This window comes from Catharus ustulatus, chromosome 7 (assembly GCF_009819885.2).
Source record: "Catharus ustulatus isolate bCatUst1 chromosome 7, bCatUst1.pri.v2, whole genome shotgun sequence".
Taxonomy (NCBI): Eukaryota; Metazoa; Chordata; class Aves; order Passeriformes; family Turdidae; genus Catharus; species Catharus ustulatus.
The window spans coordinates 38,463,122-38,695,849 of record NC_046227.1 but is presented as its reverse complement, the minus strand read 5'-3'; the positions used below and the strand labels follow the sequence as shown (position 1 = coordinate 38,695,849).

Below are 232,728 nucleotides of genomic sequence, written 5' to 3'. Positions count from 1 at the left end.
CCAAGGTCATCGAGTCCAAAATTCCCCCAGCACAGAGTCCCAAGTGCCACCCCAAGCGCCACCCCAAGCCACCCCAGCAGGACAGACCAGCTGGAAGGGTTTGGAACACATCCCTTCTCCAAGCCTTGGCCTCTGCTCCGCTTCACTCCCGTCAGGAGCATCCCAGGAAATGCCCACAGGCCCCAGGGACACGGCACGGCCTGTGGGGAGGGATTGTCCCACCCCACTGATCCCATAGATCCCATATGGATCCCACTGATCCCACATGGATCTCACTGATCCCACTGATCCTGCTGATCCCACTGATCCCACACAGATCCCACAGATCCCATATGGATCCCATTGATCCCACTGATCCCACATGGATCTCATTGATCCTGCTGATCCCACTGATCTCATATGGATCCCACTGATCCCTTATGGATCCCACTGATCACACTGATCCTGCTGATCCTACTGATCACACACAGATCCCACAGATCCTGCTGATCACACTGATCCCACAGATCCCACATGGATCCCACTGATCCCACAGATCCCACATGGATCCCATTGATCCCACACAGATCCCACTGATCCCACACAGATCCCACTGATCCCATATGGATCCCACTAATCACACTGATCCTGCTGATCCCACTGATCACACACAGATCCCACAGATCCCACATGGATCCCACTGATCACACTGATCCCACAGATCCCATATGGATCCCACTAATCACACTGATCACACACGGATCCCACTGATCCCATATGGATCCCACTAATCACACTGATCCTGCTGATCCCACTGATCACACACAGATATCACTGATCCCATATGGATCCCACTGATCCCACTGATCCCACATGGATCCCACTGATCCCACGCAGATCCCACAGATCCCACTGGTCCCACAGATCCCATATGGATCACACTGATCACACTGATCACACATGGATCCCACAGATCCCACTGATCCCACACAGATCCTACCGATTCCATATGGATCCCACTGATCCCACAGATCCCATATGGATCCCACTGATCACACACAGATCCCACCGATCCCATATGGATCCCACTGATCCTACTGATCCCACTGATGGCACACTGATCTCACACGGATCCCACTGATTCCATATGGATCCCTGGGGCTTTTTGGGATGATCCCATGCCCACACATGGATCCCAGGGATGTTTGGGATGATCCCATCCCCACACACGGATCCCCGGGGATGTTTGGGATGATCCCACACGGACTCCAGGGATGTTTGGGATGATCCCATCCCCACACACGGATCCCAGGGATGTTTGGGATGATCCCATCTCCGCTCGGGAAGGACAGCGCAGGGTTAAGCTCGGCCGCGCTCCCAGCCCTGGAAGGCTCTCCCAAGTCACGGCCGGGCCGCTCTGTGCCGCCCATCCCTGGGGAATTCCAGGAGCTGGAATGTCGGGATCCACCCCAGCCCACGGCCCTGCCTGTCGGGAGCTGCTGCCACCCCCCAGTTATTCCCAAACCTCCAAAAACCCGGGAAACTGGAGCAGGGCCAGGAGTTGGGGGGAGGACGAGAATTTCCAACAATTCCCAGGTATTTGGGAAGAGTTTGGATCCCCAGGATGGGCGGCGGGATGTCCCCAGTGTCCCACCCGGCTGCCACCACTCCTTTGTCACCTCCCCTGCGCACACGGGAAGGCTCCGAAACCTTTGGAGCTGGATCTTCCATGGAAACAGAACTGGGGAAAATTTGGAATGGGGGCGGGTTCAGGCCACCCAAGAGCTGCCCTGGCTCTTCCCAGGACTGGCCCAGGACTTCTCCCATCCAAAACCCATTCCCTAAAGGCCCCTTGCCCCATCCCAGCTCTCCAAGACCCCAATCCCATTCTCCTGATCCCCAAATCCTCCTCTCCGCCTCACCCAGAGCCCTCTCCCAGCCCCTCTGCGCCCCCCGACCCTTCCCCACGCCCCCTTTTTCCTCCCCAAACCCGCTCCCCTTCCCGACCCTTTTCATGCCGGACCCTCTTCCCAAAAACGCCGCCCTCCCCCTTTTCCTGACTCCCTCCATCCCGAATCCCAAAGATCCCCCAAAGCCGCTCCCCTTTCCCCGCCGACCCCTTCTCTGTGCCCCCAAACCCCTCCCTGACCCTTTTCCCCTCCCTCCTTCCATCCCTCCAACCTCTCTCCCCCTCCCTCTTCCTGCTCCCACCCCAAACCCTCTCCCCTCATTAACCCCCCAAACCTTCTCCTCCCTTCTCACCCCCAAAATCCTACTTCTCTCCATCCCCAAACCTTCTCCACTCCCTTCTCCCCTCTCTCGTCCCATTCAAACCCTCCCTTTCTCCATCCCTCCAGCCCTCTCCCCTCCCTTCTGCCCCTCCCTCCCCAGCTCAACCCTCCCTCTATCGCTCCCACTCCCTCCACCCTGAGCCCTTTTCCCCTCCCTTCTCTCCATCCCCACCCTCCCTCCCTCCATCCCCAGCCCCTCTGCCCTCCCTTCTCCCCCTCCCTCCCATCCCCACCCTCCCCTCTCCATCCCCTCTCCCCTCCCTCCGTCCCTCCCTCCCCTCTCCATTCCCAGCCCCTCTCCCCTCTCTCCATCCCTCCCCTCCCTTCACCCTGAGCCCTTCTCCCCTCCCTTCTCCCCATCCCCACCCTCTCTCCCTCCATTCCCAGCCCCTCTCCCCTCCCTCCATCCCCAGCCCCTCTCCCCTCCCTTCTCCCCCTCCCTCCATCCCCACCCTCCCCTCTCCATCCCCTCTCCCCTCCCTCCGTCCCTCCCTCTCCCTCCCCGGCTGCCCCTCGGGGCGGAGCGGAGCGGGCGGTGCCGTGCGGGCATCGCGGCGGCTCCGCGGGCTCGGGGCAGCGCCGAGCGGCCAGGCTGAGCTCAGCTGGGCTCGGCACGGCTCGGCCCGGCCCTGCTGGGCTCGCCTGGGCTCGGCACGGCTCCGCCCGGCCCGGCTCGGGCCGCCTGCATGCGGCGGCGGCGGCGGCGGAGCTGCCGGGAGGGATGAACGGCTCCTCGGCGGGGCTCCCGGCGGGGTATGAACGGCTCGCTGGGGGCTCCGGCAGGACTGAACGGCTCTCTGGGAATGCCGGCAGGGTCTGAACGGCTCCTCGGCGGCGGCGGGGCTGCTGGCGGGGGCCGGGGGAGCGGCGCTGGAGCTGGAGCGGGCGCTGCGCTGCTGCACCGCCGCCTCCGTGGTGACCGACGGCAGCGGCGCGGCGGGCGACGAGCGCAGCCTGTACATCATGCGGGTGGTGCAGATCGCCGTCATGTGCGTGCTGGCCCTCACCGTGGTGTTCGGCATCTTCTTCCTCGGCTGCAACCTCCTCATCAAGTCCGAGGGCATGATCAACTTTCTGGTCAAGGACCGCCGCCCGTCCAAGGAGGTGGAGGCGGTGGTGGTGGGGCCGTACTGACCGCAGCGCTGAGCCCTCCCGGGCTCGGCTCCCAGCTTTTCCTTCTGAAAAAAACAGCAGCCCGATGGATCCGGCGTGCCGGAGGTCGGGACATGCTCGGGGTGGCCGGAGCCGCCCATCCCGGCCCGTCCCAGCCCGGCCCGGCCCGGCCCGGTCCCGTCCGGCCGCCCGCGGCTGCCGAAGTAAAGCGTGCTGTGATGGCAACAGGTCTGGGCTCCTTATTCCGTCCGCCTCCATCCCTTCCCCTTCCCCATCCCCTTCCCCATCCCCATCCCCATCCCCATCCCCATCCCCATCCCCATCCCCATCCCCATCCCCATCCCCTTCCCCATCCCCATCCCCTTCCCCATCCCCATCCCCTTCCCCATCCCTTCCCTCTCTCCCGCGGAAGGGAGCGGGCACGGCCGGGATGAAGCTTCCCTGTCCCCCCGCAGCCCATCCAGTCAGGATTTCCCGTCCAGCCGGGTTTAAACTTCCCTTTCCCAGCGCTTTCCCGGCGCTTTCCCAGCGCTTTCCCAGCGCTTTCCCAGCGCTTTCCCAGCCCCGCGGCTCGCTGAGCGCGGGACCCGCATCCCTGCGCGCCGGGAGATGCGGGAATTGTGTTCCTGCCGCTGGATCGCGGCCAGGTGAAACACCCAGCCCAGCCCGGCTGCATCCCGCTGGAACAGCTCTGGGAAAGCACAAAATCCAGGTTTTATCCCCCCAGCTAGAAGCCGGACCAACAGGTGACTGGGTGCGGGCAACTCCAGGGAGGGAGAAGCCGCTTTTCCCACGGGATTTGGATTTCTCCGTCCGTCCCCTCCGCAGGGACCTTCCCTCGGAGCCTCCCGAGCTGTCTGTGCCATTCCCGGGGGGCTCCGCTGGCTCCTGGGGATCAATCCGTGCATCCACACCGGCTGTGGGAGCGCTGGGAGCTCCCCGGGAATCCCAGCAGAGGGATGGGGACACAGAGGCTCCAACAACCTGCGGGAAAATCGCTCTCCCGACACCCCAATTCCTGCTGGGAAATATCGATTGTCCATCTTTGCAGTGCTGGAAGCTTTTTGGAGCTTCCTGGCTTATCCTGGGGGTGGAGATGGCCGAGCTCCCGAAATTTTATGGACACCCCTAGGGGAGATTATCAGGAGTTTAAATTGGGGATGTAAAAGGTGAAATCCATTTGCAGCCGGGCTGGGAAAAGCTGGAGCTGCCAGAGGCGCTGGTGGGAGAGGCTGAGCCAAAGCAGAGCATCCCCGTGGAATCAATTCCCTGAGCCCGGCAGGAATCTCGGCAGCGATCCCTCATTTCCAGCCGCGTTTCGGGAAAGACAAAGAACAGATCTGCCTGTTCTCCCGGGAACGAACACTCCCTGCATCGGGAATCGCAGGGCAGAAACGCTCCCGAGGCGTCCCGGCTGCAGGAATCCATCCACAATTCCCCTTTTTTCACGTTAGGAAAGGAGGAATTTTGGGATAACGCAGCAATAGCGAGGGTTCAGACATTCCAAAGCGTTTCCAGCTGTTTAACTGGAGCACTTCGTGGCGTTGGGGGGAACACACATTCCCGAATCCTGGAATGCTTGGGCGCTTTTTGGGAGCTAATTAATCAGGAATCCTTTATTAATTACAGGCAATGCTTGGACTGGAACACATTTTAATTAACCTTTTCCCAGCACCAGGATTCCAAGCCAAGGCAAACTCCTGGTTCTGACCCAAAACTGTGCCATTTTCAGCCTCAATCCAAAATCCCTCCTCGCCTGGTGCCCCCACTCTAATCCCGTGTTCGTGGCTCTAATCCCTAAAAACATCCCTCGTTTTAGGCAGGGAAATGTTGGGAGAAGGGTTTTTGGCTGCCAGGTGATGTTGGGACACATCCAGGGCATCATCCATGGGATTTGGGCCTGTCTCCCTCTGTCCCGTGGGGATTTGGGAGCTGGCAAGGAGAACAGATGGGATATTTATATGGATTTATATGGATTTATATGGGATATTTATATGGGCAGGGAGAGGGAGAGGGGAGGAAGAACCTCTCAGCCTCTGGGATCACCCCAATCCCGCATTTTTGGGGTGATGGAAGAGCAGGAAACCCATGAGGAACAGATTTTCCAGCTGCTCCCATCATTTTTAGGAAAACGCCTGGAAAGCTGCAGGAAGAATCTGTGGGATCAACAAGTTTGGGATTTTTTAGGGCTGTTTTGGAACAGCACCCAAAAATTCCCTGCAGCCCCAAGCAGAGCAGGTCCCTCGTGGAATATTTGGAATTCTCCTGGAGTACAGCAACACAAAATTCCAGGGTGACTTTCCTGGGGTCAGGGTTGGAATGGTCTCACTCCAAGCTTCCTGAATTCCTAATTCCCATCTCCACAGCATCATTTTTATGGATTTCATGACATCATTTTTATGGATTAAATCCCAGTGCCAGCAGCTCCAGGGCAGAGCTTGAAGCCACACACCCCTCAGTGTGTGAAATCCCAGGAAAAAACAGAAATACTGGGGAAAAAACCAAAAAATCCCAGGGAAAATCCCAGGAAAAACCAGGGAATAAACCCACCCATAAATCCGCCTGGATCTCAGGGTAACCTGCTGCCCGTGCTTCCCTCCAGGAATCCAGGCTGGGAACAGAAATGGTTTTTAATTGTCCACTTTTCTGTTTTAATTGTCCACTTTTCTGTTTTAATTGTCCACTTTTCTGTTTTAATTGTCCTGTTTTCTGTTTGTTTTAATTGTCTGCTTCCCACCTCTTTTGGGGAACCCTCCCGAGGTGAGGGATGAGGGGCAGGAGCACTTTGGCAGCTCAGCCACACCAGGGGTGCAGGGGTTAATTCCAGTTCCATGCCCAGGCCAAATTCCCATTGATTTTTAAAGCAGCTCAGCTCCAGGGAGGGAAATTTGCACCCGAAGTTCATTTGGAGCTAAAAAGGGAAACCTTTGTAGGGGCAGAGCAGTTCCAGCCTCCTGGTTTGCCTTAATGTTTATTATTCCAAGTGGAATCCATTCCTGGATCCTGCAGTGCTGGGGCTGGCAACTCCTAATGAAAGGATGTTCCCTAAAAATCCCAGTATTCAGCTAGGAACCCACTTTAAAAATCCCAGTATTCAGATGAAAACCACCTCCTAAAAATCCCAATATTCAGCTGGGAACTCACTTTAAAAATCCCAAAATTCAATGGAGAATCCTTCTACATATCCCAACATTCACATGGGATCCTGTCTAAAAATCCCAATATTCAGCTGGGAACCAAGTTTAAAAATCCCAATATTCAAATGAAAACCCCTCCTAAAAATCCCTATATTCAAATGAAAACCACTCCTAAAAATCCCAATATTCAGAGGGGATCCCACTTTAAAAATTCCAGTATTCAGCAAGGAACCCACTTTAAAAATTCCTGTATTCAGATAAAAACCACTCCTAAAAATCCCAATATTCAGATGGGATCTCCTCTAAAAATCCCAATATTCAGCTGGGAATTAATGGAAAAATCCCAATATTCAAATGAAAACCACTCCTAAAAATCCCAATATTTAGATGGGAACCCCCTCTAAAAATCCCAATATTCAGATGGGAATCCCTCTAAACATCTCAATATTCAGATGGGATCCCATCTTAAAAATCCCAATATTCAGATCAGAATCCCTTTAAACACCCCAGTATTCAGTTGAGAGCCTCTCCTAAAAATCCCAATATTCAGCTGGGAACCAAGTTTAAAAATCCCAATATTCAAATGAAAACCCCTCCTAAAAATCCCAATATTCAGATGGGATCCCACTTTAAAAATTCCAGTATTCAGCTAGGAACCGACTTAAAAAATCCCAATATTCAGATGAAAACCACTCCTAAAAATCCCAATATTCAGCTGGGATCCCCTCTAAAAATCCCAATATTCAAATGAAAACCACTCCTAAATATCCTAGTATTCAGATGGGCTCTCCTGTAAAAATCCCAATATTCAGCTGGGAATTCATGGAAAAATCCCAATATTCAAATGAAAACCCCTCCTAAAAATCCCAATATTCAGATGAAAACTCCACCTAAAAATCCCGATATCAGATGGAAATCCCTCTGAAAATCCCAATATTCAGCTGGGAATTCATCTGAAAATCCCAATATTCAGATGAAAACCACTCCTAAAAATCCCAATATTCAGCTGGGCTCTCCTGTAAAAATCCCAATATTCAGCTGGGACCTCACTATAAAAATCCCAATAATCAGATGCAAACACCTCCTAAAAGTCCCAATGTCGGTGTGAGAGCCCCTCGTTAGCAGGAGCCCATTAGTGCTCATTAACGAGCGCTGCTCCTGCTGCCAGCCCCGTTTGTGCCATGGATGGATGGGATCCCATCGATCCCAGCACGAGCAGCTGCTCCAGCCCGTGGAGCTCCAATTCCTCTGCAGAACCATCCAGCAGGGCCAGCCCCACAGTTCAGGTTCGCATTTGCTCCCCCAAATTGGATTTTTGGAGCTGTTGTGCCAAATTTCTCCCAAATTCCCAGCCCCTAAGCCTGGAATTGTAATTCCCAAACTCTGGGGTCAAAGGGCTGCTGCAGGAATTATTGTCAAGTGTTCAAGGGTTGGAATTGAGGGTTGGTTTTTCTCATCCCGAAATTCCGGGAGTCCTCCAAGGTGGAATTTGAGCAGCAGCATCTTCTCCCTTCACTGAGCTGAATTCCAGAGAAGGGAATATGGGTGGATATTGAATTGATTCCCTCTGGAATGTGGAGCCAGGCTGGGAGAGCTGGGAATGTTCCCTGGAGAGGGGAAGGATCCAGGGAGAGCTTCCAGAACATTCCAGGGCATGAGGGGGCTGGAGAGGGGCTGGGGACAAGGAATGGAGGGACAGGACACAGGGAATGGCTGCACTGCCAGAGGGCAGGGATGGATATTGGGATAGTGGGAATTGGGATATTGGGGTGTTGGAATATTGGGAATTGGGATATTGGGATGCTGGGAATTTGGATCTTGGGGTATTGGGATATTGGGACATTGGGATATTGGGATATTGGGAATTGGGACATTGGGATATTGGGATATTGGGATATTGGGAATTGGGAATTCCTGGCTGGGCTGGAATTCCCAGATTTGCTGTGGCTGCCCCTGGATCCCTGGAATGTCCAAGGCCAGGCTGGAATAACTTGGGACAGTGGGAGCTGTCCCAGCCCATGGAATTAAACTCCCTTCCATCCCAACCCATCCCATAATTCCACGACTTCTCCAATGATCACTGACGCATTTATAGGGATCTGGGTATTTTTTATGGACGCCTTTATTATTTTATGCCAAAAATCCGATATTTTTTATCGCTGAGGCCCAGCCACTCTCCCTGAGGATGCAAACCGAAGGAAGTCGGAGCTTTCCAGGGCTGAGCAGATCCATCAACTCGGCCACGGGCAGCGTGGGACCCATTCCACAGTTATGGGATGTATTTTTAGCCCTGGAAAAACAGTGCCAGGAGCAGCTGATATGACAAACACACAAAGCAATCCATCACTGTCCCGGCCCTTGCTCCATCACAATCTGCAGGGTTTCATTTCCCCACTCCTGGCTGCTCTTTGGGAGGAGTCTCCAGGGAGAGGGAAACGGGAGGGAGGAGATGGAAATGGAGGGAATGGGGAGAGAATGGAGGGGATGGAAATGGAGGAAATGGGGAGAGAATGGAGGAGATGGAAATGGAAATGGAGGGAATGGGGAGAGAATGGAGGAGATGGAAATGGAAATGGAGGGAATGGGGAGAGAATGGAGGGGATGGAAATGGAAATGGAGGGAATGGGGAGAGAATGGAGGGGATGGAAATGGAGGGAATGGGGAGAGAATGGAGGAGATGGAAATGGAAATGGAAATGGAGGGAATGGGGAGAGATGGAGGAGATGGAAATGGAGGGAATGGGGAGAGATGGAGGAGATGGAAATAAAGAGAATGGAGAGAGGATGGAGGAGATGGAAATGGAGGAGATGGAAACAGGAGGGGGAGATGGAAACAGGATTAAATAAATGGAGCAGGGATGGAGGAGATGGAAATGAAGGAGATGGAGAGAGGATGGAGACAGGGATGGAGGTGATGGAAAAAGGATGGAGGAGATGGAAATAAAGGAGATGGAACAGGGATGGAGGAGCTGGAAACAGGATTAAATAAATGCAACAGGGATGGAGGAGATGGAAATGAAGGAGATGCAGTGGGGATGGAGGAGAAAGAAACTGGATGGAGGAGATGGAAATAAAGGAAATGGAACAGGGATGGAGGAGATGGGTATGGAGAAGATGGAAACAGGATTAAATAAATGGAAAAGGGATGGAGGAGATGGAAATAAAGAGAATGGAGAGAGGATGGAGGAGATGGGGATGGAGGAGATGGAAATAAAGGAGATGGAATAGGGATGGAGGAGATGGAATCAGGATTAAATAAATGAAGCAGGGATGGAGGAGATGGAAATGAAGGAGATGCAGAGAGGATGGAGACATGGATGGAGGAGATGGAAAAAGGATGGAGGAGATGGAAATAAAGAGAATGGAGAGAGGATGGAGGAGATGGAAATAAAGGAGATGGAACAGGGATGGAGGAGACGGAAACAGGATTAAATAAATGGAGTGGGGATGGAGAAGATGGAAATGAAGGAGATGGAGTGGGGATGGAGGAGATGGGGATGGAGATGGAGGAGATGGAAATAAAGGAGATGGAACAGAGATGGAAGAGATGAGGATGGAGATGGAGGAAATGGGGAGGGAGGAAATGGAAACAGGATGAAGATGGAAATAAAGAGAATGGAGAGAGGATGGAGATGGAAGTAAAGGAGATGGAGGAGATGGAAACAGAAGGGAGGAGATGGAAATAAAAGAGATGGAATTGGGATGGAGGAGATGGAAACAGGATTAAATAAACGGAACAAGGATGGAGGAGATGGAAATGAAGGAACTGGAACAGGGATGGCAGAGATGGAGGAGATGGGGATGGAGGAGATGGAAATGAAGGAGATAGAGGAGAAAGGGAGGAGAAGTGGATGGATATGGAGGAGATGGAAATGGGGATGGAGGAGATGGAAATGAAGGAGATGAAGAAGGGATGGAGGAGATGGAATCAGGATTCAATAAATGGAGTGGGGATGGAGAAGATGGAGTGGGGATGGAGGTGGTGGAGTGGAGATTTTCCCTGTCTCCAGCAATATCCAAGGAGCTGAAGTGAGGAACGTGAGGATTCACCCACGGATATTGGGCCTGAGAGGAATTCAGGGATGATTTTACAGCAGGGAAAAATGTAAACGTGGATTGAAACCTCCCCCAGGAGTTCTCAGGTTTGTTTGGGGCTGGATCTGTGAATGTGCCAGGAATTAAATGATGGATTACAGTCCTGGATAATGGAAGCTCAAAACTCCCACTGGGAAGGGAGAGGAACAGCAACAAAAATCAGCAGGAACCTGAAAAAGTTATGAATAAATAAATCCACAAAATAAAATCGTGCAGCCTTGGCCAGAGAAATGGAAGTGAGTGTGGAATGTGGGATCCCAGCAGCAAATAATCCCAAATTCCATGTGCCAACCCCCCTTTGGAATGTCAGCAGAGAGGGAACCATGAATTACCAAAATTCTCTGCACATTCCAGGCACTTCCCATCCCTTTTCCAACTGGAATTCCCAAACTCGAGGCAAAGGATGCAGGAATTATTGTCAAGTGTTCAGGTTCCTCTTGGAATTTAGGGTTGGTCTTTCTCATCCCAAAAATCTGTGAGTCCTCCAAGGTGAAATTTTAACAGCAGCATCTTCTACCAGGCCATTGTGACAGGAATTACAGCTGGAACAAAGCAAATCCATGGGATAGCCTTTAAGTGGGAAATTATTTTCCTTGGGAAAAAAAAGAGGATTTTATTGTGCAGTGGAGGCCAGCAGGAATTATCTGATGAGCCCTGGGTCAGCACTTGGACTCAGAAGGAAAATCCTGACATTAATTAAAGTAAGGGTTTTAGGAAAAATTATGAACTTTGCCATAAAGGGAGCTGAAAGGTTCCAGGGAGCTCTGCTGTGCCATGGAGCAGCTCCATCAATTGGATTAAAGGCTTGGAGAGGCCTGGAACAGCAGCTCTGGGCTGGGGAACAGGGAAAAGGTTTGGGAATCCATGGCAGACTGGGGGATTGACACAAAACCATGGAATTGTTTAGGCTGAGCAAGCAGCATCAGCCCTGTCCCCCAGTGTCACATCCACAGGTTTGGGAACCTCCCGGGGATGGGGACTCCCCCTGAGCACCTTTTCCATGGAGGAATTGTCCCAAATTCCACCCTGCCCTGCCCTGCCCAGCCTGAGCTGTTCCCTCTGCTCCTGTCCCTGTTCCTGGAGCAGATCCCAAATCCCCCCGGTGTCCCCTCCTGGCAGGGAATTCCAGAGAGGGAAAAGATCCCTCTGGATCCTCCTTTGCTCCAGGCTGAGCCCCTTCCCATTTCCCTCAGGAATTCTCCATTCCCTTCCCATTTCCCTCAGGAATTCTCCATTCCCTTCCCATTTCCCTCAGGAATTCTCCATCCCCTTCCCATTTCCCTCAGGAATTCTCCATCCATTCCCAGCTCTATTCCCTCCCCTGTCCCAGATCTGTCCCCAGCCCTGGAGGTGCCCTGGGCTGTGTCCCTGCTCAGGTTCCCATTTTTTGGGAGATGGGAACGACTGCACCTCCTGTCCCAACACCAGCACACTCTGGGATGAATCAGAGCCCTGCACTCAGCCCAGGGATTTTCCTGGATCAAACCCCAATCCTATCCTTCTTTCCCAGCCCTCGGTGTCACCTGGAGCTCATCTATCCCCACAGCAGGATGGAAAAGGGCTGGAAAATCCCTCCCCATCCCAAAGTGCTGCCAGGGATGGACATCCTGGGGTTTTCCAGCTCCAATCTGGGAGCATTCCGAGCCCTGGGTTGGTTTTATTGGTTATTAATGGCCCTGTGCTGCTGACACCTCAGTATTCCCATTATTCCTGTTATCCCATTATTCCCATTATTCCTGTTATCCCATTATCCCCATTATTCCTGTTATTCCCATTATTCCTGTTATCCCATTATTCCCATTATTCCCGTTATTCCCAAGGCTCAGCAGCACATTCTGGGATTCCAGAGCTCCTTCCCACTGCAGCAAGGAGGGAATGGCTCTCTCTGTGCCCAGATTCCCTCCCCAATTTTCAGAAAAAAGCGGATTTAGGCAGGTTCCAGCAGCTCAGGAAGGGAGAAGTGCCCCTGATCCCACCCAGTGCTCCAGGATGAGTGGAAATAATTTATCCTGCTCCTAAAGCATCCCACAGGATCAATATCCCGGATTTAGGGCGGGTCTGGGGTGCCAGGGGCAATCAGCTGGGGGTGGAGGAGCCAAATTCCAGCCAGGGAGAGGTTCCAGAATGATTCTGGAAGTTTTTCCTGTCTAAAGGACAAATCCTGGAATGTGCAGCAAAGCCTGGCTTTGCTTCCAAACCAGAGCTCCTCATCCTCATCAGCTCTGCTTGGATAATTCCAAGGAGCTGGGGTGGTGGGATCATGGAATTCCAGGCTGGTTGGGGATGGAAACCTTAAATCCCATCTCATTCCAAAATAAAATTGGTTTTTTTTTTTCCCTTCAAATGTTGTTGCTGAGCTGCAAAATTCTTGGGGGGGTGAGGACGGTGTATGGGAATCTTTGATTGGAAATGGATCATGGAATGATGGAATTCCAGGCTGGTTTGGGTTGGGACAGACTCCAAAACTCATCCCAAAAAGGAAAATCCAGGAGATTTGCAGCTGAAAATAAAGAGAAATTCAGGGGAATCAATAATGGGGAGTTAATAATGGGGAATCAATAATGGGGAATTAACAATGGGGAATTTATAAAGGAAAATCCAGGAGGTTTGCACTGAAAATAGAGGGAATCAATAATGGGGACTCAATAATGGGGAATTAATAATGGAGAATCAATAATGGGGAATCAATAAAGGGAAATTTATAAAGGAAAATCCAGGAGGTTTGCAACTGAAAATAATGGGAAATTCAGGGGAATAAATAATGGGGAATCAATAATGGGAAATTTATAAAGGAAAATCCATGAGGTTTGCACTGAAAATAAAGGTAAACAAGGATGTTTGTACGGGAAAAATAAAGGAAAATAAAGGAAAACCAGGAGGATTGCCCCACAAATAGGGAAAGAAAGGAAAAGGAAAAAGGAAAAGAGAAAAGAGAAAAAAAGGGAAAAGCGAAAAAAAAAAGAGAAAAAAGAGAAAAGAGAAAAGAGAAAAGACTGGGAGGTTAGCATCTGAAATAAAATGAAAAATGAAAACAAGGAGGTTTGCACATGAAATGGAAGAAAATAAATGGAAATAAAGGAAAAGCAGGAGGTTTGCAGAGCTGGAGGCTTTTCTTCCATCTCATTTTCAACTGGCAAATGACCTCCTGTCATCCAGGCTTCAGCAGAGGCTTAGGAACTGTCCGGGATATAAAGAGAAAATAAAGGATGGAAGATTTTATGACAGGAGAAAAATGAACAACAGCCAAAATCCATCTCTGAGGGAGAGAAGGGCCAATCCGTGCGTTTTGCTGGGTGTAATGTGATTTCTCTGGCTTTTTCTGTCTGATAAGCAGGGATGAAGTGTTTGTGTCGGGAAAATTCCGTGTGCTCAGGAGAGGCTCGATAAAAGGGATGTGAAAGGAAGGGGAGTGGAGATGGGATCGTGGCCTCCAGCACTGAGAGCTCCCCTGGAGAATTATCCGGAATTATCTCCTCCCCCACAAAACCCACTGGAAAAGGCCATTAAAAATCCTGGATCCAGATCCACAGTTCATGGACAGACACAGGAATGGCAGAGTTGTTTGGAAAAGCCTCCAAATCCAAGATCCTGCTGCCCCTGAGCTCCCCCAGATCCTCTGGGAAGGGATTGGTTCCCAAAAAAAACCAGGGTGCAGAAAAACCCAACAGAATCTGTCCCTTGGATTAGGGCTTCACTTTGGAATCTGCTGGGGAAAACACCAGAATTCCCAGTCCCAAACCCAGTTATTTGGGAGTACAGGGATACATGAAACCAGGGTTAACTCTAAACTCGGGTTTAACTTTGGGAGTCTCCACACTGGTTCTGAATTCCCATCCAAGCTGGAATTCCCATCCAAACTGAAATTCCCATCCAAAATGGAATTTCCATCCAAGCTGGTATTCCCATCCAAGCTGGAACTCCCATCACCAGTTCTGAATTCCCATCCAAACTGAAATTCCCATCCAAAATGGAATTCCCATCCAAACTGGAATTCCCATCCAAGCTGGAATTCCCATCCAAACTGGAATTTCCATCCAAGCTGGAATTCCTATCACCAGCTCTGAATTCCCATCCAAACTGGAATTTCCATCCAAACTGGAATTCCCCACACCAGTTCTGAATTCCCATCCAAGCTGGAATTCCCATCCAAACTGGAATTCCCATCTAAACTGGAATTCCCATCACCAGTTCTGAATTCCCATCCAAGCTGGAATTCCTATCCAAGCTGGGATTCCTACCACCAGTTCTGAACTCTCATCCAAGCTGGAATTCCCATCCAAACTGGAATTCCCATCACCAGTTCTGAATCCCCATCCACCACCAGTTCTGAATCCCCATCCAAGCTGGAATTCCCATCCAAGCTGGAATTCCCTGCTTCCCTTGCAGCCCCACCTGGAATTCACCTTTTCAGGGATTTCCTGACTCCTTTTCCCAATCCCTCCCTGCCTTCCTGCCTCCCAGCAGGGGATGCCAAAGCACCAAATCTTCTCCTGATCCCATCCCGTGGGATTCCCAATCCCTGCCCCCAGGCTGGAGAACTGGGATCTCCACTCAGCCAATCCCTCCTCTGGAATGTTGGCCAAAACAGGAGCAGGAAAAACATTCCCTGGGGCTCCATTCCCTGCATCCACCTGAAATCCCTCCAGGAATTTCAAATCCACGTGGATTTGGGGCAGGGACTGGGGCCTTGGAAGTTTTTCCAACCCAAACCATTCCATGATTCTCCAGTTCTGCTCCTCGTTTCCTGCTTGCATCAGCATTCCCTCAGTTCTCCCAAGATTTTGGGTCTGGAAGTTTTTCCTCATGAAACATATTTGGGAGAATTAAGGATTGCCACGAATGACAGGGATCCAGTAAAAGTCAGGCATCCCAAAGTATACTGGGACACCTGGAAAGCTGCTCTGTGCAGTTTTGCACCACATTCCAACGTTTTCCCCGGCTCAGAAATCTGCTTTTCCACAAAAAACATGGATTTTTTCCATTATTCCAATTATTTCCCACAATCTGCTTGATTTGGGAAAATCTTTCCAGTTCTGGAGATTCCTTAGAGCCACCACCTTTGAGATAAAGACTCCAAGCAAACATTCAAACAAAAGATTCTTTTAAGGAAGATCTGGAAAACATTTGGGATACTGAGAATTCCTTAATTCCTGCTTTTCCACCATGGCCATCCGTATTTTTTAAATTTGGCTGCGTTTTGAGAGAGGAAAAGCTCCAAGGAGCTCCAGAGGGATGGGAGAAACTCTGGGATGAAGGGATACAAAATTATGAGGAATTTGAGCAATCCATGAAGGCTGGAGGAGTTTTCCTTCTTTAATCAGCTCCTCCAAGAGCCACACAACTGGAAAAATGAAATTCCAGCCCTGGATACCACCAGAGTGGTTTCCTTGGCAATTGTAACCATGGGGAGGACTTGGATTCCCTTCCCTGAGCCTGAGTGAGCTGCTTCTGATCAAAACAAACAAACAGAACCACAGAAAAAAAGCAAAATAATAAAAAAAATTGAAATATTTTTCCACTTAGGTGCCTTTTTCATATTTGGGGATTCAGCTCCCGCTGGATTTTGAACACAGATTTTTAATGGCTCTAAATAGTGGGAATCAGCAGTCCTGCCCTTATTCCCACTTTTTCCTGAGCTTGAAAACTTGGAAAATATTTCCAGTGTTGTCAGTTCCAATCCTTGACACTGCCCCGAGTGCCACATCCCTGGATCCACCCCAAATGAAAATCCCACTGAATAGAGGGAGCTCAACTTCAACCACAGAGCTTCTCTTTCCCTAAAATTAAACCAGGAAAAATTCCCTGCAAATCAAACATTCTGGAAGGGTGGTTCTGTGAAAAACAAGGATTTCTCCTCAACTCAAAGATTTTTCTCCAGCACAAAAATTTCTCTTCCGAACAAAGATTTCTCTTCCTGTCTGAGAGAGGTTTCCTGGAAGAAAGCAGGGATTTGGGGAACCCCTGAATCTTTGGGTGCAGATTCCCAGCTCTACACTCCTATAAATCCCTTTTTTCCCCAGCTGGAAATATTTTGTCAAGTGAGGAAGGCTCAGGTAGGAAAGGGATGCTCATTTTGCACCGAGTTGTAAACACAGAGTTGTAAATATTCCGTGGGAACCTCCCAGCTCCTCTTGGATTTAATGTCTGCACACAAAATGGGACAAATTTTCCTCCCAGTGCCAAATTTTCCAGCTGGGATCTCATTTGAGTTGCTCCACTCCAGGTTTTATTGAGCCATCCCTTCGTATCCTGATGGAAATGAACGGGAGAGAGGAAAAAAATGTTTTAAAGAGCTCGTCTCCAAGTGCTTCCAGCTGCTCTCTCCAGGTTTTTTAGGGAATTCCAGCCCCACTGGGAGCTGAGGGATTTCATCCCTCCCAGCACAGTTCCTCTCAGCAAGGATTTGTTGTTCGTTCATGAAATCATGGAATGGGTTAGGCTGGAAAAGTCCTCCAGGATAATCGACAGGGAATGGCTCCCAGTGCCAGGGATGGGTGGGACATTGGGATATTGGGGTATTGGGATATTTGGGTATTGGGATATTGGGATATTGGGATATTGGGGTATTGGGAATTCTTGGCTGGGCTGGAATTCCCAGAGCAGCTGTGGCTGCCCCTGGATCCCTGGAATGTCCCAGGCCAGGCTGGAATAACCTGGGACAGTGGGAAATGTCCCTGCCCATGGAATAAACAGGAATAAATGGGATTTAAGGACCCTTCCACCCCAAACCATCCCATAATTCCATGGAATCTGAGTGTGTGCTGTCCCACCTGGCTGAGGAAGGTTAAACCCCTGGAGCAGAACAGATCCTGGGATTAAATCCAACTTTTGGGATTGCATTTCTTCACTTAAACCCAGGAAAATCTCAAACATTCCAATGTCGGCTCCATTTCCCAAGAGAGCCAATCCTGTCATTCATTTCTCATTTCTTTAATTTAATTTCTTTAATTTTCTTAATTTCTTTTCTTGCCATTTCTCTGGGAAGAAACGCCTGAGGAATGAGCTGCTCCTGGAGTGACATCCATGGAAAATATCAGGAGTTAGGGAAGGAGGTAACAGATGTCACTCAGGCTCCCCTGCTCCCATCCCTAATTAAGCTCGGAACCAATCAGCTCTCATTAACATATGGAGCTTTTCCCAACCATATTTCCTTTGGTTTAAAAATATCCCATTCCTGCCACACAGGGAATAAAGGCTCGGGGAATATTTACCTCTTAGCGATCGATTTGCATATTTAAATTCAATTTTTTATGGATCTAGAACGATTCTGATCCAAAAGGAAAAGCGGTGCTCCATGGAGGTGCAGCATTCCTGGGGAAGGAAAATTCTGGGAGCTGTTCCTGGGGACAGTGGGAGGTGTCCCTGCCATGGATTGGGATGGGATTAAGTCCTGGAATGTGCGGGAAGCTCTCCCTGGATCCTTCCCTTCTCCAGGTGAACACCCCCAGCATTCCCAGCCTGGCTCCAGAGCAAGCACAGGACACTTCCCAACAATATTCCCATGAACCATCTGAATTCCTTTTAAAAGATCCTTTCCTTTGGAAAAGCTCAGGAGAATGTTCCCGTCCTTTTGTGTGGGGCAGCAGCTGCTCCAGGGGGAGGCCAGGAAACCTGGGGAAGGAGATGGGGGATCTGGAGGGGATGGATCCCAGGGGATGGATCCCAGGGGATGAATCAGGAGAGGATGGATTCCAGGGGGACAGATCCCAGGGGGATGGATCACAGATTCCAGGCGGTGAATCCCAAGGGGGATGGATGATGAGAGGATGGATTCCAGGGGGGGTGGATCCCAGATTCCAGGGGATGACGGATCCCAGGAGATGGATTAGGAGAGGAATGGATCCCAGATCCCAGAGTATGGATCAGGAGGGCATGGGTCAGCAGAGGACGGATCCCAGATCCCAGGGAGAGGATGGATCCAGGATCCCAGGGGGTGGACCCCAGATCCCAGGGGGGAGGATCCCAGAGGGGATGGATGATGAAGGGATGGATCCCAGGGGATGGATTAGGAGAGGGACAGATTCCAGGGGGATGGATCTGAGGAGGGGAGGATGGATCCCAGAGGATGGATCCCAGGAGATGGATCCCAGATCCCAGGGGATGGATCCCATGAGGTGAGGATGGATTCCAAGGGATGGATCTCAGAGGGTGGATCCCAGGAGGCGAGGATGGATCCCAGGAGGGGAGGATGGATCCCAGGAGGTGAAGATGAATCCAGGAGATGGATTCCAGGGATGGATTCCAGGGGATAGATTCCAGGGGATGGATCCCAGGGGATGGATCCCTGGAGGAGAGGATGAATCCAGGAGATGGATTCCAGGGGATGGATTCCAGGGGATGGATCCCAGATCCCAGGAGGATGGATCCCAGGGGATGGACCCCAGGGGATGAGGATGGATCCCAGGGGATGGACCCCAGGGGATGGATCCCAAATCCCAGGGGATGGATCCCAGGGAATGAGGATTGATCCCAGGGGATGGATCCCAGGAGGGAGGGATGGATCCCAGGGTATGGATCCCAGGGCACATCTCCCAGGACCAGCCAGGCGTGCCCTGACGCGCTGTGACAGCGCTGCCCGTGTCCCCACGGAGCTCCCGGGACAATCGATCTCGGGGTGGGACAGAACCCGGCCTTGTGTAACCACAGCACAGCCCCAACCCCGGAGCTGCCCGGCCTCACCTCCCCACCCCAGCCCCAGAGACACAGAACTGCAGGATCTGCTCTCCCTGGGATATCCCACGGGATCTGCAGTGTCCCAGCAGGATTTCCAATGTCCCAGCTGTGCCCAGCATTCCAGCTGCTTTTCCTCCCCTTGGAGCTCCCCACCGAAAATCCAATATCGCCCCAGGGCAGCTCTTTTCTGTTTTGTTTTGTTTTTTTTTCCACTCTCCCATCACATCCTTGCTTCTCTTGCTCAGGGGCTGATTTTATTTTAAATAAAACCAAATTATCCAACACTGCACCCCCACCCACCTCACCTTGTCCCAAAACCCCACTGCAGGGAAATTCTGCTGCTGGGAATTTGGAATTTCCTCAGTTGCCTCCAGAATTTGGGTTTGGGAAGGAAATTCCTCTCGGGATTATGGATAATCCCCTGAATTTATTTTATTTCCAGCAGTCAGGGTTACTTTAAATCGCCTTTATCCTTGTCCTGTGAAGTCTCACCCAACATTCCTGTTCCTGCACTATTCCCATTCCATGCCAGGGAATTAGCACGAGGAAAACAGAATTCCTCCCCTTGGATCCCAAATCCAGCTGGAATTTGGGAGACCACCACCACAACTTTCTCACATCTAATTGCTATAAGCGCATGACACATTGTTGGTTTTTTGCAACTATTGGGATAAATGTGTAATGTTAAAATAGCTTTTCTGTATGAATGTAGGGTTTTTTCTAATAGCAAAAATTAAACAAATGTTTTTTAAAAATAATAAGCTTAAACTACCCACTTAATTAAAATAAAAACCCATGAACGTGTAATAAAAACCCTGCAGCTGACACAACAATTATCAACCCTCACCAGCTGCAAAAGGCCAAAATCACCACCCAAATTAAAAATAATAAAAAAATAGTTAAAACCACAAACCAAAAACCACACATGCTTTAAAAAAACAAACCCAAAAAGTAACCACGCTAAATAGTTCTAAAAAAAAAAAAAATAAACTAGTCAAACTGTGCATAAAAAACTATAAATATACAAGTTAATGTATTGTAAAATGTATTTAAAGGAGTTCTCAAAGCAGCCTTTAACCCTTTGCTCTCTATATATCTTCTATTATCTTTTTATTAAACCTTTTAGATTTTACCAAAAATAAGGGTTTTTCACACAATTTTCCAGCTTTCTCCCTCCTTCAGGAAAAATGCTGGAGCTTCTTTAGGATTTCAGAGCCACCCCAAACCCCAAAGTGACCAAATTCCCTAGAATCTCCCTGATTTGGGTGGGAAATGCTCCATGATCACCTTCACAGCTTGTTAAAAAAACCAAAAAAACAACATAAAACCATATGAAAAAAGCCATAAAAGATAATTTTATAAAAGACTCAGAATTCAGGAATTTTCTCCTTGCAGGGAAAACCAAGGAATTTCTTGGAAAGGTTTTGTTGGCACTGCTGGAGTTTTGTTTTAAAAGGAATTTAAAAAAACTACAAATAAAAGCTGGGCCAAGGTCTTTGCTTGCTCCTGACCTGAAGGGAAAATCCTGATTTAATCCCAGTAAAATCCACATTTTCCCATTAAAACCTGGGAATTGCAGCTGCCTGTGACACCCCCCTGTGTGCCCAGCAAAAATCCCCCCAGGAATCCTGGAATGAGCTGAATTCCCTCTGCTTTATTTCCACACAAAGCCAGGACTGCAGCAGGGACAGAAATCTTGGGAAAAGTTCCATTTCTACTGAATTATTTTTATTTCTCCCACAGAAAATGCAGGCCAAGGGCTCCAGGCTCACCCCAGCCAGGTGAACAATTCCTTCCCAAAATTCCAGGAAATCTCCCCTCTCCCAGCTCATTTAAGCCAATCCATAAATAAATTGTATTTTTACAATATTTTTTTAATAAAAAAATCATTTCTGTAGGAATTCCAGGGATGGCTGCTCCCAGCTCCAACATTCCCAGAAATAAAAAATAAACCAGGATTTAACCTTGGCTCCTTGTTCCCATTTGGAATTTGGGAGAGGTTTATCCATGTGAAGTCCCCAGCTGCTGGAAATGAGGAAAATTCATTATCTGTACTCTTGAAATTCCCACTGTTCACTGATTTTTTTCTCCCCACACGTTCCCCCTTTTCCCCATCACCATTTCCTCATTTTACTGGAATTTCTCCTCAAGGAAAATTCCTATTTCAAGCACAACAGAGCTCCATGAATATTTCTTTAATGGAAATAATTGGGGCCTAAGCAGCAGTTTAGCAGCTGGAGAAAACAAATGGGGTTATTTTAAGCTCAGCTTTTGTGCTGCAGCTCAGGCCTAATTTCATTTTATAATAAAGCCAAATTCTTATCATACTTGGAGAAATATTTGGATGACTTTCCCAGTTTTTAATCTAATTCCTGCCAATTTCTGTTGAAGGCTTAATTTCAATTGTCATAACAAGCAGCAATATCCGAGCTGGAATTGCACATCCAAACTGTGGGAGGATCCCACAGCAAAACCTGCTGGGAACAGCCACAAATCTCTGATTTTATCTCAGCACAAAAAACCCAGCAACCATCTCTATAAAACCTAAATAATAAAAACAAGGAGGAATTAGAGGGATAGTTAATATATCAATAATTAGGAACAAAATGCAGGATTTAAATGCAAATTATTCACTGGGTTCAGGAGTGCAAAATATCCCTGCACAGCTGAATTTTGGGATCTTTTTTATTTGATCTGGATGAGTTTTGTTGGAAAAATAAATGTGGGAGTTTAGACTTAAACTGTTGTACTCGGTGTCCTCATTAAGCACTAATTGCTGCTGTTTATCTGGCCAACATTTTTCTGTGGGAGCAGCTTTCCAAAACCCTTCTGTCCTCCTTTAAATCATCCCTGTATCTGCTGGAATAAAGAGAACTGCTTCAATTCTATCTTGGATTAATTTCAATTTAATCCCATGACTGAAGTGAAATGGAAATGGAAAAGAAACAAAATTCCAGGAGGAAACTGGGTGGGATTCTCCAGGAGGAAGTGGATGTTTCCCTAAAAACAATCCCAGTTGTTAAAGCTCTTTGACAAAGCACCTGATGTGGGACAAAAGGTTTTTGGGAAAAGAGGATTCTGGAACAAAGGGAAACCTCCAGGTTTTTTGGGAGCAGTGGGTTTGAGCAGAGTAGAGATCTAAAAAGCAGGAAAATGGGATTGAGCAGATTTGGGAATTGCGTCCTTATCCCAGCAGGAGGAATTCACCTGCTCTGCAAAAATCCTCACAAACCCTGAACCCCAAGGGCTGGAAAGGCTGGGAGAGCTGGGAATGTTCCCTGGAGAGGAGAAGGATCCAGGGAGAGCTTCCACAGGGAATGGCTCCACTGCCAGAGGGCAGTGATGGGTGGGATATTGGGAATTGGGAATTGTGATATTGGGAATTGGGATATTGGGATATTGGGAATTGGGAATTGGGATATTGGGATATTGGGATATTGGGATATTGGGGTATTAGGAATTGAAATAGTGGGATACTGGGATATTGGAATACAGGGATATTGGGATAGTGAGATACTGGAATATTGGGAATTGGGGTTTTGGGATAGTGGGAATTGGGATATTGGGATATTGGGAATTGAGATACTGGGATATTGGGATATTGGGATATTGGGATATTGGGATATGGGGATATTGGGATATTGGGAATTGGGGTTTTGGGATATTGGGAATTGGGATATTGGGATATTGGGATATTGGGAATTGGGGTTTTGGGATATTGGGAATTGGGATATTGGGATATTGGGATATGGGGATATTGGGATATGGAGATATTGGGTATTGGGATATGGGGATATTGGGAATTGGGATATTGGGAATTCCTGACCAGGACCAGGACCCAAACCAGGCCCAGGACCCAAACCTGCAGCATCCCCCCATGGTTGTGCTCCCACAGCCCAAATGGTCCCAGCCCCCATTCCAGGGAAAACACAGGGTTTGTTTTGGTCCAACCTTTCCATTTTGGAATTACTGCTGGATCCCTGCTGGAAGCACAGGGACATTTTGTGTCTGCTGCCCTGGGTGTGGGGAGGATTTCTGGAGAGGGGCTTGGGATAAAGACTGGGAGGGACAGGAGCAGGGAGTGGCTGCACTGCCAGAGGGCAGGGATGGGGATTGGGATAGTGGGAATTGGGAATTCCCAGAGCAGCTGTGGCTGCCCCTGGATCCCTGGAATTATTTTGTCAAGTGAGGAAGGCTCAGATAGGAAAGGGATGCTCATTTTGCACCGAGTTGTAAACACAGAGTTGTAAATATTCCGTGAGAACCTCCCAGCTCCTCTTGGATTTAATGTCTGCACACAAAATGGGACAAATTTTCCTCCCAGTGCCAAATTTTCCAGCTGGGATCTCATTTGAGCTGCTCCACTCCAGGTTTTATTGAGCCATCCCTTCCTATCCTGATGGGATCCCCATCCCTGCTTTCTTCCAGGAATTTTTGGCAGAGCCCAGCCTCCCTCAGACAGGAAGAGAAATCTTTGGAAGGGAAATTTTTGTGCTGGAGAAAAATCTTTGGGTTGAGAAGAAATCCTTGTTTTTCACAGAACCATCCTTTCAGAATGTTTGATCTGCAGGGAATTTTTCCTGGTTTATTTTCAGGGAAGGGAAGTTCTGTGTTTAAAGTCGAGCTCTCCCTGTTCAGTGGGATTTGGAGCAGCCTGGGGCAGTGGGATGGGATCATCCTTAACATCTTTCCCAACCCCAGCTCTCCTGGGATTCCACCAGCCCAAATTCACATTTTTCTCTCTCCCTGTGAGTTTGTGGCCCAGGAAAATCCCAACCCCAGGGCAGGACGAGCCTCTCTGCACATTCCCAACTTTCCTTTCCTCAGGGATGGGAAATTTGCCAAAATCCCAACATCCCCTTGTCTTAATTAAGGATGAGCCTTAATTCCATTTCCATTCTTAATGTTGAGCTGGAACGGGGGAAAAGGACCGAAAAACCCCAAATCCACTGAAAGTGGAGCCCTAAAGGTTTGGAATGTTCAATCCCACATTTCCCCCATTCCTGCCTGGCTGAATCCCAGCTCCCCATGGAAAAGGGGTTTGTGTCCCTCTCTCATCCATGGCTGCATTGGCCTGAGGGTTCCACAGCTCCCCAGCCTCATAAAACACAATCAACTCTGCAAAATGCTCTTCCTGCCTTCCAGCCCACGGCACAAATCAGATTTCAGGGATAAAAGATCCAGCCTGGCTTTATGAGGAGAAAGGGCATTAAACCAGGGCTAAAATAGGAATCACACCACCCTTAGGTTTGTGTGGAGAAAGGATTGGGATGTGTTTAAAAAAAAAAAAAAAACCAAACTGAAATATCTTTCCTCCCAGTGTAATTCTACAATCCAGGGGAAAATCTGGGCTCAGCAGCAGGAGGGTGCCCAAAAACACAGACAGGTGAAGCATCTGCCCACAAAAAGCTGCTCAGACCTGGCAGAGCTCCCAGAGGTTGGAATAAATCCTTCAAAAATCGTCAGGCACAAAGGGCAGACAGGGGAAGGAGGAGGAGATGATAACAAGGAAAATTTGCTATTTTGAAGCTGTCTCTGGAGGAGGGAATGACACCTCGAGGGCAGGAGGGCTCTGAAACACAAACTTCTCCTGGAGCAGACTTCTCCATGTTTTCCAGCCAGAGCAGCAGGAAGAGCCAGAAACTAGAGAATTGTTATTCAGGGAAGGAATATTTAATTAAATATTCATCCAGAGAAGCCCCTGGATCCCTGGAAGCGCCCAGGCCAGGCTGGGATGGTGGGAGGGTGGGATGGGATCATCCTGAACCTTCTCCCCAGCTCTCCTGGGGTTCCAGCAGGTCCAATCCCACATTTTTGTCCCTCCCTGTGGGTTTGTGGCTCAGGAAAATCCCAGGGCAGAGCCTCTCTGCACTCCCTGCACACAAACTCTGCCCTCATTCCCAACTTTCTCCTCCAGATGGGATTTGAGCTCCCTGGGATTCTGGGATGCACAAAAGCTCTGTGCCCACCAGCCTGACCAGTCCCACCCATCCTGACCTGGCCTTTTCCCCAAACCTGGAGTGGTGATTCCCCATCCCTCCCCTTTCCCCACTGAGAGCTGAATTCCTGCCCTGGATTCCCATTTCCAGCAAAACCAAACCCAGAGCTGAGCCAGCAGCGTTTTCCAAGAGATCTGCAGAAAACAGGGAGAAAAGAGAGCACAGAAAGAGACAACAGAGCACAAAAAGAGACCACAGAGCACAAAATGAGATTTATTTTGGATAGATCCACGTTTCCTTCCCAGCTCTCCCCAACCAGGCTGAGGCACAGCAAGCCCAGCTTGGATCTGGAATTAATTTCTCTCCACCTGCTCTGGAATGGGATCCTGGGAATAAAACCAGCAGCAGAACAGGCAGCTCTCACTGCACTCCCAGGGTTTGATTTATTGGGGAGATTCAGCACTTGTATGGCTGAGGAAACACAGAAAAATGTGCAAATGCAGCTCAATATTGCAGCAGCACCCTGAGCTCCTCTGGAATTGCCCCTCTGGGAGAGACCTGGGGATGGAGATTTGTTCCTGGCACTCCAGAATTCCCATCTGGGAGCAGAAAAGGCAGGACTGGAGGTGCTGTGATAAAGCAGCTTTTTATCCTGACTGATTTAGGAAGGAATAAACAGAAGCAGGGGTTGTTTTCTGCGCTGTAATTGGACTTTTGCTTGCTAAAAAATGGATTTATTTCAAAGCACACCTTGGAACCTTTCCCTTCCTGAGGGATTTGCCTTTTGATGCCATTCCCAAACACTCCCCTCATGGAATGCTCCTGTGGAAATGGTGAGGTGATTCTGGAGCTCTTCAAATCCAACAAATCTCCCTGAAGCAGCAGAGCCAGCAGTGAAATGTCACCAAAACTCCTCCTCGAGCTTCTGCTGAGCATTCATTTCCCAGATTCTCAGCAATTCTGGGCAGCCAGGAGTATTTAAACCCAAATTCCAGCCTGGTTTGACCCATCCCACACCCCTCAGGAGTTTTCCTCCCTGCCAGAACTTCCTCAGCCCTTCCAAACACTCAGTATTGGCTCAGGGAATGCTTCCCAAGAATTATTTGGCATTTTCAGGGAAGTGGGTTTGCTCTCCAGGAGAAACCTGGAGAAACCTCAGCCAGAAAACAGGGAAAAGGGACTTGAAAGCATCCAGGGACAAGGGAGGGAATTCCATGGACAAGGGAGGGAATTCCATGGAAAAGGAAGGGAATTCCATGGCCTGACAGGAACCAGGACAAGGAATCCAGGACATGAAATGGAATTCCATGGTGTGACAAAAACCAAGGCAAGGAATCCAGTACAAGGGATGAAATTCCATGGGTAAGGAGTGAAATTCCATGGACAGGGAATGGAATTCCATGGACAAGGAATGGAATTCCATGGAGAAGGGAATTCCATGGACAAGGAATGGAATTCCATGGTGTGCCAGCAGCCAGGACAAGGAATCCAGGACATGGAATAGAATTCCATGGTGCGACAAAAACCAGGACAAGGAATGGGATTCCATGGACAAGGAAGGGAATTCATGGAGAAGGAAGGGAATTCCATGGCCTGACAGGAACCAGGACAAGGAATGGAATTCCATGGACAACGAATGGAATTACATAGTCTGACAGGAACCAGGACAAGGAATCCAGGACATGAAATGGAATTTCATGGTGTTACAAAAACCAGGACAAGGAATGGAATTCCATGGACAAGGAATGGAATTGCATGGACAAGGAATGGAATTGCACAGACAAGGAATGGAATTCCATGGACAAGGAATGGAATTGCACAGACAAGGAATGGAATTCCATGGTGTGCCAGCAGCCAGGACAAGGAATCCAGGACATGGAATAGAATTCCATGGTGTGACAAAAACCAGGACAAGGAATGGAATTCCATGGACAAGGAAGGGAATTGCATGGTGTGACAAAAGCCAAGGCAAGGAATCCAGTACAAGGAATGAAATTCCATGGGCAAGGAATGAAATTCCATGGACAAGGAACGGGTATGAAATTATTCTGATCATTAATTCCATCCCCTCCCACCATCCCTGTGCTCCAGCCTGGCCTTGGACACTTCCAAGGATGCAGGAGCAGCCCCAGCTTCTCTGGGAATCTGTGCCAGGGCCTCCCCTCCCTCTCTGGAAAAGTTTTCTCACATTTAAACTTTCTTATCTCTGAAGAGATTCCATTCCAGCATATTAATTGGATTAATTACTGTTATCTCAGCCAAACAGAGTTTTAATTACGGAATTAAAGATCCAGAAACCCACCAGCATTCCCAGTGTTTAATTCAGGAATTGTTTAATTATAGAATTCAGGATTCATTTAATTAGAGAGAGAGGTGGGGGAGTTATTGATCAGGAATTCCGGAGTGGTTGGGGCGTTAAAGCTCCAAATTCCACAGGGACACCTTCCCCCACCCCAGGCTGGCCTTGGCACAAAAATCTGAATTTAAGGGTGGAATCCTGGGGGCTGGGGCTCATCCCCACATTTGTGATAATTCAGGATACAGCTCCTGGCTCCCAGCACCAATCCCTGGGATTCTGGAATGTTCCAGGCCTCACCCCCCACTGAGCTGCTCCAGGGGATTATCTGCAATATTCCACTGCCCTCCCACTCCCAATGAAAAATTCATGGCTTATTCCTGGTATTTGTTTTTCATCTCCTGTTTTGTCATAAAATAAATTCCACCTCGGATTCGTTTCTGAGATTTGCATCTTCAGGGAAACAGGGGGAGATCAGTTTGCTTTTTTTTTTTCCCCCTAAGGAAAAATACTCAAAAACCTGCTGAAGAATCCAATTAAATTGGGAAACTTCCTGTCACCAGAGATGATGGAAGTGAAAAATGGGAATAAAAACAGCTGGAGTGGCAAAGAGCATGGAGCACAAAATCCATCACCCTGTTCCTGGAATTTTCCAGAATGTTTTCCCTGTTCTGTGCACCCCAATCCCACCAAATCCTCCCTGGCCAGACCCACACCCAGGTGGGATTTTCCAGCAGGGATTTCCCAGCAGGGAATTCCCTGCCTCATGTTTTTATATCAAATTAAAATCCCAATAAAATCCCATCCCAGCCAGAATTCCCACAGCAGCTCTGCCATCCCACAGCTGCTCCTGTCCCTATTTATTGTTTATTTATTGTTTATTTATTGTTCCTTGGATTCAAATCCTGGTTATTGCTCCCAAGATTCCTGGGGAGCTGCAGAGGGAATTGCAGAATTCCCATTCCCATTCCCTCCAGGATTTTTGCAGAAGAGGCTGCCCTCAGGAAACCTGGGAACAATTTTTTATTTCCATGGTCTGTTTATCCCTGGGAATTTCCAGGTGTAAAAATTCCAGCAGACACTAAGGATGGTTGAAATAAAACAAAATATCCCAAATTTCTGTAACAATCCAAGGTTTGTGCAATACCAGGAGGATAAAAACAACAATTTCTCACCAACACCAATTTCCTTACAGAATTTAATTCCAGGATCATCCCAAATTACCCAAATTTTAAAATCATGGAATATCCTGAGCTTTTCCAGGATGTCCCAACAATCCCATCCCTGCCTGGCAGCATTGTCTGAATATTCCTGGAATTCCAGCAGAAAAAAATCCCTCAGGATTCTCCCAAAATTCAGCCTCAGATCAAAAGGGCACCAGGCAGGGCCCGAATTTTGGGATCAATTCATGCAGGGATCAACTCAATTCCCAACATTTTTATTCCATCCTGGGAGTTTTTGTTGGGAGAGGAGGAATCTCATTTCCTCCCCTCAAGGAGAGGGGAAAACAAACCCCAGCAGGAATATTGGGAAAAGGAAACCAAGCACTACAAATTCCCAGATGAATTTAATTTTCAGCACCCAGCAGCTCCCACTGCTGCTTCTAAAGTTCTGAGCAGGAATTCCCTGGGCAGAAACCTCCACCAGATTTTTCCAGCTTCTGAGCAGGGTTTAGAGGGAAAATCTTCTGGGAATATCCTGATTCCAGCTGGTCTGATTTCCAGGTGGGGAAAATAAAAATGTCTGATTTTTCAAACTTGCAGTAGATACAAATTATTTAGAAAGAGGGGGATTTAAACCAGGATGGTTTAATCACATTTTTCCTCCAAGCAGTCAAATCCTTCTGCTTGCACCTGGATCTGGGAATGTTCTGGATATTCCTGCCTGAATAACCCATGGCCAGCAGGGAAAGGACTTGGCTGAGATTTTCTGGGATAACCTCTCTGGAATTGCACTTTTCCTGGGCAAGCTGAAGGAAAAGTGGTTCTGGCCCTCCAAACAGAAGAAAAGAAATGAAAATAAATTAATGTTAAAAAGAAATCTCAAATATTTCATTTGCACACGATCAAAGTCAGAAAAGAGCCCCAAGATCCCCAAATCCAACCCCAAATCTCAGTGGGACCATCCAGGCTCAGAATTAGCTCAGGAAAAGGCTCTGGGAGCTCTGAGTCACTTTAATTGGGAGCTAATTAAGGGTGTGAGTGACAGCACAGATGGGATTCAGCAGAGCTGAACCTCTGGAACTTAAACATCCCAAAATTCAGCTGCAGCAGGTGGGAGATAAAGCTGGAAACCAGAGCAGGTGAGGGCAGAGAGGGAAATGACAACTTGGGACTGCTCAGGGAGCCTGGAATTTGAGGGGATTTGCGGGAATTTGAAGGGATTTTCAGGGATTTTACAGATTCAGGTTTTAAGGAAAAGGACTCATCCTCAGGAATGGGACATCCATCCCCATTTTATCCATTTCTCATTTTCCTCTCCCTTCCCAAAGGATCATTCCCATTTTATCCATTTTCCATCTCCCTTCCCAAAGGATCCATCCCCATTTTATCCATTTCTCATTGTCCTGTCCCAAAGCATCATCCCCATTTTTACCCATTTTCCATCTCCCTTCACATAAGATCACTCCCATTGTACCAATTTCTCATCATCCTCTCCCAAAGGATCCATCCCCCTTTTATCAATTTTATCCATTTCTCATTTTCCATCTCCCTTCCCAAAGGATCCATCCCCATTTTACCCATTTTCCATCTTTATTCCCAAAGCATCACCCCCATTTTACCATTTCTCATTTTCCATCTCCCTTCCCATAGGATCCCTCCTCACTTTATCCATTTCTCATCCCTAGACCCCAGCCCCAAATCCCAACCACAAACCCCAGCCCAAAGCCCAGACCCAAACCCCAGCTCAGACCCCAGCCCCAAAGTCCAGCTCAAACCCAAGACCCCAGCCCCAAAGCCCAGCCCTAGACCCCAAACCCCAAATCCCAGCCACCAAACCCAAAGCCCAGCTCAAACCCCAGCCCCAAATCCAAACCCCAAAGCCCAGCTCAAGCCCCAAACTCCAGCCCCAAATCCCAACCACAAACCCCAGCCCAAGGCCCAGACCCAAACTCCAGCCCCAGACCTCAAAGCCCAGCTCAAGCCCCAAAGCCCAGCCCCAAAGCCCAGCTCAGACCCAAAACTCCAGCCCCAAATCCAAACCCCAAAGCCCAGCCCCAAATCCCAGCTCAAAGCCCAGCCCCAAACCCCAAAGCCCAGCTCAAAACCCAGCCCCAGCCCCAAACCCAAAGCCCAGGCCCAAACCCCAGCCCCAAATCCAAATCCCAGCTCAAACCCCAGCCCCAAATCCAAACCCCAAAGCCCAGCTCAAGCCCCAAAGCCCACCTCAAACCCCAAATTCCAGCCCCAAATCCCAGCCTCAAAGCCCAGCTCAGACCCCAAACTCCAGCCCCAAAGCCCAGCCCCAAACCCCAAAGCCCAGCTCAGACCCCAAACTCCAGCCCCAAATCCAGCCCCGAGCCGTCCCTGCAGCTCAGCCAGCCGTGCTGCTCGTTAGCAGCGCAGTTCATTAAGGCTCATTAGGGATGAGGAGCTGGAGCTCTGGGAGCTGGGGGTCGATGCCGCTGTTTGCTCTTGGCAGGAAGGACAAACAGAGCTCCTGAGCCAGAACTGAGCTGCTCCTGACACGGCCATGGCTGAAAAATAGTCTCATTTTTAAAATTTATTTGGTTTTTATTTTATTTTCATTTAATTTTCAATAACTTTTTATTTTATTTTAATTTTATTTTTTATTTTTATTTTCATTTCTAAATTATCATTTCTTTATTCTTATAATTTCTTTATATTTTATTACCTTTATTTTTATGATATTCATTTTTTACTATTTTATTTCAATTTTTATTTTATGTATTATACTTGTTATATGTATTGTATTTATTTCTATTATTTATTACTATTGCATTCACTATATATATTTTGTTGTATTTATTTTTATCTTTATAATTTAATATTTATTATTCCATACCTTATCCAAATCTGAATATCCAAATATATATTTTATTATATTTGTATTCTTTTGGGGTTTATTATTTTATTTTATTATACTATATTTATTTTAAATTTTATTATATTTATATTTAATTTTATGATATTCATTTTCATATTTATTACTTTCATTTTTAGCCTTGTTCCTTTTATTATTTTTATTTTTATCTTTATTTTAATGTTTTATTCTTTTATTAAATTGATTTTTATGATTTTTATTTCTATTATTTTTATCATTATTATTGGTATTTTATTTACATTATTATTTTATTCTATTTATCATCCTTGCCATTATTATATTTATATTTTTTCTATTATATATTTTATATTTATTATTTATATTTTTATTCTTGTTATTATATTTATTTATATTTCTATTGTATACATTTTTATATTTTTTTCTTTTTATTATATTTATTTTCATAAATACACCTCCCACTGTCCCAGGTTGCTCCAAGCCCCAGGCTGGCCTTGGACATTCCAGGGATCCAGGGGCAGCCACAGCTGCTCTGGGAATTCCCAATATCCCAATATCCCAATCCCCATCCCTGCCCTCTGGCAGTGCAGCCATTCCCTGTGTCCTGTCCCTCCATCCCTTGTCCCCAGTCCCTCTCCAGCTCTCCTGGAGCCCTTTGGAATGTTCTGGAAGCTCTCCCTGGATCCTTCCCTTCTCCAGGGGAACATTCCCAGCTCTCCCAGCCTGGCTCTGGGGTCTCTGCTCTCATTCCAGCCTCGCCACCCCTGGAGCTGATTTTGGGAAGTTTTGCCTTAAATTCCAATCTCCAAGTCCCCAGATGACCCCGAGCATTCCCAAAGCCTCAATGATTCACTGAGAGCTGGTCTGGGCTTAGATCAAGGCAGGAATTCCCTTGGACATTCCCCATGGATCACAGGCCGGAGAAGCTCCAGGATGTGGCAGATCCCGAGGTTTTAGCGAGGGATTGAATCCAGCAGCACTCTGTGCTGCTCCCAGCGCGTTCCCAGCTCTCTGAAGCAGCCTGGAAGGAGGTGGGATGAAGGGCAGCCCTAACAGCTCGTTAAACCCGCAGTGAAAAAGGCCACAGATGGAAAATAAGTCGTCCTAAGCTGATCCGAGCGCAAAGATCCTTTCTGGGATCAAGGATGTCCTGACGCAATTCCGCGGAGTTCAGGAAATCCTTGCCTGGCTGTGTTTGCACGAGCTGCTGAGAGCAAAGCAAACCTTCCTGTGCCACAGGGGTCCCTGGGGGATGATCCCACCCACTGGGATTGAACCCACTCATTGGGATTGATCTCACCCATTGGGAATGATCCCAACCATTGGGATTGATCCCACCCCATAAGGGAATGATCCCACCTATGGGGATGATCCCATATACTGGGAATGATCCCACCCATTGGGAATTATTCCACCCCATAAGGGAATGACCTTACCCATTGGGAATGATCTCACCCATTGGGAATGATCCCACCCATGGGGGATGATCCCACCCCATTAGGGATTGATCCCACCTGTGGGGGCTTTATCCCACCCATGGGGAATGATTTCACCCCATAAGAAATTGATCCTACAATCGGGAATGATCCCATCCCATAAGAGATTGATCCCACCCATGGGGGATGATCCCATTCACTGGGATTGATCCCACACATTGCGAATGATCCCACCCCATAAGGGAATGATTCCACACATTGGGAATGATCCCATACACTGGGAATGATCCCACCCATTGGGATTGATCCCACCTGTGGGGGATGATTCCACACATTGAGAATGATTCCACACATTGGGAATGATCCCACTCCATAAGGGAATTATCCCATCCCATAAGCAAATGATCCCACCCATGGAGAATGATGCCACCCCATATGGGAATGATCCCACCCCATAAGGGAATGACCCCACACATTAGGAATGATCCTACCCATAAGAGATTCTGGGATTCCATGAATTATTAATTCCATGAACTACCCAGCAGAGAGTGGCCTTAAACATTTGCTTGATTCGTGGATCTTTAGAACCTCAGGTTTGACCCAGCCCTCCAAACCCAATCCCAAACCCACGCTGAGCAGGATCCTGCACTCTGCAGGCCACGGGAATCGCCTGGAGGAGCCTCTTCCCAAAAGGAATTTGGAAGCTTCTCAAAAGCAGTGTTCTCCTGGGGGTCAGTGCCAGACAGCACAGAAAGCTCAAAAATCCCAGATTTCCAGGATCCAGCACCCCCCTGCTCATTACCAGCCCGGCACTAATTGTCCGGGGGTCTGTCCGGGATGTAGAGAGCCCCGAGCCCCTTTCCTGCCGGGAGCAGCTCCCTGACCTCGATCCCTATCCCAGGGGAGGGAGCTGCCAGCACTGCTCTGCTTCCCTGGGATCTGCGGCAACATCTGGCAGGAGCCGAGACCTCGGCACAGCCCGAGACGCCGCACATCTGGGTGGGATTTGTTCTGTCAACCCAGGACACAGGCGAGGGGAACACCACGGGAACGGCGGGATCCTGGAATGCTGCCTGGAGAGGGACAGGATGGAGGATCCACAGAGGGAACGGCGGGACAGAGGAGAGAACTCGGTTTGGGAACAGCTCCTGGGGTGGCACGGGGCACAGAGGGAATTCCAGGGAATTCTCTCCAGGAACAGGTTGGGAATGGGAGTGGGGATGGGGATGGGAATGGTGATGGGAATGGGGATGGAGTGGGAATGAGAATGGGAATGGGAGTGGGGATGGAATGGGAATTCCAGGGAATTCTCTCCAGGGAGAGGTTGGGAATGGGAGTGGGAATGGGGATGGGAATTCCAGGGAATTCTCTCCAAGGACAGGTTTGGAATGGGAATGGGAATGGGAATGGAATGGGAATGGAAATTCCAGAGAATTCTCTCCAAGGACAGGTTGGGAATGGGAATGGGAAATGAGAATGGGGATGGAATGGGAATAGGGATGGAATGGGAATGGAAATTCCAGAGAATTCTATCCAAGGACAGGTTGGGAATGGGGATGGAATGGGAATGGGGATGGGAGTGGGGATGGAATGGGAATTCCAGGGAATTCTCTCCAAGGAGAGGTTGGGAATGGGAATGGGAATTCCAGAGAATTCTCTCCAATGACAGGTTGGGAATGGGAATGGGGAATGAGAATGGGGATGGAAATGGAAATTCTAGAGAATTCTCTCCAATGAAAGGTTGGGAATGGGAATGGGAATGGGAATGGGAATGGGAGCACAGCCTGCTCCATGCCTGGGATCTGGCCCCACAGTGGGCTCTGCTGGATTTGATCTTTCCTGGGGGAACCGGGGAGTTCATCCTAGAAAAAAAGGGGGGATCAGGAGGGACCTTCTCATTCCATAATTCCCCAGCAGGAAGGGACAGCCGGGGGGATTTGGGATCTGCTCCCACGGAACAGGGACAGGAGCAGAGGGAACGGCCTCGGGCTGGCTCAGGGGAGGCCAGGGTGGATTTTGGGATAATTCCCTCATGGAAAGGGCTGTCCAGCCCTGGCACAGTTGCCCGGGGCAGTGGTGGAGTCCCCATCCCTGGAATTGTTCCAGACCCAGGATGTGGCACCTGGGGACAAGGGGCAGTGGTGACCATGGCAGGGCTGGGTTGGCCTCGAGGATCTCCGAGGTGTTTTCCAACCTAAACAATTCCATGGGTCCATGGTGTCCTCAGCAGTGATGGACAAACAGCCGTGTCTGGAAGTCAAATTCTATCCCAGGATGATCAATTCCCACCTTGGGACCGGAGCCCTGTGTAAACCATCAGTTTTCCCGGTGTCCAAAAGGGAATATTTGAGCCTAAATCTGGAATTGTCCAACAAGAGAACCTGGAAATTTCCACAAACATTCCCCAAAAACTTTCAGGGCACCCACACCCCAGTAGCCCAAATCCTTGGAGTTCAGCCAGACTGCACTTTGTGGATACAATTCCAAGAATTTCCCATCAGTGAAGGGTTCAGACTCAGTGTGGAAGAGCCAGGGATCCACAGAGGTCACTTCCCTGCTGGGCTTGTCCTTCCTTGCCCCTGGAATCCAAAGCAGCTTTGAGGCTCTCCCATAAATCCAAGATTTTAAAATTCCCTGGGGATGGAGCAGCTGGAGGGGAGCAGCTGTGGCTCATCCCCCCCAATCCCAGGTTCCTCAGAGGAATGTGGAGATCCCAGGGGTGTGGAGAGCCCAGGGCTCCACTATCCCAGGATTTCCATTAATTCCCTGCTCCTAAAGTGGAGGAAAATTTGGGAAATGGCTCTGGATGCTCCTTTGTGCCAGCTGAGGGTGAAAGTGGAGCTGAAGGAGCAGCAGGGACAGAGGCAGCCACGGATCTCCTGCTGCTGGAGCTGCTCCTTGGGAAAAAGCACCAGGAAACCCATCCCAAATGCTCCCACCTCCTTGGGGCTGCCTGGAATTGCTGCTCCTGGCTGAAATCAGGGATTTATTCGGGGTATCCCAAAGAAATGATGCCCAGAGAGGGATGCTCCAGTGCCAGCCCCGCTCTCTGGGTGACTCTGCTGCTCCAGACATGAACTGTTAACCACAGGCCAGGGAGAATCCGTTTGATTCTTCGGATAATCTTCCAATAAAGCCCAGATTTGGCGGGGAGTGCTCTCACTTGGTAGCAGAGGCTCCTAATTTGTGGCTAAACCACTTTGGGAGGGATATCCCTGGATATTCATCAGCACCAGGATTATCCCTGCATTTGCTCCTTTGGCAGCTCTGCCTGAATCCCCAACAGGTTTCAGGGCAGTGGGAGCACAGAGCACATTCCTTGGAATATTGAGGATGGGATGATCCTCATCCACCTTTTCCACATGCCTGAGAATATCCCAATATCCCACTATCCCAACATCCCAATGTGTCAATTCCCAACATCCCAATTCCCAATATCCCAACATCCCCATATCCATCCCTGCCCTGTAGCACTGCAGCCATTCCCTGTGTCCTGTCCCTCCATCCCTTGTCCCAAAATCTCTCCCCAGGTTCCCCCCAGGTCCTGGAAGGTCACAGTTCAGTCTCCCTGAATTTTCTCTTCTCCAGGCTGGCAATCCCAAGATCCCGGTTTTTTTGTGTGTTATAAGTACATGACATATTGTTGGTTTTTTGCAAATATTAAAATAAATATAAATATATAAATAATACAGTATAGCATATAAATATATAAATAATATAGTATAGTATATAAATATATAAATAATATAGTATAGTATATAAATATACAAATAATATAGTATAGTATATAAATAATATAGTGTAGTATATAAATAATTATATACTATATATAATGTTAAAATAACTTTTCTATGTAAATATAGGAATTTTTTTCTTTTTTTTCTAACTGCAAAAGTTAAACATAAGTTTTTGAAAAATAGTATGCTTAAATTAATTAATTAAACACTTAGTTAAAATAACAGGCCGTGAATGTGTAATAAAAACCCTACAACTAACACAACAATTATCAACACTCACCAGCTGCAAAAAAACAAAACCACCACCCAAATTAAAAAATAATTTAAAAAAAATTAAAACCACAAACCAAAATACACTCATGCTCTAAAAAAACTTACCCAAAAAATAACTATATCAAACAATTCCCCCCAAAAAAATTCAACTATACATAAAAAATCATAAATATACAATAAATTAATATATTGTAAAATGTATTTTTAAAAAGTTCCCGAAGCAGCAGCTCACCAAGCACCCAGCTGCTTTAACCCTTTACTTTATATTTATCTCCTGTTATTTTTTTATTAAACCTTTTAGATTTTACCAGAACAACAGAAGGTGTTTTTCACCCCCAGTTTGATTTCCAGGAGCAGCTGCAGAGGGATCTCCTCCCCCTCTCCCTGCAGCCGGGATGAAGGCTGGGATCCATCACGGTGATGGAGGAGCATCCTCAGGGCTGCTCATTCCTGCGGAGAACAATCAGCCCTGGAATTATCATCCCTCCAATTAGCTGCAGGGATAATTCCTGCTGGAAATGAGGCATCCAGGCAGCTCCAGCTGGGCTCGACGAGGCTGTTCCTGATGAATCTCCCGAGTTTTTGGGCACCAGCAGGGCTGGGGCTGAGCTGAGCTGCAGGGTGCCAAACATGAGCCAGGCTTTGCAAAGCTGAGCTCAGAGGAGCTGGGCTTTGTTTATGCTGTGGTTAGGGGGGAGATGGGGAAGGAATTCCTGGCTGGGATGGAATTCCCAGAGCAGCCCCTGGATCCCTGGGATGTCCAAGGCCAGGATGGGGTTTGGAACACCTGGAACAGCGGAAACTGTGGAAACACAACACTGGAATATTTATCTTGTGCACAACACAATCCCAACAAGCCCTTGGGATATTTTCAGATTTTCTTGATATTATTTTCATGCTGGTTTGGAGATGCAGGGTTTGAAAATCCTAAGTTCCCTTCCCACCCAAACCATTCCATGATATTATGATTTTGTGCTTCAAGGCACCGCAAAAAAGGGAAATATTTGTGGGTTCCTGGTCCTTACGTCCATGTGGGGCTGTGGGAGCAGAGGATCTGATGATTTTCCTGCCCCAGTGGTGCTGGCCTGAGAACAAGAGAGCAGCCAGTCTCTCAGGCTGCTTGAACCCTCTCCTCAAGCTCCCCAAAAACAAAAACTCAAAACAAAGATTGCAACACCTGCAGTGTACATAACTCTACTCACAGAGTGTGTTTTTTAAAAAGTGTTTCTCCTCCATCCAACAAAATGTCTGTAAATTATTTTCCACAATGGACACTATTTAAATCCGTAATTTCCTTCAATAAATACTCTTCCATAAAAAGTCACCACATTACTGCTTCTTTTCACCACTCAAACCCACACACAGTAACACAGTGGCACCTCCTAATTCTGAATCAGCCTCTGGAATCCCTGCTCAGCCTCCCTCGGCATCCCTGCCTGCATCCCAAGGGAGCAGATCCAGCCTCTGCCCAGGGAAAAAAGGCACAGCCCTGACCCCAGAGATGCACTTGGCAAAGAAAGGGATTTTAGTGAGGACCAAAGAGAAACAATCCCAAACATTTCCCTGTCTTATTTCCCAAGAAGCATAGGAGAAGAAATCTTCCCTTGATTTATTTGGGAGAAGAAATCCTCCCTTGATTTATTTGGGAGAAGAAATCCTCCCTTGATTCCTTTAGGAGAAAAAATCCTCCCTTGATTTCTTTAGGAGAAGAAATCCTCCCATGATTTCTCTAGGAATAGAAATCCTCCCTTGATTTCTTTAAGAGAAGAAATCCTTCCTTGATTCCTTTAGGAGAAAAAATCCTCCCTTGATTTCTCTAGGAGAAGAAATCCTCTCTTGATTTATTTGGGAGAAGAAATCCTCCCTTGATTCCTTTAGGAGAAGAAATCCTCCCTTGATTTCTCTAGAAGAAGAAATCATCCCGTGATTTCTCTAGGAAAAGAAATCCTCCCTTGATTTCTCAAGGAATAGAAATCCTCCCTTGATTCCTTTAGGAGAAGAAATCCTCCCTTGATTTATTTGGGAGAAGAAATCCTTCCTTGATTTCTTTAGGAGAAGAAATCCTCCCTTGATTTATTTGGGAGAAGAAATCCTCCCTTGATTTCTCTAGAAGAAATCATCCCTTGATTTCTTTAGGGGAATAAATCATTCCTTGATTTCTTTAAGAGAAGAAATCCTCCTTTGATTCCTTTAGGAGAAGAAATCTTCCCTTGATTTCTTCCCTCCCATCCAGGCTTTTCCAAACCCATCCCAGTCCCAGCAGCAGCAGCTCCTGTTGTTCCATTATTTCCACCTCATTCCCAGGCAGATATTCCCTGTGAAGAGCAGCTCTCAGGACATCCATCATTCCCTACAAACAATCCCAGCACAGAGCAGAATGCTGTAAAACATCAGGAGTCCGATTTATGAAATGCCTGTGGCCTGGATGAATCACTTTGCACGTTAATTATGGTAATTTATGCAGATGAAAGGCCAGAACAAGAGAAGTTTCTATTTATTTAGACCAAAAGCACAAAAGAATCAGCAAATTGCGTTTCAACTGGTGAGGAAAAGGGGTTTTCAGTGATTTCAGCCTCACAATGGAGCTCAGGCCGAGCTGGCATTAAAGAGATAAGAAAGAAGGATTTTAATGGGGTTCCTCAGCTGCTTTTTGCTCATTAGTTCCTTGAATCATCCCAGAATCCTGGAGTTTTGGGTGGGAAGGGACATTAAAGCTCATCCACGCCTGCCCCAAACACCTTCCACTGTCCAGGGTGTTCCCACCCGGCCTTGGGCACTTCCAGGGATCCAGAGCTTCTCTGGGAATTCCATTCCAGCCCCTTCCCACCCTCCCAGCCAGGAATTTCTTCCCAATATCCCAACACCCAATATCCCAATTCCCAATATCCCAATATCCCAATTCCCAATACCCCAATATCCTAATTCCCAATATCCCAATACCCCAATATCCCAATATCCCAACATCCCAATATCCTAATTCCCAATATCCCAGTATTCCAGTATCCCAATATCCCAACACCCAATATCCCAATTCCTAATATCCCAAAATCCAAATATCCCAATATCCCAATACCCCAATACCCAAATATCCCAATATCCCAATATCCAAATATCCCAATACCCCAATACCCCAATATCCAAATATCCCAATATCCCAATATCCCAATATCCCAATTCCCAATATCCCAATATCCCAATATCCTAATTCCCAACATCCAAATATCCTAATTCCCAATATCCCAATATCCTAATATCCAAATATCCCAATGTCCCAATATCCCAACATCCCAATATCCCAATACCCCAATTCTCAATATCCCAATATCCCAATTCCCAATATCCCGATTCCTAATATCCCAATTCCCAATAGTCCAGTATCCCAATATCCCAATATCCCAATTCCCAATATCCAAATAACTCAATATCCCAATTCCCAATATTCCAGTATCCAAATATCCCACTATCCCAATTCCCAATATCCCAATATCCATCCCTGCCCTCTGGCAGTGCAGCCATTCCCTGTGTCCTGTCCCTCCATCCCTTGTCCCCAGTCCCTTTCCAGCTCTCCTGGAGCCCCTTCAGGCCCTGGAATGTTCTGGAAGCTCTCCCTGCATCCTTCCCCTCTCCAGGGAACATTCCCAGCTCTCCCAGCCTGGCTCCTTGCACCCACAACACCAATTCCATTTATTTTCTCCCAAAAGCCAAAGGTTTTCCTGCTGCTGTGCCCCTGTACCCGCCTGTTGGGACAAGGATAAGATTCCCACTTATCCCCATCACTCTCCCAGTTCCCTGATTTATTCAGGATTTTGCACTGGCATTTCCTTCCTTGCCTAACAAATGTCTCTAAATAAACCCCCACAGCATTCCAGGCTCAGAGTGGGAACTGGGGCCAGCCCTGGTTAGAGCTGAGGGAACACAGAATTCTCAGCTCGTTTGCAGAGTTGTGTTGATGAATAAATTAACTAAAATAGCACCCACTGTTTCTCCAACTGCAGCTTTCCAGGACAATTTGTTTGTTGTCAGAAATTAACCCCAAAAAAGGGAATTAAACCAGGTTCTGTAGCCAAGAGGAAAAAAAAAAACGGGAGTTTTAGGAATGCAACAAAACCTAAAGGAATTGGATGTTACAGATTACAGGGTAAGAGGAATATTTTCCTGGGAAATCCTTTGTTGGTTCTTCCCACAGGATCATCAGGGACTGACAACGAGGCACCAAGTTTGATTCCAGTCCCTGGATTTATGGAATTCAGATTTCAGGATTTATGCAAACCTGCAGTTATCAACGGTGCTGCTGTTTTCCCTTTTCCCATTGTTCTTTTTTTATTCCTTCCCAAAATCCCTTCTTTCTGAAATCCAGAACAATCCAAGGAGTGAGCAGAAAGTGTGTGCAGCAAGGGCTGGAGAATTCCTGAGGGAAATGGGAAGGGAATGGAGAATTCCTGAGGGAAATGGGAATTCAAGAGGGAAATGGGAAAAGGATGGAGAATTCCTGAGGGAAATGGGAAGGGAATGGAGAATTCCTGAGGGAAATGGGAAGGGAATGGAGAATTCCTGAGGGAAATGGGAAGGGCTGGAGAATTCCTGAGGGAAATGTGAAGGTGGGAATGGAGAATTCCTGAGGGAAATGGGAATGGAGAATTCCTGAGGGAAATGGGAAGGGAATGGAGAATTCCTGAGGGAAATGGGAAGGGGCTCAGCCTGGAGCAAAGGAGGATCCAGAGGGATCTTTTCCCTCTCTGGAATTCCCTGCCAGGAGGGGACACCGGGGGGATTTGGGATCTGCTCCAGGAACAGGGACAGGAGCAGAGGGAACAGCTCAGGCTGGGCAGGGCAGGGCAGGGTGGATTTGGGGACAATTCCTCCATGGAAAAGGTGCTCAGGGGGAGTCCCCATCCCTGTAGGGATCCCAAAGCCCTGTGGATGTGATATTTGGGGACAGGGACAGCGCTGGGAATGTTTGGGCTCAGTGACCTCAGAGGATTTTTCCAACCAAACCATTCCACGATTTATCCTCGAGTATCATTCCTTCCATCACCGTTTCACCTCCCTGTCCCTCCTCACTCCCCCTTTCCCCAAAGGCAGCTGAGGCCAAGTGCCAGAAGGGGAGGAAGGACGGGATCAAAGGCTCAGGGTGGATTTCCAGAGCCTCTCCTGGGTGTCCAGAGCGTGAGAGCAGCTGAATAATTCATCCTTGGGATATCATCACCCGCCCTTTGTGGGTCACCAGCGACAGACGCTGAGCGCAAACCAACGGCCTGAAATTGCTCCACGGAGGGAAATTTAATCCAAATCTGGGAATTATTTGGGAAAGCTAAAAATAAACTCTCAAAAAGAATCCCCTGGGCTTGCTGGGTGTGCTCCGGGAGTCACACGCTGGAATAAATTGTGGATCAGCTCGGCAGGGTGAAGATTTTTGGGAGCCATCCAGGGGGATGAAGCTGCTGGGAATGACGAGGGCTGGAAGGTCAGGTTTCAATCCACACAGCAGGAAAAAATGAAGGAGAAGGGATGAGGCCACCTGAGCACCACTGTGGCAACTCTCAACACTCTCTCAGTGCCATGGAATCGGATCCGAGCCAGCCCCTGGTGAGAGAAATCGGAAAGCTCCGGGGAAAATCTGATCCTGCTCCTGGAAAAGGTGCAAGTCGGGGTCAGGGATGGGTTTGTCCATCAACACAGGCCGGGATCTGACCCTTGGGAGGCTCCTCCAGGGCTGGGGACAGCTCTGGATCCTCAGGACAACAAGGACATGGAGGGGATGGAGTGTGTGCGGGGAGAGAATGGAGCTGGGAAGGGGATGGAGAATTCCTGAGGGAAATGGGAAGGGAGAATTCCTGAGGGAAATGGGAAGGGAATGGAGAATTCCTGAGGGAAATGGGAAAAGGATGGAGAATTCCTGAGGGAAATGGGAAGGGAATGGAGAATTCCTGAGGGAAATGGGAAGGGGCTCAGCCTGGAGCAAAGGAGGATCCAGAGGGATCTTTTCCCTCTCTGGAATTCCCTGCCAGGAGGGGACACCAGGGGGATTTGGGATCTGCTCCAGGAACAGGGACAGGAGCAGAGGGAACAGCTCAGGCTGGGCAGGCTCAGGGTGGGCACAGCAGGAATTTCCCCATGGAAAGGGGGATCAGGGACTGGAAGTGCCCAGGGAGGGGTGGATCCCCATCCCTGGAGGTGTCCCAGCAATTCCTGGAGGTGGCACCTTGGGGACAAGGTGGGGATTGGGCACAGCCTGGATTTGATGACCTTGGAATGCTGTTCCAGCCTCAGGGATCCCAGGATTCTGTGTTGGAAAGCTCCAACCTTGCACTTCCAGACAGATGGAAAGATGCCGTGCAGAGCTGGAATTCCCTCCCATCCCTGGCACACAGGTAGAAACTCCCAGCTCCATCCCAGGGACAGAAATCCCAGGGACAGAAATCCCAGCTCCATCCCTGGTGCAGAAATCCCAGCTCCATCCCAGGGACAGAAATCCCAGGAACAGAAATCCCAGCTCAATCCCAGCTCCATCCCAGGGACAGAAATCCCAGCTCCATCCCAGGTGCAGAAATCCCAGCTCCATCCCAGGTGCAGAAATCCCAGCTCCATCCCAGGGACAGAAATCCCAGCTCCATCCCAGCTCCATCCCAGCTCCATCCCACCTCAATCCCAGCTCCATCCCAGCTCCATCCCAGGAGCAGAAATCCCAGGGACAGAAATCCCAGCTCCATCTTCACTCTGCCCCTCTGGGAGGCAACAGCTGAGCAGCAAATCCAAATATTTTACTGAATTATTTCAATACCCAAACCAGGCTCTGCAGACTCCCCTTGACTTTTAAATCCATTTATTTGACATTCCCCAAATCCTGATGGTGAAGAGACTTGGAAGGAGAGCAGGAATTTGTTTTCCTGCTCTTTTGACACCAACAGCTGGAGCAGGAAGGGGACAGGCCTGGTTTGAGCAGGGAACCTGCTGAGCTCTCCTCCAGACAGCACCTGCTTGAATAAAATGCATTTTCAGACTAATCAAAATGTATTTTTATACATTTTTAATAGGGGCTGCCAGTCACACAAACACCTGCTGTGGTTTCTAAGAGAACGGCTCGTTCCCTCCCTGGATAAATAATTCCTTAAAATCCTGCATTTCTTACAGGGAATGCTCCTCCACAATTTATTCCTGACACACAACTGGTTTGTATTTCTCAAAGCCACGTTTTTACCCTCATGATTTATGGGAAGGAAATTAAGTGAGACAAATGAAATTCCACACTCGACTGGAGGCTTGATTTTCCTGGGAAAAACACTGCAGGAAAAGAGGGTTTGTATCATTTGCAAAGACAAAACCTCCCCTAATAATTCCTTCTGCAATTATCTCCTCTTTAAATCTGCAACTAAATTCCAAACAATGCTAAAGTACATAAAATTTAAATGTACAACAACACAGCAGCAATTTCAGCCTTTGTTTGTCCAAACAGACATTTTGTATCCTTGGTGCAATTAATTTTGGAATTTACTCCTGGCTGTAAATGTCTGGCTTGGAACTACAGCTCCAGGATTTATAAAAACCACAGGGAAGAGAAACTCCTAAAATCAGATGGAAGAGCAATCCTGTTTCCACTGAATGCAATAAAAATTCTTAAATAACTCAGTCCCTGTGGGGTTAGAAAATGAAACAGTGCTGTACAAATATCAGTGAGCCCGAGGATTTGAATACAGGAACCCAAAATTGCTGATTTGTATCAGGTGCAAGTTAAACAGGAGAAGTGAGGAAAAATTACTGGAATTCATCACATTTTAATTGTAAATTGGTTTTGTCTGCTTTTCCCTGCATCTCCAAACCAGCATGAAAAGAATATCAGGAAAATCAGAAAATGTCCCAAGGGCTTGTTGGGATTGTGTTGTGTGCAAGACAAATATTCCAGTTTTGTGTTTGGACACCTCCCACTGCCCCAGGCTGCTCCAAACCCCATCCTTGGACATTCCAGGGATCCAGGGGCAGCCACAGCAAATCTGGGAATTCCAGACCAGCCAGGAATTCCCAATTCCCAATATCCAAATATTCCAATATCCCAATGTCCCAGTATCCCAATTTCCAGTATCGCAATTCTCACTTCCCAATTCCCAATATTCCAATATCTCAATATTCCAATATCCAATATCCCAATTCCCAACAGTCCAATATCCCAATTCCCAATACCTCAATACTCCAATTCCCAGTATCCCAATATCCCAATATCCCAATATCCAATATCCCAATATCCCAATGTCCCAGTATCCCAATTTCCAGTATCCCAATTCCCAATACCCCAATATCCCAGCATCCCAATATCCCAATATCCCAATTCCCAGTATCCCAGTATCCCAATATCCCAATATCCCAATTCTCAATATCCCAATACCCCAATATCCCAATTCCCAATATCCCAATTCCCAGTATCCCAGTATCCCAATACCCCAATATCCCAATTCCCAATATCCCACTATCCCAATATCCCAATACCCCAATATCCCAGCATCCCAATATCCCAATTCCCAGTATCCCAGTATCCCAATATCCCAATATCCCAATTCCCAGTATCCCAATATCCCAACATCCCAATATCCCAATATCCCAATATCCCAATCCCCAATATCCCAATACCCATCCCTACCCTCTGGCAGTGCAGCCATTCCCCGTGTCCTGTCCCTCCCTGCCTTGTCCCCAGTCCCTCCCCAGCTCTCCTGGAGCCCCCCAGGCCCTGCAAGGTCACACCCAGGTCACCTCCACGCTCCTCTCCTCTAGGCCGGGCTGCTGAGGAAGTTTTCAATTCATTAACTGTGTTTAAAGGCACTGGGTATAATTGGATTTTTTAATTTGGATGCAGAATGCAATTACAGCACGTTGTGTTTCCATGCTGGCAGCGCCTGTGCCCGTGAGCTGACTTTGGAGAAGGGATGGAGGGACAGGACAGGACAGGAATTCCTGGTGGGCTGGAATTCCCAGAGCAGCTGTCCCTGCATCCCTGGGATGTCCAAGGCCAGGCTGGAATAACCTGGGATGGTGGGAGGTGTCCTTGCCATGGCAGGGCTGGATTGGGATGGGATCTAAGGTCTCATCCAGCCCAAACCACTCTGGGATTCTGTGGAATGAACTCCAGGAGTGGGATAAGGTACATGAGATTTATTAAAAGTAAGGAAAAAAAATAAAAACAAGAAAATAAAAAAAAAAATAAGAAGAAAGAAGGGGTAAAAAGCATTCCAGAGAATTATTCACTAAGAATTTGCCTTCCTGAGGGAGAGGCCACACCTGGATCTGCAGCACAGCTGGATCTGATGCCCACAGCTATTCCCAAATATCCCCCTCAGGGTGCTCATCCCAACTCTCCCATCCCACCTGACATTCCCTGGAGAGACCACTTGTGTTTGCCATCCTGCAGGGAGAGATCCCATTCCCAGGAACAGGAATTCCCAGGCCATTATCCCACTCCTCTGGAGATTCCCTATAAAAGCCATTTTTGTTTTTCCATCCTGCAGGGAGTGATCCCATTCCCAGGAGCAGGGATTCCCAGGCCATTATCCCACTCCTCTGGAGATTCCCTGGAAAAGCCATTTTTGTTTTTCCATCCTGCAGGGAGTGATCCCATTCCCAGGAGCAGGGAATGGCCATTGTCCCACTCCTCTGGACATTCTGGAAAATCCATTTTTGTTTTTCCTTCCTGCAGGGAGAGATCCCATTCCCAGGAGCAGGGATTCCCAGGCCATTATCCCACTCCTCTTCCCAGGGGCTGGGAATGAACAGAGTCTCTGTTCCCTTTCAGCTTTATCCCCACCCTTTCACCTTCCTGAGGCTCCTTGGGCACATCCCAGACAGCTCCAAACCGGGAAAACAACAATTCCAGCTCCCCCAGAGCTGTTTTATTGGGATTTCTCCACCCTCTGCTCCCCCAGTTTTATTTCCCATATCCAAAGGCTCCCAAGTGCCTCTGGAGAGCTGGGTTCTGGGAAGCAGCTGTCACCACTCTCGTGGCTTTTGAACATTTCTCTGGAGAGATTTTTCATCTTTCCAATTTTAATCCTCTCTTACGACTCCGGGATTTGTTTTTAGTCCGGAGCCCGTTTTTATTTCTAGCACTTGCTGGTAATGAAATCGGGATTATTTGTCCTAAATCCATGAATTCATCAGCCATGCAGGCAGAAATATTACTGATCTCTGCTCCAGGCTGGGATTTTTATGGAAAACAACAAGCAGATGGAAACAATAAGGTGGGAGCTGCAATTCTTCAGGATCAAATCCCTTGTTAACCAAGGAAATCTGGGATTAGGCACGTGAGGTGCAGCAGGTTTAACTGGGATTCTCCTGGAGGGTGAATCAGGTGGGGAAAGTCTGACATTTACCACACAAAGTCCAAATGATCCCTCTTGGAGAGAGAATTCCTGTAAGCCAGCAGGTATCCAGGGGGATGGCAGCTGATTTTTGGAATTCTCACATCTTTTCCTGTGCACTTTGCCCTGCCTTTGCTCAGCTGCTTCCCATCCTTCCTCAGCTGCTGGATTTGGGATGTGCTGCTCCTCATGGTGCCCATCCCTCAAATTCTCACCTTCCTGAGCTGTTAACAAACAGGAATTCCCCAGATCCTGAGTGTCCAGGCTCCCAAATTCCCTCCAATGGATCTCATGAAGTGGACACCTCCCTGCTGAAGCTGCTCCAGGGACATTCCAGAGGTGACACCTCATTTCCAGAGGAATTCCCACTGCTTGCATCCCATGAAACATTCCCTAGGAATTATTAACCCTCAGATTCAGATTTTTTTTTTCCCCAGGAAAAATAAGTTGGGTTTAGTGTTTTTACTTTTCCCTACATTTGCTGGTGACAATCCAGCTGCGGCCTGGATGTGTTCTGGGGTGAAAAATGGGAGCAGAACATGCCTGGGATAAAACATTTCCCCTGGAGCTGCTGATCCACCCCAGGGCACAGCTCACCCTGGGTCATTCCCAGTTCAGAACTGGGATCCCAGGCAGGGCACAGCTCACCCTGGGTCATTCCCAGTCCCAGAACTGGGATCCCAGGCAGGGCACAGCTCACCCTGGGTCATTCCCAGTTCAGGAATGGGATCCCAGGCAGGTCACAGCTCACCCTGGGTCATTCCCAGTTCAGAACTGGGATCCCAGGCAGGGCACAGCTCACCCTGGGTCATTCCCAGTTCAGAACTGGGATCCCAGGCAGGGCACAGCTCACCCTGGGTCATTCCCAGTTCAGAACTGGGATCCCAGGCAGGGCACAGCTCACCCTGGGTCATTCCCAGTTCAGAACTGGGATCCCAGGCAGGGCACAGCTCACCCTGGGTCATTCCCAGTTCAGAACTGGGATCCCAGGCAGGTCACAGCTCACCCTGGCCATTCCCAGTTCAGAACTGGGATCCCAGCAGGGCACAGCTCACCATTCCCAACCCCAGAAATGGGATCCCAGCAGGGCACAGCTCACCATTCCCAATCCCAGAAATGGGATCCCAGCAGGTCACAGCTCACCCTGGGTCATTCCCAGTTCAGAACTGGGATCCCAGGCAGGGTACAGCTCACCCTGGCCATTCCCAATCCCAGAAATGGGATCACAGCAGGTCACAGCTCACCCTGGCCATTCCCAACCCCAGAAATGGGATCACAGCAGGTCACAGCTCACCCTGGCCATTCCCAGCCCCAGAAGTGGGATCCACTCCAAAGGGATCCAGCAGGAACCTGGGCCTGCCTTTCCCTGGATGCTTTTTCCCGGCAGCTCCGCCCCCAGCAGCTTTATCTGGGTGGTTTTTTCCATTAGAGCTCATCATTTATTTAGGAATTGCAGCGATTTGGGGTTTGAAATCGGTGCTGTGGGGAGGGTGGGGCTCTGCTTTCCTTCCAAGGATGTCTGAATCCATGTTTGGAAAACAGCTGCAGGGAGATTTCCCCATATTCCTCAAGCATTTTTTTGCCCTTATTTCTTCCTCTGACAAAGTTCTTTTTCATTCTTCAGCCCATGAAAATCAATTTTTCCAGCAGTGAATTTTTCCTTGTTAATTTGAAATTTCCTCATGAATTTCCTGTGGGATTGGGTTTTGTGGATGCTGCACCAGATCTAGACTGAGACTCAGCTACAGAAACTGTAACACCAGTGTGTGTAAAGGCACAAGAGAAATTTATTTTGCTTTTGGAAAGAATCCCTGTAGCCAAACAAGAAGAAACTCCTCTCCCTGAAGTGAACTGAAAGGATTATTTAAATAAAAACTGGCTGATGTGTCTCTGTGTGTGGCTGTTAAGAAATGTGGGAGGTGGGGGGGAATAGTGTGAAAATCTTATCCTGAATTTCTTATTGTTAATAAAGTTTTTCTTTTCACCCTTTTAAGTTTTAGGCCTGCCTAGTTGTTTTTACTAATCCTAGCTCACAACAGAAATGAAGTTTATTAAAACTGGCAAAGCTGAACTAAACCAAGACAAGCAGCCAGGCTCCACATTAGTGTGGGAAGGCACTGTGTGAATAAATAATAAATAATAAATAATAAATAATTAATAAATAATAAATAATAAATAATAAATAATAAATACCAGGGAGTTATTCCCTCCCTGACAGAATCTGTAAACCAGTAAAACCTGCCATAGTTTGATGGATTCATTGCTGCCCCATCCCTGAGGCTTTCCTGGAGCTGGCACACAGCTGGTTTTGGTCTGCAATGGAATGGGAAAGGTGACATTTCGTGATCTGGTGACTGAATGCAGTTCCAAAATCCCCTCCAGGCTCCTTTTCTTTGTGCCAGCCAATTCCTTTGACTGCTTTAAAGCCTCCTTGCACCTGTGGAGCTGAACTGGCTGCAGTGGGAAAGAGAAAAACAAAAACTTCACAGATACTGAAGGGTTTGATTTGCAGCCTTGGAAAAAGCTTGGGTTGATAAAAATAGAAATACACAGATATTAAGCAGAAAAATGATGTTTCTATGGTTGTAATTAAGAATTACATCCCCTGGGCTCTCTCCCATTTTTGGAGGCTCAGCCTCCTTTTTATCCCAATTTCCCTCTCTCTTTGCCATGGCTGAGGCACTGCAGAGGTGCAGACTCCCCAAACCCTGATCCCTGAGATTCCCCTCTCATGCACAGCCCTCCCCTCCCATTGTCCATCCTTGTGCCATTCATGGTTTTTCCCCATTGCTGCTTTCATCTCTCCGTGCCCAATTTCATTTCTCAGCAATCCCACAGTTTGTTTGGAAAGCCAAAGATCTTTTTTTCCATCCATCCATCAGTGGAATCCTTCCCATTGTTTCTTTTCTCTCTCAGTGCTGGTTTCATCCACCCACAGCTTGTTGGGAAACACAAATCCCTCATTGCTTTCAAAATCTTTGTCCTTGCCCAGCTCCAGACTGGAAATTCAAAATATTTGTCCTTTCCCATCTCTGAATTGAAAATTCAAACTCTTTGTCCTCACCCAGCTCCTGTTGATTCAGGACCCCGGAGAAGGGAGATTCCCTGTCCCAAAGATTCCCTGTCCCAAAGATTCCCTGGGCAAGGTCTCTCCCTGCTGGCCACTCCAGGAATTTATTGGAATTCTGAGTTCCCAAAGAAATCCATGGATGGGAAACCCTGAGTGATTTCACATCGAGTTTCTAGGGAATAAAAGAATTTTTCCAAGAGAAAAAATAAGAGATCGCTACTTAAATGTATTCCAGCAAAAAGTTAAAATTCCATGGAAAAGGAATTCCAATTCTTTCCTATTCATCCCCAAGATCTGTGTTCCAAAATTCCACATTTCACAATTTGCAGTGCAGAATTCGTTATTTCCAAATTTTAATGCTGGAATTTCTATTTTGGATTTTTTTTTTTTTTTTACATCAGGGGTTTTATTTCAGAATTTGCATTCCTGAATTTGTATTTCAGAATTTGTGTCTCAGGGTTGTTGTTTTTTCAGGGTTTGCATTTCTGAATTTATATTTCAAAACGGTCTGGTTTGGAATTTGCTGTTCAGAATTTATATTTCAAAATTCTCACACAGGACAGGCAACGCTGGGGACAGGAAAAGTTCCCAGGTCGAGCAATTCCAGGGACAGAAGAGAAATATGGAAAATAAGCACAAAAATAAACACACCAAGGGAGCAGAGGTCATTCCCTGCATCTCCCTTTGGAATTCCCACTTCAATTCAATTTATCCCACAGAATTCCCAGCCTCTGCTGTTCCCTGGGATTGACTAAACTCGATGTGAAATGGTACAAAACCAAATTCTAAATTATTGGCAATTTTCCCTCAATTTTCCCAGCCCTTCTCGCACTTTGTTCAGGTGGATTTTTGATATTAAAATGAGATTATCAAATATATAAAATGCATCCCAGTGATTTGATTGTAATTTTATGTCATACACAATTTCACCTTGATTTCATCAATTAACTCCTCCCTGCACACCTAAACCTTGGCAGGAGGGTTTTGTGTAAGGAAAACAGGAGGATTTTAACTTTTCTTTGGGAACCAAGGTTCCATTTTCCGCACTCCCAGCAGCAGTGACCCTGAGTGTTATCACTTTGTGCTTTCAGTTCTTTTCCGGATTTTTTGGTTCCCTGCAGGGACAGGACACAGGGAATGGTTTCCCAGTGCCACAGGGCAGGGAGGGACATTGGGATTTGGGGATTTTTTTTGGGATTTGAGGAAGGAATTCCTGCCCGGCAGGTGGGGAGGGCCCGGGCTGTGGCAGCTCCTGCACCCCTCAGGGCCCCGGCCTGAAAGCTCCGGGACGAGGCTGCCGGGCACAGAGGGGGCTGTGCAGGTGCAGGAGTACCCGGGCTGATCGCTGTGGGTGCCTTCCCACCGGGATATTCCCGTTCCCAGTGGGTTATTCCCTCTCCCACAGGGATCTCCCGGGCTCCCCCCGCCCGCCATGGCGGCCGCTCCCCTCAGCGGCACCAACCACCGCGCGCGGCGCGGGGGGAACCGGCACCACCCCGCCCGCGCTCGGCCCGTACCACCCGCACCGCCGCGGGGGGGGAGCACGAACCCGGCGCGTACCACCCGCAGCACGGCTGTGGGGAGATTTACTTGGCTCCAACGCCGAACTGAACTAGGAGGAGCGGGAAGTCCCCCCTCCTTCCGGCGATCTTGGTACCGCCCAGCGCATCGCGCACCGCCCCCGGTCCCACGTGAGCGGTTTCCCGGCGTGCCCCGCGCTCGGCCGCAGCAGCCGCCGCTTCGCTCCGCGCCCCGCGCTCCCGGGAGCCGCCCGAGCGAACCCCGCGCGGCGGGGCCGCGCCGCCCGCCGCCGCCATGTCCGGCGGGGACTCCACGGCCGCGGCCGCCGCCGCCTCCCCGCAGCCGCTGCCGTTCTCTCTGCCGAAGCCGCCGCCCCTCATGCAGCTGACGCCGGGCGACGCCGTGCGGCCGGTGGGCTCGGGCGCCGACCAATCGCCGAAGAGCGCGCGGCTGGCGGCGCGGCCCGATTGGCCGGCGGGGAAGCCCGTCAGCCTGCTGGCGCCGCTGCTCCCGCCCCGCGGCGAGCCCGAGCCGCTGCTGCCCTTCGGGCCCGCGGCGCCGCGGCCGCCGCTGCGCGGGCGCCTCCTGGGCCGCTGCGGGGGCTCCCTGCTCAGCCCCGCCATGCGGCCCGGCGGCGTCGACCGCGGCTCTCTGATGGTGAGTGATGGTGGGGCGGGCACGGAGCGGCGCCGTGCGGGAGCTGGTGCTGCCTGCCCGCTCCGGGGGTACGGCAGGTGGGGTGGGATGGGCGTGCGGGAGGTTCTGGGTATGCTCGGTGAGGGAGAGGGTAAAACCTTTCTGGGTACCTGTCACCCGTGCAAGGAAGAAGTTCTTGTTCGTGTCCGGCTGGAACTTCCTGGGTCAGTCCCTGCCTGGTCTCTGGTGCCGTTGGGGGGTCCTGCTCGGAACCCTCCGCACCCAGGGACAGAGAGGTACACACAGGGGGACTCAGGGATAGACACACACAGACAGGGACACCCAGGGGGACACAGGGATAGACACACTCAGACAGGGACACCAGGGGTATCCACAGACAGGGACACTCAGGGATAGACACACACAGACAGGGACACACAGTGGGGCTCAGGGATAGACACACACAGACAGGAACAGCCAGGGATATCCACAGACACTCAGGGACAGCCGGGGATAGACACACACAGACAGGGACACTCAGTGACACCTAGAGACAGACATGCACACCCAGGGCTGGGGCTCCTCTCCAGGCTGAGCAGCCCCAGCTCTCTCAGCCTTTCACAGAATTCACAGAATTTTGGGTTGGAAGAGACCTTCAAGATCATTAAGTCCAACCCATGCCCTAACATCTCCACTAGACCATGGCACCAAGTGCCACATGCAGTCTTTCCTTAAACACCTCCAGGGATGGTGACTCCAGCACCTCCCTGGGCAGAACATTCCAGTGCTTTATCAACACACGCTTAGTGTCATCTGTGAATTTACTAATGAAAGACTCAGTACCTCATCCATGTCAGCAGTGAAAATACTGAACAGGACTGGCCCCAGCACAGACCCTGAGGGACACTGCCAGTGACTGTCACCAGCACTCTCTGGGCACAGCCAGTTCCTAACCCAGCACTGAGTGCTCCTGTCCAAACCATGGGCTGCAGCTTTTCCAGGGAATGCTGTGGCAGGCAGTGTCAGAGGCCTTGCTGAAATCCAGGTACACATCCACAGCCTTTCCTGCACCCACCAGGTGCTCACCTGTTCATAAAAGGAGATCAGATGCTCAAACACAACCTTCCCCTCCTAAAGCCTGGCTGGCTGGGTCTGATCCCCTGGCCATCCTATAAGTGCTGTGTGATGGCACTCACTATAAACTGTTCCATGACCTGAGCAGTGCTGAGGTCACACTAACTGGCCTATAGTTAACAGGATCCTCCTTCCCACCTTTTTTATAAATGGGTGTCACATTGACCAGCTTTTAGTCACCTGGTCCTTCACCAGTGTTCCAGGACTGCTGGTAAATGATGGAGAGAGGCTTTGCAAGCTCATCTGGCAGCTCCCTCATCACCTGGGGTGGATCCCCTCTGGGCCCATAGATTTATGAACATCTCAGCAGTTCTCTGGGTGCCTCCTCCTGGATAATAGGGGCACCATTCTGCTCCCTGGCACCCTCTGCCATCCCAGGGGGACAGCTGTCCTGAGGACAACCATCTTCCCACTAAAGACTGAGGCAAAGAAGGAGTTAAGCACTTCTGCTTCTCCCCATCTGCAGTTACTGACTTCCCTCCCTCATCCAGCAGGGAGCAAAGGCTGGACCTGCCCTTCCTTTTACCATTGACATATTTGTAAAAACATTTATTATCTCTTCTGGGCACTGAGATGCTCCAGGTGCTCCAGTCCCTGCTGTGCTGAGGAGCCAGGGCTGGGCACAGCAGCCCAGATGTGCCTCAGAGGGACAGGGTCATTCCAGATGTGCCTCAGAGGGACAGGACCAGCACCCTGATCTGCTGGGGATGCTGTTCTCAGGGCACACTGGATCCCAGAGCTGGCTGGGTGCAGAGCTGGGAAGGGGCTGGAGCAGCAGGAGGGGCTCAGGGAGCTGGGAAAGGGGCTCAGCCTGGAGAAGAGGAGGCTCAGGAGGGACCTTCTCGCTCTCCACAAGTGCTGACAGCACCAGGTCCCTCTGAAAACAAAGAAACCACTGCAGAAAGGGTCAGGGGAGAATTTCAGGAAGCACTGTTCCTCCTGGAATCACCTGGGATTTGGGAGGCAGGAGCTGTCACTGCATGTGCTGTGATTGAGGAAATTCAGGTGTTCTGTCCAGAGGATTCAAACCTTTTCAGTTCTCGTGGTCTCTTTGTGTGACCCCAGCCCAAGGGAATCTTCTGGGATAAGAAAAATCATTGGAAATCGGCTTTTGGACTGGAAGGTGCTAGAGTTAGGAGAAATTCAGGAGAAATCCTTCCCTGTGAGGGTGGGGATGGAATTCCAGGCTGCCCCTGGATCCCTGGAAGTGTCCAGGGTCAGCTTGGAGCTCCTGGGGTAGGGGGAGATGTCCCAGAGGGTGGAACTGGGGGAGCTTTAAGGTCCCTCCTACCCAAACCATTCTGGGACTCTGTGATCAATAATCTGATTTCTTTTCTCTCTTCTCCAAAGGGAAATTCAGCCAAGGTTTATCTCACCTCTCGGAGGAACAGCCAGTCCTCAAAGTGCTCCAATAATTAAAATAATAAAAAAAACCAACCAAGGGATCTCCCTTTGTTCCCTTTGGTGAGTGTGGTTGGTGATTTTGTGTTTTCCAGATGGGCCACCCAGGAATGCCCCACTACCCCCCCATGGGCATGCACCCCATGGGCCAGAGACCCCCCAACATGCCCCCAGTGCCCCATGGGATGATGCCTCAGATGATGCCCCCCATGGGAGGGCCCCCCATGGGGCAGGTAAGCACTTCAGCACTGTTTTATTATTATTTTATTCTCATTTTATTGTTATTGTATTGCCAGTAATTCTTGTGGTCCAGGATTATTTTATCCCCTGAGCTGGGCAGATCTCCCTGCAAAAGGAACATCAGGAATTCAGGGATTTTATCCTGCCCAGTTCAGGCTCTTCTCATGGGGAGCAGGGAAGGGAGGAAGCTCTGTTACTGTAATTAGAAATTGGTGGGAGAGCAGGTAATTAATTAATTAATAATCAGTCCAGAATCTGGGATTTATTAGTGTGCCTCTGACTCTAAATCCATCATTTGGGATTCATTATTGCATCTCTATCTTGAATTATCAATCCATAATTTGGGATTTATTAGTGTGCCTCTAACTCAAAATCCATAATTTGGGATTTGTTAATGCATTTCTAATTGTAAATCCATAATTTGGGATTTATTAATTAATCTCTAATTATAAATCCATAATTTGGGATTTATTAGTGCATCTCTAACTTGAATTCTCAATCCACAATTTGGGATTTCAAAATCCATAATTTGGGATTTATTAGTGTGCCTCTAACTCTAAATCCATAATTTGGGATTTATTAATGCATCTGTAATTATAAATCCATAATTTGGGATTTATTAATGCATATCTAACTTGAATTATCAATCCACAGTTTGGGATTCATTAATGCGTGTCTAACTTCAATTCTCAATCCACAATCTGGGATTTATTAGCGTGCCTCTAACTCAAAATCCATAATTTGGGATTTATTAATGCATCTCTAATTGTAAATCCATAATTTGGGATTTATTAATTCATCTCTAGTTATGAGTCCATAATTTGGGATTCATTAATGCATCTCTAATTATAAATCCATAATTTGGGATTTATTAATTCATCTCTAATTATAAATCCATAATTTGGGATTCATTAATGCATCTGTAATTTGAATTATCAATCCATAATTTGGGATTTCTCAATGCACCTCTAACATGAATTATCAATTGATAATCTGTGTGCCTCTAAATCCATAATTTGGGATTTATTGATGCATCTCTAACTTTAATTATAAATCTGTAATTTGGGATTCATTATTGCATCTCTAACTTGAACTGTCAATCCATAATTTGGGATTTATTAGTGTGCCTCTAACTCAAAATCCATAATTTGGGATTTATTAATGCATCTCTAATTATAAATCCATAATTTGGGATTTATTAATGCATATCTAACTTGAATTATCAATCCACAATTTGGGATTCATTAATGCATGTCTAACTTCAATTCTCAATCCACAATCTGGGATTTATTAGTGTGCCTCTAACTCAAAATCCATAATTTGGGATTTATTAATGCATCTCTAATTATAAATCCATAATTTGGGATTTATTAATGCATCTCTAACTTGAATTATCCATCCATAATTTGGGATTTCTTAATGCACCTCTAACATGAATTATCAATTGATAATCTGGGATTTATTAGTGTGCCTCTAAATCCATAATTTGGCATTTACTGATGCATCTCTAACTTGAATTATCAATCCATAATTTGGGATTTATTAGTGTGCCTCTAACTCAGAATCCATAATTTGGGATTTATTAATGCATCTCTAATTGTAAATCCATAATTTGGTATTTATAATACTCTTAATCCCACCAATTAATTTGATTTTTTTGTTACCTAAGAGGCAAGTTGAGGTTTGTTTATTTTTTAATTAAAAAGAAATATCAGATGAAGGCTTTTAAATAAAAATTGTGTGTTTTGTGTGGAGAATATGCTAAAATAAAATGAATTAAAATGGAATTGCAGATGCCTGGGATGATGCAGTCAGTGATGCCTGGAATGATGATGTCCCACATGTCCCAGGCTGCCATGCAGCCCACGGTTCCTGTGAGTTTAATTCCACTTTTTTTCAGTTTTTAAAACCTCTTTTAGCATTTGTTGTTGTTTAATCTTTGCTCCCTTCAATTAGAAAATAAAAATTTAGATTTTAAATATATTTTTCATTACAGTGGAGTTTTGTGTGGCTCTTTAATAGTTACAAAAATAAGATTTTTGTATTTTCATCACTCCTAAAATTCCTTTTACTTTTCCCTTTATTCCTTACCCTTCACTTGCTGGAGTTTGGCAGGAATCACTGTGACCTTGGATTGTTAAATCCTCAATTTTCTCTTAAACTGTAATTTTTTAGAGAGTTTTAATTCAATATTAAAGTGATTAGAATCCATTACAAAGAGATTTTTTAATTAAAAGTTCCTGCAATTCAGTTGAGTATAAAAATTGCTGGAATGGCTCAAAGAATGAGGAATTCTTGGGTGGAAATGGAGAAGGAAAAGGTAAAATACAAGTGAAATCTCTGAGGGGAAAAAATTAAATTAAATCCTGTTATTAAGAAATAAATTTAGACCAAGCCTCAGAGATGCACTTAAAACCAGTTCCAGTCCTTTCAGTGCAGAAAGAATTGAATTTTATTTTTATTTTCCATATGCAGATTTAAATCCTTCAATTCCTCTGGAATTTCCTGTGGTGCTGAGCACAAACCTTGGCTGTGCTGATTAGGAGCAGTGAAATTCCTAAAAATCAGAGTTTTGGTCAGATTCATGCTCTTAAAACAAATTTAAAATTCCTAAAAATGACTATTTTGGTCAAATAATGCTTTGAAAATACACAGCAAATTCCTGTTGGGTAATATCAAATCAAATCAATCCAATGTAATTTATTTTCATTTTTTTAACCAATTTTTCTGTTTTCTGGAGGAATATTTGGAATTTGTAGCTGAGAACTGAAAATAAACCTTAAGTAAAGTTAAATCCCCCAAGGGAAAAAAAGGGAAAAGTTGGAATTGTGTTGATTTTTTTTTCCTGAATTGGAAGGAATTTCAGGAAGAGCTCCAGAAATGCAACTTTAATGCACCCAAAGCCTTTTGTCCCATAATTATCCCGTTTAATGATGTTGCTAATTGCTTATTTAGGAGCAGGAATAATGAAGAAGGAAGCAGGAATCCTTATTTAAGGAATTAGTGGCAGAAAGGCCTTGCTTGGATAATGAATATTGGATTTTTTTAGGATTTAATTCCTCAGTAATTAATTATTTAAATGCAGTTGTTTAAATGTTTAATTGTTTTCATTTCATTATTTTTACAGCCAGGAGTGAACAGCATGGATGCCCAAGTAGGTGAGTCAACAACTTGATATCATTTCAAAATATTTAACCAAAATCAGCTGAAACATTAAAAAAATTCCACTTTTCCCTAAAATGGAGTGGAACATTCCAGCCCTGGAATTTTTATCATGCACACATGGAGGGATTTTTTAGGAAAATGAAGCTTTTTATTAATTTTTAATTTATTTTTTTCAGGTGTGACCCCTCCTGGAACTCAGGTATGTACAAAACACAATTCCAGAACGTTGGAATTCCAGTGGGGTGTGGGGCAAACTTGGTTTGAGGGATTTAAAGGAAAACATGAATTCTTGTTTTTACTCCAAGTTTTTGGTTATTCCTTGAAATCTGTGCCAAGTTAATTATTAAATACAGATGATATCCAAATGATTCCCATGAATTTCCATCCTGGACTGGCAGGAAATCCAATTTTCCTTGGCATTTCCAATCACTGCTCCACAGGAGCGGATCCAGTGCTGATTGCAGGGAATTCTTGGGAAAACTCCATGGAAAGCAGCAGGAATTGTTGTGGGAGTGAGCTCAGGGAGACAGAATCTTCCTGAAACAAATTTGGGAATTTTCCCAAGACTCCAAGTTTTGGGATGCTGCAGGAATTGTGATTTGGGGGATGGAAGTTGGACCCTCTGGAATGTGGAATTGAACAGCTGCACTCCCAAAAAAATGAGATTTTGGGGAAAAACACTGGCTTGAGGTGTGATTTGGGCTGCCTGCCTTTGCTGTGCTGCTGAAATTGGGGAATTTTGGGATAGTTTGGGCTGGAGGCAGCAGGGAATGAGGATTTTCCTGGTTTTTTTCTCAGACAACACATCCCGTGGTGTCCACAGTGCAGCCAAGCTCCAGCACCAGCAGCTCTGCCAGCGAGGAGCACGCCAAGCAGGTTTGGATCCCAACATTGCTCTGCAACTGGACCCCCATTTCTTCATTCCTTTGTCCATTCTGATAGCACAGGGTTAAAAATGTTTCTAAAATCATGGGATTGTGTATAACAGATCCAGGGGTGCAAAGAAAGGTTGGGTCTGGCAGGGCTGGGAAAGGAACCAGGCCTGGGAATGAATGTTGGGATTTGTCTTTATTGGATCAGGTGAAACTGCACCTGTGTGATCATCATGTGATAAATAATGTGATTGGCAAATGTAATAATTGTTTGGTGATTGAATATATTATTGTTTGATCATAATGAGAACCATGAGAAGCGATGTAATGGTGACAAGAATCAAGAGAAAGGAGATTTTGGGACCCTGATGGAAATCACAAGAATCCCTGCTTGGATAAGATCAATGTATAGAATAGAACAATATGGGTTTAATAATTATTTTATAGTTCCATAACAAAAGGGAATAAAAACCTGTCCCTCTGGAATCCATGTGCAGTCAGATTTGGGGTTGTACCCCTGATCCCAGAGCTCTGCAATAAATCACCTGCCCACAATCATCCTGTCATTCTGTGTTTGTACATTAACAATTTTGATGAATTTATTTCATTTTTCTTTTCTCCCCAGAAATCCACGTGGACAGAGCACAAATCCCCAGATGGAAGAACTTACTACTACAACACTGAGACCAAGCAGTCCACGTGGGAGAAGCCAGATGACCTCAAAACCCCTGCTGAGGTAATCAGATCCCAAATTAATTCTGGCATCATTAGGGTTTCATCAGGATTTCCAAGCCTAGCACGTGCAGCAGGGAGAATTCTGCTGGAAGCAATGGGAGCAAACTTTTCCTGTGAGAAATATTCTTGGAATGTTTGGATTGTTCTCCTTGTGTTGGGAGAACCTGAGGGAGCAAAGTGGCCAAAATTCCTCCATTTTCCTCGTTTTTAGATAGGTTTTTAAAATTAAAAATGTGCCTTTTAAAATTATTTAGAAATGTAATGGGGAAATTATTTACAGAAGAAAAAATTCTTAAAAGTTCCCATTTTGGTCAAATTATTGCTCTGAAAATACACAACAAATTCCTGAGAATTCTCTGGTTTATTCCTGTTGGGTAATATCAAATCATCTTGGTGCAATGTGATTTATTTTCACTTTTTAACCAATTTTTCTGGCTTTTTGAGAAATATTTGAAGTTTGTAGATGAGAACTGAAAATAAACCTTAAGCAAAGTTAAATCCCCTAGGGAAAAAATGGAAAAACTTGGAATTTTGTTGATTTTTTTTCCCATAATTGGAAGTAAGAGCTCCAGGAATACAACTTTAATACACCCAAAACCTTTTGTCCCATAATTATCCCACCTAATGATGTTGCTAATTGCTTATTTAGGAGCAGGAATAATTAAGAATGAAGCAGGAATCCTTATTTAAAGCAATACTTGGAAATTTTTTGATTTTTCTCTCCATCAGCAATTGTTGTCCAAGTGTCCCTGGAAGGAATATAAATCAGATTCTGGGAAGCCTTATTATTATAATTCCCAAACAAAGGAATCCCGCTGGGCAAAACCCAAAGAGCTGGAGGATCTTGAAGGTAAAAGGCTGCTGGACTTGTCTTTTATTAAATATAAATTAATTACATTATTTATTTAAATAGCAATAAAATCAGCTGAGTGAAAAGAATAAGTGTAAAAAAACAAAAGGAGTAGGCAACAGTAATTTAATTTTTTTTTTCATGAAATTCTGTTTAATAATCCTGAGTTTCTTTCTGGGTCTTTGAACTCTTTTTTTACAAATTAAAATTATTATTTTAAACTGAAGAGTCATTTTTTTCTTTCTGTAGTGTCATTTCTAAAGTTTATTTTAATTTTGACTGATTTCAGTCTTTGAAGGCCACAAACATTAAAATTTTTGATAGTAACAAGAATATTTAAATATGCTTGTATTAAATCAAGAATTACCAGAACTATGAACTATTTTAAATCCGTATTTTAATTGTTTTTCTCCTTTTTCCTCTAGCAATGATTAAAGCTGAAGAAAACAGGTACTTTTTAACATTATGCTGATTTTTTCCTGGGGGCCTTTAAGCCTTTCCTGGGGATCTCCAAACCTTTTCTGAGGAGGTTTAAACCTTTTTATTGAGGGTCTCTGAACCTTTCCTGGGATCCTTCTGCCCTTTTTCCTGAGGCTCTTTGAACCTTTCCTGGGATCCTTCAAAGCCTTTTGCCTGAGCTTCTTCAACCCTTGTTTTTTTTCTAAGGTTCTTCAGACCTTTTTTTCTTGAAGTTCTTAAAACTCTTTTTCCTGGGAGGCTTCAACCTTTTCTTTTTCCTGAGTCTCTTCAAACCTGTTTTCTTGAGGGTCTTTCAAACCTTTCCTTCAAATCCTTTTTTCCCTGAGATTCTTCAGACCCTTTTTCCTGAGGTCTTTCAAATATTTTTTTTCCTTCAAATGCTCTTTTTCCTGAGATTCTTCAGTCCCTTTTTCCTGAGGTCTTTCAAATCTTTTATTTTTCCCTTCAAATGCTCTTTTTCCTGAGGCTCTTCAAACCTTTTTTCTGAGGGCCTTCAAACCTTTCCTAGGATCCTTCTAACACTTTTTCCTAGTGCTCTTCAACCCTTTTTTTTCCTGAGGGCCTTTCAAACTTTCTTCCTGAGGGTCTTCAAACCCTTTTTACTGAGGGACTTTCAACCCTTTTTCCTGGGAGCCTTCAAACCCATTTTTTCTGAGGTTCTTCCAACCCTTTTTCCCTGAGGTTTTTCACGCCCTTTTTCCTGAGGTTCTTCAACCCTTTTTTCCTGAGGTTCTTCAACCCCCATTTTACCTGAGGGTCTCCAACCCTTTTTTCCTGAGGTTCTTCAACCCTTTACCTGAGGCTCTTCAAAACTTTCCTAGGAGCCTTCAAACCCATTTTTTCTGAGGACCTTCAACCCTTTTTTCCTGAAGCTCTTCCACCCTTTTTTCTGAGGGCCTTCAAACCCTTTTAGCTGAGGTTCTTCAAACCCTGAGTGCCCACAGGCCTCCTCCAACTCCTCAACTCCCCCAGCCCCTCATTCCCTTTTCCCCCTCCTTCACCCCTCTTTGCCCTGCTGTCCCAGCTCCATCCCTCCAGGTGACAATTGCTATTTTGTCCCCAGCACGAAGCCGGACGACGCCACCGCCACCACCTCGGCTCCGGCCGCGGCCACCGAGAGCGCGAGCGGGGCCAGCGCGGCCCCGGCCACCGAGAGCAGCACGGCCACCTCTGCTGCCACAGGAGCTGCTGCTGAGGGGGACCCTGCTCCTGCTGCTGCCTCAGGGGACACGGACAGCGCTGGCACGGCCACGGCCGAGGAGCAGGGCCAGCCCAGCGCCGCCCCCGGCACGCAGGACAGCAGCGCTGACACCGGCACTGCCACCACAGAGGAGGGGGCCAAGCAGGAGGGGACAGCAGAGTGAGTGATGGGGATGGCAGTGAGTACTGGGGACAGCAGAGTGAGTGCTGGGGGATGGCAGAGTGAGTGCTGGGGACAGCAGTGAGTGCTGGGGGCAGCAGTGAGTGATGGGGACAGCAATGAGTGCTGGGGACAGCAGAGTGAGTGCTGGGGGACAGCAGAGTGAGTGCTGGGGACAGCAGTGAGTGCTGGGGACAGCAGAGTGAGTGATGGGGACAGCAGAGTGAGTGATGGTGACAGCAGAGAGTGATGGGGGATGACAGTGAGTGATGGGGGCAGCAGAGTGAGTGCTGGGGACAGCAATGAGTGCTGGGGACAGCAGAGTGAGTGCTGGGGGACAGCAGTGAGTGCTGGGGACAGCAGAGTGAGTGCTGGGGACAGCAGAGTGAGTGCTGGGGACAGCAGAGTGAGTGATGGGGATGGCAGTGAGTGCTGGGGACAGCAGAGTGAGTGCTGGGGACAGCAGTGAGTGCTGGGGACAGCAGAGTGAGTGCTGGGGACAGCAGAGTGAGTGCTGGGGACAGCAGAGTGAGTGCTGGGGACAGCAGAGTGAGTGCTGGGGGATGGCAACTCCAGGGAGGTTGGTTGGGATGGGGTGTTGGGAGGAAATCATTCCCTGTGTGATCTGGAGCAGAGATTAAACAGAGTATTTAGTGAAAGGACGCACCTTGGGCACTGGGGTGGAATTCCCAGAGAAGCTCTGGCTGCTCCTGTGTCACTGTAAGTGTACAAGGTTAGGTTGGACAGGGAACAGAGACTAAACAGAGCAAAAGGAATAAATAAAATTGGTATTTAGTGAAAGGATGACCCTTGGTTCTGGAATGGCATTCCCAGAGAAGCTCTGGCTGTTCCTGCACCACTGGAAATGTCCCAGGTCAGGTTGGACAGGGAACAGAGCAAAAGGAATAAAATTGGTATTTATTGGAAGGATGCACCTTTGCCCTGGGCTGGAATTCCCAGAGAAACTCCAGCTGCCCCTGGATCTCTGGAGTGTCCCAGGTCAGGGTGGAGCAGCCTGGGACATTGGGAGCTGTCCCTGCAGGATTGGGATGATCCTGAATGTCCCTTCCCACCCAGCCCAAACACCAAGATCTCCCCACAAACCTGCAGCACTCTTAGAGTTCTTCAAGGAAATGAAGAATTTACCACAGGACAAGTTGGCTTTAAAATTGAAGGCAGGCTTGGATCAGGGACTGGGGAGAAATAGGGTTTTTTTGCCTAAATAATTCATTTATTTTGATCTTTATTTCATCAGTTGTGGTGCCTGGAAGGAAAAGCCTTATATAAATGATTAAATTTTTTTTTTACTATGAGTTGCTATTAAATAAACTCTTTTTTGTGGTGGTTTTTGACTCTTCAGTGCCTCTAACTTAGGGGAAAAAAGTGAATTAATAAAGTTCTTTTTGTTTTAGTGCTGCTGCCAAGAAGGAGGATGAGGATGCCCAACCAGTGAAAAAAACCTACACGTGGAACACAAAGGAAGAGGCCAAACAAGCATTTAAAGAACTGCTAAAAGAAAAGGTATTGGGGCCAATTATTAATATTTTATTGCCCAATTATTAAAGTTTTATTGAGCTACAAAACCTGCTTTTATTTGTTTTATTTGCCTGTTTTGGGGCAGAATTCCTCACTCTTGAGGAAATCAAGGAAAAGAGCATTGCAGTGAAATGTTGGTTTAGGTTGAAAATAAAATGTTCCTTTTTTTTCTTCTCCCTGTGGCTATTTTAAGGGTGTTAATTCCATATTAATTGATTAAGTAATTAATTAATCCATAATTCCTGTTTTCACAGAGGGTTCCATCCAATGCTTCCTGGGAGCAGGCCATGAAAATGATCATTAATGACCCCAGATACAGGTACTGACTTCTTTAATTCCTCACCATTTTCAGGGAATTGACTTCCAAAAACTCCAGAGTTCTCTCAGGAAGGGACATTCCTACACTTGTGCCATTGGCAGGGAATTTTCTGCCTTTCCTCCAGAAGGAAATGCTTCCAGCAGCTGAGTTTTCATTAGGAAGAACTGTGGGAATTGGTATTTTGTGCTGATTTGGGGATTAAAATGTACAAATTAATTTTATCTTAAATCTGGATTATTCAAACTTGCTGGCTTTTTCTTTCTGGTTTTCTTTTTTTTCTGGTTTTCTTTTTTTTATTTTTTCCTTTTTTTCTGATTCTCTTTTTTCTGATTTCCTTTTCTTTTTTCTGATTTTCCTTTTTTTCCTGGCTTTTTTCTTTTTTCTTCTGATTTTCTTTTTTCTTCTGATTCTTCTTCTTTTCTGAATTTCTTTGTACTCTCTTCTTCATTTTCTTTGTCTTCCTGACTTTCTTTGGTTTTTTTTCCTGATTTTCTTTTTTCTTCTGATTTTCCTTTCTTTCAGATTTCATTTTTTTCCTCATTTTCCTTTTCTGATTTTTTTTCTGATTTTCGTTTTTTTCCTGTTTTTCTTTATTTACAATTAACATTTTCCTTTCCTTTCCTGGGAAGTGCTTTGGCAAAACTGAGTGAAAAGAAGCAAGCCTTCAACGCTTACAAAGTTCAGACAGAGAAGGAGGAGAAGGAAGAAGCCAGATCCAAGTACAAGGAAGCCAAGGAATCCTTCCAAAGATTCCTGGAAAACCATGAGAAGATGACATCCACCACCAGATACAAGTGAGAGACTGGGGACAGGAATCTGGGATAAAAACTGCTGGCAGTGCCACAACTGCCACTTTTAACTTTTTCCTTCCTTTATCAAAATTTAAAAATAAGAAATTCCAAGAGGGAAAATCAAGGAGAATTCCTATAAGGTGTTCCTGCTTGGGCCAGAGCTCTGGGGGATTGAGTCAGCAATAATTAATAATTAATAATCAGTGATTAAGTGTGTGTTTGCAATGTGCTTTGCCCAGGAAAGCTGAGCAGATGTTTGGGGAGATGGAAGTGTGGAATGCCATCTCCGAGCGGGACCGCCTGGAGATCTACGAGGACGTTCTGTTCTTCCTGTCCAAGAAGGAGAAGGTAAAAATTCCCTTTGGGTCATCAACACCCCTCCCTGCTCCTGGAGCTCTGCACACCTGGGCACAGCAGCAGCAACAGGGAAGGGCTTTAGTGGCTTTTGTGCTGTGGATTTCACCATGGGGGGAATCTTCAGAGGGTTTTGGTCAATCACGTGATGGATTTAATTCTAAATCAGTGAAATAATAATGATAATAACAACAACAATAATAATGGGTTTATTGGGATTTATTCCTGCTGGATTTCACCATGGGTGGAATTTTTGGAGGATTTTGATTAATCACATGATGGATTTTATTCTAAACCATTGAAATAATAATGATAATAGTAATGATAAGGGCTTTACTGGGATTTGGTCCTGCTGGATTTCACCGTGGTTGGAATCTTCAGAGGATTTTAATCAATCCCATGATGGATTTTATTCTAAATCAGTGAAATAATAACAATAATAATAATGATAATAACAATAATAATAATGGGTTTATTGGGATTTGTTCCTGATTGATTTTACCATGGGTGGAGTTTTCGGAGGATTTTGATCAATCCCATGATGGATTTAATCCTAAATCAGTGAAATAATAATAATAATAATAATGATAATGATAATAATAATAATAATAATAATAATAATAGTAATGGCTTTATTGGGATTTGTTCCTGCTGGATTTTACCATGGGTGGAATCTTCGGAGGATTTTGATCAATCTCATGATGGATTTTTTTTGAAATCAGTGAAATAATAATGATAATAGTAATAATGGTTTATTGGGATTTATTCCTGCTGGATTTTATACCATGTGTGGAATTTTTGGATGATTTTAATCAATCACATGATGGATTTTATTCTAAATCAGTGAAATAATAACAACAACAACAATAACAATAATAATAATATGGGGAAATGGTGTTGTTCTGTGTCCATGGCCAGGGTGGTGGTAATAATAATAATAATAATAATAGTAGGAAATTGTGTTGTTTTGTGTCCAAGGCCAGGGTGCTAATAATAATAATAATAATAATAATGATAATAATAATAATAATAATAATAATAATAATAATAATGGGAAGTTGTGTTGTTCTGTCCAAGGCCAGGGTGCATGGGGCTTGCTCCCTGTCCAGGGCAGGAGTTGGGATGGGCTGAGCCCAAACCATCCACAATCCCACAATCAATTAAAGACAAACCCCACATTTCTCAAACAACATCTTCCATTTCTACCCAAACCGAGCCCAAATAAACCACCTTTCCCCCTCAGGAACAAGCCAAGCAGCTGAGGAAGAGGAACTGGGAAGCTCTGAAGAACATTTTGGACAACATGGCCAATGTCACCTACTGCACCACGTGGTCGGAGGCGCAGCAGTACCTGATGGACAACCCCACCTTCGCCGAGGACGAGGAGCTCCAGAGTAGGCAGAGCCTGCAGGGAGGGTCTGCTCCCCTGGGAACAAAACCCTCATTTCTGACCCTCCTTCTCCCTTTCTCCTGCCAGACATGGACAAGGAGGACGCCCTGATCTGCTTTGAGGAGCACATCAGGGCTCTGGAGAAGGAGGAGGAGGAGGAGAAGCAGAAAAGTTTGCTGAGGGAAAGGAGGAGGCAGCGCAAGAACAGGGAGTCTTTCCAGGTCGGTGGGGTTTGGGGTTGTGTCCTAAAAATGTCATGGGATGTCATTGTGTTCCCATCATGGGATATTCCAGGTGATGGGATTTCCATGTTGATTTTTTTAATTATTATTTTTGATTTTTTAAATTTTCATTTCTGAGGGTTGGTTCAAGGAGATATTTGCGGCATTTTCTCTGCTGTGTTAGGTCAGAAAGCTGGAAAAAAAAAATCCCAAGGGAATGGGCCTGGATGGGACGGAGATGCAGGTGGAATTTTGTAAAACAGGGAATTATGGAACTTTCTGTGCTGCCCCCAAAAAAACTCTGCTTTTGACCTGAAGCCTTGGAGAAAGCTTCCAAAATTCAATAATGGGACTAAAATCACTGGTGTGTAGTTTAAATAGAATTGGGTAATGTTAAAATATTGTAATAAATATAAAAGAAAATGAAGATTTTAGGGCAAAGGTTTCTTTCTTCACTTTCTTCTTAGGTCTGAGGAGTGCTTTTAAATTCAGTAAAAAATCTGTTCAGCCATTAAGTCAAAAATAAAACTAATTTAAGTACTAGTTTTTAATTAAATAATTAAGCTTTAAAAAAACCTTGTGACAAGTAAAATACAGAATACAAAATACATCACCATTCCTTCATTTTGGACTTAGTAGCTAAAAGTACTGCAGCACTCACTGTAAATAGATACTATACACACTTACATATAAATGTATTATTTCACATATTATTCTTTCTCATTTATTCTTTCACATTTATTCTTTCACATTTATACTATACTATAAATAACTAATTAGCAACTAAGTCTGAACACAAAATTCTGGCCAAAAAAAAAAAAAAGAAAAATAAAAGTAATGTCGTGGTGCCCCGTGTGAGGATGGAACTCAGGTGATGAGACTGAGAAAAGCAGGAAGAAGAACACAGAAAGTGATTTTTTCAATACTGTTGGAACAGAAATGGAATTGCACTTAGCACAGCAGTCCATCCCAGCTGGTGGCAAGGAGCAGCCTGAGGAGTGACCCCAAATTCCATTTCCTGTTTTTTGCAGCTGTTTCTGGATGAGCTGCACGAGCATGGGCAGCTGCACTCCATGTCCTCCTGGATGGAGCTGTACCCAGCCATCAGCTCTGACATCAGGTTCACCAGCATGCTGGGCCAGCCTGGTAAGGAGGCTAAATCTGCCATTAGTCCTGGTTTTAACAGCTCTGGGCTTAAACCTGAGCTGTGGCTTAACCAACCCCTCCCTCAGGATCCACAGCGCTCGACCTGTTCAAGTTCTACGTGGAGGATTTAAAGGCTCGGTACCACGACGAGAAGAAGATCATCAAGGACATCCTGAAGGTGAGGACTGCTCCTGGAATTCATTCCCATGGAGCTGGGGCTCCCCTGGGATCCCAGGAACTGCTGCTGGCCCTGTGCCCAAGGAGCTCTGTGTTCCAGGACAAAGGCTTTGTGGTGGAGGTGAACACGTCCTTCGAGGATTTTGTCACTGTCATCAGCTCCACCAAAAGAGCCACCACGCTGGATGCTGGCAACATCAAACTGGCTTTCAACAGTGTGAGTGCACTATCAATCACTGATTGATTGGGGCATTGATTGATTGATTGATTGGTTGGGGCATTGATTGGTTGGGGCATTGATTGGTTGGGGCATGGATTGGTTGGGGCATGGATTGGTTGGGGCATGGATTGGTTGGGGCATTCACTGACTGGGGCATTCATTGATTGGGGCATTGATTGATTGATACATTCACTGATTGGGGCATTGATTGATTGGTGCATTCACTGATTGGGGCATTGATTATTGATTGGGGCATTGATTGGGGCGTTCACTGATTGGGGCATTGATTGATTGGTGCATTCACTGCTTGGGGCATTGATTGATTGGTGCATTCACTGATTGGTGCATTCACTGCTTGGGGCATTCACTGATTGGGGCATTCATTGATTGGGGCATTCATTGATTGATACATTCACTGATTGGGGCATTGATTGATTGGTGCATTCACTGATTGGGGCATTGATTGGTTGGGGCATTGATTGATTGGGGCATCGATTGATACATTCACTGATTGGAGCATTGATTGATTGGTCCATTCCTTAATTGGTGCATTCATTGATTGGTGCATTCACTGATCAGTGCATTATTCAATCCCAATGAATGGAATTACTAAATCCTAATTAACAGAACCATAAAATCCCAATAAATTGAGTTATTAATCCCCAACAAATGGAGTTACTAAATCCCAATTACTGGAATTATTAAATCCCAATCACTGGAATTATTAAATCCCAATTACTGGTGTTATTAAATCCCAATTAACGGAACTGCAAAAATCCCAATAAATGGAGTTATGAATCTCCAATTACTGGAGTTATTAAATCCCAATGACTGGAGTTATTAAATCCCAGTGTCTGTAGTTGCCCCACCCCAGTGTGCAATTAGCCCACCCCAGTGTGCAATTAGCCCACCCCTCTAACGAGCCCCCTGCTCCCCAGCTGCTGGAGAAGGCCGAGGCGCGCGAGCGCGAGCGGGAGAAGGAGGAGGCGCGCAAGATGAAGAGGAAGGAGTCGGCCTTCAAGAGCATGCTGAAACAGGCCACGCCCGCCATCGAGCTGGACGCTGTCTGGGAGGATGTGAGCATGAGAGTTCCTGGGGAAAATTCCAGAATCCCCAAACTTGTGAATCCCCCAACCCGTTAATATTGGAAATCCCCAAATGCCCAATCCGGGAAATCCCGAAAATTGCCGAATCCCCAAACCTATAAATCCCAAAAATCCCCAAATTCCCAAACCTGTTAATCCCAAAAATCCCCAAATGCCCAAACCTATAAATCCCAAAAATCCCCAAATCCCCAAACCTGTAAATCCCAAAAGTTTGGGATTTGTTTGGAAATCTGGGATTAAAAGAGTTTAGCCCTGTAGAGGTTCAGGGGCTTTTTCAACTGGTGAAAAGAAATATATTTTCATTATTTTTAAAATTATTATCTTTATTTTTTCATTTTCCCTGTTATTTTTCCTATTCTTATCTCTTATTTTGTATTATTTATTTTTCTTATTATTTGTGTTACTTCTTCATATTTCTGTTAGGTACTTTTATTTTTATTCCTTCAGGATTTTAGTGTTCTTATTTTTCTTCTTATTTTTATTTTGCTTATTTTTTCTTTCCCTTCTTATTTTTCTTATTACTTTTCTTATGCCTTATGATTTTTATTCAGCATTATTATTTTTATTACTTTTTTCTCTTTAATTTTTATCATCTTTATTCCTTTATTTCTTATTGCCATTACCATGACCATATCATATTTTATTCTTTTCTTTGATTTATTCTATCCCAATATTTTAATTTATAATTTAATTACTTTGAATGTCATTAACAAAATTAATTTTCCTGGCAGATCAGAGACAGATTTGTGAAGGAGCCAGCATTTGAAGACATCACCCTGGAATCTGAAAGGAAAAGGATATTTAAGGATTTCCTTCATGTGCTTGAGGTAATTATTCCTTTTTATTTTTAAATCATTGGACAGCAGACAATAAAAATTCCTTCTAAACTGGCTGGGAAGGATTTAATGGAATTTTTTCCATAAAGTTAATTATTTTTAATCAATTATTTTGATTTTTCATCTCTCACACTTGGGGGTTTTGCTCCATTTCCTCCAGTTGAATTTTAAATTTTGATTTAATTCCATCATTTCCAATTAGGCAGAGCAAGGGGTGGGTTTAGGCCAAGCTTAACTTGGATCCAGCTGTTTGTGCTGGCTCCTGGCTGCTCTGAGTGCATCTTTGGGCATCAAATCCTGGATTTATGGAGCTTGGAACCTGTCCCAGCCCTTGGGGATAAAGATCCCACCAGGTTTTTGTGATGATTTTATGGAATTTTGAACCTTTCCCAGCTTTTGGGGATGGGGACAAACATCCCATCAGTTTTTTGGGATGCCCTGTAGGAGATTATGTGGTTCTGCCATTAAATGTTGATTTTATGGAGCTTTGAACCTTTCCCAGTTTTTGTAGCCAAGGATCCCACCAGTTTTTGGGATGAATTTATGGAGTTCTGAACCTTTCCCAGTTTTTTAGCCAAGGATCCCACCAGTTTTTGGGATGAATTTATGAAGTTTTGAATCTTTCCCAGTTTTTGTGGCTCAAGATCCCACCAGTTTTTGGGATGAATTTATGGAGTTCTGAACCTTTCCCAGTTTTTGTAGCAAAGAATCCCACCAATATTTTGGGATGAATTTATGGAATTTTGAACCTTTCCCAGTTTTTGTCGCCAAGGATCCCACCAGTTTTTGGGATGAATTTATGGAGTTCTGAACCTTTCCCAGTTTTTGTGGCCAAGGATCCCACCAGTTTTTGGGATGAATTTATGGAGTTCTGAACCTTTCCCAGTTTTTGTAGCTCAAGACCCCACCAGTTTTTGGGATCTGTGTAGGAGCTGACGAGGATTTACTGCCCCATCCCCAGGGAAGTGTTCCTTCCCCATGCTGGGATTTTGGGAACCCCCAAGCTGGGATTTGAGGGCTTTTCCAAGGCCAGTCCCTGCTGGAATCCCAAGCTGTCCCCTCCTTGCCTTGCCCACAGCACGAGTGTCAGCACCACCACTCCAAAACCAAGAAACATTCGAAGAAATCCAAAAAACATCACCGGAAGCGCTCGCGATCCCGCTCCGTGAGTATTCCCGGGACCCTCCCTCTGCCATCCCAGCTGGGCTGGGGGATTCCTGCTGGAGTTCCCAGCATTGACTGGAATTCTCCCCTGGCTCTGTGGGAAGGGCTCTGAGTCTGAGGATGACGACAGCCACTCCAAGAAGAAGCGGCAGCGCTCGGAATCGCGCTCGGTGTCCGAGCGTTCGTCCAGCGCCGAGTCCGGTACGGGGTGGGATCCATGGGGTGGGATCCATGGAATCTGTGGGGTGGGATCCATGGGATGGGATGGAATGGGATCACTGGGATCACTGGGATGGGATGGGATGGGATGGGATGGGATGGGATGGGATGGGATGGGATGGGATGGGATGGGATGGGATGGGATGGGATGGGATGGGATGGGATCAGTGGGATGGGATGGGTTCCATGGGATGGGATGGGATCCATGGGGTGGAATGCATGGGCTGGGATGGGATGGGATGGGATCCATGGGATGGGATCCAAGGGATGGGATCCATGGGATGGGATCCATGGACTGGGGTCAGTGAGATCCATGGGATGGAAGGGGGTCAGTGGGATCAATGGGGCGGGATGGGATCCATGGAATCAATGGGATCCATGACATGGGATCGATGGGATCCATGGGATGGGATCAGTTGGATCCATGGGATGGGATGGGATCCATGGGATGGGATCAGTGGGATGGGATCAGTGAGATCCATGGGATGGGATCACTGGGATCCATTGGATGGGATGGGATCTGTTGGATCCACGGGATGGGATTGAAACCAGCTGTGCTTTTATCCTTTGGGATTTATCCTTTCATTCCTGGGGTTTTTGGCTTCTCCCTGTGGCTGCAGAGAGGAGTTACAAGAAGTCCAAAAAACACAAGAAGAAGAGCAAGAAGAGGAGGCACAAATCTGTAAGTGAAGCTCAGATTTAAATTGGGGTGTGGACAGCCTGGCAGTAATCCCAGATGGATTTTCCTAGGGAAAAACCGGGATCAAGCTGCAGGAGGGTACTGCCAAAACAACAACTTTGTTGTATATTCCTGATACTCAACCACTTGAACCTGCTGGATTTGGAGGGTTGGCCTCCACGAGTCAGCTGGGATTTGCTGTTTGTCCTGGCAAATCCAGGAGTTCCCTGGGAAGGATCCCAGCCATTGCTGGTGCCTGCCTAAGCAGCAGGGTTGTGTTGGGAGCTCTGAGTTGTACAAGAGCAGCAAAAGGGTTTAAAAAGCAGCAGGAGCTTCACTTCTTCCCTGCTGGGAAATCCTGGCACAGGATTCCCAGGAAAACTTCCCTACCTGTGGCAAGCGTGGAATGGGATGAGGTTTAAGGTCCCTTCCAACTTAAATCATTCCATGATTCTCCAATTCTTCAAATACAAGTTGAACTTTAAAATGCTCCACATTAATATTCCCTTATTTTTCCCCTCAGGATTCACCAGAATCCGATGTGGAACGAGAGAAGGACAAGAAAGAAAGAGAGAGGGACAGTGAGAAGGAAAGAGCCAGACAGAGATCCGAGTCCAAGCACAAATCTCCCACAAGGAAACGGCCTGGGAAAGATTCTGTAAGCTCTGCTCCCTCCCTGAGTCTGGGCTCTGGCAGGGGCACCTGCTGGGTGCAGCTCCTCAGGAGTGCTCTGGGACAGCCCTCAGTGGGATTGGATCCTCCCGGAGGTCTCTGCCAGTCCCAGTTTGGGATTTGGGGTTTCTGAGGAGCCTCCCTGGAAATGCCACCCTGCCACTGCCCCTCTGTCCACAGGGAAACTGGGACACCTCTGGCAGCGAGCTCAGCGAGGGGGAGCTGGAGAAACAGAGGAGGACGCTGCTGGAGCAGCTGGATGAAGATCAATGAGGAGATCCTTGATACCAAAAATGTTTACAGGTGGCAAAATAAAACCAAGCCTTGTGTGGGCGAGGCCCTGGGGCCGGTGGCCGGTGGCGCTTGGCCACAGCAACGGTGGCTTTTAGTTTTTTACCACTTCAGTCCAGTCAAAAGTAGAAAAATCCATGGAATTCTGAGGGCAAAGCTGTGCCTGGCCTGGAGCTGCGGGCTGGGATCCCCTGGAGGGGACAGAGGTGGCAGCAGTGTCCCCAAGCACTTTGCAGTGTCCTTCCCAAGGCAGGGAACAGCCCTGGGCTGCCTGGGCAGAGCCCAGCTCAGCTTCAGCAGAACAATTCTAATTTAATTCCTTGTGCTTTCCTCCACTGCTGGATTTGCTCGGGTGGGAAGTTTTGGGAAGGCAGCAGGAGCAGGGATCCATGTCCCGATGGGTTCTGCAAACCCCACGTTTGGGGTTGTTTGTCTAAGTCCCGACTCCAGCAATCCCGAACAAATCCCGGGAATGTGGGGCTGGGAATTGTCCCGCTGTGCCAGCAGAGGGAGCGCTGGGGACACACCCACCTCAATTCCCAAATCCCAAATCCCAGCCCTGGCTCTCCTCCAGCGCTCCTCTCACCTTTCCTCTCCCCCTTGGGAAAACCCAGGAATAAAAATGCAATGTCAAACGCAATTCCATGTGTTGCCTTAAGAGCCTGCTGCAGAGTGGAGCTGCAGAGCAGAGGAGGAGGAGGAGGAGGAGGAGGAGGAGGAGGAGGCAGCTGCAGCCCTGCCCCAGCCCTGCACGGTCAGGAAGGTGCCCCAGCCCTGCTCGGGAGGACATTTGGGAAGCCGCTGTCCTTGGAATATTTTTGTACATTTTTATCGATGATTAAACCTTGTCTTTTAGCATGTACTGGTATTTATTTCTCCTTAAATGCTCTGTGCAGCTCTGAGCCACAGAACCACTCACAAAACCTGCTGGAAGATTCTTCAGATTCCCTCTCAGGAATTTTTGTCCTGAATTTTGACTCCTTTTACCAGTGCATGAACACCCAAGGGATCCATTTCTCCAGGGAATTCCCTAGCTGGGGTAGTTACAAGGCTCAGAATCCTTCAGAACACCCTGAGAGTGAAATGAGCTCTTCAAAATACAAAATCCACGAGGTTGTAACCATTTTTTCCTGGGGTGCTTTGGGATTTTTTTCCTGGTATGCTTTGGGATTTTTTTCCTGGGATGCTGTGGGATGGGAAAGCACACCCCAGTCCTGCTGTTTCCCCCTGGAAGGTCACTGCTCATCACCCATTTATTTCCTGGGGTAAAAACCCTGGATTTGGTCAAACAGCTTGTGGGGATTTTTGGTATCCATGGCTGTTTGCTGTGGAAATCCAGGTTGGAAGCAGGGGCAGGGAGGAAATTCCAGGTTTCCCTGCAGTGGCTCTCCCAAGGAAGGATGGGAGGTTTTTAATTGCTATAAAATGAAAATTAAAAGGGGAGATGATGAATTGCTGCTCCAGGACTGAACACTCAGCAGGTTTGCTTTCCTTCCCTGGATTTATTTTCTATCCCAAGGTGGGAATGCTGCAGCAGAGTTTGGAAAGCAGGAGGGGCAGCAGGAATGGAATGTGCATGGATTTGGGAGGATTTCCAGTCTGGCAGCTCCTGAAGGTTTGCAGGAGGAACTCCCAACTCTGATTTGATTCCCTTGCACCCACACAAAATCAAGGAACAATTCCTGAGGGAATATCACTCTTAAAAGGTTTGCCTTTATTTTTCCATTCAAAATAAAAAACTGGGAATGTCAGTAATTCCAGTGGAGGGGTTTTCTTAACATCCTAATTCAATTTGCTGGAAGAAACCAAGCAAGGCAGGGCTGAGATTTCCAGGGAATTCAGTTCAGGTTTATTTTTCCAGATATTTTTTTTGTGTTTTTTTCCTATTTCCCAACCCCATTTTTTCCTGCCAGCCAACAGCTCAACCTCTGCATTCCCACCTGGAAACTGGAAGGAATTTTAGCCACATTGATTGTTTTTAATCAATTATTGGAATTTTTTTTTATGGTTTTGAACTGTGTCCAGCAGTATTGAAACCTTGGCTGTGCTGGTTAATCCTGACCCTCCCTCAGAATAATTTTATTCAACCCTTTTAAAAATTAAATTTGGTATTAAAATTCAAGTTGTTTGGGCCTTAAATATTTGGATTGAGTGCATTTCTGACCAATGAGAATCCCAGTATGAGAAATATGAATTATTTTTCTCCTGGAGCTGATCCAGGTGTCTCCCCAAATTTCTTCCCTCAGCCTCTTCCAAAATAACAAAGAATAAATAGATTATTTTCAAAATTCAGTTTTCATCCACACAAACTCCAGGTGTTCACCTATCAGATATCACCATTTTTTAGGAAAAAAAGAAAACCACCCCAAAAACCCAGGTAAGAGTGACCCAATGTAGTAGTGTAAATAGTTTATTTGATTTTATGGCAGGAACAGACCAGGAAAGGAACGTGAACTGCTTTAGAAAACATTTCTAATCTTGCTAAGCAGCAGATCTATGACTAGAAAAATATTAAAGAGAACATGCCAGCTTGGCTTTCATTTTGGGCTTTTGTTAGAAAAATACCTTTGAGCTGAAGAAAATGAGATTTAGTGCTTATACCCCGACAAGTGCTGGAATTTGAAATTCAAATTACCCAATTTGCTTTGATGCAAACACTCATTCCAACAGTGGCATGTTCTCTTTAGCAGGTCAAGTACACAGTGCTGTAAATGCAAAAACTTGGCAGTTTTTCAAGGAAAAATTCCTGGAAATTGGTCAACGTGTAACTCTGAGTCCCAAACTGTCCTTTTAGTTAAATATAAAAACAAAAACTATAAGTTAAAATAACATTCAGATTGTATAGCACAGGCTTGATGCATTTATTTCCTTTTAAACAATATTTACAATATTACCCAGAGGCTAAGGGAGGGGAGAGTGTAAAAACCATAAAAAACTGCACCAATTTTGTAGCAAAATATCTGTACATTTAAAAACAGATTATCATATAACTACACATTATCCATGGGGGAAAAAAACAAAAAAACAAACAAAAACAAAAACCAGGGACCTTCACCAGTGGTTCAGGGGAGCACAATGGAAAAAAAGGGCAAAGAAAATCAGTGGTTAAATACTATACAAGAAATTTTACAATTAACAGAGATGAGCCCAGGCAGGGAAGCTGGAAGCAAAACGGGATTTGGGAAGGAGAAATTTCTCAGTGCAGCTGCTGCCAGCTCCTGGAAGGGGCAGTGGGATCCATGTGGATCCTGCTCCAGGCACAGGAGGGGAGCAGGGCCCTGGAATTTGGGAGAGCCCCAAACCTGCTGGGATCCCAGCAGGATGGGATGGAGTGAGGGAATCCCCCTGCCCAGGAGCTGGGCTGCAGCACCCTCAGAGCCTGGTGCTGATTGCTGGCTGTTAATTCTTAGTGCTAATTAATAAATAGGCTGTTATCCCAACGCTGCCCATGGAGTTTACATCCCAGAGCTCCTGTGGGCCCAAATCCCATCCAGGGGCTGCGATGAGAGGGCTGGGCTGCTCCTCCTTGGGATTGTTTTAATTCCATGTCCAGAGAGCCCTTCAATGTCTTTGTTTGTAGTGTTAATTAAAAAAGAGCTGTTAAGTGCAGCTGAAGGCACCGAGGCCCAGCACTGAAAGCCAAGCACATCCCAGTATTCCCAGTATTCCCAGTTTCCAACCAGTCAGCCCCACAGGCCCCCTAACTCTCAGCAACCCAACCCCTCCCAAACCAACCCCTATTTTACATTTTGGTTACAAATCCTGCAGGGAGCCTCGGCGGCCAGACAGGAACCCCCAGCCCGGGGCCGCGGGGCCGCGGGAGCTTCCATTGAGGCACTTGGGGAGCGGGGCCGGGAGCGGGGCCTGGAGCAGCCCAGAGAACAGAACCCAGAGCCTGAAGCAAACAGCAGCCCAGAGCCTGGAGCACAGAGCCCAAAACTCAGAGCACAGAACCCAGAGCCCAGAGCATGGAGCACGGAGCCCGGAGCAGCCCACAGCCCAGAGCTCATGGCCTGGGTGAGGGAGAGGAGCCCCAGGAGCCCAGGGAACAGCTCAGAGCAGTGTGTGGGGTGAGGAGCCCAGGTTGGGGTGAGGAGCCCCGGGAACAGCTCAGACCGGGATGGGGAAAGGAGTGAGGGGCCCAGGCTCCTCCTGAGGGCTCCATGAGCAGAGTGAGGAGCCCAGGCAGCTCCTGAGGGCTCCTGGAGGGGTTGTGGAGCCCAGGCTTATCCTGGAGAGCTCCTTGGGTGGGTGTGAGGGCTCCTGGAGGGGGAGAGAGGCCCAGGCAGCTCCTGAGGGCTCCACGGGTGGAGTGAGGAGCCCAGGCTGGGATGAGGAGCCCAGGCAGCTGCTCCTGGAGGGTTCCTTGGGGGATTGTGGAGCCCAGGCTGCTCCTGAGGGCTCCTTGGGCAGGGTGAGGGGCCCAGGCTGCTCCTGGAAGGTTCCTCAGAGGATTGAAAAGCCCAGGCTGCTCCTGAGAGCTCCTTGGGCAGTGTGAGAAGCCCAGGCCGCTCCTGGAGGGTTCCTGGAGGGTTCCTGGAGGGGCTGTGGAGCCCAGGCTGCTCCTGAGGGCTCCACGAGCAGGGTATGGAGCCCAGGCTGCTCCTGGAAGATTCCTGGAGGGTTCCTGGAGAGGCTGTGGAGCCCAGGCTGCTCCTGGAAGATTCCTGGAGGGGCTGTGGAGCCCAGGCTGCCCCTGGAGGGTTCCTGGAGGGTTCCTGGTGGATTCCTCGGGGGCTGTGGAGCCCAGGCCGCTCCCCAGGGCTCACATGGCCAGCTCGGCGCCGTTGGAGCGCAGCCCGTGCTCGTCGAAGCGGCGGCGCACGCTCCTCCTCAGCGCGTCGGCGCGGCGGTACGGCTGGTTCCGGAGATCTGCGGGGAGCCAGCGGGGTCAGCACGGACACACGGACACAGGGACACACAGCACAGCAGCACAGACAGCCACAGGCCCGCTGGAAGCCAATCAAAGCAGCTTGTGGAGCGCGGGAGGGGAGGGGATGGACGGAAGGACGGACGTGCCCAACTACAGCCCCAGCGGCAGGGTAATACTGGTGGGATCACGGGGATGGAGCTGGGGGATCAGGGATGCTGCTGGGGGATCCCCACAGCCCTTTTAGCATGGATCCAAGGCATTGTTCAGGTTGGCAAGGACCTCTGAGAGCTAAAAGAGAGGTGCGCTCTGAGGTGTTCCCACATCCCTGAAAACACCAGAGCTGGAGGATGCTCCTCACTGGTGGCAGCTGTGGGTTCAGCCACACCTGGGAGGATTTAAGATCCCCACATTCCATTTAGATTTAGGATTCATGGGATTGTTCAGGTTGGTAAGGACCTCCTAGATCTAAAGAGAGGTGGGCTCTGAGGTGTTCCCACATCCCTGAAAACACCAGAGCTGGAGGATGCTCCTCACTGGTGGGAGATGTGGGTTCAGCCACACCTGGGAGGATTTAAGATCCCCACATCCCATTTAGATTTAGGATACCCCCATCCCATTCAGATTTAGGATTTATGCAATTTTTCAGGTTGGCAAGGACCTCTGAGATCTACAGAGGTGCCCTGGGAAGAGCAGCTGGCACTAGGTTGGATTGTTGGATTTTCCAGCTGCTCTTCGTGGCTGCAGTGATTGTTCATCAATCAGCCCAAGGAGAGGAGAGCTGGGGAGGGAACACTGAGCATGGGATGGGATGGATGGAAAAGGGAGAAAGCTGATGGATGGGATGATGGAATGGGACATTCCAGGTGTCACATGTGCTGTCACCTGTGCACCTACAGCAGAACAAGCCCTGAGACAATTCCAGTTCAAATCTTGGTCTCCTGGCCAACAAATCTGTGCTGGACTGAGCAAATCCCTCAGATTTCCTGGATAACTCATGGTGGGAGCTACACAGAACTCCCAAACCTCAACACACCTGGAGTTGGAGACTGCACCTCATGCAGAACCCAACTGGGGACAAAACTGGGGACACCTGGGGCCAACAACCCAACTATTTTGGGCTGGGCTTGAGGAGAAATGGCCAAAATGGAGTGTGAGTGGTCACTGACCAACAGCACCTGGGGACAGGACTGTTTGGGGCTCAATTTGAGGAGAAGTGGCCAAACAAAGATGATGGGCACCAGCCAACATCCTGTGGATCCCAGAGGTGAAAATCAAGGCTCTGGGTCTCAAGTGGCCTCGAGGGTCTCACCAGTATTAGCTCAGCCACATCTACCACCAGCTGCCTGGCACAGAGAGAGAGGAGGAAGCCAAGTAAAAAGTGATGCTTGCCAGCTCTGGGAATCCTCCACCACGGCTGTGCTAGAAGAAATCCTTACCCTCGAGTGAACATTGGGAAATTTAGTGATATTATTCTTCTTTAGGGCTAAACAGAAAAAAAAATAACAAACAAAAAACAACAAACAGAAAAAAAAAACAAAACACAAAAAAAAAAATGATGGTTAAGTAAAAAAATGGGATGGAGAATGAAGAGCAAAAGTCAGTGTTCAAACCTCCCGGGCTGAAAGCACAGAGCAAGAGGGGTTAGAGGGCAGGAGGGGCAGGAGGACACTCCCTGCCCCAATTCCAAGCTGCTTTGAAGGCTGGCTCCAGGAAGAGAAGACAGAGAGAACCCAGAAGGGCAAAGAACCATGGAGTGGGTTAGTCTGTGGATTTATTGATGGAATTCCACAGGGAAGGGTGGAGGAGCACTGCTGGCTCCTCAGGCTGAGCACAGCAGCGTCCAGGGCCATGCTGGGTTAGGGACACCACGGTGGCAATGGCTCAGTTCCGTGTCAGCTGTGCCTCAGCACCATTCCAGGGGCTGTGCCCTGCACTCCCAGGGTGCCCAGCCCTGCTCCCCACCCCTGCTCAGTGAGAATTCCTGGTGCCATCAGATAAAGCTGGCGTGGAACTGACACGGAACAGAAGAGTTAGATGTGGATGAACAAGGAGAGATCTCAGCTGAACATGCAGGAGCTGGTTAGGAGCCCCAGAGCACCCATGGGGGACACTCCCCAGGCAGAAACCACCCCAAGGTCCATGCAGCCCCCAGCCCACCGGGAGGTGCCACATGCAGGGCCCCTCAGGTGACATCGAGCCAGGGGGGCTGTCACTGCTGGGGCTGCAGGAGCTCAGCCCAGTGAGCCCCAGAGAGCCCCAGAGGGATGGGATCAGTGGATGGGATGGGATCAGTGGGATGGGATGGGATGGGATCCATGGCACGGACAGGACATGCAACACAGGGGACACCACTAGGACGTCAGGACACCACTACACACTGAACAGTCACAGACTCCTGGCTCAGATCCACACAAACAAAGTGGCCAAAAGCCTACAGCGACCTTCCTGCTTTCTAAGAGCGCCAGGTGTGAGAGAGGGAGGGTTTAGGAATGGAATTCCTCGGGGACAACGGGGTCGCAGAAGAAGCGAGAGCCGCGCTTGGCGCTGCGGGCGGTGAACGGCACCGTCTTGAGCACTGCATGGGAACAACAACAGCCACACACACAGCGTCAGCTCTGCCCAGCAGGGACAGCCCTGGGCTCCACGGGGACAGGGACACTGCCCAGGGACAGCCCTGGGCTCCATGGGGACAGGGACACTGCCCAGGGACAGCCCTGGGCTCCACGGGGACACTGCCCAGCAGGGACAGCCCTGGGCTCCATGGGGACAGGGACACTGCCCAGCAGGGACAGCCCTGGGCTCCATGGGGACAGGGACACTGCCCAGGGACAGCCCTGGCCTCCATGGGGACACTGCCCAGCAGGGACAGCCCTGGGCTCCATGGGGACACTGCCCAGCAGGGACAGCCCTGGGCTCCATGGGGACAGGGACACTGCCCAAGACAGCCCTGGGCTCCATGGGGACACTGCCCAGCAGGGACAGCCCTGGGCTCCACGGGGACAGGGACACTGCCCAGGGACAGCCCTGGGCTCCACGGGGACAGGGACACTGCCCAGGGACAGCCCTGGGCTCCACGGGGACAGGGACACTGCCCAGGGACAGCCCTGGGCTCCCACAGGGACACTGCCCAGCAGGGACAGCCCTGGGCTCCATGGGGACAGGGACACTGCCCAGGGACAGCCCTGCGCTCCACGGGGACAGGGACACTGCCCAGGGACAGCCCTGGGCTCCATGGGGTCACTGCCCAGCAGGGACAGCCCTGGCCTCCATGGGGACACTCTGCCCCTGGACAAGGGGGGTGGGAGGTGTCAGGAGGGGTTTGATCTGCTCAGAGAATCCCAGAAGAGTTTAGGGTCCCTTCCAACCCAAACTCATCTCTTCCCATGGCAGGGACACCTCTCATTGTCCCCAAATGCTCCAGCCTGGCCTGGAGCTCTCCCAGGGGATGGGGAAGTTCAGGATTTACTGGGAGAGCTCCAGGGATGAGCAGTTCAGGATTTACTGGGAGATCTCCAGGGATGGGAATTTCAGGATTTACTGGGAGATCTCCAGGGATTGGGAAGTTCAGGATTTACTGGGAGATCTCCAGGACTGGGGAAGTTCAGGATTTACTGGGAGATCTCCAGGGATGGGAATTTCAGGATTTACTGGGAGAGCTCCAGGGATTGGGAGGAAATTCAGGATTTACTGGGAGATCTCCAGGGATTGGGGGGAAATTCAGGATTTACTGGGAGATCTCCAGGGATTGGGGGGAAATTCAGGATTTACTAAGAGATCTCCAGGGATGGGAAGTTCAGGATTTACTGGGAGATCTCCAGGGATGAGCAGTTCAGGATTTACTGGGAGATCTCCAGGGATGGGAAGTTCAGGATTTACTGGGAGAGCTCCAGGACTGGGGAAGTTCAGGATTTACTGGGAGATCTCCAGGGATAAGAATTTCAGGATTCACTGGGAGATCTCCAGGGAGGTGGAGGTGACCTCAGTCCTACCTGCCCTTCCATGCCTGACCTTTCCTCCTCTGTGGCTTGAGGCCTCAGAATGAGCAAACCCAGGCACAAAGCACAGGAAATGTTTAATTGGAGCCTGGCACCCTCTCCCCTGATGTTTTTTTCCACAGGGATTGGTGTCAGCCACACAATCTGCTCCTGCCACAGAGCAGAACCATTTTTCCAATTAAACCAGCCCAGGAGGAGCTGTGGAAGCGATGCCAGGTTGGAAATTGCTGCCCTTCAAATGAGGAATCTTATCTCAGGGCCATTAACCAAGGTGAGAAGGAGTTGGGAAAGCTTCACACACAAATTCCCTGGCTTCCCTTAGTGAGGGATCAAACAGCTCCCTGCCCCTCTGCAGGAGAAACTCCTGTGGAAAACTTCCAGGAGCAGTTGGCAAAGACTTTTTTTGAGGTTTTTTTTAAGGGTTCTGTGCAAGGAAATGGAGTTTGTGAAGCTCCTGAGGTGTTAAATCATTTTCCTTCCACAGCACAGGTGAAAAACGTGTGGAACACTTCCAGTTCTGTGATCCCAGAAGCTGGAAGTGTTACAAAGGATTTAATTCCTGGGAAAGGTGCAGTTCAGGGGCTCTTTTCATCAGCAAATATTTGCACCAGGGGCTGTGTCCCTTCCCTCTGGGATCTGCAGGAAAACCTGGAGCAGTTTGGGCTCACTGGGGGTTGCCTGAAGGATTTCTGGGATCAACCTTCAAGAAAACAGAGGCTCTACATCCTCACACTGATCCCATTTGTGGGGAGCAAAAAGGGATCTGGGGCAGATCCACACAGCACAGCTGGAGCAGCTGTGGGATCAGGCACCCCCTGCCTGCTCCAAATCCCTGGGAATGTCCCCACAAGCTGGAAGAGAAGGAGCAGAACCTTCTGGACTTGCTCCACACCACACAAACAACACCCTCAGGAGGGGACAAAGCCCAAAGCAGATTCCCCCTGGGAATTCCTGAGGGTGGCATTCCCAACTGGCTGGCAGATCCCCTTGGGAATACCTGAGGCTGGAATTCTTGGGAATTCCTGGGGTTGGAATTATAATGGGATGCCATTATAATTTTCCCCTGTTGTTCCTTAGGTTGGAATTCCCAATTGACAGGCAGATTCCCCCAGGGAATTCCTGAGGCTGGAATTCCCAGCTGGCTGGAATATGCCCTCTGGGAATTCCTGAGGCAGGAATATCCCCTTGAGAATTCTTGAGGTTGGAATTCCCAACTGACAGGAAGATTCCCCATGGGAATTCCTGAGGCTGGAATATTCCCCCACTTTTCCCAAGGCTGGAATTCCCAGTTGACTGGCAGATTCCCCCAGGGAATTTGTGAGGTTGGAATTCCTGAGGCTGGAATATCCCCCTGTTTTTCCCAAGGCTGGAATTCCCAGCTGTCTGACAGATTTCCCCTAGGAATTGCTGGAATATCCTGAGGCTGGAATATCCCCCTGTTGTTCCTGAGGGTGGAATTTCCAGCTGGGATGGGGTGGGCACCTGTGACGGGGTCAGGGGTTCAGGGGGTACAGGTGACAGGGACAGGGTTCAGGGGTACCTGTGATGGGGTCAGGGGTACAGGGGACAGGGATACCTGTGATGGGGACATTGCTCAGGGGTGGTACCTGTGATTCCAGGGGTTCAGGGGGTTCAGGGGGTACCTGTGATGGCAGGGGTTCAGGTGACAGGGGTTCAGGGGGTACCTGTGATGGCAGGGGTTCAGGTGACAGGGGTACAGGGATTCAGGTGGTACCTGTGATTCCAGGGGTTCAGGGGACAGGGGTTCAGGTGACAGGTGACAGGGGTTCAGGGGGTACCTGTGATGGCAGGGGTTCAGGTGACAGGGGTTCAGGGGGTACCTGTGATGATGTCCTCGATGGCCCCGTCCTTGCCCTCGTACACGTGCCGGTTGTCCTTGACCTGCCGGCGCCGCAGCTCCGCGATCAGCTCCTGCTGCTGCCGCTTGCTCTTGTGGGAAGGGGACTGGGAACAGCACAGGGAGCTCAGGATGCAGCTCCAGCCCTGCTGGGCTTCCTGCAGAGCCTCACACACCCACACACCCCCCAAGTCCTGCCATTCCCCCATTCCAAGGGAACAGCCCTGGGCTCGCTGCTCCTGCTCCGAGGAGAAGTCAGGGAAGGATAAAGTTCAGCTCATGGAAATATGGAAAGGACAACAATATGGAAAAGACAACAACATGGAAAAGACTCCCCACCTGTTTAGTTGTCTCTAATTCTGCAGGCTTCCACAGCAGCAGACCCACCTGCTGCCATCCCATTCCCACCACCATCCCAGTTCCCTCCATAAAAACTTGCAGACTCTTCCCAGGCAACTCCAGTTCGTCACTTGGAGCTGAGGTTTCTGACAACCAGGACCAGGATCCCAGCTGGGAGCTGGGTTTGTCCTGTACCTTTTGGTCCTGTTGCTCCATCAACGCTTCTTGCTCCATGAGTTTTTCCATTAAGGCCTGCTCCTGTTTTTTCCTCAGCTCGTTTTCCTCCTCTGCTTGCTGTTTGTGAGAAAATCCAGGGGTTAGAGATCCCAGGGAGCCAGGGAGGGATGGGATCTGTGCCACCATGGGCCTTTGTGGGGGAGGAAAAGGAAGGAAGGAAAAGGAAGGAAGGAAGGAAGGAAGGAAGGAGGGAAGGAGGGAAGGAAGGAAGGAAGGAAGGAAGGAAGGAAGGAAGGAAGGAAGGAAGGAAGGAAGGAAGGGACAAAGGAGGAGAAAGAAGAAGAAAGGAAGAATGGAGGAAGGAGAAGTAAAAAAAGAAGAAGGAGGAGGAGGAGGAAAAGAAAGAGGAGAAAGAGAAGGAGGAGAAGGAGCAGAAGAGTATAGGAGGAGAAGTGCAGGGAGGAAAAAGAGGGTGAGGAGAAGGAGAAGGAGGAGGAGGAGGAGGAGGAAGAGAAGAAAGAGGAGGAAGAGGAAGCTCTGGTTTACCTTGTAGGCCTTCACAAAGCGGACAAACACCGGGAAGAACACTGAGGGTGGGGTTGTCTTGGGATTCTCCCCAAAATATTTCACAGCATCATCAAAGGCATCCTGCAACAGGCACAGCTTCAGTGTCCTGCTCACTGTCAACATCCCAGCCTCCCATGGAGATACAGCCCAAACACACAACTCACACCCACCTGGGCTATTTTGGCATCGTCCTGCAGCTTCTTGAGCTTGCCCTCGTTGCTCTGGATGAAGTCCTTGAGCATGGTGTTGTGGTCATGCATGGTGTACTCACGCTTGGTGAGCTCCAGGCCCCGCTGCAGCTCCTTCACATCCAGCAGGACGTTCTCCAGGGACACTGGGGGTGACACAGGGTGCAAGGCAGGATGTGACAGCAGTGTGTGCTCTGTCCCCAGCTGTTAAACCAGCTGGGCAGGGATCTTTATCTGTCCCACAGCCCATCCTCCCTCCAGGAGATCTCTCCTGTCCATGGCCACTGAGTCCCAGGGCATGGCTGATAAAATTCCATCATCCCATGGGGAGATGCTCCAGCCAGGGGAGGAGCCAAGCATTTCCTACCCTGATCAAATCTGAGATTTGGAACATCAGAGCAGCCTTTCCCACTGGATCCCAGAGGAAAACCAGACCCTTCCACATCATCCCTGGGCTTGGGAGGGAAACTGCACCTTGTCCAGGAGCACTGCTCCAGCTGAGCCACATCTGTCACTGCAGGAGGATGCAGCCACCATGGGATGGGACTGCTGCCAACACCCTGCCTGACTGACGGCTGTCAGCTTGGATTCTGATTCTGTCAGGGTTTGGGGTTTGTTCTTTGTAGTGCTGTATTTCTATTTTAATTTCCCTAGTAAAGAACTGTTATTCCTATTCCCATATCTTTGCCTGAGAGCCCCTTGATTTCAGAATTACAATAATTTGGGGGGAGGGGGTTTACATTCTGCATTCCAAGAGAAGCTCCTGCCTTTCTCAGCAGACACCTGTTTCCAACCAGGACACCCAGCAGTGCCAGCAATGTCCCACCCTGCAGGGGCACAGGACAGGGCTGTACCTGCTGCTGCCTTCTCCACATAGTGCAGCTCGTTGTAGAACAGGGCCACGTGCTGGTACTTGTCCTTCACCACGTTGGAGATGTAGTGCAGCAGCGTCTGCTTCCGGTCCGTCGACTTCGTCTCCAGGAGCTGGGAAGGGCAGGGGAGAGCAGGGGGGAGCTGGGAGCAGGCTCCAAACAAAGGGACTCAGAGAGTTCTCCATGCTGGGAAGCACCAGAGGAGTCCCCCAGCAGCCACCTGGGTCACCACAACCCCCTGGAGGGTCACAGGGGTGGGACAGAGAGGCTGGAAAACTGGGAAAGGTTCTGGGGGTGATGGACACGAGCCCAGGGGTGCCCAGGGGGGCAGGAGGGCCCTGGGCTGTGTGACCCAGCCCTGAGTGACACTGCTGGGACACCTCCAGGGCTGGGGACAGCTCGGGGACAGCAGGGACCCTGAGGGGCTGCAGAGTGGGAGGGGAGGGAATGGAGCTGGGAAAGGCTGGAGAATTCCTGAGGGAAATGGGAAAGGGAATGGAGAGTTCCTGAGGGAAATGGGAAAGGGATGGAGAATTCCTGAGGGAAATGGGAAGGGAATGGAGAATTCCTGAGGGAAATGGGAAGCGAATGGAGAATTCCTGAGGGAAATGGGAAGGGAATGGAGAAATCCTGAGGGAAATGGGAAGGGGCTCAGCCTGGAGCAAAGGAGGATCCAGAGGGATCTTTTCCCTCTCTGGAATTCCCTGCCAGGAGGGGACACCGGGGGGATTTGGGATCTGCTCCAGGAACAGGGACAGGAGCAGAGGGAACAGCTCAGGCTGGGCAGGGCAGGGCAGGGTGGATTTGGGGACAATTCCTGCATGGAAAAGGTGCTCAGGGGGAGTCCCCATCCCTGCAGGGATCCCAAAGCTCTGTGGATGTGACACTGGGGACAGGGACAGTGCCGGGAATGGTTGGGCTCCATGCTCTTGGAAGGTTTTTCCAACCTGAAGAACTCCACACTAATTCCCAGCAGGTGCCCACAGCACATCCCTGCTTTTCTTACCAGGTCTAAACTCTGCAGCTTAAATCCATAGACAGCCCCTCGTTTGCTGCTGTTCATGTAATTGCCAAGAGCCAGGATGATCTGCCAGGATGAAACAGAGCAGAGTAGGAATTCTTAGGACAAATTCCTGGGGGTTCAGACTCCCCTGGAAGGAGAGCTGAGATCAGACCTACCTCCAGGATTTTCTTCAGTTTTTGGGATGACTTTATGGACACAGAGGCAGCGATGATGGCGTGGAGTTGCTGTGGGGAAACACAAGAAGAGCTTTGGTTAATGCACATCCAGCCAGCAGGAAAATCAACATCCAAACACTCACATTCTGGAAAAAACCTTCCTGGACAGCTCAGGGAAATCCAGGGAGAGCTCAGAGCCCCTTGCAGGGCCTGGAGGGGCTCCAGGAGAGCTGGAGAGGGACTGGGGACAAGGGAGGGAGGGACAGGACACAGGGAATGGCTGCACTGCCAGAGGGCAGGGATGGAAATTGGGACATTGGGAATTAGGAATTCCTGGCTGGGCTGGAATTCCCAGAGCAGCTGTGGCTGCCCCTGGATCCCTGGAGTGTCCAAGGCCAGGCTGGGGCTTGGAGCAGCCTGGGACAGTGGGAGGTGTCCCTGCCATGGCACTGCAATGAGATATTCCTTCTTTTCCCTTCCCACCCAACCCCACCTGGGATCCTGGGAATGCTCCCTGGCACTCCAGGATTCCAAACCCTTCCCTTGCCTGCCAGATTCACCCCCTCAGATGTAAATGAGGATTCACACTCCAACCCCTACAGCTGTCGCAGTGATGGAAAACAATTCCAAGGGCCCATGGACCAGCACCAAGAGTAACTTCTCCCAACAATATTCCTTTGAGGGTGCTGAGGCCCTTGGGGAATGGTAACATTCCCAGGGCTGCCAGAGCTCCAGGAGCACTTGGGACATCCCAGGGGTGCTCAGGGTGGGAATTTGGGATGTCTGTGCAGGGCCAGGAGCTGCATCCATGATGCCATGGGTCCCTTTCAGCTGTGAAATTTGTGAAATTCCAGCTGTGAGTGTTCCAGCTGTGGGTGTCACAACTGTGGAATTCCAGCTGTGGTTATCCCAGCTGTGGAATTCCAGCTGTGGGTGTCACAACTGTGGCTGTCCCCTGCTCCCTCTCACCGGGGTGAGCATCTGGATGCTCTCGGCGAAGTTGCCGATGAAGGCCATGATGGTCATTTTCTGCATGAGCCTCTCGATCTTGCTGAACTGCATCATGAACCTGTCCTCATCTGACAGGTTCTCCAGGGGCTTCCTCTCCCTCTCGTAGAGCCTCAGCACCTTCACCTCGTTCTCCGTGGGCAGGAAGCGCATCAGGCACTCCACAAAATCCACCGGCAGCGTCTTCAGGTCAAAGCTGGGCAAAACCCAGGGAGGAGGGTGAGGGGACAAAGCTCAGCCAGGCCAGGGGTGTGCCCAGCCTGGGAGAGCTGGGAATGCTCCCTGGAGAGGGGAAGGATCCAGGGAGAGCTTCCAGAACATTCCAGGGCCTGAAGGGGCTCCAGGAGAGCTGGAGAGGGACTGGGGACAAGGGATGGAGGGACAGGACACAGGGAATGGCTGCACTGCCAGAGGGCAGGGATGGATATTGGGATAGTGGGAATTGGGATATTGGGATATTGAGACATTGCGATATTGGAAATTGGGACATTGGGATATTGGAAACTGGGATATGGGAATTGGGATATTGGAATATTGGGACATTGGGAAATCAGGATATTGAGATATTGGGATATTGGGAATTAGGATATTGGAGTTTAGGGATATTGGGATATTGGGAATTGGGATATTGGGATATTGGGGCATTGGGGTATTGGGGTATTGGGAACTGGGATATTGGAATATTGGGATATTGGAATTGGGATATTGGAATATTGGGATATCGGGAAATTGGGATATTGAGATATTGGGATATTGGGAATTGGGATATTGGAGTTTAGGAATATTGGGGTATTGGGAACTGGGATATTGGAATATTGGGATATTGGGAAATCAGGATATTGAGATTTTGGGATATTGGAGTTTAGGTATATTGGGTAATTGGGATATTGGAGTTTAGGGATATTGGAATATTGGGATACTGGGAAGTCCCAGTGAGCTGGGGCAGGACTCTTCTGGGGGAATCCCAGCACTCACACGTGGATGGCCCTGCAGATCTCGTCCGCCGTTTTCCCGGCTTTCCGCAGGGTGATGGCCAAGTTCTTGGCTCTGTTGGCATCCAGCAGAGTGACTTTGTTGGATCCTTTCTGAGGGATCTTCTGCTTGCTGGAAGTCAGGTCCATGGCTGGGCCCTGGGCTTTTGTTTTGAATATTTCCTCGAATTCATCCACGTTTAGATCCTGGAAAGGAAAGGATTTGTGGCTGCAGGGAACACAAAATCCAGAGCTGCAGGAAGAGCGTTGTGGGGGCTGAGACTGGACCATGAATCATGGAATGGTTTGGGATGGAATCTTAAAGCTCATCCCATTTCAGGGACACCTTCCACTAGTCAGGATTTTCCAACCCTGCCCAACCTGGCTTTGGAATCCAGAGAGTTCTGTCAGAGGCTGAGGGATGGAAGGAACCCATTCCTGAGCAGGGATGAGTAAATCTGGCCAGATCCCAGAAATCCAGCCCCAAACAGCTCTGCACACGTTCAGAAATCCAGGAGAACATTCCTGAGCACTGGGGCTTTGTGCAGCCATGGATAAAGAGAACCCAGGACCTGGAATGAGCCCTCTGCCAAGGTCACTGCCCTGCCAGGACCTGGAATGAGCCCTTTGCCAAGGTAATTGCAGTTCCAGGACCTGGAATGAGCCCTTTGCCAAGGTCACTGCCCTGCCAGGACCTGGAATGAGCCCTTTGCCAAAATCACTGCCCTGCCAGGACCTGGAATGAGCACTCTGCCAAGGTCACTGCTGCAGGGCTGCAGCTGCACAGGTGGGAACAGCACAGGTGGAGCTGCAATGCTGGGGGCTGCAGGGCTGGAAGGTGCAGTGCTGAGAGCTGCACTGCTGCGGGCTGCAGTGCTGAGAGCTGCAGGGCTGGGAGCTGCAGGGCTGCAGCTGCAGTGCTGGGGGCTGCAATGCTGAGAGCTGTAATGCTCAGAGCTGCAATGCTGGGGGCTGCAGGGGCACAGCTGCAGGGCTGCTGCAGGGGTGGAGCTGCAATGCTGAGAGCTGCAATGCTCAGAGCTGCAATGCTGGGGGCTGCAGGGGTGGGAGCTGCAGGGCTGCTGCACTGCTGGGGGCTGCAGTGCTGGGGCTGCAGGTACCTCGAGGATGCGCTCGTCGTCGATCTCGTTGAACACCGTGCCGTTGATCTGGTTGGGTTTCAGCGCCACCCAGTTGAAGACGGGCATGCGGAACTTGGTCTTGATGGGCTTCTTGATCTTCACAGCTGGGGACACAGGAGGGATCCTCAGGGACAGCCTGGGGCACCAGAGCAGCTCCCAGCTGCAATCCAGCCCTGGGCACTCCTCAGGACCCCCCTGGCAGTCCTGCAGTCCAACCCCAGCGCCCTGAGAACTCCCCAGAGGGAGATCTGGGATTCCTGCAGCACCACGAGCTGCCTGCACTGATCTGAGCTCCCAGGATCTGTCCAAACTCCATGAGGAAGGGGGAGAGTGGCTGAATTCAGCCCTGAGCAGCAGAGCTCACTCTGAGCTGTGTCACAAACAGGGGACAAGTTCTTGGGAAATGGGATCTGGGGAAGCTGCAGGGGTCTGAGTTCCAAGGCCAAAGGGGCTGAGCTGCAGCAAAGCTGGGCTTTAACAGGGGCTTAAAACAAGGTTTGCATTCCTGTGCTGTGCAAATCCAGCAAACCTGAGTCACTTGGGAACTCTGGAGTAATTTAGGGATTTAAACAAAGGAGTTGTGGAAATGAAAGCTGGAAATGAGGCCTGACTGAGCAAGGGAACAACCCCATTTCTGTTCCTGTTTCCTATTCCTGTTCCTATTCTTGTTCCTATTCCTATTCCTGTTTCCTATTCCTGTTCCTATTCATATCCTTATCCCTATTCCATTCAGTCTGGAAGCCACACAAATAATTTCCATAATCCACTTCCCATTTCTTTTTCCTTACATGAGAACAAAAATTTGTTCCTGGCTACAAAATCAATTAATTAAAGTCCATCAATCAACCTTTTGCTCCTGGATTACTTCCCAAAAAATCTGGCAAACAGAACAGAAACCCCAGTCCTGCAGTGCAGGACACCAAGTGGGTAACAGGGAATACACAGAATATTCCAGTGGTGTTTTGGGAATTGTATTTATCCAGCCTGAGCTCATCTACACTAAACAGGGCTTTGCTCTCTGCTTAACTGATGGGGTTACTTCAAACAATTCCTAAAATAAAAAAAGGAACAGCTTTGAACACCCATGGAAAAAGCAATTTTCTACTTGTGCACACACTGGAATGGATAATTAACTGCTCCCAGGTTATTCCAGGACAGGGAATGACTCATGGGAAAGGTGATGGAGCTCAGAATCTTTTCACACTGCCCTTCCTCCTCCTCCTCCTCCTCCTCCTCCCTTCCCAACCCCAAGGGCTGGCTCCCACCTCCCCTGCCCATCCCTGGGCACCCCAGGCACAGGGAATGCCAGCATCAGGAATACTTAGCAGCAAGGAACCTACAGAAGAGCTTGATGGGCCCATCTTAGCAGGCAGCAGAAGGAACAGAGAAAAAAGGGTTAGGAAAGGTCAGGAAAGCAGCATTTGTTATGTCCCAACTCCTGCCTTGGGAATGCTCCTTCTGGGGAGCCCCTGGATCCACAAAGGCATTTCCATCCCCATCCCTGAATCCACAAAAGGCATTTCCAGCCCCAATCCCAGAACTGACAAAAGGCATTTCCAGCCCAATCCCTCAGAATTCCCAGTGAGAAAAACGGGATCTGCAGCCCAGCAGCCCCCAGGCACCTCCACAGCCACATCCCAAGGGATCAGCCCTCCCTCTGGGGCTGCATTGTCCCAAAAATCCCCCAGGGTCCAGGATGCTTTCTGTCTTCCAAGGAACCTTTAAAGGCTGGAATATTTAATTAGACTAAAATATTTATATTAAATAATAAATAAATTTATTCATTTAGATAAATAAATTAAATATTAATAGTTGAGAAATTTATTCATCTAAATAAATAAATATTAATATTTAATAAATTAAATAATTTTTTTTCTCCTTAATGAGATCTCTTGCTCTGGACTGGTAACAAACTCTGGAGATTTTTGGGGACACCAGTGAGCCCTTGCTCACCCCCTGAGACACCTGGCAGGAGGCAGTGGCTAAAACACAGGTAAGGATGGGCAGCAGATTGTCCTTCCTTCCAAAAAATACCTAAATTTTGCCTTTTCTCCCCAAATTTCCACAAAACTTTCCCAATTTTGCCTTTTCTTCCCAAATTTCCACAAAAAAATTCCTCAAATTTTGCACAGGTGTTTCTTCTCAGAAGAAACCAACCCCATATTCTGTCCAAGCCCAAACCAAAGTCACTGGCACTGCCCTGTTTATAAAATATTTGTGTGAGCTTTGCTCCACTGGAGAACCCAACAGCCCCAGACCAAACCCAAACCTGGCTTTGTTAAACCCCAGTCTGAGCCAGCTCTGAGGATTATCCACTCCCCATCCATCCCAGCTTTTCCAAACCTGGCCTTGTTAAACCCCAATCTGAGCCAGCTCTGAGCCTTCTCCAACTGTCCCAGACCAAACCCAAACCTGGCCTTGTTAAACCCCAGTCTGAGCCAGCTCTGAGGATTATCCACTCCCCCATCCCAGCTTTTCCAAGCCTGGCTTTGTTAAACCCCAATCTGAGCCTTGGACACCCCAGGGATGCTCGGGGCATCCGCAGCTGCTGCGGAGATTCCAGAACGTTCCTTCCTCCCATGAACTCCTCACTCCAAGCCCAGGAGCAGCTGTGGGGTTGGTTTGGAGCCTCCCTGGGTTCCTGGGGGAGCTTTACCTGCCAGGCCAGAGTTGAAGACCACGGTGGGTGAGGCTGTGCCGGGCAGGGGGGGAGCAGAGGGCGGCGGAGGCGGCGCCGGAGCCGAGTCTGGAGCTGGACCTGGGAGAGGAGGAGGAGGAGGAGGGGGAGGAGGAGGAGGAGGAGGAGGGGGAGGTGGCACAGACACTGCCACGGGGCCGTTGGGCACTGTGGGATGGAGGGAAAATGGAGTTACCATGGAGCAAGGAAGGAGCACAAAAAAAGCCACCCCGATGTCCCCCAGTGTCCCCTCCCCACCCTGGGGCACCCAAAGGCCTCCAGCACCTGGAAGGGCCCTCAGGAAAAGATGGAAAAAACCCAAATGGAGGGGGCAGCCAAGCTGGGTTTTTTGGGATTGTTTTTTCTTATTTCATATTTATATGCACACACACAAGGGGAATGCTGGAGCAGCAGACATCTCCTGTTTTTTACAGAGGTCACACTCTGCTCCCAGGAACAGGGACAGGGGCACAGGGAACAGCCCCAGGAATTCCCAGCAGGATTTCCCCAGGGAAAGGTGCTCAGGCAGTGCCCAGGGGGTTGGAGAGCCCACCCAAGGATCCCCTCCCTCCTCACCTGCCTCGGGTGAGCCTGGCAGGGCGGGCAGGGGGGGTGGGGGCGGGGGCAGTGGCACTGAGGAGGCAGCTCCAGGTGTGGCACAGGTGCCTGGCACTGCCTCTGCTCCTGCTGGCACCATCCCAGAGCTCAGGGCCACGGGCAGGATGGAGATGTCCCCATCCCCTTTCTTCTGGATCTTGATGGTTCCCTGCTTCTCCAGCTCGTGGATCTTCTTCTCCAGCGTGGACTGGCGCTGGATGGCCTCCTCCTTCTCCTTCACCATCTTCCTCAGGGTGTGAACCTGGCTGTTGGCATCCTTGTAGATCTCCTGCAATGGCACAGGAGCAGGGAATGCCCCCAGTTCAGAACAGCCTGATCCAGAGAGGGGATTGCACTGCATGGCCCAGGGAGCCTCCCCAGTGAAATTCTGGATGCTCCCACCCTCTGGGACCTCCACAGCTCCAAAACCCCCAGCTGGGATGCTCCAGAGCTGGGGAATGAGATGTGTCCATCTCCTGGCACACCCAGAGGGATTCCTGTCCATGCTCTGAGTCCACACACAAAGAATTCCACCTGAAATGTGCCCCAGGCTCAACACTGGGAAGCCAGGAGAATTCCCCTGCCCCAGGCTCAATACTGGGAAGCCAGGAGAATTCCCCTGCCCCAAATCCCTGATCTGCACTCCCTGACCCTGGATCCAGCCAGGGTTGCCCCAGCCACTCACCCTGATCACGTCCAGTTCTTTGTTCCTTTGCATCAGCTGCTTTTCCAGTTCCACAATTTTGGCCATGGCTTCGTTCTCTGTGTCCTGGAGTTTTTCAGATAACTGCAAAAGAGAAATGGATTAAAAAACTGGAAAAACTGGGGGGTTACCCATCAAAAGAAGAGGTCATTTCTTGGATAAATTGATAGATTGTTGATATTCCAGGAAACCCTGAAGCCTTGGGAAGAGATTCCTGTCTGAGATGGGAGAATCACACTGGAATGGGCTGGGACAGTGGGAGGGGTCCCTGCCCTGCAGGGGTTACCTGGGGGGGTTTAATGTGCAAATCCAAACCCCTCCCTGCTCCTACAACACCTCACAACCCTGCACAGCGAGGGAGGAATGTTATTTATTCCAAGTGATGGGAATGCAGGGATGCTGAGGGAAGGAAAAGCCTTTTCTCAGTTTTAAAGTATGGAAAACCCCTTTTTAAAATTCTTTTCCAAAAGCCTTCCAGCTAAAGGAGCTGACAGCAGGGCTGGGCACAGCAAACCCTGAGCATGTCCACAGGAGGATTTTCCAGCCCCTTCCCTTCTGTTTAAAGCAGGGCTTTTCCTGCCAGGATGTTTTTCCCCAATTTTGGGGCTGCTCTGCTGAGGAGCTGGAATTTTCCAGGTGAATCCTCCTGGAACTGGGATTTTCCCAGTTCAGAGGCCCAGCAATCCCAAGGCTTTTCCCAAGGGAACCTCCCCCAGAGCAGGCAGGGCAGAATGCACATCCAGGCTCACGTGGGAAAGGTTTTCCTCCAGCTCCTCCACCCTCTCCAGCGCCGCGTTCTTGGTCTCGGCGTCCTCCAGCAGAGCCCCCACGTCAAACACATTGTCCAGGTAAGCCTGGATCTGCACCTGCAGCTTGTCACTCTCTGTGTGCTTCAGCTTCTGCAGCAGGGACAGGGACAGGGGACACAGGGACAGGGGACACAGGGATACAGGGATACAGGGACAGGTGACACAGGGACAGAGGGAATACAGGGACAGGGACACAGGGATACAGGGACACAGGGACAGAGAGACAGGTGACACAGGGACAGGGACACAGGGACAGAGGGGAAAGGAACAGAGACACAGGGACACACGGACACAGGGACACAGGGATACAGGGACACAGAGACACAGGGACAGGGACACAGGGACACAGGGATAGGGGACACAGGGACAGGTGACATAGGGACAGAGGGAATACAGGGACAGGTGACACAGGGATACAAGGACACAGGACAGGTGACACAGGGACACAGGATACAGGGAATGGAGGTGACACAAGGACAGAGGTGAGACAGGGACACCAGGCACTGGGACAGAGGGAGCTCAGGGCACCCCCACCCCCAGGGAAACCCTCTGGAGCCCAAACACCCCCAGTGCAGGGTGTCACCCTCTGTCACTGCAGGGGACACTGCAGGAAGGGCCTGAACCAGAGCCCAAACATATCCCCTAGAGCCCAAACACAGCCCCAAACACAGCAACAAACACAGCCATGGCCCCAAACACAGCCCCAAACACAGCCCCAAACACCCCCAGACCCCAAACACAGCCATGGCCCCAAACACCCCCAGACCCCAAACACAGCCATGGCCCCAAACACCCCCAGACCCCAAACACACCCCCCAGACCCCAAACCCCTCTCAGGGGACACAGCAGGGACCAGCAGGGACAGGTCACCCCTGTGCCAGCAGAGTTCCCAGGGATGTGCTCCCCAGCACAGGGAGGAAAAGCTGCTGCAGAGTTTGTGGCTGCCCCAACCCCTGGAAATGTTGGACAGGGCTTGGAGCAGCCTGGGACACTGGAAATGTCCTGAGTGAGAAACTCTTCAAGTCCCCAGCCCAAGGATTCTGTGATCCCATGGAAAAGGGGAAGCACAGCAGAGCTCCCCTGGGCCAGGCAGAGAATCCCACAGGAGGTTTTTGCAGCCTGGAGCAGGAGGAGCCCGTGGCTGCAGCGGGGACGTGGCAGGGCCAGCAGGGCTGTGGTTCATCCTCCCCCTGTGATCAGGCTCCACATTTAGCTGCAGGCTGGGGTTCCAGCCGTGCCCTGCTGTGCACAGAGCTGGGGGTGGGGGTTTGGGGCTGCACTCACATCCAGGTACTCGTCCAGGCCCAGCTTGGTGAACTCGTACTGCAGGTGCACTCGGAAGTTCATGTCCTCCACGGAGTGCACCACGATGTTGATGAACTGCATGCAGGCCACCTGCAGGGACAGCCAGCTGAGCCCAGTGTCCCCAGGACCTCCAGTTCCAGCTGAAGTTTTGGCTTTTATATTCTTTAGATTCTGCACTGCATTAATCCATAACTCTGAGCTGTTACAGGCTCTCCTCCCAGCTCAGGCACACACAACAATCCTTTCCCAGCCCAGAGCCAAGCACACCCAGCTGGGCCCAGGAACCTCCAACTTCAGCTTAAATTTTAGCTTTCCTATTTTCCAGATTCTGCCCTGCACTGGTGTGTGACTGAGCTCCTCACAAAGTGTTCCAGGTTCTCCTCCCAATCCTTTTCCAGCCCAGAACCAAGGACACCCAGCTGAGCCCAGGTGCCCCCAGGAACCTCCAATTTCAGCTTAATAATTATTGTTTAAACATATCTATTCTATATCATAATAACAGATATCTAATATCTGTTATTAAATACCTGTTATTAGTAGATATTTATAACAGAGACTCCAAGGTAAAGGCCTTGTCAAGCCTCTAAAGGGGGGAAGTGATGCCTTAAATTTTCACATTTTTCAGATTTTGCAGTGCCTTGGTGTGTGACTGAGCTCCACACAAAGTGCTCCAGGCTCTCTCCCAATCCTTTCCCAGCCCAGAGCCAAGGACAGGCTGCAGCTCCAGCCCCAAAAATGCAACCAGGGGATGGAGGAGAGAATCTGGGAGGGTGGGACTGCAGAGCTGGGGCTGGGATTGGACAATGAACCCAAGGTGGGGATGGAACAGAACTGATCAAAGTGTGAAACTCAGGGCTTGGGGTCCAGCTTGGGCTCAAGGGGAATCCTTTAAGGGGTTTAATCAATCCCAGCTTTATTCCTTTCACCCTCCTCTCCAGCCCCAGGAGCAGCTCTGGAGCAGGACCTGGACACCAGCACAATTCCTCCTGGTTCCTCCCAGGGACACCAAGAGCTGCTCCATTAAACCCTGAGCTGATCTAATCCCAGCCCAGGCTGGATTTGGGCTCAGGGAATGTTGGACAGCTGGGATTGAGGGGAATGAGCATTGCAGGAATTAAGTCATGTCTGCAGAGTCACCTTCCCAGAGAGGGCCACAGCAGGCACCAGGCTCTGAAAAAACAGCCCTGGGTTTAAACTGATGGAGATGAATCCAGGCCTGGGTTTAAACTGCCTGGAAAAGGGAGATCAGTCTGGGTTTAAACACCCTGGAGATTAATCCAGGCCTGGGTTTAAACTGCCTGGAAAAGGGAGATTCATCTGGGCTTGGGTTTAAATAACCTAGAAAAGGAAGATCAGTCTGGGTCTGGGTTTAAATAGCCTGGAGATTAATCCAGGCCTGGGTTTAAATAGCTGGGAAATGGAGATTTATCTGGGCTTGGGTTTAAGCAGCCTGGAAAAGGGAGATTAATCTGCGCTTGGGTTTAAATAATCTAGAAAAGGAAGATTAAGTCTGGGCCTGGTTTTAAACAGCCTGGAAAAGGGAGATTCATCTGGGCCTGGGTTTAAAACATAGAAAAGGGAGATTAGTCTGGGCCTGGGTTTAAACAGTCTGGAAAGGGGAGATTAATCCAGGCCTGGGTTTAAACTGCCAGGAAAAGGGGGATTAATTCAGGCTTGGTTTTGAACAGCCTGGAAAAATGAGATTCATTTGGGCTTGGGTTTAAATAACCAACAAAAGGGAGATTAGACTGGGCCTGGGTTTAAACAGCTGGGAAATGGAGATTCCCAGATTTGGGAGATTTCTCCTGATTACAGCTTCTCACACTCCTTAAACCCAAATTTGGGAAATTTTTCCTGATTTCAATTTCTCACACTCCTTAACCCCCAGATTTGGGAGATTTCTCCTGATTTCAGTTTCTCACACTCCTTAACCACCAGAATTGGGAGGTTTTTGCCACCAGCACCTGCCTGAGACAGCAGGGCCAGCAGGGAAGGAAAAGCATGGGGAAAACAATGGGAATTTCTGGAAAATCCCACTCACCATGAAGTCAATGTTGTTGTCTTCATTCCTGAAATGCTCCATGAGCTTCTCAAAGCGCTGCTTCTCCCCACACACCTGGAAACAAGCACCAAAAAGGAATTTTAAATGCACTTTTCTGCCTGCTCAGAGCCTCTCCAGCCAGGTTTCCTCTGGTTCAAATCTCCCTCATCAGAAATTATTCCATGTGGACACCTGCTGAGGAGCCAGGTACAATTACTGCACGTTTGTAATTACAAAAGAGCAATTTTTATCTCTTTTCTCCTTCCAAAAATTGGATTTTATCCATGAGTGGAAGGAGCAGAGTTGCACCACAGCTCAGAGCTTTTCTCTGTAATTAGGGAGAAACCCAAATGACAGGGAGGGAAAAAAAAAAGAAAATTATCCCTAAAGGAGGAGTGGAAATAAATCAGTGCAGCTGGTCAGAATTCCAGAAAGGGTTTTTGGCAGGAAACAAAAGGAAAAACAGCTCCCAGGATTTGGTTTAAATTTTAATATATTTAATATTTAATATTCCCTTCTTTGGGAGGATGGAATTCTGTGCCAGTCCTGCTTTCCCAGAGGAACACAAATTCCAGCATTCCAGGGTCCCTCTTAACCCCACTTCAGAAAAAAATGGATTCGAAGAAAATCAAATGGGTTTGAAGAAGATTTGAAAAAAATCAAGTGGATTTCAACAAGATTTAAGGAAAATCAAATGGATTTGAGGATGGTTTAAAGAATATTAAATGGATTTGAAGAAGATTTAAAGAAAATCAAATGGATTTTAAGAAGAAGATTTAAAGAAAATCAAATGGATTTGAAGAAAAATTAAAGACAATCAAGTGCATTTGAAGATGATTTTTAAAAAATCAAATGGATTTGAAGAAGGTTTAAAGAAAATCAAATGGGTTTGAAGAAGATTTAAAGAAAATCAAATGGATTTGAAGAAGAGTAAAAGAAAATTAAATGGATTTGAAGATTAAAAGAAAATCAAGCTGATTTGAAGAAGATTTAAAAAAAATCAAATGGATTTCAACAAGATTTAAGGAAAATCAAATGGATTTGAGGATGGTTTAAAGAATATCAAATGGATTTCAAGAAGATTTAAAGAAAATCAAATGGATTTGAAGAAGATTAAAAGAAAAACAAATGGATTTGAAGATTTAGAGAAAATCAAGGGGATTTTGAGAAGATTTTTTAAAAATCAAATGGATTTAAAGAAAATCAAATGGATCTGAAGAAGAGTCAAAGAAAAGTAAATGGATTTCAAGAAGATCCAAAGACAATCAAATGGATTTGAAGAAGAATTTAAGAAAATCAAATGGATCTGAAGAAGATTTAAAGAAAATCAAATTGATTTGAAGAAGATTTAAAGAAAATTAAATAGATTTAAAGAAAATCAAATGGATTTGAAGAAGAATTAAAGAAAATAAAATGGATTTGAAGAAGATTTAAAGAAAATCACATGGATTTGAAAAGGATTTAAAGAAAATCAAGCAGGAGCCTTTTGGGGCTGAGCTTCCCATCAGGAGCAGCCCCAGCAGAGCAGGGTCAATCCCAGCACCCAAAATCTCCAAACCCAACCCTGGGAAGCAGCAGCTGGGGGGGAAAGCCCCGTGGCTGCTCAGGGACTGCCCCAGCTGGAGCTCAGCAGCTGCAGCAGCCACTTCCATGGAATGCTGTCATTTCTCCTGCAAGATTAGAGGGAGGGAAGCTGGAGAGGGAGGCTGCAGGATCCAAGGGCAGTGCTGGGATCCTGCCCCACCACAAAGCAGATGTTGCCATTTCTGGTGGGAGGAATTTCCAAGGGCTGTCATTGGGATGACATTTGGGACATTCATGGGTGTTATTGTGGGGAGAGCCAGGATTAAAGAGTTACCAGAGCTGGAAAAAAAACCTGGCTCTGCTTAGGCTGGGAATAAAACCTTTGGAGGCTGCACTAACCCCAGAAAACCGAGTGGATTTATGGAAAACCACCCATGGAGGGGACTGAAGGAGGAAATCCACCCCAAATCGATCCCAAAGCTGCAACCCAGCCCTGGCAGGGAGCAGCAGGAGCTGTCAGGAGGAGCTGGAGGATTGATCCCAACCCACCTGGCAAAGGACACACAATTCCCAGGCACACCACCCAGGAGCAAAGCTCTGTCTCCTGCTGGGTCACTCCAGGATCATTCCCAGAATGGTTTGGATTGCTCCAACCGATCAGGGACACCCAAATTTGCTCCCATAAATTCTACAAGAAGCAGGGACACCCAGATTTGCTCCAATCAATCAGGGACACCCAAGTTTGCTGGAGCAGCTCCACCAACCTCCTTGAAGTTGTCAAATGCAGACAGGATGATCTCGTGGCCCCCTCTGACAAGGCAAACTGCTGCCAGCAGCTCCAGGACCAGGGCTTTTGTCCTGTGGAGAAAGCAGAGGGGACACTCAGGGCCAGCACTGATCCAGGTGCTCCCTGCTGGGGAAATCCTGGGAGCTGGAGCTGGTTTGGAGCCCCTGGAGTGAGGGTCCTGCATGGTGTTGATCCGGGGATTTCGCCTCTCCTGGGATCATGCACTTCCCTCCCCTTAAAAAGCTTCTCAAACCATGCAGGGATTGGAATCCCAAGTTGGAAATTCAGGCAAAAAAAGGCAGAACTGGCAGAAGGCTGGCAAAGTGTCTTGGGTTGCAATACATGATGTGATCAAAGTGTCTGTTCTATCATGATCTGCTGAGACCAGGTGGGGCAGTGATCCTGATCTCTGTGGGAGATATTCTGCTAATGGGACAAGTGTTAAAAACCAGCTGGGGCAGTGTTCTTTATCTCATGGGATATCTCCTGTTCATGGCCATGGTTTATAAACCAGCTGGGGCAGTGTTCTTTATCTCCATGGGATATCTCCTGTTCATGGCCATGGTTTATAAACCAGCTGGGGCAGTGTTCTTTATCTCATGGGATATCTCCTGTTCATGGCCATGGTTTATAAACCAGCTGGGGCAGTGTTCTTTATCTTTTCACAACCCATCCTTCCTCCAGCCAGTCATTTTCTGCTCATGGCCATTGAGTCCCACTGTGGCACTGATAAAATTACTGCATCCCATTGGGAGTTGCTCCAGCCAGGGGAAGAGCCCAACATTTCTTACCAAGATAAAAACAGAGGTTTTGGGACACTAAGGGAGCCCCTTTCTCCACTGGACTCCAGAGGAAAACCGGATTTCTCCACATCCCCACTGGAGCTCCGGAGGGAAACTGCACCTTGTACAGGAGCACTGCTCCAGCTGAGCCACATCTGTCACTGCAGGAGGATGCAGCCACCATGGAATGGGACTGCTGCCAACACCCTGCCTGACGGGTGTCAGGCTGTACTCTGACTGTGTCAGGGTTTGGGGTTTGTTCTTTGTAGTGCTGTATTTCTATTTTAATTTCCCTAGTACAGAACTGTTATTCCTATTCCCATATTTTTGCCTGAAAGCCCCTTGATTTCAAAATTATAATAATTTGTTGGGAGGGGGTTTACATTCTCCATTTCAAAGAGAGGCTCCTGCCTTTCTCAACAGACACCTGCCCTCCAAACCAGGACACAAAAGCAGTGTGAGAAAATTCCCAGGGAATTCCCCTCCCTTCCTTGGAGCCCAGGTTTTAATGGAAGAGATGAAAACTCCAATCTGCATTTCCCTGACACAAATCTGAGTTATTCTCCGTGATAATTTATATTTATAGCCACACACACACACACAATTCACTGCAGGAACACAGGCTGTTGCAGCACATCCTTCTCCTTAAAAATCAGGGATTGGAGCTGATTTTCAGCAGTGGAACAGAGAGAAAAGGAGATCACTGAGGGGAAAAACATGCAGCAAACTCAGCGTAGCCCTCGTGGAAATAATCCACAGGATTTCCTTCCAGGATTCCTGGAAAACAAAAGATTTTCTGGGCAGCTGAGCTCTGAGCAGAGGCAAACCATGCACACACAGAAAAAAAATTAGTGCCATGCTCAAGCAGATGTTACAGAACAAGAAATACCTTGTGGGTTCTCAAAGGGTCAAGGTTATCTTTGGAAAGCAGAAAAAATGGTCACTTCCCTAGGAAATTTTAAATGGAATGTTCAATTCTGCCTCCTCCAGGCATAAAAAAATAAAAAAAATAAAATTTGGATTTTTTGTGGTTTTTTTTTTATTTCTCTCCCACCACAAGAAGAACTTGCAGGGTTTTTTCAGGATCAAGGAGCTGTGCTGGGGATTTGCTGCAATATTTCCTTGGAGAGGATGGAGATCTCTGGGATTGTAAATTAGCTGATTTAGCTAACTTAGGTAAAAAAGAATAAGCCATCAAGCCTCAAAAACACCTTGTGAAACCTGCAGCAACTTTTAAGGAAACTCAACTGAATTAAATTGAAAAATTTAATTATCAACATTAAACTGACTCAAAAGGAACTGTAACATCACCTCTCCAAAATCACCTGAAGCTCAAAAAACCCCTAAAAAAGTGACTAAAGCCCTTCAATTAAAACAAGCTCATCAGTGTGCACCATCATTGTCTTTTTTCCAATTAAAAAAAAAACCCATGCAGCCATACAGTCTCATGTTTCAGTAAAATGTTTCTAAAAAAGATCCTTTACTAATAATAAAATAAATCTTTTTACCTCACAAATCCCCAAAAACAATATTCATCACCATAAAAATGTTGGCTCAGATTTAAATCAGAGCCAGAAAAAGACTGTAGGCCATAGCAAGTCAGAATTTCACTATAATTTATCTGCCTTTAAAAATAAAGTACTTTGATTAGACTTTACAAAAATAAAAAAAATTGCAAATTACACTGTTAAATTATTCAAGTGTCTGCTCTATTCATTTCCCAAGTCATAAACTATCACAAACAAAATTAAGTTGCAAGAAAAAACCCATTTTAAAATTCTAAAAGCTGTCCCAGTGTTTATTGACAGTTCAAAAAAAAACCATCTGGGATTGGTGCTGCCCAGAATTCCCTGGAGCTTCCAAACCCCAGGGCTCTCCAGCAGCTCCCATGGGGAAAAAACAAACCAAATTTGGGGTCTTTTTACTCCAGTCACCTTTTAAAGCAGTTTTATCACCCACCAAAAATCAAAATAACCCACCTCTTCCAAAAGTGAAAACTTGGGTTGTCCCCTGATTTCCAGGCATGGGAAAAATGATAAAAATTATGACAAAAATTATTTGAAAAAAATTATAAAAACAAGAAATTTCCCATTTATTCTTGGCTAGCTGGCTTGGGGCTTGGAATAAAAGAAAGCAATAAATAAAAAATAATTTAAAAAATAAATAAAAAATAAAAGCAATCCCTCAGGGCAGGATTGCTGCTCCCAGCCTCAGCCAGGCTGGGAATCCAAATTTGGGAATCCAAATCCAGTGCTGTTCATCACCTCATCCCCTGTTTCCATGTTAGAATTGTTGAAACTGAGAGTTTGGGGCTTTTTGGGTTAACAGGTACTGATTTTTAGGAAAATATTGTTGTTAATTTGAGGCCATGGAGAAAGCTTCCAAAAAGAAAGGACAGAACTGAAATCACTGGTGTGAGGTTTGAATAGAAGTGTGTAAATCACCTGGTGGGAAACTTAAAGTTTTAAAATACAGTAATAAATAGAAAGCAAAATGAAGGTTTTAGGGTGGAGGTTTCCTTCTTCTTCACCTTCTTCTTCATGAGTCTAGATGGTGCTTTTGTAATTGAATTAAAAAATCCACATTTCCCCTTTCCTTGGAAAGATCTTTGTGTCAGAATTTCATTTGTTGGACCTGAGAGGGTTCAGAACCCTTTCCTTGGAATGATCCCTGTGTCAGAATTTCATTTGTTGGATCCCTCAAGGTTCAGAACTCCAGGATGTGTGGCAGAGGAGGGACCAGGAGGAATTACAGCACCATGGCTGAGGCTGTAACCTGACCCAGAACAGAAATTAAACCCTCTCCCTGAGGAATTCCAAGCTTAAGGATCTTGGATAACATTTCCTTAAGATGATTCTCCCTCTCTTCAGCAAAATCCCACCTGAAGCTGCTCATTGCCACTGGGGTTTCTGCAACACAGCAGGAAGGCTCCAGCAGCCAAACTTCTGCTGAATCCCAATTTTCAAATCCCAAATTTCTGCTGAATCCCAATTTTCAAATCCCAAATTTCTGCTGAATCCCAGTTTTCAAATCCCAGATTTCTGCTGAATCCCATAATTCCAGAATGGTTTGGGTGGGAAGGAGCTCAAAGACGATCCAGTGCCACCCCTGCCACTTCCACTGTCCCAGGGTGCTCCAGCCTGGCCTTGGACACTCCCAGGGATCCAGCTCCTCTGGGAATTCCATCCCAGCCCCTCCCCATCCTCCCAGCCAGAAATTCCTTCCCAATATCCCACCCAAATCCACCCCCCTTCATCCTAAACCTGTAGAATCTGCAGTTTCTAAGAGCCCAGGAATTAAACACTCGCTGCTGGTTTCTCTGCACCATTCCAGATTCCATCTGATCCAGAGCAAAGCCTGGCTTTTCCCACAAATCCCCCTCTGGAAGTCCTTTCCAAGCCCTCTTTACTCACCTGCTTGTCAAACCCCACAAGAAGAGGAGCCTACCTGGGGTTCTTGTTGTTCAAGCTCAGTGCAATCTCGTTGACGGCGTGAGGATGGGACATGACCATGTTGAATCCATACTGGAAGGAGAAGGGACAATCCTGCCTCAGCCTGACTCCAAAACCCCAAAATCCCAAATCCCAGAGGATGGCAGCTTCTCCCAAAGAAGCCAAACAGAACCAGAATGTTCCCTTCTCCCACTGGACATCACAACTTCCAAGTCTGGGGATTCCATGATTTTACAGCTCCCTGCCTCCAGCAATGATGGAGGCAATGATGGTGCAAAGCAGGATTCAAGTAACCCAACCAAATAATAAAAATAAAAATAAAAAAAAATATATATATAGCAATAACCAGCAATGTGTGTTCTGTCCCCAGCTGTTAAACCAGCTGGGCAGGGATCTTTATCCCTGTGGGATATCTCCTGTTAATGGGCCAGTGATTTTTATCCCTGTGCTTTTGGCAGAAAATCTCCAATTCCTGATGCTCCCAGGGAATGCTGCACAACCCCAGCATCCCAGAGAGGAAAAATTCAGGAAAATAAGATGAGCTTGGCCCAGTGGGGTATTTCCAGTTACCACAAAAGCTTTGCCATAAGTACATACAGGGGAAAACTTGGATTTTCCATCTTCTCTAAAAATCTCCTATTTTGGACTGTTACTCCAAACTCTACACTAATAACTAAAATACATAACTAAATACAATATAACTGAATTCCTTTATTATAATATACTACTTTATAACTAATAATTCATTTTATAATCACCTTAATTAAGATTAAATATTTTAATTAATATACAATAATTTATATTGCCATATAAAATTTAATACAATATATAATATATAATATACAATATATAATATATAATATATTCTTTATTATGTATTATATATTATATATTATATAAAATATAAAATATAAAATATAAAATATAAAATACATATCATAGTTCAATATAATATAAATAGATAATAAATTAATATAATTCAATATAATATATAATATATAATTTATATATATTTATATATCATAATATGTATATTAGAATTATATCTTCAATACATTATTATGTATTATACATTATTGACAATTACATATATTTATTATTATAAATATATCAATTTTATTCTTCATGTATATATTTTATATATCAATTAAATATTATTCTATATGTTTATTTATTTCAATATTATTTTTAATATTTTTAATTATTCTATACCTTTATAATTTATTGTTCTATATTTATTTTAATAGTCTATTTTTATATTTATATAAAATAATAATACATATTAAAGGTCTTGATTCTGTGATTCTGTGATTATTTGATTGATAATTTATAAGAATATCACTAAACTCCAGACTAATTATAACCTAATTATCTGCATGCCTAATGAACAGGAGCTGGCCCAACACATCCAGGTCTAAATCCCTAAATCCCAGGATTGTGCCTCATTCCTTCCCAAAATACAGAAACTTTAACGCAGATTTCAACATTTCCCTCAATTTTGAATGCAAAATGCTGCTCCCATGGAATTTTCTGGAATTTTCTGGAATTCCCTGGGATTCCCTGGGATTACCTGGTAGTTCATGATGGCCCTGAGGCACATGATGCACACGTGCACATCGTCCTTCTTGCTCACCAACCGCGAGTTCTTCAGGGTCCTCCTGCTGGGCAGCGTGTTGTACCTGCACAATAAAATAAATCCCAATTCCCATCAGGCACAGGAATTCAGGAGCAGGGATATCCCCCCACTGGGTGAGGATGCTGCAGTTTCACACAGGATAAGCAGGAAATAAAGGAGGAAAAGGTCAAGGATAAAAATCCAAATGTTTGGGGGCACCTCAGCCCTTCCTGCCTGACAGGGGAAAATTCCCAAAAAACAGGGACAATGCCACGCTGGTTTGTTGTGAATTCCTGGTTCATCCCTAAAAATTCCCTCTTTCAATCCATAAAAAAGGCAAGGACAGGGAATGCCACACTGGTTTGTTGTGAATTCCTGGTTCATCCCTAAAAATTCCCTCTTTAAATCCACAAAAAAGGCAAGGACAGGGAATACAACACCAGATTTTGTGACTCCTTGGCTCATCCCTGAAAATTCCCTGCTTAAATTCACAAAAAAAAAAATCAGAAATAGGGAATGCCACACTGGTTTATTGTGAATTCCCAGCTCATCCCTAAAAATTCCCTCAGTTAAATCCACAAAAAACAGGAACAGGGAATGCCACAGCAGATTTTGTGACTCCCTGGTTCATCCCTGAAAATTCTATTTAAATCCACAAAAAAAAGGCAAGGAAAAGGAATACCACAGCAGATATTGTGAATTCCCAGCTCATCCCTGAAAATTCCCTCTGTTTAAATCCACAAAAAGGGCAAGGACAGGGAATATCACTCTGGTTTCTTGTGAATTCCCTAAAAAATCCTTTTTTTAATGCACAAACACACAGGGTTGGCTGTTCCCTGTGCCCACCCTGCCCACAATTCCCAGTTTTCCACGATCCCAGCCCTGCTGAGATGAAAGGAAGCCCCAAATCCAAAGCAGGATTCTGTCAAATGAGGTTTTTTTCTGGGTTGTTTTTTTTTTTTTTTTTTCCATCCACAGATTCACCAGCACCAGGAACTCAGGAGGAGTTTTGGGACAGCACCTCCTGAACACTCCCTCCACTCCCAGCTTTGGGGCTTTTCCCAAATTTTTCCAATTATTTCCCATTTTTTCCCAAATTGTTCCTGTTTTTCCCCACAATTGTTTTTGTTTTTCTCCCAATATTTTGGCATTTTTTCCTTATTTTCACAGAGATTTTTTGGGGATATTTTTGGGCAGGGAGTGTTGTCATTATTGATGTCTCCACTCCCAATTTGCTGGATTTTTCCCACATTTTTTTTTGGTTCTCCCATTTTTCCCTATTTTCCCCCAATTTTCCTCATTTTCTCCCTTTCTAAAAATTTCTTGATTTTTTTTTTTCTGATTTTCGGCATTTTCTCCTTATTTTGAGATGATATCCCTCCTTTTTTTTTTGTTCTCTTTCCATATTTTGGGGTGGCTGCTCCCATTTTTTGGATCCTCCACCCGATTTTGGGGTTTTTTTTCCCAGATTTTTGGCGGTTTTCGCAAATTTGTTCCACCAGAGAACGAATTCCTGCTGCACAGCTTCATTCAGATTGGGATGGAATCCATGGAATCCAACCTTGCCAAGGCCACCAACCTTGTCCCCAAGTGCCACATGCACAGGGCTCTGAATACAAAATAAACCCAACACAGCTGGCTGAGGAGCATCCCTGCCTGCAAGGAAAAATGGGAATTTTGGGAATGTGCTCCTGGAATTGTTGGGGATGATTTTCCCTGTGGCTGCAGCCAAGGTTTAGTTTCCTTCCCAAAGTGAGGCAGCTCCAAGAGCTCCCTCTGCTCCAGGAGCAGGGAAAGGCTGGATGAGCTTTCCTGCTTTTCTCCATCCCTGTTTCCCTGGTTTTCTCCATCCCTGCTTTTATCCATCCCTGCTTCTCTCCATCCCTGCTTTATCCATCCCTGCTTTTCTCCATCCCTGCTTCTCTCCATCCCTGCTTTATCCATCCCTGCTTTATCCATCCCTGCTTTATCCATCCCTGCTTTATCCATCCCTGCTTTATCCATCCCTGCTTTATCCATCCCTGCTTCTCTCCATCCCTGCTTTATCCATCCCTGCTTTATCCATCCCTGCTTTATCCATCCCTGCTTCCCCTGCTTCTCTCCATCCCTGCTTCTCTCCATCCCTGCTTCTCTCCATCCCTGCTTTATCCATCCCTGCTTTATCCATCCCTGCTTTATCCATCCCTGCCTTTCTCCATCCCTGCTTTCCTCCATCCCTGCTTTATCCATCCCTGCTTTATCCATCCCTGCTTTATCCATCCCTGCTTCTCTCCATCCCTGCTTTATCCATCCCTGCTTTTATCCATCCCTGCTTCTTTCCATCCCTGCTTTATCCATCCCTGCTTTATCCATCCCTGCTTTATCCATCCCTGCTTTATCCATCCCTGCTTTTATCCATCCCTGCTTTATCCATCCCTGCTTTATCCATCCCTGCTTTATCCATCCCTTCTTCTCTCCATCCCTGCTTTATCCATCCCTGCTTCATCCATCCCTGCTTTATCCATCCCTGCTTCTCTCCATCCCTGTTTCCCTGCTTCTCTCCATCCCTGCTTTATCCATCCCTGCTTTATCCATCCCTGCTTCTCTCCATCCCTGCTTTTCTCCATCCCTGCTTCCCCTGCTTTCTCCATCCCTGCTTCTCTCCATCCCTGCTTTTCTCCATCCCTGCTCCCCCAGGCTTGGCCCAGCAGCTGGAGCACTCCTTGGGTTGGATTTCCTGTCTGCTGCAGGTCCCAGATGATGTCACCCCCAGGATATTTTTCCTGCTAATTCGAGTCAGATGGTTCCTCTTTCATTTCCACGGCCCCTCCTTGCCAAGGGGAGCTACAAAAAAAACGACAAAGCCTCTCCCCTGCAGAAGAGAGCAGGGAAAAGCTGAGCCAGAGGGGAAGGGGCTGGTACACGTGGGGAGGGAGCTAATCCTGAAATTTGGGGTGAGGAGGATGAGGAGAAGAGCAGGATTTCAACAGCACCCTGGGGAAACCAAAGCCAGCAAAGCCAAGGCTGATCCTGGGCTGGAACAGAGTCTGGGGATCTTTCCCTACCCAGATCTGACAGAAAAACGTTTCTGATAAAGAATAATTCCATCTTTTTTATATATTTTATGGTCATGGAGCAGCTCCAGGGCTGGAGCCAGGCTGGGAGAGATGGGAATGTTCCCTGGAGAGGGGAAGGATCCAGGGAGAGCTTCCAGAACATTCCAGGGCCTGGAGGGGCTCCAGGAGAGCTGGAGAGGGACTGGGGACAAGGGAGGGAGGGACAGGACACAGGGAATGGCTGCACTGCCAGAGGGCAGGGATGGATATTGGGATATTGGGATATTGGGAATTGGGGTATTGGGAATTGGGATATTGGGAATTGGGATATTGGGATATGGGGATATTGGGCATTGGGATAGTGGGAATTGGAGTATTGGGAATTGGGAATTCCTGGCTGGGCTGGAATTCCCAGATTTGCTGTGGCTGCCCCTGGAATGTCCCAGGCCAGGCTGGACATTTGGAGCAGCCTGGGACAGTGGGAGGAGGGTTGGAATTTAATCCCAAACCCTTCTGGAATTCCAGGACGTGCCCAGACTTTGAATATCCCACATTTCATACAAATCACAGCTGATTTCTCCCATCATTTTCACTTTTGTAGCTGCTATAAAAAATCCTGTTGGCTAATATCCAGCCCAGGGTGGATCTCACAGAGATGAGAAGCTGAAATTCCTCAGGGCTGGGTGGGATTTGGGTTTTGGGATTTGGGAACTGTGGGGTTTGTATCAACTGCCAGCAAAAAACTCCTTCAGACAGGAAGGTTTTGGGGCTTCTGTGATCTCCTGGAGCTGCTCACAAAGATGTTCTGGTAAATTAGGAAGGATCTGACAAAATGCTGACATGCCCAGGCCCCTGAGCAGTGCAAATATCACTGGCAGAGCCCAAAGTGAGTGAGTGCAGCTCCCAAACCGTGCCAGGTTCAATCCCAATTACTGCTGGATCTGCCTGGATCCTCCTCTGCTCACACAGACACATTCTGGAGGAAGAACTGAAGTTTCTCACTTCAATCCACATGAAAACTCCAATATTTTTCTCAGAAGAAAGGGAATTTCTAATGGGCTGGGACGCTGCAAAGGCTGCATTAATATTTATCTGACAGCAGAGCCTGGCTCTCAGTAAAGCTCCCCCTCCCAAAAAAGCAGCAATGAAATCCCCAAAGGTTCTTCCCCCTTTTTTCATCCTCCTGCCCTCGTTTTGGTGGTGGTTTCCCAAATCCCTGTGCCTCCTCTCAAGGATAAAAACCCCTCTCAGTTGCCAGGGAAACACAGGGAGCTGGGAACTGGCAGCTCCAGCAGAGCTAAAAGGAGCTGGAATGAGAGAGGGAAGGTCCTGGAGCATGGACAGAGCTCTGCCCAGCTCCTGAATTTTAAATTTCCTGGGGATTTTCTCATCCCTCTCCCTCCTCCAAACCTTCAGCCCAGCTTGGAGCAGCCTGGGAGGTGCCCATGGGATGGGATCAAACTCTTCCAACCCAGTTCTGGGATTCTGGGGCTCCTTCCTCTCCAGCATTCCAGGAATTTCCACACACATCCCAAAAATCTCATTTCTGCCTCCAGAGATGGGGCAGAACCTCCTGGTTTTGCCCCAAAAATTCACCCTGCACCCCCTCCTCAGCTGAGCACCTGAGGGGAAGATTCTCCTTCAGTTCACCAATATTTACTAATTATAAATATCACAATTAATAAAATTACAATTATTTTTTTTAAAAAACCCTCCCTTCTTAAAAATCTCTCACCTACCTTTAGCTTTCAGGATATTTTTTAAACACACACTACTGAAATAACACACTTTTACAAACAGACCTTTACAAAAAATAAAGCATATTTTAAAAAAATGCGTTTTTTTTAAAATACGCATTTTTTAAATACCTATTTAAAAGAATATTAAAAATACTGATTTAAAGAATATTAAAAAGACAGATTGAAGAAGAAAACCCAATCCAAGGATGCAGAATTCCTGCCCAGCACCAAGGTGGCTCTGGAGGATTTTGGCTGTCAGGTCCCTTTTCCATGGCAGTTCTGGGAGTGAGCAAAGTCTGGATTTACAACAAAAAGGGGAAACAAGAGGGAAACAAGGACTAAAAGCTCTAAGTTTAGGCAGCAAACACCACAATCTGCACCGAGATGAGGAGAACTCAGCTCCTGCTTCCACGCCAAGCGTTCCACATGCCGCTCTAGGGAACGGGATTTAATGGGATTCTAACGGGGTTTAATGGGATTCTAACGGGATTCTAATGGGATAACCACACGTGCTGGAGCCTGGAGCCCTTCTCCTCCTCCTCCTGGGGCATGTGGGCACCCCATTGTCCAGCAGTGCTGGCCCAGGCTCCGTGCCCTGCAGGGCCAGCCCCACTGGCACTTACGGGATTTTCCGCGCGGCAGCGCCGTCGGCACAGCGCCAGGGGAAGCTGCTCCACAGGCAGGTGGCTGCCAAGCAGCTGTGGCAGCGCTTGAGCTCAAGGTGGTCGGGCAGAGAAACCAATCTGAGGGTGTGTGAGAGGAGGTGAGAGCACAGGGAGGGGTGGGGGAGTGGGGAGAGAGAGTTCCAGAGGGAAAAGGGGATGGAGATGTTGGAACGGAGAGCAGACAGGTGAGGGGTAAAGGGAGATGTGAGAAGGGGAAAGGTGGAAGGAAATGAAGAGAAACAATGTGAGAGACATGTAAGGTACTCCTGACTTAGGCATTCCTAACCCCAAGCACTCATCCCAGGGACACAGAGGGACTGGAGCCTCCTGGAGCTCGGGCTCTGCCACTTCTGGTGGAGAAATTAAGGAGCAAAGATCAAAACCACTAAAAACCCTAAAGCAGTTGGCCAAGTGATCCTGCTGCACTCCACAGCTGCATTTCTGTCCCAGAGCTCCCCTCCTCTCCACTGCCTGAATTAAATCCTGCAGGAGCCTTGCACACAGACCCCAGGCTCTGCCTGGCAAAGCCAAACCAGCTCAGCTGGAAGGGACAGGCTGGAAGTGGGGCCTCATTTGGACTCTGCTGTGCTCACAGGATTATGGAGCAAAACTCCTTAAAAGCTAAAAAAAATCCCAAAGGATCTGAGCTGCATCCTGAGTAACAGCACTGGGAGCTGAGGGTCCTGGCTGGAGTGGGACATCCAAGGAATGGGAGAGATTGTCAAGCAGCCCTGGGAAGTGATCCTGCCTTTTCCAGAAATCAAACTGAAAAAAAAGGGAATATTGGGAAAGAGAGACTTGGAAGTCAAGTGTGGAATGGTGAGAGGGTGACAGCAGGTTTGGGGAGGGATGTGGCCTTTCCAAAGAATCCAAACTCCTGTCCATGGCAGCAGGGAAGGATGTGCTGCTGGAAGAGCCAGCACACGGGGTGGGAGCTCCAGGGAAATGCTGAGCTTTGGAGAAGGGAAACATCCTCAGAGGAATCCTTCCACCCCTGAGAGGCTCCTTGCACCTCAATCCCTCCACGTGGCAGTGTTCCCAGGGGAGGTGAGGGCACTCCTGGTGGGAGGAGCTGAACTCCCCCCGAGCTCCCCGGTTCCGTACCGGAGCGTGGAGTGGCGGCCGGAGCGCGAGATGCTGTTCCCAACGGGGGAGGGCAGATTGCTGCCCCTGTGCAGGTCCTCGATGGAGCGGCTCCAGGGCTTGGACTTGTCCATGGAGCTCTCCACGCTGTTCTCCAGGCTCTCAAAGTCAAAGCTGCAAGGAAACACAAGTTCCAAGGGTCAGGTGGAAGAGACGCGCGCCGAGTTTTCTTCTCCCAAGTCACAAAATCACTGGACAAAGTCAAACGGGACACAAGCCAAGAAAAGCTCCCCAAGATCATCAAACCCAACTTCCCAGCACTGGGAAGGTCCCTTCCCACCCAAACCATCCCAGGGCTCTGAGATCCCAGCAGGTGGAATGCTGGATGGAAACACCCAACGATGTTTCCATGGAAAAGCAGAGTTGTGGAGCTGGAGGGACAGGGAGAAGTCAAAGGGAAATGGGATGAGCTCCACATGGGGGAGGAAATTCCAGAAACACAGCTCCACTCAGGCTGGGAAAGCCCTCCAAGAATGGGATCAACCATTCCCAGCCTTGCCCTTGTCCCCAAGTGCCACATGCACTCTGAACACCCAATAAACCCAACACAGCTGGCTGAGAGCATCCCTGCCTGCAGGAAAAATGAGAATTTTGGGAGCTCCATCCATCCATCAGCTGAGAGCATCCCTGCCAGGAGAAGTGGGAATTTTGGGAGCTCCATCCATCCATCCATCCATCCATCAGCTGTGCAAGCACCTCTCTGGTCTCCTCATCCTGGAGCACATTCCCAAGCAGCACAGCCACCCCACATTCCCTGATTTCTGCCTCCTTGCTCTGCCATTCCAGGCAGGAATTGCTGGTTCCCCTCCCAGCTCCTGAGCTCATTACTCATGTTCCCCACAGAGAGGGGAAAAACCCAGCGAGTTCCTCGTGCATAAATTTAGGAAGAAAGGCTTTGTACAAACATTTCTTTTTGCTGTGCATGGTTTTTTCCAGTGGGTAACATTTGAAACCATAGGATTTTCCTCATAAATTTTCCTGCAGCCCCACCACAAATCTCTTTTCTGGGCAGTGACAGCCCAGTAAATCTGATGGCAGCCTTGCTAAAAATAAATTATCAGCTCTGCCCAGCTTGAGTTTCTACTCCAGAATTGTCTTTAACCTCAGGCTTCTTCTTCATTTTTACAGAAAAATAATCTGCTAGGATATCCTGAATGAATGTGGATTAATTCCTTGTGCCTGGAATTCTCCACAGCCAGGTTGGAGGGGGTTTGGAAGGTTCCTTTAGGGTCCCTCCAAACCCAAAGCAGTCTGGGCTGATTCCATGACAATAAAACAAAGTCTCAGCTGAAGATCTCCACTGAGAGCTGATTTTCCCCACTGCTTTTTCAGAGCCCAAGTCATGATTTATGACCCAAACAACCACATCTGATCCCAACATCCTAAATGTCAGAAAAAACTCAATTTCTAGTCTTCCCAATTTCCAAACTGCCCCTGGAGCTGCTCCTGAGCTGAGCTGCACAGGAGCCTGGGAACCCCTCTGAGCACAGCAAACCAAGGAATCCTGCATCCCTCCCCACACTGGGAGGGGTTTTCCACCCTGAGATGCTCAGAGACCAAAGATAAAAAATATGAGTAGAGGTGAATAATCCCACAATTTAAATTTAGGTTTGTTGGGGCTTTTTTTGGTTTTTTTTTTTTATGTGCTGTGATGAAATAATTCCAGACTCACACCAAGATTTCCTCTGCTCTCAGCCCCACAGAATCATGGAATTATTGAGGCTGGAACAACTCCAGGGATTGGGACTCCAGCACTGCCCTGGGCAGCCTGAACCCCTTTGGAATGAAGGAATATTCCCAAATCTCCATGAATTTCCTGGCAGGAAATCCCAGGAAGGCCCCACTTACGTGACTGCATATTGGGCAAAGGACAGGTATTCCACCAGCACATCCAGGCCCTTGTTCTCTTCATTCAGGAACTCCCTGACCCACCTGGGGAATAAACACCAGAGAAACATCAGAGCCTTCCTGGGGCTTTGGGATTCCCTGGAATTCCCAGAAAAACTCACACTGCAGCAGTCTCATTCAGGGAAATAAAAAGGTTTTTACAGAATGGTTTAGAGGATTTAAAGAGTGCTTTAGATGCCTTTCCAAGTGTACCAAAATGAGGATTTTTGCAGCACTGTGAAGGTCAGCTCCTCACACAGGGACCTGGCTGGGTTTTTATCTCTGATTTCCAGGAGCAGAATTTCTGATGGATATCCTGGGTGTACATTTAACAGCAATTTTGTCTCTTTTTTCAAAAGGTGTTCACCTGTTCTCAGTGAATTCTGGCCCCTGGGTTTTGCAAAATAACTCAGGAAAGTCGATTATGTTCCAAAGCTTTGGAAATGCCAAGAAAAATTTGAACATCCATCAATTTAGGGGTAAAGCCAGGGGGAAAAGAGAGCTCAGCACAGCCCCAGCTCCTCTGTGAACCCTGGGAGAGGCTGGGATCAGGGAATGCAGGGAGGGAGGTGGAGTGGAGTGGGAATTCATCACCTCTGACTTGCTCTGATCCTCAGGATGGACATTTTTTATCATTTCCCTGCAAAAATAACCAGCCTGGTGTTTTATAAAATGTGATTTGGGAACAAATCCTTCAGGCAGGGGCACCAAAGCTCCTCCTGCTCATCCCAAATCCCAAATCCCAGAGCTTCCATGGATGCCTCAAACTCTGCTGGGGAATCCACACCTGGCAGGGCTGTGGGAGGAGATTTTGGGATGCTGCAATTCCTCAAATCCCAGCAGAATCCCAGAAATGCCAGGAAAATGATGGAATTGAGCTGGACTCAGAGGGAGGAAAAGCCTGGAAAAGTTCCCAGAGCTGGAGCAGCACAGGGAGGTGGAACTGCTGGGAATGTGGATGGGAAATGGTTCTGAAAAAAACTCAGCCTCTGGCACTTTGGGATGGATTTGCTGCTCTTGGAAAAATCCTGGTTTGTTATTCCCAGGCAGGCTCCAAGCCCATGGTAAAGCTGAGACATAAATTTATATTATTTCACTTTTATTCTGCACTCAGCCTCACTCCCTGTGCTCTGACTGAGCTGGAGATGACTCCAAGCTTCCCTCAGCCTCAGAAAAATGGGGATGAATCCATCAGCAAAGGATTAAAGCTGAATTATCCTCCTGAGATGCCCAGCTCCCCTTAACTAAGCCCATCAGGCTTCAATTATCCATCAAGTGGCATCACTTATTGACTGCAAAGGGTGTTTGCTCAAAGACAGGCACCTTCAGAATGAAAAAACAAATTACTGAAAAATAAAAAATTAATTCATAAACCAAATCAGTTTTAAAATAAAAATAACATAAATAAAAATAATAAAAGTAATAAAAATGAATTAATAAAACAAACTCAAAATAAAATTATCATTATAGCAATAATAATAATAATAATAATAATAATAATAATAATAAAATTTTAATTTAAATAGAACCAGAGGTATCCAAAATTCTCACCCAATGTGGTTTGTCCTCAAGGAAATTTCCAGTTCTCGGAGCACCTGAGTGGACTCCTGGACTCGTCTCCTGAATTTCTGCAATGGAATGAGCAGCAAAAACAACAATTAAGCTCCATTAAAAAATATCAACACCTGACCCAGCACAGAGGGAAGGAAGAAAACATGGATATAAGTGAGAATTCCTCTGAATCCCCAGGAATGCAGCAACAAGAGCCCAGAAAAAGCAGGTGAGGAGAAATCCCTTCTGTTCCAGGAGCTTCCAGGGTGAAGGAAATGAAAAGCCTGCGGATAAATAAACATTTCTTTATCAACCAAGCTGTAACATCAAACTTTCTGCTGAAGGCTGCAGAGCCCCTCTGCTTTAGGAAATGGGGAGGTGGAGGCAGCAGGGGCAGCTCAGTCCCTGGGGAGCAGCACTGGGGGATCCTCTTCTCCCTGAATATGGAGAAGTGATGGAACATCTGGAACAGGACTGGGGGATCCTCTTCTCCCTGTCCATGGAAAATGCTGGAATATCTGGATAAATCCTTTGGAGCAGGACTGGGGGATCCTGTTCTCCCTGAACATGGAGAAGTGATGGAAAATGCTGGATAAATCCTCTGGAGCAAGACTGGGGGATCCTTTTCTTCCTGCTCATGGAAAATGCTGGAACAGCTGGAGAAATCCTCTGGAACAGGACTGGAAGATCCTTTTCTCCCTGCTCCATGGACAAGTGAGAACAACTGGAGAAATCCTCTGGAGCAGCATTGGAGGATCCTGTTCTCCCTGCCCATGGAAAATGCTGGAACAGCTGGAGAAATCCTCTGGAACAGGACTGGAAGATCCTTTTCTCCCTGCTCCATGGACAAGTGAGAACAACTGGAGAAATCCTCTGGAGCAGCATTGGAGGATCCTGTTCTCCCTGCACATGGAAAATGCTGGAACATCTAGAGAAATCCCATCTGGAGCAGGACTGGGGAATCCTCTTCTCCCTCCCTGCCCATGGAAAATGCCAGAACATCTGGAGAAATCCCCCTGGAGCAGGACTGGGGGATCCTCTTCTCCCTGCTCATGGAAAATGCTGGAACAGCTGGAGAAATCCTCTGGAGCAGCACTGGGGAATCCTTTTCTTCCTGCTTATGCAAAATGCTGGAACAGTTGGAGAAATCCCTCTGGAGCAGGATTGGGGGATCCTCTTCTTCCTGCTCATGGAGAAGTGAGAACAGCTGGAAAAATCCTCTGGAGCAGCATTGGAGGATCCTGTTCTCCCTGTCCATGGAAAATGCTGGAATATCTGGAGAAATCCTTTGGAGCAGGACTGGGGGATCCTCTTCTCTCTCCCTGCCTGTGGAAAATGCTGGAACAGCTGGAGAAATCCTTTGGAGCAGCATTGGGGGATCCTCTTCTCCCTGCCCATGGAAAATGCTGGAACATCTGGATAAATCCTCCTGGAGGTGCTGCTTTTGGCACATTGTCATTTCTGAGCAAGGGAAATAACTGACAGCCAAATGGGGGAGGAAGGATAAGGGCAGGAACCCTGAATCCTGGGAATTCTGAATTTTCTGACACTGCCCCCAAAGGGGCACTGCTTTCAACCTGGGGCCTTAAAAAAAAACTTCCAAATTTGAGTGATAAAGTTAAGTGATAAAGTTGAGTGATAAAGTTAAGTGATAAAGTTAGAGTCATTGGTGTGTAGTTTAAATAAAAATGTGCAATATCACTAAGTGAAGGGTCTAAAATTTGGAATTTTAGGATATGGTAATAAGAAAATATCAAAGTTCTGGGCTGTTGGCTTTTTCTTCCTTCTTGTTCCTTCTTCTTCCTCAAGTGGTATTTTTTGGTTAAATGAGAAGTGCCACACTGCAGGTTACAGGTGTTAGGTCAAGAATAAAAATAATCTAACTATTAACTTTTAATTAAACTGTTCAGCTTTAAAAAACCTTGTAACCAATAAACACATCTCCATGTGTTCACTTTGAGCTCGTAGCTAAAATGCTTTAGTGCTCACTGTAAATCAGAATGAATGAACACCTAAATCTGAACACAAAACTTCAATGGTGCCTCCATCCTAGCTCTAACTAAAGACAAAAACACAAAAGATGAACACTGAGAAGTGGGACATTGGGCAGGAATTCCTGGATGTGTGGCTCAGCTGGAGGCTGACACCAGCTCAATCCCAGTGGGAATCCTGGTGGGATGAGCTCTCCCATCCCTCCCTGGGGCAGAGGAAAGGCTCAGGGGGATCCAGAATGAGCCAGGAGCACACAGGAACTCAGGGGTTATTTTTAGGAGCTCTGGGTTTGTCATTTGTCACGGGAGCCTGGGCTAAGAAAGGCTCCAATGTGAGCCCACGGAGCGGAGCCAAGCACGGAACAATCCCCAAAGCTGCAGGGAACACACAAAGCCCCCGTTCACCAGGCTGGAAAATCCACCCAGGGAAAGGTCAAGGGAATGGTTCCTGCTCCTGGCTGCAGGCTCAGAGCTGGCCAGGGCCTCCCTCTGCCCAGGACACGAGCAGGGAGTGAGGGGCACCCTGCTGGTGCCACAGGATCACCGGGGAGGATTTGTGTTATCCACAGGGAAATGAGCTGGGAGCAGGGCAGGGAGAACAGAGCTGGGAGCAGGGCAGGGATCAGAGCTGGGATCAGTGCTGGGAGCAGGGCAGGGATCAGAGCTGGGATTAGTGCTGGGAGCAGGGTAGGGATCAGAGAGCAGCAGCTGGGATCAGGGCAGGGAGCAGGGCAGGGAGCAGGGCAGGGATCAGGGCAGGGAGCAGGACAGGGAGCAGGGCTGGGAGCAGGGCAGGGAGCAGTGCTGGAAGCAGGGCAGGGATCAGTGCAGAGATCAGGGCAGGGAGCAGTGCAAGGAGCAGGGCAGGGATCAGGGCAGGGATCAGAGCTGAGATCTGTGCTGGGATGAGGGTAGGGAGCACAGGGAAGAGAGCACAGAGCTGGGATCAGGGCAGGGATCAATGCTGGGATCAGTGCAGGGATCAGTGCAGGGAGTACAGAGCTGGGATCAGGCAGAGATCAGGCAGGGATCAGTGCTGGGATCAGGGCAGGGAGCACAGGGCAGGGATTGCTGGGCAGGAGGCACAGCCAGGCCAGGGCAGGAGCTGCTGGGCTCTGCTGCATCTCAGGATGGGTTTTAGAGGCTCTTGTAGCTGTCACCATGGATGGGGACATCACCATGGATGGAACTCATCCCTATAGATGGCGCTGATCCCCATGGATGGAGATAATGACCATGGATGGAACTTTTCCCCATGGATGGAACTTTTCCCCACGGATGGAACTTTTCCCCATGGATGGAGCTGACCACCATGAACGGTGCCCTCAGCTGCACTGAGCCTCTGCCAGGCAAATTCCCAAAGAAAAGCTGGACATCCCCTCCCAGGGCTGAGCAAAGAGCCATCAGGCAGGGGTTTAGCCAAAGCCAGGCCTAGAGCCCAGCTCAGAGCCAATTTCTCAGATTATTTATTGAAGCTATGCTCTGTGTATGGTCTGATTATTTACTGAAGATCATTTATTGAAGCTGTGCTCTGTGTCTGGTCCTTCCCAACACCTGCCCTCCTTCCCAAGCTGGGAAACTGCAGCAAATCCCCAATTTCTCTTTGCTCCTCCCTGACACTTTCCAGGACATTTGCACAAAGGCAGGAAGGAAGCAGGAATCCTGGCTGGGGAACAGGGACAGGCAGGAGGAAACAGGATGCTCCTCACCTTCCTGGTCACTGCTGGGTCCAGATATCCCTTCAGCTTCTGGATGTAAGTGTGGGGAGGATTCTTCACTTGGAATCTCTCCTGGAAAAGAGACAGGAATAAACATCAGCCACTTCTCTGTATTTACCCAGGAAACACATGCACCACATACATATTCAACAATTTGTATTTATAATACATTCTGTTCCTAAGTGGATAAACTATGCATGCAAATAAAAGACATTTAAATGGATCCAGTATAAAAAGACACCTTAAACATTTGGTGGTAATTTTGAATTTTAGTTGCACATCCACCTGAAATCCCAGGGTTTCAGCTCAGCAGGAACATGGAGAGGAGGGAGAAGGGTCAGGAGAGGAGATGCATGCACCAACACAAAATCCTTTTTAACCATTTGGAATAAACCTTCCACTGTCCCAGGCTGCTCCAAGCCCCATGCTTGGACATTCCAGGGATCCAGGGGCAGCCAGAGCTTCTCTGGGAATTCCAGCCCAGCCAGGAATTCCTTCCCAATATCCCAATATCTCAAAATCCCAATATCCCAATAAATACCCACCCATCCCTGCCCTCTGGCACTCCTCAAGGTGCAGGGATCACTGGATCCCCAGTCCCCCCTCAGCCCCAGAGCTCAGATTTTGGTGCCAAACACCAGCTCTGAGAGCTCCCTGACTTTTCCCTGCTTTCCCAGTGTCCAGCTGGGAGTTTATCCCACCAAAGCTGTTCCAGGGGCAGTGTGCTGCCCCAAACCTCCTCACAGCATTCCCAAAAAATCCTGACCCTGTTTGTATCTTGGAAGAACTTGAATCTGTTCTCTCCTTTCCCTGGAGGAAAGATCTGATCCCAGTCTCCTGAAATTCCCCATTTTACAGCTGCTGTCTGAACCCTCCCTGGATGAGGTCAGGGTGCAATTCTCACTGCATTTTCCCCAAGTTATTCCAGAATGAACAGGACACTGCTGCCCAGTTACCACAACTGCCTGAACACCACAAGCTCTCCCTGTTATTATCCTGCTGCTTGCTGGAAAAGAAGGAATCCAAAAAAAAGAAGGAAAAAAAACTTCCCTGAGCTCCAGCAGCCCTGGTGGGAAGTCACAGAGCACTCATGGCTTTCCTCTTTTACAACAGGATTCTTTTTCCACCTCCACACAGCTCTGGAATTGGCATTTCCTATTTTATCTCAAAAACAGCTCAGAAAATGCAGATTCCTTCACTGAGGGCTCTGAAGTGCCACCAGCAGGGTCTGTCCTGCTCCAGCACCACCCTGGATCCCTCCTGCCTCTGTCCCAGGGGTTCCTCAGTGGCTGCCATGGGCACACAGAGATTTCCTGGGGTCCCTGACTGGTTTGGGATCCCAGCAAAAGGAGCAGGATCCTCCAACTGCACCCCCTGGCAGCAGCATCCCATCCCAACAGTGCTCCAAGCTCCCTCTCCCATTTATTCCCCTTTTTTGGGGGTTCTCTGCTGCTGGCAGAGCTGGGTTCAGCCCAACCCAATCCCCAGAGAAGCTCCTTTGCTCTTATGGATTCATTTCTCTCCCCAAATAACCAACCCTGAAGTGACAGCAGCTTTCCCCAAGCCAGCTTTGATTGCCTGGAATCTCCAAATTGAAATGTTTAAAGAGACTCAAGGAGCACACTGAACAGGCTGGGATGCAGCTCCTGGGTGTTTTTGTTTGTTTTCTTCCAACCTGGCTGTAATTATGTATTTATGCCATAATCCCTGCAGCAACCCCTTTAAAAAATGCTGCTGATTCTTGTGGAGTGGAATTATTTGGGTTAAAGGACTTGCAGGACATGATCCACAAACAGCAATGCCCTTACCTGAGCAGTGACCAAACACCACTTGTGGCAAACATTTTTACAGCCCCTTCAAGAGTTGTTGGTTTTTTTTTTTCTTTTTTTGCTGGTTTGGAAAGCTATGAGGGATTAGCCTTTAAAAGTGCCCTTTGCTGGCTGTGATTCCTGTCTGGGTTTATCCAGCTCAGAGTGTTTTATATTAAAGGCTGACTAAGGAGCTGGGGCTGTGCAGAGAGGGCTCCAAGTCACCCTGGATGTGTCACAGCCACCCTCTTCCCAAAACTGTGACTGGGAGCCGGCTCTGTGACCTTCCTGGAAGCCACTGGAATTCTCCTCTGGGAGCAGCCCCACACCCACACTCCCCAAACCCTGCTCTGCCTTCCAAACCACAATTAAAGAGTTAAAACTCCCTGCTTTGCTTCCTGTCAGCTCCTCCCCTCTCTCCCCTCCTGGCAATTCCCACCCACTCCTTGGCCAGCTCAGCTTCCAAACTCAGGATTTCACACCATCCCAATGATGAGGGGGATTTTTACCGCACATTAAAAAAAAAAAAAAAAGCCCTAAAATCCGGATTGGAGCGGCCAAACTTTGCTCAGCAAATCCTGCGGGGTGACATCACCGCTGGGACGTGGTGGCTTCCCTGCCCTGAGCCATTCAGACACAACAAAGATCCCAAATCCTGGTGAACCCTTTTTTATCTGCAGTGTGTGGCTGCTGTGAGCTGCAGCGTTAGCAGCAGGCTGAAAGGACACGGCAATGACTCCACTCTGCCTTTGTCAGCCACCGACAAAGAAAAACCAGCTTAATTCCCAAGGATAAAGGTCTTTTTTGGGCTGGAAAATCCCTGAGGGGTGGTGGTGTGAGCCAGGATGGAACAGCACAGGGAATGCAAGGACAGCAGCACGGGATGAACACCTCCCTTAGGGGGGGGAATGGGGAGAATTAAATTAATTTTATTAATTAATAAACCGGGATTAAATCCTGAGAGGGATTTGGGGACAAGGGATGGAGGGACAGGGAATGGCTTCACTGACAGAGGGCAGGGATGGATATTGGGATATTGAGAATTGGGATATTGCGGTATTGGGACATTGGGATATTGGGATAGTGAGATATTGGAATATTGGGATATTGGGAATTGGGATACTGGGAATTGGGATATTGGGATATTGGGAATTGAGATATTGGAATATTGAGGTATTGGGGTATTGGGAACTGGGATATTGGGAATTGGAATAGTGAGATATTGGGATATTGGGAATTGAGATATTGGAATATTGGGGTATTGGGAATTGAGATATTGAGAATTGAGATAGTGAGATATTGGGAATTGGGATACTGGGAATTGGGATAGTGAGATATTGGGAATTGGGATAGTGAGATATTGGGATATTGGGAATTGGGATAGTGAGATATTGGGATATTGGGAATTGGGATAGTGAGATATTGGGAATTGGGATATTGGGAATTGGGATATTGGGATATTGGGAATTGGGGTATTGGGAAATTGGGATAGTGAGATATTGGGATATTGGGAATTGGGAATTCCTGGCTGGGCTGGAATTCCCAGAGCAGCTGTGGATCCCTGGAATGTCCCAGGCCAGGCTGGAATATCCTGGGGCAGTGGGAAATGTCCCTGCCCATGGCAGGGGTGGCACTGGATGGCTCTGAAGCCCTTTCCAAGCCAGGCCATTCCATGATTCCATAATAATCCACCTCTCCTGTGCCTCTTTCACCCAGAATTTGCACTTTCTTTTCCGGATACAGAAAATAAAATTAAAAAAAAAGGAGGCTGGGGGGGCTTTCCTGCAGCAGCCAAGAGGAACTGCTGGACTTGTGCCCTTCCTCTTCCTACAGAGAACCCCACACACCTCCTGATCACCCTGATCTGGAAAAGCCATTCATCCCAGCACCAGGAAATTGTGGCTTCTCCAACAACTCCTGGCTCCCCAAAGCACTGAGGGCATTTTTGTGCATTAGCACACATGTTATTGCCATTGTCACCACGATCCTGGCTGAGCTGCTCCATTCCTGGGATTCACAGATGCTGGGGAAGCACTCAGTGCATCCCATTTGGGATCATAAAACCCATGGCTGGGTTAACTTTTGTTAATCTAATTTAAACTTTTGTTAATCTAATTGTTAACTTTTGTTAATCTAATTTTTGCAAAAGTGAGTGTTTCCTTTTTTGGGGATTAACTCCCAATATTCTCCAAATATTCCACAGATAAACATTCAGAACCTGCTGCACAAATTGTTTAGAAAATACCATTTCTGGACACTTTCTCCTTTCAGATCTAAGTGGAAAACCAGCAGAGGAGACAAAGATTTCATTTCCTCATTGCTTTACAAACCAAACCAGCTGAAAATGGCACAGTGGGCAAAACCAAGGGCAGCCAACAGGAAAATCCAAAATTTGCATTTAGAATAAAAAAAAAATCCTGCTATTCCAGGGACAGAAATAAATATTTATTAATAAATAAATATATAAATAAATAGATAGATAAATAAATAAATAAATTTTTCACAGCCCATGTGCTGTGTTTGGGTGCCTGGGGCTGGGAATGGCCCCATCCCAGGGCAGGGCTCATCCCAGGGTTGTGCAAGGAGCTGCTGAGCAGATTGCAGATTTCCTCCCCTCCTGTCTCAGCCCAGTGAATCAGCAACAGCTGCACAGGGTGGGTCCAGCTCCAGGTGGGAATTTGCACATCCAGGCTGGGATCAAACAGCTCCTGCAGCAGCTCACACCTCTGCAGGGCACACTGAGTGTGGCATCTCAGCATGTTTGGGGTGGAGGGACCTAAATCCCATCCAGTGCCATGGGCAGGGACATTTCCACCACCCCAGGGTGCTCCAAGCCCATCCAGCCTGGCCTGGGACACTCCCAGGGATGGGGAATCTGCAGAAATTCTCAGCAGTTCTTGCAATTTTTCAATGTGTCAGTAAACAGAATCTTTAAATAGCTCGAGCTTTACATTCTCTGCACAGGAGACTCATGGGGGAAAAAAAGCAATTCTTTATTAAGCTTTGCTTTAAGGTACCTGTGCCATGAATTTAAACTGCCTGGGGGCAAGGTTGGATGGGATATTGGGGAAAAACCCTTCCCTGTGAGTGAGGGTGGGCAGGGCCTGGCACAGGGTGCCCAGAGAAGCTGGGGCTGCCCCTGGATCCCTGGGAGTGTCCCAGGCCAGGCTGGATGGGATTGGAGCAATCTGGGGCAGTCCCTCAGGTGGGAACTGGGTGGGAATTCCATGATTGTATCAGCCACCCCACCACTGTATTTATCTCAATGTTATTTATCCCAAATTTATCCTGCCAAACTCTCCCCCTGCTTCTGCTGAGTTCCCATCCCCAGGGAACATCCCTCTTTCCCTGTGCTAGATCAATTATTTCCCTCAGCCATCACTGCTGGAGCTCATGGCAGAGCCCAGTTTTGCTGCTGGCTCCCAGATTCCAATCCCACCTTGGGCACATTTTATTTTCCCCCCTGAAATGCCATTTTTGTTTATCCATCACATCCTGTTCACTGCTGCACAGCTCACCAGGAGCTGCCTCTGAGGCTGTTCCTGGAGGTGAGCAGGGGTCCTGTCCCTGGGGGTGACAGCACAGGGTGTGACAGAGCAGCCAGACCCCCCTGCACTGAGATCATTCCTCAGGACACACAGGACAAGGCTCTGAGCCTGGGCAGGGCTGAGCCAGCAGAGTTCAGCAGCCACAGGGAATCCAGAGACAAAAGGGAAATCCCTGTGTCAGGTGGGAATCTGGGTCAAACAGCTCTGCCTCTAACACCCAAACCCTCCTTCTTGTTCCTGTTATACATTATAAAAATCTCAAATTTAAAACTCTGCACCATGTGAAATCACACACTGTGTGAAATTACACAGCTGTGATTTTAACTCCATCACCCAATTTTAGGAGCTTTCTCCAAGGCCTTAAGTCAAAAACAGTGTTCTCCTGGGGTCAGTGTTGGAAAGCACAGAAAGCTCAAAAATCCCAGGTTTGTGGGATCAAACATCAGTGACACACACCATGGAGTGACAGAAGCCCAGGAGGGACTGGGCTGTCACTGCAAGGCTCCAGCAGCAGCCACCAACAAGGGAACAGAAGGAATGAGTGTCTGAAATCCTGGGAACAGGTGTCCTGAGAGGTCCTGCCCAGCCCAGGGTGCTGTGGATGGAGCAGGTACCCCCCAGAGGTTCCTCACCTGGTCACAGATGAGCTCCCACTTCTTCTCGTTGTCGTACTGGCGCAGCAGGCGCGCTTTGTCGGGGGGCAGGTTCATGGCATTCTGTGGAGAGACAGCAACACGTCAGGGACCCACCTGGGGCACAGCAAGGCCTGCCTGAGGTAGTTCAGCTCTTTCCCTGTGAATTCCTGGTGCCAGAGCTGCTCAGCTCCCTCTCCATGTGGGCTTTCGCCCCAGAAGTGCTGGTGAATCACGAGGCACCGCTCACACGAGGTGAGCGACTCAGGGCCAGCCCTGAGCTCATTTCTGGGGTTTTAGGGAAAAATTGTTCCCTGAGGGTGGGCAGGCCTGGCACAGGGTCCCAGAGAAGCTGGGGGTGCCCCTGGATCCCTGGCAGTGTCCAAGGCAGGGTGGACACTGGGGCTTGGAGCAGCTTGGGACAGTGCAAGGTGTCCCTGCCCACAGGATGAGCTCTGAGATCCCTTCCAATCCAAACTATTTTTGGATTCTGTGACCATCCAGCAGAGAGCACAGGATTCCCAGGAGGCTCTCTGTGGCTCAGCCAGGTCCCTGGGAAACACATCCCACAGCACAGCACCATGAAATGCCACTGCATTTCCCCCCAGGCTGGAGAATGCCACCTCACCCGGGTGACACAGATCCTGGAGTCAGGATTGCTGCTGCCCAAGCCCAGAGATAACAATCCCAGCCTGTGAGTGACAGCAGTCAGGAGGAAGGGGAGAGGCAGCAATTATCTGATCCCTATCCTTCCTGGCTGCTTTGATGTGAGCTCTCCTTCCAGGACAGGCCATGCATGCTCCCAAGGCAGCTTTCCCAAGAGCCCTGTCCTGGAATGTGCAGTGTAACTGTCCTGCCTGTGCTCCTGGAGAACCCAGAACACCTGCATGGAGCCAGGGACACCTGGAGAGAACCAGAACACCTGGAGAGAACCCAGAACACCTGGAGAGAACCCAGAACACCTGGAGGGAATCCAGAACACCTGGAGAGAATCCAGAACACCTGGATGGAGCCAGGGACAGCTGGAGAGAACCCAGAACACCTGGATGGAGCCAGGGACAGCTGGAGAGAACCAGGAACAACTGGAGAGAATCCAGGGACACCTAGAGGGAATCCAAAACATCTGGAGACAGTCCAGAACACCTGGAGAGAACGAGGGACACCTGGATGGAATCCAGAACACTTGGAGAGAACTCAGGGACACCTAGAGAGAATCCCGGAACAACTGAAGAGAACCAGGGACACAGGATGAAATCCAAAATACCTGGAGAGAACCAGGAACAACTGGAGAGAAGCAGGGACACAGGATTGAATCCAAAACACCTGGAGAGAACCCAGGGACACCTAGAGGGAATCCAGGAACAACTGGAGAGAACCAGGGACACAGGATGGAATCCAGAACACCTGGAGAGGACCCAGGACCACTGGATGGAACCCAGGGACAAGGGAAGGGAAGGGGACAAGCAGCAGCTGCTGGGATCAGCCAACCAGGACACCTCACTGGCACCCAGAAATTCAGAATTTAAGGAAGGTCCTGGTAGGATCACAGATGCCAATTCTGTGCCAGTGCTGCCCACACTGATGGGCACAGGGCAGCCTTGGGGATGAGGGACAGCCCAGGATTTATTGGCTCCTATATCCCAGGATCCCAGCACCCCTGGGATGAGCATCCCTGCTGCTGGGGATCCCCTCCACACCTCCTGCTGCCACGGTTGCCCTTCCCAGAGCTTGTTTTCCATCAGATAACAACGACTCCTTCTCCTGCTCATCTCTGCTGTCATGTTGACAGTATTTATAGGCTCTGATCATATCTGTGCTGGCTTCTCCTCTCAGTCTCTCACCAGGCACCTTATCAGCTCTGCTTATCATTTCATGCACTCCTTGGTATTTTTCCTGAGGGTTCTTCCAGCACCATTCCTCACTGCTGAGCCATATTTCACAGCTCCACTGGCTCTCAGCTGCAGGAAAAGCTCCAGTGTTTACCTGCAATGCAGCCCTTGTCAAGCTCTGATCTCCTCAGAGCTAATCAGCTTACACAGCCTGGCTGGCACGGGGACAGAAACCTGCCAGGAAACCCCATGGCAGGGGCTCAGCAGGGCTGAGAGCCTGAACAGGGAAAACAAGAGGCAGGCTCCAGTGATCTCATCCCAAATGGAGCCATCTGATCTCAGTCTGCAAGGGAAGTGCTGTGCTCTGCTCCACAACTCACAGCTCACTCCAGACACTCCTGCCCTGGCCCACAGGGAAAATCCTCTCTGCATTCTCTGCTCTGCTCAGCCAGGCCCAGCTCCCTGGCTGGGAGATGAGGGTGAACTGCACCTCCTCATCCCCAAAAAAAGAGATTGGAAGTGATGGACAGCAGCAGGGCTCACCCCAAAAAAAGAGATTGGCAGTGATGGACAGCAGCAGGGCTCACCCCAAAAAAAGAGATTGGCAGTGATGGACAGCAGCAGGGCTCACCCCAAAAAAAGAGATTGGCAGTGATGGACAGCAGCAGGGCTCACCCCAAAAAAAGAGATTGGAAGTGATGGACAGCAGCAGGGCTCACCCCAGAGCCCCTGCAGCCCTTGGGCTCTGCTGGGAGGGAAGGAGCACCTGGGTACCTGCAGAGCCAGGGGGGTGGGAACAGCTGGGGAGGGTCACATCTGTCACTGGGGATGGGCACATCTGGGGAGGGTCAGATCTGCTACTGGGGATGGGAACATCTGGGGAGGGTCAGATCTGTCACTGGGGATGGGCACAGCTGGGGATGGGCACATCTGGGGAAGGTCACATCTGTCACTGAGTGTCCCCAGGGACCTGGAAGGGTCTGGAAGGGACAGCTGCGGAGCATTTGAGGTTTGTTCAGCTGGAGGAGACTGAGGAGACTCATCCCCACCTGGAGCTTCCTCCTGAGGGACAGAGCCAAGCTGAGGAAGAACAGCTGGAGCTGGGCCATGGATTTTCAGGTTGGATTTTCCTCCCCCAGAGGCTGCTGGGGCTCCCCAGCATATTCCCAGAGCTCCAGGAGTGTTTGGACACTCCAGGGATGCCCAGGGTGGCATTTTGGGGTGTCTGTGCACTGCAGGATCCTTCTCACTCAGGATATTCCACAATTCTACTCCACACCTTCTCTGAAACCTGGACTAAGAATTCCCTCACTCTCAACAGCCACTCCCTGCGACAGAACTGGATCCCAAACCAGGATATTTTCACTTCCATGGGAAGCAATAGATTTCATTTTACATCCCTGCATGGCACAGCTCCAAGAGGCTCCTGCAATCCAAGTGCTCCCAGCCCTTAACTCCAGTCCCAGCAGCAGATCTGAGGCACAGGCTCCTGAGCTGGCTCCAGGAGTTTGCTGCAGTCTGGATTTGTGATTCCCTGGGGATCCCTGGAATGACTCCCCAACATCTCCTGGCCACTCCCAGCCCTCACAGCCACGGCCTCCACACATCCCAGAGCTCTTTACTAATGACAGCTCCATGTGCTGTGCCTTCCCTTCCCATCTTTTCCCAAGCAGAGCCCTGAGAGCAGAATTATTCCCCTCCCCAAACAATCCCAGCTCAGTAGGGATGGCCCCTCTCCTCCTGTCCTGTCCTGTCCTGCCTGTCCCTCTGCCAGCAGAGCACATTTCCCTTTGACTGGATCTCCAGCTTCCATGAGGATCCCACAAATCCCTTTTCTGTGAGTGGGAGGCACTGTCCCACTGCTCTGCATCCTCATTCCATCCTCACCCCATCCCTGGCTGGGACAGCTCCCACCAAACACAATCCAGACTAAAAATCACCATTTCTGCCCAGAATATTTTGCCCTGGCTGCCCTGTGTTTGCTCACACCAAACACAATCCAATCAAAAATCACCATTTCTGCCCAGGCTATTTCACCCTGACTGGCCCTGCCAGGGATGCCTCTTACCAAAAACAACCCAGACTAAAAATCACCATTTCTGCCCAGAATATTTTGCCCTGGCTGCCCTGTGTTTGCTCACACCAAACACAATCCAATCAACAATCACCATTTCTGCCCAGACTATTTCACCCTGGCTGTGCCAGAGATGCCTCTTACCAAACACAATCCAAATTAACAATCACCATTTCTGCCCAGCCCATTTCTCCCCCTGGCCAAGCACCCAGCTGAGCTCCCCTCCTTCCTCCCCCACCTTGGGGCAATCATTCCCACCTTCCTCACTCACAACTTCCCACCACCTCATGGTGCCTGCAGGCCTGGGGAAGGGGGGAAAGCCAAGCCCTGGCACCTCCTCCTGCCTGGACAGGCTGCAGGAAAGCAGAGCATGGTGCTTCTGAGCACCAGGAACCACAGCTGGATCCTGCACAGACCCTGCTGTGCAAGGAACATCTCCCAGCCCAGAACCACAGCTGGATCCTGAACAGATCCTGCTGTCCCAGCCCAGAACCACAGCTGGATCCTGCACAGACCCTGCTGTCCAAGGAACACCTCCCAGACAGGAACCACAGCTGGATCCTGCACAGATCCTGTCTGCAAGGGCTCTATCCAAGCCCATTCTGGCTCCAGGAACCACAGCTGGATCCTGCACAGACCCTGCTGTCCAAGGAACACCTCCCAGCCCAGAACCACAGCTGGATCCTGCTCCCTGCAAGGGCTCTGTCCAAGGCCACAGCTGGATCCTGCACAGCCCCTGCTGTCTGCAATTGCTGTGTCCAAGCCCATCCTGGCTCCAGGAACACTGCACTTGGCTTTTCCCCCCCTGAAATTCCGAAGTTATTCACGTCTGCTGCGACGTGCCAGACCATCTAGGTAAGGTTTCCATTCTGCTCACTCTGGGCTGGATTGGCAGGATAAAGCTGGGCCTTCAATTAATCACAGTAGCAGATGGAAAACTGGGGGGGAGTACAAGCAGACCTCCAAAATATTAAATTGCTGCAGAGTTAAAAATAAAACCAGAGTGCAACCAGGAAATTTATGTATTTTTAACCTTACACAAAGCCTGGCTCCATCCAAACTGGCAGCGCCTCCAATTCCAGGTTTTGGCACTAAAAATCTCATTTGTGGGCTGATCTGCAGGGTTTTGGTGCCAAGGTGGTGGTCTCAAACACGTCCCTTGGGGCTGTCCTGCTGTCCCTTTCCATGGAAAAGGGCACTGAGGGAGCTGCTGGTGACAGCCCCAGGCAAAGAGCTCCTGCAGGCAGCATCACCCAGGGAAAATGCATTTAAACACCTTTTAAATCATGGGATAAAGCAGTCAGCTGGGCAGGGAAGCACCAGGAGGTGCCTCCAGGTGCCACCAGCATCAGGTGACACCAGCACCAACCCCAGTGGCACTGGTGGAACAGCTGAGCTCTGCTTTTCCCAACTTATTCCTCCTTTTCCTGAGCATTAAAGGGCACAGTGTTTTGGAAAACCAGAGTGGCAGCAACTCAACTGCCTCAAAAGCATCAGCACTGCTAATGAACAGCACTGCTAATTAATAGCATCAGGTTCTTATTGATTGCACCATCTCAAGTCTTTCATTAATGAATCCCAGCATTAATTGTGGAATGAGCAGGCAGTGCTCCTGATCCATCTGTTCCCATGAACTCCCTGGATGTGCCAGCTCAGGAAGCCCTAAAATGTGGGATGTGCTCACCATGGGGTGGGAAAAGGCAGGAAAGCAGAGGGAAGGTGAGAAGGGACACCAAAACCATCCCAGCAAAGATTTAAATCCCCCACTTCCATACAGGCCTTGAAAGGAATGAAGGGATCCCAGGAAAACCTGTGATGTGGCAGGAGAGGGAGAAGGGAATTCCCACTGCTGCTCCAAGGGACACTGCACAGGATTCCAGCTCCTGACAATTCATTCCCAGCTGGTTTTGTGCTCTGGCTGGGATTATTCCCTCCTTCCCTACTCCCAGAGGGATGGAAAAGCAAACCTGGCTTCCCAACAGCACTTAGGAAATTCAGGGCTTTAAAACACTTCAGACAAGGCTTGGTGCTCATGACTCAGATTTACAGACCCACAGCCAAGCTCTGCTCTCACTGCAGGCTGCAGGGACTCCTGTCCTCACCTGGAATTTCCCAGCCTGAGTTTATTCTGCAGCTCATCCCCTGCACTTCCCAACTGCTCATGTCCAGTACAGCATTGTGCCTGCAGCTCTCCAGGTTCATCCCACTGGGATCAGCTGCAATCCTGACTTTTCCTGCCTCTGTTCTAAGGCACAGCCTGAAGTATTTTTAACTTTTATTAATACCCAGTGAATTCCACAAAGCAGACCCAGAACTGGCTCAGAAGTCAAGTCCACACCTCCCACCTTCACAACACTGAGGCACAGCAGCTCCCAGGCTGGAGAGAGCCTGAGAAGCAAATCCCAAATCCTGAGTGGATCCAGGTTTCCTTCCTGGCACTGCCCACACCCTCCCAGTGACCAGGATCCAAAAGCAACCAAACCCCAAAAACACTGGAAAAGCGACACAAATCATGGGACACTGTCAGAGATGTGATGCCTGAGGCTGGAAATGTTCTCTCACCATCTCTAAATTCAGCTGGTGAGAGAAGGAACCAGCTCAGAATCAGAACCAGAACCAGGCAGGGCAAACCCAGGGATCTGTGCTCATCCTGGAGCACAACCCCAACCTCCCAACCCTCCTCCTCTCCTGGGATAACCAAGGGGACAGGGCATGTTTGATGGTGGATTGAGGATTTATTAAATCTTATTTAAAGCACAGAGTTATGGCTGAAAGTGAGCAAAGTGGAGCTGAATCCAGCTGGTTACAAGGACTTTTAAAGTTAAACAGTTCAATAAAGAGTTAACACCTACATTATTGATACTTTTGAACCAATAACCAAACTCCTGTGATTGCAGTGCAGCACTGACTGTCCAACCAAAAACTGCCACCTAAAACAGAAGGAACAAAAAAAGGAAGATGGGACAATGCCCAAGAACTTCCATCTTGTCCCACACCCATTACTATAAAAAACCCAAATTCTAAACCCTCCACCATGTGAAATCACACACTTCTATTTAATCCACACCCATGATTTTAACTCCATCACTTAAATCTGGAAACTTCTCAGGTCACAAGCAGAGTTCTCAGTGTCAGAAAGCACAGGAAGCTCAAAACTCCCAGGATTCAGGGTTCCAAGATGATTCCATAATTCTTCACCCCAGTTCCTCACAGCTCCCAGGTGAAGCACACCTTGATCAGAAAATTCCCAGAATCCCAGAACCATCCATGTGGGAAGAGACCTTGAGGATCACCAGTCCATCAACCCAGCACCACCACAGCCACCCCTAAACGTCCCCAAGTGCCACCTCCAGACACCTGCTGAGCATCCCCAAAGATGTGACCCCAGCACAGCCTTGGGCAACTCATCCCAATGCCTGACTGCTCTTCCAGGGGGAAAAAAATTCCAGAATTTAACCTGAACCTCCCCTAGTGCACCTCAGGGCCATTCCTTGTCCAGTGAGGTTCCCCCTGTGCCTGCCCCTCTCCAGGCAGGAATTCCAGAAGGAATGCCAGAATTCCAGCAGCAGCAGATGCTGGCCCCAAAGCCTGGCTGGAGAAGGTGCCTCACCCTGCCCTACCTGTGACCCTTCTGCAGAAAAAGTCTCTGTGTAGCTCCAGGAGCCGCCCACCAAAACAACTCTGGGATTTTTGTACAGCACTAAAATTTAATTCCAGGGCCAGGCCCGTAAAACAGCCCTTAATATTCTCCTAGAATATTAAAATGCAACTTTTTGCAATTTTCTGTGCTACTTAACTTCCCAGCCCTGCTCCAGAGTGTTTATTTAGGAAAGCCAGAGGCAAGTGAAGCCAGCTCCAAGCTCCCTGACTTTATGAGGAATCCAAGCTAGGCTAAAATTAAATGTACTTATTGTTCTAATCCTCCTTCTCCTCTGCTGTTATTTTTTTATTAAACTGCTCTTTGATCTGAAAACACCAATGCTCTGCCTGGATGCACAGGGAAGGGCAGGAGAAGCTCCCACAGCATGAAGGGACGTGCTGAGCTCATCCCTGGGGAAAAACTCGAGCCAGACTCTGGAATTCTGCATCTGGGATTCCCCAGGAGCATCTCTGTGGGGCTGAGGTCATCCAGGACATGGAAGGGGAAAGTTGGGATGGAGAGCACCACAGGAGGTTATCCAGGACATGGAAGGGAAAAGTTGGGATGCAGAGCACTGTTGGAGGTTATCCAGGACATGGAAGGGGAAAGTTGGGATGGAGAACACCACAGGAGGTTATCCAGGCCATGGAAGGGGATGGAGAACACCAGTGGAGGTCATCCAGGACATGGAAGGGGAAAGTTGGGATGGAGAACAGTGGTGGAGGTTATCCAGGCCATGGAAGGGGAAAGTTGGGATGGAGAACATTGTGGTGATGGTTATTCAGGACATGGAAGGGGATGGAGAGCACTGGTGGAGGTTATCCAGGACATGGAAGGGGAAAGCTGGGATGGAGAACATCAGTGGAGATTATCCAGGACATGGAACACCAGTGGAGGTTATCCAGGTCATGGAAGGGGAAAGTTGGGATGGAAAGCACTGGTGGGGGTTATCCAGGCCATGGAAGGGGAAAGGGATGCAGAACATCAGTGGAGGTCATCCAGGACATGGAAGGGAAAAGTTGGGATGGAAAGCACTGGTGGAGGTTATCCAGGTCATGGAAGGGAAAAGTTGGGATGGAAAGCACTGGTGGAGGTTATCCAGGTCATGGAAGGGAAAAGTTGGGATGGAAAGCACTGGTGGGGGTTATCCAGGACATGGAAGGGGAAAGTTGGGATGGAAAACATCAGTGAAGGTTATCCAGGACATGGAAGGGGAAATTTGGGATGGAAAATACCAGTAGAGGTTATCTAGGACATGGAAGGGGAAAGTTGGGATGCAAAACACCAGTGGAGGTGATCCAGGACATGGAAGGGGAAAGTTGGGATGGAGAGCATTGGTGGAGGTTATCCAGGTCATGGAAGGGAAAAGCTGGGATGGAGAACACTGGTGTTATCCAGGACATGGAAGGGGAAAGTTGGGATGGAGAACAGCAGTGGTGGAGGTTATCCAGGACATGGAAGGGGAGAGCTGAGATGGAGAACACTGGTGTTATCCAGGATATGGAAGGGAAAAGCTGGGATGCAGAGCACCACAGGAGGTTATCCAGGACATGGAAAGGAAAAGGGATGGAGAACATCAGTGGAGGTAATCCAGGACATGGAACACCAGTGGAGGTTATCCAGGACATGGAAGGGGAAATTTGGGATGGAGAACATCAGTGGAGGTTATCCAGGCCATGGAAGGGAAAAGTTGGGATGGAGAATATTGTGGTGGTGGTTATCCAGGCCATGGAAGGGGAAAGCTGGGATGCAGAGCACTGTGGTGAGAACCTGTGGCTCCTCAGCTGACAAGGAAGAACAATTTCCTCATGGAAAGGTGCTGGAACCCTGGAAATTGGGAATTTGAGACTTTCTGTGCTGTCAGAAATCCTAGGAGAACTCTGCTTTCACCTGAGGCTCTGGAGAAACTTCCAGAATGGAATGACAGAACTGGGATCACTGGTGTGTATTTGAACAGAAGAAGTGTGTGATATCACACGGTGGAAAATTTGGAATTCAAGGTTTTAGGATATAGCAATATATATAAGGCTAAGTGGAGGTTTTGGGGTGGAGGTTTCTTCCTTCACCTTCCTCTTCTCAGGTCTAGGTGGGATTTGTTTAATTACAGAGGGTCAAAAGCAAAACCAATTTAGGTGTTAGTTTTTAATTGGACAGTTAGGCCTTGTAGAGACAGACCCATCCCCATTTCAGCATTTTTAACTTGTTAGCTGCACGTGCTGCAGCACTCACAATTAATAAACATGAAATTAAGCCTCTTGTGCTTTTAATTCTAACTCTGGCTGAAGAGAAAAAGGAGAACAGAAAGTGCTGGAAAGGCACTGGGAAGGGCAGTGCAATCCCCACTCCTGGGGGGACTCAAAGCCACGTGCAGGTGGCACTTGGGAGCAGGGAATGCTTGGGCTGGGGAAAATGTGGATTCCCCAGATCCCTGCATCCCTGGAATCAGAAAATTCTTTTAGAGTTTGGCCTGTACTTTTTTTTAATTATTTTTCACACTGCTTAGATTTTTTTACACCTGAGCCTACTTTTAGGTTGGGGTTTTATCAGGTTTTTTTGGATAATTCAGCTCTCATTTTAGAGAGGCTGCAAATGTACAGAGGAAGTTTGGGAGATGAAATATTAGGGAGGTGGAATTCTTGATATTTAGGGGAAACTGAATATTCTTAAAAAATTATTTAACAGAGGAAAAGGAAAAGGAAACGGAAGAGGAAGAGAAAAAGGAAAAAGGAAAAAGGAAAAAGGAAAAAGGAAAAAGGAAAAAGAAAAAAGGAAAAAGAAAAAAGGAAAAAGGAAAAAGACACAGGGATGTGTTTTAAGTGACACAAAGAAAATCCAAGAGCAAATCCAACCCAACAGGGCCAGGACAGAGGAAACCCTGATGGATGCTGCTCTAAAGACCCAAATTTGAATTATACAAAGGGTGGGATAAACCAAGAAAAATAAATGAAGTCAGGGATAAAAAGCCTGGCCTGGAGCCTGGTCCCAGCTTGGAAAACCACATCCCAAACTGCAGCTCATCCCAAAACTCCTGCTCTGGAGGCAGCCAGCACCTCACTCAGATACTCAGGACTTATTCTGAATTTTTTAATTCTCCCTGAGCTCCCTTCTCTCCCCAACATCCTCCAGCCAATCCAGGTCTCTGCACTGCCCTCAGAGGGAGCAGATAAATCAAAAGAACTCCTTAAAAAAAAAGCAAATTATTTACATCCAAGGAATTTATTTGGAAGTTTATTACACCTAAAAATGTAAACACCAGGAAAGGCTCTCACACCCCGAGCCTCAATCCCAAGGGAATTTTCCCCAGCAGGTCACAAACTTGGATTTAGACTGGAAATATTTACAGGTCTCACTGCTGCAGGCACAGGAGGTGCTGGGAAGCCAAAACAAACCCAAAGCCTGAGATTTTCCAGCCATGAGGAGCAATAATTCCTGCAGCTCTGGTGTCACTGTCCCCTGATAATGTCACCCTGGGCTGGCAATAAATCCATTATACAAAATAAAATTAAAATACAAAAAATGTGTCACACACACACATGAGCATTGTGTGAATGATTTTTAGTGACTAAAATCCAGCATTTCCAGACACCAGCCCTGATTTTTGCTGCCTCATCACACACAAATTTCACAGCACCTTTTTGAATTTTTGTTTTGGTTTTTTTTTTTTTGAAGTGTTCAAGGCTCCACAGATTAGCCAAGAATGAGGCATCAGGATTTCAGGGAATGCACGTGGCCCTGAGCAAACACCTCTGCCTGCCCTCCCTCTGCTCCTTCCCCAGAAAAACAAACCCTTGTTGTGTCCCAAGTCCAAATTCATCCATAATCAACTCCAAATTAATTCAAAATCAACTCCAAATTCATCCTCAAGTCCTGCCTGGTCCTGCTCCCTCCTCCTGGACACGGATATTTTACAGGTGTCAGACCCAGGAGTTCCTGGAGTGCACTTTGCTTAAGTTTTCCTGGATTTGGGGGGGTTTATACCTTAAAGAAATAAAGTTTAAACCCTCCCAGATCCAGAGAAACTCATTTCTGGGAGGGTTTATCCCCACTTTCCTTGGATTTCCATGGATCTCAGGGTGGGTAATTTTACTTTCCTTATGTTTTCCTGGATCTGGGGGGGTTTAAACCTTATTTCTTTGAGTTTCCCTGGATCTGGGAGGGTTTAATCTTTTTTTTTCCTTGAGTTTCTCTGGATCTAGGGGGTTTAAACCTTATTTCCTCAACTTACTCAGGATCTAAGGGGGGTTTATCCCCACTTGCCTTGAGTTTCCTGGATCTGAGGTGGCTTTTTCCTCGAGTTTCCCTGCATCCCAGGTGATTTATCCTTTTATTTCCTTGAGTTTCCCTGCATCCCAGGTGGTTTATCTTTTATTTCCTTGAGTTTCCCTGCATCCCAGGTGGTTTATCCTTTTTTCCCTTGAGTTTCCCTGCATCCCAGGTGGTTTATCCTTTTTTTCCTCGAGTTTCCCTGGAGGGGCCATACAAGGAGCAGCTGAGGGCACTTGGTTTGTTGGGAGACTTTTCCCACTCTGGAGCTTCTTCCTGAGGGATCACTTTGCTTTTTTCCTTAAGCACTTTTTCTGTGGCTGTCCCAAAAGCAGTCCCAAAGGTGCTGCTAGACCAATAAATGTTTGAACTCACCCATAAAATCCCTACTAGGTTACTTTTTCCAAATAAATCCGTGGCTGTGCTGGCTGGGCTCCCATTCCTGAGGCAGTTCTGGATGTTATTTTTAATCTCTGTGGGAAGGGAAGGGAAGGGAAGGGAAAAGGAAACAGGAAAAAGGAAAAGAAAAAGGAAAAAGAAAAAAGAAAAAAGGAAAAGGCAAATTTCTCTCCAGCTCCTGTCATCCTTACAACTGAATCCCACAGGATTTCTCACCTGATGGCAACCCATATTTACAATTCCTTTTGTTTAGCCACAAATACATTTCTATTTTCCTCTTTTCACTCCACCTGCTCACCCATCCAGACACCCACCTTGTGATTTTCCTGCTGCAGGATGCCTGTAACCAGACAAAGCCTGGATTTCAGCAAAATTCCCTTTGATGAATGTTTGTGAACCATAAAACAACCAGAATTGTGACGGAGAATTGTGCTGCAACAGCACACACTGGTATCACCTGCCAGGAGCACAGCCAGGGTGCTGCCAAAATCATGGAATTGAGGTTGGAAAAGACATCCAGGATTGCTGAGTCCAACCTGGGATGGATCATTGTCTTAGGTTACAATACAGAGAGTGATAAAAGGTGTCTGTTCTGTCACCATCTGTTGAGGGTGGGGCAGTGATCCTGATCTCTGTGGGAGATATTCTGCTAATGGGCATCCATTGAAACCAGCTGGGGCAGTGTTCTTTATCTCATGGGATATCTCCTGTTCATGGCCATGGTTTATAAACCAGCTGGGGCAGTGTTCTTTATCTCATGGGATATCTCCTGTTCATGGCCATGGTTTATAAACCAGCTGGGGCAGTGTTCTTTATCTTTTCACAACCCATCCTTCCTCCAGCCAGTCATTTTCTGCTCATGGCCATTGAGTCCCACTGTGGCACTGATAAAATTACTGCATCCCATTGGGAGTTGCTCCAGCCAGGGGGAAGAGCCCAACATTTCTTACCAAGATAAAAACAGAGGTTTTGGGACACTAAGGGAGCCCCTTTCTCCACTGGACTCCAGAGGAAAACCGGATTTCTCCACATCCCCACTGGAGCTCCGGAGGGAAACTGCACCTTGTACAGGAGCACTGCTCCAACTGAGCCACATCTGTCACTGCAGGAGGATGCAGCCACCATGGAATGGGACTGCTGCCAACACCCTGCCTGACGGGTGTCAGGCTGTACTCTGACTGTGTCAGGGTTTGGGGTTTGTTCTTTGTAGTGCTGTATTTCTATTTTAATTTCCCTAGTAAAGAACTGTTATTCCTAATTCCCATATCTTTGCCTGAGCACCCCTTGATTTCAAAATTACAATAATTTGGATGGAGGGGGTTTACATTCTCCATTTCAAAGAGAAGCTCCTGCCTTTCTCAGCAGACACCTGTCCTCCAAACCAGGACAATCACCCAGCCCAGAGCACGGTGCTGATGGCACAAAAATGGGGAAATTACCCCACACACCTGCTCCTGCTCAGAACTGTCCCCAATTGCTGAGTGAATGAGTTTCACTGTCAGGATGGCTCTGGAGGGGGAAGCTGAGTGAATATCCAAGGATGGGAGGGGCAGATTCCAAGCAGGTGGAGCTGGGCTGGCTGTCAGGGACTGAACAGATTCAACCCTGAAGACAGAAACAGCCAGAAATGATTTCTAAAGAGACTTTCCTGGGAATATTTCAGTCCCCAAGTCCTTCCCTGGGGGCAGGTGGCACCTGTGTGTAAGGGGGAGTGAAATCCCGGGATTTTCACGCCTGGCTCTGGAAGTGCTGACTTGAAGAGAGCTTTGTGAAAGGAGCTCTGGCTCTGCTGGCTTCCCACGCCACAACTGGGAATGGGAATTGGGTTAAAGAGCTCCTGGGCTCGCAGGCAGAGCGTGGCACGGAATGAGAACAAGCCTGGCCGGCACATGAGCGGGATGAGCAGCGGGGTTAATCCCACACTGGCACCAGGACAAGCTGCAGTACCCCAAATTCCACTTGAAACAGAGAAAAACCAACTAAAAAAAATCCTTTTATCCACTAAGTGTGATCCAAGTCTGGCATCTGCCCTGAGCCTGGCAGGGATTCCAGGAAAACTCCCTGGGCATGGGAGAGGCAGAGCTGGGGAGGTTTTGTGCTCCACATCACACACAGTTTTTACCTTCAGCTGCTTTGGCAGAGGGAAAATATTCTTCCCAGTAATGGGACTTCCTTATCAGCCTCACACCTCGTTATCCTGATCTGCAATAATTCAGCCATGCCCACTTCTATGGCTGAAGGAATGCCAAAAAACAGCCAAATTCTCATGAGGAATGCCAAAAACCAGCCAAATTCTCATGAGAAATGTCAAAAACCAGCCAAATTCTCATGGGGAATGCCAAAAACAGCCAAAATCTCATGAGAGATGCCAAAAACCAGCCAAATTCTCATAAGTAATGCCAAAAAACAGCCAAATTCTCATGAGAGATGCCAAAAACAGCCAAATTCTCATGAGAGATGTCAAAACCAGCCAAATTCTCATGAGGAATGTCAAAAAACAGCCAAATTCTCATGAGGAATGCCAAAACCAGCCAAATTCTCATGAGGAATGCCAAAAAACAGCCAAATTCTCATGAGGAATGCCAAAAAACAGCCAAATTCTCATGAGGAATGCCAAAAACCAGCCAAATTCTCATGAGAGATGTCAAAACCAGCCAAATTCTCATGAGGAATGCCAAAAACCAGCCAAATTCTCATGAGAGATGTCAAAAAACAGCCAAATTCTCATGAGGAATGCCAAAAAACAGCCAGATTCTCATGAGGAATGCCAAAAAACAGCCAAATTCTCATGAGGAATGCCAAAAAACAGCCAAATTCTCATGAGGAATGCCAAAAAAACCCCAAAGGACCCCAATTTTGGGTGCCACACCTGGTGCACATCTGGAGACTTTGGGGAATTCTCTCCTCCCAGCCCTCCCAGCTGCCTGGGATCCCCTCAGGGATCTCCAGCACGATTTGTGGGTTCATTTTGGGGGGCACAAAGATAGCAGCACCTCCAGCAGCTCCGTAGGGATGGACCAAATTGGAAGATTTGGGTTGGGATTTGGCAAATTTAGCTCAATAACCACCCACCTTTTTTATTTAAGGCAGCAAAAGAACTCGAATAAATCCAGTATTTAGAGCAAAACTGTGGTTATCCTGCTCCTAAGTTGCCAACCCTGCACCTCCAGCTGGGGAGCAGAGATTGGATGTTTCAAAATTCCACTTTGCCTCTTCACCTGCATCCCAGTTTCCTTCCCAGCTCCCAGTTCAGGAAGGAGAACAATCATCCCTCATGGACAGGGGCCAGGGGAATGCTCCTTGCTCTGGGCTAAGAGACCAGCAGGTTTCACTGTGGTCAAAAAGGTATTTTTCTAAATATTTACCAAGCTTAATTACAACAAAAATATTCCAAACTTTTTTTTTTTTTTCCCACCTCACAGGAAGCAGCAATCGAAACCTGTTGCTAAAGATTCCCTTGGAGGAGTTGAAACCCAACCAAGCAGAGCCCTCTGAAGAAGCTGAAGGCAAAAATGAGGAAGAAAAAAAAATAAAAAGGGAGCAGCTTCTGTGTCCAGGAAAACAAGCCTGGATAAAAGGAAAAATGCAGGCAGAGAACAAGGAGTGGTGGAATTGTGGAAATGCCCCGTGTGGGGCTGGGAGAATGGAGAATTCCTGAGGGAAATGGGAAGGGAATGGAGAATTCCTGAGGGAAATGGGAAGGGAATGGAGAATTCCTGAGGGAAATGGGAATGGAGAATTGCTGAGGGAAATGGGAAGGGAATGGAGAATTCCTGAGGGAAATGGGAAGGGAATGGAGAATTCCTGAGGGAAATGGGAAGGGGCTCAGCCTGGAGCAAAGGAGGATCCAGAGGGATCTTTTCCCTCTCTGGAATTCCCTGCCAGGAGGGGACACCGGGGGGATTTGGGATCTGCTCCAGGAACAGGGACAGGAGCAGAGGGAACAGCTCAGGCTGGGCAGGGCAGGGCAGGGTGGATTTGGGGACAATTCCTCCATGGAAAAGGTGCTCAGGGGGAGTCCCCATCCCTGCAGGATGTAAAACCCTGGGGATGTGGCACTGGGGACAGGGACAGTTCCTTAGGAAAAGGAACACAAACACTTGGAGTGAAGGTTGGGATTCCAGTGCTTCCCATTAACTGCAATCCATGGAATTATAAAGAACACTTTTACTGCTCAATACCAGCTAAAATTCTGAGCTCTTGGCTTAAAATGAAACAAAAAAAAAGCATTATAAAACCTTCCAACACCACATCCATCCAAATCCCTGTGGATTCCCTGAGATGAGACAGAAATGCTGGCAGACACACAAAAGGTCACCCTGGACACCTGTGAAAGGGGAGGACAAGACAATGCTGGTCTTTAATTGCAAAATCCTGGAATTCCAGACTGCTTTGTGTGGGAAGGGACCTTTAAATCATCTCATTCCACCCCCTGCCATGGGCAGGGACAGCTCCCACTGGCCCAGGCTGCTCCAAGCCCTGTCCAACCTGGATTTGAACACCAGATATTTCTGCATCTCCCTCTGTGCCTCTGAGAAAACACCTCCTTCACTCTGCTCCATTAATAAACACTTCCCAAGTGCTCTGAGGATCCAGGTTATTATTCCTATATTATCATTATTATCATTATTATTATTATTATTCCTACCAGAAAAGTGATAAAATCACCTCTGGAAATGCCTCACCAGAGCCATTGCTTCAGATCTTTCCTGAATTTAAGAGAAAAGCAGGAATTGGGCCCTGCACCCCGACGTGGTGGTGATGAATCAGTTCGTGGAATCAAGTTCACACCACCCTGAGAAACACAGGCCTTTGTCCAAAAACATTTGTCAGAACAAAAACAGCACCACCCAAAACTGAACTGAACTCAAGGACTTGGAAAAGGAGGGAAGGGCAAGGAAGGAGCAGACAGGGCTGGACAGGAGGGATTTGGGCTGGAAGGGACCATCTCCTGAGGAAATCACAAATTAGGAAAGGCAAGAGGCAGGAGGGGGATTGCTGCAGTGTTTTCTGCAGGATTTCCATCAGTGAGATGCTGTTTGAACCCCAGGGGCTGAGGTGGCACTGGGAGCTGTGTTATCCCTGACACCTTCCATGGAAAACACCCCCAAAACAACAGCAAACTCCAAAAAACTGCAAATTCCAAAAGCAGGACCAGGAGCACTCCTGTCCCTAAGGATAAAGCCAAGTGGAGCACCAGAAAAAAAAAAAATGCATTTACAAGGAACTGTATAAACACTGGAATTGATTCAAATCTTCTAAATTTAACAACCTTCACCAGCAGCATCACCAGTGACACTGGGGCTGGGATCCCAAAGGGAACTTTTAGGGATCACAGAACCCCAGAATGGATTGGGTTGGAAGGGAAGGGCAGGGCACATTCCATAATCCCAGGGTGCTCCAAGTCCAGTTCAACCTGACCTTGGACACTGCCAGGGATGAGTTCCCAGAGTGAGGATGGGATCCTGGTCCCCCACCCTGCAGAGCAGAGCCAGGGCATCTCTTCCATCCCAAATTTCCACACCTGGATCACCTCTGGGTTGTTTTTTCTCAATCCCCACCGAGGTGACACACAAAGCAGCCCTGAGCCCACAGACCCTTCCTGCTCCAGCCACCCCTTTGGAACTGGAGCACAGACAGGAACAAACATTCCTCACACCAAAACCCCAATTCAGCCCCAAATTCCATGGGAGGACACACTGGTTGTGGGAATGAGACCAAATGTGCACCTTCCATCCACGCTCCTGCTCTCCCCACAAATAATCCACTTTGTGAAGGCTCTGACACCACCTGGGTGTCAAACCCTGACTCTGCTGCTCATTTCTCCTGCTCTGGTTTGGAAAAGCATCCTGTGGATTTCCTGGTGCACACTGTGTGCTGAGATGGGCACTGGGAATTTGGGATTCACTGCCTGCAGGAGCTGTTTTAAACCAAATTACAAAATCTCAGCTTGTTGCTAATATGATCCAGTTTAAACATCGTGGGGTTGTTCTTTAAAAAAAATTAATAGAACAATCTGATTATGTTTTCTGGGCTCCTGGCAAACAGGAGGTGCCAAAAATCCCCGTGTGGAATTCCAGCAGGAATTCTTTGCCATGCTGGTCCTTTCCCCACCCTGCACTTGAGAACATCCCCTCCCTGCTGGAACTGCCTTTGGAAAGCCACATCCACACTTATTTTGGAAAATGTGACTTGGAAGCTGCTCTGGACGAGCCCTTTTGGAGCCCAGCCCCTCCCAGGGTCACACCTGCAGCAGGAGGGGCTGGGGCTCCCCCCTCCCTTCCTGCTCAGGGAATTTGCAGAATTCCCTGGAAGGTGCTCCAGGGACAGGATCAGGATGGGATCAGGACCTGGATGTCCTGTCCAGAGCTGAGCCCAGTCTGAGGAGCAGCTCTGCACTCAGGAACATCCTGTCCCCTTGGGACAGGAACTGCTTGTTCAGGGGATCACTCAAGGATTTGGGAACTGATCTTTAGATCCCAGGAAGTTTTCTTAACTGCTGATGGAGTGGCCAAGTCGTTAGGAAGAGGGGTGGGACTGAGAGAATAATCCATGGACACAGAGCAGCCAAACACCCCAAAATGCAATTCACACTTAATATTTCTTATACTCTTCCTAATTTCAGTAAGAATCTCAAAGTTATTCCCCTCCTAAAAAACATATTTAAAAGGAACAATAGCCAAACTCCCCCTAAAATGCAATTCAGATTTAATATTTCTCATACTATTCTTACTTTCAGTAAGATCTCTAATCTCAAAGTCATTCCCTCCCCCAAAAAACATCTTTAAAAGGAACAAAAACCAGACACCCCTAAAATTCAATTCAGACTTCATATTTCTCATACTATTCTTACTTTCAGTAAGATCTCTAATCTCAAAGTCATTACCTCCCCCAAAAAACATCTTTTAAAGGAACAACAGCCAAACACCTCAAAATGCAATTCAGATTTAATATTTCTCATACTATTCTTACTTTCAGTAAGATCTCTAATCTCAAAGTCATTCCTCCCCCAAAAAACATCTTTAAAAGGAACAGCCAAACACCCCTAAAATGCAATTCAGACTTAATATTTCTTGTACTCCAAGTTATCCCCCCAAAAAAAGTCTTTAAAAGGACCAACAGCCAAACCCCCCTAAAATCCAACTCAAACTAATTTTTCCCCTCCTGAGAAATCCCCAAAGTGCAAAACCCCAAAGGCACAGTGATGAGGGAGGTCACTAATTAAAACATTAACAGGGGAAAAAAACCCAAAAAACCCAAACCCACCAAACCCCAAAGCTGCTCCAGGTTGCTCTTGAATTCGATTTGTTTACAACAGCAGCAGCATCGTTCTGGGATGTTCTGGGAAGTGCTGCAGGAGTGATTTACCTTCCTCAGCAGGAAAGGTCAGGCAGGGAGCAGCTTTAGCACTTCATGGACATCTGCTGATGCATCCGGAGCACAAAGGAGCAGGCAGGAAAGGCTGCAGCCACACAAACCCTCTGAAATCCTTTTGTCCAAACAAATTTTTTATTTTTTTTTGTGGTATCCCAAGAACAATCAAGTAAACTTGGCTGGGTGTGTTGCAGTGCTTGTTAAAGTGCTGTCCAAATTCTGCTTTTTGGTCAGTGTGAAATGGGGCTGGGGGTGATGGCAAGGTTTGACACGATGTGGTGTGGGAGGAGGGAAGAGGGGCAGCCTGCACTCCATGGCAAGCAGGAAAAATTGGGATTAATTACAGCCAAACAAGGCAGGGCTCCCAAACTGTCACTGGGAATTGTTGGCATGTGCTGGATGCCTTTCATTCCTGATCAAAGCTCCTGAGGAACCTGCAGCAATTAAGGTTCACAAAGCCCTGTGAATCACGGAGGTTTTATTGGGATTTCTCCAGGCCCAGCTGACAGCAGACACACTCTGCTGCTTTCAAGGTGATTGGGTTCCCCAGGGGAGAGGTGAGAGGTCTCTCTGAACTTCCCATCCCTGGAAATGTCCCAGGCCAGGCTGGACAGGGCTGGAACAGCCTGGGAAAATGCAAATGGGGTGGCACTGGATGGGATTTAAGGTCCCTTCCAACCCAAACCACTCCACATTCCATGATCACTGAAAGTCCTACAGGATGCTTCCAGCCCAAACCATTCCATGATCATTCAAAGTCCTGCAGGATCCTTCCAGCCCAAACCATTCCACATTCCATGATCACTGCAAATCCTACAGGATCCTTCCAGCTCAAACCACTCCACATTCCATGATTACTGCAAGTCCTACAGGATCCTTCCAGCCCAAACCATTCCATGATCACTCAAAGTCCTACAGATGCTTCCAGAAGTCTGAGGTTTATTGGAGAGCCATGGGAAGCCAGGACACACCTGCCCTGCAGGCTCCTGCCCTGGCAGCACCCAGGGAAGGTTTTTCCTCCCTCTCTTCCCCATGGTCTGACCCCCTCCTTAACCCCATTTGCATAATTAATCACCACACTGGGGCTGTTGCATTTAAGGCTGAACAATCCTCAAGGCCCTGGAAAGAGTTCACAAGTTCATGTATCACAGAATCCCAGGATCCCTGAGGCTGGAAAAGCATTCCAAGGTCATCAAATCCAGGCTGTGCCCAATCCCCACCTTGTCCCCAAGGTGCCACCTCCAGGAATTGCTGGGACACCTCCAGGGATGGGGATCCAACCCTCCCTGGGCACTTCCAGTCCCTGATCCCCCTTTCCATGGGGAAATTCCTGCTGTGCCCACCCTGAGCCTGCTCAGCCTGAGCTGTTCCCTCTGCTCCTGTCCCTGTTCCTGGAGCAGATCCCAAATCCCCCCGGTGTCCCCTCCTGGCAGGGAATTCCAGAGAGGGAAAAGATCCCTCTGGATCCTCCTTTGCTCCAGGCTGAGCCCCTTCCCATTTCCCCCAGGAATTCTCCATTCCCTTCCCATTTCCCCCAGGAATTCTCCATTCCCTTCCCATTTCCCTCAGCAATTCTCCATTCCCTTTCCCATTTCCCTCAGGAATTCTCCATTCCCTTCCCATTTCCCTCAGGAATTCTCCATCCCCTTCCCATTTCCCTCAGGAATTCTCCATTCCCTTCCCATTTCCCTCAGCAATTCTCCATTCCCTTTCCCATTTCCCTCAGGAATTCTCCATCCCCTTCCCATTTCCCTCAGGAATTCTCCATTCCCTTCCCAGCTCTGTTCCCTTCCCTGGACACACTCCATCCCCTCAATATCCTTCTTTTCATGAGTGGAAAATTTTTTAAAAAAGGGAGTAAAAAGGGAAAAAAAAAAAACAAAAAATGAGGGAAGTTTGTGGAGGGCTCAGCCTCCTTCAGGATGCTCTGGGATGCAGCCCCAGAACAGAAGATCCCTGCCAGCCTCTGCTGCTGCCCAAAATTCTGCAGCTCAAGTGCAGAGTGGAGCATCCCAGCCCTCCAGCAGTGCAGAGACACAGGAAAACCACAGGAGTGTGGGGAGAGGGGGAAACACCAGCTCTGTAAACACTCTGTGCTCCTGGGTGGTCTCCCAGGATATCCAGAGTCCCCTGGATGGGCTGGAGCAGCTCCTGTGGGTGTCAGACCCTCTGTGCTGCAGCACCACTCACCCAGGTCACTCTGGGCTAATCCACACCTGCAGTGTGCTCTGGACAGACACAATCCCAAAAAAATCCCCAAACCCCACTGCTCTGGAGGATTCCCAACACCAGCCCTACTCCCTGAAATTCCCTCATCAAGAAAACAGCAATAAACCCTCTCATCCCTCACCCACCCTCATCCCCATCATTTCATCTCTCCTCTATTAAAGGGAATATTCCAGTTTTTTTGTGGAGTCACTTCCTACATGTTGTACGTGGAATTCTGTGTCCCAGCTGCTCCCTGAGCTAATTCCTGTCAGCTCTCTGACCCCTCCTTGGCAGCCCAAAAAGCCAATCCAGGCATTTGGGTCAAAGAGAAGACACAGAGATTTTTTTGTGCCTTTTGTTTTTGTTCTATTTTTTCAGTAAAATACCAGAAAAACGCTGACAAACCCACTTTAAACTGAGAACAAAACATCTTGCTGGCTCACCATACATTAACCCCAAAATTCTGTATATAAACAGCCCTACAACCCTGCTGGGCTCAGAGCCTCAGTGAGAACCCAGGAACAGGGATAATTCTGGAATTTCCCCACTCAGTGAAAGCAGAATCCATCCAGCTGCTGGTGCCATGTGTACATATCTGCAGTGAAGTAAACAACGAATTTTTGGACAAAAATTAGAATAACAAGTCGAAGTGAGGCTTTTGGCACCCTCTCCTTCAGAATTCCTGCAGCAAACCCACAAATCTGTGCTCAAAAATCACTGTGGACATCAGGGTAGGATTAGGGAAAGTAATAAAAGCTTTTTAAAGTCAAGTTGTTGCAGTTTTAAGATGAATTTGCTCTGGCCAGCAGTGATGCCCCTGGATTCTGCACTGGAGATGTCACCAAGAGCCAGACCTCAGCTGATCCAAATTCATCAGGAATTAATTTGGCTTCTCATTATCGGTGCTGCTGCTGCCTGAGCTCCTTGTGTCCCCAGCTAAACCAAAAATAGTGTCCTGACCCAATTAAATTGCCATCCAGGATGACAAAAGGTGAGCAGAGGGGACAGAGCAATGGGAGCAACCTCAATTAACAGGAATTAATTTGAAACATGGCTCTCCTTGCTCACTGCTGAGCCACCTACAGCAAATTCCAGATGCAAAAAAGGTGATTTAGGCAGCTCTTAGGTGTTCCAGTGCTCAGATTTATATAAATTGTAATCCCTGGGGTCTGAGCTCGTGTTCCCTTTGATGTCACTGGGAATTGTCCCTGTGTGGGACTGCAGGCAGGGACACAGCTCCCCCAGACACAGGAATTGCTCCCTGGGGTCACCCCTGGCCTTACACAACGTGGGAAGCACAGCCAAGGCTGGAAATTTCTGAAAAGTCCGAGCAGAGATCTGAAATCCTGCTCAGAGAGAAGAAAACAGCAATAAACCCTCTCAGCCTAAACCAAGCTAAGATTTCACTGATATTTTATCTCCTGACTTCCCTGATCAGATACCCAAAAAATCCCCTGCAGTTTGTTTTTAATAACAGCTATTTTTGTGATTAATTCCCCTGTAGTGTGGATGGAAAACTCCCAGTGCTTTGATGCAGGCAGCTTTTAACTCCTGGATGCCTCCAGGACCCCCTCCCCAGCTTCAGAAATCCTGCCTGGAAAGGGAGAGCTGGGCAGGGGTGTCCAGGCAGGGCTGTGTGCAGAACAAACACAAATAAAGAGCAGAGAGCAGGAAGCTGGAGGCTCCTGCACGCTGCAGCTCACACCAGCCCATCCTACACCCACTCCTCTGGGGCAGGAGCTGCAGCCAAGAGCCCTTCCCAGCACGGAGGGATGAGCACAGATCAGCCCTTCCACCCCCCTCATCTCCTCTCTCACACCAGGAAAATGTTCTTTACACGTTCATTGCTTCACAACCTGATTGCTGTGGTGTCTAAAAGCTGGCTTGCAACGACAACAGTAATAAAAAACAAAAATACAAACAGAAATTTTCCTTCCAAAGTGGGAAAAAATATTATTTTGGCCATGAATCCAACAGATCTGACACCAAAGTGATGCAGGATTAGATGGGATATGGGAAGGAATCCCTGGCAGGGTGGGGACAAGCTGTGGCTGTCCCTGCATCCCTGAAGTGTCCAAGGCCAGGCTGGGCAGGCTGAAATCCCTCCCATCCCTCTGTGCCAGGCTCCTGCTGCTTGTGCACCTGCTTAAAACAAACTGTGGGTATAAAAGGGGGACATGAATGAAAAGGGCTTTAAAAATCCACCTTGCTTCTGACAAATCTGCAATAACTTGGGACAATTCCCTGCTTTCCTTGCCCCCTGCACCCTTTGGAGGATTTGCTGGAATCCCCACCCAGCTCAGGGAAATGGGTCCTGGATATTTGGGATTTCTGGGAGCAGCAAGCCATGGTGCACATCCCCCAAAACAGCAACACCCTCAGATGAGCACTGGAGTGTAAAAATTAGAATAACAACTTGAACTTCAGCAATTCCTGCAGCAAACCCACAAACCACTGTGGAGAACGGGGCAGGACTGGGGAAAGCAATCAATCTTTTTGAAGCCAAGCTGTTGCAGTTTTCAGAATGAGCTCTGGCCAGCAGAGATGTGTGTGGATTCTGCAGTGGGGAGGGGCTGCAGCAGCCCCTGGGGATGCCCAGCCAGGCTGTGGGGTCCCATCCCTGAGTGGGCAGTGAAGAGAAGCCCAGGATGTCCTCAGGGAGGATTTGGAGCATCCCCAGGGCAGGGACTCCGGGGTGGGATCGGCCAGGCCGGGACGAAGCCGCCCTCGCTCCTCCTCACGGTGAGCTCACCCAGTTCTTGGAAGCAGGCACAGGAAAATTGATGGGAAACATCTGGCAGAGGATGCAGAGTTACCTCAGCTCCCCCAGCAGCGCTCCGGGCTCGCGCTTCTCACCGGAGCAGCTCCAGAGGCTCCTGGCAAACCCCAAACTGCCCCTTCCTGTCCCTGTCCTTGTCCTTGTCCTAGTCCTGGTCCTTGTCCTTCTCCTGGTCCTTGTCCTTGTCCCTGTCCTTCTCCTTGTCCTAGTCCTGGTCCTTGTCCTCGTCCTTGTCCTCGTCCTTCTCCTTGTCCTTCTCCTGGTCCTTATCTTTGTTCTTGTCTCTGTCCTTGTCCTGGTCCTTGTCCTTGTCCGTCTCCTTGTCCATCTCTTGTCCTTAACCCTGTCCTTGTCGTGGTCCTCATCCTTGTCCTTCTCCTGGTCCTTCTCCTTGTCCTGGTCCTTGTCCTGATCCTTGTCCTTACCCCTGTCCTTGTCCTTATTCCTGTCCTTGTCCTTGACCTGGACCTTGTCCTTGTCCCTGTCCTTGTCCTTCTCCTTGTCCTGGTCCTTGTCCTGATCCTTGTCCTCCTCCTGGTCCTGGTCCTTGTCCTTGTCCTGATCCTTGTTCTTCTCCTGGTCCTTGTCCTTCTCCATCTCCTTGTCCATTTCCTCGTCCTTGTCCATCTCCTTGTCCTTGTTCTTCTCCTGGTCCTTCTCCTTCTCCTTGTCCCTGTCCTTGTCCTTCTCCTGGTCCTGGTCCGTGTCCTTGTCCTTATCCATCCCCTTGTCCTTCTCCCTGTCCTTGTCCTTCTCCATGTCCTTCCCCTTGTCCATCTCCTTCTCTTTGTCCTTGTCCATCTCCTTGTCCATCCCCTTGTCCTTCTCCCTGTCCTTGTCCTTCTCCTTGTCTTTGTCCTTGTCCCTGTCCTTCTCCTTGTCCATCTCCTTCTCCTTGTCCATCTCCTTCTCCTTGTCCCTGTCCTTCTCCATCTCCTTGTCCCTGTCCTTGTCCTTCTCCATCTCCTTGTCCTCCTCCTTGTCCATCCCTCTGTCCATCTCCTTGTTCTTCTCCTTGTATTTGTCCTTGTCCATCTCCTTATCCTGATCCTTGTCCTTCTCCTTGTCCATCCCCCTGTTGATCTCCGTGTCGTTCTCCATGTCCATCTCCTTCTCCTCCTTGCCCTTCCCCTGTCCTTCTCCTTTCCAAACCCCTCTGGGCCAAGTGGCACCAGGAGGCACCTGGAAGGAAGGAGGCAGCTCTGGATTTCAGCCCCCTGAATTCTGGCAGCAGGGAATGCTGTGCCACATCCCTGCCTCTCCTTCCAAAGGATGGGCTCTCAGACACCCAATTTTCATGGAATCCCAGATTTCCAGAATCCCAGAACAGTTCAGGGTGGAAGGGACGTTGAGGTCCCACAGGCAGGGACACCTTGCAGTGTCCCAGGGTGCTGGAATGCAGGATATGGATACAGCCTCTCAGCATGGTGGCAAATGTCCCCAATTTGTCATTCCCTGTGACACTGAGCTTCCTGCAGCCGCCTCTCACGGACACACAGCAGCAACTGCAGCATCTCCACAGGAAAATACATTTTGTTACATTTCCTACAGCTTTTTTCTGGAATATAAGGAGGTAACAAACACCTTCCTTCATCCTCCCAGGGCAGCTCTGCCACACTGGAGCCTCCACTCCAAACTGGACAATTCCTGGGTAGAAAAGCTCTGGTGATGCCTCAGTCACTCTGTGTCCCTCACACTGGGTATTTTTACCTGCAATAATCCAACACCCCACCCACAGACTATTCCATGCCCCTTGAATCCAATGGCTTTCAGGGAAAACAGAAAACATTCCCAGCACCAATTCAATAAAGGCACCAAAATAGATGATTTTATCTTGGTAATTTTAACATCTCCTTTGGCACATCCTTGGTTTAACCATCTGCTTAAACCCACACAGCCCTGTCACTCTCAGGAGTTTAGCTGAGGGAGAATTCCATGGAATCACTGGGGCTGGAAAAGCATTCCAAGGTGTGCCTGATGCCCACCCTGTCCCCATCCCAGAGCTCTGAGTGCCACCTCCAGCAGTTCCCTGGACACCTCCAAACCTCCCTGGGCTGTACATTCCAATGTTCTACAACCTCCTCAGGGAGGGAATTCTCCTTTCTGTCCACCCTGCCCTCCCCTGCTGCTCCCTGGGATGAGATCCCAAATCTCCCTGGCTGTCCCCTCCTGGCAGGGACTTGTGCAGAGATTCCTTTTCCCCCTTTCCCAGCTCCCTCTCCATAGCATTCACTCTCCAAACCTTTCCTTTTCCTCACTGGGTGCAACATGGATGATGCAGAACCCCAACACTGATGAAGCACAACACAAAGAATGATTCCTTTTCCCTTTTCTCCTGGCCTGGGACACTCCTTGTCCCTCTTTGTGGCCAGCCCAGAGGAAGGAGCACATCCAGCACCTCCCTGCAGAACTGACACTCACAGCCCCGAGCTCCTGCTCCTCCCCGTGCTCCAGGGAGCCACTTGTGCTGTAAACAACTCCAGGGGTGACTCCAGAGGGACAGAACCCCCTCCCTGTGCCCGGGGTGGCCACTTGCCCCTGGCAATGAGAGCCCAGCTGGAAGGGCTCAGCTTTAAACCTGATGGGATGCTTGGAAAATCCGGTTGTTCCTTTGTTACTTCAAGAGGAGCTGAGCTGAAAATCTAGTCCTGACTAGGCACTGAGCCTCTGCACAGAACTGGTCCTTAATCTCACCACATCTTGGTTTCCTCACCTTTAATTAAAAGGTATTTCATATATAAACCTCCTCCACTGAGACTCTGGCAGGTAAACTCCATCGGTTTTCCCATCCTGGGAAGGGTTGTGAAAGTTTTTAGTGACAGACACAAAGGAATCAATCAAAAATTGTGGGGACCCCCCAGAAAAAGACAGAAAAATGGAAAACAGATCTTGTATCCAAGGGATTTTCTTATTTCCTGGCCATGGGCACTGCAGGGGTAGAGTGCCCCCATCCCTGTTCCTGCAGTGTTCCCTGAATTCCACACAGGGAGCAGCAGGAGCTGTGGACACCACAGCCAGTCCCACATCCCTGGCTCCCAGAAATCCTGGCTGAGGTGGGAAGGCACCCCCAGGCAGGGAATGGAGCACATCTGGATTAGGGCACTAATAAAACAAATCTTCAATTAACCCCAGGGGGAAACCATCCCAGGCACAAAATCCCTGCACGGTGTGGCCCAGATGGAAATCTCTGCCCAAGGAGAGCTGTGCAGGGCAAAGCAGGGATGGGGCAGGGACTGGGGACACTGGTTAGCCCTGCACCCTCCCTTCCCCAGGCACAAAAAGCCCTCTGTAGCTGAAGTCCCAACAGGAGCAGCAGCAGGAACACCCAGCCAGGATGTCAGGGGGGCTGGAGGGAGGCTCTGCACTGCTCTGGGGTGTCCAGCACTGACCACATCCCCTGGCCACAGCCCAGGCTGGAATCCTTTCCCTCCTGCAGCACTCCCCAGCTGGGAGTTCTCCTTTCCATCCCAGGGCCATCCCACCCCTCAGGAACAGAAGCTTTTCCTGCCTCCTCCTCACACCCAGGTGGTTCCCAACCCCAGGAACAGGAGCTGGAATGAGGCAGCCCCAATGAACTGCCCCAGTGCCACTCCAATGGAACATCCTGAGGGTGACCATCACTGAGGCAGCCCCAATGAACTGTCCCAGTGCCACCCCAATGAAACATCCTGAGGGTGACCATCACTGCCACATTTGTCAGGGAATGATGCACTTGGATGGATGCAGCTTCCATCAATTCCCAACAAATCATGATCTATCCTACAAGGGGAGGCCAGATTTTGTTTGCACCTCCACAGCCCATCCCCATCTTCAAATTCCCCCTGCAGGCAGTGCCCAAGCCCAAATCCCACTTGGCAGAGACTCCAGAAACAATCCAGCTGAGTGGCAAGTGGGCACAGAGGAGCCTGTGGTGATTATGTGGGTTCTGCCTTCCCATTATTTATACAAAAACAACTTCCAGCCAAGCAGCACAACCATAAATAAAGGGACAGATATCCCTGCTCATCCCAGACTGTCCCATCCCTCAGCATCCCAGGCTTTCACAACCTCTGCTGCCCCTCCTTTGAGTCAGGAGAGCAAATTCTTTCCTTGGAGTTTTCCACTGACCCACAGCTTGCTCCCATCCCTAGCCCACACTCATCCCCTGATCCTTTTGGGATCAGCTCTATGGGATTGGGAACCCACAGGAACACTGAGGTCTGGGCAGCAATTCCCAGCAGCTTTTGTCCCCCATGGGAGGTGCAGGATGGGGCTCTCACACCCAGATCCCAGCTTTGTGTCCCTCTTTGCACCTTGTCCAAGGGACTGGAACCACTCAAGGGTTTGGGGACATTCCTGCCATCCCATGGAGCAGGGCTGGCACTCACTGGGTGGAGACAGAGGAGGAGGAGCCCTGGAAGGCAGAGATAAAATTCCCTCTGGCAGCACACAGATCTCAGCTGATGGGGAACACCACACCCAGCTCCATCCAGACAGGAATTCCCATGCATGAGGATGCAACAGCAACTCCCTCTGCAAAGCAGATCCTTGTCACACATAAACAGCATTTCCACTGCTCTCATCCCCATAAAGGCACTTCAGTTCTCACCTGCTCTGAAAGCAGTCATCACTGCCATGTGGGTAATATTGCTATTAAAAGTGAGAAATGACACAGGGCTCCTCCTCAGAGGTTACAAGTGGTGACAGAGCCACCATCAAGTCACAGCCTGTCCTGTCCTGTCCTGAGTGCAGAGTAAAACATGAACCTGCATTTCACAGCAGGAACATGGCAATTCCCAAAAACCAATAAATCAGCTTTCATTGATCCTTCCTGTTTCCCACAGTGGGGATGCAGGGATGGGGCTTCCCCACAGCTCTCCCTTCACAGGAGCACAGCCAGCTGCACCTCCCAGGCCTTGGGGTGTCCCTGGGGTGTCCTTGGGGTGTCCCCAAGGTGTCCCTGTGTCATCCCAGGAGCTGGGGACAGGCAGATGTGGTTGGAGAAGTGCTGCCAATTCCCTGGCATTTCATCCCTCCCATGGAAACATGCAGAGGGACCACAGCATCAATGGTGCTTTTGTGATCCCCTCAGCTGACTTCATTCCTGCCACACACCCAATGGAAGAAATGCAGTGACAAATCCATGACATTTCCCATCCCAGGGACGCTGCCGTGGATGAGGTCCCACTGCCGAGCTCGTATCTTCAGGAAACTCAGAGTTATCCTGCCAAAGGGTGGGGGGAGACCAGATCCCCTTCCTGTCTATAAATATTTTTCTGCTGCTCTGTTCCTCCAGCAGAGCTCTTCCAGATTTCTGTCGGAGCAAAGGAGTGCTGGGGCTGCCTCTGACGCAAGGCTGGAGCAGCTCCAGCGACATCAAACACCAGACACAGGGAAGGACTGGGCACAACCCATGCTCATGATGTCCCACAAGTCCCAAAATCTTCACCCAAATCCCCGTGGCTGTGTCTGTGCCACAGCTCTGTCCTGGGGGGGTAACTCTGCCCAACCCCACATCCCTGAGGATGCTCCCAGAGCCCTCATCCGGGGCTGGACGTGCCAAACCCGAGCAGCAGGTGGTTGGGAATCTGCAAATAGGGAGGTTTCATCTTCCTGCTGCTTTTGTGGAGCTGCACAGCCCCTGGAGCAGTGCAAGGGAGAGGAGCCTGGCCCCATCCCCAACCTCCTCCCCAAAGGGCTCAGATGTTGGGGAAGCAGCAAGGCAAACTGCGGGGTTTGTACCTTCAATCTGCTCACCAGATGTGCACTTCAAAAAGCCTCCGAGTCAGCTGTAGGGGAGAGCCTTTAAAGTCTGTGCTGTGTGACCTACATCCCTCATCCCTCACTCCTGCAGCAAAACTCTTCCTTTCTTTTCCCTTGACCTCCGATTGTTTCCCGTCGTATCCCAAAGGCTTGGAGCCGTACCAGAGTGCATCGCCAGCAATTCAAGAGCAGGGAAGAGAGAGAGAGATGTGCAGCTCACATGGAAAACCTTGATGTGTGCTATACCCTCGAGCTTCCAGCACTTCCCAGGCAGCATTTCCATCCTGAAATCCCTCAAAGCCGAGCGGGGCAGGCAGGGAACAAAGGCTGCAATTTTCTCCGCAGGTGCTCTGAGCTGCACTCAGTGGCTGCAGCATTAATGTCTGGTCCATTCTTCCTTGGATGTTCAGAGCTCAGCAGCCTCTGGCTGTGCCCTCCCTGTCACCCCCAGAGTGCCACAGGAATATCCTGAGCTGGAAGGGATCCACAGGATCGTGGCTCCAGCTCCTGGCGCTGCATACACACCCAAAATCCCACCCTGTGCTGAGGGTGTCCAAACACTCCTGGAGCTCCCTGGGGAGCCTGGGTGTTGGATCCAGAAATCTGGGATTTTTGAGCTTTCTGGGCTGTCAGGCACTGACCCCCAGCAGAACACTGCTTTGGACCTGAGGCCTTGGAGGAGCTTCCAAAATTGAGTGATGGAGTTAAAATCATGGGTGTGAATTAAATAGAAGTGTGTGATTTCACAAGGTGAAGGGTCTGGAATTTGGGTTTTAGAATATAGCAATGGTGTGGGACAAGATGGAGGATTTGGGGTGTTGGTTGGACAGTCAGTGCTGCACTGCAGGTCACAGGAGTTTGGTTATAGGGTCAAAAGTATAAATAATATAGGTGTTAATTCTCTATTGGATTGTTTAGCTTCAGCTCCATTTTGCTCCCTTTTAGCTGGCAGCCACTAATTCAGTGGTGCAAATAACACCAAATACCACCCAGCACCCTCCTGGAGGAAGAACCTGTCCCTGAACCCAACCCAAACCCCCTCTGGCACAGCTCCACCATTCCCTGGGTGCTGTCCCTGCCCCAGAGAGCACAGGCTGGCACTGCCCAGGTGAAGCAGGGACAACCCCAGTGCCACCAAGGCTCCTTCCACACGCCCTGCAGGAAGCTCTGAGCGCTCAGAGCGAGCTTCCTCAGCTGAGCCTGGAAAAAAAACCACGGCACAGTGCCAGGCAGCTCGTCCAAAACCATCTTAAAACTCCCCAGGCTGGTGCCTGTGCCAGGAGAGGATATGGATGTGCCACTGACCCAGTGACACAGTGACTGGGAGCTGCCAGGGACACACTGAGCTGCCAGCCTGGGCTCCTGCAGGTAAAACCAAACCAGCAGCGAGGCAAGCTGTGCTCAAAGGTGCTCCTGCACTCTGGGAAAGGGAGTCCTGCAGGGAAGAGGGAAAGGGACAGAAATGTAAAGGAAACAGGGAAAAAACACTTCTGTCCACTGGAATCATATCCCATCTATTTTTAATATTTGAAAGGAAATGTGTTTGCTGGCTCATTTACAGTAAAGCTTTTCATCCTCTGCAGCAGAGTAAATCCCCAGTCACAACTGCAGCACAAGCAGCATCACCAAGCCCCAAAAACTGCACCTGGGGCTGGGCCAAAGGGGAAAAACAGAAAAGAGGTTTGAGAAAAGCCCTCCCTGTTTGCATTCTTTGTGAAATACCCTCAAAGCCAGCAGTACCAGCTCAGGCTCTGCTTTCAGCCTTGGTGCTGGGAGATCAGGGACAGTCCCTGGGTGTGAGTCCCTGAGCCTGCAGGGGCCCAGCACACAGCAAATGCAGGAGGCACACCCCAGGGCCAGGAGTCACATCCCCAGGGCCAGGAGTCACATCCCAGGGCCAGGAGTCACATCCCTGCACAGATCCCAGGGCCAGGAGTCACATCCCAGGGCCAGCAGTCCCACCCCAGCCCCAGCAGCCCCATCCCTGCACAGATCCCAGCCCCAGCAGTCCCACCCCAGCCCCAGCAGTCCCACCCCAGCCCCAGCAGTCCCACCCCAGCCCCAGCAGCACACAGACTCAGCTGCACTGGTGCTGCAGCTCCAATTCCAGCTCCCTGAATCCCTGGCTGAGCTCCCAGGGGTGCTGGGCACAGATCCCAGTCCCATCCCAGCCTGGATTATTTCCCCAAAGCCTCCTGGGCATCCTGTGCAGGAGGACACAGGTTTGGGCCTTTCTCAATCTCTGACAATTCCACTTCCCTTTATCTGCTGACATAATCCCTAAAATAGGAAACTTGTTCATAACCAAAACAGACACACCCACACCACAATGACAAAGCTGTCTCCACAGTAATGTCAACACCAACCTGCTTTCTCCTTGTGTTCTTACTGAGTTTGTTTGCAACACAAGCACAGATAAATGATTGCTGCCTTTCATTTTTTTTTCTCCTGTTTCAGGACGAAAAATTCCAGGAACAAAACTTCCACACAGAGATTTTTCACTGCCAACCCTCCAAACTGACTGGGGTTTATTTGAATTTCTCTGAAACCATGTAAAAATAAAAGCAGGGAATTCTAGGTAATGAGGCTTGTACTTCTGAGAGGTTCCATCTATATAAATAAAATAAAATTTTAAAAATTAAAAATAAAATAAAATAGGTAAAAAACATAATGCAGACAGGACTGGAGTGGTGTGATAGGTGCAGAGCGTGCTGGTGACATCCCAGAGGTGACAGCCAGGTTTTCATGAGGTTTTTAACTTTCACCTGGATGAAAGTAGCACAAAATTCCCATCAGGAAGGGTTTGACAGACAACAGAAAAGTCACAAACACCCCCTGGAATTTATATTACAGTATATATCATAGATATAGATACAAATATAGATATATATATTGTATTATATATATTATATAATATCTCATATTATAGCCAGAGCTGGCATCTCATCCCAAACCAGGGCTGTGAGCCTTAACCTGCATTAAAAGGGAGTACAAAAAAATCACCAACACGGGCTGGGTGCCCTCACATTTACATTTTTTCTTGAGATCCTTGGCCACATTTCAGCAGGTTCCCATAGGAACCAGCCCCCAGGGACAGGAAGGAGCCCCCAGGGACAGAAAGGAGCCCAGGATGCTCCAGGTTTTTCCTGGAAACCCTTCTGGAAGGAGCTCTGCTCTCCTCGGAAGCACAGACAGACAGACAGAACCTCAGCACACACAACCACAACACAAGTGCCTGTCTGAAGGGGAATTTTGTTTTGGAATAAAGAGCCCTTTGAAGTGCAGGAGGTACAAGGAAGTAAACACGCTGGTGGGTGTAAGAAAATAAAACTTTTCACTGGAGCAGCACTTCATGTCAGCTCTGAAACAACGAGAAAATCCAGGCACGATCCGAGCCTCGTGTGCCAAGCTTGGGGTGCTGGAGCCCTGCACAGAACCAAAGCTGCAGCCCCAGTGCCCCTCAGAACATCCTCCCTGCCCTCCATGGGAAGCTCTCCCCAAGCCACTGCAGCACTGAGGGAAAATTCTGGGGGAAAATCCACATTGGGTCCTTTCCCTTGGCTGCGTTTGCTCCACTTTGCTCAGGTCAGCTCCAGAGGCCAGGGCTGCATCTCCTGCTCCTCTCCTGGTTCTCCTGATCCTCTCCTGCTCCTCTCCTGGTTCTCCTGATCCCCTCCTGCTCCTCTCCTGGTCCTCCTGCTCCTCTCGATCCTCTCCTGGTTCTCCTGGTTCTCCTGATCCCCTCCTGATCCGCTCCTGCTCCTCTCCTGGTTCTCCTGTTCCTCTCCTGGTTCTCCTGATCCTCTCCTGTTCCTCTCCTGGTTCTCCTGATCCCCTCCTGCTCCCCTCCTGCTCCTCTCCTGGTTCTCCTGATCCCCTCCTGGTTCTCCTGATCCTCTCCTGGTTCTCCTGGTCCTCTCCTGATCCTCTCCTGGTTCTCCTGCTCCTCTCCTGATCCTCTCCTGGTTCTCCTGCTCCTCCTGATCCTCTCCTGGTCCTCTCCTGGTCCTCTCCTGGTTCTCCTGATCCTCTCCTGCTCCCCTTCTGGTCCTCTCCTGGTTCTCCTGATCCTCTCCTGCTCCCCTTCTGGTTCTCCTGATCCTCTCCTGCTCCTCTCCTGGTTCTCCTGATCCCCTCCTGCTCCTCTCCTGGTTCTCCTGATCCTCTCCTGCTCCTCTCCTGGTTCTCCTGATCCCCTCCTGCTCCTCTCCTGGTTCTCCTGATCCCCTCCTGCTCCTCTCCTGGTTCTCCTGATCCTCTGCTGCTCCCCTCCTGGTTCTCCTGATCCTCTCCTGGTTCTCCTGATCCCCTCCTACTCCCTCCTGCTCCTCTCCTGGTTCTCCTGATCCCCTCCTGCTCCTCTCCTGGTTCTCCTGCTCCTCTCCTGGTTCTCCTGATCCTCTCCTGCTCCCCTCCTGGTTCTCCTGATCCTCTCCTGGTTCTCCTGATCCCCTCCTACTCCCTCCTGCTCCTCTCCTGGTTCTCCTGCTCCCCTCCTGATCCTCTCCTGGTTCTCCTGCTCCTCTCCTGGTTCTCCTGAACCCCTCCTGATCCCCTCCTGCTCCTCTCCTGGTTCTCCTGATCCTCTCCTGATCCTCTCCTGGTTCTCCTGATCCCCTCCTGCTCCTCTCCTGGTTCTCCTGATCCTCTCCTGATCCTCTCCTGGTTCTCCTGATCCCCTCCTGCTCCTCTCCTGGTTCTCCTGATCCTCTCCTGATCCTCTCCTGGTTCTCCTGATCCCCTCCTGATCCTCTCCTGCTCCTCTCCTGCTCCTCTCCTGGTTCTCCTGCTCCTCTCCTGCTCCTCTCCTGGTCCCCTCCTGGTCCTGCCAGCTCCAGAGGGGGATTCTGCAGCAGGATTTGGGAAAAGCTGTGCCTGTCCCTCTGCCCCTGGACAAGGAAAAGCCAAACCCTGCAGCCACATCACTCCAAGGTGGATGAGGAGGGCAGGCAGCACATCACTGCTGCCAATGGCAGTGGAGTGCCCTAATTAGTGGGTAATTAATAATTTTGTCCCACAGTTCCTGGAGGATGTGGCAGAGCCACTCCACATTCCCTGGAGCATCCCCATTTACCTGGAGCTGGGAGCACGGGGCAGTTTAATGAGGTAATTAAGTCACTCACTAATCATCAGGCACTTCTCACTGCAGCAGCCTCCAAACACCAAGAGATTTCCACCCCAAGCTGGCTTTGTCCATCAGCTGAAATCCCTCTCCAGGCACAGCTTCCCACCAAGGGCCTCATCCAGGGGCTCCCAAAAGGACTCCAGAGAGGATCCCAAAAGTGACAGTGATGATGCTGAACTCTGCCCCATCTTGGCCACTGCTCTGTCACCCAGGGAGCCCAGGGAGGTGCTGGGAGGGTGGCACAGGAGGGGCTCCCACAACCCAAAATCCTCCCTCAAACCCCAGCTGCCTCTGTCACCCAGAGAGCCCAGGGAGGAGCTGGGAGGGTGGCACAGGAGGGGCTCCCACAACCCAAAATCCTCCCTCAAACCCCAGCTGCCTCTGGCACCCAGAGAGCCCAGGGAGGTGCTGGGAGGGTGGCACAGGAGGGGCTCCCATCCTGGAGCTCTCACAGCCCCAAAATCCTCCCTCAAACCCCAGCTGCCTCTGGCAACCAAGCCAAGGAAAGGGAGAAAAGCAAAGCTGAGACTGGTTCACACCTTCTGCACATCCCAAGCTCTTCCAAAGTGGATCACAAAGGCCAGGAGATCCAATTCCTCTCTTCCCTGATCCCACAGAGGGGAATTTTCCCTCCAGACCAGAAAGGTTTGTGATTTTCTTTCACTTTTGTTTCCCCAGCCTGCTGCTGCAAACCTCCTGCCTGGTTTTGGAACAAGAGTTTATCCATCAACCAGCCTGGGCCAGGAGCCAAGCTCACATCCCCTGGAGCCCTGAGAGCAGGGCCAGCCCCAGGAGAAGCCCATTCCAAAAGGGATTTTCCAGATGTCCAACGGGAAACCCACACGTCTGCCCCGGAGGTTGCAGTTCCAGGCTCCCCTTCCTCCTCTCCCCCAAAAACAAACCCACCCTGAGTCCTCCTGTCCCTGCAACACCACCAAAAAAACCCCTTCAACCCCATGAGCCTCATCATCTGACACCCAAAATCCCAGCCTGGGATTGAGTCCCTAAAACTCGAAGTGGTTTCACTTTCTCCAAGCCACTCACATTTTTCCTCTCTTTATGACCCCTCTGTCAGCTCAGCAGGGCTCAGAGCCTCCTCCACAAGCAGCTCTGCAGGGATGTCTGGGGGTGCTGGATCCCATCCTGCAGAGTTTAAACCTGAGTCCCACTCCCAGAGCCTGCCCAGCTCCATTCTGGGCTCAGTTATTGCTGCTCTTGTCTGGATGTGCAATCCAATCATTATCCCAGATCACATCCGTGACAAACACACAGAATGAACATTCCTGAGCTGCCTGTTCATGGCTCCACAAAATCCATTCTTTCCTGCAAGGGCTGCACCTACCTTCACTGCAGTCATTCTGCACACAATTCACTCCTCAGCCCCAAATCCTACATCTCTCACAGAGATGGATCTGTACACTGCAGCATTTCCTGATTTTTGAGGGAAAACCAGGGAAAGTTCAGCTGGTTTTACCTCTACAGCTGAGATTTGTTGCTCAGAGAAGCTGTGGCTGCCCCTGGAATTTTTTGGATGGAGTTTAAAACACCCTGGGACAGTGGAAGGTGTCCCTGCCATGGCTGGAATAGGATCATTAAAGTCCCAACAAACCACGCTGTAATTCCATAATTTACCAACATTTTAATGCCCTCAACTTCTTAAAAGTTCTGAGGTGTAGCTGAGGTCAGGGTAGCCAGGATGAAATTCCCAAATGAGACAGCCAGAGCCTGGATTTGCCCCAGCAGCACCCCCAGCTCTGGGGACAGGAATGTGTTGAGGCAAGCCCAGAGCTGGAGCTGTAATTTCACAGAAGGAAGAAGTGCCTGTGAAACGCCTTCCTTGAATGCAGGCAGGTATTTACAGTTATCCCAGCACAAAAAATGCAAAAATTATCTGTTCAGACATGTGGTCTGCCTTGGAAGCACCAGCAGGGTTATTCTGCAAGCCTGGAAAAGTGGTTCAGGAGGAACATTATCCTGCTGCTATCATTATCTCTTTTTTTTTCATTATTTAATTTATTCTTTTTTTGTCCCAATCCTTAATTTGTCACTGTGACTTCCTTCAATCAGGAAGCCTATCTGGGAAATGGCTCAGAATCCCAGGCAGTCTGCAATGAAGCATTTTAATCACCTGCCCATGTGCAGGTTACTGACTTGGGAGGGTTTTTATTTCATTTCCAGGCTCGGCAAAATCACTTCATTAAACTCAACGAGGCTTCAACAGGGAGCTTTTGTACTGGAGTCTCTGAATTACCTGCAGTAATGAAGGGAAGGGAAGGAGCCCCTCCATGGCATTCCTGGGATCCCTTGCCAAGGGGAAGGAGTGGAACAGGACTTTGGGATGTTCCCACAGTGCCAAATTTTCACCTGAATCCCACTAAAGGAAAGAAGATGCTGCACCCATGCTGACACTCAGCTGTGGGCACAGGGGAGTGCTGAATTCCCATTCCTGAGGGATTTTGAAGCCCTGTAGATGTGGCATTTGGGGACATGAGTGGCCCTGGCAGTGCTGGGGAAGGATGGACTCAACCTTGGGAGGGTTTTTCCAGCCCAAAGCACCCTCTGATTGTCATTCTGGAGCTGTAACATCCCCCAGCACAGCATTCCTCCAGAATTCCCACTCTCCCCACGCCAAGGCAGTGCTGGGAGGCTGCTGAGATCCCTGTGCCAGCTCTGAGGGTGATGCCAGCCCTCAGCTGGGGACACTGGTGGCAGGAATGGCACAACAGATGGCACCAGTGCCAGCCCTGCCAGCACATCCTGCACGTGCCAGGAGCTCCAAGGGCCACTGCAGCCACCAGGGAAAGGTCAGCTCAGGACAGAGCCCAGAGAACAAAGTCACAAAGTGCAAAGCAGCACCTCATGGTTTTCAGGAGTTAAAAAGGTCATTTTGGGGTTTTTTTGATGTTTGGCCCAGCCATCCCTGCTGTGGGAGTTGTTATTCCTTAGGGGTTCCCCTTCACAGGCCACAGCATCCCTCCAGGAAAACAAGCTGGATTTCAGCCCCAGGGTTTGGAGATGGTCCCCAAAGCAGGAGGGAAGGATCTCATTGCTCTGCACCCCAATCCCCTCCATCCTCACCCCAAGCTGGAATTCAGGGATCAGAGCAGGAGGGAAGGATCCCACTGCTGTGCACCCCAATCCCCTCCATCCCTACAGCTCACCCCAAGCTGGAATTCAGGGATCAGAGCAGGAGGGAAGGATCTCATTGCTCTGCACCCCAATCCTCTCCATCCCTTCCATCTTCACCCCATGCTGGAATTCAGGGATCAAAGCAGAGGGAAGGATCCCACTGCTCTGCACCCCAATCCCCTCCATCCCCTCCATGCTGGAATTCAGGGATCAGAGCAGGACAGTGTGGAAGCTGGAAGGTGGAATTCAGACTCCACATTCAGAATTCCAGATCCATTCACATCCCTGCAAAGTGGCCCCAGCCAGGGAACAGCCCTCAGTCCATGCTGCAAAGTGACAAAGCTGTGTCCCAAAAATACATCACCAGATGGGATCATGGGGTCATGGAATGGTGTGGGATGGGAGGGAGCCTGAAGTTGATCCCACCCAGCCCCCTGCCATGCCCAGGGACACGTTCCAGTGTCCCAAGGTGCTCCAGCCTGGCCTTGGACACTCCAGGGATCCAGGGGCAGCCCCAGCTGCTCTGGGAATTCCCTCCCACCATCCCATCCATTCCCCTGGCAGCTCCAATCCATTCCCCTTATCCTGGACCAAACACAGGACAAACCCAAACACACAAACCTGCACCAAGCTCCCTCCCAGGTTTAAAAACCTCAAATGACAAACGTGGAGAGAGCCAAGTAAGAAACTGTTGCTATTATGGGAGTGCAGTATTTAAACACCCAGAGCTGCCCCAGCTCTCCATTCCTGACCTCCCACCACAAAAATCTGCAGGGAGTGCAACAAGGACGGGACACAAACCAGATCTGTGTGGGACAGGAATAAATCTGGGTCTGAAATGAGGGGCATCTGTTCTTTGTAATGGCAGAGAGCAGAGATCTGCCCCCAGCCCCACTGCAGCAGAGTTAACTCAAACCAGAGTGGGAGCAGCAAACACACACAGCTCCACACAAATGACATGGAAATCGAGCTCCTCCAAAAAAGAAAACACAGGAAATGTGCAGGATGAGGCTGATTACTCAAGAGGAGCTACCACAGGGACTGAATTTCCATCCTTCCTGAAAATAAATCAGGGATTGCATGTACACAAATCTGACTCTGAGGCTGGAATATAGAAAGCTTTTATAGGCATGCCTAAAATATTTATTATAGAGGTCTGGAGCTGTAAGACACACTGTGATATAATTAAAAAAGGATTGTGCTGTGCCATCATCTATCATGTCCTAAAAAATGGGAGAGCATTGCAAAGAGAAAGAGAAAGGCTCCCCTCAAATCACTGCTGAGACCCTAAAAAATTAACTGAATACATAATAATCATTAATAGAATTAATAGATAATTGTAAGAATTGTTATAGTAATAAAAATACAGTAATAACAGCAGTGACAAGAAAAATGAAATCTGTTTGGACCCCCTGGCAGTGTTTATTTACACAAACAAAAGTGGTCAAAGCACAGCTCATCCCATGGTAAAGCCAGGCCTGGCTCAAGGATCACTAAAGCCAGGCTCAATTCACTTAACAAAACCTTTTCACTCTCCTGCTGAGAGGGAGCAAGAAGCAAAACCCCCAAACCACCCTAAATTCCCATATTTTCAGAGAGAACTCACTGGGGTAAGTGCTGTAACTCCCTACTGATGGCAAACCCTGGAAATTGGAAATGCAGGGATTTTTTACACTGCTCTGGGCTGGCAATGGAATGGAATCCATCCCAAAGCAGCTCTGCTCCAGCTCCCCAATCCAGCCAGGACCTCCTGGAGCACAGGGAAGGCTCCATGAACACAAGGAATAAACTGAATTAGGGGTGGAACTTTTGTTCCACCTGTTCATGGCAAGAGAGGCCAGCACAGGCTCCAGCTGAGTGGAATTATTGTGATTATTCCTCTCCCTGTGCTGAAAATCTGAATGGCAATTAAATGTACTGATTAATTTATTAAATTAATTTACTTCTGCATTTCCATCTCCCTGATTAACACCTCCCCCAGGCACAAAAAGCAACGTTCAGTGTCCCCCCCAGCAGCTCCACTTCTCCAAACCACACCAAGCCTCAATAAATAAACACAGAAATAACAAACACAGCTCCAAACAATGCCTCCTTTTCCTGCAATTTCTCTTGTTTTGCCCTTAACCACTTGTGTCCCATCTTTCCCCAAAACTCTCCCAAAACCAAGGCTGTGGTGCCAATTCTCTGCTGCACAGCTGAGCCTAAACAGCAGTGACAAAACCTAAGATTTATTAGCATTTATTAGGATTTATTCCATGCAGAGTCAATAAACAGCTCCCAGTATGGAGCATTTTGCCCTGATAAGCCTAAATTTGGGGATGAGGTTGTGGAAGTTTGAGGGATTGAAAAACTAAAATTGATTTCATGTGTTTCAGGCTGCATTAAAAACCATTTGCTGGATTGTTTTTGTAAGGACACCCATTCAATTGGATTAATTACCCTCATCTGTTGGCATTCCAAATGCTGCCAGAATAAAAGCAATTCAACAATCCATGGGCAATCATATGTTCTGATATTTCTGCATCAGTCTAGGTCTGGCAAAGACCAGGTGAGCCCCAGAATCATCCAAAAATGGGAAAGCTGAGCCTGGAAACACCCTGGATTTCAGCCTCCTCCACTTTTCCATCCTTTTCCCAGATGGATGCCCACAGAGGTGACCAGTGCTGCTCTGCCCTGGCCATGTGTCACCAGTGCTCCTCATTTCAGAGAAATCCATGGAGCTTTCTCCTCCAAAGGCCAGCAGGGAACAGAGCCCTGCTGGGAGGGCTTGGCCAAGAAATTCCCCATTTGTGGGGATTCCCATCTGCTGGGAATGCTGGGGAGGAAAAGCCCAAAGCACCAAAGCTGTGCTCACCCTTTGGGATCTGTTCATCCCTTTGGGATCTGTCCAACCCTCTGGGATCTCTTAATCCCTTTGGGATCTGTTCATCCCTTTGGGATCTCTTCATCCCTTTGGGATCTGTCCATCCCTTTGGGATCTGTCCACCCCTTTGGGATCTGTCCATCCCTCTGGGATCTGTCCATCCCTCTGGGATCTGTTCATCCCTCTGAGATCTGTCCATCCCTTTGGGATCTGTCCATCCCTTTGGGATCTGTCCATTCCTCTGGGATCTGTTCATCCCTTTGGGATCTGTCCATTCCTCTGGGATCTGTTCATCCCTTTGGGATCTGTTCATCCCTTTGGGATCTGTCCAACCCTTTGGGATCTGTTCATCCCTTTGGGATCTGTCCATCCCTTTGGGATCTCTTAATCCCTTTGGGATCTGTCCATCCCTCTGGGATCTGTCCATCCCTCTGGGATCTGTCCAACCCTTTGGGATCTCTTAATCCCTTTGGAATCTGTTCACCCCTTTGGAATCTGTTCACCCCTTTGGGATCTGTCAAACCCTTTGGGATGTCTTCACCCCTTCCCTTTGGGATCTGTTCATCCCTTTGGGATCTGTTCATCCCTTTGGGATCTGTCCATCCCTCTGGGATCTGTCCAACCCTTTGGGATCTCTTAATCCCTTTGGGATCTGTCCAACCCTTTGGAATCTGTCCAACCCTTTGGGATGTCTTCACCCCTTCCCTCTGGGATCTTGGGATCTGTTCATCCCTTTGGGATCTGTCCCACTCTTTGAGATCTCTTCACCCCCTCCCTTTGGGATCCCTTCACCCCTCTGGGGATTCTTTTCACCCCTCTGGGATCCCTCCATCCCTCTGGGATCTGTTCATCACTCTGGGATCTGTCCAACCCTTTGGGATCCCTCCATCCCTCTGGGATCTTTTCACCCCTTTGGGATCCCTCCATCCCTCTGGGATCCAGGCTCCTGGGTGCTCCAGCACTGATCCCACTGCATCCATCCACAGCTCCACAATGATCATCAAATAATAAATATATCACAATTAAATAATGATTATAAATTTAATAAATAATATATACATATAAGTAACAAAAATTAATGTAAATAAAATAAAATTAAAAAATAAAGATTAAAATGTATGGTAAAGATGGGGAAAAGAAAACATCCCCAAAGGTTGGGTTTGCTGTCCCAAGGCAGCCCTGGCTGCTGGAGGAAATCCTGGAGGGGCTGTGGGAAGTGATGCCAAGGGCAGGGATGGCTTTAGGTGGGAATTTGGGATATTGGGAATTCCTGGCTGGGCTGGAATCCCCAGAGCAGCTGTGGCTGCCCCTGGAGCCCTGCAGTGCCCAAGGGGAGCAGTGGAGCAATGTGGGATGGGGGGAGGTGAAATCCTCACACCCCTTCCCAAACCATTCCATCATTCCAGGCCCCATCCATCCCTGCAGGAGCTCTGCTGGCTCCTTCCCAGCCAGGGAAGCTCCAGGAACTCTCCAGAGCCTCCCTGGCTGAGTGTGCCAGAAATAACCCAACCCTGAATTACTGCAGCAACTCAAAGTTAATTGAGTCACCCAGGAAATGGCTGGAAAATGATCCTGCTTTTTATCCCTCAGCTACTTAAGGGCCAGATAATATTGTCTGCAAGAAAAAAAAAATCAAACAATGAAAAATGGATTTATGGAGGAGGAGAAGGAGGAGAAGGAGGAGAAGGAGGAGAAGGAGGAGAAGGAGGAGAAGGAGGAGAAGGAGGAGAAGGAGGAGAAGGAGGAGAAGGAGGAGAAGGAGGAGAAGGAGGAGAAGGAGGAGAAGGAGGAGAAGGAGGAGAAGGAGGAGAAGGAGGAGAAGGAGGAGAAGGAGGAGAAGGAGGAGAAGGAGGAGAAGGAGGAGAAGGAGGAGAAGGAGGAGAAGGAGGAGAAGGAGGAGAAGGAGGAGAAGGAGGAGAAGGAGGAGAAGGAGGAGAAGGAGGAGAAGGAGACACTTCATATTCAGGAGCAAATCATAAAAGAATAAAAATCTATAAACTGCTGGGATGGAGAAAATGAAGAGATGAGAGGTGCCACAAACAACAGTAAACATGAATTATTCCAGCATCAGGAAGGATTTCAAAGCTAAAAACTACATTTCACTAACTAGATCCAAACAAAAATATCAAAATATTTACAACTCAAGAGCCCTGAGCACTTGAAAGGTGAAGAAAAAAACCATGAGGGAAGGCAGGATGCACTGCCACACACCAGGCTCCAAATGGGGAAAAAGGGAAAGAAAATATCTTTTTCCAAACACCAGAGGAACAGAATGAAAAGGGGGTGTCTAAAACCAATAAATCTGAGAAATTCAACATACAGGATGAGACAACAGCAAACCTAAACCCCAAAATAAACTCAGGTTGTGCTGCAGTGAGCATTAAACAAGGCAGAGCCCAAGCACTGCCCCCAGCTCATTCCCTGGCTGGGAACAGCTCAATTCCCTTTTTTCCTGCTTTTACCAGCTTTACAAAACCTGGCTGGGGATAAATTCATTTCCCCAGGGATTTTGGGGACAGATAAATCCTCAGGGCTGTCACCTCAGGGCTGCTCCAAGCTCCACCTTCCACCAGGAGAACCAGGGTGCAAAATCCAAAATTAAGGTGCCAAAATCCAAAATTAAGGTGCCAAAACCCAAAATTAAAACTCTCCTGCTGAGTTTTTCTGTGCTCAGCAGGAATTTTTTTTCACCCAGTTTTCACCTGGCAAACAGCAGCCACAAGGAGCTCTGCTCCTCCCAAACTCCCAAATAACTGCCTGGATTGAGGGAGCCTGGTTTCATCCCTTGTCCTGCATCACCTCCCAAAATTCACATTACAGAACTCTCCCCTGAAGAGCAACATTCAAAAAAAGCATTTCCATTTAATACCCACTCCATCCCCCCCCAATCTCAACACCTCTGCTGGAATTCCAGCTCCAATATTCCTACATAAACACAAAAAAATAACAATTTTTCTCTTAATAAAAACAATAAATAATTTACTTGGGGAGCTGGAAGTGACTCCTGAAATGAGACTTTTCCAGAGACAAAAATCTCTTTATTTGGGTGAGAATCAGGAGTGACTTGGGGCACAGCAGCATTTCTGACCATCCCACGTGGATGTGTGCAATTAAAAATCCCACACAATCAACCCCTGCATTTTTAGCTCTGAAATGGGCTGTGCTTTGTTTTTCCCTGGATTTGTTATTCCAAATGCTCCAATTCCAGCAGTGTGAAGCTGCCTGCTCCCCATTTTTGGAAGGGAAATTGCTGCTCCATTAGCTGTTAATTAGCATCAATTCTGCTTCTTTCCCAGGAAGAAATGGGATCCCTGAACAAAGCTCTGCTTTTCCCATTATTCCATTTTATACACAAATATTGGGATAATGGAGTTTATTCCATCTTATTTCAGTTTCTTTTTCTGGTTTCCTGGTTCAGCAGTAATCAGGAATGACTTGATGTTTAAATGTGGAGGATTTGAACACATCCTATTTTAGGTTGGAATGCTGTTTTAGGGAAAGGGAAGCTCTCAAAGGAAGGTAAAAAATACCAAAGTGTGGCATTTAATCAACACTGCCCTGATTACACTGAATTTTAAAAACTTTTTAACAGTTCCTGAGGTGGGACATCATTCCAGCCCTGCACACTGAAGAGTGTGCAGAAAATCACTTGTGGGCATTTTCAGACTGGTTTCACCTAAAAACCCCAAAAAAACCCCACAAAGTAAAAACTCTAATCTGTTTTCCAGATGATTTAACCATGAAGTGAAAGGCCAGTAAAAATCTGCCCAGGATTTTAGTTGGGTATGACCAAAAGAAATTGTTTTTCATGTAACATAAACCCCTGCACGATGCTGCCACAAAACAGGGACTCTGGGAAAAAGAGGGTGCCTATTAAAATGAAAAAAATAAAGTTTTATATTTTAAAAAGTTGTATATTTTCATATGAGTTGAGCACTGAACAGAGGGAAGGAAGAATCCAGTGTGAAGCACAACTTAAAAAGTCTGTTCAGAAAAGTTTGCAAGTACAGCTATTGCTTTATTTAGAGTAAAAAAAAAAGCTTTTATTATTATTATTATTGTTATTATTATACAGGAGTTTCAGTGAGAGTTGCAGGAAATCCTGCAAAATAAAAAAATGAGGTTTTATTCTAAAGGAGTATTTAGCATAAAGGGAGTTTTTTGCAGAGGAACTGTTAACACCTGGAGATCAAAATGTGACAAAAAAAGCAGGAAAAGTGGAAAATGGCATCAGAGCTACACAGGATTTGCACAAACAGCCCAGGACAGCACTGGGATCTCCTGGCAGGAACAGCAGGACCTGGGAAAGGCTGCTCCAGTCAGAAACCAGGAGATGGGGAGTGCAAAAACAATCCTAATAAATAATCCTAATAAATAATCCTAATAAATAATCCTAATAAATAATCCTAATAAATAATCCTAATATGATAAAAACTTGGTAGAAAAGATCACTTGGCTCATCACAGGCTGCCAGACAAGGGAATGTGGCAGTGATGGAGCAGGGAAAATCTGAATTCACATAAAACCTTCTGAAATCACAGCATTCCCTGCACAGGGATCCTGCTGGAACCTGGAAATGGAGAATTTCAGACTTTCTGTGCTGACAAAAAATCCCACTGCTTTTAACCTCAAATTGTAAAGAAAGCTTCCAAATTTGAATAATAAAACTAGAATCATTAATATATAGATTAAATAAAACTGTAGTAAAAAACTCCACTTTTAAAATTTTAAAATATAATAATATATTAAAAAATAATCCCATCATTCCACACTGGTTTGGGTCACCAGGACCTTAAATCCCATCCATTCCATCCACTCCCCACTGTCCCAGGTAATTCCAGGGACACTCCCAGGGATCCAGGGGCAGCCAGAGCTGCTCTGGGGATTCCAGCCCAGCCAGGAATTCCCAATTCCCAAATTCCCACCTAAAGCCACCCTTGTCCCTGGCATCACTTCCATCCCCTCCAGGATTTGCTGTTTTGGGACAGCAAACCCAACCTTTAGGGATTTTTTCCTCTTCCTTTTCCCATATTTTCCATTTGGATGGATTTCCACCCCACATTCTGAGACAGTAAACCCAACCTTTAAATGATTTTTTCTCTTTCCCCTCTTTTCCATTTGGATGGATTTCTATCCCACATTCTGGGACAGCAAACCCAACCTTTAAATGATTTTTTTCCTTTTCCCCTCTTTTCCATTTGGATGGATTTCCACCCCACATTCTGCAGAGCCCTCCTCCTCCAGCCCAAGCACACAAACACCACAGTTCAGCCTCCCACCGCTGCAGAAAAATGTTAAACCCTGCTCCCTAATGAGGTGGATTTGCTGGTGGCATGTTGATATTTCTCCAGCCACATTCCCTCCCACGAAGTTCCAAGAGGAGCACAGAGCTGAGCTGAGCTCCCACAGCTGGGCTGGAAATGTCCTGGAATGTCCCAGCAGTGGGGCAGGGAGGGACAGCACCCCCAACACCCCAGCACAGACATCTCCAGGGATGGAGGCTGGCCAGAAAAAATCCATAAATCTGCTTTGCTAATCACTGTCTGAAGCCTGTATCACTATTCTTGTTATTTTTATTATTATTGTTATCATGGTGCACTGAGCTGCTCCCAGCTCCTGGGAGAAAAGGGAAAGTTTTGACCCAAAATTTGCTGAGCTGGGGGATGAGCAGGAAACAAAAATAAAAATAAAAAAGTATCTCTGCTGATCGAAAAGAGGAGGAACCAGCCAGAATTTGGGCACCTTGAGAAACAAAATTGGGTGATTGCTGAGCAGCAGAGGGTGAGCCAAGGTCACAGGATGAGAGCAGCCCCAGCCCAGCCTTGATCAATGTTTTGGCTGCTCACAGTGAAGGTCTCCCTGCTTTCTCTGCTATCTCTGTGGGAAAACCATGCAGGAAACCAGGCTTTAAAAGAGTCAAAACTGGCTGTGCTGTGAGCCCCTGAGCTGTCCCAGCAGCAGCTTCTCCACGAGGAATTCCCAAAGCCACTGGTTCTGAGATGGAATAAATCCAAATCTGCATTATCCCAGTGTTAAACAGGAGGTGCTTCTCTCCTTCCACATCCTTTCTGTGAAATATTCCTCTGTGAAATATTCTCCTGTGAAATATTCTCCTGTGAAATATTCTCCTGTGAAATATTCCCCTGTGAAATATCTGGGCACAGCAGCAGCAGCTGGGACGTGGTACCCAAACAGGTTAAACCCCAAATATTCCACCAGGTATTATTTGTGATGTTTCAGTACATCTGCACATTTATTTCTGTCCAGAACAAGCAGCACAAGTAACACTCTGGTTCTTGCACCTCGAGTATCCCCAAGCACTTCCTCAGAGCACCTCAAACAATTCCAACAATTCCAACAATTCCCTGAATGCCTCACAAGTGCATCGGGGCTGTTTTCACTCCACTTGCTGAACAGAAGGGATAATTCACCTTTAACAAAGATCTGCCATCAGACAGAAAATAAACACCAGCAAAACCAAACAAACAATAGCTCTGAGCTTTCCAAATAAAATTCCTTTTCCCTTTCAGTTGTGCAACCTTTTGTCCCCGAGCCAGCAGAGAATTTTCACTGCCACAGAAGAATTTCATGCTTAATCAATTTTTTGCCTGGCTGGTGTTTGTAGGTGTCCCATTCCCTCTGTTCCTTGCAAATCCAGCTCAGGATACCTTGGATCTGCCACATCCAGGAATTTAGGAATTCATCTGCATCCCCCTCAGTGCTCAGCAGGGAAGGACCCCAGCTCATGGGAATTCCTGCTCAATGTTTTTTGTGTTCTATGGATGGGACAGGCTCATTCACCTGCTCAGAACAGGCTGCATTTCCAGGAACACTCCCAGATTTATTTCTGGAAAGCACCTCCTGCTGCCCCAGCAGTGATGGGAGAGCTGGGAATGTCCCTGCAGGCTCAGGGGGAGCCAGAGATGCTGAGCAGGAGAAAAGGTCACAGAAGCACAGCTGAGCCCAAACCTCTGCGTGGGCTGAGCTCAGAGGTCACTTCCCTCTAATCCACAGCAAGGCTGGGACTCAGCTCCCTGAACTGCTCCTGATCTGGGGCAGCTGGATCACTTCTGAGTGTGGTCAGCAGGAAAACAACCCCTGACTGTCACAGTATCACAGGAGTTAAAAAACAGAATTTAAAAAGCAGAATTTAAAAACAACCCCTGACTATCACAGCATCACAGGAGTTAAAAAACAGAATTTAAAACCAGGATTTAAAAACAACCCCTGACTATCACAGCATTAAAGGAGTTAAAAAACAGAATTTAAAAAGCAGGATTTAAAAACAGAAATTCAAAATTTTAAACAAAATTTTGAAGTGTTATAGAATTTAAACACTGTGTTTTCCCCACAGTGTTTTGTGCACTTCATTCACGTGCTCAGGCACGGAACTGTGGAGTTCTGGAATGGTTTGGATGGGAAGGGACCTTAGAGCCCAGCCCAGCCCAGCCCTGCATGGGCAGGAACATTTCCACCACCCCAGGCTGCTCCCAGCCCCTCTCACTCCTCACCTTCCCCCAGAGCAGCAGAGACTCCTGAAAAATTCATGGAGAAAAAACACCCATCAGGCACAAAGTGCTTGTTTGATTTAGCAAGGAGAACACGGTGATTTGCCACACTCAGACACTCATTTAGGTGATCAAGAGAACAGAATTTGCAGCTGAAGCTGTGACACAGAGCTGAGCTCTCAGACAATTCCTTGGAAGATCTGACAACTCCCACACTATTGCAGGAAGTGGAATTATTTGGCCAACAACTCACCCCAGCTACCTGTATCACACAAGGATGAAATTAATGTAATTAATTAGCAACCACTTGCAGGCTCGATGCATGGAGCTGGAATAACTTATCCTGACATCAAATGGACTCTGCTTACCTGTGGCCACACAGCAACACCATGAAAAATCAGTGCTGAGCTTTCCTCAGAAGTGTGACTGCACTGCTCAAGCTGCTCCCATCCCTTCCTTGTGCCATAATTCATCCCCATTCCATCCCAGCCTGCTGCCCGTGGAGGGGGGAGAAGAAATGGAATTATTATTATTATTTACATTTCCAGTTTTAGGCTTCTCAGAGCTGAGAGGAGAGCTGAGCTCAGGGCTCACCCAAAATCCCTGGGGAGAACACAGAGGCTCCCCCACACACACTCAACATCAAAGCTCCTGTTTGAGCAGGCCTGAAGTTAAATATTTGTGATAGTTAATTTATTTGATCATCTGCAAGGCTCAGAGCTGGGCAGAGAGGCCTTTGAAGTAAACACAGTAAATTATTGGGAACCTTTGTCAGAAAAGTGCTGGATAAACTCAGCCAGGCCACTCCATCCCTCCCCAGGCCCTCTGGATAACGGTGCCACCCAACATTTCAAATCTAAATTAGAAAATTTTAAATACCCCAGGTGGGACTGGGATATTTCTGGGATATTTCTCTGGATAACAGTGCCACCCAACACTTAAAATCTAAATTATAAAATTTTACAAATCCAAGGTGGGACTGGGATATTTTTCTGGATAACGGTGCCACCCAACATTTAAATCTAAATTATAAAATTTTAAACATCCCAGGTGGGACTGGGATATTTCTGGGATATTTCTCTGGATAACGGTGCCACTCAACATTTCAAATCTAAATTATAAAATTTTAAATATCCCAGGTGGGACTGGGATATTTCTCTGTCCTTTGGAAAGCAGGACAAGGGGAATCACAGGGGAACATGCCAGGATGTTGGATGGATGAACAACCAGGATTTCTGGACTGAACAATTTGCTTCTTCATTGTAATTACTGGCTTCTGAAAGACTTCAGCAACTTTGCCAATTTGTACAACCCTCTATTCTGTGCTTTTGGCCTCCACTGTGCAGTCATTTTGCAGACAAACAAGGAACAGATGTACAATCTAGAGCTGCCCCAAGTCCTTTTATAGTAAAGGATTTCTGGCCAAACAATATATATTAAAAAGAAAAAGAGAGAAAAAAAAAGAAGAATTTCTGTATTTGTTAAGGTACCTCTCACAGCCCCCAAACACACACTGAAAAATCAGAAATTTCTTTGTGTGATTCTGGAAGGCTCAGGAATATTCTGTGCTTGCCAACACCCACGTGGGGAGCGTGGCTGGAGCTGCCCACAAACTCTGGGGACACCAAGGGCACTTTGGGGACACCAAGGGCACTTTGGGGACACCAAGGGCACTCTGGGGGCTCCTGCTGCCATCACCAAGCCCTTCTGCCCCAGCACCACCAGGACACCACTTGTGAAAGGGCAGGAGGGCAGTGACAGAATTCCAGAGCGCTTCTGGTTGGATAATAATTATTTTGGATAATAATAATTACCCAGTGCTGTGGGCAGGGACACCTTGAATTGTCCCAGCTGATCCAAGCCCTGTCCCAGCTGTTCCAGGGATGCAGGGGCAGCTCAGCCTCTCTGGGAAATCCATCCCAGCCAGGAATTCCTTCCCAAACCCCAAATCCCAACCTCCACCCTGTGGAAGCCATTCCCGGTGTCCTGTCTGCAGTTAGTGCTGCTCAGACAAGGTGAGAAAGGGGAGTCCCAACCCCTGGGAGTTCTCCTGTGGATGGAATTTCCTGCCTGGGGATCCCTCCCTGGGCCTGCCCAGCTCTGGCAGTGCTGTCCCAGGCCAGGCCAGTCCCCGGGGTGGCAGTGCCGAGGTGTCCCCAAGGTTGGGGAGCGCCGGGCGTGGCTCCAGCTCAGGCTCAGGACACCCAGGCAGGGCTGCAGAGCCCAGTCCTGGAGGTCCAGCAGGGCCCAGCTGCCATGTGAGCAGCATTCATGGCCAGGACAATGCCCCCATTCTGGCCCTTCATCAATATCCTCCCCAAATGTGTGTTTAAGGCTGCGCAGTGCCCGCAGACAAACGCTTGTTTTGTTACAGGGGTCCCGGGGTGAATTGGGAACCACCACAGGCTGCAGCTCTGCAATATGGGACTGAGAGCACTGCAGCTCTGCAATACGGGACTGAGAGCACTGCAGCTCTGCAATATGGTGCTGAGAGCACTGCAGCTCTGCAATATGGGACTGAGAGCACTGCAGCTCTGCAATATGGGACTGAGAGCACTGCAGCTCTGCAATATGGGACTGAGAGCACTGCAGCTCTGCAATATGGGACTGAGAGCACTGCAGCTCTGCAATATGGGACTGAGAGCACTGCAGCCACCAGTTCCACACAGCAGCCAAGCCTTCCTGCACTGAAACACTCCTGGAAGGCCTTGCTTTAGCAAGAGGCAAAGCCTGGGACAGAGTAATGTGTTCTGGTATATCCCTGCAGAATTCCGGGAATTTGGGTTTGGGAATTACAGAGCAGATCAGGGGCAGAGCTGTGGGAATAAGGGTGCACATCACAGACCTTCCACCATCCCTGATCACAGAATGAGGGATATCCCTGCAGAATTCTGGGAATTTGGTTATTGGAATTATGGAACAGATCAGGGGCAGAGCTGTGAGAACAGGGGTGCACATCACAGACCTTCCACCACAGGATCAGGGATATCCCTGCAGAATTCTGGGAATTTGGTTATTGGAATTACAAAGCAGATCAAGGTCAGAGTTGTGAGAACAGGGGTGCACATCACCTTCCATCACAGGATCAGGGATAGCCCTGCAGAATTCTGGGCATTTGGTTTTGGGAATTACAGAGCAGATCAGGGTCAGAGCTGTCAGTGAGAGGGGTGCACATCACAGACCTTCCACCATCCCTGATCACAGAATGAGGGATATCCCTGCAGAATTCTGGGAATTTGGTTATTGGAATTATGGAGCAGATCAAGGTCAGAGCTGTGAGTGAGAGGGGTGCACATCACAGACCTTCCACCACCCCAGATTAGGGATATCCCTGCAGAATTCTGGGAATTTGGTCATTGGAATTATGGAACAGATCAGGGTAGGAGCTGTGAGAACAGGGGAGCACATCACAGACCTTCCACCATCCCAGATCACAGGATCAGGGATATCCCTGCAGAATTCTGGGAATTTGGTTATTGGAATTACAGAGCAGATCAGGGGCAGAGCTGTGAGAACAGGGGTGCACATCACCTTCCATCACAGGATCAGGGGTATCCCTGCAGAATTCTGGAAATTTGGGTTATTGGAGTTACAGATCAAGGTCAGAGGTGTGAGAACAGGGGAGCACATCACAGACCTTCCACCACCCCAGATCACAGGATCAGGGATATCCCTGCAGAACTCTGGGAATTTGGGTTGTTGGAATTATGGAACAGATCAGGGGCAGAGCTGTGAGTGAGAAGGGTGCACATCACAGACCTTCCACCACCCCAGATCACAGGATCAGGGATATCAGAGCTGGAAAGGACTCACAGGATCAGGGATATCAGAGCTGGAAAGGACTCACAGGATCAGGGATATCAGAGCTGGAAAGGACTCACAGGATCAGGGATGCAGCTCCTGGCTCTGCACACACCCCCCAAAATCCCACCCTGGGCACCCCTGGCAGTGGTGTCCAAACACTCCTGGAGCTCTCAGTGCCCATTCCCTGGGGGGGAAGAGCCTTTCCCTGAAATCCAGCCTAAACTGGAGCAGAACTAAGTGGGAACATGACATTTCCCAGCAACAGCGTGGGCAAGAGCACAACCCTTGGGGCCAGTGTGAGCACATGAGGTGATGGAAACCTGCTCAGCCCTCAGAACTGAAAGCAGGATGTGATCATCTGGAAATTCCCACTTTTTAACAGCTCCAAGCGCTGTTACCTGACCAGCCTGAGCCCTTTGGCCCCAGGGATGCTGAGATTTTCTGTAACCCAAATAGAAATGAACTGGAGCAAGCTGGTGTCCCTCATTTCCCATGCCCAATTCCCAAATGGACTCTCCCAAACAAAGGGAACAACAATCCAGCTGAGTTTGTCTGAAATGTGGCTGCACCCTGCTCACCACAGCCGGGTCACCAGCACTGCTCTGCTGCTTTTTAACTCTAATCCTCTGCTGCCCAAAGAAAAATGCCATTTGCACCTCCCAGCAGAGAGAACAAACCCCCAGAGCCCCAGCTCCAGCCTCTGCTGTCCCCACACCTCCCAGGACACGGCAAGGGAGCAGGAAAACCAAGCCCTGCTCGTGCCTGCCTTCCTGCACGGGGGAATTGTTTTGATCCTGATCACAAAATGCTGAATTCAAAGCCAAGAGGAAACCCAGATGCTTAAAAATAAACTGAAATGCTGCTGCATTAGCATGTTCTGCATAATTCATGGGCTCGTGCTGGGGAGGTCACGGTGCCAGGGCTCCAGCAGGGATTTCTGTGGGCACAGGAGAGAGACAGAGCCAGGCAGCAGAGCTCCAGAAAACTGGGAGGGGATGGGATGGATGGCCCCATAAACCTGGGAGGGGATGGGATAGCCCCACAAACCTGGGAAGGGATAGGAATTGGGATGGGAACTGGGATGGGATCAAAAGTCCTTCCAAGCCAGGCCACCCTGGAATTCTGTCACTCTGGCCAAGGTTTTGTCCTGCTGGTCCAGGGGCAGAAGGTGATGGCAGCAGGAGCTGCCCTTGCTGTCTCCAATATTGGGAAGGAATTCCTGGCTGGGAGGGTGGTTCACAGATTCCCAGAGCAGCTGTGGCTGTCCCTGGGTTGTCCCTGGCAGTGTCCAAGGCCAGGCTGGACAGGGCTTGGAGCAACCTGGGATAATTGTGGGGCAAAAGTGACACCAAACTCTCCTGCTGGACACCACCAATTCCAACAGAACCTGCAGCAGAACCTGCAGCAGAACCCAGGGGATTTGACATTCCCTGTGCCCTAAATCCCCAGTGAGCACCAGTGCCAGCCCTTCCAGCAGGGCTGGGGACACAAGGGACCCTCGGGAGCCACCTCCCCACTGCCACCACCCAAAGAGAGCATCACAAACCACTGGGGCAGCAGAGGAAAGCAACAGCAAAACTGCCACCACTGCCAGGGATTCTCCACCTCCAAGGGAACTCTGGGCTGCATCCACCCCCCTTCCCAGTTATCCAGGGGGAGAACAGCCTGGGAAGAGAACAGGAAGCTCCAAAGCCAAAGTGTGTTTGGGAAAAAGGCAGGGATGGCTCCAGGTTTGCCTCTCAGTAACCTCCAGTGAGCAAACCAAAATCTGAAAGGGAATGTCAAAGCCTGGGCTCACTTTAGGATGGATCCTGAGCGAGAAATGGGGAGGAAAACAAAAACCAGCTGCTCCTGCAGGGTCATTCACCCCCACAGCAATGAAAAAATCACTTCTTCAGCAGGTGCTGGGCTCAAAATGAGAGCAGGAGATTGCCTGGACCCACAAAACCAGGGATGTGCTGATCCCTCATGGAACACCAGCCCAACCCCTTCTGCAGCTGCAAGGAGCACCCAAAATTCCAGCAGGAAAAACACTCCCCTTCTCCAAAGCAGCCACACAAACACAATAATAACTGGTAATAAATACACAATGTAATAACAATAATAATAAAAATACACAATATAATCATTATTATTGTGCTGATAATTATCATGAACACCCTCACATGGATGTTTTATTCCAAAAAGGGTTTTGGAGTCTTGAAGAAGTTGCCTGAATGATTCACAATCCTTGCCCAACAATCCAGAAATACAGTAAAAACACCAGTGTGCTTCTGAAAACACGAGGGAATCGAACATTTTGGTTTGGGTTTGTTATCTGCTGAGCTCTGCTGCTCAGGGGGAGAAGTTTCTGTGCACTTTAAAACCTCCTCATGCAGCAGGAAAAGCTGAAGTGATTTTAAAATGAGAGACTGAGGGCAGCCACCCGTGGCTTCCAGTCATTCAACCACCAATCAAAAACTACTCAGGAGCTACTGATTTATTTAAGGTTGCCTTGTAAACTCTGAATTTCACCTTGCACCTCTCCAGTTCTTTCTTTAGCATCACCCATCGCATGGAGTGGTGCACAAGGGACCATTTACACCTCAGGGCCAGCTCCTGCACCAGCTTGCTGGTGGAGACACAATAAAAATAATAAAACCAATACAAACCCCTTTATCTTGCACACAGGGTTAAGGAAGTTGATGGAGATGTTTGATAAAGCTCAGAGGAAAGTCTGATAAAGTTCAGTGCTCAGGAAAGAGGATGGAGCAGGTTAAAGGTACAAGCAGAGGTTTCACCTTAAACAAAATTTAATGTGTAATTAAGAGGGTTCATCCCTCCACCATCATCCAAATTAATGGGAATATTTGGCACAATACACCAAAAACTAGATGCATCCACACATCAGCCCAGCCATTCCTGCAGCCTTCCAGGTTTCCTGGAGCTGAAATTAATTTTAGCAGGGTTACCAGCAGCTAAATACCCACCACAGCACCCTTGTATTCCAGACACTCAAAGGAAAAAAATCAGTTTTACAAAAATGTTCTCCTGTGATGTCTGGGTGGAAAAACTTACAAATGCCATCCCCTGAGTGACAAAGCAGCTGGGCAGGAGTGTCAGCAGCCAGCACTGCTGTACACTGCACCCCTAAATACACATATAGATGTATTTAACAGTGGCATTTATTAGGATTTCTGCAAGCAAACCAGTCCCTGCCCCAACCACTTCACGGAGACCTTGAGGAAAAAGCCCAGTGGGAGGAAACTGAACAAGGAAACCCCACAGGTTCTTTTTGACACCTGGATTCTAAAAATCAGGCTCAGAAATCTCATTCTCCTGAAGATTCCTAAACCCCCTTCAGCATCTCTCACCTCCCACCTGTACCAGGTATTTCAGGATCCCCACTGAAATCCATCCCAAGGGAATTCTGTCACATTTAGGGATCACAAGGAATGCCACAAAAGCTCATCCTATCCCACAGATATCTCCTGTCGTGCTCCATAATCATTTACAGACCCCAAACATATATATTCTATAAAACAATGCCTAATATATCTGATAGACAATGAGCAAGGGCAACAGCTGGGAAATATTAGAGTTTTCACACTGAGCTTCCAAAATTCTTCAGACACTCAAACTGCCTTCCCTGGGATGGAAAGTGATGCTCAGACAAAACCCAGGGGCAAGAAAGGAGCTCCAGATGGGGCAAGAAGGGAATTCCAACCTGGGGGAAAAAGGGAATTCCACCTGGGGGAAAAAGGGAATTCCACCTGGGGGAAAAAGGGCATTCCAACCTGGGGGAAAAAGGGAATTCCAACCTGGGGGAAAAAGGGAATTCCAACCTGGGGGAAAAAGGGAATTCCACCTGGGGCAAAAAGGGAATTCCACCTGGGGCAAGAAGGGAATTCCACCTGGGGGAAAAAGGGAATTCCACCTGGGGCAAGAAGGGAATTCCAACCAGGGGGAAAAAGGGAATTCCAACCAGGGGGAAAAAGGGAATTCCACCTGGGGCAAAAAAGGCAATTCCAACCTGGGGCAAAAAAGGCAATTCCAACCTGGGGCAAAAAAGGCAATTCCAACCTGGGGCAAAAAATGCCATTCCAGCAGGGGGAAAAAGGCCATTCCAGCAGGGAGAAGATGTTCCTGTGGGCACAGCAGGCACAGGTAGGTGGCAGGAGCAGCTCCCTCAGCCTCCAGCCCACAGCAGCAGGCACAGAGGAGCCCTTTGTAGAGCCCAGCCCCACTCGGAGGGGTAAGAGGATATTTCCTGTCAGCCTCACCGCAGATTTGTAATCCAGCAGTCAAATGATGTCAATCACAGCTCATTAGGCAGCGATTTCCCCTGCCAAGCCCAGCCTGGCTGCTTCCTCCAAACCACGTGGCATCTGCAGACGTGCAGCCCCGTGCAGGGTTTGGGGAGACCACCCTGCTGCAGGAGCTGCCAGCTTTGGGATTGGCTCCCACAGCTCCCAGCCCTGCTGCCACCCTGCCTGGGGATGCTCCTGGCACCCCTGGGGTGCTGAGCTGGGCTCTGCTCTCTGAGCAGACACGGGGTGGCCACCAGAATTCAGGAGGGTGAAGGCAGGGAAAGATCTGATACAGCTGAAGAGAGAGAATTGGGGAAGGGACAAGGCTGGGATGGTCCCAAGGGGATGTGCCAGAGTCAGAGCCAGAGCCGAGAGCCAGCACAGCCAAATCAGGAACTTGGTGGCAAAACTGGGAAGCTCAGAGTCAGAGCTGAGAGCCAGCACAGCCAAATCAGGAACTTGGTGGCAAAACCACACCATGACTTCCCTGGATTTCACATTCTTGTGCCAACCTGAAAGGGAATTATCTCACAGGAAAAGGGGAGAATTCACATCAGTTGGAGAGGATGGAGGAAACAACACTCAGCTTTTACAGACTGAATCCTGGATCTCTCCTGGTTGTCCTCCACATTTTCCTCCTTGAAGTGCATCCCATCAAGTGCATCTTCCTGGAGCACACAGAGCCCAGTCTCACCAGCACACACTCAACACAAGAACCACAGCAGTGCCAAAAGCAGCACCAGGGGACACAGGGAACACCCTGATGTGACTGCCCAAACCATCACTGTCCCTCCTGCTGCCTCAGGACAGCCTCAGGAATGCTGATGGCACAAGGACACAGATTTGAGAACTTCACCCAAAAAATGGAGCAGTGCTCATCATCTCCTGCAATTCATGCACCTCCAGGAGGATCAGGAGGCAGGGAGGTGACAGTGTGTGCTCCAGGTGACAGTGTGTGTTCCAGGTGACCAGGTGTGTTCCAGATGGACAAACCACAGCACCAGAACCCTTTCTCTACACAGAATCCTCTGACAACCCAGCAAACACGAGCTGGCACACATCCATCACCTCCAGGCACATCATCCCCTCACTGAAGGGACTCCAGAGATCCTGCAGCAGCTCAGGACAGCGTGGTTGGAGAGGAAAAGAATAAAGCAGCTGGTGTCACAGCACTCACAGTGAAATCACAGCCAGCCTGGGCTCTCCTCGTGGTTTGGAGCTCCCTGCTCTGCACCAGGGGAGAGAATAAAACTTCCAAACACACAGCAGGGACCTCTCCCACACAGAAATGGGCACAACCCTCCCAGTGTGAGGACCTGAGACATGCACACAGCAACTCCATGTGTTCATCAACGTCCAGATGAGCCCTGGGAATTCCATTAGAGAGATGAGAATTGGTATTGTCAGCACAGCCCTGCAGGAGCTCACCAGGGCTCTGAGAGTGCCAGCAACGCTTGTGCCAGGCTAATTTCTTAAGAGAGCACATAAGGAAGGTGAGATTTAGCCTTATAACCTTCAGCATCTCCTTCTTCATGCTCCCATCTTCTCCTGACTAATCCTCTCTCCCCACAGAAAACATTCCTCATGGTTTTTCCCCTTAATCACTCTTTTCTCGTTAGTCCCTGCACTTCTGCCTACCCCATTCTGGGCTTTGACCAGTGGCACAGTCATCTCTGCCTCAGAGAAACCAAAATAAAACCAGCCAGGCTGTTTATTCTTTCATCAACTGCTCAGATATTTCCTGGAAGCTGCAGCAGCAGCAGCCATCCTGGCTGGCAGCAGGAACAGCACCAAGGTGATTTTCTGGTGGTGTTTGAATCTCTTCTTGCAGCTTCTCCCAGTGGGGGAAAATCATCCCACAGCGTGTTTGTACAGACTGTCCACCTGCATCCCAACTTCTCCATCTGCATCTCAGCATCTCCACCTGCATCCCAGCCTGTCCACCTGCATCCCAACTTCTCCATCTGCATCTCAGCCTCTCCACCTGCATCCCAGCATCTCCACCTGCATCCCACAGCCTCTCCTTCCAGCATCCCACAGCCTCTCCCTCCAGCATCCCAGCATCTCCACCTGCATCCCAACTTCTCCATCTGCATCCCAGCCTCTCCCTCCAGCATCCCACAGCCTCTCCTTCCAGCATCCCACAGCCTCTCCCTCCAGCATCCCACAGCCTCTCCCTCCAGCATCCCACAGCCTCTCCCTCCAGCATCCCAACCTCTCCACCCGCATCCCAGCCTCTCCACCTGCATCCCAACCTCTCCACCTCCATCCCAGCCTCTCCCTCCAGCAAAGCTGCAGCACTCATCCTCCCAGCCCTCACTGAAGTGCAATGAGGACCAGAAGGAGCCCAGCAGCTCGGGAAATGACAGCCTGGCCGCTGTTATCTCCCGTGTTGACTTGACACGTTTCTAACGCTGCCCCAAAAGACGTCTCTGCCTTTTACTGATGCCATCCATCAGCCCTAACCCAAAGCCACGGATTTCCTCCCGCAGACCACGCAGCCAGGAGCTCTTCTGGTGGTTACAGACGAATCCAGACTCGCTTCTGAGCCGTGTGGGAGCATCTCCCACCTCCAACACGACCCCCGACAAGAGCAACGCGGCACCCGGCTTTTCTCCACCGTGCCTGATAATCGCAACATCTCACTCGCCATTTGGCTCGTCAGTGGGGGTCCCTGGCTGAATAGGCTTATTCTTTTCTTAGACACGATAATCTAATTGGGTCTAACCAGAAATAATCCCCAACACACAGCAGTTGCGAATCCTCGCCCAGCGCTCCAGGGAGCGGGGGGGCGGCTCTGGGATGCGGCTCGGGAATTACCCCGGCACTGCCGGGCTTCCCTGCACTGCAGACAGCGGGGCATGGCACGCACATGGAGCACTCCCCCAGCTCCCCTTCCACACGCAAACGTGGCTCCGAGCAAAAAAAATAAATAAATAAAAAAGCACGGCGGAAAAGAGATGGGGCGCGACCCCGAGGGTTCGCCCGGGGAGAGCCCAGCGCTGCCCTGCAGAGCCGGGCTCAACATCGACCCTGCCGGAACCAAACCGGGACAACACCGGCACGGAGGGGCCGGGAAGGAGCGGAGCGGGGTGTCCCCTGGGCGGGGGGACACGGCTGCGGTGTCCCGGGGAAAAGAACGGCGGAGAGAAAGCCCGAGCGTGCCGGGGTGCTCAGCACTGGGGTGTCCTGGAGAGCCGCGGTGGCCCCGAACGAGCCGCGGTGGCCCCGAACGAGCCGCGGTGGCCCCAGAGCAGCCGCGATGGCCCCGGCGGAGCCGCGGTGGCCCCGAACGAGCCGCGGTGGCCCCGGAGCAGCCGCTCCCCGCCAGCTGCGCTCGCCGCCCGCAGGAGCCGCCCGGGCCGGGGCACACAGCGGCTCTCCGGGGTGGCCACCGAGACAAAGAAGCCCGGCCCGTCCCGCGGCCGGCACCGCCCCGCCGAGCCCACCTGTGCCCGGCCGCGGCTCCTTCCCGAGCCAACTTTGCTGCGCTCCGCTCTCCCCCCTTCCCCTCCCCTCCGCGCTGCCCTCAGACAATGGGGCCGCCGCTCACCAGCACCACGGCGAAGCGCTCCTCCAGCTCTCCGGGCTCGGGCATGGGCAGCTTCAGGGGGACGCTGTGCGCCCTCAGCTCCGTCTGCTGCGCGTCCACGCTGCCCGCGTTGCCCATGGCGGCCTGAGCTCCGCGCCGCTCCCGCTGAGCTCCGCGCCGCTCCGCCTGAGGGCCGGGCGGGCTCCGCGCCGCTCCGCGCTGCCCGGGCCGGGCGGGCTCCGCGCCCCGCGCTCGCCCCTCAGCGCCGCGGCCGCTCCGCCGCGCCGCCGCCCGTCATGGCTCGCCGCCCTCGCCCTCCTCCTCCTCCCCCCGGGGCGGGCTCGCTCCGGCTCCGGCTCCGGCTCCGGCTCCAGCCCCGGCTGCGGCTCCCCCGCATTGCCGCCCGCACAAAGCCCCGCTCCGCCCCCGGCCCGCGGCGCCATGGGACTCGTAGTCCCGCTGCTGGACGGGGGGAGGGAGTGCCTGGAAAAGGGTGAGGAGAGTGGGGGATAGGGGGAAGGGGTGCGGGAGACCCCGCCGCCTCCATTTTGCCTGCGGTGCCGGCCGGGGGTGAGGGGACGCGGGGAATGGGAGCGGAGAGCCGGGAGAAATCCTGCCCTGGTGGAGTGGAGGGCCTGGCACCGGTACCCAGAGCGGCTGTGGCTGTCCCTGCATCCCTGGCAGTGCCCAAAGCCAGCCTGGGACCGGGTTTGGAGCGGCCTGGGACAGTGGGAGGTGTCCCGGGGGTGGCACCCGGTGGGGTTTGATGTCCCTGTAAATCCAAGCCAGTCTGGGTTCTGCCATCCTGTGAGATAACTCCAGAAAGCCGCGGTCCTGCTGCTCGCCACACAGCTGTGGGTGGCCCAGGACAGTGGCCACGCTTGGTTGCCCCAGCATCCCGAGTGATGGAAATCGGGACGGAGCAGGACTGATCCCCAGCCCGTCAGTCCTGCCCATTCCTGAGGTGTCATCCCCCATCTCTTCATCCTTCCCTGCCCGTTCCTCAGGTGTTATCCCCATCTCTGCATCCTTCCCTGCCCATTCCTGAGGTGTCATCCCCATCTCTGCATCCTCCTCAGACCTGCCCATTCGTGAGGTGTCATCCCCATCTCTGCATCCTCCCCAGCCCCTCAGACCTGCCCATTCCTTAGGTGTCATCCCCATCTCTTTATCCTCCTCAGACCTGCCTATTCCTCGGGTGTCATCCCCATCTCTCCATCCTTCCCAGCCCCTCAGACCTGCCCGTTCCTCAGGTGTTATCCCCATCTCTTCATCCTTCCCTGCACATTCCTCAAGTGTCATCCCATTCTTTGGGTGTTATCCCCATCTCTGCATCCTCCCCAGCCCCTCAGCCCTGCCCACTCCTCAGGTGTCATCCCCATCTCCTCATCCTCCCCAGCAGCTCTCTCCAAGGCAGGGTTTCAGCATCCCAGGAATGCTGCACAGGAGCCCTGCCCCGGGAGATGCTGTCAGCCCGTTTGGTGGCTGTGCTGTCCTCACTGACATCTGCTTCAATCCCAAATCCAAGACCCCATTCCCTCCTGTCAGCCCCACCAATGCCCCCTATCAGCATCCCATTATCCTTCTGGGATCCTATCTTTCACTCAGCTCTCACCTCTCACTCGTGCTGCTGCCTCTCCTCCTGGCCATGGAAACCATCCACATGGAGATTAATTAGGGGGGAGGAAAGCAAGAGGATAAGCACCATTGTTTGGGAAATGACCATTCCTTAATTTCCATTCTCCAGGATAAGAGTTGTGCCAGAGGCACGGCGAGGGAAGTGCCGCAGAAGCGACGTGCTGGGAATCCTGCAAAGAAATCCATGCAAGTGGCAGGCAGCTTTTCCCTGGGTGAGCTCCGCTGCTAATTAAATGTGCTCATTCCAATTAAAAATCCAGTATTTGGTACATCCATAACTGGGATGGGGAGAAGCACCTTGTCCTGGCTCGCTCCCCATCTCGCCCACGGAACACCAGGACGTGACCCGGGATCCCGAGTGATGCCAAAGGTGTGGATTTCCCACCCTGCAGGCCCCAGAGCAGCTCAGAATTTCATCAACTGCTTTGTTAAAAGCCTCAAATTCTGGCACTACCCTTGCTAAACAAAGGTTGGAACCCGGGAGAGCTCTGGGGAGTTAATGTCGTTATTGTCGACAGTGAAGGAAGCGGTAATAGATACTTGGCCCCGTGTCTTTTATCTGAGACTATCACAATTCTTTGAAAGATTAATTAGTTAATTAAGCTTCACAAGAGTGCTGTGAGATAAGGGAGAGTTAGAGTGCCACTGATAACAGAGGAGGGTCAGGGAACAGTGACTGAAGACAGTCCCCAGCAGAAGATCCTTCTCTCCCAGCAGCAAATCAACAGCGAGGCTTTTAATTACCTGTGATGACAAAATCACTCCAGTGTGAGGAATCCCAGGATCTTCCCACTCAATAATTCCCACCATGGAAGCACTCAACAGTTTCCTGATGATCCTTGTGTTCTTTCCAAGGATCACATTCTGTGATTCCATGAATCACCTCAGCATTTTTACTCCTGTGGACACCGGGAGACGGGGAGATGCTGCTGGCCACAAATACCTGGGACAGGTTGGGAGAATTGCAGGATAAACTGGATTCCTGGGTTTCAGCAAGAAGTCACAGGCAGCTCTGAATCCTGCTATGAGGCATATTCAGGTCAGAACCGGCCTTGCAAAATTTTTAATGAAATTAGGCGTCCTTACACGCAGCAAACATTCAACATCAATGCAGCAGAGCGGAGAAAAGAATTCTTTTAAAGGATAAGATGATTTTTAAGCAATTTGTTGCTGTCTCTACCTGGGATGTCAACATTTGCAAATGCCAAAATTAGTGTGGGTGAGTAAAAAAAGGGGACTTAGCTGGCTCGTGCAATGTAAAGAAATTATTGTGGGATAAAAGCTAATAAACAAGACCTTTGTTTCCACATTTATTTATTCAAATAAAAGAAGCAGCTCCACAATGTGCAGTTCCCAGAGCTCATCCCAGGCACCTGGGTGATTTACACTGGGTGATGGCACCAGGGAATTCTTTGTGTGCCCTGGGATTAATTAATGGCCATAGCAGCTTGGCAAGGGCTCCATGCAGTGAGCCTGTGTGGAATTTCACTGCAGGATGAGACTCCTCAGCCTCTCCTCAAGGTCTCTTTGTCACCAAAACCTCCTCATAAAGAGCTGCAAGTTTGGGGGCGAGTCACTCCTAAAGTCCCCTGACCCAACTGATTGTCACCAAAATCTTTACACAAAAATGTGGAAGTTTGGGGCTGAGTCACTCCTAAAGTCCCCTGACCCAACTGATTGTCATCAAAATCTTTACATAAAAACCTGGAAGTTTGGGGCTGAGTCATTCCTAAAATCCCCTGACCCAACTGATTGTCACCAAAATCTTTACTACACAAAAATGTGGAAGTTTGGGAGCAAGTCATTCCTAAAGTCCCCTGACCCAACTGGTGTTTGTCACCAAAATCTCTACATAAAAATCTGGAAGTTTGAGGGCTGAGTCACTCCTAAATTCCTCTGACCTAACTGGTGTTTGTCACCAAAACCTCCACATTAAAAACTGGAAGTTTGAGGGCAAGTCACTCCTAAATTCCTCTGACCCAGTCTGTACTTATTTATATCTCCAGGAGAACCTCTGAAGGGAAAAGATTGGTTTGTGAATCTCCATTTTCCCTGATGCTCAGCACTTCCAGATGGATCCTGAGCTGCTGCTGAAGTTCCAGGTGATCTGATAAAAGCTGCAGGTATTTAATAACTAGCCAGATCCTGGCTCAGCAGTGGCCAAGGATGTTTCATTGATAATAAAGATGTAGAGCAGCCATAAAATCCATCCCTGAGCTGAGCAGTGCTCACTTAAGGAGAGGTTATTGATTGCACTCACCAGTGCCTGGGAGAGGGGCTTTTCTGGAATAAATGAAAAAATATTTAAAAATCACAGGCTGCTTTCTGAGGACAGTCTTCTCAAGGAAAATGAGAAGCTGCAGGGTGGAAATGCTCAATCCCAGCAGAGTTATTAGCTTCATACCCAACCAGCCCTCTCAGTTTCCTCTGTGTGCTGGAAATGAAATGATTCACTTTGGAGCTGATTTCTTTGTGGCCCTGCTGATGTCCTTGGGTGTCACTTCCAACACTGCTGTGGGTCAGATGCAGCTCCCCCAGAGCCAGGGGTGGTGTTGGTACCAGCATCCCACCTAACCCCACCCTCCATCCCTTGTCCCAGTCCCTCTGCTGCTCTCCTGGAGCCCCTTTGGGCCCTGGAGGGGCTCTGAGCTCTCCCTGGATCCTTCTCCAGGCTGAACATCCCTCCAGGAGTTTAAAACAGATGCAAAGCTGGGGTGGAGGATGCCTGAGGAGCACTGGGATGTGAAGGTGAGCACCTGGAGCTGTGCTGGAGCCCAGAAACCTGGGATTTTTGAGGTGAGATGAAGCACACCTCCCTGGATCCCCACATTCCTGCCATCCCATGCTGAGCAAACCCAACCCCAGCCTCATTTCCTGGTGGGATTCAGCCTGGCCAGGAGCTCCTTCAGGATTTCTTGGCAGGAAAGCAGGCAGACAAAACACAGCCTTGGAATTCCCAGCAAGGCCAGGAACTGCAAATGCTGAGGAAAATGAGATAATGGAGCAGAAAACAGGGCTGGGGAAGGAGTCAATATTTAATAAAGCTGCAATGTGAGAGCAGGGCAGCACCGAGGTGTAGACACAGGCTGGAGGAGATGTTGGCTGTACCAACCAGCAGATCCCAGTCCCTGTTTTCCCTGGGGGATGGAGGGGCTGGAGCTCAGCCCTCAGCTGGCCCAAAGGCCCTCAGTGGCTCCAGAGGCCAGGGGGACAATCCAGCCCTTGTCCCCACTGGGTGCTTCCACGTGGGCTTGGCGCTCCAACACCCCCAAGTTCCCTTTGTTCTCCCCCCAAAGCTCTCAGCAAACACTCCTCAGGATGCTTAGGCAGGAGGAACAAAATGAATTTGATTTTTTCAGCTGCTAGAAGCTGTTTAGAGGCCTTTAAAGGGTTCCAGAGCTCGCGAGAAAAAGATGGATCTCAATTTACAGGGCTGATTAACAACATTTGTCTCCCAGCAAGGCAGAGGGAGGGGGAGGATTTGCCAGAGCAGGAGCTGTGCAGTCACAGGAAACACCTTTTGCAGACCTTTAAATCACATTTTCCAATGTCACCAGCTCCCTTTAGTGCTGAGAACTCCCAGCAGAGCTGAGATCCCTGAGCCCACAGTTCCTGGTGCTCCTGGGATGCTCCTGGGACATGAAGTGTGAAACCATTCCCTGTGTCCTGGTGCAGTCAGAGACTGTCCAAAGTCTCTGCCCATCTCTCCTCCAGGCTCAGGCACTGGAACACCACAATTAGGTCACCCCAGAGCTTCTCTTCTCCAGGGACCTGCAAGGTTTTGTTTCATGCTAAATTAAACACAAGGCCAACGATGCGGGTTTTCCCATAAAACAAACATTTCCCTTTTCCAGGCAGCTCTGAACATCTCCACTCCTGTTGCAGACAAGGAGAACAGCAGTTCACCCTGAATTATTCAGTGCCACTGGGGCAGGGGCAGCCTGGCTGCCTTTGGCTGAACCCAGCCAGGAGGGAAAGGCTGAATGCAGGGAGCATGAAGCAGAGCTGCTGCATCTTTAATAACTCCTGCAAGTTATTCCATTGCTGAGAGCCTTTGGAGGTGCCAGGGGCAGAACTTCACAGCCCCTGTCACCCTCTGGGCCACAGCACAGCTGTGGGGATGGCTGTGGGGTGGTGGCACTGCTGTGGCATGGGAAAGGCACATCCCAAACCTCCAAAACGCTGCTGGTGTTGATTGGAGGGGGTTTGTGGGCAGCTGCAGGGCACCCCCTGCCTCAGGGCACTCTGTGTGGGCACTGCACCCAGCAGAGGTGGCAGAGCAGTGGGGATGGAGCAGTGGGGATGGATCAGTGGGGATGGATCAGTGGGGATGGAGCAGGCTGGAGAGCTGGGGGAAGGTTCAGCCTGGCTCCAGGGACAGCTCAGAGCCCCTTCCAGGACCTGCAGGGGCTCCAGGAGAGCTGGAGAGGGACTGGGGACAAGGGATGGAGGGACAGGACACAGGGAATGGCTCCACTGCCAGATGGGTGCAATATTGGGAATTGGGAATTCCTGGCTGGGCTGCAATTCCCAGAGCAGCTGTAGCCTGGCAGTGCCCAAGGCCAGGCTGGGCATTGGGGTTGGAGCACCTGGAGCAGTGGGAGGTGTCCCTGCCATGGCAGGGGTGGCTCTGGGTGGGATTTAAGGTCCCTCCCAACCCAGCCAGTCTGGGATTCCCTGTCTGTGCCTCGGGCTGAGGAGCTCACAGCTCCACTGCACAGCAGAGAGCTCGGGTTTCCCAGTCCCTGGTAACACAATTAAAGCTCATTTCCCAGAAAACAGGCCAGGGTGACAAATTGAGCCTGTTCTGTGCACGGCACAAAGCCCAGCCTAAGCCAGGCACAAAGCCCAGCCTAAGCCCAGCCGTGCTGTGTGTTTAAGCCACGTGCCCGCAGGTGCCTCCACCTTAGAGCTGCCACCTTTTTTAAATGCTTCAAAGGAAATGGGGCTGTTGCTAGAGCAAATATTTACAGATGGAGAGCAGTGGCTGCATCCTGTGGCTGGAGCCTGCATGCTTGCATTGCAAATCCTATCAGTGAGGCACAAAAGCAGGCCAAGGCAGTAATTATTGTTTGGGATGCGAGGCAGGAATTGAGTGTGACCAGTGGCCATGCAAAGGGCTCGGATGTGTGGCAGAGAAAACGCTTATTCAGAGGGATTTGCAGTGTCCTGGGCTGGGGAGCAGCAGTGTGAGCTCAGAGCTGTGCCCACCCCCGGTGGCTGCCCCGTTCCTGCCGACTCAGCTCCTCTTTGTTTGCCTCTCCTTGCTGAACAGAGATGCTGCAGTGCACGGCTGGGTGGGTGACCTCAGCCTCGGTGCCAACTGCAGGGCTGAAATGGAGGCAGAAAATAACAATCCATTGTCCTGGCCCTGAAATGCCAGCTTTGTTCCACGTGGGGCTGCTGGCTTAGCCCATAACCCCTTCCCTGCTGCACACTGGCCCTTGCAGCCACTCAGAGTCATCAAAATCCCTGCCCAGGTTCCATCTGCACCTGATCCAGTGTGGTGGCAGTGGTGCAGTGCCACAGCACATCCTCCCTGTGCAGAGTGTTTGCAGTTGGTCAAACCCACCCAGAGCTGGGTGTTCTCATCTCTGCTGGTGGTTAAACCTGGGGGATGAGCTGGAGAAATTCCTCCAGCACGGACAAAATCATCATCCTCACATTGTTCACTGGGTGAGTGAAGGAGAAAACATCCAAAACTTTTCAAAACACGGTTTTGAAAAGAGCAGGATGTGGATGGACAGGACATCATGGGATGGACAGGACAGCTTGGGATGGACAGGACACCATGGGATGGACAGGACAGTCTGGGATAGACAGGACACCATGGGATGGACAGGACACCTTGGGATGGACAGGACACCATGGGATGGACAGGACAGTCTGGGATGGACAGGACATTCTGGGATGGACAGGACATCATGGGATGGACAGGACACCATGGGATGGACAGGATATTCTGGGATGGACAGGACAGCCTGGGATGGACAGGACACCTCCATGGGATGGACAGGACAGTCTGGGATGGACAGGACACCTTGGGATGGACAGGACACCTTGGGATGGACAGGACAGTCTGGGATGGACAGGACAGTCTGGGATGGAAGATGCAAACCCTGGAGGAGAGGGAATCCTGCTGCCTGCAGGGCTTTTCCAGTGCCCTGCTGCCCATCCATCCCCTCCTGTGATCAAATCCCACCCCCTGCCTGTGCAGCTCAATCCCTGCTTTCAGGGATTTGCTCCCAAGTGGGTTGGGAGCAGCAGAGATTCACAGAATCACAGAATTTTGGGTTGGAGGAGATCATGGAGTCCAAGCCCTGCCCTAACATCTCAACCAGACCATGGCACCAAGTGTCACACCCAGGGTTTTTTATACACATCCAGGGTTTTTTACACACATCCAGGGTTTTTTACACACACCCAGGGTTTTTTACACACACCCAGGGATGGTGACTCCAGCACTCCCTGGGCAGCCCGTTCCAGTGCTCCTTGTGCATTCCAGGTTTGTGTGCATCCCCAGCCCTGGAGGGCCGGGCAGGGATCAGCCTCTCCTCATCCCTGCCCCCTGGCCATGCCACCCCCCAGCCAGGCCCTGGCTGGGGAAAAACAAGTAAATAACTGAAGTAAATAAACATCCAACCCACGGCAGGAGCCGCCCTGGGCAGCCCCTCCCTCTGGGAGAAGCGGGCTCAGGAGAGTCCATGGCTTTCCATGGTGTGGGTGTGATTAATGAACTTCATCACAGGACACTTTGATCCATCTCTTGTTTTCAAGGGATAGTCCAAAACAAGAAGAACTGCTACCCTTTGTGCTCTTGTAATTTTGTTAATCGTGGAAACCTGGCAGACTTTTGCATAGTCAGCACTTGCATGCATTATAAAATATATTTGCAAAACACAACAACGCTGGCTTTCATATTCCAGAGGCAGCCAGCATATCCTAGTTGGCAGGGAGCTCAAAGGAAATTTATGAAGACCCAAAAAAATCCTGCAGGAATTTAATTAAGCCCTAATCTTGGTAACACTCAAACATCTCTGCTTCCCCAGTGTCGTCTGCAGGCGCTGGTTGTGTCTCGGGGTCGTCTCAGCTCACTTCACAGCAGGCTCGTGGGCAAACCTGCCCAGCTGGGGGTGTCCCTCTGTCCCCAAACCCTCCAGGCCCTTCTCCCAGGCACACTGGAGCTGCAGAAAGGTTTTTTTTTTGTGCAGCTGGGTCCTCAGAGCCATGCAGGAAGCGCCGCTCAACAGGCAAAACCTGCAGCTGGAGAAGAGCCAGCTTTGGTTCTTCTGGGTTTTGCTGGTGGGGTAGGGGCTGTGTGGGCTCAGAGGTGGCAGCTGCCACCCCTCAGGGTGTTTGTCACACCCTGCCCACGGGTGCCACCATCCCCAGTGCCACCACTGCACTGCTGAGCCTGTCCCCAGAACCCAGCTCCATCACTTCTGCTCAGCCTCACTCTGCTCTCACTGCATTTCAGCAGCAAACAAACCCCAACCCCAGAGCTCTGAGCATCCTGCAGGGCAGTCCCAGCTCCCACTGTCCCTGCAGGACAATCCCAGTTCCCACTGTCCCTGCAGGACAATCCCAGTTCCCAATATCCCTGCAGGACAATCCCAGCTCTCATTATCCCTGCAGGACAATCCCAGTTCCCACTGTCCCTGCAGGACAATCCCAGTTCCCACTGTCCCTGCAGGACAATCCCAGTTCCCACTGTCCCTGCAGGACAATCCCAGTTCCCAGTGTCTGTCCCTGCAGGACAATCCCAGTTCCCACTGTCCCTGCAGGGCAATCCCAGTTCCCACTGTCCCTGCAGGACAATCCCAGTTCCCACTGTCCCTGCATCCCAAATCCCAGTTCCCATTATCCCTGCAGGACAATCCCAGTTCCCATTGTCCGTGCAGGGCAATCCCAGTTCCCACTGTCCCTGCATCCCAAATCCCAGTTCCCACTGTCTGTCCCTGCAGGACAATCCCAGTTCCCATTGTCTGTCCCTGCAGGACAATCCCAGTTCCCACTGTCCCTGCAGGACAATCCCAGTTCCCATTATCCCTGCAGGACAATCCCAGTTCCCATTATCCCTGCAGGACAATCCCAGTTCCATTGTCTGTCCCTGCAGGACAATCCCAGTTCCCACTGTCCCTGCAGGACAATCCCAGTTCCCATTGTCTGTCCCTGCAGGACAATCCCTGTTCCCACTGTCCCTGCAGGACAATCCCAGTTCCACTGTCTGTCCCTGCAGGACAATCCCAGTTCCCACTGTCCCTGCAGGACAATCCCAGTTCCCATTGTCTGTCCCTGCAGGACAATCCCTGTTCCCACTGTCCCTGCAGGACAATCCCAGTTCCCACTGTCCCTGCAGGACAATCCCAGCTCCCATTTTCCCTGCCTGGATCCCAAATCCCTCCAGCTCAGCTCCCTGAGAGCAGGAAGGGCTTTTGGGTGACCCCCCTGCAGGGATGCAGACAGAACATTATGTAAAGGGAGGAAATTTAGACTGAATTTCGAACTGAAACTCTTTTAATTAGCAAACTCTTCGCTGAAGAACCACTTCCATTGGTGGGGATGTGATTCCTTATTGCTTGAGGGATTTAAAACCAGACTGCTCTCTGCTCCAAAAAAGTGCTATAAGCAACAGCTCTTTGCTTGTAATGAACTGGAAATACTGGCACGTCTCCATCTCCTTCACATATTTTCCCTTGTATCTTCAGAGGTTCAAATAAATTATCCTGAGATGGAACAGATGTAGAATGCAGCCAGTGACATTCTCCAGCTTTTTTGACTGAGTTTTCTTTCCTCCTGGGAAGGCCCATGGAGCATGGCCATGCCATCCTGCTGGGATGGCTTTGGGAGGTGCCACTGGTGGCATTTTTGGGCAGCTCCTACAGCACATCCTGGTCAGCCCAGCAGGCACCACCTCCTCTCCTCTCCTCTCCTCTCCTCTCCTCTCCTCTCCTCTCCTCTCCTCTCCTCTCCTCTCCTCTCCTCTCCTCTCCTCTCCTCTCCTCTCCTCTCCTCTCCTCTCCTCTCCTCTCCTCTCCTCTCCTCTCCTCTCCTCTCCTCTCCTCTCCTCTCCTCTCCTCTCCTCTCCTCTCCTCTCCTCTCCTCTCCTCTCCTCTCCTCTCCTCTCCTCTCCTCTCCTCTCCTCTCCTCTCCTCTCCTCTCCTCTCCTCTCCTCTCCTCTCCTCTCCTCTCCTCTCCTCTCCTCTCCTCTCCTCTCCTCTCCTCTCCTCTCCTCTCCTCTCCTCTCCTCTCCTCTCCTCTCCTCTCCTCTCCTCTCCTCTCCTCTCCTCTCCTCTCCTCTCCTCTCCTCTCCTCTCCTCTCCTCTCCTCTCCTCTCCTCTCCTCTCCTCTCCTCTCCTCTCCTCTCCTCTCCTCTCCTCTCCTCTCCTCTCCTCTCCTCTCCTCTCCTCTCCTCTCCTCTCCTCTCCTCTCCTCTCCTCTCCTCTCCTCCCACACTCAGCTCCTCCTCAGTCACTTGTGCCCACAGAGGTTGTGGATTCCTCATCCTGGAATTGGGGGAACTTTGAGCTCCCTCCCAACCCAGCCCCCCCAGGATTCTGTGATTTTCCCAAAATCCTGGCAAGGAAGAGCAGCTGGAGCTCGCAGCCGAGTGAGAGGCAGGGAGGTGCAGGCCCAGGTATTCAAATGACCCGTGCAGGGTTTAACCAGAGTGGTTCAACAGGAATTATTTGACAATGCCAACATGTCTAGATCAGGTTTTTACACATCCACACTTTCTCTGGCAGGGGCAGCACAGAGAATCCTTCTCCCCTCTCTCTGAGTCAGGACAGCAGCAGGGAAAGCCCCATCTGGCTTTTCCACACTTTGTCTTTTCCTGGGTGAACAGTCCAGCTTGGATTCATCTGGAAATAAAGCTGAGCCAGAATAGGAGTGCAGGACTGCATTGGAAACAGAAAATAAGATCTATCACATCATATCTGAAAATATCTGTGAATTATGGAATTAGAGCAGAGTCCCCTCAGGGTTTAATACTACAGAGCATAGGAAAATGTTTTTAAAAAGCAGTTTACTACTCCTGGTGGCTGGAGGAGGTGTCAGGGCAGGAGGATGTGGCTTGGGACAGCCAGCACTTGGATTGGATTGATTGGATTTCCTGTGGCATAGGGAGAAGCTGCACACAATGAACATTTTGGGGGAGAGAAATACGAAGATTCTTGTTTTTTCTGCATTAAAAATCCCAACTCCTCAGCTCCCTGAGGGCAGTGCCCTGGGCTGGGGGCAGGGAGGGAGGCCCAGCCTGTTTGGCTGCTGTCACCCCTGCATGCTGTGCTCTGCAAAGGTGCAAACCCAGCAGCACCCCAGCCCTGCTTCTCCCAGCCAGCACTGTGGTTGCTCACGAGCAGCTTCAAAGCTGGGCCCTTTTCTGATGACACAAACAAAACCAGCAGCAGCAGCCTTGCCATTATTTAAACAACTCCTCAAATCCCTTGGCCCTCTTCCTTCTGCTTTTTTAATTTTATTTTTTTTTAGCTTTTTTAACCAACTCCAGAAGCCTTTTCTGTAGCAAAACGAGAATTGCCAGTGGCCAGAGCAGCAGATTTGTGTTTTTGGTGGCAGCTGCTTGTCCAGGCTCTTTGTTTGGCATTTCCAGCTCTGAGCTCCAGCCCTGATGCAGCACTGGGAGTTTTGCACCACTTCATTAGTGGTTTGTCTTCTTTTTTGGGTTTTTTTTTGCTTTCACTTAGAGCTAAGATTAACAAACACACGATGGAAATGGATTTTTTTTTGTGTTTGGGTTGTTTATTAATTTTATCAGAGTGTTTGACAGCACTTCCAGCTACTTCCTAGGAGAGAGGAAAATGGAGCAAGATGCAGCTGTTATGAGGTCTCAAAGTTAAACAGCCCAACAGAGAATTAACACCTGTATTATTTATCCTTTTAACCTAATAACCAAATTTCTGTGACTCTTAGTGTGATACTGTCTGACCAACCAGAAATTACTGCCTGAAACTCATTAAGAAGAAGAAAGACAAACACTGAAAGAGACAACACTCAAAATTCTCTGTATTATCTCATTTTTGTACTATAAACACCTCAAATTTAAAACTTTTTACTAAGTGAAAGCACACACTTCTGTTTTACTACACACTGATGATTTTAACTTTATCACTCAAATTTAGCAGCTTTCTCTAAGGGTTCAGCTCCAAAGCAGTGTTCTGCAGGGGTCAGTGCCTGACAGCACAGAGAGCTCCAAACCCCAGGTTTGTGTGATCCAGCACTGAGGATGGAGCAGGAAATGTGACACAGGCTTTTATCAGGGCTGCTCCATCACACTGAGCTGTAATTATGATGCCTTCTGTTCAAATATTAAACACACGACCTCCTTGGCTTGGAGAGCAGCCTGCTCCTTCCTGGGAGGGAGCTCTGCTGCCAGGGACAGCTCCCAGCCCTGGCTGCTCCTGCCCAGGAGTCCTGGCAGTGCTGGAGGAGATTCTGCAATGTTCCACGAGGAAATTCCTCCTGGAGATGGGCTCTGCTCAGGGCTAGGGAAGCTTCTTTTAACAGGGTGGAAAAGTCAGGGAGCAGCAGCCCATGGAGGGGAAATGAATGATGGAAGGAACCAGGGGCTGAGGGGGAGCAGTGCCCAGGGTGGGGGAGCCCAGGGTGGCCAGCAGGGCAGGCTGTGGCCACCAAACCATCAGAGAATTCCAGACTGGTTTGGGTTGGAAGGGACATTAAAGCCCATCCCATCCCATCCCATTGATCCCATCCCATCCCATCCCATCCCGTCCCATCCCATCCCATCCCAGTGATCCCATCCCATCCCATCCCAGTGATCCCATCCCATCCCATCCCATCCCATCCCATCCCATCCCATCCCATCCCATTGATCCCATCCCATCCCATTGATCCCATCCCATCCCATCCCATCCCACTGATCCCATCCCATCCCATCCCATCCCATCCCACTGATCCCATCCCATCCCATCCCATCCCACTGATCCCATCCCATTGATCCCATTGATCCCATCCCATCCCATCCCATCCCATCCCATCCCATCCCATCCCATCCCATCCCATCCCATCCCAGTGATCCCATCCCATCCCATCCCATCCCATTGATCCCATCCCATCCCATCCCATCCCATCCCATCCCATCCCATCCCATCCCATCCCATCCCAGGTTGTTCCAAGCCCCATCCAACCTGCCCTGAAACACTCCCAGGGATGGGGCAGCCACAGCTTCACTTCACAGCACAATTAATTATTATTATTATTAATGATCATTATTAATCCCCCTGTTCACAGTGCCCAGGAATTGCTCCTGACTCTGCTCCCATCCCCTCATGGCTCTGCCTCTCTGCCTCCCAACAATTCCCCCTGCAGCTCCACACGTGGGAGGAGCAGTGGAGCCACGGGATCCCAGCTCAGCTGCACAATTGTTTGGATTTTGTGCTGCACTGAGCGGCCCCACAACCACCACGGGCTGTGGTTTGTGTGACATAAAGGAACAAAGTCAGGCCAGCTGAATGGATTCCCACATTGCAGCATTTCCAGGAAGCTTTTCCCTAACGCTGCGTGAACGCCGCACAAAGGCACAAACAAAAGGAGGAGGAGGCCGGCTAAAAACAAATGAGTTCCCATTTTTTAAAATGTAAAAAATACCTTTAGAAAGGCTTTTTCTCCATTTGTGATGGAGGGGATTGTGCAGCTGGAGCTCCCAGGATGATGGGAGCTGCACCCAGTCCACTTGTGCGATCTTGCCCTCCTCTGTGTCTCCTTGAATTTAAAATTATGTGTTTATGAGGTTGGAAACTGTTTGGCAACTTATTATTTTGCACTCGTAAATCCTTTTTCTCAGATCTCAGGGTAGTTTATAAACATGAATGAAGCCACAAACACAGGGGCAGGGCTCTGCAATCATACTGGTCCAACAGGTGGGGATTCAGCAGCAGGGCTTGCCCAGCTCTGCACTGCAGAGGGCAGTCCCTTGAGAGCTGGGGAATTTCCTTGGAGTCACACTGGGGCAGCTTTGAAATGCATTGAAAAAAAAAGGTGAGATGAGGAAACTGGAAGGAACATTTTCATGAAAATGGGAAGTTCTCTGATGCAGGGTTGATGGCAAATGGTACCAGCAGAGTGTCACTGATCCTGGGGAAAGGAGATCCTGCTGATCCTGGGACAGGAACACCCTGGTGTGCTGATCCTGGGACAGGGACACCCTGGCATTGCTGATCCTGGGACAGGGACATCCTGGTGTGCTGATCCTGGGACACCCTGGCATTGCTGATCCTGGGACAGGGACACCCTGGTGTGCTGATCCTGGGACACCCTGGCATTCCTGATCCTGGGGCATTCCTGATCCTGGGGCATTGCTGATCCTGGGATACCCTGGCATTGCTGATCCTGGGACAGGGACACCCTGGCATTGCTGATCCTGGGACAGGGACACCCTGGCATTGCTGATCCTGGGACAGGAACACCCTGGCATTGCTGATCCTGGGACAGGGACACCCTGGCATTGCTGATCCTGGGGCAGGGACACCCTGGCATTGCTGATCCTGGGACATCCTGGCATTGCTGATCCTGGGACAGGGACACCCTGGCATTGCTGATCCTGGGACATCCTGGCATTGTTGATCCTGGGACAGGGACACCCTGGCATTGCTGATTCTGGGACAGGGACACCCTGGCATTGCTGATTCTGGGACACCCTGGCATTGCTGATCCTGGGACACCCTGGCATTGCTGATTCTGGGACATCCTGCCATCCCATCTGGGTACCAGACACTCCTCCATCCTCTCACCTGAAGTACAACAGGAGTGGGACAGAGCTGGGAGCAAAGGGGGTTCCTGCTCCTCATCCCTCCCATGAACCCCTTTGGAAGTGAGCCCTGGGGAAGCAGAATTCTCTACAAACACCCCAAAATTCCAGCTGCTCTTGGGGACAGGGAGCAGCACAGGGGCTCCTCTGGCATCATGCCACTGCCCAGGGATGGGAAAAGGCACACACAGATCCCAGGAGCAGCTCTTCCCTGAGTCCTGCTCCCCAGAGGAGCCTCTGGATGTGTCCTGTTAAACTCAGCAGAGATGCTGGAATTGGGGAAATTTAGGAGGAAGTTTTTGAATTTTTTTAATTTTTCTTTTTTTAGGAAGTAGATTTAAGCAGGTTTTTATTTTTCTAACTGGTTTGGGGAAGGTTTTTTTTTTTTGGAGAGAAGTGTAAAAAAACCCCTGTTTATTTAACAGGCAAAAAATGAACAATATTAAACAGCAAAACTTTTTGCTGCTTTGAAGAGACGGCAAATTTAGAAGAGTTTTTTTTTTTTTTGTGGGTTGTAGTTTGGCTTAGTTTGTTTGTTTTTAGTTCCTCTAGCACGGGGAAATGGCCCAGGCCAGGCCTGGTGGGCTACAGGTGTGAGCTCTGGGTGTCTTTTGGGTTTTTAATTTAGAGAAGGTTTGAATAATTTTAAGAAAAAGGGAAAACCCTCCAGTTTAGGGAGCTTTTCTGTTTTAGCTACTTAGGAACTTACTAAAAGAGTAAAACAATAAACCCTGCACTTCTCTTTACTCCTGGGAGCAGTTTGAAGCTGCAGAACTCAATGTTTGACACAAACACAACACAGGATGGGGGTACAAGGGACAGAAAGCCATCCTGAGACAGGGAGGGGGAAGGCAGACGGACAGAGGGGCGGACAGACAGACAGACAGACAGAGGTACAGACAGACAGGTACAGTTATAGACACACAGAGGTAAAGACAGACAGAGGTACAGTTATAGACAGACAGAGGTGCAGGCAGAGTTACAGACAGACAGACAGACAGAGGCACAGAGAGACAGAGCTACAGAGTTACAGACAGAGTTACAGACAGACAGACACAGAGTTACAGACAGACAGAGTTACAGACAGACAGAGTTACAGACAGACACAGAGTTACAGACAGACAGACAGAGTTACAGACAGACAGACACAGAGTTACAGACAGACAGAGTTACAGACAGAGTTACAGACAGACAGACACAGAGTTACAGACAGAGTTACAGACAGAGTTACAGACAGACAGACACAGAGTTACAGACAGACAGAGTTACAGACAGAGTTACAGACAGACAGACACAGAGTTACAGACAGACAGAGTTACAGAGTTAGAGTTACAGACAGACAGACAGACACAGAGTTACAGACAGACAGACAGTTACAGAGGCACAGAGGCACAGACAGACGGACAGAGTTACAGACAGACAGACGGACAGAGGCACAGGCAGAGTTAGAGACAGACGGAGGCACAGACAGACGGACAGACAGACACAGGCAGAGTTACAGACAGACAGACGGACAGACAGACAGACGGACACAGGCAGCCCCCCCGCTCTCCAGGCTGCAGCAGGACTCGAATCGCTCCCATCAGGACTCGAATCGCTCCCATCAGGAATCTCTCCCAGCAGGACTCGAATCGCTCCCAGCAGGAATCGCTTACGCGCGGTCTGGGCGCGGATAACGCGGTGCAAAGCGGCGTTGCGGCACTTTCCATTCACACATAAATGCTCCGGCTGAAAGGAGCTCAGAGCCCCGAGCTCAGCTTTGGATTGCCCGCAGGACAATCGGGGCTGCCCGGGGGCCGCATTCCAGGGACCCGAGCTGTGCCAAGGGAGCGGGACTGTCCCAAACCCGGCTTAGAGCTGCTCCATGTGGGACATGCCCCGTGACACAGCCCCCAACCAAATCCCTGCTGGGAGCACCACACGGAGAGCAGCGGGCTGAGGTTCTGGAGAATGAGGTGCCAGAGGGCGGGGATGGATGGAGAAATCCTTCCCTCCGAGGGTGGGGGCTGCCCCTCGATCCCTGCAATGTCCCAGGATGGGGCTCAGAGCAGGGACAGTGCAAGGTGTCCCTGCCATGGCAGGGCTGAGGATGGATGGATGGAATTAAAGGTTCCATCCAACCCAGCCCTTCCTGGGATCCTGTGACTCTTTCCAGAGTTCCCTGCTGGAAATAAAGAGCTGTGGCTGGAGGAGCTGCAGCACTCCCAAACACTTCCCAGGGTACAGGGAAATGTTGGATCTTCTGGCTGCTCTCCCTGCTGGCACCCCCTGCCCTGGCTGAGGCTGCTTTTAGGAGATGCCAAGACTCCCAGCCCTTTTGCCACTGGAATTGCCTCCCTGCATTCGGGGAAATTCTGGATATACAACTGGGCAGGTGCTGTGCATGGAAGTGGGGAAAATCTAGGCTCCACTTCCTCTGTGACAGCTAATGTAAGGAGGAGGAATCCCACAGTGGAACAAGAAGAAAATAAAGTGTGATTAAAGAAACAAATGAATTCCTCTTAACACCAACGTGCTCCCAACAGCCACGCGTGGAAAACGCGTCTGAGACGCTTCCATGGGGAAACTGGAGTGGCTGAGCTGAGTGACAACAGCCCAAGGAAGCTGAGCAATGATGGATCAAAGCTTTGGGATGCTCACTGGAGTGGCACCAGCCTGTGTGAGCAGTGAGTTATTAACACACCCAGCACTGCCACGCTCGCTCCTCCCGCAGGAACACCCCGGGTGCAAAGCGTGCCCAGCTGCTGAGCACAGCTGGAAAACCCTGTGAAGGCTTTTTAAGGGTCTCTCAACACTTTAAAGGATGATTTCTCACCTAACAGGGACATCACAGCAGCTCCTTGGAATGTTTTCCATGGAATCACTTTCAGCGTTTCTCCGTTTCCTCCGCGCGACTCCCACGCGGAGAGAGCGGCGTAAAAACGCAGGGAACAAATATTCCAGCAAACCACAGAGCAAAGAGAGGGCAGCTGCAGGAATCCAGGGGATCCAGCCAGACACCAAACAAAGCTGGAAGCCTGGACAGGCTGCTTCTGTGCACCAGGAAAAAGCTTCCTGGGAGCTTCCCGAGGGTTTCCAAAGCACTTTGGGGAATATAAATTGTCCTCTCACACAGCTGCTGCCGAGGCAAAGGCTGCAGATTAAATATTATGACAACGTTTTGTAACAAAGAAACTGGGAAAGCTGAGTTGGCCCCTGGATGTGGGACAGGGCAGGAGGAGGGGGGAGCAAAGATTTCCTACAACCCCTCCTGGATCCATCAGGGATCCATGCAGGTGGCTGAGCCTAATGGGATGTGGGACAGGGAGAAAGAGAGTCCCAGATCCTGGAAAAATGTTTGGAAACATCATTTTTATATCATTTTTCTGTCCTCCTCTCCTGCTCCTTGCTTCTCCTTAAGGAGTAGTTTGTTCCTCCATGACTTGGGGTAGCAGTGTCCCTGATGTTTTATTCTCCCTTCCATGTTGTTATTGTTGATTTTACAATTTCCTGTGGGATTTTTCCTTTGGGAATTGTGGCTCACCCAGAGCAGTGCTGTAGGTGCTCCTGGACTGGATGTTCTCCAGAACTGCTTGAACCTCAGACTCAATCCTTCCTTTCCAGCTGGTCTTGGATGCTCTGTCCCACCATATCCAGGTAAAAGGAGGAGCAGAGCTCTTGTCACTTGAGTGTCACTGGGTTTGAGGTGACAAACCCAAGGGGAATGGAGGAGCCATCCCTTCATTGCCACACCCAGCTGCTGTGACTGCTGCAGCTCACAGAGGCCAAACCTCTGGAATTAATGCCTGGAAAGAAGCAGGATCCATTACAAATCCCCACTTGGGCCAGACAACATCAGTGCTTGGTGCCTTCCTGCTCTAATGGGTCCATCCTTCCTTTTAAAGGCAATTAAAGCAATTAATGCCCTTCTCGCGCTGATTCATTACATGAAATTACAAGTTTCGGTGCAATTAGTGAGTTTAGACCTCGGGAAAGTGTCTCCATTTCGCCTTAAAAATCTGGCAGGAGATTTCCAGGATGGCAAAAGCAGCGGGAATGTGAGGGGAGAGTGCCACCTGCAGGCAGGGAAATCCCTGGGAAAGGCAGAGCGGGAAACGGGGGGAATGGAACTGCCAGCCACGAGAGCCACTCACTGCACCTCCACCACCTCCTCAGACCATAAAGGTCTCCTCCAACCCTGATGGTTTCATGGAATTTCAGAATCAAAAAACGTGACAAAGCAGCTTTGATAACCCCAGGCCATCACAGCTGGAAAATCCAATGTTTGGATGTACAAAATGCTCAAAAAACATGAACTGTCTTCATGAAAAAAAAGATTTTTTTTTCATTTTTGAAGGAAGATCAGTGCCTTCTTCAAATCAAATTTTAATTATTATTAATAATAATCATAACAATTCAAATGTATAATTAAATTCAACTCTGCACAAAATATGCTAAAAAATATTGTTTTCACACATGCAAGTGACGCTTAGGTGTCTCCAAGTCTTACACTTCGGTATTACAGCTGAGGAGAGGAATGTGACCCCTGAAATTGGAGGTGAGTGGGCAGGGAAATGTCACTGAATCATACAGGAAGCTTTTAGGAATCCTACAATGATTTGTGTTGGACTGAAAATTCCCTGCCCTTCTCCCAGAATCAGGCACTTTCCCGGAAGTTCTTTGGGAATAACTCAAAGATAAGCAGTGAGTAATGCAGTGACTCAGGCTCACTCTGAGATGGGTGACTGTGCATATTCCAAAGGCTGAATTCCAAAAGGTGCTGCTGGCTGCAATCCCTGACTCATCTGAGCTCATCCACGATGTCTGGAGAGGCCACCTGGAGCAGAGGGTGAAAGGAATAAAGCTGGGATTGATTAAAACCCTGAAAGGATTCCCCTTGAGCCCAAGCTGGACCCCAAGCCCTGAGTTTCACACTTTGATCAGTTCTGTCCCATCCCAGCCCCAGCTCTGCAGTCCCACCCTCCCAGATTCTCTCCTCCATTCCCTGGTTGCACTTTTTGGGGCTGGAGCTGCAGCCTGTCCTTGGCTCTGGGCTGGGAAAGGATTGGGAGAGAACCTGGAGCACTTTGTGTGGAGCTCAGTCAGCAAAATCTGGAAAATAAGAAAATTTAAGGCATCATTTCCCCCCTTTAGAGGCTTGACAAGGCCTTTACCTTGCTGAGTCTCTGTTATCAATATCTACTAATAACAGATATTTAGTAACAGGTGAGTACATTATTCCTCAGAGGAAGAAGGACCTGGAGCTCCTGCTCACCCCACAGCAGGGATGGGGACAGGTGATGCCCAGGTGTGCCCATAAAGGGGATTTTTGTGAGGCCACATCCCAAAAAATCTGTCCTGTCACCGAGCCATCCCTCCCTTCCAGGGCCAGGTTCCCTATGGAATGTCCCATCCCACCAGAACCCCTCATCCCTCATCCCCCTGGCCACTTATTAATTTTCTCTCTTCTGCTGGTTAATGATTCTCTAATTAATCCCGTGCCCAGTCCCTCTCCTGTTTTGGGTCAGTTGTGATCTTCCCCTTTGCCAGAATTCCCTTTTCCCAATTTCCAAGTGCTGAATGTGGTCTGAGGGTTTCTTCCTTGCCTTGGCGGCTCTGCCAGAAGCGTTGTGGCAATCCTGCACCCACCAGTAATTTGATTTTCCGACACCTGCCCATCACTCGGAGCTCTGGCTGCTCTGTCTCACCGATTCCATCCCCTTCTTGTTTATTTGCTTTGGAAGCCACGAAGATCAAACATCAAAGAACATCCTTCCCGAAGAAAAGCTTTACATATTCCACGTTCCACAACAACCAGGCAGACTCTGCTTCATAACCCCCTTTTCCCTGCAGCTCTCTGGGAAAGTTCTTCAGTATTTCCAATTGTTAACTATTTAATTTGATTTTTTTTAACTCTTCCTCTTGAGATGTAACAACGAGTTGCCCGCCCGCCATCCCCTCAGCCACAGCTGCCCCTCAGCCGCACTCCCCGCCCTCTCCCCCCTCACAGACACGGACACGCCGCGGTTTGTGCCCTCGGACAAATTTAATTTCGGTTCCGCTGGGGACAGCGCGGGGACCGCGCTCCTCCCTCAGCCACCGCCGCAACATGGCGGCGAGTGACGTCACCGCGCCGCCGTGACGTCACGTACGCCCGCGGTGCCCCGCCCAGTTCCCGCCTCCCCGCCAGCGAGGCCCCAGCGAGGCCCCCGCGCCAGGGCTGCCTCGAGCAGTGCCTGCCGCCTCCGCCGCGCTCCCGGGGCCGCCGCTCGCCACGTTTCCGTCCGTCCCGCGGGGCCGCTCCGCCGTAACGCTCCTGCCCGCTAATCCCGGCGGTTCGCGGCGCTGCGGCCGCGGCGCTCGCCGCGCGGGGCGGTCAGGCGCGGCGGGGCAGCCCCGCGGGCCGAGGGGGCCGAGGCGAGGCGGGGCGGGCGCGGCGGCGGCTCCGGCCGGGTGTGCGGGTGCGGGGCAGCGGCGGCGGCACCGCGGGCCGAGATGCCGCTCTTCGCCCCCAACCCCTTCGAGCAGGACGTGGGTGAGCGCCGGGGCGGCGGGCGGGGCTGGGCCTGGCGGCCTCTTCGTCCCGTGCCTTCTCTTCCTCCTCCTCCTCCTCTTCTTCCTCTTCCTTTTTCTCCTCGTCTTTTTCCTTCTCCTTTTCCTCTTTTCCTCTCCCTGTTCCCCTCCCGGCCCTCCCTCGCCCTGCCGCTGGTGCCCCGGCGATCAGCGTTGGGCCCAGTCCTGAGGGAAATGGGAAGGGAGTGGAGAATTCCTGAGGGAAATGGGAAGGGAATGGAGAATTCCTGAGGGAAATGGGAATGGAGAATTCCTGAGGGAAATGGGAATGGAGAATTCCTGAGGGAAATGGGAAGGGAATGGAGAATTCCTGAGGGAAATGGGAAGGGAATGGAGAATTGCTGAGGGAAATGGGAAGGGAATGGAGAATTCCTGAGGGAAATGGGAAGGGGCTCAGCCTGGAGCAAAGGAGGATCCAGAGGGATCTTTTCCCTCTCTGGAATTCCCTGCCAGGAGGGGACACCGGGGGGATTTGGGATCTGCTCCAGGAACAGGGACAGGAGCAGAGGGAACAGCTCAGGCTGGGCAGGCTCAGGGTGGCACAGCAGGAATTTCCCCATGGAAAGGCGGATCAGGGAGGGTTGGATCCCCATCCCTGGAGGTGTCCCAGCAATTCCTGGAGGTGGCACCTTGGGGACAAGGTGGGCATTGGGCACAGCTTGGGCTCCATGGGCTGGGAGAGCTTTTCCAACCCAAACCAATGCTGGGATCCCTGCTGCAGCTCCAGGGGTCCTGTTCCTGGCACATCATTCCAGGCAGGAAGGGATCAGTGGCTCCCTCTCTCCTTTCCCCTCAGCAGCATCCAGGAATGCTTTCTGTCCTGTTTTCCTCTGCCCCCTGAAGTTTCCCAGCTTTCCCAGTGGTGCTGCAGAGTTTGCAGGAATTCAGGGAGCTGTGGCAGCTCCAGGATCAGCTGCTTTCCCCCTTTTCTTGGTGATCTCTTCCAGTTTTCCTGTAACCACTCCAGCACACCATGGCAGTGCTGGGCTGTGTGTGCACTGGATGATCCTCATGGATCTCCTCCAGCTCAGGAAAAGATTCTGTGGAATTCTGTGATTCAGGGATTACAAAACCTGCCTGCAGTTGGGGTGAAGAGGGTGACTCAGTTGTTTTGTTTTGTTTTGTGTCCTGCCCTGACTTGTGCTGTCTTCAACTCGTGCTCTGTGTCACTTTTTTGTTACACAACATCTCTTCTGAATGGCAGCACTGAAATAGCAATGAAATGAGGAAAACACCGGGCTCAGCTCTCTTGTTGGGATGGTAGGAAAGAGAAGAATTCAGCATTCCTGGCATTTTTGTCATGGCCAGAAGGGAAGAGCCCGAGTGCTCTTGTTGCCACACAATCTCTGTTTTGTTTGTAGTACAAGCTGAGCTGCTCTCTGATTTTATTTATCCCTTACTTATTATTTTACTTCTAATTTCACTTCCCTGGTGCAGTTTGCTGTTTGACCACACTCACATTGCACGTGGCTCAAACTGATACATTTGTGCAATTGAATTTTTTTTTTGAACTCTGCAGGATTCTTTTTAAATGCTTCAAGGATTCCCAGGCTGCTGAACTTCAAAAATGGGACTCTGTTCACTTCCAGTTTCTTCAACTTGACTCAGTATATTTATTCTTTAGTATTTTAATAATAATAATTATTTATAATTTATTATCATCACTTATTAAAATTTAGCAAGTGCAACACCATAGGAGGTTGAATTATTTGGGCTGAATCTTAAAGAGTGCCTTGCTAGGAAAACTTTGTCATTAGAAGCTTAAAAAAATAATCAGTATTCTGTTGGAAATTAGGCCATGCAAAATCCAAGATTATGACATGTGGATGGGCTGGGGAGGTGCTGGGTTTGGAATTTGGTGCCTTTTTTGGGGCAGATCCAGCTGCCTCTTCATCCAGAGCTGCTCTTTCCTTGGAACACCTGTGGGGGAAAAGGAATGTTCCTTTTGCTGCTCATCCAGCCCTCAAGGGCTTGCATTTCCCTGGTGTTCGAGTTCCTTTCTCATTTTTTATAAATTCTTCTTCCACTTCTCCTTCCACTTCTCCTTCCACTTCTCCTTCCATTTCTCCTTCCATTTCTCCTTCCATTTCTCCTTCCATTTCTCCTTCCATTTCTCCTTCCATTTCTTCTTCTTCTTCTATTTCTTCTTCTATTTCTTCTTCAGCTTCTTATTATTATTATTTATTTTATGTTCCTTTTATTTCTCAGTCCATAATAATTCTTGTCTCCAACATTTAGGCTAAAATCTTACAACTATTAATATTTGAAGAAAAGCAAATTAGACCTTTTTTTTTCTTGCTGTTGCTTGGATGTTTCTTTTCTTGTTTTCTTGTTTTCCAGACAGTTTAAAATTCCTAAATTTTGAGTTTGCATTTTTGTGACATTTCTTTCTCATTTTTTTAGATAATTTTTGCTTTGCTCCTCCATCCTGCCATGATTATTTTTACTCTACTACAGCCTCACTGTTATTGGTTTTCTTTCAATTATGAAAAATATTTAATATAATTAACACAAATTATATTATACATAAATTATGAGTTGTTCACTTTCATCTTGGTGTTTGGAATATAATCTCTGTTCATCCCTCTCAAAACTTTCCAATTTTTTTGGGGTTTTTTTTTAACAGACAAATGAAATTATTTCCCTTTCAGATTATTAGCCTCAATGGAACAAAACACTTCTCAAGCAAAACATTCTGAAAAGCTTTGTCAATGAACTGGATTTTTATTGCAAAAAGAATCTATTTTAATCCAGTTTTTAGGATATTACAGCACCATGAGTAGGGATCATTCCAGGTGGGGCTGCAGGTTCATCCTGGCTCTGACTCTAATTAAATCCAAGCTGGAATTTCATAATTAGGCTCTACAAAGGCCAGGCAGACAGAGGAAGGTGTGTGGGATTAAATCTCTGCCTTCCATCCACATCTTTCTGCTTTATCTCCTGGAAACAGCACGTGGAGCAGCCCTCCATGGTTTTAATATTGATTTTAATATTTATTTTAATTTATTTTAATATTTAATTTTTAATATTTATTTTAATTTGTTTTTATATTTATTTTTATTTTTAATATTTATTTTAATATTTATTTAAAAATATTTTATTTTAATAAATATTAAAAATTTCTTATTTGGAAGTTCTTCCACTTCTTTTATGTTTACATCTCACTGTGCAAAGTTCTTCCATGCTCTGTGTAAAATCTGAATTCTTTCTGGGCAGACAATGGTTGATTTCACTTCCTGGGCAGGGGAAGGATCCAGGGAGAGCTTCCAGAACATTCCAGGGGCTCCAGGAGAGCTGGGGAGGGGCTGGGGACAGGGATGGAAAGGAAAAGGGAGGTTTAGGTGGGAATTGGGAATTCCTGGCTGGGCTGGAAATGTCATTCCTTGCACTTGGAATTCAAAATAATATTTACTTCCTCTAAGTCAATATTCCACTTTGTGGAGATGAATTATGGCCAAAATTCTAAATTTCCTTTTTTTTTTTTAAATCTGTAACAAAAAGATGGTGGGTGCTGGGTTTGTGTTCCCTTTGTGGAAATTTTCTGCTGAGCAGCCAAAATAAAATTGAGTTTAGTTGGTTAAAACTCAATCTTGAAGCAGCAAATGCAATTAAATATTTAATTTGCTGTTTATTAACTTGAACTGCAATATTTACATGGGATTTAAATAACCTGGCTAATACAAACTTAAAAACACAAATAAATGCCATATTAAGCTTTATTAATTAATTTATAGAATGAGAAATCCACAAAATATTAATTAGGGATCCATTCTGTTGATAGAATTTGAATTGAATAGATAAATAACTTAATAAGTCTTGGTTTTTTTCTTCTGCTACAAATGAATATTATTAACCCTTATTAATTAATTTATAAAATTATTTTCTCTGTAGGGATTGGAACAAGAGGAGCTTTAAGTTCCCTTCCAACCCAAATTATTCCATAAATCCACAAAATATTAATTAGGGATCCATTCTATTGGTAGAATCTGAACTGAACAAATAAATCACTTAATAAATCTGATTTCTTTTCCAGAAAAAGCTACAAGTTGATATTATTAAGCCTTATTAATTAATTTATAAAATTATTTTGTCTGTAGGAATTGGAACAAGAGGAGCTTTAAGGTCCCTTCCAGCCCAGATAATTCCATAAATCCACAAAATATTAATTAGGGATCCGTTTTATTGATAGAATCTGAACTGAATAAATAAATAAATTAATATTTTTTCCAGAAAAAACTACAAATTAATAATATTAACTCTTATTAATTAATTTATAAAATTATTTTCTCTACAGGAATTGGAACAAGAGGAGCTTTAAGTTCCCTTCCAACCCAAATCATTCCATAAATCCACAAAATATTAATTAGGGATCCACTCTGTTGATAGAACCTGAACTGAATAAATAAATCACTTAACAAATCTCATTTTTTCCCCCAGAAAAAGCTACAAATGAATACAACACCAGTGAGGACTGGGGCCTTATCATGGACATTTGTGACAAAGTTGGAAGCACTCCCAATGGGTAAGGAGGAAAATGAAAACACATCTCCAAAAGCTCCCAAAACCACAGAGCTGCCTTTGGGATCCAGCAGGATTTCTGCACAGTAATTTGCATTTTTTCCATTTTTTAAAATTTTTTTTTTTCTGGAGTTTTGCACAGCACACCCAATTTATTCATATTTCATGATTTGGCATCAATTTGGGGAAGTGAGTGTGCCAAGAGGAGAAAGTGAAATCATTTCTGTGCAGAAAAATACCTGGCAAGGAGCAGGGGGTTTTTGTGATGTTTTTCTGTTGGGAAAAATGGGAAATAAAAGGGAAAAAAAAATAAAAATCAAAGCACAAATCTCTTTAATCAGTTTAACCTGAGTGGAACATAAATGGAATTTCAGTGATTCTGCAGTGAACAAAAATATTTGTTGAAATTGTGGGTGATAAATCTTTTAAATTTGGAATTCATCCTCAGTGCATGGGCAGAATTCTGAAATAATTCAGAATTTTTAGCAGCTGTTTAAACATTAAAATTGGATTTTTTTGATTGGTTTGGTTTGGTTTTAATTGATTTTCTGCCACAAGGAATAACAGCAAATCTGTTCTGGGAATCTCAGTCCTTTGAGTTTTTTATTAAAAACCAAAATTTTTCCTGCCACAAACCTTTTGTAGAGGGAACTTTAAATCTGCTTTTGGAGGAAGGGAGGTTGTGAAAAATTCAGTGATTTTTATGCAGAAATAGAAGTGCATAAAATGCATAATCAAACCTAAATATATATATTGGTATCAAAAATAAAATCCTGAATTCTGCTTTTTGAACACCACTGCTGCTGGCACATTTTAATTCAATTTTGTGTCCTTTTCTTCCCTTCTGCCCTGGAAAATAAAGAAGAATAATAAATAAAAAATAATAATCAAGAAGATTTGCCTAGCCTAAATAAAAATACAACTTAAAATGAGTTGAGTTGACTTTGTTGGATGGTTTGTACATGAAATAAGAGGGAAATATTAGTGTGTATATTTTGGTTTTTTTTTTTTGGTTTTTTTTTAGGATTTGATGATTGAAATGTTCCAAATTTCAGTGTTAATGAAACTCTGAGCTCCTGCCAGCCATTAATGCTCATTTAAATGTGGAAACCCCTCAGCAGAACCACTTAAAATTGAAAAAATTTCAAATTTCTTTCACATTTATAATGATTTATTTTATATCTATTAACATGTGTGCTGTTTATTATTCTCCACTCACCCCAGGCTGTGCTGAAACAAATTTTAAAAATCTCTGTGTCCATTTATTGAATAATTTCTTTTTTCTGGGGCCATTTCTTTCATTTCTGGTCAAACCTTGCAGTCACTTCCCTGCCTGACTTTTTTTTTCAATAGGCTCAGGTTTGGTGACATTTTTACTCACTGGGCTCAGGTTTGGTGACATTTTTGTTCATTACTCTCAGGTTTCATGACATTTTTGTTAAATAAGTTCAGGTTTGATGACTTTTTTTAAAATAGGCTCAGGTTTGGTGACATTTTTGCTCAGTAGGCTCAGGTTTGGTGACTTTTTTTTCCAGTAAGTTCAGATTTGGTGCCATTTTTGTTAAATAAATTCAGGTTTAGTGCCATTTTTGCTAAATAAATTCAGGTTTGGTGACATTTTTACTCTCTAGGCTCAGCTTTGGTGACTTTTTTTTTAAATACCCTCAGGTTTGGTGGCTTTTTTTTTCAATAAGTTCAGGTTTGGTGACATTTTTGTTAAATGAGTTCACATTTGGTGACATTTTTGTTAAATGAGTTCACATTTGGTGACATTTTTGTTAAGTAAGTTCAGGTTTGGTGACATTTTAATTCAATAAGCTCAGATTTGGTGACATTTTTGCTCACTAGGCTCAGGTTTGGTGACTTTTTTGTTCAGTAAGTTCAGGTTTAGTGACATTTTAATCCATTTAGTTCAGGTTTGATGACATTTTTGTTCCATAAATCCATGTTTGGAGCCATTTTTGTTCAATAAATCCGTGTTTGGAGCCATTTTTGTTCAATAAATCCATGTTTGGTACCATTTTTGTTCAATAAATCCATGTTTGGAGCCATTTTTGTTCCATAAACCATGTTTGGTGCCATTTTTGTTCAATAAATTCAGATTTGATGCCATTTTTGTTCAATAAATTCAGATTTAGAGCCATTTTTGTTGAATAAATCCATGTTTGGAGCCATTTTTGTTCAATAAATTCATGTTTGGTGCCATTTTTGTTCAATAAATTCATCTTTGGTGCCATTTTTGTTCTTGGGCTCAGCTCTGGTGCAGGTTTGGTCTCTCCCCTTGCCCAGCTCCTGCCCCTCCCATTTCTCCTGCCTGTCCCTGTTCCTTTGCAGAGCCAAGGATTGCCTTAAAGCCATCATGAAGAGGATGAACCACAAAGTTCCCCACGTGGCTCTGCAGGCTCTCACAGTGAGTGACCCCCAAATCTCCCAGAACCTTCCAGAATGCAGCAATTCAACATTTCCTTAATCCATTCAGTTTGCATGCTGAATATTTTGGATTTTTTAATTATTTTTTTCCTAATTTGCACTTTTTTTTGCCCTGATTTTCCCACTTGTCTTTGTGCTGGCAGCTTTTAGGAGCCTGTGTGTCAAACTGTGGGAAAATATTCCACTTGGAAGTGTGCTCCAGGGATTTTGCCACTGAAGCTCGAGCTATAATCAACAAGGTAAATGTTTCAGAACCTTCAATCCTATTCTGGAAACTTCTCCAAATTAATGTTGTACTTAATGCACATTTTCTAGTTTTGCTGCTGTGTTTTCACTGAAATTTGGGTGAAAAAATAATCTGTTATAGAAATGACAGCTGATAATCCTTCAAATTTTTACAAAGCAATTTTAATTAAAATCTGTGTTCCTCAGCTCCATTAATTTGATCATGGTAAGTTCAGCTTTTCTTGAAGAGAATTTTTATGAGGCTTGAAGGAAATTCCTGGGCTGGAGTGAAAGGGAAAATGATATTTTTTCCAGCATAAAGTTACAAACAATCCTTTTTAAATTTTAGACATTGTGGGAATGTTGAATGAGAAAATAACCAAGAAAATGGTTGGGATGTAAATGTGGATGTGAGGAATGGGATGAGCAGGGGCAGCTTTTCCCTGATTCCTGCTCCAGTTGGGAATAAAAGTGGGGAATGGGTTAAACAGGAGTTTCAGATCCATGGCAGCCCTGCAATCATCAGAGGCTGAGCAGAGCAATTAAGGGAAGAATTCAAATTGCTGGGAAGCAAAATGAGTTCACAGCTCTGGTGTGGCTGCTGTGCTGGGGAAAAATAGGTCTGGAAGTGTTGGCAGTGTTCCCATGAGCCAGGAAACATCTGGGGCTCAGCACTGACCTTCAGCAGCCAGGCTGGGCAGGGCTCCTGGAATGTCACCTGGGCTCCTGGAATGTCACCTGGGCTCCTGGAATGTCACACTGGGCTCCTGGAATGTCACACTGGGCTCCTGGAATGTCACCTGGGGTCCTGGAATGTCACCTGGGCTCCTGGAATGTCACACTGGGGTCCTGGAATGTTACCCAGGGATCCTGGAATCACACCCAGGGATGAGCAGGGATCCTGGAATAGCACCTTGGGATCCTGGAATCCCATCCTGGGATCCTGGAATGTCACCCAGGGATGGGCAGGGATTCTGGAATCCCACCCTGGGGTCCTGGAATGTCACCCAGGGATCCTGGAATGTCACCCAGGGATGAGCAGGGATCCTGGAATAGCACCTTGGGATCCTGGAATCCCATCCTGGGATCCTGGAATGTCACCCAGGGATGGGCAGGGATCCTGGAATGTCACCCTGGGGTCCTGGAATGTCACACTGGGATCCTGGAATGTCACACTGGGATCCTGGAATGTCATCCAGGGGAGGGCAGGGGTCTGGAATGTCACCTGGGGTCCTGGAATGTCACCCAGGGATGGGCAGGGATCCTGGAATGTCACCCAGGGATCCTGGAATCCCATCCTGGGGTCCTGGAATCCCACCCAGGGATCCTGGAATCCCACTCAGAGATCCTGGAATTCCATCCAGGGATGGGCAGGGATCCTGGAATGTCACCCAGGGATGGGCAGGGATCCTGGAATCACACCCTGGGATCCTGAAATCCCACCCAGGGATGTGCAGGGATCCTGGAATCCCATCCTGGAATCCCACCCTAGGGTCCTGGAATCACACCCAGGGATGGGCAGGGATCCTGTAATCCCATCCTGGGGTGGGCAGGGATCCTGGAATTCCACCCTGGCATCCTGGAATTCCATCTAGGGATGTGCAGGGATCCTGGAATTCCACCCAGGGATGGGCAGGGATCCTGGAATTCCAATTAGAGATCCTGGAATCCCACCCAGGGATGTTCAGAGATCCTGCAATCCCCACTCCAAGGAAATTTTCTTCCTTTACCAGGCTGTCCCTGCAGCTCAGCTCCCAGTTTGGGAACAGAACCTGTCCCTATGGGTTATCCCAATGGATAATTCCTTTTTTTTATGGGAGAAGTTTGATTCAGGGAGACACAGCTCAGGGATTTTTGGGGTTCTCTCAGCTGGGACAAACTTGTCCTGGCATCTGAGGAGAAACTGCAGGGGCCAGAAAAGGTGGATTGTGGGGAAAGATTTCATGTAGGAAATACTTCTTGTAGGATTTCTTGTAGGGAAAGATTTCTTGTAGGGAAATATTTCTTGTAGGATTTCTTGTAGGGAAAGGCAATGTCTTATACCAGACCAATTTCTGTGGTTGGGAGGTGGAAAACAACACACCTGAGAAGCAATGAAGAGAAAATTGAGGTTAAATGGAGGGTGAGTAACACAGAGAGGCAGAAATTTCTGAATTTGTGCAGAATTGGTGCTCCAGGAGCTCAGCATGTTCTCTGCAATATCAGCTCAGATAAAAGGCCAGATGTTCTCCACTCTGCTCCCCAAATCCTCTCAATCAACACAGGTATTCATGAATTAAGGATATTCACACCAAACTGGGTTTGGTAACAATTTTGGTAACAGCTCCTGTTCATTTGGAGGCTCAAACTTCCCTTTTTTATCCAATTTTGTCTTCCAGGCTCACCCCAAAGTGAGTGAAAAGCTGAAAACCCTCATGGTGGAGTGGTCAGAGGAATTCCAGAAGGACCCACAGTGCAGTTTGATCTCTGCCACCATCAAATCCCTGAAGGAGGAGGGGGTGACTTTCCCTGCAGCAGGATCCCAGGTGGGAGCTGGGAGGGATCCAGGCTCTGATTTCCTTCCCCAAGTCCCATTTTCCTGTCTGTCCCATTTAGCCTGGATTTGGAATGGCTTTATTTTCACTTGTTGTGCCCAATCTCTCAGCAGATATGATACCAGGTGTTTTTTTCCTGACTTTTTATTTTTGCTGCTTCTAAATATTCCCATCTTACTCAGTCCTGAAAATTAAAATAACAATTTCTATTACAATTTCCTTACTCAAAGTTCACTTTCCTCTATATGAAACACAAAGTTTTTAACTTTTACAAACAGTGAGTTTTTAACTGACAAACTCAGTAAGTTTTTTAACTTCTACAATCCCTGCTTCCTCCACCAAGATGTTTTCACTTCTATGTGTAAAACATATGGCAGCAACGTGGAAGAGTTGAGCACTGGCACCCAAATCCAGTTCCTGGTGGGAATGAAACTCCAGCAATGATTTCACTCTGCTGCTGGGGAGAAGTGGGGGATTTAAATCAGCAGCTCCCAACTGCAGCAGCTTCTTTCTGAAGGGAGAAATTTTTGTTCAATAAATTCAGGGATAAAGGGGGAAAGAGTAATTTAAATGAGTAGTCTCACTGTTATAATTTACTGTATTATATTGATAATTTATTTCAATAAAATCAGTTTTTTCAATTAAACATCATGATTTATTTTACTATCATGATTTTATTTATTTATTTATTAACCTTTTTTCCCTGCTGAAAACAGAAAAAAAACCTGAAGAGTGGTGATTTCTTATTTCTAGGAGATCAGCTGGATTCCATAATCCACCTGATCAGGAACAGCTCAGTGCTAATTTAAAAAAAAAAAAAATAGTATATAAATATATATATTTTTATATATTTATATGTTTATATATTTCTTATATAGTATATATATTACATATTTTATATATAGCATATAATATTTTAATATGTAATATATATTATATATTTTATATATTATGTATTATATGATATATTTTTATATATATTATTTTATATTATACATTTTATATTATATATTATATATATTTTATATATAGTATATAAATGTACATATTTATATATTATATATTTTATATATTGTATATAAATATATGTATTTATATATTTATGTATTTTATATATTATGTATTTCATATGATTATATATTAAATTTTTATTATATACATATATCTATTTTTAAATGTATAATTATGGAGATTTCATTTTTATTTGTCCCCCTCTGTTCCCACCTTTGCAGGCTCCCAGCAGCGCAGCCAAGAATGGCTCCTCAGGCAGCAAATCCAAAGAGGATGAGGACATAGCTAAAGGTGAGCTCCTGTCTCAGCCCTGGGCTGGACTCCAGAATCTTTTCCACAAGCAGGGAAATGGGAATTTGGGTGCACAGAACTGAAATCAGGGGCACAGCAGGCTGGGAATTGGGACATTCCTGGAGTTCCCCCCCATCCATCACATTTTAAATATCAGCTCTCATCAGGGGCACAGCAGGCTGGGAATTGGGACATTCCTGGAGTTCCTCTCCATCCATCACATTTTAAATATCAGCTCTCATCAGGGGCACAGCAGGCTGGAATTGGGACATCCCAGGAGTTCCTCTCACCCATGAGGGTTTGGGATACCCCAAATCCCCCCCATCCATCACATTTTAAATATCAACTCAGCACTCCAGATGTTTAACTAAACTTCTCTTTTTGTGAAATCCAGCACTCACACTGCTTTTCCTCCAGGGACAAACCCCACAGATCTGTTCTTTTCCTGTCCTGCAGTTGTTGAATTGCCTTTGCAAGGGGGATAAACCCCTCAGATGTGTTCTTTCCCCCCCTGCAGCTATTGAACTGTCCTTGCAAGAGCAGAAGCAGCAGCAGCAGCAGCAGGAGAGCAGAGCCCTGTACCCCAGTGCAGAGATGAGCCCAAACCCCCCCAGCCTGAGGAAGGTGCGAGCTCTCTATGACTTTGAAGCTGTCGAGGACAATGAGCTCACCTTTAAAAGTGGAGAAATTATTTTTGTTTTGGATGACAGGTACAATACACTCAGGTGGAGCTGCCTTTGTTGTTTTCTCAGGGTAGCACATTTTTCCTCCCCCCCCCACAGAAATGTCACTCTGCCCTCCCTCACATCCCTTTCTCCTCCTTCCATCTTTCCAAAATCCTGGTTTCTGACCTCAAATCCTTCTCAGTTCAGGAGAACCTCGAGTATTTCATCCAATTTGTAGTTTTGAAGAGAAATCTTAATTGGTTGTCTGACATAAGAAGATGTCTTTGCCTCACATTCCATCTGCTCCCAGCAGCAGTTAAACCTCTGGCTGTCAAGAATCACATTTGCCAAGAATAAAACTGATTAAAGCCAGCTGAAATCATGATTGTTGTTAACACCTATAGGATATATACAGCTTTAGAGGGCTGGCCAGTATTCAATGTAAAGAATTGATGAACTGTGTTCAATTCCCTGATTCCTCTTCCTCCCTTCCCTCCCCCCTGGCCCAGCTCCTGTTTGGCTTTGTGCTAATCCCTGCAAATATTCTCTGTTAGATATCACTGAGTTTTGCTAAAATAAAACACCAAAATGAACCTCAGGTTTGCAGTAAAACCCCAAATATATCCCTGGCTGTGCTCAGCCCAGAGTTCTGTAACCTTTCTCTTTTCCCAGTGATGCCAACTGGTGGAAAGGGGAGAACCACAGAGGGGTGGGGCTCTTCCCATCCAACTTTGTCACCTCTGACCTGAGTGTGGAGCCCGAGGCAGGTGAGTTACCTGAGCAATCAATCAATGTTTGATGGGTGTTTCACACTGCCTGAAATGCTGCATCATTTCATCATTCTTGCACAAAGGCAGCTTGTGCTGCAATCCTAATTAGCCCAGCAGCAAAATAATTTCCTCTATCAGCCCCAGGAAAGAGTTGAGACATCCTGCCCTTGTTTCAAACAATCAAGAACAGATCACTCCATAACTCACTTTAATTCCTGCCTCTGTTTCTCTTTTTAAATTATCACCATTTTCTGTGACAGGAATTTGGTTCGATTCACCATAATTCCTTGTCAGCACCATGTTTACAAATCCAGCAAATTGCCATTTCAAATGTCACAGTGTCTTTTCCCACAGAAAAATAACAAGGAGCAAATGTTTGTTTGAAGTTATCACAGCAACAGGGAGAAAAGAAAACTCCTCTCTGTTCTTTCAGCAGCTGTGGAGAAAATCTCTGTTCCTGAGGACACTGCAGAAGAAATTAAGAAAGCAGAACCTGAGCCAGTTTATATTGATGAGGTATGGAGCCACTTTAAAATAAAATAAAATATTGCTGGGCTTTCCCATTTTTTTGGTGCTGAATGCTGGCAGATGATTTTGTCTATAAAGAACTTTTTTATTTGAATATTAAACCAATCTTGGCATGGCTGAGAAATCAAAGTTGTTCATCTTGGCTTCCCCTTTTCAGGAGAAGATGGATAAAACACTGCAGGTGCTTCAGAGCATAGATCCCACAGATTTAAAGCTTGATTCTCCAGATCTGCTCGACTCAGAAGGTACTTGCAGCACTAAATGAGCTCTTTTTTATGACTTCTGCTCACAATTACCTTTTGTGCATTGAGCTGGGAGTTCTTTGTGTTTATTTTAAGCTCAGGAGAGCTGTGCTCTGTACCAACAGAGCTGGAGAACACTTATTTCACTGTGGGAGTGTGGGGCTCTGGGGATAATTTGAATTTTTTTAATAGTTCCAAGCCAGCTCCATGTTTAGCAGGATCATTTGCATAACTCCCAGCTCTGTAAAATGCCTGAGCTTTGTAAGATCCATCTCCCAATCCCAACCCTGAAATAAATAAGCAATTAATTTTACTGTAGCTGGATAAAATATTTTTGGCTGCATTTAAACATTTAATTGTGCAAGACATCAACTGCCTCAACACTTTGTTTTCACAGATATGTGCCAGCAGATGGGTCCAATGATAGATGAAAAACTAGAAGAGATAGATAGGTGAGAAGAATTTCTTCACTGATTTCCTTCAAATTGGGCAGTTTTAATAACATTTTTTGGTGCTTTCATCTCCTAAGCTAGAAAACCTGGCAAGAAAAATGTGACAACTTTACCTTTATTTTTTTAATGCTGAAATATCAAGTGCAGTGAGATTTGATTGCCAAAAAATTCACTGCACAGGTCATGGATGCTTTTTATTTTGGCTTTTTGTCACTGTAGCCTTGTCCAGCCTGTCTAGAGGGTGGAATTTTCAGTTATTTTCTGGATTGTTCCATGTTATCCTTAGGAAGATGGAGAGGGATTTGGGATAAGGGAGGGAGGGACAGGACACAGGGAATGGCTCCAGTGCCAGAGGGCAGGGATGGGAATTGGGATATTGAGAACTGGGATATTGGGAACTGGGGTATTGGGATATTGGGGAATTGGGAATTCCCAGATTTGCTGTGGCTGCCCCTGGATCCCTGGCAGTGCCCAAGGCCAGCCTTGGATCCACTGTTTCTCCCCAAATGTGCAGAGTTTGGGGGAAATCTCTGTGCTGGCATTGCTCCATTAAGGAACAGCAGCAATGTGGGGAGCTTTCACCTCCCTGAGCTCCTGTGGCAGCCCCTGAGCCCTGCTCACTTGGCTGGGATTATATTCCAAGGGGCAGGAATGCCCTCTGCACATTCCCTGCCTGCCCAGCTCACACCAAACTCCTCTGGGGGTTGATTGTCCTGGCAAATCTTGGATCTGAACGTGCCTGGAAAACTCCTGGCCCTGGGAGGCTGGAGATGTATTTAATAATTGTATTTAAACAAGAAAGATCCCAGAGTTGTCTTTGCCATTGTGACAGAGATGTTTTATTGGCAGCTGCAAACTGAGGCTGAGCAGGGATGGAGGGGACACTGGGATTTTGGGATAGTGGGATAGTGGGATATTGGGATTTTGGGATATTGGGATAGTAGGATATTGGGGTGTTGGGGTATTGGGATATTGGGTATTGGGATACTGGGATATTGGGATGCTGAGATTTTGGGATACTGGGATTTTGGGGTATTGGTATATTGGGATACTGGGATATTGGAGTATTGGGATATTGGGATTTTGGGGTATTGAGATTTTGGGATATTGGGATTTTGAGATACTGAGGTATTGGGGCATTGGGAAGCAATTCCTGGCTGGGCTGGAATTCCCAGAGCAGCTGTCTCTGATCCCTGGAATGTCCAAGACCAGGCTGGAATTGCCTGGGACAGTGGAAGGTGCCCATGGCAGAAGGATCCCTTCCAACCCAAACCATTCCTTGATTCTGTGACTCCTGGCAATATTTGAGGGTGGGCAGAACAGGAATTCCACCTGGGAGTTGCAGCTTTGGTGCCAGCAATGCTTGTGCAGCTCTTGGATTTTCCCTCCAGTCACACCCCAGCAATTTTTCAATACAAATGGGTTAAAAATTAACCTTTAACCTTTTAGGAGCTTCTTTTTCTTGCATATTCAATGCAACACTGTTGTTTCCTGCCCACCTAAGGTGTCCCACAGCTCAGGGCCCTCTGTTTTGTTTTGTTTTGTTTTGGAACAGGAAACATTCCGAGTTATCCGAGCTGAACGTGAAAGTTCTGGAAGCTCTGGAGCTCTACAACAAACTGATGAATGAGAGCCCCATGTACTCAGCCTACTCCAAACTGCAGCACCCTGCACAATTCCCAGCCACCTCCTCTGTGCAGGTCAGTATCCCTGGAACCTGGAAATTCCCTGGAATAGAAATTCCTTGCTGTTTATTTTTAAAAAATCACAGCCAAACCTGAAGGGAGCCCACGAGCAATCTGACATTGGGATTTATTCACTAGAACAGAAGGTTTGTGCTTGGGCACTGTTGAAAATTCCAAAAGATCCCTTTCCATAATTCATTTCTTGCAGTTGGAATTGGCTGCTGCAGCAGCTTGCTGGATATTCTTGCTGTGAGTCATGTCAATCTCCAAGTAAAATGTTCCCTTCTTATCTAATAGTGGGGATGGGAGGGAACTGGAATATCAGTCTATTAATCCCAAGTGTATTTTTTTGCTAATTATAGAAACTCTCTGCTTTTAGCTCCTTTTGCCCTTAGAAAAATGAACATTTTGTATCAGTTCTAAACACGTTGTGTTTGTGCTCCAAACTGTTCCACACCGTCCCTAATGATGGCTTAAGGAAGAAGCATGGAGGGGAAGGAGAGATTTCCAAAAGCACAGAATGAGGGTTTCTACTTGAAGTGAATTTTACTTTCATGTTAATTGTTCAGTGGGAAAAGAATAGTTGCCATGGCAACTGCTAGATCTGAAAATATGTCAGTTAAAAGTAATCCCGTGTCCTTAACTCCCAGTAACGATGGAAAATTCATTTTGTGTGGAGCTTCCAAAGCCATTGGAGCCAAAAGGCACTGGAGTTTGCTGTTTGCTGCTCATCCCAAATCCCAACCCCAGCAGCAGCTCCACCCTGTGCCACCTGGATTACCTGAATTTCTCAGGGAATCTTGCTTTATTCCAACCACAACTGGAAGAAACTGCAGGTTTTGCTTCCAGCTTCAGGAGATTCTGGTGGGTTCATGGCAGAGTGAGCCAAGCACCAAACCCCTGGCTCTGTTTGCTTTGCAGTCGTATCCTGTGCAGCCTCCCAGTGGGAATTACATGGTGCAGGGAGTGTCCATGTCCCCAGGGTACAGCCTGGCCCCCAGCATCAGCTCTGCAGCCCCCCAGGCACCTCCAGCTGCTTATTTAAGGTATGGACCCAGCCAGTCCTTCATTTGGGGGGGATTTTGTCACTCTGCAGCCCCCCAGGCACCTCCAGCTGCTTATTTAAGGTATGGATCCAGCCAATCTTTCATTTGGGGGGGATTTTGTCACTCTGCACCTCCCCAGGCACCTCCAGCTGGTTATTTAAGGTATGGATCCAGTCAATCCTTCATCCTGGGGGGGATTTTGTCACTCTGCACCTCCCCAGGCACCTCTAGCTGTTTTATTTAAGGTATGGATCCAGCCAATCCTTCATTTGGGGGGGTTTTTGTCACTCTGCACCTCCCCAGGCACCTCCAGCTGCTTATTTAAGGTATGGATCCAGCCAGTCCTTCATTTGGGGGGGATTTTGTCACTCTGCAGCCCCCCAGGCAGCTCCAGCTGCTTATTTAAGGTATGGATCCAGCCAGTCCTTCATTTGGGGGGGATTTTGTCACTCTGCAGCCCCCCAGGCAGCTCCAGCTGCTTATTTAAGGTATGGATCCAGCCAGTCCTTCATTTGGGGGGGATTTTGTCACTCTGCACCTCCCCAGGCAGCTCCAGCTGCTTATTTAAGGTATGGATCCAGCCAATCCTTCATCTGGGGGGGATTTTAGCACTCTGCACGTTCTCATGGCATTCACACTCAGTGCCATGTCATTTTTGAGAGGAAAATCCTGATTTTACTAAAGCAGGGAGCAATGAGAGCATCACTGTGGGTCAAACTGATCCTGCACCAGGAAGGTTTATTTAATCAAACTGATCCTGCACCAGGAAGGTTTATTTAGGAGAGGAAGGTTTGAAAAGGAACCTTTGAGCTCAGCTTTAAGCACCCAGCACCAAAGATTAAAATTATATAGTAGGAGTAAGTTAAGGAGTGAGTTGGAAAGGAGGAGTGAGTAAAGTTAGAAAGGAGGAGTGAATAAAGTTGGAAAGGAGGAATGAGCTAAAAAGAAAAAGTTGGAAAGAAGGAATAAGTTAAAAGAGTAAGTTGGAAGGCAGGAGTAAGTTGAAGAGCAGGAGTAAGTTGAAAAGCAGGAGTAAGTAAGTTAGAAAGCAGGAGTAACTAAGTTGGAAAACAGGAGTAAATTAAAAGGTAAAAGTTACACAGTAGAGGCATTGAGCTGCTGGAAGAATTTTGAGGGTGAAAACATTTTTTTGTGCAAAAACCATAGAGAACTGCCTTGTTCCAGACATGAAAAGCTTGGAATTGCTGGGAAATCCTGTTTTTTGTCAGGAGGAGTAACGGGGAGAGTGCAAGGCCACGCTGATAGAACTGAGAGCGTACCTGTAAAAATGGCTATTGAATCCCTTCAGACTCACCACTTGGGTGAAATGTGTGTGCTTGGGGTGCTCCCAGCTTGCCTGGGGAGGAGCAGGGATGCTGTGGTGGCAGTGCTGGCCCTGTCAGAGTGCCTGGTGTCGTGTTGTGTCCCCGCAGCCCCGAGCCCGCGCTGCCGCCGCCCTTCGCCAGCGTCGCCGGCACGGGCGCCTTCCCCCAGCACCAGATGGGCATGGCCGTGGACATGGCAGCATTCCAGAGCACCCCAGGAGCACCTTACCCCGGGCCACTCCCTGCTCACTCCCTGCTCCAGCAGCAGCAGCCAAATTTCCATCAGCAGCCCCTGCTCTGAAGGGCTGGAGGAGTTCCGACCCGCTGTGGACACCCGAGTCCATTTTCCTCTCAGAGAACCCAACTCGCTGCATTAGGGTGCTGCAGAGTAAAAATAGGCACCAGCTCTGATGGTTATTTGCATTTTTGCATCCTGAACTAGATTAGGGGATGGTTTAAAATAATTCCCCGTTCCTCCGAGTCCTTTTTTTATTTTTATTTTTTTCCCTCTCCCCTGCGCTTTCAGGAAACGCCACTTGTGAATCTTTGAAAGATTGTCCCAAAATAATTTCTCTCTTTTCAATGTGTTTCTGGAAGCTTGAGGATGCTGAGATGCTGTTGCTTTGCCTCCTCTGGTGTCTCTGTAATCCTTCTGTCCCAGTGGCTTTAGGGACTCTCTGCAGTTCCCTTCCTGAAGGACTCGCTGCAGAACCCGAGGGATCCCTGGCTCCAGCTGGAAACTCTGCCACTCAGGACCTGTGGAAATAGGAGAAAAAGAGGCTTTTAACAGTGCTGCCTCTGTATTTCAGCAAGCACAGAGAATTGCTGTGTTTTTCCTGGCATTCCCTGGTGGGAGGAGCAGGCAGGGGATGCTCCCTGGATCCGAGGTGCTGAGCCAGGAACTTGCACACAACCTCTCCCCAGTTTTCCTTCGGTTTGGATGGATGTGGAAGTGGAGCAGCATTGGAATCCCTTGTGGGAAAGCAGAGGGCTGGAGGTTTGAAGCTGCTGAAGACTCTGAGGATCTGTTCCCTCTCCAAGGGGGAGCTGGATCAGGAATGGGCTTGGTGGGATCAGGGGGTTCTGCCTCTCCTGGATTTCCTCTCTCTGTGTCTGGAGCAGCCCTGGCCCCAGAGGAGCTCCTGGGGAAGGGCCTGGGAGCTCAGCCCATGTGCTCTGGGTTGGGCTCTGTGCTCCTGGAAGAGCCCTGGAGCAGGGATTGCCTGGGAAATCAAAATTTCTGCCCTGGGAAATCAAAATTTCTGCCCTGGGAAACCCAAGAATTTCTGCCCTGATGCACTTTTTAAAGGGTGGGCTTTGTCCATGGGAGCAGATGGGCTGGATCATCCTTTGGGAATGTGGGATTTCTTTCTTGTGTCAACTGCTGAAAAACAACAAAAAAAAATCACTTCATCCTCCTGTTTACCTCCTCACTGGAGCATGGTCACTTTTATCCTGCTGTTAACCACCTCTGGTGAGTGGTAATCCTTGGTTTGGGGAAATAATGGAAGCAAATTACTGATAAAAACATCTCAATTAAATGCAGGAAGCTCCCAGATGTAAAAAAAAGCATTTTTGAGGGATAAATTTCATCCCAGGTTGCTGAGTGACAAAGCCCACCCTTCACTCAGCACCTCCTCCATTTATTTCCCCTCTCATTTCATGATTTGCCATCCTGACCTTCTGTTTGCAGCCTCATGCTCGTGCAAAAAGTGTTCAGCACCTGCTCTTTAATCACTTTTTATTGAAATGTGTGCAATTGGAAGGAGGGTTTTGGCTTTCCTTTGGACATGATTTTAATTTGTCTGGATCCTTCCCCTGGAAGTAGCTCAGTGCAAATAACACACGTGGCAATACTGAAGTCTTTTGATAACTTGTTGCTTGTGTCTTTTGAGGAAATGAATTTATTTCCATGCTGCTGTTCCAAATTCTTATTGTTTGGAGCTTTTATTGCTCAGAGTTTACTTTGTTCCAAGTTGGTTTTGGGGTCAAACTAAACCTTGCTCCCTTTGCTATGAGTTCTCTCCATGTTTGTTGGGAAATTTCAATTTGTGGTTTTTTGGGATTCTGAACTTTGGGCCAAGAGAAATCTTCAAGATGTGATTTGGTGATGTTAATTGTTCAGTATAAATAATGTATATACTCATTTGTCTGAGATTTTCTACACACCTCCACACATGCCTGAACTTTTCTAAAAGCAGGATTTGTCCTTCTCTCACCTCTTCTACTCCTAACTCCGTGATATGCAACTTGTAGATAGTGTAAAATAATTTAATTATTATTAAACCAGTGTATTCAGAGGGGGTTGCTGTTTCTCTTCATACTCCTAGACATGATCATATTTATTTTTAAGGCCTGATTGTAACTGAACATGCTGCCAAAGGATTTCTCTGACTCCAGATTTCTACCTTAGGTTTCTACCTGCTGTTTTCTATCAGGAATTCAGGGTGGAGAATCCTGCTTTTTCATATAAACCTTTACCATAGGACCCTGGGTAACTTTGTAAAGAGACTTTTATGTGATCTGTTTGTTTGGTGGGTGTTCAGTGGGATCCATGTCCTTGGGTGTGAGCTGGGGACCTGTTGTGTGTTCAGTTTGTCACCCCAGAGTGCTCTGAGGGGTTGTGCTCTGTCTCACCCACGCTTTGTCTCTCCAATTGGCTCCAGAAATAATGTTAAAAATCAGATTATTGGAACCTTCCAAGTGCTGTTGTGTGTTCTTTGTGCTGGGGGGTGGCTCTGGGCTCTTCCCTCCATGCTGTGGCCTCTCTCAGGGATTATTTCCTGAGATGAAGATGATTTTCTTCCCTTATTTTCATCTGTGCATCTTTTCTAGGAACTCCCAGGCACTGAGAGGTGGCTGTGGGATGAGTAACAAACACACCCAGGAGAATTCCCTGCCCAGAAAACACCTGCAGGGAGCCCCAGAAATTGTCATTTACACATCACTCACTGGTTTTTATAATTTTTAGGATGTTTTCATCATTTTTAGGATGTTTTCATCATTTTTGGGATGAGCCTCAGAATTCTGACAGATCCCAAAAAATCAGGGTGGATCCCTGAGCTTTAATTCTGCTGCTAAAGCTGTGCATGGACACCAAAAACACCTGCAGGAAGCCCTAAAATTTGTTATTTACACATCACCCACTGTTTTTTATAATTTTTGGGATGAGCCTCAGAATTCTGGCTCATCCCAAAAAATCAGGGTGAGTCCCTGAGCTTTAACCCTGCTGCTAAATCTGTGCATGGACACCAAAAACACCTGCAAGGAGCCCTAAAATGTGTTATTTACACATCTCCCACTGGTTTTCATCATTTTTAGGATGTTTTCATCATTTTTAGGATGAGCATCAGAATTCTGACAGATCCCAAAAAATCAGGGTGACTCCCTGAACTTTAACCCTACTTCTAAATCTGTGCATGGACACCAAAAACACCTGCAAGGAGCCCTAAAATTTGTTATTTACACATCTCCCACTGCTTTTCATCATTTTTTAATACCCCTTTGGAGCTTCTGACCCCAGTGGGTTGATTTGGGCTCACTTCAGGCTGGAAGCCAACCTTTAAAAATCCAAATCACCTCCTGAATTTTTGGGAAATGCTGCCTTGTTTTCCCTTCTGCATCCCAGTGTGATCCATGGGATCTCTGGAGAGAATCTTTTCCCTGGGAAATCAGGCACCCCACAATGAATGTTTGAACAGAAATGCAATTTAGTGATGAAACTGTAAAAATAATCCAATTTAGCCTTGGTGCCCCTGAGACAGAGTCCAGGCTGCTCCTTCCAGCCAAGGCTTGGCAGGATTTGGAGTCTGGGGGAGGCTGGGCCGGGCTGGGTGTGCTCAGAGCGTGCAGGTGTGGGTGAGCTCATGTGCACATTCCTCATTGCTCATCCCAGTGGGAGGTGTGATGTGCCTGGAGGTGAAGCTCGGCAGTGGGAAGCAGGAAATCCAGGTCCTGCTTCCAGATCTTCCTCACATTTCAGCTTCCAGCTCCAGATTTAGCTTGTTTTCCTCCCTGCCCTGGGAATTGCAGCTCTCTCTGTGCTGGAAGTTGGGTTGGGGAAGGGTTGGGGCTCTGAGGGTGATGCTGGCCCAGGGCATCCCCCCATGGAAGGGACATTAAATCCCATCCCAGTCCAGGGGCAGGGACACCTCCCACTGTCCCAGGCTGTCCAGGGAGGGATGGCTGTGATTTGGAATCATGGAATGGATTGGCTGGGAAGGGGTGTAAGGATTTCCCAGTGCTGCTCCCAGGGACCCTTCCCACCATCCCACAGTGCTGCACCTGGCCTTGGACATTCCAGGGATCCAGGGGCAGCCACAGCTGCTCTGGGAATTCCATTCCAAAATCCCAATACCCCAATATCCCACTATCCCAACACCCCAAAATCCCAATACTCCAACACCCCACTATCCCAATATCCCAAAATCCCACTGTCCCCTCCATCCCATTCCCAGCCAGGAATTGCTTCCCAATATCCCAATACCCCACTATCCCAATACCCCAGTATCCCAATACTCCAATTCCCAAAATCCCAATATCCCAACACCTCAATACCCCAAAATCCCAAAATCCCAATAACCCAAAATCCCAATATCCCAGTATCCCAATATACCAATACCCCAAAATCCCAGTATCCCAAATACCCCAAAATCCCAGTATCCCAAATACCCCAAAATCCCAATACCCCAATATCCCAATACCCCACTATCCCAATACCCCAAAATCCCAGTATTCCAATATCCCACTATCCCACTGTCCCCCTCCATCCCTGCTCAGCCTCAGTTTGCAGCTGCCAATAAAACATCTCTGTCACAATGGCAAACACAACTCTGGGATCTTTCTTGTTTAAATACAATTATGAAATACATCTCCAGCCTCCCAGGGCCAGGAGTTTTCCAGGCACGTTCAGATCCAAGATTTGCCAGGACAATCAACCCCCAGAGGAGTTTGGGGTGAGCTGGGCAGGCAGGGAATGTGCAGAGGGCATTCCTGCCCCTTGGAATATAATCCCAGCCAAGTGAGCAGGGCTCAGGGGCTGCCACAGGAGCTCAGGGAGGTGAAACCTCCCCACATTGCTGCTGTTCCTTAATGGAGCAATGCCAGCACAGAGATTCCCCCCAAACTCTGCACATTTGGGGAGAAACAGTGGATCCAAGGCTGGCCTTGGGCACTGCCAGGGATCCAGGGGCAGCCACAGCAAATCTGGGAATTCCCAATTCACAATATCCCAATATCCCAATTCCCAATATCCCAATTCCCAATATCTCAATTCCCAATATCCCAACATCCCAATATCCCAATACCCCAATATCCCAATTCCCAATATCCCAATTCCCAATATCCCAAGCCCCAATATCTCAATTCCCAATATTCCA

The 232,728-nt window shown here is 48.4% G+C and overlaps 4 protein-coding genes and 1 long non-coding RNA gene across 14 annotated transcripts in view; 4 read left to right on the top strand and 1 right to left on the bottom strand.

The window, feature by feature from the left end:
- The window catches only part of LOC116999002 (protein reprimo-like), a 10,439-nt gene extending 6,882 nt beyond the window's left edge, over nt 1–3,557 (top strand). Inside the window, exon 2 of the mRNA XM_033065276.1 lies at nt 3,084–3,557. Within this exon, the coding sequence (XP_032921167.1) occupies nt 3,084–3,404 (321 nt within the window). The 3' untranslated portion in view covers nt 3,405–3,557. The remainder of the gene's footprint in view (nt 1–3,083) is intronic.
- Nucleotides 3,558–52,479: 48,922 nt separating this feature from the next.
- On the top strand, nt 52,480–74,774 carry LOC116999007 (pre-mRNA-processing factor 40 homolog A-like). Its single transcript, XM_033065289.2, has 26 exons — nt 52,480–52,579; nt 55,189–55,326; nt 57,127–57,207; nt 58,461–58,491; nt 58,675–58,697; nt 59,297–59,374; nt 59,996–60,106; nt 60,835–60,955; nt 61,381–61,405; nt 62,499–62,795; nt 64,208–64,316; nt 64,586–64,650; nt 65,280–65,444; nt 65,681–65,789; nt 67,039–67,189; nt 67,273–67,406; nt 68,438–68,552; nt 68,639–68,730; nt 68,830–68,946; nt 69,888–70,025; nt 70,787–70,882; nt 71,970–72,056; nt 72,160–72,256; nt 72,895–72,956; nt 73,477–73,611; nt 73,806–74,774. The coding sequence occupies exons 1-26, from the start codon at nt 52,544–52,546 to the stop codon at nt 73,896–73,898; spliced, it is 2,706 nt and encodes a 901-aa protein (XP_032921180.1). The 5' UTR covers nt 52,480–52,543; the 3' UTR covers nt 73,899–74,774.
- Nucleotides 74,775–78,538: 3,764 nt separating this feature from the next.
- On the bottom strand, nt 78,539–187,848 carry LOC116999006 (formin-like protein 2). 8 transcript variants are annotated; one of them, XM_033065281.1, is made up of 29 exons: nt 187,674–187,848; nt 127,095–127,178; nt 121,098–121,178; nt 117,398–117,474; nt 115,808–115,891; nt 113,921–114,073; nt 112,775–112,894; nt 107,333–107,441; nt 105,758–105,834; nt 101,506–101,599; nt 99,218–99,292; nt 97,156–97,266; nt 95,812–95,961; nt 95,045–95,146; nt 94,339–94,648; nt 93,742–93,930; nt 92,426–92,446; nt 91,065–91,189; nt 89,948–90,150; nt 88,934–89,168; nt 87,965–88,033; nt 87,792–87,872; nt 86,768–86,897; nt 85,896–86,059; nt 85,705–85,806; nt 85,177–85,275; nt 84,626–84,749; nt 81,231–81,364; nt 78,702–78,788 (listed from the first exon to the last, which is right to left on the bottom strand). In XM_033065281.1, the coding sequence occupies exons 1-28, from the start codon at nt 187,788–187,790 to the stop codon at nt 81,273–81,275; spliced, it is 3,378 nt and encodes a 1,125-aa protein (XP_032921172.1). In that variant the 5' UTR covers nt 187,791–187,848; the 3' UTR covers nt 78,702–78,788; nt 81,231–81,272. The 8 variants fall into 8 exon arrangements, with proteins under 8 accessions (XP_032921171.1, XP_032921174.1, XP_032921176.1 ...); XM_033065280.1 differs by lacking the exon at nt 81,231–81,364 and having other exon boundaries at nt 78,539–78,788; XM_033065284.1 differs by lacking the exon at nt 92,426–92,446.
- Nucleotides 187,849–188,026: 178 nt separating this feature from the next.
- On the top strand, nt 188,027–192,877 carry LOC116999017. Of its 2 annotated transcripts, none has more exons than XR_004418504.1 (4): nt 188,027–188,145; nt 189,400–189,502; nt 191,297–191,392; nt 191,962–192,877. It is a non-coding gene; the product is annotated as an uncharacterized LOC116999017 (long non-coding RNA). The 2 variants fall into 2 exon arrangements; XR_004418503.1 differs by having other exon boundaries at nt 191,297–191,413.
- Nucleotides 192,878–209,497: 16,620 nt separating this feature from the next.
- LOC116999009 (signal transducing adapter molecule 2-like) lies at nt 209,498–228,718 on the top strand. Of its 2 annotated transcripts, none has more exons than XM_033065296.1 (14): nt 209,498–209,590; nt 214,066–214,150; nt 216,481–216,556; nt 216,720–216,815; nt 219,180–219,326; nt 220,568–220,637; nt 221,155–221,347; nt 221,975–222,069; nt 222,509–222,588; nt 222,758–222,845; nt 223,240–223,294; nt 224,850–224,994; nt 225,901–226,025; nt 227,459–228,718. In XM_033065296.1, exons 1-14 carry the CDS (start codon nt 209,551–209,553, stop codon nt 227,649–227,651), a joined length of 1,488 nt encoding a protein of 495 aa, XP_032921187.1. In that variant the 5' UTR covers nt 209,498–209,550; the 3' UTR covers nt 227,652–228,718. The 2 variants fall into 2 exon arrangements, with proteins under 2 accessions (XP_032921187.1, XP_032921186.1); XM_033065295.1 differs by having other exon boundaries at nt 222,506–222,588.
- The last annotated feature ends 4,010 nt before the right edge of the window (nt 228,719–232,728 follow it).

Excerpts from the sequence above, each read along its gene's own strand:
- LOC116999007 (XM_033065289.2), top strand. The coding sequence starts at position 52,544 with ATGCGGCCCGGCGGCGTCGACCGCGGCTCTCTGATG. Across the intron at positions 61,406-62,498 it reads ATTAAAGCTGAAGAAAACAG|CACGAAGCCGGACGACGCCA; the intron begins GTACTTTTTAAC and ends TTTTGTCCCCAG. Across the intron at positions 72,957-73,476 it reads AGAAGAGGAGGCACAAATCT|GATTCACCAGAATCCGATGT; the intron begins GTAAGTGAAGCT and ends TTTTCCCCTCAG.
- LOC116999006 (XM_033065280.1), bottom strand. The coding sequence starts at position 187,790 with ATGGGCAACGCGGGCAGCGTGGACGCGCAGCAGACGGAGCTGAGGGCG. Across the intron at positions 105,835-107,332 it reads GGGCCATCATGAACTACCAG|TATGGATTCAACATGGTCAT; the intron begins GTAATCCCAGGG and ends TTCTCCTTCCAG. Across the intron at positions 97,267-99,217 it reads ACAACAACATTGACTTCATG|GTGGCCTGCATGCAGTTCAT; the intron begins GTGAGTGGGATT and ends CTGTCCCTGCAG.
- LOC116999009 (XM_033065295.1), top strand. The coding sequence starts at position 209,551 with ATGCCGCTCTTCGCCCCCAACCCCTTCGAGCAGGACGTGG. Across the intron at positions 209,591-214,065 it reads CCCCTTCGAGCAGGACGTGG|AAAAAGCTACAAATGAATAC; the intron begins GTGAGCGCCGGG and ends TTTTTCCCCCAG. Across the intron at positions 220,638-221,154 it reads GGATGAGGACATAGCTAAAG|CTATTGAACTGTCCTTGCAA; the intron begins GTGAGCTCCTGT and ends CCCCCCCTGCAG.